Consider the following 288,358-nt stretch of genomic DNA (forward strand, 5'->3'; position numbering starts at 1 on the left):
ACCCTCTCACTGCAGAGTCAGTAGTTCAGGGAAGTCAGCCCCCACAGCAAGCGACCAGTAGGGAATATCTCCACTTGGATACCAGCCATGCCTTGATCTAAACAAGTTGTCACTCACCATTCCAGGGCAGCACCAGCAATTAAAGCAGGGGTGGGCAAACTTTTTAGCCCAAGGGCCACATCTGGGTGGGACATTGCATGCAGGGCCATGAATGTAGTGCTGGGGCAGGGAGGGCATGCAGGGTGCAGAAAGGGGCAGAGGGCTCCGCATGCTGCCTTCGCTTGCGGATTCCTTCTCTGAAGCTCCCATTGGCTGCGGTTCCCTGTTCCCAGCCAATGGGAGCTGCGGGGGTGGCGGCGGTGCCTACAGGTGCGGGCAATGCATGGAGCCCTCTGTCCTCCCACCGCCAGGGACTGCAGGGACATGGTGCCAGCCGCTTCTGGGAGTGGTGCAGGGCCAGGGCAGGCAGCCTGTTTTAGCCCCACTGTGGCATGGGGCTGGCAATCCCGTGGGCCGGATCTAAACTCCTGACGCGACGGATCCGGCCCACAGGCCGTAGTTTGCTCACCCCTGAATTAAAGCATTTTCTGTGGACCCTGCCTGCAAACCACTTCATCAAAGGTAACTAGTTTTCATGAGGTAAAATATGTTTGTTGCAAAGACATTGTTGTAATGAAGACACACCTGCATTATTTGCAGACCCAGGCTGGGAAGTTGCTGAGGTCCAGGGGAGATATTTTTGAGGGGGATGAGACCTTGGAGGATCAGTCCTCTGTATCAACATTTTGCAGTTAGAATCAGTGGTAGTGTTGCAGGTTGTTCACTCTAATGGAATCACTGTAACAATTAGTTGCTACACAGAAGTGAGATGTGACTAGTTCCAGCTTAATTTAGCTCTGTGTTGCTCAGCTGATGGGTCACAACCTCTGGGGTGACAGAAAGCAAACAGGAGTGTTGAATTTTTTATTTTTTTTTTAACAATTCTAAAGCCAAATGTTCAGGATAACGTCAGGGAGGTCAAAACCTTCCAAGGTTGTGAGGTCAAAGGTGGTAGCAGCAGCTGTATTAAGTACAGGATTATCGTTATCCGCTATGTTTATTATTAAAGTAAGACTAAAAAATGTAAGATTTGTTACTTTGAATATGCATCACCAACCTGAAAAGGTTGAGAAACACTGATCTAGCTTATTTCTTTATACATAGATAGCTATTAAACATCCAACTTAAAGCTGCTGAGTAACGAAATGGTCACTCCAATACTGGCACTTGAAGGCATTTGGTGTTTAGATCCCACTTCAAGAGACACAACTCATTTTGCATGCAGCAGAATGATATCAGCAAGGACCCCCAATGAAGATAATGGGCTGACACCGATTGGCCATTTCTGACTGAGCACAAAAAGAGGTGAGATGTTTGCACTAGTGTTCACCATGGTCACGGTCACCCGATGACAGCAAAACAGGCCCAGTTGCCACCACTGATCAAATGTGCAGCTCTGTCAAGGGCTTAATTCCTTTGAGACTCAAATCAGAGTTGCAGTTGCTCAGCAGACACATCTGATGCTTTCTCTAAATGGAGCTCATTGACTTGCAAGGCAGCAGCTGTCTGGGGGGAAAAAAAGGTTTTCTGCCATGGAGATGGATCAATTCTACAATATAAGATTCCCAATTCATTCAAAGTAGGCCACATCCAGGCTGCCAAATGTGTGTCATTATTTGGCTGTGCTTATGTCTGCAAACAGCTCTTTATGAATATAAAAGAGGCTCCATTAAGATTCGTGACTCATGGGCACCTTCACTCAGTTCTTAAAACTCTGGTGTAGCTCAAGGTTTGCAGTAGGTTGCACTCAAAACAGGAGGTCACACCTGAAAAGACAAACACCGTTCTAGTCCATCAGAACCGAGGGGTTTAAACAGACAATTTTGCGTTAACATGACTTTAAAATAAAACTATTCCTAATCCTGGCCCAATTTATGTGCTAAAACTTTAGGATTGAGATCCCATATTAATTTGTATCTGTAGGGCTACTAGGAGGACTAGTGAGAAGATAGGAGTGGCTAGCACTTTGTATCCAGCCAGTGTTGTGATCCGTGTAATACCCAGTGTTTGAAGGAGCTTGGGGCATGGATGAATAATTGGCTGGAGCTCAATCTTTGTAAAATCCAGTTGAGCCTGGTAGGCTCGGGGAAGTAAGGTTGAAAATTTCCCCTCTGAGTGAGATGTGTTCCTACGTGTTACTCCTGTTTGACATTGAAGTGGTGTGTTGGATCCCTAACTGCTGTTGGATGAGCATATAGCCGCAGTGTCCAGGAAAGCGATTCACCCTCTGTGCCTCGGCCGGAAATTGTGGCCATTTCTTGTTGATGTAGGGACCTTACTTCTGTGATTCATGCCTTTGTCACCTACGGACTTGGTTAGTGCAAAATGCTTCACATTGACCTAATGTGCAGCCCTAGCTATAAACTTAAGCTATTGTGCTGGCTGCCTAAGGGTTTCTGGATTGAATTTAAAGTGCTAGTTTTAACCTATAAAGCCACAAAGATCTTAAAACCAAGCTACTTGCAAGATTGTCTCTCTGCTCCTGCTCCACTACCACAGCTGCCATCAACAGAGGCAAGCAGGCTGAATCCCTGCAATTGCCAAGGAAGAGGGCTGGGGGTAGTGTTGTCTGTGTGGGGCTCATAGCTCTGGAATAGGCTTCCCCTCTCATCAAAAATAGACTGAGCCTACTGACCTTCCAAGTATGCCGCAGGGCACATCAATTTACACAGGCTGCTTCAGAGGTGGGCCTTTGAGAAGAACCAGATTTGAGGGGAGAAAAATGTGATATTCTGCAGGCAGTTTAATTTGGTTTTGTTTTGTGTCTAGAGCCTTGGAGAGGTGCCCTTTATTCACTGTATAAATCTAATTGGATGAATAGTACCTGTAGTTACACTATCGATTTACTCATCTCAATGTCTAATTATTTTTCAGAGTCTACTGTGCTGTATCTCAGCAATGGCTTGTGACGGTGAGTTCCACTGCAAAGGTAACAGGAAGGGAGGGTGGATAAAGCACAAGACCGGACAGATGCGCTCTCTGCTACAGACTTGCTGCTTGAGTTGGGACAAGTCACTTCACTTCTGTGCCTTTGTGGCCCCATATGTGAAATGCAGATAATAGTTAGATCAGATTGTTCTGATTATAGCTTGGAAGCTCTTCAGAGCAGGGCCCATCTCCCTCTCCCTCCCCGTGATTGTACAGTGCCTAGTACAATGGGGTTCTGGTTCATGACTGGGGCTTCTCAGAATCAGCAAAACAAAGTTTGTGGAAAATGTCCTTATCAGTTTTAAATGTGCTGACTTTTACTTCAATTAAAATCATTCAATTGATCCATCCATAAAAGATGTCTATTGAAAATCGTTTAAATTCTCTATAATAAAACCCAAATATAAAACAAACTGACCGCCCCCCTTCTCCTCCCCTCCCACAGACCAATCAGGCAAATACAAAGACAGATTAGTAACAAATCTTGCATGAGGTCATACCAAAGAGCTGCAAAGAAAGCAAGCACTCGCCTCACAGAGGTATTAATTTCCAAATAGTGAGATGATCAAGGATAATGTAAAAAGTACACATACAAAGCAGGGAGAAAGGCACCCCTCCACCCCCCAAAAAAGTTATATGAAGCTTTTATTCTGGGAGCAGGGAAACAGTCCTGCACCTTAATATCCCAGCTGTCTTGTCTGTTTGCCTGGACTCCATTTCTGAGTGGAACCCATTGTATAGAACAGGTGTAATTTTAGCGTCCAAGATTGGAATTGCCCATTGCTTTGGTAGTCCGGAGAGTGAAATAGGATCATCACTCCTTTTACTTTACTGTGACTTCCATTATTCGCAGGCACCCTAGCATTTCTGTAGTTCTGTATTTTTTTATTCAAACATCGCTCCTAACAAGCTCGTTAGCGTTAGTGTGTGTAAGCAGCACAGGCAGACTGGCTTTAATTAACGGCTTAGTTTGAGGACATCTCTGCCATTTAATCCAGAGGTTATGCCCGACTCAACCTGAACAGTCTCCAAAAATTCGGAAACAATTTTCTTATTTATTCTCTTTAGTTTTCTGTTAAAGGGCACAAAGGCAGGTGATTTCAGCTGTGAATGAGGCCATATTTCCAAATGCACACAGCCCCTTTGGGAGAGAATACATTTAAGCATTGCCCTATCTACCTTTAGGCACCCTACCGCCCAGTGGAATACACAGCGCCAGTTAATTGTCCAGGCTCCCTATACAATGTATAGGGAAAGACAGGCATGTAAGAATGGGATTCACAGAAGCCAGCATGCTGTGTGGGGAGCTGCCTAAACCAGTGGCTCTCAATCTTTCCAGACTACTGTACCCCTTTCAGGAGTCTGATTTGTCATGTACCCCAAGTTTCATCTCACTTAAAAACTACTTGCTTCCAAAATCAGACAAAAATACAACACAAGTGTCATGGTACACGGTTACTGAAAAATTGCTGACTTTTTAATTTTTACCATGTAGTTATAAATCAATTGGAATAAAAATATTGTCCTTTCACTTCAGTGTAGACCATATAGAGCAGTATAAGCAATTGGCTGTATGAAATTTTAGTTTGTACTGACTTGGCTAGTGCTTTTTATGAAGCTGGTTGTAAAACTAGGCCAATATCTAATGACTTGATTTACCTCCTGGAAGACCTCTGTGTACCCCCAGGGTACGCGTACACCAGTTGAGAACCAGTGGCCTAAACTAGCCAGTAAGAGATGCTGAGGAGGGGGGTGTGTCTTATGCAGCTACTAACTCTGGGCCCGACGGAGGTGCCTATCGCAACTTGGGATTCTCAGCCATGAACTCTCTCTTGGAGTTAGGCGCTTAAACCAGGTCAACCCTTTCTCAAGAAAAAGCAGAGATGCCCACCCCATTATAGCCAATATCCCAGCAGTTATGGCACCATGGACCGTGCTATACAGGAGGTCAGACTGGATAATCACTGTGGCCCCTTTTGGCCTTGGAATCTATGAACCCAGGAGACCTGTTTTCAAATCCCCCCTCTGCCTGATTTGGAGCAGAGACTTGAACCCAGGTCTCCCACCTTCCAAGTGAGTGCCCTAACCCCTCAGCCATGGGACAGTCTGATATCCCCCCTCACCCCCAATAATTCTGATCTGATTGCCCCCAACTGTCTTTTGTACATGGCCTACTCCCGTTGGGGCCCATAGGTGGGATAGGCAAGAGATGCCTAGTTCGAGAATCCTGCCATGGGTAGCAGGATTAGCAGCATCAAGACGTAGGCACTTTTTGCACATGCCCATCCACACGTGGTGGCTTGGGATTTTAGTTGCCTACCAGGTTAGGCAGTGGCTGAGTGGGGTTTTTGAGGATCTCAGAAGTGCCTAAATGTTGCATTTAAACATCTAAAGTGGCAGTTAGGTGCCTAAATCTCTTTGTGGAGTAAGCCCCGTGTCTAGAGGTTACAACAGGGGGACTTAGAGTGAGAATTTCTGGGTTCCATTATTTGTATTGCTAGAGCACCTAAGAACCCTACTCATGGACCAGGACACAGAACAAAGACAGTTCCTCCTCCAAAAAGTTCACAATCTAAGCGTAAGACAATAGATGGAGACAGACAGATGGGAGTACAAGGAAACATTACTGGTCAGCATGATAGGCAGTGATCTATCAGCACACCAGCAGCTTAACGTCTGTCAAATTTTTTGCAGAGGAGAGTTTTAAGGAAGGACTCGAAGGAGGACAATGAGGTAGCTATGTGGATGTTTACCGGTAGTTTTCCCAAGCATGAAGGTGGTTGTTTGAAAATTTAACAAGTGGTGATGGAAGCTGACATTTTGACAGTGCATCTTATCTTTGTTCATTCACTTGCTCTGTTAACTTACATAGGTCACTTAATGGCCCAATTCAGGAAAGCACTTAAAACATCTGCTTTGCAGAATCAGGCCTTCGGTGTCTCAATTTTCCCATCTGTAAAATGGACCTTATATGCTCATGAGGTTTTGCAAGGTATAACGTTTATAAAGTGGTCTAAAAATAGTGGATATCTTGACAATTCTAAAATATGTAGCCATAAGGAGTGCAAAGATGCACCTAGAGGAAGGAATAGGGGTTCTCCTTTTTAATTGATGTGTATAAATCTAAATAAGCTAAATAAATTCTAGCTTTGTGGCTTTCAAACTCTTTGATGGTACTTCCAAAAAAAATAGCAGAGGACTTCTCAGCTCTAGAGAAGGTGTTTATTTAGATACTGCAGGTTGCATTGCATGTATGATACACTATTACAGTAATTTAGTATTGTACAACAAAATTAAAAACTTTACAGTTCATTACAAAGTATCTTTGGATTTTAGCTCATTTAAAGTTTTTCGATCAACACTTAATCCACAGTCTAAATAGCCACTCTTTATATACAGACACACTGCATTTACAAAAATCAACAGAAAGACAAATTTCAAAAGGCTCTCCCAAGACATTTCAAATGTTAGTGTTGATAACAAAGCAAAAGGTACTTAGACTGTAACAAGCCAAACCATGGTTTGCATTAGTCAGCTACCGGCACATGCCTTGGTTGTGTTGGAAGGACAGGACTGAAACCATACTGAAGACAGAAGGTCTTCAGCCACCTTTGAAGTGTAGCAGTAGCCCACTAATTCATAACTTAACCATTATTGCTGAGAGTAAGATGCATGTATTAATGCCTTAAAAGTCAGCAGCAGGAAGGGGTGTCATACAATGTATTCTATTAAGAAAAAAAAAAGCCCCCAATCAAAGAAAATAGTAGGGAAATGGCTGTAAAATGAACTTTCCCTACTATTTGGATATTTATAGTATTTTTTCTAGGTTTCTCCTACTCATGGGGAGCTCTCTACATCCCTGTCCTTTCAGCAGTTTGTGGCCCAACAGCCACTTTTATCCACTCCATTATAAGAGCTAGATTTGGAATATTTAAACAGGTACCAATGGAGTCTTACACCAGAATAGGATGGGAGTTGAGAGCAACTTTAGTCACAAGACCTAGAGACTGAAAGAGCAGCTTGGCACTTGTGGGGGAAGGAGGAAAGGAAGTGAGTTGCTTACACTTCACACACCTCCTCCAATATCCCAATCACTTTTCACTTCCCACAGGTGCTTCAACTTCCTCTCCCCCTTGCCTATCTCCATAATCCAATTTACCCCAGTATATTTTCTTCATCTGTTTAACATAATGGGTGCAGGGAGTACTCTTAGGTGATGGCTACAATAGACTTGGCTATACCTGTAGAAGTCTAGTTATGTTGCTCAGAGGTTTGACCCTTGATCAACATAGCGGTGCTGGCAAAAGCCCTTAGTGTAGATGCAGTTACACTGCCAATTCTGTGCTCATGCTAGTATAGCTTGTTCTGCTCAGGGATGGGCAGAAGTGTAGTTTTGCCAGTAGAAACTGTGTCCATGCTAGGAGCACTTTGCCAAGACAGCAGACCAGTATACTTATTCAGGCAAAGTGTTCCTAGACATGGCCTTAGAGATGAGGTCTCAGCTATGTAGCAGTGGAAGTTGGTGCGTGGCGGTGATGTCAGAGACCCAACTGGCATGCAGTGTTGGATGATCCAGCACTAGACTCAAATCAGAACCTCTCAATGATTTTGTGGTCTGAACAGGTAGCAGCTGCTAGAATCAGACTCAGTGACTCTACAAGTGAGAAATTAGGAGTGGATAGCTGCTAGTTTCAGAGTCACCCCCAAAGCACAGAAGGAAGTTTTGTGTGCGTCACTGGCTCCAATCAGCTTGTATTCAGTCAGTCATTAATGATATCTGAGGTTTTCTTTGGTGGGGTATGTGGGTTCGAGCAAGGTGAACAGCAAGACCAAATGCATGTAGTGGGAGAGAAAGTTTAGAGAACAAAAAGATGAATAAGGAAAAAACAGACTGGAGCAAGACACTTGTTTGCAATCACAGCTGATCAAGCAGTTTGCATCCTATAATGTAAATCACCTACACATTTACTTTAAACTGTCATTTTAAATTACTGAAAAGCTACACACAAATGCTTCAGGCTAGTTTAAGACTAGCCCCCCCCGCCCCCCTGAATTGGGTAAAGACTGACCCAAAGATAAGGCACTGTTTAAATACATAGTTTTGTGCAAAGAACTAACAGTACCAGTGTAATTGCAACACAAGAGCTCATGGAAGCTTTTCTCAGCCCCCAATGAGCCCATCACACAAAGTTTTTATGTCATATAAATTTGCCTGTCTGATATGTAATAACCCAAGCTGGATTCTTGATTCATACATAACAAAAGAAAAAGGTGTTGAACATTTTAAAGTCAGCGACTGAGTGCATTTGTTTCCTGATGAGCAGCAGGTATAGAATGGGATACAACCCAGTTCTGAGTCACTGACAAATTCTACCTGCTCTTAAGGACTCTGTGGCTATACTACTGAACACAAACTTATCTTCATTCACTTTTCCACTAACAGAACATGTATTACAATCAGTGTCAATCAAGGCGCTCAAGAATCCAAAGGTGATATTTCAACAAGGAAAAGGTCAAGACACCATGGGACAGCTGAGGTCTGATATCTTCTAAATAACACAGTGAAAGTCTTGGCTTTGTTTTAAAAAATACAAGGATTCTTATGCCTGACATGGGACAAAAACAACACATTTCAACTGCATACAACATTGTACCATAAAGAAAAGGAGTACTTGTGGCACCTTAGAGACTAACGAATTTATTAGAGCATAAGCTTTCGTGAGCTACAGCTCACTTCATCAGATGCATTTGGTGGAAAAAACAGAGGGGAGATTGATATACACACACAGAGAGAACACGAAACAATGGGTTTATCATACACACTGTAAGGAGAGTGATCACTTAAGATAAGCCATCCCCAGCAACTGGGGGGGTGGGGGGGGGGAGGAGAAAAACCTTTCATGGTGACAAGCAAGGTAGGCTATTTCCAGCAGTTAACAAGAATATCTGAGGAACAGTGGGGGGTGGGGTAGGGTGGGGAGGAGAAATAACATGGGGAAATAGTTTTATTTTGTGTAATGACTCATCCATTCCCAGTCCCCTCCCACTGTTCCTCAGATATTCTTGTTAACTGCTGGATATAGCCTACCTTGCTTGTCACCATGAAAGGTTTTCCTCCTCCCCCCCCCCCCCCCCCGCTGCTGGTGATGGCTTATCTTAAGTGATCACTCTCCTTACAGTGTGTATGATAAACCCATTGTTTCATGTTCTCTCTGTGTGTATATCAATCTCCCCTCTGTTTTTTCCAACAAATGCATCCGATGAAGTGAGCTGTAGCTCACAAAAGCTTATGCTCAAATAAATTTGTTAGTCTCTAAGGTGCCACAAGTACTCCTTTTCTTTTTGCGAATACAGACTAACACGGCTGCTACTCTGAAACCTAACATTGTACCATGTTCAAATAAAAGGATTTATCTAGTGGTTACCACACATTTAGACCATTACACTTTCTATTCTCTTTGAAATCTTATATATGCTTTACAATTTGTAGAAACCCCGAATCATTCAAAACAGACCTACTGGATTTAAAAAGAAAACTTAAAAATGTAGCAGATACATGACAGCAAATATTTGCTACAGATGTTTAATGCAGGAGCCATACCTTTTTTCCTGTGTAAAGTGCATGAAAGTCTTCCAAAAATGTGCATAAAGTTATTAATGCAACCAGCCTCAACTACAAACTGTTCCAGCACAATTTAATAAGGTTTTTTTTTATTGCTTTCATGATTTTTTTAGGGTATGCTTGGCCAACGGGAGAGTGGACAGAGCACTGACTTCAAACTCTGAGTAAAAAACTGTATTCGCTATAATAAGATTTAGGAACTAACATTAGGACAAACAGTCTGCTTGAGGAATGTCAACAGGAGGAGGAGAATGGAGTTTGAGAGCTTCTGGTAAAAGCCTCTCCTTGATTTTTTTAAGAGAGCTTATAACTGCAGTTGTAAAATGGAAATGATCTGGGTAGGAAAAAGCTCAGCTGGATTAGATTTTTGGGGGTAGGGACTGCAGTGGAACTGAAAAATTCAAACATCAGTATGGTGAAGATAGATCTCTATATCTATATCCAAAAAAATCTATGGGTGAAATCCTGGTTCCATTGAAGTCAATGGATGTTTTACTATTGACTTCAATGAAGCCAGGATTTCATACTAACCATCTACTGAAGTCTGAGATGGTCCATCACTAAAATACAGCTTCCTTATTCAAGATGAATTACTGAGGAGAGCTCTCTATGCATTCCTAAAAGTGGTGTAAGGCCTTGTCCAAAGTAGGCTGAATATACGCTAGCAACCGTGATGTTTAAAGCACACTGTGCTAGCACAATTTCTTTCTTGTTAGCCAAATTATGCTATTGTATAACCCTACTGATATTTTGTAGCATGGTTTCATAACATGATTAGGAAAAATATCCTGTTTATACAGGTTAGGGTAACCAGGACAAAGCTCTAGTGGACGGCAGAGTTTCCACCCTAGACCCTGATCCTTTACTCACAGGCTGAAGTGTTTACACAATCACAACGTGAACATGGCCAAAAAGGAATGCATACTAGGTAAATAAAACTAGGTAAAATAAATAATGAAATATTAATCCAGCTCCCCTTTGCTTGGTCCCCAAATACTAGTGAAAACACTGGATCAAATCTACGAAGATCAATCATTTAACATATACAATCTTCACGAAGACAGACCCTGCCAGTAATATATGATGGTGCAAGAGAAAAGGGGGGACATGGGGATTAACAGAAAACATGGCTCTACCATTCACAACACTGTATGCTCCAAATAAGGGAAAAATAAAAAGGACAAGTTAGGATTTTCCCAAATTCAATAAATGAAATGGTGAGATTAATAAAAGCGAAGTCAAGAGGATGCTTCACATTAGCCAGCCATCTGTACACATATTGGAAGAATAACAGTGAAGCTCATTTGGAAAAAATGATTGTAGAGAAGTTTTATAATGCCAGGCAGTATTATGAGAAGTTACATTAGTTAGTGTAGGTTTCAGAATGATAGCTGTGTTAGTCTGTATCAGCAAAAACAACAAGGAGTATTTGTGGCACCTTAGAGACTAAGAAATTTATTTGGGCATAAGCTTTTGTGGGCTAACACCCACTTCATCAGATGCACGGACTGGAAAATACAGTAGGCAGCTATCTATACACAGGTTTCAGAGTAGCAGCCGTGTTAGTCTGTATTCGCAAAAAGAAAAGGAGTACTTGTGGCACCTTAGAGACTCTAAGGTGCCACAAGTACTCCTTTTCTTTTATCTATACACAGTATAGGAAAAGATGGGAGTTGCCTTACCGAGTGGGGGGGAGGGGGTCAGTACTAACGGGACAATGCAATTAAAGTGGAAGTGGGCTCTTCTCAACAGTAGAATACCAAGGGAGGAAAAATCACTTTTGTAGTGGTAATGAGGCCAATGTCATCAGGTGGCCCATTTCAAACAGTTGACATGAAGGTGTGAGTAACAGTAGGGGGAAATTAGTATGGGGAAATTAGTTTTTGTAGTGACCCATACACTCCTAGTCTTTATTCAGGCCTAATTTGATGGTGTCCAGTTTGCAAATTAATTCCAGTTCTGCAGTTTCTCACTGGAGTCTGTTTTTGAAGTTTTTTTGTTGAAGAATTGCCACTTTTAAGTCTGTTATTGAGTGTCCAGGGAGATTGAAGTGTTCTCTGACAGGTTTTTGAATGTTATAATTCTTGACATCTGATTTGTGTCCATTTATTCTTTTGCGTAGAGACTGTCTGTTTTGGCCAATGCACATGGCAGAGGGGCACTGCTGGCACATGACGGCATATATCACCAATTTGCAAACTGGAACCATCAAATTAGGACTGAATAAAGACGGGGAGTGGAGGGGTTATTACAAAAACTAATTTCCCCATACTAATTTCCCCCTACTGTTACTCACACCTTCTTGTCAACTGTCCGAAATGGGCCACCCTGATTACATTGGCCTCATTACCACTACAAAAGTGATTTTTCCTCCCACTTCCACTGAATTGTCTCGTTAGTACTGACCCCCCACTTGGTAAAGCAACTCCCATCTTTTCCTGTACTGTGTATAGATACCTGCGTACTATATTTTCCACTCCATGCATCTGATGAAGTGGGTGTTAGCCCACGAAAGCTTACGCCCAAATAAATTAAGTATTCCTCGTTGTTTTTATTGGTTAGTGTGTAGTATTTCATTGCAGAGTATTATAAAACTGCTTAATAAAATAAATTCTGTTGTTGCAGGTAGCATGTTTATGAAAAACAATTATTCCTAAAATTAAATTCAGGATTTAGCTGCTCCAGTCTTTGTTGCTAATTTCCCCATGTTTTGAGGCTTGAAAGGAGAGAAATATAAAAAGCCTTCCAAGAGTAGTCTAGTGGGTGGCAAAACCCTCTCTGACAACCCAGGTTGCAGCTTTGTGCAGGGGAAGAGAAAAGTTGTACATTTATGAAAATCTTACAAACCTGCCTGTACATTTAAAATTACTTTACAAAAACTTAGAAAAGAACAGAACTATACAATGCTGATAGGAATACACTAATGCTTGGCAGAATGTAGAATGCTATATTCTGTCCCATTCCAAATTTTATTCCGACTACTGATTAGTTTCTATTTTAATTTTTATTCCTTCTGCATAAATTGATATTAATTACAGTCAATCAGCATAATTATCTCCTTCACTAAGCATCCCTACCTCCTTTAAAGTTTACTTTGATGACAATGCATCTTTCCCTTGGATACCTGAACCAGATGGCTAAGGCACTTAGACACACCTGTGCAGCACGGGCAGAGGCTGGATACATATTAAGTTTTGACCATTAATTTAGCATCCTGAGTGTTCCTCACATAGATTATAAACATCTATTGCTCAACATTTCTAGTCCCTCCATGTTTACTAACCAAGGTATAAGAAGCTCTGTATATACTGTACAATTAAGTCTTATTTTTTTCTTTACATAATTTGTTAAAAATATCTATATATGCCACAGGAAATTAAAAACTAGCGAAGGTCACCGAAAATAAAATCAAGTTTAAAAACAACAAAAGCCAGCCCAGTTCTCCCACCCTCCAGAAAAATGTTAGTTTTGAGGAACAATGTGCAACCGTTCCAATAAAGTGATTTTAGGAGCAATCTCAAGAGGGTTTTGCTGGCTAGGCAGAAGCCTTTCCAAAGGGGAGGCTATTCAGTATGACGCTAAATAGAGCGCCTACGTGCAATGGCAGGCAGTGGGCGATTGTGAAGCGCAAGTATTTCATATTTCTTAAAACAATAAATAAAAATAAATACAACTGGATCATTCAGTGTGGGAACAACAAGCCTTCACTTTATGAAATCTGGTAAAATGCAAATGCCAGTGAAGGTTGTGCATGGTGCCACATCTCTCTTTGTGAGTACGTCACCAACAAGCAGTACAGACAGAAGTGGAAAAAGCTGTTATAAATTCTATAGCACTTTAGAGAACGCTGATATCTTTGCAAAAATCCTGAAGACAAACTAAAGAACAATGAGAGCAATATTCCACAGTGTGTCCAGGGAGGAAAGGAAGGTGAACAGATTCTGTGTCATGTTAAAATAATAACTATAATCTATTTAGTGGGTTAACTAAATTTGAATATGCCTTTAAAAAACTGGGCTCAAAAGCCACTGATTGGGTGGAATCCCATTGATTTCAATAAGAGTAGAAAGACATGAACATTATTCTAGTAGGCACTCATTCCAGGTCATGTAACCAAGTTGATTTTTGTTCTGTTTCCTTCTCAATATAACTTCTTTCTTCTTTATAACTGTATCCGTTTCTCATTATTGCCTGATACAGACACAGCTTTTCCAAAAGGATGGAGCCTTGCATGCTGATTTTGATGTTTACAGAACTGCCAACCATGTTTAAGGAAGTATAAATGTTGTGGGTGGGGAAAATCGCTCCAGTTAATTTTTCGCAGCTGCTGGAAACTCATAAAATACATTGAATAACTGATCTGGCCGTTCATTCTGTGAATGACTTAAAAGCAGCACCATTAAACCCCCTCCCACAACCTTCACTATTTGCAATAAGCCACACAATGAAGTGTCCCAATTTGTATCAGGAGCCTAAACACATAGATCCATCACCATGACAAGGCAAAGATTTAACATGTCAGCAACAGAAGTAGAGAAAAACCCCTCCTTTAGTGTTTGCCAGAGCCAAGTTTACCAGGTTGGTTTAATGTTGCAAGCACATCCACTTTGGTGACAGCTTCACAAGCGATTTTCGAACCAGCTTGTAGGGTCTGTAAGCCTCTTTCAGTTAGCCCAAGATTTCCTGTTCTCTGCACTCTTCTGGATCTTCTCGGGTCGGAGAGCAGATCCTTCCATTTTGGCAAGGGCTGTCAGCGACGTCAGGCTGGAGGCTGAGCCTGAGAAATTGTTGTTCTTCCGGTTCTCAGGCGTAGCTCCCCCTTGCAACCGAAGCCCAGCGCTCCGTCGTCTTACTGCTCCAGTGGCTTTTTTCACTCTGTTTGGTTTCACGAGGAGCCCATAGCCTGGGTTGCATTTGAAGTACTGCCTTCCCCCAATGGAGCCATCATTCTTACCTTTAACAAGAAAAAGAAAGATGCTACAAAAGGAATTTCGTCCCTGTAGATATATTTACTTATAACTACTCCACATTTAAAAAAAACAAAAAAAAAGGAGTACTTGTGGCACTTAGAGACTAACAAATTTATTAGAGCATAAGCTTTCGTGAGCTACAGCTCACTTCATCGGATGAATTTGGTGGAAAAAACAGAGGGGAGATTGATATATCAATCTCTCCTCTGTTTTTTCCACCAAATGCATCCGATGAAGTGAGCTGTAGCTCACGAAAGCTTATGCTCTAATAAATTTGTTAGTCTCTAAGGTGCCACAAGTACTCCTTTTCTTTTTTGCAAATACAGACTAACACGGCTGCTACTCTGAAACTCCTCATTTTAAAGAATCACTGGAGTCATCTGTATATCACTGTAGCAGTGATCAGAAAGAATTCCATAAATTGACTTTCAGTCCATGGCACACCCAATAAAACTGAGTTATGAGCCAACACACAAAACTCATGAAATCAGGTAGAAATGAATGCCGGGTGTCAATTTTCTGGAGATAATCAGTATGGAACTGAATGGGCCCATTAGCCTTTTTCTACCTTCCACCATCTATTGAAAGGAATTCTTTAAACTTACCAGATGTTTAAACATTCTGTGCAGAAGCACAAGGACAATCCAGTGACAAATAAAACCAATCTGGGAGGAGGAAAAAAACCTGTGTGTTGTGGCCTGATTTTCATGATAGACGGAAGTCAAAGAGAGCTGCAAGTACCGTACCTTAGCACCTCTAAACATCAGGCTATTTGATTTTATTATTGCTGGTGCCATATCCTCCCTCTCCATTTCAGTCTGTCCACTACACAGGTCATTGCAATGTAGCTCCAAAATGCTCTGTCCAAAATGCTCTGGACAAATCACTATTATCTTTGTAAACCAATAGGTTCCCTTTGCCAAGAACTATCATGGATCATCAGAAGCATCCTTACACAGCACATGCTTCACCCTTTTGTCTTGACAGTTTCCCCTCATCGTAAGCACTCTAGTGCCAGACCACTTTGCCACTGGTAGGTACCTGTGCTGTGGGTGCTGAAATCCCATGAAGTGGAGGATATAACATTCTGCTCAATCCACGGTTTACTGTGACAAGATATGAACCTCTGTTTCTATTTCTTAAATTAAATTTTATAACAGAGAGGTGAATCTACTTTAGAAATAAACTACACTCCAACAGATGGGAGACAGGAGATAAAATTTCCCCCACATATAGGGGATAGGGCAATCTAAATAAGCTTCTCCCCTGACAGTCAGGCAGACAATCACCAGCCATGTGTGAAGTAATGTACAAGAGCTTCAAGAAGATAAAAGACTGATTGGGAGCAGGGGAAATAAGTTAACTCCCTAGCATTTGGTATTGAAGCTGGAAAAAAGAAATTTATAAACAGGGGCACATGGACTCTCATAACTGACAGAAGTGAGAACCACAGATTGCTCTTTGGGACATGTAAGCTGAGTGTGTTTTTTCTGTAAAACTTAAGCCAAGAATGCCTTATCTAGTTTAGTTTTTACCAAGCATAAATCCAGGTATGTTGAGACAAATATTTTATTTGAAATCCTCTTCTTTTTAAATAAGCATTGTTTTATTGAAAGACCTGCTGTGTGTCTTGTGAGACGAGAGAGGGTAGTGTCACCCAGCCTACTCTCATAGGAGAAAGGCATGAAGGCAACCACATGGGGGGTAAAGTTCTGGAACCTAGGATACTCCACTCTTCATGGACAAAGGCATGGTCAGGGTCCACAATTCCCATGACTGGCAAAAGATGTAGGTGGGTAATTTGCAAGGAGAGATCAAACAGGACAGAGGTGGAGGTGGCCTACTGATAACACCAATTCTGCACGTTTATTTTTATGTTTATAATCTATAGAAAGAGCACCCATGCAGTGCCCTTAGTAAACTTCAAAAAATTAGACTAAACCAACATGGTGGTCAATTCTCCCAGATCAAGTTAAACCAATGACAATAAATATCGACCCCTTTTAATACCTAGATAGACTAGATCAGCATCACTCACCCTAGTCAACATCCATCTTCTCCTCCTTCCAAAGGGAAAAAGGTGCACCTTGAAGGCTAATAATGGAGCTGTTATGGAGCTGAGGAGGAAGCAAATTCTAAACGTTTGGAGCCTTGGCATAGAATGTTCTGCCAATCCCCTATCTTGTACCTTTATCTCATTTTTTTCAGACCGCTCATGTTGGGGCCACCATTTCTCTGTTCATATCCTCAACACACTGAGAACTGCTTGAGACCTACACGTATTAACAGGCCTCCAGCAGGAGCAGCATCTTTTCTTCTTCACAGAGAAGCTTGCATCACCAGCAGCATCTCTGGAGGTCTGACATTGCTACTCCCGACTGACGGGCACTTGTACAGATTGGAAATTGAACACCCCTCCTCTTCCCCCATTAAATGATCGAGTCTATTCCCTGGTCTCGGTGCATGATTACTCCATGTTTATATATTTTATATAATTGGGTGCTTTTGCGATCCAGTTTTAAACAGCTTGGAAGAGATTATCCAGTTTAATGTACATCTCATCTTCTATTTAGTCCAAATTTTTCTTTGCTCATTTGCATCCCATGACTCCTGTTGCACCCACTCTGGGCCTCCCTAGAAAATTCCTCTTTCCTCGAGGTTTATAAGTTTATATACTTGTAGATTGTTAGTATTGGGCTTTGCAGGCGAAGATGAGGATTAGCAGTTTTAATGATTCATCAGGACACAAGAAACCAATAAATTATTGAGGAGCGGGGCTATGTGGTGAGAGCAGAGACAGTCTACGCTGGCGGGCCACTCTGGGCAGACACATGTTAGTTAGGGACAGACTGAGGGAGATTCCAGTAATCAAGGTAAGACTTTTTTTTTTTTTTTTGAACATCTAATCTGCATAGCCTAAAACATTTTCCCTGATCACGAGTCCTCCCAGGTGTCGTATATAATCTGCCTGTTATGAATGGATATCAAGAGCAGTTTAGTATTTTTCACATTGCAACCTGCCACAGACCATATCTTACCTGAAGGCAAATCGAGTTCCACACCAACCCATGTTCCCTCTTGAAAGTCAGTTGGGCCAACATATCTAATTGTGCCTGTCTTATTTGTGCCGACAGTGACATATTCTCCCTCTTTTAGCCATTCTGGGATTTCATTGGCATCTTCAGAATCAGAAGCCGCTTCCAGTTTTTCATCAGCTGTCTCATCATTATGGCTTAACCCTTGTGCAGTCACCTGGTTCTTTTCTCTCTCCTTCTCTTCCTCTGTGCTTGAAGGGCACCCAGAATCTCCCCCCAGCATGCATGTAAAAGACTTGAGCTCAGAGGTCCTGACTTTTTGGATTTTGAATGGAGAGGCTGTAGCACTGGGATGGGACAAGAGGTCAGGCTGAAGCTGTGATTTGGAAGCTCTTGATTCTGAGGCAGCAGCGGACTTTGCGTGTTCCTTTTTCCTGGCAGCTTGTCCCACTGACTCTCCAGTTGTTGAAGCCATTAGCTGTTTTGTCAGCAGCTCCTTCTTTGGGATGGAGGTAGAAACGTAGCTTTTCGCATCAATGGCTATAGAGGCAACATCTAGTTCTTCGCTCTGAGTCACAGGGGAGACAAAGGACTTGGACTTTAGATGCTCATTACCCTTCACATCGCTGCTGTCCTTAGGTCTCACATGGGCAGTGCTGAGGTCAGAAGCACCTAGATTCTCTCTTTTAACAGCAGGATAGCCCTCTGAAGTGCACTCTGTCTGCATTGAAATGTTAGTAGCAGAAGTTACCTGAACAGCTGGGGTGGGTGGGGAGATGTCGCTCACTATAGACGTTTGACCACCTGTCTGAACAATCACTTCGTTCCCTGCAGCGAGCGCTTCAGACAGTGTCGCTGTTGAAACACTGTGAGAAAAGTAACCACTCGAGGCTTCACTCAGGGGACTTGGAGGCCCCTCTTGGGAGTCCTGTGCCTGAATGTCTGTGGTATGCTGCTGTGAAGGCACTTTGGGCATCTTTTCTTGGTTCTTTTCTGCCTCTGTAGATTGCCCGGCCATTTCAAATGGTTCTTTCCCCCCTTCTTGGTTAATCTGAAAAGATGACAAGTATGGGGTTATGGTATTCAAAACATCTGGGCTGATAATGCTGACATATGGCCTTCTGGAACTATCTAAACCTCAGGTTTATCCAAATTCCTGCACATTTGCAGAGCTGGACAGGTGCTTGTTGATTTACAGCCAGTTTTACAAACCTGGTGGGATTATCAGTGCATTTCTTCCATTAATAAAAAAATAGTGTCCAGCAAAGAAAATATATTCCCCAATATTTACTGAAAGATTATTTATATCACAGGAATGGTCATTTGCCTTTTGAACGTCAGGATTTATTTGAAATATGAAACAGCCATGATCTATAAGTCTCTTACAGTTATTTGGCTTAACTCAGGATTGATAAATCATGCATTTCTAAGTAAACTGTCATTTATATCCCCGTTTTCAAATGCCATTCCCCTCTCAATACTGCCACTGCCACATACTTTCAGAGTATGAAATTAACTGCACCACTGAGATTAACAGCCCATTTTAGTGATGTATTTCTTGGCTGTACAGTTTACTATACATGATGGATCAATATCTTCTGCCAACAAATGTACTCTAAAAGATTAGGAGGTCTTTAAATCTTTTTTTTTTTTTGGGGGGGGGAGGGTGCGGCATGAGGAAGGCAAACTTGTACATATTCTATTTATTAACTCACCAGTGTTTATTTTTGTTTTCTGTTCTAAATTAGTATTCATTGGATTGGAAAGTTACCTTGAGTTTTCAGATTTAGAGAGACAAAGTGGGTGATGTAATATCTTTTATAAGACCAACTTCTGTTGGTGAGAGACAAACTCTGGAGCCAACAAAGCTCTTCTTCAGGTCTGGGACAGGTATCACCAGCATCACAGCAAAATACAAAGTGAAACACATTGTTTAGCATAAGTAGTTAGCACATGTTGTAAGGGACTATTCAAGGTACAGTGGCCCATTAATACCTCTGCAGTCACAGGACAAAAAGAGGGTTACTGGATTACAGATTTTTCTAATAAGCCAAACACAGTGTCTCTGTTCAGTCCATGATTTCTACTACCTAGCAGAGTAATGAATTTAAGCTCCCAAGCTCCTCTTTTGAAAGTGTTGTGCAGGTTTCCTTTAAGGATGAGGGCTGATAGGTCAGCTAGAGTGATCTAAGTGTTCACCACAGGTGATGTATTGTTTTTGCCTTTTATCATTTTCCATTTCATTCAAGAGCATAGTGATAGTCTAGTTTCACCCACATAGTTGCTATTGGGGCATTTAGTGCACTTTATAAGGTATACCACATGTTTTGATGGGCATGATCCATCAAGCATCCATCAAGGTGTGCCATGGGGAAAGGGGGTTCTGACAAAAGATGAGCATTTCTTTTCATAAGCCATATGCTGACTGAGCATAGCAGGTAGCTCTCTGTGAGCAATTTTTTTTTTTTCAAACTGCAAGCCAAGATTTTTAAAAAATTCCTTTCATAATCTAGAGACCTATGACGTTGTCTCATACACCTTTTTTCTTTTTATTTCTTTTCAAGATATTTTCTAGTGCTTTGCCCAATCTAGTTTTAAATGTCCCAAGTGACAGGACTTTCACTCTCCCTTGAGGAGGCTGTTCTAACAGAAACATAAGTGGCATTTAGAGAAAGCAGAATTTGATTGAATTACTGGTGCTACAGAATCAAAGGCTAGCCTTCTACTGCTGAGTGAAATGTACTACAGAAAAGTTTCTGAAAACGTTATGGTCAATTAAAATATATTTTTAGTTCTTTTATGAGGAAGGGTGCTATACACGTAGATGCTCTATCCTTTCCTTGGATTCTCCCTTTTACATAAGCTTTAACACACATTTTGTTAAGACAATATAAGCACAATAGGAGAAAACTGATTTCCTACTCATAAGACTGAAATTCTGCTGAACTGTGGGAAATCATAAGAGTGTTTTCTCTGCAGGTTAGTGCTAGTCTTTTTCATGTCGATTTCATGAATTTGAATGAAATGTAAAACTGAGAATCAAGCTAAACGCTCAGAATAATGTATCTCTTATATCTATCTGTTTATAGAAAGCACTCCAGCCCAGCAATTTGCCTTTTAAAGCAGCAGGCAGCTAAACTTTAAATACTTACCTGCTAATGCAATCATATGATTATAGGGTGACCAAACATCCCGATTTTATCAGGACAGTCCTGATTTTAGAGGACTTGTCCCGCATCCTGACCTTCCATTGGTTGGGATGCCCTTTGTCCTGATATCGGGACCCTCTGGTCTGCAGTCATGGCACCGCAGCTGTGCCGCTGCCACTCACTGCTTCCTGGGGCAGCTCCTGGTGCCCAACTGCCAGCAGGAGCGCTGTGTGCTGCAGGGGTGGGGCTTGTAGGCGCCGGGAGTGGGCAGAGAGCCCTCTGTGCCCCCCTTTCCCCCGACCCTAGGAGCAAGAGGGACCTGCCTGCCAGATGCTTCCGGGGACGCCCCCTGGCAGGTCCCTCTGGCTCTTAGGGTGGGGGGGCTCTGTGTGCTGCCGGTGCCTGCAAGCCCTACTCTGTGGCTCCGGCAGCTCCCACTGGCGCTTTTCCTGGCCAATGGGAGCCACGGAGCTTGCACTTGTGGCAGGCACAGCACGAGGAGAGTCTGGAGACTCCCCTCACCACTCTCACCCTAGGAGCCAGAGACCTCCCAGTAGGGCTGGTGAATGCGGCCAGGGAAGGGGGCAGGGTGTGATGGTGAGTGTCTGGGAGGTGTGTGGGGGGTGCTGGGCTATGAGGGTGTGGAGGTCGCTGGGTAGTGGGGGAAGTTTGTGTGTTTTGGGGTGCTAGGCAGTGGGGACCTCTTGGGGGGTGCTGGGCAGTGAGAGAGATCTGTGTGTGTCAGGGCACTGGGGGTCTATGTGGGGCATTGTGTAGTTGTGGTGGTGGGGCTGTGGGGAAGGGCACTGGGAGGGAGGAAGGAAGGGAGAGGAAATGTGTGTATTGGGAAACTAGCAAGCGGGGGGTTGTGTGGGGGGTGCTGGGCAGGTGGGTGGGGTGCGTGTGTGCACTGTGCATTTGTGGTGGAAGGGTTGTAGGAGGGCTCTGGGTATAGTGGATCCAGGGGGCACTGGGCAGGGGAGCTGTGTGGCGCAGCATGGGCCACCCTCAACAGGAAGGGGCACGCTGCTAGCTCAGGGCCAGGCGGAGCAGTGTGCATCTGGCTCCGGTCGGGGCTGTGCACCTGTGTCTGTCTCTCCCCCCAACACCGCTCGCCCAATGTGTCCTGATATTTCACTCTTGTGATCTGGTCACCCTACATGATTAGCAAGGCTTTCAAATATAAAAGTGTAACAAGCAATATAAGAGGAGAATTTAGCGGGACATAAAAAATGATTCCAACCTACATTACAGTTAATTATCTAAGTGAAGCAACAATAAAAATGGAAGAGGTTTGAAGTAATGATGCCAGCAGTAGCCTTTGCATACAGCACTGCTGCTGTTTCCATTGGTTTCCAGCTACAGGATATTGTGGACAATGTAGTGTGCCTACCTGTTTTAACTTTGTAGCATTGGCATCAATGCTGGCAGACTGAACCATAATTCGTGGGACAGGCTGCAAGGGTGAAAAAAAACAACAACCCAGCATTATTCACTTAAAGGATTAAATATTGCTGAACTGGTTTAATTAAAGAGGAAACCTTTAAAATATGTATTTAAAATTCTGGGATAACAAATGGTCTTTAGTGACAGACAAACTGAGCTTTTTTTTTTTTTTTTTTTTTAAATTGGACTCTATAGACCCACACTACACCATGAGGGGACAAATGAATGTTGTCTTAATCCAGGTAATGAGAATGTCCCTGCATTTCCACACACACGCAACAGTTAGAACTACACAGGGCAAGGTTTTAAAGTGTAAATAAAAAAGTTTTTTGTGGTTTGGCCACTAAACAGCTGTTTCTCTGCCATACTTACCATTGAACATCTCAAGGTAGGAAGTAAAAGGAAGAGGAGTTGCCTGTGCTACTTCAGCTGACATCACTGAACAAGCAGACAGATTTGCTATTAGAAGCGGCTGAAATTCAATAGGTTTCAGAGTAGCAGCCGTGTTCGTCTGTATTTGCAAAAAGAAAAGGAGTACTTGTGGCACTTTAGAGACTAACAAATTTATTTGAGCATAAGCTTTCATGAGCTACAGCTCACTTCATCTGATGAAGTGAGCTATAGCTCACGAAAGCTTATGCTCAAATAAATTTGTTAGTCTCTAAGGTGCCACAAGTACTCCTTTTCTTTTGAAATTAAATAGAGATTTCAACCTACCTACTTCCCCTGCCAAAATGTTCTCCCCATCTACAACATGAGTCTTACAAGATTTTCAACACTGTGTGCTCTATCTCAGTCCGTAAGAAACTACATACCTAGCAGTTCCTTTTGAAAAGAGGCACCACAGCTTACAACATCCAGGATGCTAAACTGAAAAATATGTGCAAAGTGAGTGAGGTTATATCTTTTATTGGACCAACTTCTGTTGGGGAGAGAGAGAGAGAGACAAGCTTTCGAGCTTACACAGAGCTCTCCTTCAGGTCTGGGAAAATAACAAAATGTCACTACTAAATAGAAGATTTGAACAGATTGTTTAGCACAAGTAGTTAACAATATGTCAAGGGTCCAGTCAAGGTGACGTAGCCTGTTAACATCCCTCCAGTCATAGGGAGTAAAGGAGGGTGGGAGGAGCCAGTTGAGGGGGGCTGTAAATGGGTTACAGATTGTTGTAATAAGCCATAAATCCAGTGTCTGTTCAGTCCATGATTTGTAGCGTCCAGCTGAGTAATAAATTGAAGCTCCCAGGCTCATCTTTTGAAAGCGTTGCACAGGACTCATAGGGTCAGATACAGAGTAATCACTTTGTGAAAAGCGTTCACCTACAGGTGATGTGGTGTTTTTCTTATTTTCCTGTGAGTTCATTCGAGAGCATGGTGATTGATTGTTTTCCCCCACATAGTTGCTATTGGGGGCATTTAGTGCACGGGATGAGGTACACCACATGCAGTGATAGGCACTAGCAGGATCCATGGATCTTGAAACATGTATTGTGGAAGATGTTGGTCATTGTAGCAGTGGAGATATGTCTGCAGGTTTTGCATCTGTTGTTCTGTCAGGGTCTGGTGCTGCTTTGACTTGGTGTGTCCTGGTCTGTGGGGAGCTTGCTTCTGATGATGAGCTTGGAGACGTTGGGGGGTTGTTTGAAGGCCAGAAGAGGCGTTCAGGAAAGATTTATTTCAGGATGGGGTCCCTACTGAGTGTGGGTTGTAGTTTGATGATATGGGTTCCAGGGTGGGATGGTAGGTGACAACTAGAGGTTCGTAGTCAGAGGGGATTTTATTTATGTATTGAAGCAGGTTCTCTTGGGGTATTGGGCGGCCCGTACCCCATCCAGTGCTCTAAATGCCCCAATAGCATTGTCCTACATTATAAGAATATAATGAGAACAGCTGGAAGGGAGAAATGCTTGGAACACCTTCCTTACAGCTGGGAGCTCCAGAATGTTGATATGCATCCTGGATTCCTGCGGGGTTCATGTTCAACTGCCATGTGGTTTCCTATGTGCGCTCTTCCACCGTTCCAGGGACAAGTCAGTGATGATCATTCTGTCCGGGGAGGATGGGAGAAAGGGGATCCCCACACAGATTTGTCGTGGGTCGATCCACCACCAGGGGGAAACTGTCAGCATAAGATTCATGGCATGTTGCGTGGGTGAGTAAACCCTCTGAAGCCACATCTGGAGGTAGCGAAGGTGAAGGTGGTGAGGTATGTGCATGAGGCCATGTGGCCAAGGAGGGATAGGCAAATCCTAGCTGGGACAGAAGGACTGTTGGCTATGCAGGCAACAAGTTCCAGCAGAGTCTAGAATCTGTCCCTTGGTAAGTAAGTTTGTGCTGTGACTGAGTTGATAGAGGGCCCTAAAGTCCAGGGACTGCGTGGGGTCCAAATTTGATTGTTCGACATTTATGCTGTTTCCGAGGGAGGATCAGAGTCTGAGCAACATGGAGATCGAGATCTGGGTTTCGTCTCCGGATTGCACTGCTACGAGCTAGCTGTCGAGACATGGGAATACAAAGATCCCATAATGCCTCAGGTGAAAATGCCATAACAGTGAAAACTTTGGTGAATGGTGAGTCCAAATGGCAGGACCCTGTACTGAAAATGCTAAGGGCCTACTGTGAACCTCAGGAAACACCTGTGGGTCAGATCAACGTCTATGTGAAAATAGGTGTTCCACATATCGATAGCCGTAAACCACATGCCGCCTACTGATGACAGAATGATGGCTGCTAAGGTGACCATAAGAAATTTGGATTTGCGGATGAAGCGATTAAGACAACGGAGATCCAGGATTGCTTTCTATCCACCTTTCTTTTTGGTATTAGGAAGTAAGTTGAATAGAACCCCATTCCTTGATAATCTGGAGGAACCTGCTCTATCTCCCCTCTTTGTAGAAAGGAGTCTACCTTTAGGGTGAGGATGCTGTTGTCAGAGTGGTCCTTGAGGAGGGAACTGGACCCGATTTTGTTGTGGCAGTTTTTCAGCAAAGTCCTCCAGTTTGCTGTAGTTCAGGAAGTTGTATTTGGCAAGCAATGCTTGATAATTCAAAATCCTGAACTGGAGCAAGCTGAGGAGAAGACTTTGTATTCCAGAAGGTCCAATCAGCTGGAGTGGAGCGTGGGTGCTGCTGTTTGGACCGCTCTGTCGCAGGCTGTACCACAAGGGAACTGCGGTGGGGAGTGAAAAAAGAAACTCAGACCCCTTAGCTGGTACATAGTATTTCTTTTCTGCCACCTTGGGGGTAGATGTGCATGTGGCCGGAGTATGCCTAACTGTTTGAGCTGGTTGGAGGATGGCATCGTTGACTGGCAGAGCAACCCAGTACCGATGAGTGAAGGATGCACAGGAGTTGATGTTGTGTGTCTTTGTACCTCCTTCAGGGGGATGTGAAGTTCACCCACCACCCTCCGCAGGAGATCTTGGAATTGCTGAAAGTCATCTGGAGTGAGAGGGAAGCGAAAGTGTCTGCAGCATCTGGTGAGGAGGACAAAAACTGTCCTGCTCCAGCTGTGCTGCTGGAACCGGGCTCAGTGGTTCCTCCTCCATAATTGGCTCAGAGTGTCTACTTGAGGGCACTCGAGACAGGGAGACAGAAGTCTCCCTCATGGAATGGATGAGTTCCGCGGGTGGGTATTGGGGCCAGAGTCCAGAAAAGAGGCCAGCATGACAGATCTGGAGGGTACTGCCCCAGGGCATAGGGAATCAATGGATCCTCTGTGGTTGGAAAGGAGGATATTGCCATGATGTAGACCACTTCTTCTGGTACTCATAGTGGCAGTAAGGGATGGGTAGCCCCTGCGCTTCACCCAAATCCCCCGAGTATGAAAATTCAGACACTTGTTCCATCGGCAGTACTACTGAAGCCAGTGGAAGCATGTAGACCAGGGGTGGGCAAACTACAGCCTGGGAGCTGCATCTGACCCATCAGATGTTTTAATCTGGACCTCGAGCACCCGCTGAGGAGCGAGGTCCAGGGCTTGTCCTGCTCTGGCGCTCCCGCCAGGGAGAGGATTTGGGGGTTTGCCCTGCTTTGTTCATGCCATAGCTCTGTGCAGCTCCCAGAAGCAGTGGCATATCCCCGATCCGGCTCCTACATGTAGGGGCAGCCAGGGGGCTCTCCATGCTGCCCCTGCCCCAAGCGCCGCCCCTGCAGCTCTCATTGGCTTGGAACCAAGGGCAATGGAAGCTGCAGGGATGGTGCAGCATGCACAGCTGCCTGGCCGTCCCTCCGTGTAGGAGGCAGAGGGGGGACATGCTGCTGCTTCCAGGAGCTGCTTGAGATAAGCACTGCCCAGAACCTGCACCCCAACCCCCATCCTGTGCCTCAACCCACAACTCCAGCCCTGATCCCTCCTCCCATCCTACGAACCCCTCAGTCCCAGACAGGAGCTCCCTCCTGCACCCCCAACCCCTTATACCCAGCCACACCCCCTTGCCCCAGCCTGAAGCCCCTTCCTGCACCCTGAACTCCTCATTTCTGACCTCAACCCCCAATTTCTTGAGCATTCATGTCCCGCCATGCAATTTCCATACCCAGATATGGCCCTCGGGCCAAAAAGTTTGCCCACCCCTGATGTAGACCATTGGAGGACGTGGTGAAGGGTGTCTTGACTGCGGCATGTCCTGGGTGGGAGATCTGGCCTCCCTAGAGGTGGATGGTAGCAGAAGTTAATGGTTAATGGTACTCTTTCTACAGTGGGAACTGGCACCAGAGTGGTGGACTTTCCTGGAGTGGGTGGATCCCGTACCTTAAGGGGGGCCCACATTGATGGTGTGTTGGGCTAGGTACCTGGTGCCGAGAGATCTGCTAGTTTGTGTGGATTCTTGACATATTTATGCATCTTGGAGTGCGCTGCTTCCCCATGGCTGGTGCTTGTGGAAGACGCATCCCATCTCTTTGGTTTGGAGGAAGACTTACTGCCATGTTTACGTGCCTGCCTCCTTACCTCCAGACTAGGCCCCGACATGGGGTCCATAGTGTTGGCACTGATAGAGCCAGACTCAGTCTCCATAGCCAGCAGCGTTAATCCTGGTTGTATCAGGTGATGTATGGGGGAGTTCCCAGCCTGGGTCCAAATGAGGTCTTATGGCAACTTCCATGAGATGCTTCTTGAGGCAGAGAGCCTGCCCATCTCAGGTATGGCTAGGGAAGGATTGGCAGATGCTTCACCTGGTTGAAATGTGGGCTTCTCCCAAGCAGCCTAAGCAGCACTGATGCTTAACGCTGACCAAAGAGGAACACGGGCAGGAGGCACAGATTTTAAAGCCTAGAATCTTTGGCATAGTCCAGTAACTGTGTGTGTGTGCTGGGTGTTTACCCGGAAACAGATCCCCCAAAGTCCTAATTCTACTCCAGATAACTACTAAAACAGTAAAACAGCATAGCCCTAATACAACTATAAACAATTAAACTCTCTTTAAAAGGTGCGTCACACACAAGAGAACATTGATAGTTCTGACCCAGACCATGCGACGATTAGAAGGAACTGGTGACATGGTTGGTCCACCCCGCCCTTTCTCACCTTGGACGAAACCACGAGGCAAGGCAAGGGCACATGTGCAGACTAATGGACACTGCTACTTGAAAAATCTCCAGCTCTGAACGCATGGTGCAATGTGTAAACCCTCAGTGAAATACAATAGGGATCATCACTCCAAGAAGTGTGAACTAGTCCCATTCATTTCTATGAAGTAATGATTATTTAATTGTTGTCATTGTTAAGTATTTCACTTCTGATCAAAGCACATTAAAAAGGAAAGGGACTATCTTTAAATTATGCATACGATCTGCACCTTTTATGGTGAGCAATGGCTCATTTTGGTGACATAAATAAGGTGGCATTTAGGAGAGTATCACCTCTCCACCCACCAACCTGATCCCTGGAACTAAAAGGCCAAGGAGTAAATCCCAGGAAGGCATCTGAGCCTCACTAAGGAGGATCCAATCTGGCAGAGTCCAGCAGGGCACCTAACCTTCCCCACCCCCAAACAAGCTTGGTCTCCTCTACAGCAGCAGGGCCTGGTCTGTTCCGATTGGTGTGAGGCCAGGTAGCCCCTCCCTGGCTTTAATGGCAACTGCTCCTCCCTCTGCTGGAGACTGTTTGCGTCTGAACCTCTCTGAGGGGAAGCCAAGTCTGGGAAACCCATCAAAAGATTAATAATCATATGTAACATCTCTACTCCTTACAATCTACTATGAGTGGCATATCAAGCAGGAGCAGATAGAGAGAATGGCATTATTTTTCTCTCCTCATTCCTGGCTCAACCTTTCAAGTATTTACTAGAGCACAGTCCTTACCACCAAGAGTATAAGTCTACACAAGTATTGTTAACGATTTAGGGTCTTGGAGAGGCAGCATGTTCCAACAGATAGAGCATGTCATTTAGACTTAGGCAGTCTATTCTCAACTGTGGCAGTGACACCATGTGTCACAACCTCTGCCTCAGTTTCCCCATCTGTAAAATACAGATGTTACAATATCCTCGTTTGGAAAGTGCTTTGAGATCTATGGATAAAAAAATGATATAGAAGTGATCACAATGATCTTAAATAGTTTTCTTATTTTGATATTTTTCAGATCCTTTATTTTTAGTGTAGCAGCCGTGCTAGTCTGTATCCGCAAAAAGAAAAAGGAGTACTTGTGGCACCTTAAAGACTAACAAATTTATTTGAAGATAAGCTTTCGTGAGCTACAGCTCACTTCATCAGATGCATTCAGTGGAAAATACAGTGGGGAGATTTATATATACAGAGAACATGAAACAATTGGTGTTACCATACACACTGTAACGAGAGTGATCAGGTAAGGTGAGCTATTACCAGCAGGAGAGAGGGGGCGGGGGGAACTTTTGTAGTGATAATCAAGGTGGGCCATTCCCAGCAGTTGACAAGAATGTCTGAGGAACAGTGGGGGGTGGTGGAGGGGAGATAAACATGGGGAAATAGTTTTACTTTGTGTAATGACCCATCCACTCCCAGTCTTGATTCAAGCCTAAGTTAACTGTATCCAATTTGCAAATTAATTCCAATTCAGCAGTCTCTCGTTGGAGTCTGTCTTTGAAGTTTTTTTGTTGAAGAATTGCCACTTTTAGGTCTGTAACAGAGTGACCAAAGAGACTGAAGTGTTCTCCGACTGGTTTTTGAATGTTATAATTCTTGACGTCTGATTTGTGTCCATTTATTTTTTTACGTAGAGACTGTCCAGTTTGGCCAATGTATATGGCAGAGGGGCATTGCTGGCACATGATGGTATATATCACATTGGTAGATGTGCAGGTGAATGAGTCTCTGACGTAGAGTGCTTCCGCCGACGTGCACGGGCTGAAATTGTGGAAAAGCAGCATCACTTGCCCCATAACCTAAGCTGTGCAGAACACAATGCCATCCACAGCCTCAGAAACAACTCTGACATCATAATCAAAAAGGCTGACAGAGGAGGTGCTGTCGTCATCATGAATAGGTCGGAATATGAACAAGAGGCTGCTAGGCAGCTCTTCAACACCACTTTCTACAAGCCATTACCCTCTGATCCCACTGAGGGCTACCAAAAGAAACTACAGCATTTGCTCAAGAAACTCCCTGAAAAAACACAAGAACAAATCCACACAGACACACCTCTGAAACCCCGATCAGGGGTATTCTATCTGCTACCCCAGATCCATAAACCTGGAAATCCTGGACGCGCCATCATCTTAGGCATTGGCACCCTGACAGCAGGATTGTCTGGATATGTAGACTTCCTCCTCAGGCCCTATGCTACCAGCACTCCCAGCTATCTTCGAGACACCACTGACTTCCTGAGGAAACTACAATCCATCGGTGATCTTCCTGAAAACACCGTCCTAGCCACTATGGATGCAGAAGCTCTCTACACCAACGTTCCACACAAAGATGGACTACAAGCCATCAGGAACAGTATCCCCGATACTGTCACGGCTAACCTGGTGGCTGAACTTTGTGACTTTATCCTCACCCATAACTATTTCACATTTGGGGACAACGTATACCTTCAAATCAGCGGCACTGCGATGGGTACCCACATGGCCCCACAGTATGCCAACATTTTTATGGCTGACTTAGAACAATACTTCCTCAGCTCTCGTCCCCTAATGCCTCTACTCTACTTGTGCTACATTGATGACATCTTCATCATCTGGACCCATGGAAAAGAAGCCCTTGAGGAATTCCAACGTGATTTCAACAATTTCCATCCCACCATCAACCTCAGCCTGGACCAGTCCACATAAGAGATCCACTTCCTGGACACTATGGTGCTAATAAGTGATGGTCACATAAACACCACCCTATACCGGAAACCTACTGACCGCTATTCCTACCTACATACTTCTAGCTTTCATCCAGACCACACCACACGATCCATTGCCTACAGCCAAGCTCTACGATACAACTGCATTTGCTCCCACCCCTCAGACAGAGACGAAACACCTACAAGATCTCTATCAAGCATTCTTACAACTACAATACCTACCTGCTGCAGTGAAGAAAGATTGACAGAGCCAGAAGAGTACCCAGAAGTCACCTACTACAGGACAGGCCCAACAAAAAAAAATAACAGAATGCCCCTAGCCATCACCTTCAGCCCCCAACTAAAACCTCTCCAATGCATCATCAAGGATCTACAACCTATCCTGAAGGACGACCCATCACTCTCACAGATCTTGGAGACAGGCCAGTCCTTGCTTACAGACAGCCCCCCAACCTGAAGCAAATACTCACCAGCAACCACACACCACACAACACACTAATCCAGGAACCTATCCTTGAAACAAAGCTTGTTGCCAACTGTATCCACATATCTATTGAAGGGATACCATCACAGGGCCTAATCACATCAGCCACATTATCAGAGGCTCGTTCACCTGCACGTCTACCAATGTGATATATACCATCATGTGCCAGCAATGCCCCTCTGCCATGCACATTAGCCAAACTGGACAGTCTCTATGTAAAAGAATAAATGGACACAAATCAGACGTCAAGAATTATAACATTCAAAAACCAGTCGGAGAACACTTCAATCTCTTTGGTCACTCGATTACAGACCTAAAAGTGGCAATTCTTCAACAAAAAAACTTCAAAGACAGACTCCAACGAGAGACTGCTGAATTGGAATTAATTTGCAAACTGGATACAATTAACTTAGGCTTGAATAAAGACTGGGAGTGGATGGGTCATTACACAAAGTTTCTCAGACATTCTTGTCAACTGCTGGAAATGGCCCACCTTGAGTATCACTACAAAAGGTCCCTCCCCCCCCGCTCTCCTGCTGGTAATAGCTCACCTTACCTGATCACTCTCGTTACAGTGTGTATGGCAACACCCATTGTTTCATGTTCTCTGTGTATATAAATCTCCCCACTGTATTTTCCACTGAATGCATCCAATGAAGTGAGCTGTAGCTCACGAAAGCTTATGCTCAAATAAATTTGTTAGTCTCTAAGGTGCCACAAGTACTCCTTTTCTTTTTCTTTTTAGCATTATTCACTTGGCCTTCAAAAAAATAGAAAACCCCACACTTTCCTGTATTTTATCAAAAACCTTCAGTCTTACAGCATGTAAATCCATAAAATTTAAAAGCCCTGTTGATATCAAACAACAAAAGAAATACAACAGTTATACTTTTATCATTCCTCATCAACTGCTAAAATACTATTCTCCTCCTGAAAGTATGACACACACAAAAACTCTTAAGATACCTTTGCCAGACAATTTTTTTTTTTTTAAAGTATGGAGCAAAAAAGCAATCATCAAAAGTGGCACTTAACCAACTTTGCTGTTGACAGGAAACGGATGGGTAAGATACTTTTTACTCTTGTCTGGTAGTAAAGGTATTAAAACAAATTTGTTATGAACTGTAGTCAAGTTAGTTGGGGGGAAATGATAAGTATTAATGCAATTTGTTATAACTTGTGTTTATGAGAAGACATGCACTGGATGAAATATAGGTCTCTGCATCCAGAGCCACATTCTGTATTCAAATGCTTGAGAAGAGTTCCCACTAAAGTAAACAATGGCTGCACATACATCTGAGAGGCAGAATTTGGTCCTTGGTCTATTCATTTAGGCCTCCCATAGAGATAATTTCTGGCATATGATCTACAATGAATTGACAAACCTTGACCGAAAGAGAATGTCAAATAACCCAGTCTGGTAATAGGTTCCCAGTAAGAGTTGCTAAACACAATTTGTTTTAGATTTTATAAAAAAAGAGAGTTATTCATGTTAAAATATAAATTGTGTAGGACATTTGGAGACTTCACAGCTGTGTAGCCAATCACTATATCGTGACCTAGAAAAGTCTACTATACGTGTCCTGTTAAATAGTTTTCTAGTTCAGAAATTTAAAAATCAGATGAATTCTAATGATTAAGAGATTTACAGTGATAAAAAGAAATATGAAGTCACTTCTTTAAAAAGTTGCTTGAAAGGAGATAAGATGGCTTGGGGGACTGGTAATGAGAAACAGAGCTTTTCAATTCTAGGTCACTGGATTAAATCCTAAAATGGTTAGTTTTAAGCATGTGATTAGTCCCACTGAAGTTAAACTTTAAGCACACAAGTAGACCTGTTAAACACATACTTATGTGCTTTGCTGGAGTGCTCCAGATCTTACTACTAATCTGGGGCTTGATTCTGCAAGGTTTGTAGACCTACGTGAAATGAGTTGGACTGAAAACACCAGATCCCAGCAGGCAGGTGATCATATCACAAAAACCTCCACCATCATAAGCACTTGTTTGCCCATTCACTGTATCAGAAGAGAGGGCAAGGACTGATTGGGCCAGGGATCCTAGAATTACCCTCCAATTTAGAAGTTGTCCCTTGAGGTCATGGTTAAAGCACACTAGCAGGGCATTAATCAAGGAGTTTCCACTGCTGTTGCCTATACTGCGCCTTCTCTGAAGATGGGGATGGACTTCAGCTGCAAGGATTGTCAGTCTGACAGCACTACATTCACACAGCCATTTCAAAAAAGCTACTGAAAAATTCTTTACTTGGGTATAACATCCAATAATAATTTCATTAAATGTGTAAATTTGTCAGTTTGAGAACCTAAGATTTACTTTCATGAGCTACACACACATTGTATTTAGTGCAAAATTAAATATAGATTAACTGAACAAGAAACAATATATTTCATTCCCAATTCCAAGCAGAAAGATTAAAAGGGTAATTTGTAACAAGATTTTTAAAAATTTCAGATTTTGAATTTCACTAAAAGAAAAGGAGTACTTGTGGCACCTTAGCGACTAACAAATTTATTTGAGCATAAGCTTTTGTGAGCCACAGCTCACTTAAAAATTAGCTTTACATAATCATTCTCATTACAACTGTATTTAAAAATGGGATATGGGAAGCTGAATTTGGCAAGAAACTGAAGCCTTAACAACTCAGTCAACAAGAATTAGATGCATATTAGCTCAATTGGCCATGAAGGATCTGTTGAGCCACGCTGATTAAAGCACACAAATGATTATTCAAAACCTTTAAAAAAGCCTTTTAGACATATGTTTAAAAAAAGGATTTTATGATTCCAAATTATTTATATTTGATTAGGGGACAGAAGTCCTTTCAATCATGCTAAGCACCATGCACATCTATGGCACTACATAAATAATTGTATGTATGCCAAAGAAAGCAGTTTGCTTATCTGGGTGGGTTTCATTATTTTCTACATTAGTTACTAAACCTGTGTCAGAAGGTCAAAGACAACAATTTTGTTAGCTGCCCTCTTCTCCTGTGCCATATCGCTGCATTTCTGGAACATAACCAGACAGCAATGAATTATGACATTAGAATACAGAAACTCAGACATGAGATTCTTCTGTAAGGTAGCTGTGACCCAAAAATACGTTTAATTTCAGCAATATGCTAACAAAATCTATTCACCTAGGCACTCAGATACTTCTATGGCCCCCCTCATATTAGTATCTAGAGAGAGAAAAAATGAGTCTTCAGAAATATTTTAAAACTGTTGAATAAGTTCACACCGGTCTGAGGAGTCTGCTTTTGCCACTGCAATGACTCTGAAAAGGTATGGACTGCACTTTGATATGTACATTGTAAATACCAACACACAATGATATCTAAAAATGCCACTACATGAGCAGTTCAGAGACCCCAAAATGGTCACAATGTGAAGAATAAATCTGTCTTGCTCAGATTATGGAATCAACAATATGCTAATAAAGAAATAAAGCTTCAACTACATGCACATAATATAATTAAGCAAATATATAGCTAGAAACTAGAAAGATTCAATCCCTATCCTTTCCTCCTCCACACATAGAATTTAAAATAATTAATTCTCCCCATCAACAATAAGAATGGAAAAAAAAATTCTGCATGTGGCATCACTAACTTGTTTTAAGAATGAACAATGGAAAGTGCAGAACAAGTCAAATAATCATAAATGGTTAAAAAATATAGTTGCTTTTTAATTTACGAAATACTGGCAATTAATTTAAAGGCACCAGATTAGTCAGACAGAATGTGTATTTTCTAACGTAAAAGTATATAAACAGCTTCATCAGCAGCCAATCTTTTAGGTATATAAACAGCTTCATCGGAAGCTGATCTGCTACATACACGAAGAATCCTATTATGCCAAATTAATTCAATCTAACTAATTAGAGAGCAGGAAGTTCTTTCAATTATTTTATGTGCTGTCTGAGAAACACACTTGAATACGAGAGCAGGTTTCATTAATTGCGGTTCATTATTCTCCAGATTAGTTACTAAACTTGCATCAGAAGGTCAAAGACAGCAATTTTGACAGCTGCCACCAGCTTCACTGTAATCTCTTTGCATTTCTGGAACCCAGACAGCAATTGATTACAAACAAAAAATGGAACTGGAGGAGACCATCTTGCATCCGATGAAGTGAGCTGTAGCTCACGAAAGCTTATGCTCTAATAAATTTGTTAGTCTCTAAGGTGCCACAAGTACTCCTTTTCATCTTGCTAAGGAAACACATACAAAGTACTTAAAGGCAGATGCCTACTTAAGCAAAAGTATATGGAGGAAATAAGAATCTACTATTGAGAATTTTTGATAATTTTCAGAACAAGTACTCAAAACCTTTGGTTTTTGCTATAGATTAGTATTGGAGCTTTTCAAATTATGGCTTCATCAAAAGAAAATATATTGAAATTTGGAAACATACACTTGCCCACTCTCTGAGAACTGCTTAGTCATGGTGAAGGAGAGGTACTCACCTCGTGCAGTAGGTGGAGTTTGAGATGAGTGCTCCACTTCAAGTATGCTTATGCCCCATGCACCTTTGATCGGAGATTTTTGGTAGCAGTGGCCGTTTGGCCTGCGCATGTGCACTACACACCCTGGTGTTCTGCATCAAGGACATATAGGGCTGTACAGGCAAACTGCCCTCAAAGAGTCCTGTAGAGAAAACTCCAATACCAAATGGAGGGACACTCATCTCGAAGAACTCCAATTATTGCACAGGGTGAGTAACCTCTCCTCCTTTGAGAAGTGTCCCCACTTCAACTGACTTCAGAGCAGTATCCTCAACAGGAAGAGGGAGCTTCAGAGAATACTGAAGAGAAGACTGCATTCCCAAAGACAGCATTTGATCTGGAAGAATGAACCATTGTGTGGTACTTGGAAAATGTATGTACTGAAGACCAAATTGCAGCCTTGAAGATCTCAACAATGGGAACCATGTCAGAGAGGTAGAGAGAGACCTCATGGAATGGGCTAATACTCTAAGAAGAGATAAACAGGCATATTCATAAGAAGAAATAATACACCCAGAAATCCATCTGGCAAGTTTCTAGATGGAGACTGTGGACATTTGGACCTGTCAGCTATTGACACATCTTGGAGACTTTTTTAAATGATCTGGTTCTGTTCAAATAAAAGGCCAACACCCCATGATACCTAGGGTATGGAAGGCAGCATCTTCCCTGCTCTGGTGTGGTTTCAGGAAGAAAACTGGGAGATGGATGACTTGATTGATATGAAATTCAAACAGTATCTTAGGTAGAAGTTTAGGATGTGAATGTGATGAGACTACCTTTCAAGGACACTGTAAAGAGAGGATCCACTAATAAAGACACCATTTCTCCAACTCTTCAAGCAGAAGTGATGGCCACCAAGAAAGCCATTTTCATGGATAGGTGAAGAAGAGAATAGATTTGAAAGGGGATTTCATAAGACATTTGAGTATGAAGTTTAAATCCCATATACGAGTGGGTTCTCTAACGTAAGGATAAAGGTTCCTCAATCCCATAATGAATTTTGTCATGGTGAATGAGCAAACACTGAGAATCCCTCAATTGGGGAATGAAAGACAGAGAGCCACCAAGCGAACCCTGACAGAACTCATAGATAATTCTGACTAATTCCAGCAGATACTCAAGGGCAGCAGAAAGTGAAGAATGAACGGACAATAGATGTCACTGATCACACGAGTGGTGAAATCTTTTCCATTTCTGCAAGTAAGTATGATGCATAGATCTTTTCCTACTATTTAATATCTGCTATACCTCTGCAGAACAGGACATCTCTATTCCCGCGAACAATCCATTAACCAAGCCTGGAGGCTACGAATTCCCAGGTTGGGACAGAGTCTACTGTTATCTTTGGGGTGCGGGAGATTGGAAATGGATGAAAGACTCACAGCTGAACAAACCAGGAAGAGTACCAGGGTTGTCTGGGTCACGTTCGAACTATTACTATGATCTTGGCTTTGTCTTGCTTGATCTTGTTTACCATTTTCAATCTCAGGGCCATTGGAAGAAATGCATACAGAAGGCCTCATCCACAAATGAGGAAAGCATCTCCCAGTGAGTGAGGGCCCAAAGCCCCTTTCAAGCAAAATAGTTTGTGCTTCCTGTTCGTAATTGTGGCAAAGAGATGCACTTTTGGAATGCCCCAACTCACAAAAATGTGATTGAGAATCCGGGAGTCCAACTCCCATTTATAGTCCTGGAAGAAGTGCCTGCTGAGGTCATTGGCCTAAGTGTTTTGTTATGCCCAGGAAGTAGGCTGCTGAAATTAGGATGTGGTTGGCTATATACCAGTTCCATAGCCTCATTGCTTCAGCACAAAGAGAAGAGTATCTCATTCCCCCTGCCAGCTGATATAGAACATGCAGGCCACATTGTCAAGATTTTTGTGGATCTGCTGCTGACTAATGGCAGGAAGTGGATACAGGCATTCCTTACTGCCTTCACCTCCAGGAGGTTGATATGTAACTGTGCCCTGAATGGTATGGATCCCTAAATGTACTTCCCAACCTGCCAGAGATGCATGTGTCATTATGGTGATGGTTGGGAAGACCTGGATGAATGGAACACCTGCACAAACATTGTGTAGGTCTTTCCACAAGTTGGGACACCAGCTTGTTCAGATTGCGTTTGTTCAGGGTATAAACCATCCTGAGCCAACCCTGGAAACATCAAAGGCATAACGTGGCATATTGTGTCACAAAGGTATATGCTATCACTTGTCCAAGTAATTGAAAGCAATTTCTTGTTAATGTCTGTGGACTGATGTGTATTTTTGAGATAAGGCCTTCCACTGCTTCCTTTCAGAATCTATTAGACTCTATTGTCTAATAGATCTCACTTTTCAATTAGTATCAACAAAAATTTCTAAAGTTTCCCTTTGCTTAATTTCATCCCTCTTCTTCTAGTTATATCCCCTAGAACTCTTCTAAGCAATCAGTCACCCTCTTCATTATTTGCATTCAAATGCTTGTAGATGTGTCACATTTCTACCTGTTATTTTTCCTTTCATGAAGCTAAACCAATTTAGATGTTTTATTCTTCCCTCGTAAATCAATCCCTCCAGCCTTTTAGTCATTTTTGTTGCTCTTCTCTAATTCCCTCCAATTTGTTGATTGCCATCTGATAATTGGGTATTTATACGGCATCTAAAGGGCACCCTATTCACTGTGCACAATATTCAAGGTGCACTCTGTACCAGAAAGAAGCCCATCAATTCCCTTTTAAGTGATGAAATTCCTTTGCAAGTGCCACTGGAATTTCACTTTGGCGTTTTTTGTTGTTTTTTTTTGGCAGCAATATTTTCTAGTTGGCCATTCGCTACCATCGCTGGCATTACACCATTTCCATTATCTTCCTTGCCACTGGATGTCAGAGTTTTGTCCTGCCTCTGTACCTCAAGGTGCACTAGCTGGTATTTTTCTAGGTCCAGTATCATTTCTTCCCTGGTCATATCTTTTTTATTGTGTTTTAGTCTTCAGTGGAATGTGCAACACCTCCCACTTCAGTAACATCTGCAGGAGTTGGCAAATTTACCATATGCCTCTGCCAGATTAAAAAGGGCTTAAAGCTGAACAATTGACACTGATCCCTGTAGCACCTCCTGCTCAATATATTGCCATTTATCACTAATACCCTTTTTTTACATTCCTTCAGCTTGCATTTAACCCATGAGACCATGTTTATATCAGGCCCATTATAGATGAAGTGCAAGTAAGATCATGTGAAGTTACAATTTATGTTTTCAAAAACAAGTCATACTCCAACAGTTGATATTTATCTTTTGGTGCAATACAGGAGGAAGCTAGCTCTATAGCTCTGCTTCAATTACTGCTTTTTCTTCTATGTATTGCTGTTCCCAATGGGGATTAGGAAGTTCAGTTCATTTACTGACAGACCAATGAAGAATATATGTACGTTTCTTATGGGCAGCAGGTGACCTGAGTTTATAATGCAGCTGACTTGTTACATTAAGAAAACTAAAAGCATTAAGCTTGTATTAATTTTATCATTTCATTTCATTATATTGATCCAATAGTCTTGGAAAACCTTGGGTTGCTCTCCAATATAGCCAAATGTTAGAAACTCTGTACATTCCTATTTATGCATTAGCCATTTTATTTATTTTTAATAGTCAGAAATAATATTCTCTCACATTCATGTCCCTGTGCTGTGCCCATCACTGCGGTATCTGAGCACTTCTATTATGCTATAAATGTCTCTATCTAAAATAAAGGATAGTGTTTTCTGATATTTAAACTATGCATTAATTGCTACCTGGAGCACAAGGGCTGAATCTGGAATAGGTGGAGACTTACACAGCATATGAAAAAGATGAGATGCTTCTCTGGCATGCAGAAGAGACAGGGATAGAAATAAAAATTACTGCTCCAAGTGCATTGCGCGAGTCAGAGGGAAAAGGTGCTAAAGGGTAGGGTGATGGGAAATGAAATCAGGAATTAAAAATAGAATTACATTTTCCACTTGGCAATACACAAACAACACTAAGTGCACTTCATAAATTTTACTATTGTTGCTGCAAGTGATATTACCATAAATCACATTAGTTGCACACTTGGCACTTTTAAAAAGCCAAGTGGGCTGAGAGTACCAATAAGTTAAAACAGCTCTCCACTATCTCTGGATAGAGTGGAGGGGAAATGTATCATATAAGCTTTTACTATGACTAAAAGCTTGGTTTGCCCTGCAGCAACATACAAAACAGCTTTCTGCCAGCAAGTCATTATAACAGTGCTCACCAATATTGGGGTGTGTGGGGGTGTGTATGTATTTTTTTTTTTTTTTTACCTGCTGGGCAAGAGGAGAGGTCTGCCTGCTCTTTTTCTCATCTCTAGCAGGAAAGAGAGACTTAAGCAGCTTTGGCATCTGAGGCACGAAGGATTTTACTGGATTCAGGTAGGAGGCAGCCAGGCTACCGAGTCCTGTCAACAAAGTTTTTTTTTTTTTTTTTTATAAAAGTGTAAAACAGCAGCTATGGTTCTTTCACAATAGAAAACCTATGAACCTTCTAATGTTGTAATCAGCACTAGGGAGGGAGTTGACTAGAGGTCAGAGCAACAAAGGACTAGTAGTCAGGACTTCCTGTGTGATCTTGGGCAAGACACAAACTCTCTGAGGCTCAGTTTGCCCTTCTGTCAAACAGGCATAAGAGCTCCCTCTCTCACATAGGATGACAAGGCTTAAGATACATAGATGGATACGGAAACACTAAATGCTTTAAGAGTTGCAGTAGTAGAATTTTAAAATCCAGAAACAAGCAACACGGATGATAAAATATTACTATACAAGTGCAAAACTTTAACAAGGTAAACTTGATTACTAAATCACACCCTAGAAATAGCTAAATGGATTAGAAGTAAGTAATTTTGACTGCATCAGCACATAACCAAGGTCATACAGCTCTCCCAGCTCATACCTGTTCCTTTACTCTACTGCTGTCACTCTGTTCTCATCCCCCTTGAGAAACACTAGTTATAACCAGTACATAAAACAGACAACTTTATCACTGCACTCTTCCGTTATACATTGAGCTCTATATGCAAAATATCCATCCCGATCTGCTCTTTGTTATTTTCTAATACATTGGTAGCTTTGCAGCCTTTGCAATTTTACTTGCATAACATATGGTGTATTATTATGTTTCTGAATTTCTTTGTCTGTTATTTAAGAATTTAAGCTTCTGGAGGCAAGGACTGTCTTCACAAACCATGGGCACCATTAAACACTCATCATAACAACCAGGGTTTGCAGAGCTGTGGTTTCCTCATATCAAAAGTAAAGAAAGACAATGGGTAGAGCAGATACTCAGGACAGTGAATGTCAAGTTTTTACTGATGCTCAATGCGTGTTTGCATAGTACAGAGCACAACGGTAGAACTCAAGAAGCGTTTTTTTGGTTTTTTTAATTCTAACTGTATATCCAGAGGGACTACCTCCACCCCCTTTTCTCCTGCAGTTCCAAATAGAATATTTCACTTTAAACTTTTACCTTGGCCGATTTAGCTTTGGGAAAGCTGTTACCTGGATCATTAGAATGGTTTTGCTGAGCAGAGGCTGACGAAGATGTACAAGACGGGGTCATCCCACTACCAGAATGTGTTGAAATTTGGGATACATCTTGCTGGCTCTCCCATCGACCCTAGAAGAAAAGTAAGTTTATATTTTCAAAAGTATTGTGCAGATTCTGCTAATACTTATACAGCATGCCAGCATATACAATGCTTTGCAGTACGTAGAATGTGCAAAATTAAGGTCAGAACCCATGCCCCAAAATGTTCTCAGTTGATTTAAATACTCAATCCTACAAGATGCTGGGCATCATCAGCTCCCATTGACACTGGCAGACTCGTTTGTCCGCTTACAACCACTGAGGGCTAATTGCAAGAATCACCGAGTTAAATTCTATCATTATGCATAGGTCTGACTAGATGATCATACTGACACCTTCTAACCCAAAAATCAAGGAAGACTTTGTGGCCTTCTAAAGTAGCATTCAAGACTGAAGTTTGCATGGAAGGGAGGGAGAGCAGGAGATAATGAGAACAGATGAATGTGGACAGCCTTGCTCTTTGGGCTGAAGGAAAGCTAGTGCATAGGTTCAAGTAGTATGAAAGGAGATAAGATCAGCAAGAAACGAAGTTGACTTTGCTTGTTGTGTTCTATACACTTGGAAAGAAGAGAGACGGAAGAAAAAGAAAATGGATTATGGCAGATACCCAACAGTCAAGGAGAGAAGTAATTTGAGAATGGGCTAGTGTTTTACCATTGCAGATAGGGATGAAATGTGGAGATATTAAGTGGCGGGATCTAGAGAGGGCCTGCACTAAAGGAAGGAAGAAGTCGAAGAGGAAAAACTACTTGCTGTACAGTAAGTGTTCTTAGAGAAGTTTTGTTCACTTGGATCCCATTTAGGTTTGCATGCACCCTATGTGCACTTTGGCCTGCAACATCCATTGATATGATGTCTGTACACCCCACCCTCCACCCCAAGGCATAAAAGGTGGAGCAGGCCCAACTGCTTCAGTTCCTTTGCCAATACAGGTTTCAGAGTAGCAGCCGTGTTAGTCTGTATTGGCAAAAAGAAAAGGAGTACTTGTGGCACCTTAGAGACTAACAAATTTATTAGAGCATAAGCTTTCGTGAGTTACAGCTCACTTCATGAGCTGTAGCTCACGAAAGCTTATGCTCTAATAAATTTGTTAGTCTCTAAGGTGCCACAAGTACTCCTTTTCTTTTTGCCAATACAGAACCCCAAAGCTAAAAGACTCTACAATAGTGTGAAGGGAGGACAGGTTGTGGAATCCACGTGAATACAACATCTCAAACACCCATGGTTACCATAAGTGACCATTCTTTTTTCAAGTTTTTGTCCACACAATCCCACCCTAGGTGATTAGCTATCATTTATCACCCTAAGGAGGTGGGAGCTTGGAGTCTACTTAAATAAAGATTTCAGGACTGCCTTACCAAACTAGACACCAGATCCAGTAGCTGTAACTAACAAGTAGTGCTGAACAATAATATGTACTGAGCCTCTAACTGGCAGCCCTGCAAATTTCTGATACAGAAATGTTCCTCAAGTATGCCAGTGAGGTTGCTTGGGCCCTAGCAGATCATGATTTAATGTGAGATGGTGGAGCTAATTTATTTAGTTAAGAGGAGATTTTAGTTCAGGCATAATAGCTAGGTCTCTAGAAGTTGTAAATACAGACAGTACTGAAAAAGGCGGTTCTGAAGAAAGGGGTACTGTAGAGATCAGGGCCAATGAGGGTCTCATCTCTCACACCAGTGAGAACATCATCACTGCAGATAGTAAGGAGGTAGCCGGAACCAATATAGAAAGGTCGGTGACGGAGCTCAATTGCCATGGTGCCAGTGCCAAACAGCATGCATCAGGCAGTAGAACTGATCCCAGTTGCAGGTCAGGCTTGGAAGAAGGAACTGTGCTTTGATGGTACCAGGAAAAGCGATTGATGCTATGTTTGGGTCTTAGAATAGTGCTCCTTTCTGCCAGTCAGCAGGAGCAACTGACTGATCCCCAGAGGTCTGTACTGACCATTTGCTACCTCTAGACAAAGTCTGAGGCCTTTTGGTAGCTTTGGAGACTCAGGTACCATTGATAGCTTATCAGAGCACTGGCCAAATGCAGTTTATGAACTGCTGAATCATCTTTCAACTCGTGATTCTCTTATAGATTCATAGATACTAACGTCAGAAGGGACCATTCTGATCATCTAGTCCAACCCCCTGCACAATGCAGGCCACAGAATCTCACCCACCCACTCCTATGAAAAACCTCCCCTATGTCTGAGCTATTGAAGTCCTCAAATCGTGGTTTAAAGACTTCAAGGAGCAGAGAATCCTCCCTCAAGTGACCCGTGCCCCATGCTACAGAGGAAGGCGAAAAACCTCCAGGGCCTCTTCCAATCTGCCCTGGAGGAAAATTCCTTCCCGACCCCAAATATGGCGATTAGCTAAATAACATTATCCCATCATACCATCTCCTCCATAACTTTTCGAGTAAAATCTTAAAGCCAGATAGATCTTTTGCCCCCACTGCTTCCCTTGGAAGGCTATTCCAAAACTTCATTCCTCTGATGGTTAGAAACCTTCGTCTAATTTCAAGTCTAAACTTCCTGGTGACCAGTTTATACCCATTTGTTCTTGTGTCCACATTGGTGCTGAGCTGAAATAATTCCTCTCCCTCTCCTATATTTATCCCTCTGATATATTTATAGAGAGCAATCATATCTCCCCTCAACCTTCTTTTAGTTAGGCTAAACAAGCCAAGCTCCTTAAGTCTCCTTTCATAAGACATATCACATTGACAGCTCATAGTATCCTATGATCAACCAATACTCCAAGGTCCTTCTCCTCTTCCGTTACTTCTAATTGATGCATCCCCAGCTTATAACTAAAATTCTTGTTATTAATCCCTAAATGCATAACCTTACACTTCTCACTATTAAATTTCATCCTATTACTATTACTCCAGTTTACAAGGTCATCCAAATCCTCCTATATAATATCCCAATCCTTCTCTGAATTGGCAATACCTCCCAGCTTTGTATCATCTGCAAACTTTATTAGCACACACTCACTTTTTGTGCCAAGGTCAGTAATAAAAAGATTAAATAAGATTGGTCCCCAAACTGATCCCTGAGGAACTCCACTGGTAATCTCCCTCCAACCTGACAGTTCTCCTTTCAGTAGGACCCGTTGCAGTCTCCCCTTTAACCAATTCCTTATCCACCTTCTGATGTTCATATTGATCCCCATCTTTTCCAATTTTACTAATAATTCCCCACGTGGCACGGTATCAAACGCCTTACTGATATCTAGGTAAATTAGATCCACTGCGTTTCCTTTGTCTAAAAAATCTGTTACTTTCTCAAAGAAGGAGATCAGGTTGGTTTGGCACGATCTACCTTTTGTAAAACCATGTTGTATTTTGTCCCATTTACCATTGACTTCAAAGTCCTTAACTAATTTCTCCTTCAAAATTTTTTCCAGGACCTTGCATACTACAGATGTCAAACTAACTGGCCTGTAGTTACCCGGATCACTTTTTTTTCCTTTCTTAAAAATAGGAACTATATTAGCAATTCTCCAATCATTCGGTACTACTCCTGAGTTTACAGATTCATTAAAAATTCTTGCTAATGGGTTTGCAATTTCAGGTGCCAATTCCTTTAATATTCTTGGATGAAGATTATCTGGGCCCCCCCGATTCAGTCCCATTAAGCTGTTTGAGTTTCACTTCTACCTCAGATATGGTAATATCTACCTCCATATCCTCATTCCCATTTGTCATGCTATCATTATCCCTAAGATCCTCTTTAGCCTTATTAAAGACTGAAGCAAAGTATTTGTTTAGATATTGGGCCATGCCTAGATTATCTTTAACCTCCACTCCACCCTCAGTGTTTAGCGGCCCCACTTCTTCTTTCTTAGTTTTCTTCTTATTTATATGGCTATAGAACCTTTTACTATTGGTTTTAATTCCCTTTGCAAGGTCCAACTCTACTCGACTTTTAGCTTGTCTCATTTTATCCCTACATGTTCTGACCTCAATAAGGAAGCTTTCCTTGCTGATCCCTCCCATCTTCCACTCCCTGTATGCTTTCTGCTTCTTCTTAATCACCTCTCTAAGATGCTTGCTCATCCAGCTTGGTTTACAACTCCTGCCTATGAATTTTTCCCCCTTTCTTGGGATACAGGCTTCTGATAGCATCTGCAGCTTTGATTTAAAGTAATCCCAGGCCTCCTCTACCTTTAGATCCATAAATTCTTCAGTCCAATCCACTTCCCTAACTAATTTCCTTAATTTTTGAAAGTCAGCCCTTTTGAAAACAAAAACTCTAGTTGCCGATTTATTTTTGTTAATCCTTCCGTTCAGTTTGTATTGAGTTAACTCATGATCACTTGAGCCAAGATTATCCCCTACAACCATTTCTTCTATGAGGTCCTCGCTCCTCACCAAAATTAAATCTAAAATGGCATCCCCTCTAGTCGGTTCAGCAACTACTTGATGAAGGAATCCATCAGCTATCACATTTAGGAAAATCTGAGCCCTATTATTATTACTAGCACTGGTCCTCCAGTCTATATCTGGGAAGTTAAAGTCTCCCATGATCACACAGTTTCCATTAGTATTTACTTTATTAAAAACATTAAAAAGGGCTCTATCCATATCCAAATTAGATCCCAGAGGTCTATAGCACACCCCAAGCACTATCGTAGGAGAGGCTCTACTAGTTATCTTCCCCAATGTCATTTTTGCCCAGACGGACTGTCTTATCCATTGCATCGCTTCTTATTTCTTTACATTCATTCTACCTCATCATTGATATACAATGCTACTCCACCACCTTTACCTTTATTTCTGTCTTTCCTAAACAGCACATACCCTTCAATACCTGTAGTCCAGTCATGACTACTATTCCACCATGTTTCTGTTATCTCTATAATATCTGGTTTCACTTCCTGCACCAGTAGCTCTAGTTCCTCCATTTTGTTACCTAGGCTCCTCGCATTGGTGTACAAACATCTTAATTTTTGCTGTTTGGCCTCGCTCACATTTTGTACCCTATTAGGCACAGTCATTCTACAGCCAGTAGAGTCAAAAGTGCCCTTCATTGATTGCTCCAATAGAAATAATTTCAGCCAAGTGACTCAGGCTTTCTGGATCCATTTGGAGAAAGTTCTACAGATGGAGCACTTGTCAGGAAAGGAATCTTCTCCAAGGCAAAAGAGGTCTTTAGAATGACCATCATACAGGGGCATTGCTGCCTCATAGGAAGGACAGGACTTAAAGCCTGGAAACTGTGCCACAGCTATAAGGTTGATGCTTCAGTACTGAAGAGAGTCATATTTTCTAAAACGCTATTTCTATTATTTTGCCAATGGGCTAAATAAAGTGAAATGTTAAGAACTAAACTGCTTCTAACTAACAGAAAAGTGCTAAAGGGTAGCAGGTGGACACAAATTCTGTCTCACTGCCACAGGTGATGAGAAGAAACAGAGGCATTAGGGCCCATTCCATGCTTTATGCCCTCAGGATCGTGGGGAGACACATACTCCTAGAATGGCATCCATGTGTACAAGTATTTGAAGAACAGTAGTTCTCAGCATTGAACATATGGAAAAAGACAGAGGAAAGATCCTCCCAGTTTTGGACAATAGGCAAGATTCATCAGGATGACTATGACCAATTGACTTTGAGATGCCAGCAAGCCATCCAAGAGGAGATATTGCAGTGGCAGATGGAGCTACTCTAACGGTCATAGAGTAAAAAGGTGTACTGCCAACAGAACAGATCAGTATAGAGTGGATAACAGAACCCAAGGGACCAAATAATATTTCCTAAATAGTACAGAGGTAAAAGAAGGGGGGAAAGAATGGTCAACTGTCAATGGAAGGGAAAAGACCTATGCAATATGAATATAAACTTGTTCAGTGACCAAGAGCTATTTAGAGATTTGTACCATGGACAGAAAAAATGCAAGAATGTGTTATATATAAACTTGATGCAGTTCCCAGGTTTCACGTATGTTTATTAGATATGGCTCTCGCTTGTTTTGTACATTTACTGACTGAAACTTCTAAATTTATAACTAATGCCAATTGGTTAGACTCAGGGCCATGAAACTTTAGGTTCCAGTCAAGAAGGGTGGCAGGGGAAGGGAAAAGTGCTTATAAGTCCTTTGTCTGAAGGAGCTGTAGTTCCATGTACACAATACATGGTCACTGCCAAATGACTGAACACCAAAGTCAATGGACTTAATTTAGCAAATCAAAAATAGCCACTGGAAGAACACATGTTCCCTGCCATGTTTTGATACAAGGTTGTTTCTAAAATGTCTCACTGATTTCTGGAATGTTTTCCCATTGCTTTCTTTCTTCACTGCTGGTCCTTGACAATCTAGCACTCTATCCTCCAGGAAGAATTCTAAAAAGCTGATTTGAAGTCAGTCCCAATGTGCACAGGAGTCTTATAGCAAATATTATGGGTTACTTCCTAAAAGTGTTCTCTAGGCTTCACCAACCTCAACTATTTTTTCCCAGTTGGCAGGCTGTTAAAATGCTGCCACTAAACCACAGGAATGAAAGCCTTAGTGTCATCTATCCAAGCGCAATCACTGTTCTTAAATATTGCCTTGCCCCATTCCTATCCCTGTCTGCTGTAATAAATAGGAGAGTGCACAAATTTGCACTGATCTACTTTGATACAACTTAGAGAAATATCACTAGTGCCAACTGGGGTTTAAGCTCAAGTGGCCCTGCCTTCCCACATGGCTTTGAGATACAACATGGGCTGCAGCTCCCCATAGATTTCGAAGGGAGACAGACATGACCAGGATAGAATGGATATCATTAACAATATATTTTAGGGCCTACTTGTAAAGAATGTTATCACTGTGTGGCTATAGTCAGAAGAATGACTGTAAATGGATCAGACTCCATAATGAGCCCCTCTCATTGACTCTGTATCCAATTTGCTCAATTTACAAGACAAAAAATCCCAGTTAACAGCCAGTGCAAGTGACATGGGATCTAAAAATCCTACTGTATCTTATATTACCAGGGAAAGATTCTAAATTGTAACTCATTTGGCACTTGTAATGAGGTGTAAGATATAATAGAATTCCTCTCTCCCCCCAAAAACCATATCAGCTCTGTAGTAAAAAATTGGCTTGTCCTCTCTAAAGCAAGCAGACATAACTCAAAGACAGAGATAGGACCAAATGCAGCTCAGTTACCAGAGTATAAAGCTGGAGTAACTATTGTCTTTTGAGTTAGGACAGTAGTGTCTCCCTCCTCCCTGTCCCAACTGGATGGTTTAATTCTATAATGCAGCGTTAAAAAAAAATAAAGCCCACAAGTGATTCCCCATAATGATTTTAAATAAAGGTCTCTGTCAAAGGGGCGATGGTGGGTTAACTCTTCAGAAGCTGCCCATTGTAAAAATCTGTGCATGCCTGCGACGTTGGTATGCACAGCTAATTTTGAATGGATTTCTAAAAAAAAGCGCCACTACACACACTCCCCAGCTCCACTCCTGGCAAAGAATTTTCCCAATCTCTTATTCTGAAGTGCTGCCACTCACCTATGTGCAAAGAAATGAAGAGCCAACTCTTGCTGTAAGACCATTCTGGCTCCTGGTTAGAATATTTCCAGAGGGACTGTTTTGGTGGCTGCAAGAGAACCTCCTACCATTTCTTCCTCATCTAGGGTGACCAGGTGTCTGGTATTTGACTAGAACACCCAGTCGAAAAGGGACCCTGGCGGCTCCGGTCAGCACAGCCAACTGGGCTGTTAAAGGTCCAGTCGGTGGTGCTCTGGCAGGCTAGTCCCTACCTGTCCCGGTTCCACGCTGCACCCTGGAAGCGGCCAGCAGGTCCAGCTCCTAGGCGGGAAGGCCATGGGGCTTCGTGCGCTGCCCCCGCCAGGAGCCATTGGCTGGGAGCTGATGGGGCGGTTCCTGCAGCACGCAGAGCCTCTTGTCCACCCACCTTTTCTAGCATCTGATCTGCTGGCTGCTTCTGGGGCATGCGCAACACAGTGTCAGGACAGGCAAGCTGCCTGTCTTAGCCCATCCCCCTCCCGCCGCTGATCAGGAGCCGCCCTAGGTAAGGCCACGCCACAACCCCGAGCCCCAACCGCCTGCCCTTAGACTCCTCTTGCACCCCAACCCCCTGCCGCAGCCCTGAGCCCCCCGCCACTGCATCCCAAAGCCCTCATCCCCGGGCCCAGCCCAGAGCCCACCACCCCAGCCCAGAGCCCTCACACACCCTCGCACCCAAACCCCTGCCCCAGCCTTGAGCACCTCCCCACAAGCTGAATCCCCCTTCTTCACCTCAAACCCCCTCATCCTTGGCCCCAGTCAGAGCCTGCAAACCCCAGCCCAGAGCCTAACCCCCTCCTACACCCGAAGCCCCTGCCCCAGCCCAGTGAAAGTGAGTGAGGGTTGGGGAGAGCGAGCCACCTGGACACTAACAATGAAAGACTATTCCATGGAAACCTTACAGAATCACAGAGGTTAGATGTAGAAAAGACCTGTGGTGTCTTCTAATTCACTGCCCAGCTGCCAGTGCAGGACTGTAACACATTTGCTTGTTTCATGTCCATCTAGTTAGTTTTAACTAGAAAGAGGAGGCCTGTGGATCACTTCACCATGCCACAAGTTACACATTTCTACAAAACTATAAAACAGCTGCACCTGAACAGCTGGAGCTTTGTGACTACGTAAGAAAGAAAGATGTGTCCAACAGGCTAAGTCGCCTCTCAATTACAACAGTTTCATATTGGTACAACACCGTTGTTTTCGATGGAGTTACTCATTGGCATCAGTATAGCATGAAACATAGATGAACATGATTGTGGGGGAAGAGTCAAGATAGCTTTTGTAAAGGGAAATCATGCCTCCCCAATCTATCAGAATTCTTTGAGGGGGTCAACAAACGTGTGGAAAAGGGTGAGCCAGCAGATATACCACACTGGGACTTTTCAGAAGGACTTTAACAAAGTCCCTCACCAAAGACTCTTAAGCAAAGTAAGCAGTCGTGGGATAAGAGAGAAGATCCTCTCACAGATCAGTAACTGGTTAAAAGACAGGAAACAAAGTGTAGGAATAAAAGGTTAGTTTTCACAATGGAGATAGATAAATAACAGGGTCCCCCAAAGTTCTGTCCTGGGACTTGTGCTGTTCAACATATTCATAAATGAGCTGGAAAAAGGAGTAAACAGTGAGGTGGCAAAATTTGCAGACAATACACAATTACTCAAGATAGTTAAGTCCAAAACAGGCAGCAAACAGTTACTATACAAAGAGATCTCTCAAAACTGGGTGACTAGGCAACAAAACGGCCTGTGAAAATTATATTGATAAATGCAAAGTAAAGCACACTGGAAAACATAATTCTAACTACACATACAAAATTATGGGATCTAAATTAGCTGTTATCACTGAAGAAAGATCTTGGAGTCATGGTGGATAGTTCTCTGAAAACATTGCTCAGTGTGAAGTAGCAGTCAAACAGAATGTTAGGAACCATTAGGAAAAGGATAGATAATAAGACAATAAATATCCTAATGCTACTATATAAATTCATGGTATGCCCACACCATGAATACTGCACAGTTGTAACGGGTTCGGTCACAGAAACCCCCTTGGGACTGCCACCTGATGTAGTGAGACTACCTCTGAGCCAGTTTTCCCTGCCAGCGTGGGACTCCAGTACCCTGTCTTGTTGAGCCAGACACACCAGTCTGCTCCAACACAGACCCAGGGTCTGAACCATGTGCCCCAAAGCTGCAGACTTAACTGAAAACAGCTTAAGAAGTGTTCCTGTCTCTAGCACCCAGACACCCAGTTCCCAATGGGATGCAAACACCAAATGAATCTGTTTTACTCTGTATAAAGCTTATACAGGGTAAACTCATAAATTGTCCGTCCTCTATAACACTGATAGAGAGATATGCACAGCTGTTTGCTCCCACAGGTATTAATACAGCCACCTAGGTTAATTAATAAGCAAAAAGTGATTTTTATTAAGTATAAAAAGTAGGATTTAAGTGGTTCCAAGTAATAACAGACAGAACAAAGTAAGTTACCAAGCAAAATAAAACAAAAACACGCAAGTCTAAGCCTAATACATTAAGAAACTGATTACAGATAAAATCTCACCCTCAGATACGTTCCAATACACTTCTTTCACAGACTGCACTCCTTCCTAGTCTGGGCCCAATCCTTTCCCCGATACAGTCCTTGTTTCAGCTAAGGTGGTAGCTAGAAGATTTTTCATGACTGCCCACTTTGTTCTGTTCCACCCTCTTATCTAGCTTTGGCACAAGGCGGGAATCTTTTGTCTCTCTGGGTCCCCATCCCTCCTTCTAAATGGAAAAGCACCAGGTTTAAGATGGATTCCAGTACCAGGTGACATGGTCACATGTCCTGGGAGACCCCAAGCCTTCATTTTTCCTGGCCTGACTCACAGGAAGGCTTGCAAGTAAATAAATCTATTTACAACCAATTGTCCTAGTTGATGGTAGCCATCAAGATTCCAAACCATCATTAATGGCCCACACTTTGCATAATTACAATAGGACCTCAGAGTTATATTTCGTATTTCTAGTTTCAGATACAAGAATGATACATTTATACAAAATTGGACGACCACACTCAGTGGATTATAAGCTTTGTAATGATACCTTACAAGAAACCTTTTGCATGAAGCATATTCCAGTTACATTATATTCACACTTATTAGCATATTTTCATAAAATCATATGGAGTGCAATGTCAACAGTTACGGTCACCCCATTTCAAAAGAGATATATTAGAATTGGAAAAGGTACAGAGAAGGTCAACAAAAATGATTAAGGATATGGAACAGCTTCTGTATGAGGAGAGATTAAAAAGACTGGGAATTTTCAGCTTGGAAAAGAGATGACTAAGGCAGGGACTTAATGGGACGAAATCGGGGGGCCCAGATAATCTTCATCCAAGAATATTAAAGGAATTGGCACCTGAAATTGCAAGCCCATTAGCAAGAATTTTTAATGAATCTGTAAACTCAGGAATAGTACCGAATGATTGGAGAATTGCTAATATAGTTCCTATTTTTAAGAAAGGAAAAAAAAGTGATCCGGGTAACTAAAGGCCAGTTAGTTTGACATCTGTAGTATGCAAGGTCCTGGAAAAAATTTTGAAGGAGAAATTAGTTAAGGACATTGAAGTCAATGGTAAATGGGACAAAATACAACATGGTTGTACAAAAGGTAGATCATGCCAAACCAACCTAATCTCCTTTTATGAAAAAGTAACAGATTTTTTAGATAAAGGAAATGCAGTGGATCTAATTTACCTAGATTTCAGTAAGGCATTTGATACCGTGCCGCATGGGGAATTATTAGTTAAATTGGAGAAGATGGGGATCAATATGAACATCAAAAGGTGGATAAGGAATTGGTTAAAGGGGAGACTGCAACGGGTCCTACTGAAAGGCGAACTGTCAGGTTGGAGGGAGGTTACCAGTGGAGTTCCTCAGGGATCGGTTTTGGGACCAATCTTATTTAATCTTTTTATTACTGACCTTGGCACAAGTGGGAGTGTGCTAATAAAGTTTGCAGATAATACAAAGCTGGGAGGTATTGCCAATTCGGAGAAGGATCAGGATATTATACAGGAGGATCTGGATGACCTTGTAAACTGGAGTAATAGTAATAAGATGAAATTTAATAGTGAGAAGTGTAAGGTTATGCATTTAGGGATTAATAACAAGAATTTTAGTTATAAGTTGGGGACGCATCAATTAGAAGTAACGGAAGAGGAGAAGGACCTTGGAGTATTGGTTGATCATAGGATGACTATGAGCTGCCAATGTGATATGGCTGTGAAAAAAAGCTAATGCGGTTTTGGGATGCATCAGGAGAGGCATTTCCAGTAGGGATAAGGAGGTTTTAGTACCGTTATACAAGGCACTGGTGAGACCTCACCTAGAATACTGTGTGCAGTTCTGGTCTCCCATGTTTAAAAAGGATGAATTCAAACTGGAGCAGGTACAGAGAAGGGCTACTAGGATGATCCGAGGAATGGAAAACTTGTCTTATGAAAGGAGACTTAAGGAGCTTGGCTTGTTTAGCCTAACTAAAAGAAGGTTGAGGGGAGATATGATTGCTCTCTATAAATATATCAGAGGGATAAATATAGGAGAGGGAGAGGAATTATTTCAGCTCAGCACCAATGTGGACACAAGAACAAATGGGTATAAACTGGCCACCAGGAAGTTTAGACTTGAAATCAGACGAAGGTTTTTAACCATCAGAGGAGTGAAGTTTTGGAATAGCCTTCCAAGGGAAGCAGTGGGGGCAAAAGATCTATCTGGTTTTAAGATTCGACTCGATAAGTTTATGGAGGAGATGGTATGATGGGATAATGGGATTTTGGTAAGTAATTGATCTTTAAATATTCAGGGTAAATAGGCCAAATCCCCTGAGATGGGATATTAGATGGATGGGATCTGATTTACTATAGAAAATTCTTTCCTGGGTATCTGGCTGGTGAATCTTGCCCATGTGCTCAGGGTTTAGCTGATTGCCATATTTGGGGTCGGGAAGGAATTTTCCTCCAGGGCAGATTGGAGAGGCCCTGGAGGTTTTTTTGCCTTCCTCTGTAGCATGGGGCATGGTTGACTGGAGGGAGGCTTCTCTGCTCCTTCAAGTTTTGAACCATGATTTAAGGACTTCAATAGCTCAGACATGGGTGAGGTTTTTCATAGGAGTGGGTGGGTGACGTTCTGTGGCCTGCGCTGTGCAGGAGTCGGACTAGATGATCAGAATGGTCCCTTCTGACCTTAGTATCTATGAATCTATAAATCGAGATTACTTTTGAACCATGTCCCGATGATATTTTTTTTATGGTAAGTGATGGGGTTGATTCTGGGGCCACACACCACAAAAAGGAAGAAGAGATTCTTCCTGATCTCCTCTTCAAAGGCCACAAATTGCTTTAAATGTTTACCTTTTGACTGCCAAGGTTGTACAGGGGAGCTAAATCTTGACGGCTTCCAGATATCTGAAATGGTTGAAGTGAAAACATACATTAGTTTCTGCAAAATGTTAAGTACCTCTAATAAATGTGTCTTGAAAATACATAAGAGCAGGAAAGATGGTCTTGCAGTTATAGCACAAAACTGAGTTTAGGGTGAAATGCTGTCCCCACCGAAGTTTATGGCAGAACTTCTACTGATTGGACCCTTAGGTTCTATCCCTAGCTCTGCCACAGATTTCCTGTGTGATCTTGGTCAAGCCAAAAATCTCTGTCTCAGTTCCTTCAGGTGTTAAACAGAAAATATAATTTCTACAGAAAATATGTATGAGGCTTAATTCATTACTACTGGAATTTATAACGTGCCTTGAGATATTCAGACAAAAAGAGTTGTAAGCACAAAATATTAACTTGATAATTGGATGAAATACCTTTGTTTCAAAAAAGAGTAGTGTGTACAGAAGTACATTTCACATGGCTATTTTTACATGGTCTGGATAGGTATGGGTGTTTAGAATGCTAGCCTATGTGATCAGGATATGGAAATGTGTGGGTTTTGTCTCTGCTCAGGAATTCACATGCTGGCTTATCTCCCCCACCACCAAGGAAGGGTGCAATTGGGGGATGAGACCAGAGTCAACTCATCGTCTTATTCTCCCACCTGGACAGCTTAGGGCCCTGTGTGTTGTATGGTCTGCCCTCCTCATGGAGCTATCGATGCAACTGTGGCATACTTACCGGATTGACGTTGGGAGAGCTCAGACTCCTCTTGTTAAGTTTTCCTTTCCCCGTTAACTGCTCTTTCACTGCAACTTCCTGCAGACCAGTCAAGACATCAGGACAGAAACACTTTACAAGCATCTACACTGTGATCGAAGTGTGGTTTTGCATATACATGAAAATATTTCAACACAGCCCTAATGCACCATAGAAGAAAGGAGACTTCACAATTTAATCTTTAATGTCTCATATAGTATGCTGATAGTAGGAAGTTTACAGGGAGTGGGCAAGTTTGGTCCACTATTAACTGTTTGCTCAGTGGTATGGCTAGAATTTTACATAATCTTTAGAAGGCCATTGAGCATCTATAGCCCTGAATCTATGAGAGGGCTATATCTCTAACAGACGTGAACAGTGAGACTCCTTTTCCTAGCTGAGATCCTATTTTAAAGTAATTATAAAGTAAACTTGCTTTCAATACTTAAGAGTGTAGCACACTTTATTGTTAATTTATAGGGGGCAAGCACATGTTCAGATTTGTTTCTGAACTTTCTCTCTCTTGCTTGCATAATTTATACCCAGAAATACAATTTTCCATAAATGTGTCCCTCTCCTGTGTTTTTCCTGGTAAACGGATCAAGTTACAATACTTACGATTAACCTAATCAATGTCTCGCTTATTGATAGAACAGGCTTGGTTACTCCAATGGATAGCATGTACAAGATGACACAAGGTTTGCTAATGACGTCAGAAAACTTGCTTTCTGAAACTCTGGGTTTAGTTTTAAAGCCAACTCCACACACAACTATCTTTTTTGAAATACAATTCTGGCAGTGCACATTGTGTTTCAAAACACACACAGAGAAACCCAGAATGGACAGTGCCACTGATATTAAGCCTTCAATCCTACCTGTACTGCATACAATTTAGAAGGAGTAACAACTACGTGAAAGATCTACCATCATGCACTTGCTTCCTTCGAAGTCTGTGTCAGGACACTCTAAAGAGCTGAGGCATATACTGAAGAGGCCCTCTTGTTTATTAAGCCATTGCATACACTGATAAAAAGATTTCTATCACAACAGTGTTCTCAGTCAATATATTTACTGATGTCAACTCTGGCATTGGGGGGGAAAAAAAAAAAAAAAAGACACCTGGCGAAGACGATCCAGGGTGAGAATGTTCTCCACTGCCAGCACACTCCGCAGGTACTTTTCAATATAGGCTTCTGAGTCAGCTGAAACTGCGTTTTCAACATTAGCTGCCATCCTTGCTAGTGCTTCCCGCTCCTCAGCTCCCTGAGCATCCTGGGAAGAAGAAAAGAAAGAATGCCTTGTTTAAAGGAAATATTTCCAATTAAAAACCCCCCAAAATACAGCCAACCAACCAAAAAACAACACATCTTTCCTGTACAGACCATAGGAAAGCTTTGAAAAAATGGATAATGTTGATTCAACATTGAATCTTCTCCTAAATTAGATAAGAAATTAATCTACTTCTGCAGTACATGCAGGAATCCCCAACAAAGACTTTTTAGGAGCTCCTGCAGCATAGAAGCTAGATGGGTGCTTCTATTGTTTTTGATGAGTCTAACCCTTCAGCTGTAAAGGCTGGTTATGGTTCTCTTTCCTTGTCAGCAATGTTTCATGGGGAGATATCACCATCAAGCAATGTAAATACTATTCTTGGGGGTATTTTGCGCCACTGCGCCAGCGCAGCATTAACGTCTCCCATAGATTCCCTTCCCCAGAATAATTGATGCTGACGGGGACTCGAGGAGGTGAAGGGAAGCCACAAGAGGGGTCATGCTGCAATTATACCTTTCACTCGCCAGGGGCTAATGTGGCATCAGAAGAGGGTAGCTGGCTCACATGCTGGAGGAGCCAGCTTTGGAGAGGGAGGGGGCAGAGGCCAGGTGAGAAGGCATGGGATAGGGGAGGAACAGAGCAGGGCACCCAGAGCTGCTGGGGGAGGGGAGGGGTCACACAGACTGGAGTTCAGAAGGGCTAGTTGGAGGGGAGGGGTATGGCAAACTGGGGTGGGGACATGGGAGGTAGTTGGGTGACAACACTGAGTGGGAGTGGGGGGTGCAGGGCCACATGGGGACGAGAGGATGGGGAGTGCACTGCCACATGGGGATGGGGCAGCCATGCCTGGCTGAGCGAGGGTGCAGGGCCACATGGGGATAGGAAAAAGTTGGGGTGCTGGGCCAAATGGGGACTGGGACAGATGTGCCTGATTAAATGGGAGAGGTTGAGATCAGCCAGGGTCTGCATGGGAAAAGCTCCCCAACTCCCTAACAATCCCTCCCCCTCAAAAAACCTGTTGCATACTTCTCCCACCCACACCTCACAACCCTCCAGGTTCACTCCCAGGCTCCCTCCCAGCAATTACTTCCCTCTCTCTCAGCTCCTCCATTACCCATGACTCTCCCAAGCCTTTGCTCTGCTTCTGAGGGGTGTGGAAAATACGGTTCTGTACTGTAGTTTAAATGAATTATTACTCAAAGTTCTGTATTAATATGCCTAGTAAGGAATCTATTTGTCAAACATTTCCTTAATCTTTTTTATATTCTGTACTGTTACAGACCTACTTGCTGACAGGTATTTTGAAATAAATTACCAAAATAATTGAAACTGGAATGATTATATTGTGTTATTTTGCCAAGTAAAATATGCAGAATTTTTATATATTATGCGCAGAATTCCCCCAGGAGTAAAATGTCTGTTTTCAGATATTTTATAGCACTAAAGTCAGCCACATTTGGGTCTTTGCCTGCTCTCTACAACATACTAAGCTATTATATGAAGGGAAATAAAACTAAGAAAGTTAACAAAACAGAGACTACAGCTTCAGACGCACTTCGGGTGGGAGGTGTGTCTGTCTCTCGCAGTGCTTTCTTGGAGGCTGTTATTGGGTATCTGTTTTGACCGAACAAAGGCAAGAGTGGAGGCAATGAAGGAAAGTAGGATGAGGCTCAGTGCTTGAAGGGTTAAAGCAAGGCATTATTTATTAAGGGACAGCTTCCACTTGAAATTTAGATTCTATTTAAAAAAAAAAATTAAAAGTAGCTAGGTACTAAACCTGCTCCTGAGTCCCAGGACAAGGTTTCTTAAAATATTTCTCTTCCCCATTACTGTATGAAAGACCCACACAAATGACAAGGGAAAAATGACTAAACAGGGTAAACAATGCAGACTGCTGCAAAGTGCACAACGTGGAAAAAAACAGTTTATCTAATCTCTGTCTGTTCTAGGAATCTTATTTATTACTTGTAGCAACTATAGGCAACGAATATTCAACCAGATGTGAGATTTCAAGAAGTCGGTGTCCCTTTGACAGTTTCAGATATTTTCAATTCTTAGTTATTCACCTCTGGAATATTAGAGACTATCTCAAAGGTGACACCACAGCCAGGAATGGAACTTCGGTGAGACATTCTTCTCAGGAAGCTCTGTGCAAAACCCTATAGAGGAAGAAGGAAAGGGGAAAAAACGGTTGTTTCAGTTTAAAAAAAAAAAGTGTTTTAAAATAACATTTTCAACAAAAGCAAATGTTTGTATATGGCAAACAACAGAACAGACAAAACAAGCAGGCAGCATTCAAAGGACTTTAGTCCAAATAAAGACAAAATCAGTTACTTCTGTCTTCATTACGGATGTAAAAAGGGGATTATCTTTCTACACAGCAAGGTAACCTCTTAACTAGAAAACAAAGGATTGACTGGTTCAAGATGTTTTTTTTTTTTTTTGGGGAGAGCCCAGGGTGACTTTTCTTGAATATTGACAAGTACAGACATTAAATTCTTGACCAAAGAGATCGTTATGAAGAATGATTTAAGAGAGCATGGTCATTGTTTATGCTGACTTGGCACAGCGCAGGGTTAAGAACTGGATTCTTGAATTAATGCAGAGATGAGTCATTGAAAGATGCTGCCGAGTCTGAACAGCCTGGAAAGATTAACACTGGGGATTAAAAAAACCTAGTGAGAAGGCTGAATTTTTGTGATGGCAAATAGACTCAGCTTTCAGATGAAATCGGGCATTGTTGGAAACTCAATACAATCTTTATGATAAATGGAGCCTGCAAATGATTTCTGTGAAATGGGTTCCCCCCCAGTTCTAGATAATGGAAAATTTGCCTCACTGTTTCCTTTCTGGGAATGACTTCACACCTAGTCAGACATCTAGGCGCTGTGCCTCTCTTCCTCCAAATACTATCAGCAGCTCAGTTGTGTCCACAGGGCTGTGCCTGGAGCTTGGCCATACCCCTTCTGGCCTCGCTTCAGACTCTGCCTCCTGTAGTGCCAACAGAGGAGCAGCTCAGCACCCCCACCTTATCTGATACTGTCGCTGGCATGGAAAGCCAAATTTTGGGGCAGTGTTGAGCAGAATTCTCCCTCCTCCCACCATCTTCATCAAGGAATGAAGATTTTCAGGGATCATTCCCTCAATGGGACCATTCATTGAGTTCCTGCCTTCCACTTATTCCTCCTCCCGCACCTTCCATCATGGCAGAACAGGCCAAATGGAGAAAATAAAAGGTCAAGAGGGACTTTCGTTCTGAGAAGCCACAGACAGCAACGTGTGCCACAACTGCTGCTAGCATACCCCTAAAATGTCTCAGACTGGGAGAGAGGTCAGTATCCAGAAACAGATGCAGTCAGCGTTACTGACGGGGAAAACATAATGCAGGGTTTCACTTAGGATACATAGGCAAATTAGAGGAATTTCACTAATCTACAAAACACAAGCTCCTGGCCCTGAGGAAACACCTACTAAACTCTCTCCAATGTTAAATGATTGGGATTAGAGAGACTATTCACCATATTAATACTAATGATATTGAAACAACAATTCTCTCCAGTATTTAGCGGCATCATACAAAAGCCATGAGAAAAAAAAAATCAAATAATCTTCCAAGACACTGAAGTTATCACACAGACTACTAGCAACTTGAAGCATCTAGTTATTCCTACACAGGACAGAGCAAATCGGTGTTAAGTAAACACAAGGAATCAAAATAACAGCTGGTTATTGCTATTTCTGATGCTTCTTTATGACAGTGTACCAAAGTAAAGAACTGAAGCTGCTGAGGACGGGTGAAATGCAGTATCCCACCTTCTTGATTCTCCAAGTCTAGTCCCCAGCAGGACTTGTGAGGAAGAGGAACTGAACTGATTAATGTATACATTATTTTGGTATTTTCAAAGCTTCTACAAAATGGACCCAGATCACTTCAACATGTCAAACACATGTATCCAGCCAAAGAAAAACTACATCAAGAGAAGAACTGGACACTTTTCTTTTTGTTCTATAGATGCTTCTGGCTAAGAGTTAGTTAAAGACTCTTTTTAGAAGGCCACTGTTAATTTCATTTTTCTTCAAGGGACACTTGTCATGGCTCAGAATTACAAACACACAGTTTCCATAAAACATTTAAAAATACACACCTCCATCTCAACCCAATGTTGGCAACCTATCAAATCCACCAAAACAAGGCGCACACCAGTGTTAAAATGCTGCAGTGAGGTGAGGCACAGACTAGGAGTCTGAGCACAGGACTGGGGGCCAGGAATTACTGAACTCTGGTGTAGAGCAAGTCAAAAGCTCTTTGCCTCAGGTCTCTCATCACTTTGACAGGAGTCAAAACTCACTGGAGGGTTTTAAAAGATGTACCTGTCTCCCATAGACATTAACGCAGATACGTTTGCGTAGCACTAGCTGCATTTCTGCAGGATGGCTGAGCTGGACAGTTACTCTCACAATAAGGAAAACTCTTTCCTCTGTTGCTGTTCCTTTACTGAGCTGAATGCAGTTATGGACTGTGGAATCCCAGGAGGCTTCTACTTTCACCTGCAAAGGAGAGAAAGCATCTCCTCTAATACATACATTTTAACTCAAAAAATTTCTAGTTCACCTAGAACTGGTAAAAAACAAATGTCTGTTTTATAAGAGGTCATTTTACAATCAATATTAGTCTCCCAACAAAGATATTTGAGTTTTAAAATGGAGGTTACTTACCTGTAAGTGGGAATTCTTTGGGATCTGTGGTCCCTAGCTGTATTCCACATGTAAGTGTGCATGCACATCATGCACTTGAGTCTGTAAATTCCAACACGCAGTGTCCATTGGCTCACACATGTGCAGCAGTTCTCCTTATGCTCCAGACCCAGGGCATAAGAGGCAGTGTGGGCTGACACCTGTCCAGTTCTTCTTACTGTGAATCCAGTAGGATCCGAAGAAAAGGGGACTGAGGGGTGATAGGATGGAGGGGAATATAGATATGGACCACACATCTCAAAGAACATCCAGTTACAGGTAAATGACCTCCACTTCTTTGAGTGCTGGTCCCTACACTTGCTCCACACCTGGTTGACTGACTAGCAGAATTCAGACTGAGGAGGGTGCGAGGATGCTAGCAGCAAAGATGCTTGAATTACTGTAGTTTCCACTGTTGCATCTGCTTGAACTAGCGTACAAAATGTTTTGTTTCAGAGTAGCAGCCGTGTTAGTCTGTATTCGCAAAAAGAAAAGGAGTACTTGTGGCACCTTAGAGACTAACAAATTTATTTGAGCTTTTATCATAAGCTTTCGTGAGCGAGACATTGATTAGGTTAATCGTAAGTATTGTAACTTGATCCGTTTACCAGGAAAAACACAGGAGAGGGACACATTTATGGAAAATTGTATTTCTGGGTATAAATTATGCAAGCAAGAGAGAGAAAGTTCAGAAACAAATCTGAACATGTGCTTGCCCCCTATAAATTAACAATAAAGTGTGCTACACTCTTAAGTACTCTTAGCACACTCCCTGTACAATGCAACACAATAGTTTCAGGCAAAATAAAAAGGATACCTTGTTGAAATGAAACTATGGTGGAATTTTACATAGGCAGAAAGTAATTGTCCAAACTGGCATTTGGCCAGTACACAAGAATTAATGTCGCTACTCTTGTGCTGTTTTGAATGGAGTAGCTACAATGGGTGTTACCATACACACTGTAACCAGAGTGATCACTTAAGGTGAGCTACTACCATCAGGAGAGCGGGGGAAAGGGGGGTGAGGAGACCTTTTGTAGTGATAATCAAGGTGGGCCATTTCCAGCAGTTGACAAGAACGTCTGAGGAACAGTGGGGGGTGGAATAAACATGGGGAAATAGTTTTACTTTGTGTAATGACCCATCCACTCCCAGTCTCTATTCAAGCCTAAATTAATTGTATCCAGCTTGCAAATTAATTCCAATTCAGCAGTCTCTCATTGGAGTCTGTTTCTGAAGTTTTTTTTGTTGAAGTATTGCCACTTTTATGTCTGTAATCGAGTGACCAGAGAGAATGAAGTGTTCTCCGACTGGTTTTTGAATGTTTTAATTCTTGACGTCTGATTTGTGTCCATTTATTCTTTTACATAGAGACTGTCCAGTTTGACCAATGGACATGGCAGAGGGGCATTGCTGGCACATGATGGCATATATCACATTGGTAGATGCGCAGGTGAATGAGCCTCTGATAGTGTGGCTGATGAGATTAGGTCCTATGATGGTGTCCCCTGAATAGATATGTGGATACAGTTGGCAACGGGCTTTGTTGCAAGAATAGGTTCCTGGGTTAGTGGTTCTGTTGTGTAGTGTGTGGTTGCTGGTGAGTATTTGCTTCAGGTTGGGGGACTGTCTGTAAGCAAGGACTGGCCTGTCTCCCACGATCTGAGAAAGTGATGGGTCGTCCTTCAGGATAGGTTGTAGATCCTTGATGATGCGTTGGAGAGGTTTTAGTTGGGGGCTGAAGGTGATGGCTAGGGGCATTCTGTTATTTTTTTTTGTTGGGCCTGTCCTGTAGTAGGTGACTTCTGGGTACTCTTCTGGCTCTGTCAATCTCTTTCTTCACTGCAGCAGGTAGGTATTGTAGTTGTAAGAATGCTTGATAGAGATCTTGTAGATGTTTCATCTCCGTCTGAGGGGTGGGAGCAAATGCAGTTGTATCGTAGAGCTTGGCTGTAGACAATGGATCATGTGGTGTGATCTGGGTGAAAGCTGGAGGCATGTAGGTAGGAATAGCCATCAGTAGGTTTCCGGTATAGGGTGGTGTTTATGTGACCATAGCTTATTAGCACCATAGTGTCCAGGAAGTGGATCTCTTGTGTGGACTGGTCCAGGCTGAGGTTGATGGTGGGATGGAAATTGTTGAAATCATGGTGGAATTCCTCAAGGGCTTCTTTTCCATAGGTCCAGATGATGAAGATGTCATCAATGTAGCGCAAGTAGAGTAGGGGCATTAGGGGACGAGAACTGAGGAAGCCTTGTTCTAAGTCAGCCATAAAAACGTTGGCATACTGTGGGGCCATGCGGTAGCCATCGCAGTGCCGCTGATTTGAAGATATACATTGTCCCCAAATGTGAAATAGTTATGGTTGAGGACAAAGTCACAAAGTTCAGCCACTAGGTTAGCCATGACATTATTGGGGATACTGTTCCTGACGGCTTGTAGCCCATCTTTGTGTGGAATGTTGGTGTAGAGGGCTTCTACATCCATAAGCAGATTTAGCAGACTGCCCTCAGTTCCAGTAGATTGATGTGAAGTCTGGCCTTTTGTGGGGTCCAGGTACCTTTTACAGTGTGGTTGTTCATGTAAGCATTCCAACTCATAAGGGATGGATCCGTTAGAAAAGTGGCATTGGGGCAGGAGCACTGAAGGGGATTTCTACTTTCACTGGTTCTGGAGTCAACCACCAGGTAAGACAGGCAATGACCCTGGTCGGAATGGCCACTCTGGTGTTGATGTGATCCTCATTTGGTGAGTAGACTGACCAAAGATAACGCGGGTAGAGTTAAGTGGCATCAAGAGCAGTGAAGGATATCACCGGAGGTACTAAAGGTAGCCTTTAGTGGGTGGCTGAGAATAGGCAGAGATATGATAGCTGAAAATTGATGTCTTTGAAGCCTGATGTTTATGGTGGGATGTGGGTGGTATAATGTCTGTGGAGAGGTTGGCCTTGGCCTATACATCTGCCTCTGGTGTCTCTTCAAGGCTGGGGTGTAAATTCCCATGAGGAGTAGAGTTGACCGTGAGTCTTTCAGCAAGTGTAGGGACTCATCTGCTCTCCATTAAACAAATTTTGCCTGTCAAAAGGCAGATCCTGTAGAGTGTTCTGGACCTCTTTGGGGAGCCTTGAAGAGTGAAGCCAAGATTCACGCTTTACTACTATGTCAGTGGCCAAGCCTCTGAATGCAGAATCCACTGCATCCACTGGAACTAGAAGAAATGCCTTTGCCAACAACAACTTGCTGTCCTCTATCCAGGACTGAAATTCGGCTCCGTCCTCAGGGGGAAGCTTGTCCTTATAGTCGGCCAGCCTAGAGTAATTTTAAAATCATATTTTGCTAACAAGGCCTGACAGTTCATGGTATGAACCTTTTTTCCTCCAGAATGTCCAGCCTCTTTGAGTCCTTGTGAGCCGGAGTAGTCTTGAGATGTTGTAACTCTCTTTGTGGCTTAATGTACCACCAGGGATTTGGGTGCTGGGTGGGAGAAAAGACATACAGCTTCTTTAGCAGGAACAAAATAGAATCTCTCAGTCCTTTTAGGCATGGGGACTCATGAGATGGAGGTATGCCAGACCACTCTGGCTGGCTCCTTGATAGCACTCTCAGTTAATGAGGCTATCTTGCTTGGACCTGCAGCATACAGAATATCCAGGAGATGGTATTGGAAGTCATGGATCTCCTCCAGTGGTATCTGGAGGCCATTGGTTACCCTCTGCAGTAGCTCCTGGTATGCCTATGGTCGTCCAGTGGAGATGGTGAGGATGGAGTGACAGTTTCAGTTGGAGCTCGGATGAGATTCTCATTGGTGCCGGTAGATCCGAATCCATGACCACCTCCTCCTTGTACTGTGATAGATCTGGTGGGTGCCGAGGAGAGGTGTTGTATGACTCTTGGATGGATCTGGGGTGTCTGCCACAGAGATTCCATGGGCCCCAATAAAGCCAAAAGGAGGGATCAATCAGATGGCAGAGACCTCATAGCACCGGATAACATCCGTATCTCCTCGACTATTTATCAGGGCTCAGATCTCTAGGAGGAGATGGACTGGCTGGGGTGCCTGACTCATCTGAGTCTGTTAACTGCTCTCTCCTCATTGGTGAGGTGGAAAGTATATGAGGGTGGATGCTCCTGCCCATGGGTTAGAGAGGGGATGGTTCTTGTGGCACTAAAGCAGTTTTGTCCTCCAGTGAGGCAATTTCCCTTTGGAGGACTGGGCTGGAGAGAGGAGGCTGAGGGTAAGGGAGGAATATATCCTCTGGTGTCATGTAGGTGTCTGTATGGACACCTGGAATTTTGGGTGTTCCAGTGGTCGGGACCGATGGTTCTGACATGTCCCACGAAATTGTAGTTGGGTTGTCCTCTGAAGGGAGGGCTGGTATCAATGAAGAGTCAGTTCCAGCACTTCTGGATGGAACCAGCAGATGTCAGTCCTCATGTTTCAAAGCCAGAGCCAGTGACAGATCCTTTTTCTTGTACACTTTGACCTCCAAAATCCTGGATCTATAGGATCCACGAACGAAGGCTCACCCAGCCTAGATGGGCTTTGGGAGGGATATCTTATGGACACACCTGGACAGGGATCTGTCCTTGCAACTGTGAGAGTGCCCCCTACTCTTAAGGGAAGTTGTGGAAGAAGAGTCCTTGGGCTTAGCATTTGCAGACTCTGCTTCTAAGATTATGTCAGGGGCATTACTCATCTGATGGAGCCAATGTACAGCGTGTGTAGGTGTCTCTGTGGCCTGGATCAGAGTGAGGTCTCATCGCCTTCTTCATAAGGTGTTTCCTTAAGTGAAGATCATGAGCTTCACGTGGTTGCAGTGGAAACGAGCAACAGATGATGCACTTTGCTGGAATGTACATCTTACCCAAGCAATAGAGACAGTATTTGTGATCGGTGCTCATGGAGAAGGAGTGAGGGCAAGACAGTGCTTGAACCCTGAAGCTCTGGGCATAGACCCAGATCTCGGGGAGAGCATCTCTGGTATGGGGAAAGAACAAGCTACACTAACTAACTAAACTACTATAAAACTATTTACAGGCTACGAAAGAGAAAAGTTGGAGAAATCTGTGGACATAGGAATTCTGAGTCAGGGCATGCGATGGGTAAGAAGGAACTGGAAAGGTGTTGGTCAATACTTCCTCTTATGCCCTTGGTCTGGAGCAAAAGGAGAATTAATGCGCGTGTGCAGGCCAACCGACATTGCTTGTTAGAATTTATGGACTCAGGGACACGCGCACCCAAGTGTCGAACACACATAGGGACCAGCACCCAAAGAAGAACTGAGAATTCTTTAAACTCAAGGACATTTCCCTTTGAAAAAGAGCTACCAACCTCCCAGATTTTTGACTATACCTTTTAATAGGACAGGACCATTCCATTTTGCTCTTATGAAGACACTCCAGAAAGAGCAGAACTGATTACAATGTGAGTGTTTGAAAGACAAATTTCAGTATACTTCACTTAAAAACACCTCCCCCCCCTTTTTTTTTTTTTTTGCTTGACAGCTGAGAAATATTTTGCCTGAACAGTGGTAAAATAAAGAAATCCTATTAGGCTTGACGGGGGAAAAAGGAATTTCCCTGCTCATAAAATAAAATTATGGAAAGTTGATACTACGTATCTTCAAATAATTAGAAATATCACATGGTAGAACTCTCTTTGGGTTTCTTGTTTAGAGTGCATGCAGAAAATTTTTAATAATTTTAGAAGTCTGAGGAAATTCCCAGACAAAACAACTGTGTTAAGTTGGAGTTAAAGTTTAGAGTAAGTACCAGTAACTTGAAAAAAGGTTTAAAAAAAAAAATTACAGGAATGTTGCGATTATCGCAAAACCAAGCATTACAAAACCAGGAAATTCAGAGTTAAGGTTACACTGAAAATAAATCAAAACATGCTAAGATATGGAAATGCACCGTTAAGGCACCTAAACAACTACAACTCCACTTTAATGTAGTTTTTTGGGGGGAATATAATAAAATTCCATTCCTAGAGAACAATTCTAAAAACAATCAGCCTTAGAAAGTACAAGAGCTGTATACTTGATGTGTCAGTCTAGATGCACTCCTGTGATGTCTAGGTAAAAGTTTGCCTACACATGAAAGGTAATCCAGAATTAGATAAGGTATGAATTAAAAACAGATTAACTCCATGTGTGAATGCTTTTATTTTAGAATAAAAGAGTGCCTTGTTGTGAATTATCTTAATCCACTTTGGAAGTGGAATAGTTATTCTGGAATAACTCCCTGTGTAGACAAGCCCTGTTAAGAAGAGGTTAATAAGATAAGACTCCTGATCTTAAGCATTCTGGGCTGTGCTTTTGCTTACCTCACTCTCATGGTGTTTTACAATCTGCAATTCAAAGAATTCCTCTTCCTCTTCCCCAGTGAGAGTAGCATCCCATCCACCAGGTTCTGGGTCATCAAGATTATCTTGAGAGCTAAAGTCATCCGCTAGGAGCACAGAAGACTCAAAAATGTTAAAAGAAACAAGAACTGTACTCCATTCAAAACAGCACAAGAGTAGCGACATTAATTCTTGTGTACTGGCCAAATGCCAGTTTGGACAATTACTTTCTGCCTATGTAAAATTCCACCATAGTTTCATTTCAACAAGGTATCCTTTTTATTTTGCCTGAAACTATTGTGTTGCATTGTACAGGGAGTGTGCTTGTGCTTTGGAAGCCTTTGGTATGAAGTGTGCTATATGAGGTCCTTCATACCCTGGGACTTGTAGCAGTGTTCGAAATCATTACAGACTTGGTCACAGAACATCAGGTACTATATTTGCATCCACAGCTAATGTGGTTACAAATTGTGTCACACCCTTGTTTAGAACTTCAGTATAGGCTATCTAGGGCAAAGAAACTATAGCAGTTTCATCTGGAACAATTTAAAAAACAATGCGTTCCTTGTGCTAACAGCCAACATATGTTGGAAAACTGCTCTCAAACACATTTCTGGTCGAGCTATGTGTAGTCAGTCACCGACCTGTGGTCATGTGAGCAGGGCCTCAGTTTAGGTAGTCATTCTAGTACTTACCAGCGCCAATATCAAAGTTATGAATTAATTCATTAATTAAGTTATTATTAATTCAATGATATTATATCTATGAAACAGTTTATCTCCCTCCCGCTTTACATCCCTTGTCAGAAACTTCTCAGCTTGGGAATTCCTTGAGTTTACTATTCATCTAGGCTGGAATTTTCAAAGATACCTAAGAACTATGTGCCTAACTCCCTTCGAAATCCCAGCACAATTTTATTTTCATCTAGTTTCAGGCTAGAAAGGACAATTATGATCATCCATTTTGACCTTCTGCATAACAAAGGCCAGATCATTTCATCCAATAATTCCTGTATCAAGTCCCAGAACTTCTGGTTGACCTAGACCATACATCTTTTAGAAAGACATCCATCACACTAATGGTCACAGCAATGCTGTATATAGAGATAACACCACCTCTGTACTCTTATTGATGCTTATACATCGAAGGACAATGTTAGCCCCTCTTAGCCACATCATCACACTAGCAGATCATGTTCTACTGGTTATCCACTAGGACCTTTAAGTCCTGTTCAGAATCTCTATTTTCCAGGATACAGTCCCCCATTCTGTAGGTGTGGCCTGCATTCCTTGTCCCTATATGTATGACCTTGTATCTGGATGTATTAAAAGGCAAGTGAGCCCAGTATACCAAGTGACAAAGATCACTCTGCATAACTAACATACTCTCACTTACCATTCCACTCATTTGTGTCATATGCAAACTTTTTCAGCAATTTTTTTCCAGATCTTTGATAAAGATATTAAAGAGCACTGGCCAAGAACAGCGATCTGTGGGACTCCATTAGAACCATTCTTTTTGAATGATTATTCCACATTTACAACTGGCTTTTATTGTTAGCTTCTAAGTTTTATTCCCTTTGTTATTTTATATCTCCCTTCTTCCTGTCTTTTCACTTATTTAAGGTCTACAAAACATAGGGAGTATAAAAATGTATTGTTCATTCTGTATGTAATTGCTGTGTATTCTGGAACATTAAACAATATAGTTGGATGAAATAAATGTAGTTCTAATAGTCTTTTCACGTTAATAAACCTGCCGCTCAAAGAATTCGTTCATTTTATTAGTTTGCTTCTTAGTTCCTATAATGTTATTGGCTAGACAAAGTTTGTTTCAAACGCTCTCTGTCCTCTCTTACCATTTAAGTCAAGGAAAACAACTGGAATATGGGTTTCCATACCAGGCACTGGAGTCCTAAAACATAAGATATTGACAATGGTGGCATTTAAACTGAAGCAGATTTATCCAGCACACGTACCTTATGATACAAGCCAATATAATACATTCTGCACAGCTGCGATTTTAGGTCAAGCCAATGATAACCTTGGCAAATGGCTTTATTTTAATTTACTCCCTGCAGGTACAGAGGGACTCAAACTAAATTGGTACTTCTTTTATACTAGTTCCCACACAATTATTATATTTGACTTCTGCTTTCAGAAATGTTTTCTTGCCTCTAAACTCCTATTAGCAAATTTAAAGTTTCTTTATTTACACTGACATGTACACATATTAATGCGAAAACCTCTGCATTAGTAATGCAACTGAAGGTTGGACTGTTAGTCAAGAAATGCAAATATTAAGGTTCCAAAAGCAAGGTTAACTCTCCCACATTGCACAACTATTATGCTGGTTGTTAAACACCCAAAAAGAAAAATAGGAATAGGAAGTAGTACATATGTGTAACATGTCCAAATTAACACTGCTGCTTACATTTTAACTTTCAAATTTCCTGATATGTTGTGACTTAAAGGTGCAACCTTAATGCTTTCTTCTATATTATCCCTTTAATTTCCTATTTTTATAACACATTTTAGAAAGATTTTGTAAGAAACAAAATTAGAAAAAGTTAGCAAGTTGCTTGAATCAGCCTTTGCACATTTCCTAGATGCACATGCATTCACAATACGTTTCTTCTGAAGTACGTATCTTACAACTACACTGTTTTCTGCTGTGCATGCTCAATATGGAGTTTTCAAATATTCATAGCTTTTTAACTTGAAAGAATGCATACAAGAAGTCCTCAGTAAGGAGTGAGGACTTTCCTATGGTTCAAAAGCATTGGTTTTAACAAAGTTCAACTTAAAAAACAAACAAACGGGATCTAGTCAGCAAGTGCGGTTAGAGTTTTTCCTCACACTCTGCACAATATATCGTGTCCCCTTCTTCACTGCCATGCTCCCTCTCCAAAAAACTCAAATGCTGATCAGCTTTTCCTCCAAAAGCTTACCTTTGGGTAGAGACCAAGCACAGAAAACTTCAGCCCAAGTTATAAGCAAGTGAATACAGGGGCTTAGAATAGAAACTGTTTTGCATCCTTTACTGCAGTTGTTACCTACACTGCTCCTGCAGATGGAGTTTTATTATGACTGAGCAGCCTTTTAAGTGAAGGAACTACATAATTAACATATCAGCTAGTTTTTTTTTTTAAATGCTAAGTGCAATGGTAAATATTTTCCAAAGGTTATAATTACATTTTGGTCAATAACAGTATCATTTACTAAGGAGTGTTTCTGGGTTTCAATTATTGAGACCAAGAAGTTAATTCACATTAACACTCCTAATTTAACCACTTTAGTCATATGACGGACATAATCCACATTTGGTGACGCAGAAAATGGCAGCAATCTAAGCCAGGAACAGGCTGCCCATCATTTTTATATTCACTGTGGAATATAGTAACATTCATACCACTCTGCTGGAGCTCCAGGGATCCCACTACCAGCAGAAGGAACCATTACAGCATTCCTTTCTTCAGTAAGAGTGAGCCTCATCTCTAACAGTTGTGCCTCCCGATCTGCATCATCTTCTGTTTTATCTGGAAAAGTACAACAGTCCGTCAGAATGACAGACGGCATTTTTTCCATTGCAGCTTTTGTGATACGTATTGGTGGTCTCAACCCACATGTTAGTGGGCCACTGACTTTATTAAACAAACAAACACACACCTCATCTAGTCACCCTGCTGGCAGTTTCAATAAAAACACCTATTACTCTGTAAGTATACATAGATTTTCTCTATAGAGCTCTCTATTTGTGACTTGAATGCCTGTCAAAATCTTATTCTCGTTATTCTCCCCAAACAGATGATTTCAGAGATTCAGTTATTCCTTCCCCTTGCTACTTAACTTCACACACATTACAAAAAAACCTATATACACCCTCACCCCTCCCATTTCAATAACGTTTCACCTACCAGGTTTGCCGACGAGTTTTTGCAGCTGTTGATCTAGGTATTCCTGACGTTTTGTCAATACGTTCAGCCATTTCCGACGCAGTCTCTCCAAATCCCTGTCCTATGTAAATGAAGCAAGTTACAATGTAAGTACTGATCCAAGAAAATCAATGTTTCCCATTTGTAAACATAAGTAGCTTTCAATCCATCTGCTCATACTTTTTATTTTTGGCCACTTTTCCCCCTGAATTAGTGCTCTGGTAACTATAGAAATGAGATATGGAAGAGATCTCCATTAAGTCATCTAGTCTATCCATTATTCTCTGTTATTACAGGATTGTTCCTCACATTCAGTCACATCCACTGACTGGAATATGCCCCACCCTTGCAAGTTTTGACTTGATCTGGCAAGTCTCTCTCTCCAGTTATCTTATATTCCCTATTACTTATTTAGGCAACAAAAACATGGAAATAAGAAATTTACAGGATTTAGACTGTCCCACAGCCTCACTTTATTGTTAACACTAATATTGCTGGAAACGACAATCAGCACAGATGGAGGCTCTAATCCTAAATGCTTTACAAACACATAGTAAGAACCAGTCCTTGTTTTACAGAGTTTCCAGTCTAATGATCCAATCCTGCATTATGGGTGGGCTGTAGCATAGAGGATAATGCCGGATTGGGGCCATGCTATTTTTGGTAAGATATTGTTCCTGACATTCCACGTGAATTCCCCCTTGCCTAATTTCATCCTATTATTCCTCATTGTACCACCCCCCTAAGATTTTCCTAAACATTTCTTCTCCTTTGTTAGGCATTTAATCAATCAAGAGAAAAGGATGAAGCAAACCGTAACCTGCATGGTTTTGAACATCTATAGTCTTGTAGAAATGCACCTAGAACCCTCTCCAGCCCTCCAAAGACCAAATTAAACCCAGGGTCTCTTGTTGCTATCCTTATATGCTTATGCTACCGGTAACAGCAACAATGAGCATCAGGTGTTTATTGCCTATTCCTGTGTACTTTTAATAACAATGTATCAAATATTATACCACACCAACAACTCTGTGAAGTTAAAAAAAAATCCCCATTTTACAGGGGGGAAGTCAAACCAGATATTAAATACCTAGCTCAAAGTCACAGTGAGTGGTGGACCTAGGAATAGAATCCCTGTCCTGAGTAGTAGGACCGTTTTGATCACTAGCCAATATTTTATTCCCAAGTCCAATACAAACCATGTTCATAACATAAAATAGTGTGAAATATTTTGTTTCTATGCATCTTAAACATTATACCCATGACTGCTCTGAACACAGCCAATCCTAATCCACAGGCTGTAGATACAGAAGGGAAGCATGTCAGAGAATAGATAAAATGAAAGTAACTATGCCTTGTTCAGGAAACATACATTAATGTGTCCCATTCTTTCAGAGAGAAAAATGCCTCTTAATTCTGGGTCAGATATTATATAGCGTCAAAATGTGAGTAAGATTTTCATCTTTGGGACAGCAACTTTTTAGATATTCATGCCTCATACAGTGGGATGTACAATGTTGATGTCTTATCTAATATTGAAAATTAGACCAGGCAATCTGATCTACAAATATTTATATTTGAAGAAAGATAAATGTTGTTGTATTTACCTGATAACTGTCCATATCATCCTCTCCTTCCTAGGCAAAAAAAAATATACCAATCAAAGTCATTCATATACGCTTTTATACTAGAAAATACATTAAGTGCAAAAGCAGTATTTATGGTTAAAATATTACCATCTGTATGTGTAATTCTGATTAAAATGTCCAGCAATGTAGTATACTGGGGACAGAAGCTGGTAGACCAGCTTTACAGTTTTAATAGTGAATAGCAGTGCCACTTGCACTCACTACTTACTTTTCCATTATAAATTTTGTTTGAAAGGGTATTGTAATTGAGGATTTATATCACTTAGTATAAACAACTGGAATGTATTTTCATAGCTTACATAACAATTAAAGGAAAACTCCATTAATAAAGGATTCTAATCACTACATCTAATTGCCAAGAAGTGACTGCCAAAACATTTGAGTGGTTTAAATAAGAACGAATAATTACTGTGAAAAGGCACTTGCAATCTATCCATTCTGATCGATACATGATAGGACTAAAGACAGAACTTACTGCCTTTTTAGTAAGAGGTAGGAATTGTTATAGCAAGCCTGGGAAACCAAAGTTTGACAAAAGGTTAGTTTTAAGGCAAGCTTTTTAAAGGCAAGCCATTTAGTGGGGGAAAATGTTAACATATTAAACCCATTCTTAAACCAAAAAGTTAAAACAAAAGTCATAGTAGCCGTCACCCCACAAAAGCTCTGACACTTTGATTTTCAGTCCTTTCTGATGGGACACAGACCCTTTCATCAAAATGACCTACATCAAACTGGTAGAAAGTATCATCACGATGGCAATCACGAGTGAGACACAAAGCACCCCATTCACTGAAAGAAGAAAATGAAAAAAAAGCAAAGGATTTCCAAAAAATTTTTGGAAATTCATTCCTGTACTTACAGTCTCATTGGGTAAATATTTATCTAGCTATTTAAGGGATAATGGGGAACTCCAGTGATGAGTTAAGCAACAAAAGCTAATTTTATGTAAGTGAAAGTGAAAGTTAAAATTAAAAAGGCATACATTTTCTTTGTTTCAAGGTCTTTAGAAAATCTGATACACATGAAAGATAAATAAACTAGAGTTGCAGATATGTAGACCAAGAACCCAGAGGTTCAAAGTAGATGGTTATGTCACTTTAATAAAAAAAGGTTATTTAATTTTGTGGATTATAGCTTTCAAAAAAATTGTAAAACTAAAAGCTTTAAGGCCTGGTCACAGGATGGAGTGGCTTTTTAAGGGAGTTGGGCTCAGACCACTCCTGCCTTGTTAGCTGTCGCCCCAGTGTTGAGCTTTGAGATAGATTTGGGAGCCTGCTCAGTTTAGTTAGTTAGACAAAGACGTAAAAGAAGACTCTCCTGCAGTAAAGTTTAGCTGAAGCATTAAGTCAACCAACATTGCTGGGAGCTAGAGGACCACTGTGAAGAGACAATCAACCAAAATGGGGAAACTGCGGCAGCTGCTATGTCACAAGCCCATTCATTCATTCCCACCCACACTGAACTTCCAACTGATGACAAGGGGCGTTAGGGTGATTTTAAAATGCAAAAGCAACATCTCTGCTCTCCTAAAACTCAAAATAAGTAACTGAAGTTTTGCTCCTTTAATTTTAAACTTTTCCAAAATCAAATTAGCCATTATTTAAGTACAATCCCCATTGATACATTATAATTTCTTAGTGTTTGATACTGCTGCCCATGGCTGTTGTATCCAACTGTCTTCCAAGGAAAATCAATTACCAAAACCAAAGTTCCTAGCAGACTTCATTGAGCGTCTGGCTTTTCTACCTTTTTGGGGTATGTCACAGGGCAGAGGTATAAAACCTTTGGGTGCCCTGCTAAAGAACCGGCTTCTCTATAGGGTGGCCGGGTGTATAGGCCAGGACCCTTAGCAGAGAGCCCAGCTGCAGGCCCTAATAAGAGCAGGCTCAGTGTGATCTGCTGAGCTTAGTGGAACCAGCTGGGTTGATGACTGGGAAGGCATATAAACCCAGGGAAGAGCTCAGGAATGGGGCGAGCCAGGCAGAAAGGTAGAGGCACTGTGTCTGCGGACTGACACAAGCCTCAAAGGCCAGAGGACCCAGTGAGGGATCGGAGTGGGGACAGTTGGGGGAATTGGGACTGTACAGCCACTGTAAATAAAAGAACATGGGTGAAGCACCTGCAAGAGGTGTCTCAGACCTTTTCTTTGGCCAGCCCAAGCACGGGGCACAGGGACAAGGGGAAGAAAACTTGTGCCACCCTGTGACAGGGTGTATAAACACTCTTCTTGAAAAGGGCTTATGTTTTTATTCATTTAGTAGGGTTATTTTAAAATAAAGAGGAGGAAGGGGGTAAAGCAAAAGTGTGTGTTAGTATTGCAAGTCTCATTCTTATTATGGTGGAAGTCCTTGGCAAAGAGGAAATGTTTTTGGTAGCATTTCCTAGAGAAAGTCAGAATCTGGATTCACCCACCCATATTCACTGAAAGAGTAATGTCAAAACAGTGTTTAGAAGTCACTGTTTCACACAGAGTAAGGTAATTTACAGCCAGTGGAGTTGCTCCAGAAGCGAATTTGTCTAAAAAGCTTTCCACAGCTTTCTAGGTGCATCCGCAAGCCTTTGAATGATCATTTTCTATTCCTGCTAAAGATCTCTTAATGAGACAGGATCTTACCTGATGAGTCTCATGAACTTTTTGTGACTTGACATGCCTTATTTGAACACAGCCAACTCCAACAGATAGTAGGGCTTCTTCCATTAGAGGCAAGGTCCCAGATTCCTGCACAGACTTCACTTCAGCTTGGATTTGCCGTGACTGCCCCTTCACAAGGGAACAATTTGAAGAACTAAGTTTTGAACTGTGAAAACTTAGTGTCAGAGACCTCTACTGGTGGTGGCTTTATATATAGTAAATTTGAATCTGGTGATTGTTCACTACATAGAAAGTGGTACTGCAAGCTCTCATGTGAGACATGACATTGGTTAGATAGAACTACCACTTCTGCTGCAAGGTCTAAATCCAAAAGGAAGTGTGGGACATTCACTGAGCCCATGATTTGCTGTTGATGAAAACTTTTCAAAGGACACAGTTTAAAAAAAATAAACACACTGAACATAGGATTTCCCCCGCTCTGTTTTGACTTTGTACACTTGAGGGGAGAGAATGTAATTTGGCGAACGTTACTGAAGCTGAAATTAACTTTTTGTGAGACTGGCTTCCCTGATTGTAAATCCTCACCACTGATGTTGTCAGCACAGATCTAGGAACAGTGTTTGCTAGGTAGCTCCTGCTGTACACTCAGCAGAATCGGAAATCATAGTAGTTTGGGAGTTCAGGAGGTACAGTGTGTATTTAACAGATACTAATTTTATAGAGTTCTCTGAACAGTGGATTATATTTTAAAATAGTAAATGTGCAGGAACCAGAGAACAGGGGAGTAGCTGACTAAGAGGATTAGCATTCAGATAATGGGAACTTTGGCATCGGGTTTTCAATCAAGTTCTGGGCTGATAGTAACTAAAAGTTGTTTTCTGATGGCTGTTCTACATCCTGTGAGAGAGGAGTCTGATTTTAGCATTTGATCCAGTCCAGTTTCCAGGTATCCATATCTTTAAACAATATCCCGTCAACTGGTTCCTCAGTTGACAGTTTCAGCACAGTGGCCAAAACACTAAGTAGACAATAGAGAATGACCTATCCTCCAGCATCTGTGGTTCCCTCCAGATAAGGGCTGAAACACACTGGCAGAGGAGTGTGGAGAAAGTTTCTGCTGCTGTTACCCACACTGTGCCTGTTTGATGGGTAATAGAGGACCTCAAAATATAAAAGGTATCCAATGTATTTCCCTCTAGACTGTAACTGCTTTAAAGCTGATCGAATACTGGGCCTCAGCTTGATGGTTCCTTTGTCATAAGCCCACTATTAAAACTCTATGAACCCGTACAACTGACAAGATTCCCTGCTCCTTCAGAATGTTAAAGCCGGTCTCCTTTCACAGATGACTCCTGCAGCTGCCATCTTACCTGTCTGAGCTGAAAGATGCCACCAGTGTTTACGTCCTTGGCGGGAATCACCTCAACTGGACAGTACTCTCCATTCTCATTAAGTTCCAGAATCTGAACCCAGAGCTCCACTTTTCGGGTTACCTCACTCCATCTGGAAAACATGCCAAATACCATTTCACAATTTACTTTTTCCCTCTCTTCTCTCTCGCTCTTTTTTTTTTTTTTTTAAATTGCTGAGCCAAGCTATATGACTCTGCTCAGTATTTGCAAAGATCACAGGCAGGGGAAGGGGAGATACTTTTCATCAAGTGTCATTTATGCCTGGAAAAGGTTTTTAGTTACCTATTGCTACTTCTGAGCTAACCACTAGTGATGGCACTTTGGCCTAGAACTTTTGTAGACACAAGACCTCTTCATAGTAGTTTCATATCAGAACGAGTGCCAATTAAACATCAAGGTCAAATTCTGCTCTCTGTTATACCCATCTAATCCCACTGACTTCAGTGCAGTTGAACCAGCATTACTGAGGGCAGAATTAAGGATATTCTGATTTCATGTGGCACCCATCCTCACTTTATCCATCACTACCATCCTCTCTTCCCTCAAGTTTACCCCTAAAATGCACTTCTTCCACAAAGCCTATAAAATTAGTCCTTCCTTCTTTGAAAACCCTAAACTGAAAAGAACAAACTTATTCTGTAAGACCCATGTGTGACACTGGCAGATCAGGTGCCAACTCTTGCCAAGGCTCTAGGCCTCAGGCCAGCACTGACAAATTCATTGCTGGAAACCATTTTGGTTCACCTGTGTGTTAGTAAAGATAGGTATTTACCATGTATTTAGACCAATGGTTCTCAACTCACGGCCCAATCGGCACACAGCTGCGGCCCATGTGACATCCTCAGGGCCATACATATAGTATTTTAGATAGATAGATAGAGTGGATGCAGCCCACATAACACACAGAGAGCAGCATATGTGGCCTGCAGTGGTAAATAGGTTGAGAACCACTGGTTTAGACTTATGAAATGACATGCTTGGAAATTGCAGCATACATTAATCTCACTTATAATTTCTTTATCACATGCTATAAGGTAATATTTAAGTTTTTGCTTTGTAACTAAAAAAAAGTTTGCTCTGAAACTGTGAAGCTAGTCAGGAGGGATGGTCTCTTGTCCATCAAGAACACCTATCAAAACTAAATTGGCCAGCTTACAGAGACTTTGTTAATTGCCCCATTAAAAATCAAGAAAAGGGCAATGTGCAAAAGGGCTCATCCCATCAACCTGAATTTTGGAAGTAGGAAATTTTGTAGCATCCTTGTCGGTTCTCCCTTCTCCTTATTTTTCCCAGTGTTTGTTACCTTCCCATGTCATGTCTTAAAATACAGTCCTATTCTGTTCCTACTAAAGTCAATGGCAAAACCACAACTGCATACAATGAAAGCGGGAGAAGGTCCTTAGATTGTAAACGTTTCATGGCATGGACTGATCTCCAATACATCGGTAGGTAACCAAAGAAATTCTCCCGTCCATTGATTTCAGAGTTACGGTTAAATCAGCCCCACTATCATTTGTTTCTTTGTAAAGAACCATACATACATTTATGATGTGCCTAAATAATATGGACATTATCCAGTCTTATTCCGCAGGGTTTTTTTCTTTTAAATCAAAAGTATAAACAATATGAATGAGCATTTATCAATAATTTTTACCTACATTACCAACCTGTGTGATGGTTTTGAAGCAAGTACAGAGGGTTACAAAGATCTGAACAGCAGATTCATTTCTACTTAACCCAGGGATTTGACTGCTGGTCCCCAACCCACTCTAGAATCCAGAAAAATTGACCCTGCCTGGGAGGCTGGATTTTAAACTGTGTGGGAGGAGTTTGCTCCCTGCAGTTACCTGTCACGAAGGCTTCGAGTTTTGGCTTGAATTATTCCCAAATCCCACACGGCTGAGTTTTTGCGAGGATCGCTTTGCTTGTGTCCATACACTTCAATTGCCAAAGCCCCTTCATAAAGATGCTCCATTAAGTCTTCAGAAATATTTACAGAAAACTCCTATGTGGAAATGAGAAAACTAGTTAAACATTAAAAAGAGTAAGTTATTAACTATTGTGATAATTGTACCTACCAATTTACCCTAATTGTGAGCTCAACTATGAAAAGTGAGTGAAAGTTCACAAAATGTCACAATAACCTTCAACAATAAATGTTGATGGGGAAAGGTGCATAAGGGCAACAGAAACACTGCATTAGTCCAAACAAAACAGCCTACTGATATAAATCAAGGACCGTGCTAAGGTCCCGACTTGTAAGCAAGAAAAGTGCGCAACCAGAAGTCAACAGACCAAAACTGTTGTGTTAGAAATTAGGCCCAACTGGTGAACAAAAATAATGAGGGGATAGGCTGTTCCACCCATCAGTCACTTTAGGGGCCTCAAAAAGAGGCTGGAAGGCAAAGCTAGCTACTGCAATGCTGGCTGACTGAAAGAGGAGAGAAGGGGAAGGAGCAAGCTTCATCACCACAACTGCTGCCCACTCTGTTTCCTGGGGCCCTAGGGTCCAGAGAGATATCTTTGTGCCTTGGTCATCCTAATCCTGAAAGATGTCTTGACCAGTCTGGGCCAGAGAGGGATCCAGATGACACTGCCATACCCACCAGGTCCAACTACATCCCAAACACCACATGGAATATGAGATTTTGCCTCCTCCCCTCAATGTATTCTTTTTCTTCTCTACCTTATTACTTCTCTTTCCTCTCTCTTTCTTTTTTTCTTTTGTATAATAAGAGACTGGCTTAGCTGGCCAAAACTGTAGACTTTGCTGTAAGCCCGTTACCAGAAAGACAGCTAAATGCAATGCCCTAAATAGCCCAGTGCTGATACAAGATTGCCAGGTCTCAGAGTGGATGTTAAGATCGTGTGCTGTGTTTATGTTTTTCCAGCAGAGAGGCTGCAAGTGAGGCAGAAGTTGCATTTTCTATATTTGCTGTTCTTCTCCTTGTGTGTGTCTGCTGTCTTGTTGTGTCTTTTAGGAAACAGGACTGGATTTTAACAGCAATGACATCTCAACTAACTTCTCTTTTCCCTGAAAAGGACAGTTACCAACTAAGAGTCTTATCAAACATGGTGGGGGTTATTTGAGAACTCTCTCCAACTAAAGGGACAGTGAACAAGAGATGTTAAGATGAAAGTCTTATTTAATACTTAACATTTCAAATGCTTTAACCGTTTCCCCCTTTTTTCCCACTGTACCTTCAATAAAAGGTTAAAAAGATTTTTAATTATGTGTTTGCCAAGATATTAATTAGGCTGCGGTCTCTGTATACCAAACCCCAAAACACATTTAAAACTGTTTAATGTTGGACAGTTACAGGGTCATGTTAACACCTTTCAGAGTAGCAGCCATTTTAGTCTGTATTTGCAAAAAGAAAAGGAGTACTTGTGGCACCTTAGAGACTGATTCCTTCTAAATTAATAACCCTCCATTCTACACACGCTTTTGGAGGTGACTTTTTGCTTTCACTCTGCATGCTACTCTCTTCTCACAAAGGAGCTCATCAATGGACATATTTATGGCGAAGCACTTAGTACAAGATGGCTCTTTCCCAGTTTGACGACTTAACTAGTTTGATACACTACATAAATTGAACTCTAGATCAGGCAAGCTACATAATCCCATTCATCCAAGTCTATTATTTCATTGCATAAATCAAAGGCTTTTGAGACTGGCATTTAAGGTTCTCCACTCAGAAGCACTAGGCTGATGTGTCCTAATTTTTGTACCCACTTCTACAGGAAAATTGCATTCAGTTTCTGCATATGGTAAAAATGAATACTTGGCACTTCTCTAGTGCTTTCCCTGGTCAAACTAGTTGTATTACAGTTGCACCTAGGGAGGCACCTAGAACCTACAGAAGAGGTTGGAGCCTATTGTACTAGATGCTACATGTACATGTAGTAAACCAGTCCCTGACCCCAAGAGCTTAAAATCTAAATTAATAAGACAAAGAAGGTGTGAGAAAGGAAGCGTTATTACTCCTATTTTTCAGATGCAGAAGTCAGGCAGAGAAATTATCTGACATACCTAACGGTTTTCAACTCACAGCCTGCATGCGGCCCAATTAGCACACAGCTGCGGACTAGCTGTGTGCTAAAGGCTGGCAGGCCCGTGCAGCGGGGTCAGGGTCACTGGCTGGCCCTGCACAGTGAAGGTCTGGGGCTGCCGGCCAGCCCCACATGGCAAGGGTCCGCGGCTGCTGGCTCTGGGCTGCTGCCTGGCTGCCCTACCTCACAGCCGGGTCCAGGATTGGGGCTGCCACCCGACCAGGGCTCTGCTCCTGGCCCTACTCTGTGGAGAGGTCTCTGGGCAGGAGGTGCTAGGCATAGCAGTCGGGGGGGGGCAAAATGGGAGGGGGTTGGGAAGGCGCGCTGTGGTTCTCAACCTGCGGCCCAGGTAATACATTAAGAAGACCCACAATGGTTAATAGGTTGAGATCCAATTGCCCAAACTGACAGAGGGAGTCCGTGGCAGAGCTGAGAATTGAACTCAAATGCCCAAATCTCAATCCAGTGCCATAAACCAAAAGAACATCCATCCTCAGAGCACTTTACAAATGTTAACCAGTCCTCACAAAATCCTTCCATGTTACAGATAGGGAAACTAAGAGAAGTTAAGTAACTTGCCCAGTGCCACAGTAAATCAGTGGAAGGGCCAGGATGGGAATTGAAGAGACCCTGGCTCACAGGCCTGAACTCATTCCAGACAGGCAAACTCAAACACACAAACTTTCAGACATTAAGGCCAGAAGAGACCATCATAATCATCTAGTCTGACCTCTTGCACATCTCTCATACAGTCTCTTCTATTTTTCTTTATTATTAGTTCATTTTATTGTTCTACATGATGTTTTTGGTAGAGTAAACGGTGCTTATAAAAACAGCTTACAAGTGAAAGACTACAAATTCAGTAACTGTATTAAGTTACTATAAATGACCATACAGTATAATCTCAGAGTTAGGAACTAACTGATCTGTCACACACCTCATTTGGAACAAGTAGTACGCAATCAGGCAACAGCAGAGAGGGAAAAAAAGCAAATACAGTCCAGTACCGTGTTAAATGTAAAGTTCTAAAAAAAAAAAAATAAATAAATAAAGGGCAAGCTTAAAAAAAGATTTGACAAGGTAAAGAAACCGTTTTTGTGCTTGTTTCACTTAAATTAAGATGGTTAAAAGCAGCATTTTTCTTCTGCATAATAAAGTTTCAAAGCTGTATTAAGTGAGTGTTCAGCTGTAACCTTTTGAAAGACCAACCCTAATGTTTTGTTCAGAGTTATGAACATTTCAGAATTACAAACAACCTCCATTCCTGAGGTGTTCCTAACTGGGAGGTTCTACTGTAATGATATAAAGTTTAGTAAAGAAACTGACTAGACCAGTGGCAGACTAATTTAACTATCTTGCTTTGCCTGTCTGCAATAGCAATCATAAATAAAACAAAAATTACATTGCAGTGATCGAAGACAACCATACACTGTGGCTCCTTGCTGATGGGAGATAAAGAGGGGTCCATCTCCGGGGCAACCGTAACTGGCTCCAGCTGATCCCAGAAAGTGTATTTGCAGAACACAAAGTTGGAAAGATGCTGAGGCAAACCCGTAGCCTGAAGTATTTTAATCTAGAGGAAGGAAAAAGCAGAGAAAAGCATGTTTTAAATCAGTAAACAATTTTAATGGAAACAGTCAAGCATAACACAAAAGAAAGTCAGTTTGTTAAAAGAACATCTTCTTGCTCAACTGGGAGGCTAAAAATTATTAAACAGTATGACGGGGCAAGGCCAGGTGGCTATGGAAGAGTAGTCTTATTGGGATCCGGGAAGTGGGCAGGCAAAGCCCGTCCACCGCTAAAGGATCCCCCCCAGCCTAAAAGGGGGATTCATAGAACCTAGATACCCAAAAAATTCCGGGGGACAACTAATAAAATAACAGAGACAGGAGTGCGGTCAAAGGGTCAAACGAAGGGAACCGGACGGGGACACTGAGCAGAGAACCCCGAACAGAGCCCACTGCTCCTCAAAGGAGTCAAGGGAGTCAGAGGACGCCGCCCAGAGGAACTCTGCCCGGATACGTGAACGGACCGAGGATCGGAAATAGGCCCCACAGTCACAGGAGACTCCATCCGCCAACCTCCTCACTCTGGTTTTGTAGATGGCCATTTTAGCTAGGGCCAGGAGGAGGTTGACCAGGAGATCCCGTGACTTTGTGGGGCCACGGATAGGGAGTGCATAAATAAGAAGGTGAGGGGAGAAGTGCAACCAAAAACGTAATAAAATATTGGTGAGGAGCCAGAATAGGGGCTGCAGCCTGGCACACTCCAGGTATACATGTGCCAGGGTATCCCTCATGCCGCAAAAGGGGCAGGTGTCTGGGATTTAAGTGAACCGCGCCAAGTACACGCCCATGCTTACGGCTCCGTGAAGGAGCCGCTAACTGACATCCCCGGCGGGCCTTGGGACTAAGATGGAAAATAGGCTGGCCCACCGGGGCTCCTCACCCTCCAAAGGTGGCAGGAGGTCCCGCCATTTTGTATCAGGGCGGGACACGAGGGTACGGGCGTGAAGGGTGTGGAGCACGAGCGTGTAGAGATGTTTTCTTGGCGCGGTTTGAAAGCAGACCGGCTGCATCTCGTGCAGCCGGCTTCTAGTGAAGGGGTTGGTTGGGTCCACGGGGCAGGGGTCCAATTAAAAGGTCCGGCGGGCCTGGGGTAACGGATGGGTGGGGCGTGCCCTCGTGCAGGACCCGGTCGAGATGAACCCGAGCAGCGGGCGGCAAAGCGGCCTTCACCTCCTGAAGTATGCGCCGGGGAGTATAAGGTCTGAAAAGCCCCATGCGCTGAGCGAGCGTCAGGGGATCCAGCCAGTCTCCTCGGTCATAGTCCAGGAGGTCTCCGACTCTTGTGACCTCTGCCAGGATCAACCTCTGGCGCACCGAGCGGGACTCCGCCACCTGCACACGGAGTTGGGGGTTGTGTAGCAGGGGCTCCGCGAGGAGATCTGCCCCCTCGGTGGCCGCCACGGACCTGGTCGTTGTAAAGAGTTTCCAGGTCTGGAGGAGGTCCTGGTAGAAGACCGGCAGCCCAGAGAGGTCTCGCGGAAGACCTCTCGGATGGAGATAAAGGAGCTGCCGGTCGTATCGGAGCCCTTGGAAGCGGCGCAGGAAGGCGTGTGCCAGTATGCTCCACGCCGGACTACCTGCACCATAAAGGAGCCTCTGCAGGGTCTGGAGGCGGAAGACATGGACCTGAGTGAGCAGACATTTTAGGCCCTGCCCTCCCTCCTCCAGAGGTAGATGAAGAACCCCTGCAGGGACCCAGTGCAGTCCTGACCAAAAGAACTCCAGAATCGATGTCCGGAGTTTGGCCAGGAAAGCCGGGGCCGGGACCAGGGTGTTGAGCCGGTACCAGAGCATGGACAGGACTAATTGATTAAGTCCCCCTTCGAGGGAGAGGCACCAGAGTAGTCCTGTCCATTTCCGGAGCCGCTCTATCACCCCGCCCTCTAAATTCTGCCAGTTCTCCGGCAGAGAGGGATGTGTGGCAGAAAGGTAAATGCCCAGATAGAGCAGCAGACCCGTGCTCCACCGGATGGCCTGAAGTGTGGGTGGGAGGGAGCTCGCCCGCTGCCAGTCCCCTACCACCAAGCCAGAGCTCTTGACCCAGTTGACCCGCACGGAGGAGGCTGCCGAATAGATGGCCTGGCAAGCCTCCACCCACGCCAAGTCGCCCGGGTCCTGGATCACTAGGAGCACGTCATCAGCGTACGCCGACAGGACCAGCCGAAGCTTTGGCTCCCGCAGCACCAACCCTGTCAACCTCCTTCGGAGGAGACAGAGGAAGGGCTTGATTGCCAGAGCGTACAGCTGGCCCGAGAGGAGGCACCCCTGCCGTACTCCTCGCCCGAAGCTGACCGCTTCAGTCAGGGTCCAGTTGAGCCTGACCAAACACTCTGCGGAGGCGTACAGCGCCCGGAGAAAACTCTCAAACCTGGGTCCGAAGCCAAACGCTTGCAGAGTGCTCAGGAGATACCCGTGATCCACCCTGTCGAACGCCTTCTCCTGATCTAAGGACAGGAGAACGAACGACAGACCATCCCTACACCCAAGTTCCAATAGGTCCCGGACCAGATATAGGTTGTCGAAGATGCTGCGGTCCGGGACGGTGTAGGTCTGGTCTGGGTGGACCACGTCTGCCAGCACGGACCCTAGCTGCAGTGAGATGGCTTTTGCCACGACTTTGTAGTCAGTGCTGAGGAGCGAGACGGGACGCCAATTTTGTAAATCGCGGAGGTCCCCCTTCTTCGGCAATAAGGCCAGCACGGCTCGCCTGCACGAAAGAGGGAGGACCCCACTCTGCAAAGACTCAGCCCAGACGGTGACTAGGTCTGGGCCCAGGACGTACCAGAACACGCGGTAGAACTCCACGGTCAGCCCGTCCATGCCCGGAGATTTATTGGTGGGCATGCGACGGAGGGCTTCCGAGAACTCGGCCAGAGTGAGAGGCAGCTCTAGCCGGTCTCGGTCGCCCGCATTGACCGTCGGGAGCTCCTCCCACAGCATTCTGCAAGCGTTGGGATTGGTTGGATCCGGGGAGAAAAGGCTTGCGTAGAAGGCTCTCGCCCTCCTGCACATCTCCACCGGATCCGTGAGAGGGGTGCCATCTTCTGCCAGTAGGCAGATGACATGTTTTTTAGCCCCCCTCTTTTTCTCCAGGGTGTAGAAGAAGCGGGAGCCGCGATCCATCTCCTGAAGGAGACGGATGCGGGATCGAACAAAGGCACCCCGGGCCCGATGGTCCTCGAGAGTCCGGAGTTCTTCCCGCTTCTCCCGGCACGCTCCGCAGAGGGGTGGATCCTCGGGGCTGGCAGCCAGATGCCTCTACAGCTCTAAGACCTCCCGTTACAACTGCTCTATCGCCGCATCCCTCCGTCGGCTGGCGCCCCGGGTGTAGTCGCGGCAGAAGAGCTTGGCGCGCACCTTCCCTAGGTCCCACCACTGCCGCGCCAAGGGAAAGGCACGCCGCTGCCCTCGCCAGGCCAGCCAGAACTCCCGGAAAGACGTCATGAAGCCCGCATCCTCCAGCAAGCTGTTGTTAAAATTCCAATAGGACGGCCCTGGCCTCTCCGCACAGAGGGAGGCTGTCACGGTCGCTATATGATGGTCAGAAAATGGGGCCGACCAGATGCTGGAGGAGTGGGCTCGTGAAAGATGAAAGCGTGATAAATAAATGCGGTCCAACCGGGAGTGGCGCGACTGATGGGCCTCCACCCGGACAAAGGTGAACGTGGAAGTGTCATCTGGGTGGTGGTCACGCCAGACGTCCACCAGGGAGTAGTGTTCGACTATCTCCTGGAGGACGGCGATAGCGGCCGGGCTCTGCTCGGTCCCCGAGCGGTCCCGCTCCTTGAGGGTGATGTTAAAGTCCCCTCCCATTACCAGGCACTCATGAGGATCCAAGATGCCGAGGAAGGCGGACGCCTGCTGATAGAATTGCAGCCGCTCCGGGCTCGCTGCTGGGACATAGATGTTGACGAGGTTGACTACGAGCCCCTCCATGCGGACCTGGAGGTGCAGCAGGCGGCCCGGCACAGCCTCGGCGACCCCCAGCACCTCGGGCCGTAGGTCGGGGGAGAACAGGGTCGCCACTCCAGCCGTACGAACTGTGAGGTGGCTAAAGTAGACCCTGTCCCCCCAATCCAGCCGCCAGCTGTCTTCGGCGGTCGGATCCGTATGGGTCTCCTGCAGGAAAACCACAGAGTACCTCCCCTCCCGAAGGAAGGGGAGCACCTGGGACCTGCGGAGACCCATCCTACAGCCGCGGGTGTTCAATGTTGCAATGGTAAAGGGTGCCATGAGGAGGGCTGGGGGGGATCCTCGCCGGCAGGGATGCTCGTGGCTCCCGGCGGGCCGCGCAGCAGTCCATGACCCACCCCGTAGGTGAGTAAGGAGTCACGGAAGAGGCGGACCCGCTGGTAGGCCGCGGCGCCCTGCCTCCCGGTCCTTTTACCCTCCCCCATGAGGGCCCTTGCAGCCCGGAGGATTTGATTAAAGTCCCCCCATCACTGGAGGGCAAGCTGTACTTTGTTGTGGGAGCCACGGACATCTTCTAGGAACTCCCGCAACTCCTCTCGCGGCACATGGAGGGCTGGGGTTACTCCTGATTACTCCCCAACGGGGCCCTTGGTACAGCCCCGTGGCCCACCGAGACGGGCAGACAGGGTGCGGACCCCGGACGGGGCTCCTGATAAGTTGGCTTAAATGCTGGGGCGATAGGGGGCAGCGGAGGGAAGATAGCAGCCCCTGGTAGGTCGGGACGGGGAAACACAAAGGCTGCTTCCTGGGGGTCATCTGTTGGCAAGGGGAAGGAGACAGCCCCAGGGGCGGCAATAACATCTCGGGATAGGGAAAGGGGCAGGGGCAAGGTTAGAGGTGAGATTCTGGGCAGGTAGAGGGCTCTCAGTGATGCTGGGCGCAGGCTCTATGGTGGATTTGGCAGCCATGGCATCAGGGGGTGGCCTCTCTCCTGTAGGGCCCTCTCCTGGGAAGGAGGTCGAATGCTCCTCAGCAACGACAGGTGCCCCTGGTGGCTCAAGTCCCGGCCGCGTGGCACTAGCCGTCGTCTCAACAGGTTCGGCGGCCCTCAGTGGGGTGCCATCTGCAGCCGGGTTGATGGAGGAGTCCAGGGGCCCTTCAGAGGTGGGAGCGGAAGCAACAGTTAGGGGGAGGGAGCATGGGGAAAGGGGGGCTGGAGTGAAGTCACCTATATCGAGGCCCGCTGGCATAGGGTCGTCCTCCCCCTGGGTGACCGGGGTCAGACCCAGGGCCTCGATCTCCTCGTATATTGATGGGAGATCAGTTTCTGCCACCCCGGGATTCTCCCCGCTGCCACTTGACGCGACTGTTGCCTCGGGGCACACTGAGGTTTCAGATAGAGTCTCGGGGGCCTTGGAGGAGAGGGACTCCCGTGGAGGGGAGATACCACCTTCCAGTTCTGCCACGTCTTCCCCAACCGGCACTGATGGATGGAGCACATCCGTGGGTAAAGCGGAAGGCTCGGCCCCCCTTCCTGGTCTTCCGGGGGGCCTCCGCGTGAGATGGGAGGAGCGGAGCTCGAGCCTTCCGCTTGCCCCGCTTCCCCTGGACTAGGGCCCAGCCCTCCATGGCATCATCTGGGGGATGGGGCTAGCAGGGGTTGTGTCAGGGGGCAGAAGCGATGGCTCAGGGACTCGAGGGGGTAACGGTGGGGCAGCACAAGGGAGGGAAGATTCCCCTTGGGGCGGGCCCTCTCCCGTGCCCGGCAGTGTCCCTGCTGCACCCTCCTCCACAGGCCCCGCCAGACTGCAAGCAGCGGGGGTGGGCCTCTCCCGCTCGTCTGGGCATAGTTGGGGAGGTGCCCCTTGGGCTTGAGCAGAAGCAATGGTGGACTGGGAAGGAGGAGGGGTGGTTTCGGGCGCCGGGCAGCCAGGGGTTCTGGCGGTGATGGGGCCGGTGCCCTGCCGGGGCTCGGGGGTCCCGGATGCCCCTCCTTGCTGGGCCAGGGGGCAGTCCCTCCGGACGTGCCCCATCGCCCAGCAGAGGTAGCATCGGGCCTCCCCCGTGGAATAATGCACCCGGTAACGGGCCCCCTGGTGGGGGACTAGGAATGATCCCTCCAGCGCCTCTCCGTCACGCGCCGCCGGCGGCAGTTGAAGCTGCACTTGCCGGTGGAACGAGAGGACATGACGGAGGGTGGGGTCTTTGCAGCCCAACGGGAGAGGGCTGATGACAGAGATGGGCTTCCCCAGGGTAGAGAGGGCGGGTAACAGGGCGGCATTGGGAAGAAAGGGAGGGACAGAGGTCAGGACCAGGCGGACGCCCAGGTCCTCTAGCGGCTCTAAGGGGACAAAAACGCCCCCCACCGCCAGGCCCTTCTCCACCGCCTCCTGGGTGGCGGCCTCCGATGTTAAGACGATGACGACCTTGCCATACATTTTGGAGGCCGCCACCATGGCCGTGGGTCCCACCACCCTCGCCAACGCCCGCTCATAGGTCTCCATGTGGGGCGAGGCGGGCACCAGGAGGCAACGAATGCTATGCTTCCTGGTCATGGTGGGAAAGAGGCCCCGGCCGCTATAGATGGTAGCGGAGGAGGTGGGCAGGAGAGATGACGTAGCGGCAGGCGGGGGGGGCTGCTGCCACCTGGGCGTACGCTCTGGGGGCCGGGGGAGGAACACCCGCAGAGCTGGTGGAGGGAATAGCGGGGAGGGGCGCCCCAGCCGGAGATGGGGCCGGGGCATTGGGGGCAGTCCCTGCCATGGAGGGCCTGGTCTTTTTAGTGGGGCCCTTCCCCTTCTTCCCCTGGCCCTTCCTGCCAGCTGGGGGGGCTCCCCCCAAATCTGAGGGGGTGAGAGACATGGCAGCAATGGAGGCCACCCCAGTGCCCGTTGCTGCTGGTGCCCCAGCGGGGGCGGTGGCAGATGGTTCAGCAACGGACGTAGAGGCTTCAGGGAGTGACGGAGGGGCACCTTGAGCTGCTGGAGGGGCCCCACCCATCTTATCCCCCGCCATCATGAGCAGGGAGGGGAGAGGGGAAGCAGGTGGACCACTCCTCCCCGCTAGGCTGCAGGCAGGGGAGGAGGGCGCCAAAAAGGGTGGGTTGGACGGGGGGCAATCAGGGGTTAGGGTTCAGTCGCCGACACAAGGTGGAATTCCGGCTCCTCTTGGTGCACTAGGGGATGGGGGGGATACAACAACATTGGGGGTGCAGTGAAGAGGGTTCAAACTAAAATGGGGAGTTACACAAGCGCATGGGAGGGGGCATGGGCACACGGAGCAAGGGTCTAAATGGTCTGGAGGTAGAACAGGGAAACCAAGGGGCTAGCTTCAGAGGCTGGGGCGGGGCAAACAAACAAAGGCTGCAGAAGGAAATGGGCGGGGCAGGCAAACTGAAGCTAGTATGGGGGGCTGGGACAAAAAGAGGGAGCAAAGCTACAAGTGGCAAATGGGGCAGGTAGTAAAGGGCAAGCTGGGGGGTAGACAGTCCGGGGGGGCACATGTGCACGTGCACTTGCACAAGTCTTTTTTTTTTAAGCTGGCTGCTGCTTCTGGCCCCAAGGGTGGAAATAGGGCATGGCAAGCCAAGCAAGCAACTGAGTCCAGAGGCAGGAGCTGAGGCAGATGGTATACAGCCAGTGGGGGTGTTGGAGGGGGCAGTTGTGGTGGTAGTAGTGGTGGGGGTTGAGGGAACACACAGATTGATTGGGGGGTAGCTCCACGCCACACCCCGTGTCCCTGGAAACACAGTCAAGACCCCCACCACAAGAGCACAGTTTGAAAATTACTCAGTCTTAGGCCCCTTCCACGGTGGTCTGCAAAGTCTCTAGGTGCTCCCCCACTGGTAGATGATCCTCTTCTTCTCCTCCTCGGGCTTCAGCAGCTCCAGGCAGCAGACTCCACAGGAGCAGGAGCAGCAGCAGCAGCTCCAGGAACTCCAGGTGGTGATCCAGGCAGGCAGAAAGGACCCCTCTCAGGTGGTGGTGGTATCCACAACAGCAGTGGCTGGGATCCCTCACTCCTCCTCTCTGGGGAGTGGGCTAGCAGGCCCCCCCCGGGACTGCAGTTGCAGCAGTAGCAGCTCCCAAGAGTGGGGGTCCAGCAACCAGGTAGCAGAGAATGGGGGGTGTCTGACCCAGCCTGGGGAGCAGCTGTAGCAGCAGGGAGAGCTTAGGGCCTAGCAGCAGGAGTAGCAGCTTCCCACCTCCCTCCAAGCTAGAAGGCTATGGGAGAGCAGTGGGGGAGGGAGAGAGAGAGAGAGATTCGCTCCAGGCTAAACAAATCCCTGGTACCAGGATAAGTGAAATGGCAGCTGCTCCAGGTCAATTAAGACACCTGGGGCCAATTAAGAACTTTCCAGAAGGCAGGGAGAAGGCTAGGTTGATTGGGACACCTGAAGCCAATCAGGGGCTGGCTGAAACTAGTTAAAAGCCTCCCAGCCAGTCAGCTTGGTGTGCATGTCAGGAGCTGTGGGAGGAAGCTGTGCTGTTGGAGAGGCTGAGTAGTACACACCATATCAGGCACAAGGAAGGAGGCTGTGAGGTAAGGGTGAAGTGGAGCTTGAGGAAGTCAGGGCTACTGTGGGGGAAGTAGCCCAGGGAATTGTACATGTCATGTTTCTAAAAGGTCAGCTACCATAGCTGATACTATTAGGGTCCCTGGGCTGAAGCCTGGAGTAGAGGGTGGGCCTAGGCTCCCCCCCCACTTTTGCCCCGATTAATCACAGAGACTGTGCAAGGAAGGATAATTTCTCCTCACCTACCTCGCTGGCTTATGATGAAAATGGCTCAGTAGACTGTGACCCTTGTCTTTAGAGAAAGAAGGGTTACATGGAGGGTCACAGTGAGTCACTGAGGCTAGCGAAATCCACCAGGAAACGTGGGACCCACAGAGGCAAGGACAGAGCTTTGTCACAACAGTTACTTTAACACAAATGTCTTGACAAAAGAAGACTTGTCTGCCTTGAAATATTTGTAGATAAAATGCTTTGGCTGAACCAACTGGAAGTCACCACTAGGTGTCATTGAACTGACTTTTGGGAGTAAAAAAGAAGTCTACAGGTTTTCTGAAAACTTCCTTTGTTCTACAAAGACCCTGTTAAAGTAATTCTTGCCCTATTTGTAGGTATAGGTGCTAGAACTAGGGCTGCTGCTGGTTCTGCCGCACCCCCGGCTTGAAATGTTTTCCATTATATACATGGTTTACAGTTTGGTTCAATGGCTCTCAGCACCCCTACAATACAAATTGTTGGAGCACAACTGCTTTTAGGATGCTAGGAAGAGCATGAAGTGAAAAGCTGTGCCCACCCAAGAACTCATATAATCACAGGATTGGAAAGGATCTCGAGAGGTCATCTAGTCCAGTAGCCTGCACTGAAGGCAGCACTAAGTATTATCTAGACCGGGGTGGGCAAACTTTTTGGCCTGAGGGCCACATCGGGGTTCTGAAACTGTATGGAGGGCCGCGTAGAGAAGCCTGGCCCTCCCTAAACAGCCTGGTCCCCGTCCCCACCCCATATCCACCCCCTCCCACTTTCCGAGCCCTGGACTGCCCACCTCAGAAACCCCACCCCATTCAACCCCCCCTGCTCCTTGTCCCCCGACTATCCCCACCCAGGAGCCCCTGCCCCTAACAACCACTCCAGGACCCCACCCCCTAACCAACCCCCCCATCTTGGCTCAAGTGATCATGAGCTAATTCAGTTCAAACTAAATGGAAGGATTAACAAAAATAAATCTGCAACTAGGGTTTTTGATTTCAAAAGGGCTGACTTTCAAAAATTAAGGCAATTAGTTAGGGAAGTGGATTGGACTGAAGAACTTATGGATCTAAAGGCAGTTGAGGCCTGGGATTACTTTAAATCAAAACTGCAGAAGCTATCGGAAGCCTGTATCCCAAGAAAGGGGAAAAAATTCATAGGAAGGAGTTGTAGACCAAGCTGGATGAGCAAGCATCTTAGAGAGGTGATTATGAAGAAGCAGAAAGCATACAGGGAGTGGAAGATGGGAGGGATCAGCAAGGAAACCTACCTAATTGAGGTCAGAAGATGTAGGGATAAAGTCAGAGAGGCTAAAAGTCGAGTAGAGTTGGACCTTGCAAAGGGAATTAAAACCAATAGTAAAAGGTTCTATAGCCATATAAATAAGAAGAAAACTAAGAAGGAAGAAGTGGGGCCGCTTAACACTGAGGATGGAGCGGAGGTTAAAGATAATCTAGGCATGGCCCAATATCTAAACAAATACTTTGCCTCAGTCTTTAATAAGGCTAAAGAGGATCTTGGGGATAATGGTAGCATGACAAATGGAAAGGAGGATATAGAGGTAGATATTACCATATCAGAGGTAGAAGCGAAACTGAAACAGCTTAATGGGACTAAATCGGGGGGCCCAGATAATCTTCATCCAAGAATATTAAAGGAATTGGCACCTGAAATTGCAAGCCCATTAGCAAGAATTTTTAATGAATCTGTAAACTCAGGAATAGTACCGAATGATTGGAGAATTGCTAATATAGTTCCTATTTTTAAGAAAGGAAAAAAAGTGATCCGGGTAACTACAGGCCAGTTAGTTTGACATCTGTAGTATGCAAGGTCCTGGAAAAAATTTTGAAGGAGAAATTAGTTAAGGACATTGAAGTCAATGGTAAATGGGACAAAATACAACATGGTTTTACAAAAGGTAGATCGTGCCAAACCAACCTAATCTCCTTTTTTGAAAAAGTAACAGATTTTTTAGACAAAGGAAACGCAGTGGATCTAATTTACCTAGATATCAGTAAGGCGTTTGATACCGTGCCACGTGGGGAATTATTAGTAAAATTGGAAAAGATGGGGATCAATATGAACATCAGAAGGTGGATAAGGAATTGGTTAAAGGGGAGACTGCAACGGGTCCTACTGAAAGGCGAACTGTCAGGTTGGAGGGAGGTTACCAGTGGAGTTCCTCAGGGATCGGTTTTGGGACCAATCTTATTTAATCTTTTTGTTACTGACCTTGGCACAAAAAGTGGGAGTGTGCTAATAAAGTTTGCAGATGATACAAAGCTGGGAGGTATTGCCAATTCGGAGAAGGATCGGGATATTATACAGGAGGATCTGGATGACCTTGTAAACTGGAGTAATAGTAATAGGATGAAATTTAATAGTGAGAAGTGTAAGGTTATGCATTTAGGGATTAATAACAAGAATTTTAGTTATAAGCTGGGGACGCATCAATTAGAAGTAACGGAAGAGGAGAAGGACCTTGGAGTATTGGTTGATCATAGGATGACTATGAGCTGCCAATGTGATATGGCTGTGAAAAAAGCTAATGCGGTTTTGGGATGCATCAGGAGAGGCATTTCCAGTAGGGATAAGGAGGTTTTAGTACCGTTATACAAGGCACTGGTGAGACCTCACCTAGAATACTGTGTGCAGTTCTGGTCTCCCATGTTTAAAAAGGATGAATTCAAACTGGAGCAGGTACAGAGAAGGGCTACTAGGATGATCCGAGGAATGGAAAACTTGTCTTATGAAAGGAGACTTAAGGAGCTTGGCTTGTTTAGCCTAACTAAAAGAAGGTTGAGGGGAGATATGATTGCTCTCTATAAATATATCAGAGGGATAAATATAGGAGAGGGAGAGGAATTATTTCAGCTCAGCACCAATGTGGACACAAGAACAAATGGGTATAAACTGGCCACCAGGAAGTTTAGACTTGAAATCAGACGAAGGTTTTTAACCATCAGAGGAGTGAAGTTTTGGAATAACCTTCCAAGGGAAGCAGTGGGGGCAAAAGCTCTATCTGGTTTTAAGATTCTACTCGATAAGTTTATGGAGGAGATGGTATGATGGGATAATGGGATTTTGGTAAGTAACTGATCTTTAAATATTCAGGGTAAATAGGCCAAATCCCCTGAGATGGGATATTAGATGGATGGGATCTGAGTTACTATAGAAAATTCTTTCCTGGGTATCTGGCTGGTGAATCTTGCCCATATGCTCAGGGTTTAGCTGATTGCCATATTTGGGGTCAGGAAGGAATTTTCCTCCAGGGCAGATTGGAGAGGCCCTGGAGGTTTTTCGCCTTCCTCTGTAGCATGGGGCATGGTTGACTGGAGGGAGGCTTCTCTGCTCCTTGAAGTTTTGAACCATGATTTGAGGACTTCAATAGCTCAGACATGGGTGAGGTTTTTCATAGGAGTGGTGGGTGACATTCTGTGGCCTGCGCTGTGCAGGAGGTCGGACTAGATGATCAGAGTGGTCCCTTCTGACCTTAGTATCTATGAATCTATGAATCCCCTGACTGCCCTGAACCCTATCCACACGCCCGCCTCTGACAGGCCCCCCGGGACTCCCATGCCTATCCAACCGCCCCCTGCTCCCTGTCCCTTGACTGCCTCTCAGGACCCCCTGCCCCTTACCATGCCACTCAGAGCACCAGGACTGGCAGCCGTAAGTAGTACACCGTAAGTAGCACATTCTTTCAGGAAGCAATTTAATACACTAAACCAGGGGCTCTTGCAGCCACGGTGCCAGGCAGGAACTTGCAGCCCCACCACCCAGAGCGATGGCAGCAAGGCAAACTGAGAGTGTGCGGGAGGGGACAGGAGCTCAAGGGCCAGGCAGCACGGTCCTGTGGGCTGTAGTTTGCCCACCTCTGATCTAGACCATCCCTGTCAGGTGTCTGTCTGTCTTGCCCTTAAAAATCTCTAATGACTGAGATTCCACAACCTTCCTAGGCCATTTATTCCAGTGCTTAACTACCCTGACAGTTCGGAAGTTTTTCCTAATGGCCAGCCTAAACCGCACTTGCTGCAATTTAAGACCATTGCTTCTTGACCTATCATCAGAGGTTAAGGAGAACAATTTTTCCCCTTCCTCCTTGTAACAACCTTTTATGTGCTTGAAAACTTATGTCATCCCCTCTGTCTTCTCTTCTCCAGATTAAACAAACCCAATTTTTTCCAATCTTCCCTCATATCATGATTTCTAGACACAATACTCCAGTTGAGGCCTAATCAGCGTGAGGGAGGGCAGAAGAATTACTACTTGTGCCTTGCTTACATGCCTGCTACTACATCCCAGAATGATGTTTGCTTTCTTGCAATAGTGTTACACTGTTGACTCATATTTAGCTTGTGATCTGCTATGATCCCCAGATTCCTTTCTGCAGTACTACTTCCTTGGCAGTCATTTCCCATTTTGTATGTGTGCACTGATTGTTCTTTCCTAAGTGAAGTACTTTACATTTGTCCTTATTGAATTTCATCCTATTTACTTCAGACCATTTCTCCAGTTTGTCTTGATCATTTTGAATTATAATCCTATCCTCCAAAGCACTTGCAATCCCTCCCAGTTTGTCCGCAAACTTTATAAGTGCTCTCTCTCTGCCATTATCTAAATCACTGATGAAGATATTGAACAAAACCAGACCCAGAACTGATCCCTGAGGGACCCCACTTGTTATGCACTTCCAGCATGACTGTGAACCACTGATAACTACTCTCTGGGAACCATTTTCCAACCAGTTATGCACCCACCTTATAGTAGCCCCATCTAGGTTGTATTTCATTAGTTTGTTTATGAGAAGGTCATGTGAGACAGTAACAAAAGCCTTACTAAAGTCAAGATATACCACATCTACAGCTTCTCTCCTATTCACAAGGCTTGTTACCCTGTCAAAGAAAGCTATCAGGTTGGTTTGATTGTTCTTGACAAATCCATGCTGACTGTTACTTATCACCTTATTATCCTCCAGGTATTTGAAAATTGATTACTTAATTATTTGCTCCCTTACCTTTCCGGGTACTGAAGTTATGCTGACTGGTCTGTAATTCCCCAGGTTGTCTTTATTCCCCTTTTTATAGCTGGGCATTATATTTACTGTTTTCCAGTCCTCTGGAATCTCCCCCTCTTCCATGACTTTTTGAAGATAATTGCTAATGGCTCAGTCAGCTCCTTGGGTATTCTAAGATGTATTTCATCACATCCTGGTGATTTGAAGACATCTAACTTGACTAAGTAACTTAACTTTTTCTTTCCCTATTTTAGCCTCTGATCCTACCTCACTTTCACTGGCATTCACTATGTTAGATGTCCAACTGCTACTAACTTTCTTGGTGAAAACAAACAAAAGTCATTTAACACTTCTGCCATTTCCACATTTTCTGTTATTGCTTTTCCCCCTTCACTAAGTAACAGAACTACTCTGTTCTTGGTCTTCCTCTTGCTTCTAATGTATTTGTAGAATGTTTTCTTGTTACCCTTTGTCTCTAGCTAGTTTAGTCTTGTCTTGTGCTTAGCCTTTCTAATTTTGTCCCTACAAATGTATTTGGTTTTTTCATTCTTTGTAATTTGACCTAGTTTCTACTTTTTATAGGGTTCTTTTTTGAGTTTCAGATCATTAAAGATCTCCTGGTGAAGCCAGGGTGGTCTCTTGCCATACATTCATTCTTTCCTATGCAGTGGGATAGTTTGCTCTTGTGCCCTTAATAATGTGCCTTTGAAAAACTGCCACCTCTCTTGAACTTGCAGTGGGGGAGGTTTAGGTTGGATATTAGGAAAAAATTTTTCACTAACTAGGAGGGTGGTGAAGCACTGGAATGGGTTACCTAGGGAGGTGGTGGAATCTCCTTCCTTAGAGGTTTTTAAGGTCAGGCTTGACAAAGCCCTGGCTGGGATGATTTAGTTGGGGATTGGTCCTGCTTTGAGCAGGGGGTTGGACTAGATGACCTCCTGAGGTCCCTTCCAACTCTGATATTCTATGATATTCTATGAACTGTTTTGCAAGTTCTACCAAGGCCCAGTGGAACCTTATCTTCAGAGTCATTCTATTCTAAATGTACAATCCATTTTTTTAAACAGGTTGTAATATTTTGCAAAGCAAGCTTCCCTTTTTACTAGTAGAACTAAGTTCAACTGAATTAGGATTCTCTAGATAATTGTAGCTTCCTAATTTCTGGTTCATGTAATTTGCATGTATCATGACTTGCTAGTGGCCACCAGTGCCTTCCATTTGCACACATACACCATATAGAGCTGTTGCATACTTAGCTCCCTCTGCTGGGCATCCACCATGCTTTCCCTCCCATCCCACCTCAACCATGCACAAGAGAACAGCTTCCCTCCCCCCACACCTTTCCCATATATAGATGCAAGAGACCAGGGTTATGAGACTGAATCTTTTTTTGGTTGAATAAAATTATTTACTAAGAATAAGACTCCACATTTGGTTTTATTACGGCCCCAAATAAGGGTGATAAAAATGTTTGAGGGTAAATCTTGGGATTTTTGTTTTGATTTTTAATGAATGCCATTATGGGACCAGAAAAATGCCATTATGGGACCAAAGGATCACAAGATTCAGTCTTCTTGCATTATTTCCACCATTCAGAAAATGAAATTCTTTGAGAGGAGACAAGACAGATATTTCAGGGCCAATTATGAACCCCAGGGCATTAAGCAAGCCCATGAAAAATACAACCAGCGTACTACACTGCACACAGCACTGAGCATTCATAGCTATTTGTTTTCTTTAAATCTTGAAACACCAAGATGCTTTCAAATAGGCTGTATAAACTGAACAATTCACAAGCTAGGATAATGATAGTATAACTGAACATAGGTGGTAAACAAAAGGAGATGCAGTGTAATTTATCACTAACATGGAAGCTAATGCACCACAAACATTTAATCACGTTTTTTACACTTGGGTAGTAACAAAGGAAGAAGTTGGCTCAGTATTGAGGATGTGACAATATTGTTTATTGAATGCATCTAGAACTCACCATACAAACTAGTTTGTTCTCCTGTATGTCGTTCTCTCTTGAATAGTCTGTGCAATCATCACCTCCTACGATTCTCTCCCCAATCGCTCCACTCACTCGCACAACTTCAACATGAAGACGACCTGACACCTAATGAAAAAAAGGTGGATGGGAAATATCAGATGTCACCAAACAATGGTTTCAAACCTTTTCAGGTAGCTATGCTAATGCACTGCTATGTTATGAGAATACCTAATCTATCACCATGGGACCTCTTCCTCCCTCCTCTGCTTCCCTTCTATTGTTTTGTCCCATTCACTTATCTTGTTTTAGACTGCAAGCTCTTTGGGGAAAGGACAGTCTTCCTATGAGCTTGTACAGAACCTACCACAGTGGAGCCTCAATCCCAATTGGGACCTCTGAGCATTACCAATAGCAAGGTATTACTTTGGCTGTACCCAATTGCCTCCCATTCATTTATGACTGCTCTACCTGGAACTGGAGCTTACACGACTTCATATCCATCATTATTATGAGACTGGGGTTTGTAACTGCCCAAGTAACACACAGGTGCATCATTAAGATACCAGAGGGAGGAGGGAGAAGGTAAAGGACTAGCCACTCGATCCTGAAATATCATTAGTAACATGTGCCAGTGGCTGGGGAGCATCTTTCGTACAATACTGAAAAGCCCTAATGACTTCCATTAAACAGCTAAAAATTATGATGTATAGGAATGACAAACCTCTCCCTTCTGATTGATGATAGGAACAGCATATTGCAGCTTCACATCATAAAACAGGGACTCAAGAAAAACATTGGCCACTCCGATGAGACTATGGTTTTCTTGTTCATCATAGAATGGATCAGCTCGTCTGAAGTAAGACCTAGTTAACTTGAAACAAATTCAAAATAATGTAAAAACTAAGCTGATGTCATTTTCACAGCACTGATGAACTGGTGAGGTTTCACAGGTTTTTGTTCTCTTCCTCTAGAGTAAAAAGGAAAGGAGTACTTGTGCCACCTTAGAGACCAACAAATTTATTTGAGCATAAGCTTTCGTGAGCTACAGCTCACTTCATCGGATGCATGGAATGAAAAATGCAGTGGGGAGATTTTATATACACAAAGAACAGGAAATAATGGGTGTTACCATACACACTGTAAAGAGAGTGATCAGGTAAGGTGAGCTATTACCAGCAGGAAGGAAAAAAAAAAATCTTTTGTAGTGATGATCGAGGTGGGCAATTTCCAGTAGTTCACTAGAACATGTGAGGAACAGTAGCGGGGTCAGGGAAAATAAACATGGGGAAATAGTTTTACTTTGTGTAATGACACATCCACTCCCAGTCTCTATTCAAGCCCAATTTAATGGTGTCCAGTTTGCAAATTAATTCCAATTCAGCAGTCTCTCATTGGAGTCTGTTTTTGAAGTTTTTTGTTGAAGTATAGCCACTTTTAGGTCTGTAATTGAGTGACCAGAGAGACTGAAGTGTTCTCCGACTGGTTTTTGAATGTTCTAATTCTTGACGTCTGATTTGTGTCCATTTATTCTTTTACGTAGAGACTGTCTGGTTTGGCCAATGTACATGGTAGAGGGGCATTGCTGGCACATGATGGCATATATCACATTGGTAGATGTGCAGGTGAACGAGCATCTGAGTGTGGCTGATATGATTAGGCCCTATGATGGTGTCCCCTGAATAGATATGTTGACACAGTTGGTAACGGGCTTTGTTGCAAGGATAGGTTTCTGGGTTAGTGGTTCTGTTGTGTGGTTGCTGGTGAGTATTTGCTTCAGGTTAGGGAGCTGTCTGTAAGCAAGGACTGGCCAGTCTCCCAAGATCTGTGAGTGATGGGTCATCCTTCAGGATAGGTTGTAGATCCTCGAAGATGCACTGGAGAGGTTTTAGTTGGGGGCTGAAGATGACTGCTAGTGGCATTTTGTTATTTTCTTTGTTGGGCCTGTCCTGTAGTAGGTGACTTCTGGCTCTGTCAATCTGTTTTTTTCACTTCAGCCTGTGGCTATTGTAGCTGTAAGAACGCTTGATAGAGATCTTGAAGGTGTCTGTCCCTGTTTGAGGGGTTTGAGCAAATGCAGTTGTATTGTAAAGCTTGGCTGTAGACAATGGATCATGTGGTGTGGTCTGGATGAAACCTGGCGGCATGAAGGTAAGTATAGCAGTCAGTAGGTTTCCGGTGTAGGGTTGTGGTTTTGTGGCCATCACTTAGTAGCACCATAGTGTCCAGGAAGTGGATCTTTTGTGTGGACTGGTCCAGGCTGAGGTTGATGGTGGGATGGAAATTGTTGAAATCATGGTGGAATTCCTCATGGGGCTTCTTTTCCATGGTCCAGATGATGATGTCATCAATGCAGCACAAGTAGAGTAGGGGCATTAGGGGACGAGAGCTGAGGAAGCGCTGTTCTAAGTCATCCATAAAAAGGTTGGCATACTGTTCCTGACGGCTTGTAGTCCATCTCTGTGTGGAATGTTGGTGTAGAGGGCTTCTACATCCATAGTGGCTAGGATGGTGTTTTCAGGAAGATCACCGATGTAGTTTCCTCAGGAAGTCAGTGGTGTCTCGAAGATAGCTAGAAGTGCTGGTAGCGTAGGGCCTGAGGAGGGAGTCTACATAGCCAGACAATCCTGCTGTCAGGGTGCCAATGCCTGAGATGATGGGCATCCAGGATTTCCAGGTTTATGGATCTTGGGGAGTGGACAGAATACCCTTGCTTGGGGTTCTAGGGGTGTGTTGTGGGGATTTGTTCTTTTGCTTTTTCAGAGTTTCTTGAGCAGATGGTGTAGTTTCTTCTGGTAACCCTCAGTGGGATCACAGGGTAATGGCTTGTAGAAAGTGATGTTGGAGAGCTGCCTAGTAGCCTCTTGTTCATATTCTGACCTATTCATGATGACGACAGCACCTCCTCTGTCAGCCTTTTTGATTATAGTGTCCGAGTTGTTTCTGAGGCTATGGATGGCACTGTGTTCTGTATGGCTGAGGTTATGGGGCAAGTGATGCTACTTTCCCACAATTTCAGCCTGTAAATGCCAGCTCCTGCTGGTAACAGCTCACCTTACCTGATCACTCTCATTATAGTGTGTATGGTAACACCCATTGTTTCATGTTCTCTGTGTATATAAAATCTCCCCACTGTACTACTGCTTTAAACAAAATCTAATAGACAAACTTTCTTCCACTCTAGCGGGAAAAGAGGCAAACAAAACTTTTAAGGGTGGCTAGGTTTGCACGTACTATTACAGTAGAAAAACTATCCTATAGTTTGCTGATCCACATGCCTTATACTGCACCCGATGAAGTGAGCTGTAGCTCACAAAAGCTTATGCTCAAATAAATTTGTTAGTCTCTAAGGTGCCACAAGTACTCCTTTTTCTTTTTGCAGATACAGACTAACACGGCTGCTACTCTGAAACCCTCCTCTAGAGTGTCTGACATAGGCAAGAAATTAAAATTGAGCAGAGTGATCCGAACCACCACGGTAACTGTCAGGGCAAGTCTATAGTCCAAATCTGCAGCTGTGCTACTGTACCGCTTCAGGTGAAGACGCTCTAAGTTGATGGGAGAGAGCTCTCTCATAGGCTTAATAATTCCACCTCCACGAAAGATGGTAGCTATGTGCCCACTGACATAGCGCTGTCTACACCGACGCATAGGGTTGGTATAACTATCTCGTTCAGGGGTATGGATTATTCACACCCTTGAGCAATTTAGTTATATCAAAGTAATTTTGTAGCATAGACCAGGGCTTACAGTAAGGTAAATTTGGGGCCTATCTTCAGCCAGGTTACATTAACCATTTTAAATTCACACTATTCAAAAGTTGACCAGGAGCACAACTCTTGTTCTCTCTACTTAGCTTCTCTTCTTGTAATCCTAGTTCTTCTAGGATCCACTGTCAAATCACAAGTGGAAAGAAATATGAAACTGATAAGATACGGCAGGTTAACGAAATATTAAAGAACTTTCAGAGTCTCTGTTCAGTACTAGAAATAAGCAAGGTTTCAAGATAAGTGGCAACTTTTTGCCAACCCCTTCCCATACCCAATAGTTTCCTTTTTTTTTTCTTTTTTTTTTTTAAAAAACATAACAGGCACTTAATTTTATCACCACATTACTGGTCTCTCTCCCCCATTCATACTTACTGGGTTGTCGTCCTCACACATCTGCCATTCTTGATAAAGATCCCTCATATCTATTAGTCGGTTTTCCAATTTCTCCAGTGACCAGATCTGTTTGCCTTTCCCTTTCCTTCTCACCTGAATAGCAGGCTCACTAAGAACTGCACCTCGCTGCAGAAACAAAACCATTAGAGAAGGCGGCCTGAGTAAGGAATCCATGTCATGACAACTGGCACACAGTTAAACGGAAAGTAACTTTTTGATTTAAAAAAAAAAAATCTAGTTTGAGCAGCCAAATTTGGAATAGTAGAATCCAAGTCCAACTGTCAACATCGCATGGCCATGATCTGTTAAACTGCCACATTTTATCCCAGTAACAATGGCAGAGATCTTCATAGATCCCTTCCTTTACAAAAGTGTTACAAGGATGAATATTTAAGCATTTCATAAAGAGCCTCAAATGAAAGGGGCTGCAAATTCAAAGTAAGATTACCACCTACAGTGTCCAAACTCATGCAGTTGCATAATCATTTCCTTCCTTTTATTTATTTCCTCATAACTTTTTATTAAGGCAAAATTGCAATAAAATGTTTAACATAGAATCATAAAAATGTAGGGCTGAAAGGTTCCTTGCGAAGTCATTAAGTCCCACTACCTGTCCTGAGGCAGGACCAAGCAAACCTAGACCATCCTTAACAGGTGTTCTAACCCAGAGGTTCTCAAAATGAGGGGCAGACCTCCTCACCTCGGGGGTGTGTGTGTGTGTGTGTGTGTGTGTGTGTGTGTGTGTGTGTGTGTGTGTGTGTGAGAGAGAGACAGACACGCTTTAGGGGGAACAAACAACCTTACTGTGCACATTTTACCCACAGCAATGAATTACTAGCAAAGCTGATTCCTCCAGACATATCAGGTCCTCAGATGGCGCTGTACATTTGACTCTAGATGGCGCTGTGGATTTTGATGAATTTCTGTTAAACTTTCACAGCATTATACAAAGTCACTGCCATCTGTACGTTAATCTGTTTGCTATGATGCAGTGTGCACATTTAATTGTATGCACTGAGCACTATCAGTTTTGATTTTGCTCTTATTACAATGGATAGTTGGCTTTGTTTGAATCAATGCCTGCCTTACTGTTTTTAATATGTAGTGAGAGTTGCATGTTAATTTCTTTTTAACGGTATACGTACCTGTGTGGTGGGAGGGGGGCGTAAACTACAACAGACACAAAGAAGCAGGGTGCGATCAAATATGTTTGAGAGCCACTGTTCTAACCTGTTCTTAAAAACCTTCAATGACAAGGATTCCACAACCTCACTTGGAAGCTTATTCCAGAACTTAACTACCCTTATGGTTTGTAAGTTTTTCATAATATCGAACCTGCTTCTCCCTTGTTGCAGATTTAAGCAGATTACTTCTTGTCCTACCTTCAGTGGACATGGAAAACTGATCATAGTTCTCTTTATAGCAGCCCTTAACATATTTGAAGACTTATCAGGTCCACCTCCTCCCACTATCTTCTTCAAGACTAAACATGCCTAGTTTTGTTTTTTTTTAACCTTTCCTCATAGGTTTTCTAAACCTTATCTTTTTGGTTGCTCTGCTTTGGACTCCCTCTCCAATTTTCCACATCTTTGCTAAAGACAGGCACTCGAACTGGACACAGCACTCCAGCTGAGGCTTACCAGTGTTGAGCAGAGCAGGACAATTGCCTCCTGGATCTTGTATACAACACTCTTGTTAATACAACCCAGTCTTTTTTGCAACTGCACCACACTGTTGACTCATATTCAATTTGTGATCCATTATAACCCCCCAATCTTTACGACATAGCCAGTTATTCCCCATTTTGTAGATGTGTATTTGACTTTTCCTTAAGTGAAAAACTTTGCACTTGTCTTTTATTGAATTTCATCTTGTTGATTTCAGACCAATTCTTCAATTTGTGACAGTCATGTTCAATTCTAATCCTGTTCTCCAAAAGTGTTTGTAACCCCTCCCAGCTTGCAAATTTTATAAGCATACTTTTTACATTATCCAAGGCATTGATGAAAATATTGACTAGTACTGGACCTAGGAATGGCTCCTGGGAGACCTCACTAGATAAACTCTCCCAGTTTGACAACACATGATTGATAAATAATCTGAGCACGGTCTTTCAGACAGTTGTGCTCTCGCCCTATAGGAATTTAATCTCTACCATATTTCCCTAGTTTGCTTACGAGACTGTCATGTGGGACTGTGTCAAAAGCCCTACTCAAATCAAGATACAACACGTCTGTTGCTTCTCCACTATCCACCAGACAAGTAACAATGTCAAAGAAGGAAATTAGGTTTGTTTGGCATGAATTGTTCTTGACAAATCCATGTAGCTATTCCTTATAACACTATTATCATTTAGGTGTTTAATGATTTGTTAAGGTCCAGGTATCAAAGTTAGGTGACTGGTTGATGATTTCCCAGGGTCCTCTTAGTTCCACTTTTCTTAGATAGATATTACATTTGCCCTTCTCCAGTCCTCTGGGACCTCACTGTTCCATCCATTCTTGAAGATCATTGCTAACAGTTCTGAGATTGCTTCAGCTACTTCCTTAAGTACCCTAGAATAAATTTAATCCAGAACTGCCAACTTGACTACATCTAAATATTCTTTAACCTGTTCTTTCCCTATTTTGGTTTATGTTCCTTCCCCCTTGTTGTTAATATTACTTGGGTTGAGTATGTGGTCACCATTAACCTTTTTAGTGAAAACTGAAGCAAAACATGCATTAAACACCTCAGCCTTCTTGATCAGTTATTGGCTTTCCTTCTCCACTAAGTAGGAGACCTACATTTTCATAGTCTTTCTCTTGTTCTTAATGTACTTATAAAGCCTCTTCTTCTTGCTTTTTGCGTCCCTTGCAACATGTAACTCAATTTGTCTTAGCCTCTCTCATTTTGTTCCTACATGCTTGTGCTATTCTTTTGTAATATATCTACATTACTTATTCATTATTACATCTATATAATTAGTGAGGATCGGGCTATCCTTTTCTACTACATCACTTGCTGGCTGGGAAGCTGTCCTCCTCTGAGTATGCTAAGAAGAGTAAGCAAATTTCTCAATACCCATGCTCTTTTCGGTGCTTCTCTTGCGTACATGTTTGGTGTAAAAATTCTACCATTACAAGGACAGTCCATATTTTGTTATACCACAATTCCCTGGGAGGAATGGTCACATTTTTCCAGTAACGTGCAATACAAAGTCTAGCTGCTAACAATAAAAAAGAAATTAATGTTTCCTTCATATTTTTAAGCTTATTGAAAGATTACCTTTATAGACAAAAATCTCGACGTATATAAGGCTGAGCTCTAAAGTGACTAATAAAAATTCCAAGTGTAGGTTGAAACGTATCCTTTACTGGGCTCTTCTTGTCCTAAATTCTTATGATCTGGTCAACATAAGTGTGCAATATCAGAGAGGAATCATGGTTCCATGATTAAGTCAGTAGCCTGGGACATGGGGAAACTAGGGTTCAATTCCCTGCTCTGACACATGCTTCTGTGTGACCTTAGACAAGTCACTTAAGTCTCTCTGTGCCTCAGTTACCAATCTATAAAATGGGAATAACAGAACTTCCCTACTTCACAGGGATGTTGTGGTAAGTATGTTAAAGATTCTGAGTTGCTCAGATATTATGGTGATGGGGGCTAGATAAGTACATGAGAGAGATATGATTTACCCTGCAGAGAATAATAACGATGGCAAGTATGAAGCAGCAAAAGGTATAAATTGAAATTTTAAATAATACCTTTGGCTTTTGTCATCTCATGTGAAATGTAACCATACAGTGAAGACCTTTAATAAACAGCCACAAAAAGGAAATGCTACTTTTATGGCCACTATATCAGGTGATCACAATGTAATGGGATTAACATGGAGGGACTCCCATATTACTGGCAGTTGGGTCAAATGACCATGGTTAGCAGGCAAACTTAAGAGCATGTTTCATTGTTTTTAAAAATTTCTTTGGTGTTTTTAAACTCTGGCATTATTGCTGTAGAAACTGATTTTAAACTAATGCATTATGAAATACTTTTTTTTTAGGCAAAATGGAATTTTAGCACCAGGCAACATGAGGGTGAATTTTGTTCTAGTTGAGAGAACTTGCACCACATCACATTTTCATAAACTGGTATATTTCCATACTTTCATGTTGTCAGATACAATAAACATGCTACATGCTCTTCCAACATGTGGCAAATTATCTGAATCATTAGAGCCATTGGATCACAATCTGAAGTGCACCACGAGGCAACCTTTTATTGAACAATGATTAAGCTCAGTGAGCTGCTGCCTCACCTTTCTGTTAGCATTAAGACTTGAAGCTGGGATCTGCAGAGTGACCTTATACTCCGTACTCTTGTCCAATTCGTCTGAGATGAAACTGGCTTCTCTCACACACAAATTAGCTTTAACAATTTGCTCTCTCAGCTTCCTCAGGCTGTGGTTCAACATTTCTTCTCTTTTAAAGGGGGGGGAAGAGAGGAGAAAAAAAAAAAAGACAACCAATAAATTGTTTTAGCGAGGAAACGTCTAACTAGACTTGCAGTAGAACACACAGGACCATGAAGCTGATCACTGCCCTGTAGGTAGGGCATTCATAGGAATCAATATCCAAAGTAACTGATTTTAAAATAGAAAGATTAGCTAAATGCCAACTTGGTCTTTTTGAAAAAGATATTTGAAATTTATAAGAATTTAGTAAAAACAACAAGGATTCCTTGTGGCACCTTAGAGACTAACAAATTTATTTGGACATAAGCTTTCATGGGCTCTGAAACCTATGAATTTAGTGAATACGAAAGTTGCTAGGCTGCCAAGGCCAGAGACTCAAAGGCCTCCCCCTGTATCCATAGAACAGGCAGCACCTGTGTGAGCTATTCCACACCTTTCCCACCCCAGAAGTGGAAGAACTGTGTTAAGATGAAAGGATAATTCAGTCTCCATGATCCAGTCAATATTTGTTCTCCGAGAAGAGTATCAATTAGTGCCTACTGTGATACAGAGACCTCTTCACAGGGATCTATGCTGGACACCAAATTCCTTCTACACAAGCCACCAAATTATTACGAGATGGTCACAACTGATCTGGGCTGGATTTGAACTGGTGATCTAGAGATGAAATGCTCCATCCTTCATTACAACACTTATTTTTTCAAAAAATGTTTCTTTGGGAGTTTAAGTTAACAGTGGATTATTGGTGTGTGTGTGTGTGTGTTTTAATTACTATTACTTCTGCCTCACCCTCTGCTTTAGGCAAAGCATCACTTTCACCATAAGGCTGCTGTTACTGTCAGAAACACTGTCAGTGATTCTGTTATGACAGGAGGCAGAAGTCCTGAGCACCTTCACTGGGATTTTCTAGGAAGGGGTAGGAGGATCCCTCTCTGGGCCCAAATGAATTACTCCACTAGAGCCAGCGACCAACTCCCACAGTCTTGTAGGGACTGTGGGACAATCCTCCTTCATTTAGTGCTATTCTATTCCCCGTCTTAGGACTGCTCAGGTCAGATAGATGAACATGAGTAGAAGAAATACAGTGGCTGTAAGAGGTAGGTTTGCAGTCTCTGAAAGAAGGAGTTGCTTCCATGGTGGACAATCTTTGGATGACTGTTGCTATAGCAGGGATGGTCAAACCATGGCTCGTGAGCTGCATGCGGCTCTTTTACAGTTAAAGTGCAGCTTGCAGAGCTCTCCATGCCCCCCTCCCCCAATTTCCATCCACCAGACTTGGTGGGAGGAGCTCAGAGCTTCTGCCCTGTGGCGGGGAAACGGTGTGTGTGTGGAGGTGTATGTGGGGGGGGGGGTATGGGGCTTCAGTCCTGTGGGAGGTTCCTGCCAGAACTTGGGACTTCAACCCAACAGGAAGTGCCTGTCGGGGCTCGGGGCTTCAGCTGCAAAGCCCCAAGCCCTGGTAGGTGCTTTCCACAGAGCTAAAGCCCCAAGCCCCTGCTCCCTGCAGAGCAAAAGCCCCGAGCCCGGGCAGGCACCTCCCGCGGAGCAGAAGCCCCGGTACCCTCCTCCCCCGAGGGACAGAAGCCCCTAGCCCCACCACGCCACTGCAGGGTTGAAGCCAAGCCTCAGCAGGCATGACCCCAGGACTTAAGCCCCAGCAGGCGTGCCTGGCTCTCAAATTTCTGAAGATTATTCTATGCGGCTCGGAGGATCAGTCCACCCCTGTGCTATAGTTTATAGAGGAGTCCATAAACTTCCCCCAATCTCCTATTCTTCACTTAAAATTAAAATGGATGCGCCATTTGAGAATACACTGTAGATAGCATTCCTGAATGACTAGATAAGGTGACAAAATAGTTCTTTTCCATCTTTATTTTCTAGGATTTGTTAGAAAAAAAATGCATGGTCTGATAATCCTTACACTGACATTTCCTCTTGGCTGATGGTATCCCCACAACATTGTTGTTTCTCTGCAGGGCTCTTCTTGGGAGCCAAGGACATGCGTTGTAGTCAAATGCATCTTAAATCTATAAGAGACTTCACTGGCAGTAGAAGACCGCAAGCCTGACCACCACTGCTTGAGAAATGCTGTATATTTTCTCATTACCCACCTCTCTTCCGCCCACTGGCGTAAGCGCTGCTGAGCACTGGGCGAGTGGGAGGAGAACCTGTCCATGCTGCGGAAGTGTTGTTTCTCTGGAGATAACCGCCTTCGCAACTGCTCTAGTTCATGCTCGTACATTAGCCGCTGCCGCTCCAGTGCGGATTGCTTCTCCTCTTCGTACTGCTGTTCCACACTCTGCAAGATTGACTGCATCGGGTCTAAAACGGTGTTGAAAATAAAGAAGCTAGTATTGAAGTGTTTGGACACTCACTGAGTGCAGAGCTATTAGAGGGAAGCAGTGATCCAGTGAACAGGGCACAGAGTATGGGACTAAGGGGACCTGGATTGTATTCCATGAGTTTATCTCCATGATCTTGAACAAGTTACCACTTTTCTATGGCTCAGTCCTCATCTATAAAATAGGGATACTGCTAGTTTTCCATCTTTGTAAAGCCCTCAGATCAATGGATGAAGTGTACTCTAAAGATTAAAAATAACTAGAAGAGATGAACTATTTTGTCAAAGTATACAAAACCAATTGTTATTTTGTTCTGTGGTTTAGCATTAGAAATCAGAGAGGGATAGGTAGGTGATCTAATGGAAGTTAGAGATGGACAAGGTCAGATTGAATCAATTCCCCTCACGTTTGCAAACTGGGACACCTTTGGCAGCTATATAAGGCTACTGAAACCAAAAAACTTGACTTCAGAGTCAGCTGCAGGATCAGAGAGTACAAAGCTCTGCCCAAACACCTCAATACTAGACCATGATATACCCAATGTTCTAGTTCTGGGTCTCGCCTGAACAGAAACTGTGAATTCTAACAAGTTTTGTAGGGTTTTTTTCCCTTCAAGGGTAAAGTGACTAAGAGAAGAAAGTGTATTCAGTAGGAAGCTAGAAAGGAAAATGATTCCTGGGTTACAAGGTACTCAGGATGTAATCCTATTCCCTGTTTGTATTCTTAATATATCTGCTGCCACTTACCATTGCCACTGAGTGCCTTCATGATAACTTCCATTTGGGCATATTCATAGCTGAAGTTCATTTCACTGGATACTTCACTGGAATTGTCTCCATCTATATCTAGCTGCTCAACACTGTTGCTGCACCTCAGAGAGTTGTCTTGCTCTTCATCCTCCTGCTCTACTTTCTTTTTCTTTTTTGGCAAACTCAATCTTTAAAAAAAAGAAAAGAAAAAGCAATGTCTAACAAACAAACAATTTTTATCCCCTGCCTCTGTAATAAAACTTGCTTTTAGAGGATTCTTAAAATGAAGGCAAGTCCCTACAACCCATAGATTTTCCTTTTAAAATATTGTGTGGATGAAGGTGGTGCCCTCCTCAGTAGAGTCAAAATAAAGGTTTCAAAGCACCCTAACCAGGACCACTAAATCAGACTGGAAGTACAACAGCCCTTCTCTCCTCTCCTTCAGATACAACTATTTATACCAGATGGACACCTATCTATTCATAGATTCTAAAGCCAGAAGCGACCATTGTTATCCTCTAGACCAGGGGTTCCAAAACTTGGTTCACGGCTTGTTCAGGGTAAGCCCCTGGCGGGCTGTGAGACGCTTTATTTACCTGAGTGTCCCCGGGTACGGCCGCTTGCAGTTCCCAGTGGCCGCGGTTCGGTGTTCCCAGCCAATGGGGGCTGTGGGAAGTGGTGGCCTGGTCCACACCGCTTCCGCAGCTCCCATTGGCCGGGAATGGTGAACCGTGGCCACTGGGAGCTGCAAGCGGCCGTACCTGTGGATGCTCAGGTAAACAAAGTGTCTTGTGGCCCGCCAGGGGCTTACCCCCAAACAAGCCGCGAACCACGTTTGGGAACCCGTGCTCTAGACTAACCTCCTGTAGAACACAGGCTAGAGAATTTACCCATAATAATTCCGAGAGCGTATCTTTTAAAAAAATTCACGTTACACCTTTCTCTAGATTGATGAGTCCATTATTAAATATTTGTTCCCCATGTAAATACTTATAGACTGTAATCAAGTCACTCCTTAACCTTGTCTTTCTTAGCTAAATAGACTGAGATCCTTGAGTCTATAACTATATACGGCCTGTTCCTAATCCTTTAATTATTCTCATGGCTCTTCTCTGAACCCTTTCCAATTTATCAACACCCTTCTTGAAGTGTGGGCACCAGAACTGGACACAGTATTCCAGCAGCAGTTGCACCAGTGCCATATACAGAAGTAATATAATCTCTCTACTCCTGCTCAAGATTTACTTGTTTATGTATCCAGGATCACATTAGCTCTTTTGGCCACAGTGTCATACTGGGAGTCTGTGTTCATCTGATAATCCACTGATTATCTATGCCCCTAGGCACCTCTGACAGCATTTAACAATACAGATATAATTTACAACTCCATCAATTTCATCAATCCTCCCATTCATTAATCAACAAACTACCTGGTGACATTGAAGTTATTCCCCTCTTCTTCCCCTTTCACAAGCCTCCCCCTTTCCAAAAGGGAAGGAGAATAATTAGATTTTACAGCATGCCCTAGAGGTCAAAAGATTTGGGTGATTTCAGACCAAGAGAGGAGAGCGAGTTACAAAGATGAGATGCCCTTCCCAGAGAACACCTGCCAGCAATCATCACTTTTCTTTTTTTTAAAGAGAGGGAACTCCATTCTCAGGGTCTCCAATGATCAGAACTGCAGTAGTATGCCACGGAGCATGATGGTCTTTCGGGTAGGTACTTCCCATGTCACTTAGGAAATTACAAATCAGTCAATCACTTTAAACTCCATTCCAGAAACCAAGAGGCAGACACTGCAGATCAGCATAATATGCTCACAATGAGACATACTGTTTACCAAGGATGCTTCAGAATTCCACACTAACATCAGCTTTCAGAAAAATGTAAACTGTAGCCCCAAATACAGTGCACTGTAGTAATCTAATCTAGAGGTGACAAAGGTGCTAATGACGGTAGCACAGTCCACAACAAAATGGGCCACAACCTCCTGGAAATACATAAATTAAAATCATCCTCAGCACATTACAACCAAGCCAAGACTGTGCACAGCGGCTATGACAATGGACATTCAAAAATATCCTCTAGCCAGCATTGCCTCTACAAACCCATAGAACAGGCAGCAAATGATCCATCTGCATCTTGAGAGCTCGGGTAGAGGCCCATAATTATTCTTTGTGCTCAAAGCTAAAGCAAAACTGGCTCAAGGTCATAACTGGATTAAAACCTTCTATACCTGAAGAAGTGGTTGTTTCCCCACAGTATTCTGTCTCCATGGTGTAGCTGTGTAGGACCCACAACAGCAGAACCATTTACAAATGTTCTGTGAAGAGAAGAAGAAGAAGAAAACCTAATACAAATACATCCAGATAGGTTCTGTTTTTTAAGGGGGAGAATAGTTTGTTTCATTCTCTCAATTAGTTTGGGGGAAGAAAGCAGGTTTGAGGATTAGAAATTAATAAGCAAGCATGTCTTCAGTAACTTGGCACTGGTTCACCAATTTCTGAACTGATTTAAACTCTCGTTTAAGCTCCATAATATTTAGTATTTTTTAAACACAAACTGTACTTGAAGAGCATTATTGAAAACAAATCTATTGGGCCTAAAAAAAGTGTATGGCTTTGAATATAGCCCACTGGAAGGAACCACAGCTATTTTTACATTGTTTAGAAATACAGGGAGAATAAATGTAAACTATGTAAAGAAAAAGTTGGAGATCTTGGCTATATGCATGGTTTACCGGAGATATCATCAACTCCAGTTTTATGGTTCATACTGGTAAAAGCTATACTTTTATACTGTTTATTTCTAAAATAGACCAAGCTCCTAGGCCTGCACATACAGAACCTCGATAAAGTACAGGAATTTCATGCCCATTATGTGTTCATCACCACATTATATGGAACATTAAGCTTCTGTTAGAGACCCCAAAAGTGCATGGTATTTTGTGGTTTGTTGGAATGTAGCATTTACTTTCCAAGTACCATTACTTAATTGGATAATATAGCACAGTGGTCCTCAACCTTTCTGTGGGAATAGCACATGCCGCCGAGAAGTGGCAGCGGAAAGTAGCCTTGCCACCGAAATGCTGCTGCAAAATGGCAAAGCTTCTTGGCTGCATTTCGGCAGCGCGGTGTCCTGCGGGCACACACAACTGCCCCGGCGGGCGCCATTGCCCCCTGACACAGCAAGTGCTTCAATAAAATTTCACATATGAACAATTTTTATAGAAGATTAGTTTAAATCTTGACACTCACAGCTAAATTTAGACACTTGCAAATAAGTTAGCACGTGTTTGCTGAAACTATAATTTACTTCTGTATCATCATCAAGAAAAAAGACACACATATCCCAGATATTCTGTTTGAAATCTAATCCAAGAAGACCCAGAACCGGAAGAGCAAGGATACTATATATTAGGAATGAGATGCACTGACAGAGCTGTTCAGGGGGAACACAGCAAGCTAATTATTAAAATCTAAACAGAAGCCAAGTAGCATTTTATCTTGAGATGAAGTGAGGAAGCTTATTTAGAAATCATCTTCAGGCACCATTCACCCTAAAGTATTTGCTAAAATTAAAAGTATGGGGCTGATTTTACAATATTTTGTAACATTACCGAGTATTTTTCTGAGGTGTTAGCATAACTTGTCCTTCTGAGGGTATTTCTATCATACAGTGTTCAGGAAGAATTCCCATTCCACATAACTGGATATCTTGGGAGTCATCTGACCCTATTAACGTGTGCTCCTGTGGAAGAATCAAATTCAGATGTTAGCAACAGGTAGCAGAAATTTCCTTCTGATTACTCTATACTGATTACTCTATACTTGCACCCTTACATCCTACCCTTTGGAATGCCTACTCCCTTAATTACTGAAGTTTTGAAAGCTACTTAGTAATCTTTTAAAAAGGGGAAGGAGACATTAGAACTAGAAGCAATCAGAGAAATGGAATTGAACTGATTTATAAGTGAAATTTGTAATAATAAATTTTAAATTGAACTAGACCTTCATGGCAAAGAGTGAAAAAGGCCCACACTTCGGAATCCTTTAGCAATTGATAAGTGCTATGCTGAGCTACATCTACACTACACACCAGCAGGAGCGCGTAGCACACATGTAGCCACATGTTGCAGTGGAAAGCAAGCTGCATCCACACTACAGTGTGTAACTAACTACATGTGCCTGGGAAAGGCTCTGGCAGTGGAAAGGCAGACAAGAATGGCTCACTCTTTCCCTGCTGCTGCCATCCCCCTCCCCTGCCACAGCTTTTTCCTGTTGCAGGGAAAGGCTCCAGGAACAGGGATCTGGGAGAGCCCTGTCCTGCTGCCAGAGTCTTCCCCTACTTACATAAATACCCCCACCCTTCAGGTGTTTCTTTACTTGCCTAAGCCATGCCTTGCCAGCTACAATGTTATTTATATCCTTGCTAGGGTAGCTACAGGGGTGTGTACTCTACACTGCATGCTTCTTTTGGCAGCACGTAGATGTACCTTCAATGTAAAGAAGTGACAGTAGCAATGGTAAGAGGCTAACAAGGGACTACTAGTTAAGAACAGATGCTGGTAGCATAACAGACCACTTATAGTGTGCCACAAGTTGTATGTGGCACTAGTCTACATGTAGCATACCCAGAACAATTGGGCACAACTTCTCTTTTACACCCTAGAATAGAGCTCTCCACCAACCAAAGGGAGCTCTAGACAGTGCTACCCAGCTCTTGCAGAGCTCAGATGGCTCAGCACAAAAGAGGTTGAAGATGACTGCTAGACTGACAAAAGGGAGTTGGATCTGAGATTCGGTGGATCCACACTCTGATCATCTTCAGGAAAAGCTGCAAAAACCTTCCTCTTTGAAAAAGCCTTTTCTCCACAAGAATGACACAAAACAAACCCCATTCTACTCAGAAATCCAAAATCACCCAAAAAGAAACAAATCAATCTGAAATAAAAAAACAAACAAAAAAAAAAAATCTAAAAAATAACTCAAACACAAACCCTAGCCCAGGTTGAGATTTTTACCCCAAAGTGGGAGTCGTTGAGCAGGACATAGCTACTAAATTTGATTTTTAGTGACTATAACAGTATTGAGAAGCAAACCACAACTCTAAGATAGATAGTTCTGGTTCTATCTGAAAGGGAACTGCAAGAACATTGAGTATTATTTTTTACTAGTTTCCCCATCCTACACCACATAACAATGAGTGCATTTTGCACATGGACTGAGATCATCCTTCTGAATGTGCTTTGTCATTAATGTATTCTTGTTATGTATTCACATTAAGCACAAAGAAATCACCACAGTCTCAATAGCTGTCAGAGTTGAGGCTGACTTAGCAGTATGAATCAGAATCCAGACACCTACATACAAGATGCCTGGAAATAATTTGACTCCTCTCCAAAAATCCTGAATCAGCTCTTTTGTTGTTTATTAATGGTTATAAGGGGCAGTGATGAATAAGGGTTTTTTCTTTTGTTTTAATTCTTTGGGTAGCAGTTTGCTCTGTGATATACAATGACTGATCTAAAAAGAAGATAACATACATCTCCTGAGAAAGGCAGCATAAAACCACTTTTAGCCCAAATGATAATCATGTGGCTGCCCCAAGACAAATTACTGAACTCCACTTCAGTGGGAGGGAAATCATTAACAACCAACAATGTGAGAACTTTGGCACTTGAACTTAACATTAAATTGCTGCTCTACTGTGAGAAATGACTTAAAACTGCAGCATAGATTCCATTTGCCACTCTGCCTCCAGATCAAACCTGCTCAATTTACAAAGCCCAGACTTAAGTCGGGTTCATTCTTTTGCGCCCATCACCAACAATATGGAATTCTACAATCAGAAGTTGCACGTCAACAGAATAGATGAGCTGGAATAGAACCCAGCCCTCTCCCCAGAGCCATATTGATTCTGCAGTGGTAATGGAAGTAAAAACTCATTTTAGAAGTCAGTAGATATAACTGAACATACATGAAGAAGCAGATAGATTTAGTAAGATGCCCCAATTTTTGCATAATCACTTTTCTGAGTAAAGCTACACAAAAAGAGCTGTAAAGGCCAGACAACTGCTTGCAAAAGGGAAAATTTCTAAGGATACAAAATGCTACTATGACATATTTACACTGCTTTCTGGTTCTCTGTAACAGTAAAGATGACCTGCAATTTAAAAAAAGCTGTATTTGGGCCATTTTTGCTAACCACTGGACACTAAACAATGCCTCTGTAGTCTGTTTCTCATAAGGAACTCTCTACCCATATGCATTTCCACAGGGTTAAATTATCCACTTAAACATGTTGAAACAAAGTGTTATTTCACCTTTAAGTAGTAGACCAGAAGTTCATTGAGAGCAGGATCTGCATTCAAATTAACAAGGAAGCACTTGTTATCCCCAACTTTGATTCCAGAAGACTGAAGAGATATGCCAAGACTTTCCAGTTGTTTCTGCCGCTCCTGTAAGAGAAACCTCCAAAATATTAATGTTTTGGATGTATAAGAAACAGATATATTACAGTACACATTACTACCTGCTAAGAAATCAAACCAACATAATAAGCAGCAACTTATTGAATTAAAGGCATCCAGGAAACTATTTCTGATGGGCCTCTTGCCAGTGCATGTTGGAACCCTATAGTCTCAGAGGGTTACATCTTGCTAGCGAAAGACAAGTATAGTTGTGAGGATCACATTGTAGATCTGCATGGGCTTCACTATAGCCCCCTTGAAATAGTGAAACAGCAACACAAAGCCATCTCTATTGCCTTTTGTTTCCCATTCTTAGCTAAGAGGCAACAAATTCAGCCAAATCCTTGCCAAGTCAAACTCTGCTCATCTTTGTCCCATAGAAACTGAACACCAAAAGATTTGAAATTCTATTTAAATAATGCAGGAAAGATTTCCTGCTAAACAAGAACAGCAGCATTTAACAGGTTTCAGAGTAGCAGCCGTGTTAGTCTGCATCCGTTAAAAAAAAAAAAAAAAAAAAAGGAGTACTTGTGGCACCTAAGAGACTAACAAATTTATTAGAGCATAAGCTTTCGTGAACTACAGCTCATGAAGTTAGCTGTAGCTCACAAAAGCTTATGCTCTAATAAATTTGTTAGTCTCTAAGGTGCCACAAGTACTCCTTTTCTTTTTAGTAGCATTTAAAATGGCATATTATTCTCATCAATTGACTTAGAGTTCAACAACAAACCAGTACTTCATTAAAAGCGTACATCTTTTACAGGGAAATGTTAAAAGTTTTTCTCCCAGTATTGCACTCTTCACCCAAACATTTTTGACTTTGTAGTGGACAGATATCTTTCTATCTTACCATCCTTTCCTAAAAGAATGACCACAGTTTGGTTAATAATACAACCTAGCTCAGAAATTAAACAGAGCTACACTGAAAAGTGCAGTGGAAAGTCTCAAACTAAATGTAAAGCTTTTCAGCAGAACAAACTGAGGATCGGGTGAGGGTCCATCATCTACTAAAGCTAGGATTCCAAAGGAGAGAATTCAAGCAATTCCCCAGAGTTGTCTCACAATGCTCATAAGAACGTAAGCACGGCCATACTGGGTCAGACCAAAGATCCATCTAGCTCAGTATCCTGTCTTCCAACAATGGCTAATGCCAGGTGCCCTAGAGGGAATGAACAAGTGATCTATCCCGACACCCATTCCCAGCTTCTGGCAAACAGAGGCTAGGGACACTGTCCCTGCCATCCTGGCTAATAGCCACTGATGGACCTATCCTCCATGAACTTATCTAGTTCTTTTTAGAACCGTTATAGTCTTGCCTCATGTGAGCAAAAGTAGTAATCCGCCTGCCCTTTTTTTTTTTTTTTTTAAACAGAGGAAAAATTGAGAAACAAAACAGTTAAGTGACTTGCACAAGAAGTCCACGGCAGAACCATGATTAAAATCGCTATTTCCTCATCAGTTTCAGTCCATAAACTCAAGGCTGTTTTCTATAATCTATTGGTAGACACAGGACCCATAGGCCAAAGGAAAGTTGATTCCTGGTCTGAATCATGAGAGATTTTCTTAAAAAAAAGTACAAGAGACACAGTTTCTGTATTATGCAAAAAATTTAAGTGCATAGGCCCAGGGAAAAAAATTAAACTAAAAACTTCAGCAGTATACCAAACAGCCATCATAGAATCATAGGAGCAGAAGGGACCTCATAAAGTCATCTAGTCTAGTCCCCAGCACTCATGGCTGGATGAAGTATTATCTAGACCATCCCTGTCAGGTGTTTGACTAACCTGCCCTTAAAAACTTGTAATGACTGAGATTCCACAACCTCCCTAGGCAATTTATTCCAGTGCTTAACTACCTGACAGTTTGGAAGTTTTTCCTAATGTCCAACCTAAAACTTTCTTCCTGCAATTTAAGCCCACTGCTTTTTATCTGTTCCTCAGGGGTTAAGGAGGACAATTTTTCTCCCTCCTTGGAACAACCTTTTTTTATGTAATTGAAAACTGTTATGTCCCCTCTCAGTCTTCTCTTCTCCAGACTAAACAAATCCAATATTTTCAGTCTTCCCTCATAGGTCATGTTTGCTAGATCTTTAATCATTTTTGTTGCTCTTCTCTGGACTTTCTCCAATTTGTCCACATCTTTCCTGAAATGTGGCACCCAGAACTGGATGCAATACTCCAGCTGAGGCCTAATCAATGCAGAAGAATTACTTCTTGTGTCTTGCTTACAACACTCCTGCTAATACATCCCAGAATGTGTGGTTTTTTGCAACTGTGTTACATGGTTGACTCATTTAGCTTATGATCCACCATGAGCCCCAGATCCCTTTCCACAGTACTCCTTCCTAGGCAGTCACTTCCCATTTTGTAGGTGTGCAACTGATTGTTCCTTCTTAAGTAGAGTACTTTGCATTTGTCCTTGTTAAATTTCATCCTATTTATTTCAGACCATTTCTTCAGTTTGTCCAGATCATTTTGAATATTAATCCTATCCTCTAAAGCACTTGAAACCCCTTCCAGCTTAGTATCGTCTGCAAACTTCATACATGTAGTTTCTGTGCTATTTTCTAAATCATTGATGAAGATATTGGACAGAACTGGATCCAGAACTGATCCCTGCAGGACCCCACTTGATATGCCCTTCCAACTTGATTGTGAACCACTGATAACTACTCTCTGGGAATAGTTTTCCAACTAGCTATGCACCCACCTTGTAGTAGCTCTATCTAGGTTGCATTTACCTAGTTTGTTTATGAGAAGGTCATGTGAGACAGTATCAAAAGCCTTACTGAAGTCAAGATATATCACATCTACTGCTTCCCCGCTATCAACAAAGCTTGTTACTCTGTCAAGGAAAGATATGTTGGTCTGACACAATTTGTTCTTGACAAATCCATGCTGACTGTTATTTATCACCTTATCTTCTAGGTGTTCGCAAACTGAGTGCTTAATTATTTTTTCCCTTATCTTTCCGGGTACTGAAGTTAAGCTGACTGGTCTGTAATTCCCCAGGGTTGTCCTTATTCCGCTTTTTATAGATGGGCACTATATTTGCCCTTTTCCAGTCTTCTGGAATCTCTCCAATCTTCCATGACTTTTCAAAGATAATTGCTAATGTCTCAGATATCTCCTCAGTCAGCTTCTTGAATATTCTAGGATATATTACAGCAGAATCTGGTGACTTGAAGACATCTAACTTGTCTAAGTAATTTTTATAACTTGTGCTTTCCCTAATGTACGCTTCTAAAATTTTGAGAGAATGGTCATTTAATTCCCCATAATGCTTTGATAACTTTTTTTCCTCATCACCACAGCTCGTTGCTTTTCTTTTCAACCCCGTGCTTTTGTATACGATATTGGGCATTTTTAATATTTCCTTCCCTCGTGCTCCTGGAAAGGACAACGTGGATTCTTGAAAGTTCTATTGTATTGAATCATCTTTGTTCTTGGAGGTGTATATTTATGTTATTAATGCTTCCTGGTGTGGAAGAAATATTACAGTAGGTGAAGATGTAAAGTTTGTATTAAAATAAATCACTCCATTTGACACAGCTTAACAATTAAATCTTTTAAACTTAGCATTGCACAAGCACTAGTTTTTATTCTTTCACTGCCAACATTTCACTTTTTTTTCAGAAATATGATAAGGCTCTTGAAGATCTCAGCTATGTAAACATGTTACAACAGGTCAAGAATTTAGGAGCAGAAAGAAAAAAGGTAAGTAACATTTTTCAAGAGGTCTGCGGCCAACAAGCTAACCTTGTTTCTGATTATGTCACCTACAAAAGCACTTTTGTATCACAGGGTTATATTTTCTCACTATTTAATATGCTCTCTACATCAGCTTTCAATAGGTTTTTCAGTCCAAGTGCTTACATCAACATTTGTTTGGTAAGGATGGAAAGTGTCATGGTGAACTGCACAAACTTTCAACTTTATTGTTTGCTGTTATGTGCTGAATGCTCTAAACATCAGGGATGAGAGCGGCATTGAACATATAGAGGGATTTTGAAGTTACAAAAAGAAAAAAGGCAAGTTCAATTATTTTTTAATATTCTGAATGCTCCTTAACTTTGTTTTTTGAGGTATTCAGCACATAACTCTGTATTTAATGCACTCACACTCCACCTTTAATCACAGTCAACAATTTCACTGTCTGAAGGTATAAAATCCCTCTAATCCTCTCCATCCATGGATTTTTTTAAAGCAATCTCTCAATTTACATAGAGTCTGAAGGTTTACTATTGTCCCCAGAGCAGTAATCTGTGATGTAACCTGCTATCCCAGGAATTAAGCAAAAGCCCTTTAAAAGGGCAATGAACTTGACCTACTTACCCATAAATGTGAAGGGCTATCCTGACAACTATTATGAAAGGATAAACAAAGGAAGTAAGTGATAAGATTTTCTCCCTAATTGCCAAAATCAAAGAAAATGCAAACCTGTGCTATCTCCTCTGTTTTTCTTAATTTCTCTTCCCAGGTGACAGTCATTTCCTGGATCAATTTCTCAGATTCCTCCAACCGATCCTTTAGTTCTGGTGATTTCATAGCCTGCAAATGAAAAAACAAGACATTGAATTCCTTGATATTAACACCTTAGATTATCCCTATAGATTAGACACATCAACTCGACAGGTCAATAAAGGAGACTTAACCCCCACTCCTACCGCAGAAAGAATTCATCTCCCTCGACACATTTAACCAAATCACTTATCACCACCACTTCTCTCATGTACTGCTAGTTCCAAATACAGACCCTCAAAAGAGAGAGTTTGCCTGCCCTAATGTAAATCAATTACAAGAAGTCTTTCCATTGCCAAGAAGAGATCAACCATAGACTAAGCCCATTTTGTTGCCATGTTCAATTCTGAAGCCTCACTGGCTGGTATCTAAAAGAATCAGAGAGATTGTCAGAAATGCTGGGGTTGGCCTGCTATCACTTTCTCAGTGATTTTTCCCACAAAAGGGTAGTTAGGGTCCCAATGATTATTGGTATGGTCATTATTGCGGAGATTTATTTTTGCATGGTCCGGGGTTTGGCTCCTAAAAGATCACTTTTCTTCACATGTTTCAGAGTAGCAGCCGTGTTAGTCTGTATTCGCAAAAAGAAAAGGAGTACTTGTGGCACCTTAGAGACTAACAAACTTATTAGAGCATAAGCTTTGCATCCGATGAAGTGAGCTGTAGCTCACGAAAGCTTATGCTCAAATAAATTTGTTAGTCTCTAAGATGCCACAAGTACTCCTTTTCTTTTTTCTTCACATGGATCACTCAGACAGCTGAAACATTCCTGTTTGTATTTTGCAAAGCTGGAGGCAGGGTGATCCTAACAGAATGCTTAACACTGGAATTTTATCCCCTTGTCAATTCAAGTTTGTTGGCCTTCATGACTCAGAGTCTCATGCTTATTCAAAGAGGCAAGTGGATAGATATTTTCCCCATGAGATTGGTATGGGCTGATGTTTCTGTATCATATGTAATGTCCACCAATATTAATACTGGGGTATTCTTACTATACTATCTTCGATAGAAAGTAGATTTGTTATTATAATTTATGCTTATTTGCGTATCATTTCCATTTACAAAATGAAAATACTGTCAACCACTAGGTGTTTACACAACGTCAATCAATGCAAGCAAGGGAGATTTAGGTTAGATATTAGGGAAAGCTTTCTACTATAAGGATAATTAAGCATTAACATAGGTTTCCAAGCAAGGTTGTGGAATCCCCATCATTGGAGGTTTTTAAGAACAGACTAGAAAAGCACCTGTCAGGGATGCTTAGGTATACTTAGTCCTGCCTCAGCAGAGGGGTCTGGACTAGGTGATTTCTCGAGGTCACTTCTGACCCTTCATTTCTATGATTCTGTGAAACAAAGCTCCTCATTGGACCAACTCCCTAACCCTACAACGATAATTCCCTCAAGAAGCACAGAGACTTCACTGCATGCCCTGAACAGACTCTAGATCTCTTTGACCAAGAGCAGAAGCAAGAGCTAGGAGTGTAGGTTCCTTCCCTTTACTGGAATTTCCCCAGCCCCCAGATATACAAGTCTAGGGACTGATAGCTGGAGCATCTCAGCAGATCAATTGTCCAGATAAAACCTGCAGAAAGGCCTTTTACATATCTAAATCACAAGGAATTCATAGCTCATAAACCAATAGCACAGATTGTATCCATGAAGGAAAGAGAAGCCAGTGCAGTCTCTAGAACAAAGGTCTAATATGTCTAATTCTAATAAAGTATTGATTAAGCAAAGGCAATGGGATTTAGTGAGAAAAGCACAAAGTTGAAAATAAGTTATTTTCAAGTTCCAAATCTGCTTTGGTTATTTCATATGATCTTAGACAAATCACTTAGCATCTGTGTCTGCTTCTTCATCAGCATGGAGATCAATTATATCTACTACACAGTGAGGATTTTTTGGTTGCAGTTTGGATAGCGCATGTGCATGAGATATATAAAATTAGCACTAAGCATTAACTATCTTATTTTGACACCCAGGTGACACAACATTGCAGAGTTATAAGAACAAAATACAAAGCTCTCTGATATACAGGACCAAAACCAGAATGTAACAAAGCAAGCGCATCCCCAGAGAGTCTGGATTAGTTGATTGTTTAGTTTCCAAGATCAGCACAGAAATGTTGGTGGACTTAGTGTGGACACAGTACCACATTTTGGAATTAGTTCCAGAAGAGTTAGGCTAACTTGACTCAACTAGTATAGATAAAATAAAAAGATCAAAAGAGAGGAATAAATCTTATTTGTCTATTAAAAAATGAAAGTGTCAGATATTGTTCTGCTTACAGCTATTTGACAAAGTGAGAGACACTGACACCAAAAGGAAAAATACACTGTAAGGTCTAAACTTAGAAGTGAACTTCAGAATGCAATTCTGCGACTGTCCATATGGGTCACTAAACATTTTGTTCATTTATTTTTTTTTTAGAAATATGTGCAAGCAATTATTTTATGAAGATAAATAAGTCATATACAAATGCAATAAGCTGGAGGGGAAGAGAGGATACAAATACAGCTTATGATCTTTACAGTGCAGACTTTTAGCTATAAGCTGTGTATCATTTTTGTATTTTATGTCAATTCCATTGAGATGATGGTGGGGGTAGGATTTAACACACAGGAAAGGAATGATCACTTATATTACATTGTTTTAGAGAGCTGGCTTCCATTATTTGGGCACTAACCCCAAAACTGAAACACACAAAAAAAACCCAGACGCTTTTGAAAACCTCAGCTATTGAGCCCCATAACACTCCTCTCATGGTAGTAGTAGTATCCCAATTTTCCAGAATGAGAAACAGACAGATGAAATAACTTGACCGGGGCCATAATCACAGCAACTTCTTTAGCAGTTCTGGGAAGAAAACCCAAAACTGCCCTAACTCCTAGCCTTGTTCTCTAACCATTAGATCATGCTCCTGCATGCTTCCATTCAGTTTGAGTCAAAAATAAATCACAAGTATCTTGTCTTCAATACCTGAAATAGGGGATACATTCATAATAAATATTGTTAAATGTTTTTGAAAGTTGTAAGGTAAACAGAAGACGTGAATATATTTACATCTTGAAGTGCTGTAATTCTGCTATATTCTGGGTAGTTAGATAAAGCCCTCCCAATAACAAACACAGTCTTTCAAATGTCTGTGTCCCAAGTTCTATTAGTATGTCTTCCTTCCTCCATGATCTCTGCCTAAGCTTGGACACTACAATGCGACCACTCAATGAAACATTCCAAGGGAAGCTTGCCTCTCACATTACCACCCCCACCAGTCAACACTCAGCAGCCTCATATGGATAAGAGAAAAACGGGGAGAGGAAGAAAGCTGAGGCGAAGAAAGTTGATGTTGATTTTCCCCATAGATACCATCTAGTATTGCCTTACTGATGTTTATCTTCAAGCCCAGACAAAATATCCAACAAGTGTCTTCATAGGATTGCAGCAGCATGAAGTAGAACACACAAAGGAGCTGTGAACAGCTAGTATATTATACCTCTGCTTTGGTGAGCTGTTCTCTGAGCTTCTCCACCTCCTCTCGGAGTTCTCGGATGATGCGGGCATTGGGGTCTTCATTCACCACAGCATGGTTAACTATGTTCTTGGCCCGGTCTGCATATCTCAATGTGGAAAGGGTCTCATCGTAGTTATCTGCTGCTGGGCTGACTGTTGCCACCATGGCAGTCTTGCTATTACCACCAAGGCTGTCCTGTAGGAGAGCAAAGGAAAGAAATTAAGGCAGGGTTTTTTGTTCATTTGTTTTTTAAAAAGAGCACTGAAGAATAAAGGAGGGGACTGGTAATGAGAGTACTTTTCACCCCAAGCCCACCAGTTCAAATCCAGTCCACGTAGGTAATAACTAAAAGCTGTTTGCATCTGAAGGCTATTTGGTGGCCGATGTATACTGGGTTGATGGCCTCTTTAGGTCTTCTATTGGTACCTATCTCTAGAATATCTGAGTGCCTCCTCCAGGAAAAGAAGCCACTTGGGAAGGTTCTCTTTCCTGCAGTCATGAGCCTTCATCACTGGTCCAGAGTTTCAGTGTTGAAGAATGAAACAAGAGAGGGCAGGAGGGAGAGACACACCCCATCTTTCAGGTAGAGTAAGCCAATCTGATTGAGGGTTCTAAGAAGTCAGGCCTGTAATTGCTGACAGCATCATTGTCCATCTAAATAGATTGACCAAGGACTGTATCATGGAGGCTAAACTACTTTCTTGTCGCTAGATGTAGTCCCTCCTGACCAAGGGTGAGGGACCGTTGCATTGTTGTTCCCTATGTTGTATTTGTTCTATGATTGACACAGATGACTAATCTTCAGAGCTGTCAAGTTCATCTTGGGGTATCAGTGGCCTCCACTCATCTGAGGGCATGGGGCTTTTATTGTTTTAGTGAGATCCGTCTACCATTTCATGTTCTCAAATAGTCTGGCAACTTTCACAAGTACTGAGCGTAGATTTAAAAAAAGTAATTCTAAAGTATCTGGCAACCTCACATCAGCAACTGCATGCCAGGGATGATCATCAGGGACTATTTAAAACGGAAACGTAGGACCTCACCCAATGTATTTTGTAGGTTACATTCAGTAGTTGTTTACATCAGCAAGCTCTGGTAGAGGTCCCTTGAGGCAGGAAACATGTTGCAGTGGCACAAAATGGCTATAACTCCATTTTTGGGGGAGAGAAAGGGAAGAGAGATCATAAGAGACTAATGCTACCCAGCTCTAAATGAAGCATAAGCCAATATAGCAAGAACTGCTTTTCAAAACTGTTCTACTAGTGTTTAAAGCTGCTTCCTACCACTGGGAGAAGTCCAGTGAAGCAAACCAGCAGTTGCATCTCCTGCCATCCACAGGAATTAATCTTTGAGTCAATAGATATGATGCGACAGGCAGGGGATGATGTAATTTATCCATTCTTGTGTCGTCTTTCCTGACCTTAGCTCTGTGTTCTAGTTAATCTCATTGTTGGGCTGTCCTTCTCTAACAAGCACGTCTATGATGAGCCAGCATAGGGTGCAGAAGCAGACAGCTATAACAAGTTTGCAACAAAAGTTACACCAGAAAGAAAACAGTATATTACTGTGCATCATTTTAATCAGCAAATTGGAGACCAGGCTAATAATAAATGCTTGTTCAATACAGAATGGTTTGTAAAAATATCAAACAAAATATTTGTCCTAGAAGGTAAATAGGTTGAGGCTATGTGTTTAAAAACAAACAAAAAAACAGATCAAAGATATTGTACTTGACCAATTTGTAATATAAAGGTTTATAAGTTTTTGGGTATTTTTGTTTTAAATACAGCAAGTTGTAGCTTGAATTTGCTACACTCAGAATGGAATCTAAACTGTTTAACACAACAGGAATAGATCTTCCAAAAAGGAAAATCATGCCACAAAAGAAAAATGAAGGCGTTCCTCAAAAAGTGGACATCACTTTAAAAGGTGCCATAAAGATAACCCCACGTAGGAGCTACAGTTATTGAGGTCATGTATCCATATTCTCTGAGCCAAAGGGAAAAAGTCTTTTAATGCAGTAGTTCTTCATCTATTCCATACTGTGATTCTTTTTGCATATTGGGGCTCCTCTCTTACCCTTCAAGATGGGAAGGACAGGGTGGTCTTGATCTTCAGGTTGAGAACCCCTGCCTTAGTGCAAATGTAACCAACATGTCAGGTGCAGCACTAAGTTACATGTAATATCACACCACCCACAATCAGTTTATGGGCCAGTTACTAAATGAAATGGTTTTGAGAATTCAGTGGCCATTTTGCTGGTTTTAATTGCTCAGGCTTTCTTCCAGTTTACCACAGATATTAGATATGAACACGACTCACTAAATCAGATTGTCCATCCCCTCCTTACCTAGTGCAATATTATCCACTTCAGTATTCACAGAAGATGAATATTTTAAGTCACAGTAATTGAAAAGGTGGTTGCATTTGAAACTGATTTACAAACATATTTTAATTAGGGCTGTTAAGGATTAAAGAAAATAATTCCAATTAATCGCGAGATTAAAAAAAATAGTCTCAATTAATCAGTTTTAACCACACTGTTAAACAATAATAGAATATCAATTAAACTTTATTTACCTCAAATAAGTACTGTAGTAAACTCTCTACCACGAAAGTGCAATTTACAAATGTATAATTTTTTACATAACTGCACTCAAAACCAAAACAATGTAAAACTTTAGCACCTACAAGTCAAAGCATGTAGGGCATACGAATGTTTAGCATAACTGAAACATAAATACCTTGCAACGCTGGCTACAACAGTGTCATGTGAACGCCTGTTCTCACTTTCAGGTGACATTGTAAATAAGAAGCAGGAAACATTATCTCCCGTAAATGTAAACAAACTTATCTTAGCGATTGGCTGAACAAGGAGAAGGACATAAGAATGGCCATACTGAGTCAGACCAAAGGTCCATCTAGCCCAATATCCTGTCTTCCAACAATGGCCAATGCCAGGTGCCCCAAAGGGAATGAAAAGAACAGCTAATCATCAAGGGATCCATCCCGTCGCCCATTCCCAGCTTCTGGCAAACAGAGGCTAGGGACACCATCCCTGCCCATCCTGTGCCTCTCCAAACAGCCAGGCCCCAGCCCTCTGTCCGCCCCCTTCCACTTCCCGCCCCCTGAGTGCCCCCTTCAGAATCCCTGACCCATCCAACCCCCGCATCTCCCTGTCCCGACTGCCCCGATCCCTATCTACACCCCCGGCCCCTGACAGGCCCCCCAGGACTCCCATGCCTATCCAACCCCCTGATCCCCCCCCGACCGCCCTCCCAGAAGCTCCACCCCACCCAACCGCCCCCTGCTCCCCGACTGCCCCCCCAGGACCTCCTGCCCCTTATCCAACTCCGCCGTTCCCCACCACCTTACACACCGCTCAGAGCATCAGGACTGGCAGCTGCACTGCCCGGCCAGAGCCAGCCACACTACTGCACTGCCTGGGAGGAGCTCAGAGCCCCACCGCCCAGAGCGCGGGTGGCATGGCAAGCTGAGACTGCAGGGTAGGGGGTACAGCAGGGGAGGGGCCGGGGGCGAGCCTCCCCAGCCAGGAGCTCAAGGGCTGGGCAGGATAGTCCCACAGGCCGCTGTAGTTTGTCCACCTCTGTGCTAGGACTTCAGGGGGTATATGCTATGGCTTTTTGTACTGAAGTAAGCTGAGCCACTCTGACTACTTTCCAGTGACTTGTGGGAGAATTTCTCTGCCCTTTCTGGGCACACTGGGGAACTGCAGGTGTACGGGGAGATGCCAGCAAACCAGTAAAGTGCCTGAAACCACTATGGCTTATTGCTAAAAGCAGCCAAGTCAGCAGGCCGTTAAGTGGCCATGTAGCAAACTCAGCTTGACCAAGTGAGGAGGGGAGGGGGTTTTGAGTGCCAAAGAAAGGGCAGCTTGACCCCGCATCCTTCCTGATAAGAATTGTGTTGAAGTTGCTGATACATGCATCTTAGAACAGCAGGATGTGCCCCAGAAATGTCTTTTGGGGTCTCAAGGTTGAAAACTATGGGGAAAAACCCACAGCTGGTTAATCAATAATCAGAAGGAAGCCTCTTGCTTGACTATTGGAACTGCTTGCTTAACAAGTTTTCTTTAAGTGACATGTCATTATATTACTAATGTATAAATAAGGGGGAAAGTTTGAGGTAGTGGGACTCTTCGGGACTGGACTCTCCCTCTGGATGCATCCTGTTTCCCCCACTGGCAGATGGGTGGTCTCTGTGCCACTCGAGAGCCACACTCAGCTTCATTAATTATCGAGGGTTGGGGGTGTTTTACTAACCTGTTGCGGACGTGTGTAAATGCTTGAGACTAAGTAAAGTTTTGCTTTAAGTGAAAGCACTCTTGTGTTGTCCTGTTTGTGCCAGCCATCTAAGGGTCGGAAAGCTGTGTCTCCCCTGATTTATTTCCTGACACCACCCTACACAAAGTAAAAGTTACCAAGAGCTTTGGGTTGAAAGAACCCCGGGTAACATAGGAAGCCATTGGAGGACTATCAGTACTTGAGTGATTTAGCCTGTGTCCTCACTGCAAAGTGAGTGAGCTACCAATCAATGAAAGCTACACCCGAGCTCCAACTCATAGCCCCAGCCACACCAACTAGCCCAGGTTTAAAGTACCAAACTCAGGTGAGAGATTTCTGTGCATGGATAGAAGATGTGTTAAGGGGCAGCATCCAAGTAAGAGTTACCTCTGCAGTGAAATCATATTTCAAATGAGTTTATTTTATAGCTGCAGGCTAGAACTGGGCAAAAAAATTTCAGCAAATAGTAAATTAGCCTTGAAAAAATGCTTTTTTCTGCACCAAAAAAAATAATTTGGGTCAAATTCAGCAAATAGTTTTGGCCAAAAATTATGGGGTGGGGAGAACTGAAGTTTAAATGGTTCATTTTGGCCATTTTGAAATTAAATGTTTCAACTTGTCATTTAAAACAGTGTTTCATTTTGAAATGTAGTTATTTTTAAATAAAAGGTGAAACATCTGAAAAGCGAAACAAAGAAAAAACTTTCAGTTCTGGTCCTGTTTTCTTTAACCCAAAACAAATTTTTTTTGGTTCAGCAAGACAAAAAATACAATTTTTCGCTCAGCTCTATTTCTGGCCACACAGCTAATTAGCAGTGGTTTACGTTCACCATGCTAATTATTTCACATAATTATTTAAATATGTAGGTTTGGTCATTACTAACCATTTTGTCACTTTATGTAATAAGTTTAACCCAGCCATCTAACCAGAATCTTTTACTATCAGACTTTAGCCCCAAGCTTTATGCTGTCCTCAGAAATCACTTTAAAAAAAAATTATATATATTTATATATATATATATATACACACACACACACACACACACACACACACACACAGGCATCTCACTCAAGAAAGCAGAAAAAAAATTCTGTGCTTCTTCACCTTTACTTTATTAAGAATTCAGCTTCCAACACATTCTTTGGAGATAGAATTTTGTGGTCTAGTTTCTGAAAGCACAGAGCACCTCTAGATTCCACTGACTTTAGTGATTTGCTCAATAATTCTGAAAATTAGGCCATCTGTTTTGAAAGGTGACTAGCAAAGTTTTTTTTTTAATGTGTCTTGTCTTTTTTTTCATTGTGATTTATACAGAGGTTATGAAAGATTTATTTACATATTTTTCTGCTCGATTTTTAAAGATAGAAATAGATCTTCCTGGATTTTACTCAAGATCACTAGAGATATAAGTTGGTTTATTGTGAACTCAATTCATCTTTGCTGAAGGTGATGAATCTCTTCATTGGTTTTATCTAGGGCTGTCGATAAATAGCAGTTAACTCATATGAGTAATTTTTTGAGTTTATCGCAATTAAAAAATTTAATTGCTATTAATCGCACTGTTAAACAATAGAATATCAATTGAAATTAAATTTTTTGGATTTTTTTCTAAATTTTCAAATATTTTTATTTCTATTACAACACAGAATACTAAGTGTACAGTGCTCACTTTATATTTTTATTACAAATATTTGCACTGTAAAATGATAAGAAATAGTTTTTTCAATTCACCTCATGCAAGTACTGTAGTGCAATCTCTTTATCATGAAAGCATAACTTACAAATGTAGATTTTTGTTGTTGTTACATAATTGCACTCAAAAACAAAACTATGTAAAACTTTAGAGCCTACAAGTCCATTCAGTCCTACTTCTTGTTCAGCCAATTGCTAAAACAAGCTTGTTTACATTTACGGGAGATACTGCTGCCTGCTTCTTATTTACAATGTCACCTAGAAGTGAGAGCAGGCGTTTGCATGGCACTTTTGTAGCCAGAGTTACAGGGTATTTATGTGCCAGATACGCTAAACATTCACATGCCCCTTCATGCTTCGGCCACCATTCCAGAGGACATAGTTCCATGCTAATGATGCTTGTTAAAAAAATAATGCATTAATTAAACTTGTGACTGAACTCCTTGGGGGAGAATTGTATGTCTCCTGTTCTGTTTTATCTGCATTCTGCCACATATTTCATGTTATAGCAGTCTCGGATGATGACCCAGCACATGTTCATTTTAAGAACACTTTTCACAGCAGATTTCACAAAACGCAAAGAAGGTACCAATATGAGATTTCTAAAAATAGCTACAGCACTCAACCCAAGGTTTAAGAATCTGAAGTAACATCCAAAATCTGAGAGGGAAGAGGTCTAGAGCATGCTTTCAGAAGTCTTAAAAGAGCAACACTCCAATGCGGAAACTACAGAACCTGAACCACCAAAAAATAAAATCAACCTTCTGCTGGTGGCATCTGACTCAGATGATGAAAATGAACATAAGTCAGTCTGCTCTGCTTTGGATCATCATCATCAGCATGGACACATGTCCTCTGGAATGGTGGCTGAAGCATGAAGGGAATATGAATCTTTAGCACATCTGGCACGTAAATATCTTGCGACACTGGCTACAACAGTGCCGTGCGAACGCCTGTTTTCCCTTTCAGATGATATTGTAAACAAGACGCGGGCAGCATTATTTCCTGCAAATTGCAACCAAACTTGTTTTTCTGAGCGACTGGCTGAACAAGAAGTAGGACTGAGTGGACTTGTAGGCTCTAAAGTTTTACATTGCTTTGTTTTTGAATGCAGTTATTTTTGTACATAATTCTACATTTGTAAGTTCAACTTTCATGAAAAAAAGAAAAGGAGTACTTGTGGCACCTTAGAGACTAACAAATTTATTTGAGCATAAGCTTTCTGAAACCTTTCATGAAAAAGAGATTGCACTACAGTACTTGTATTAGATGAATTGAAAAATGCTATCTTTTGTTTTTTACAGTGCAAATATTTGTAATAAAAATAAATACAAAGTGAGCACTGTACACTTAAACAGGAGATGATGTCCTTCAGGAGCCAGCCCCATATAATAGAATGGAGGAATAAACTACAATTCCCATAAGGCAATGCCCTGATAGAGAAATGCAGTCTAATGTTCTTTTGAACTGGTCAGAAATATAATATTTTGGATCTGTTCAAAAAACTAAATATTCAATTTGGGTGGAACTGATCTGAAAATGAAATATTTCATTTTAGTTTTCCCACGGTCAATTTCAATTTTGTGGAAACTTTATTTTCCTATCAGAAAATCATTCTAATGGAAAATTTCCAACGAGCTCTAATCTTAAATAATCCATGAAATGTAGGTCAAAGATTGCCACTGGGCATCATTAAAACTATTTATCTAATCATTTCATTCAGGAGAACGCATTGAAACTGTCCATTACAATCCTCAACGTGTTTAAATTCACCGAATAAATACCACTAGCTTATGGGAATACACTCTTTGCCTGCATAATATAGTCCCGTCCCTAGAGGTCTGCAAATAACTGTCTTGCAGGGCCCACTCCAAATAAAATAGCAATGTACTCACATCGCAGCCATTGAAGACTATATGGGATCAAGTGTGAACTGGTACTGTTCAATGTCATGTTTTTTCCTTGAGCTAGGGACTTTTTCTCCTCTCCAAAATACTTTCAAAAATGTGAAGCAACTGGCAAATGATCCCAGGTTTGTGTATACAGTAGGTCCAAAATCAGGCACTTTTTAGAATCCACAGAAAAAGTGTTCATAGTTTACACTTTGAGAACTTCCATTGCATCAATTAACTTCAAAGCAGAGCTTATAATAAAACCGCTAAATTGGAACTCTTTTCCATAGGAGGCTGGGCATGCTATTAGTGATATGCCACCATGGTTCATAACCTATCCATTATTAATTTTCTAATGGTCCCTCCATTATTGTGTTGACTGTTCAAGGCCCAGCTCCAGGGCATCCAGTTTATTTTTATACATAATTCTCTGTTGTGCAATGGCACTGGTTCCTTTATTGCACAATGGGAAGGGTGAATGGAGAATAAGCTAGACTCTCAAAGAAAAAGAGTAAATTTGCAACGGGCGGGGGCTTAGTATGTCAGAGAAAAGAACAGAATGGAAATAGCTAAGGAAAAAAAAGACTAAAACCAGCCAACTATGTGTTGGCACTAAAATTATTGTGAGAACACTATTGGAATGTGAAATTTAGACATTAGTTTCCTAACCAACACCTAGAACAAGAAAATAGTTTACAAGGCGATCACTGTTCTCAGTTCCTACATTTTTTCTTTTTAATGTGCCTCAAACTGCAGAATACCCACACAGAAGGCAGAATAAATAGAATGTATAATTGATAAAATACATCAAAAGCCTGATAAGTTGGTAAGAAGATTGGTTGTTATTTTTGACCAAGTTCTCACTTGCATTTAGTTGGGAATTGGTCCTGCTTTGAGCAGGGGGTTGTACTAGATGACCTCCTGACGTCCCTTCCAACCCTGATATTCTATGATTCTGGTGCTGCTCCTAATGACTTCAATGTGAACAGAATTGTGCCCCTAGTATCTGTCATCCAAGGATCTTCAAGTAAGTTATAAACATGAACGGCCAGATTCTGAGCTGGTTCTGAGATTCACAACATTCCTGTGACATAAATAATTGTTGTTATACCTGTTTTACAATGGGGAAGATGGGCACAGAAATACTGAAAGGACTTGCCCAAGGTCACACAACTGGGTACAGAATTCAAAAGCTGCAACTGGCATTGTTATTAAAGTTTGTTTCCAGTAGTGCCCACAATGCACAAGGTGCTTTCCAAAGATAAAAGAGCATGGTCCCTGCTCTGAAGAGTGTAGAATCTAAGATAAAAAGACCAGGACAGGAAAATAGATGGAAAGGGGATAGAAGCAACATACATCAGTAAAGATAGCAGATGGCCCATCTTGCAATACAAAGTCTTGATTATGTTAATGGTTATTAAAATTTGCTCTAAAACAGTGGCTTTCAACCTGTAGTCCACAGACTATGTCTAAGATTTCCAAAGGGATCTGCACCTCCATTCAAAATGTTTTAGGGGTCCGCAAATGAAAATAGGTTTAAAACTACTGTTCTAAAATATAGATTATTCTCTAGTATCCTATAATACATTCTCTCTCTCCTGCACCACATTGAAAAGGAGTGGCACATTGTATAACAACAATCCCCAAATGCTCAGACTTTAAAAACAAGCTTGGACATCTTTAATTGATGAATTTTTAGTTTAGTTTCTTTAAAATGCAATCAAATTATCTTTTTCACTAGGTATTAGTTAAAAATTTCATCCTTGAGTTTCACTTAAATGAGCTTGTTTTTGAAATTAAGCTTTTGTTAGGATTTTAACCTGGCTGAACATGAACAGGACAAAGGAAATGAATTGCTTGGAGGAAGGCATAACAAAAATCTGTTTCTGTTTCTGAGCTGCATGCATTTTGCTATGCATGCGATTGCCATCTTTGCTATAATGTATCGGGCAGGTGCTAAACATGAATCTCAATCTATTTGCTGGATTATGTTTAGAAAAGGATCAGCATAACTAATTCTAACAAAATGGGAAAGCCTCTGAAAAGGTTTCCATTTCTGCTTCGTCAGATTCCGTTACCCATGCATAGGTCTCACTACTGCAGTAAACTGAAACAAACCAAGCATAGCCGATTACAACATTGCAGAGAAGCAAAGTACATTTGTTTCAACAAACTTCAAGACTGTGAATATAAAGGCAAGGCTATATTTTAGCAAAGATAAGAAGAGTTATGTGTGGCAGCATTCTGAAAAAAAGATTTACTATATAAGAAAAATAAAATTATCACTTCTGCTATTCTATTGAAGCTTTTATACAGCTTCATCACTGTAGTGTGTGATGTTTAAAATCTTAGTATCTACAAGGTTAACTTGTTAACTGAATTTCCCAATGTTAACTATTACAAAACAATATTGGGGAAGGTTTGTTAAAGGTAACTACTGGGAAAATCAAGACTCATAATGCTAAGAGGCTATATCAGTTGATCTTTTATTTCACTACTGTATCTAGCCTAAGAGGCAATGAACTGCACTGAAGGTCAACTATTGAGGGCCGGGGGAGGTGTTTGTTCTGTTTGTTTTTTTCCAGATTTCATTATAGGAAAAAGTTTAAGCATTTTAAATACCTCTATATCCTGCTGCTTGCTTACTTTTTTTTAATTTAACAACACTTGCGAGTAAACTACGGGAATGGAGGATTCATATCACATTATGTTTAAAGAGAAAAGGAGTACTTGTGGCACCTTAGAGACTAACAAATTTAATTTGTTAGTCTCTAAGGTGCCACAAGTACTCCTTTTCTTTTTGCGAATACAGACTAACATGGCTGCTACTCTGAAACCTATGTTTAAAGAGATCACCTAGGAATTATGTGCGGGTGGTTAGGCTGGGTGCAGTCTACAAAAGGATCTAGCTTTAGCAATCACCAGGTAATAGAACCAACATAAATGTTTGTGGGTCTGAAGAAATCTGTTTCTTTTCCAGCTTATTTCTTTATACCAATAAATATCATAATTGCCTCTTGATAGCAAGGAAGCATAGGACAAAGGTAAGGAAGGAAGAGATACCAACTTGCCAAGATTCATAACTAAGTCTGATAGAAAAATTTTGAACTTCACAATTTTGATGTGGAAAAACAGAAAAAAAAAATTAAACATTGTGGGATACTGATGCTCTATTGGGTCTGTACCTTTAAAGCTGCAATTACTTTAAAACCTAGCCAATCTGCCTGTCAGTCAGTCAATCTGTACCAATGGAAGGAAAAGCCATCTCATTCTAAGGTAAGCAATTGCCTCTTTGGCTTTAGATATGAAAGCAACCACACATTCTGTTGCTCTAAAGGTATCATATTCAAAGACCAGGAGAAAACAGGATCTTCCTTAAGTGAAACTACAGTGTCACTGCCCAAACTTCTCTCTTTTTGGTGAACTGCAGCTTACCATCCTTTTATAACCACTATATATAAAAGGAGGCAGCAGGAGCAAAACAAAATCATTTAGATGTCAATGAGCTTCATTTGAAGTCCTCCTAGATCCAGTTTCTTTTTGCAACAGTAACCTTCAAATCAGAATTATTTGCAGTACAGAAACTGACTCCATAACTGCTCATTTCACATGAGCATGAGAATATGACTGCAACTGGACTGCAGAGTGGAATATGTTTTGTGAATACACCCCTGCTGAGTTGAAGCAAAGGGCTAAACATCTTATCCAAAATCTCTGAAGTTAATCATGTCACCCATGATGTTGGGTAAACTTAGGTCATAAGGAGATGACCCAGGTTAAATCAGCCCCAGAGTTCTGAGTGTAGCTGTTAGTGAGTTGACTCAAAAAGCTGGACTGAAATATTTATTAGATCACTTCAAAAATATGCCCTATATTTTGGGCCATCACAGGGTTATTCCCAATAAGCAGGGGTGATAGAATGTATCCTATGGAGACACTAATGGTGAATACCCTTCTAATTCTTCAAAGATAAGACTGCTGCATATAAATCTAAGGTTAGATGATGGAAAATCATATTTTACACATTACGAAGGAAAAATTCTTCTCTCTCTCTCTCTCTCTCTCTCTCTCCTCATTCCACCCACTCCAAAGATGTATAAGAAGTTCACTTACTTTAAGTAACCAAGTGAGCACAGAATCACGATATGGAACAAATTTGTTCTTGTTCTTGCCAGCAGCCTGATCCGCTAGAGCAGAAATAACCAGCCCAAGAGTTGTAAGGGACCTGCATGGAGAAAGTAACCAACCATGAACAAGTGAAGAGATCTATAATTCAAAAAGCCATTTTAATTGTGATGGATGCCCAAATAAATTGAAAAATTTACTCACTTTGTGCAGTAACTATGGTTCTTCAAGATGTGTCCCCCCATGGATGTTCCACTGTAGGTGTATCTGCAACCCTGCGCTGTCGATTGGAGAACTTTGGTAACAGTCCACCCTGCTCATGCATGCACTGTTCCTCACCTGCCATGAGGTTAGCCAGCATGTGTGGAAAATCCCTCCTTAGTTCCTTCTCTACTGCAGAGTCAATTACCAGAACTCCAAAGTAGAGGGGAGGAGGGTGGGTCATGGAGCACCAATAGGGACACACATCTTGAAGAACCATTGCTACCACACAAGGTGAATAACTTCTTCTTTGAGTAGTGTCCCTATGGATGCTTCACTGTAGGCGACTCCCGAGCAGTGTCCACTACTTAAGGTTGGGGATTCAGAGTCTAGTCTATTATGAATGATAGCACTGAAGCACCGAATCTGGCATCTGCAGCTGAATCCACGAGGATAGCACAATGCTCTGCAAAACGGTGTGTGCAGATGCCCAGGTAGTTGCTCTGCAGATTTCTGAGATAGGGATACCTTTGGAGAAGGTGATGGAGGTGACTGATCTTGTAGAGTGTGCACGTATTGTAGACAGGGGTATTACATTACACATCTGGTTATAGAGCTTGATACAGTTCGAGACCCATTTGGAGAGTCCTTGAGCTGAAATCGCTGCACCTTTTGATCTCTTTGCACCAGAGAGAAAGTGTCTCAGAGATTTTCTAAATGCTCTTGTCCTGTCCAAATAAAAGGCCAAGGGCCTCCTCATGTCAAGCATATGGAGGATGGCTTCCCTATTATCCTAAAGAGGTTTAGGATAAAAGGTTGGAAGTTGAATAGCCTGGTTTATATGAAACGTGCAAGTCAACTTGGGAGTGAACTTTGGATGTGGACGAAGAGTGACTTTGTCGGAGAAGAACACAGTGAGGAGGGGATGTGCCATCAGGGCCGCTCTCTCTCCTATCCCGCTTGCTGAGGTAATGGCAATCAGGAATGCTGTTTTAATTGAAAGGTGAGTTAACAAAGAAGTGGCCATGGGTTCAAATGGTGGTCTAGTCAGTCCTTTTAACACTAGGTTGAGATTCCACTGAGGAGTGGGAAGTCTAGGTTGGGGAAAGAGTTTTGCTACGCCTTTGAGAAATCTCTTTGTGGTTGGATGAGAAAAGATAGAGTATCCTTCCGCCTGTTGATGGAAGGTTGCAACTGCTGCAAGGTGAACCTTTAGTGAGTTGACAGAGAGACCTGATTTCTTGAGAGTCAACAGGTAGTCCAGGACTATCAGTAGGGTGGCCACATTCGGGGTGACGCCTTTAGGTTGACACCAGATTTGAAATCTTTTCCACTTTTGCAGGTAGGTACAACGAGTAGATCCTTTCCTATTGTGTAATAGCAATTACTGTACTTTCTCAGAGAAAAATGACTATGTGATGGAACTATGAAGGAGTCAGGCTTTGAGTCACAGCATCGACAGGTTGGAATGGGGGGTGTGACCCTTGTTCTGGAATAGCAGGAACAGAGTGATTGGAAGAGTCATCTGTGGACATAGTGGCAGCTACAACACATAAGAGTACCGCATCTGCCTGGGCCAGGTGGGAGCAATCAGTATGCTTGTTTCTCTCTTTTCACTTTCAACAGGACTTTCAGTATTAGAGGAAATGGGGAAAACATGTAAAGAAGACCCTTGTCCCATAGGAGGAGGAGTGTCCACCAAGCAGTGTCATCTGATCCCAGCTCTGGAGCAGTACTGAGGGCATTTCTTATTCTGATAAGTAGCGAACAGATCTACTGTCATAGTCCCCCATTGTTGGGATGTGTTTTGCAGGACCATCAAATCTACTTCCCATTCATGGTTGAGTGAGAACTTGTGACTGAGGTTGTCTGCTTTAGTGTTGTGTATTCCCAGCAGGTAGGCTGCTAATATTAAGACCTTGTGGGAAATGCACCAGTTCCATAACTTCAATGCTTTCATACACAGGGAGTGAGATCTGGGACTTCCCTGACGGTTTATGTAATACATGCAGGCCACATTGTCTGTCATGACTTTTGTGTGCGTGTCTTTGATCAGGGGGAAGAAATGAGCACACGCGTTGCTGACCGCTCCGAGTTTGAGCAGGTTGATGTGAAGGTGTTTCTCAGATGAAGACCATTTGCCATGCACCATGAGACCACTGAGATGTGTACCCCATCTACGAGGGATCATAGAATCATAGAATATCAGGGTTGGACGGGACATCAGGAGGTCATCTAGTCCAACCCCCTGCTCAAAGCAGGACCAATCCCCAACTAAATCATCCCAGCCAGGGCTTTGTCAAGCCTGACCTTAAAGACCTCAAAAGGAAGGAGATTCCACCACCTCCCTAGGTAACGCATTCCAGTGCTTCACCACCCTCATAGTGAAAAAGTTTTTCCTAATATCCAAATGCTTCGGTGGTCGGGAGTAAATGGGGGAGGCTGAACAAATGGGACTCCCGTACATACGTTCACCAGGTCTTTCCACCAGCCAAAGAATTGTTTGACCTTGGTGGGCATTGATGATAATTTGCCTATACTGTCTCCATTTGGCCTGTAAACCAAACTGAGGCACCAGTTTGGAGGGATCTCATGCAGTCAGGCATGAGCTATGACTGATGTGCCCACAGCCATATGCTCTAGAAGCTGAAGGCAGTGATTGGGCAGGATCTGGAGGCTGGATTATACTGTCTTTACCAGCATGGAGAGATTGAGGAATCTGTGATGTGGGAGGAGTGCTTTCGCCTGGATGGAGTTGAGGTCAGCACCTATGAATTCTAGTCTTTGCACCAGTGTTAATGTCAGTTTTTGTGCGTTCATTTTTATGCCTGGATTCTCGAACAGATTCAGTGCAGTTTGAGTGATTCGCTGGGCTTTGGTGAAAGAACGTGCCCTAAGGAGGAAGCTGTCCAGGTAAGGATACATCATGATGCCCTGAGTGCGTAATCAGCCGCTACTACCGAGAGGACCTTGGAGAATACCCGGGGGGTGGGAGTGGGGGGCAACGAGAGGTATTCTGCTGCAGAGTATTCTGTACTGGCAGTGGTAAGAACTGTGACTCGGTATGATAGAAATGTGGAAATACGCATCTTGGAGGTCAAGGGCCGAGAACCAATCTCCTTTCTCTAGCACTGGAATAATCGTTGATAGGGTGACCATCTTGAACTTCTGCACCTTGATAATCTGTTGAATACTCTGAAGTCCAGTATGGGTCTCCAACCTCCCTTTTTCTTTGGAATTAGGAAGTAGCAAGAGTAGAAGCCTTTGCCTGTTAGATGTGTGGGCACAGGCTCTATGGCTCCTACACTGGGGTGATGGTTTACCTCCTGACACAGCAGACTCTTGTGAGAAGGATCCTGGAAAGGGAAGGGGAAGTTGGGGCGGGGGGAGTAGAAATGAATAGCGTATCTATCCTGAATGATCTCCAACACCCACTTGTCAGAGATTATCTGTTCCTAGGTGCTGCAGAACGGGATAAGATGGTCTCTGAAGGGATGGGTGGGTTTTCCAGTGTGAGATGGTGAGCAGAATGCATCAGTCTTCTCAGCAAATAACTTTGTCCCTTCAAAACCAAGGTTGTTCCACCATAGTTTGGACCTCTTCAGGGAAGCCGGACAAGTAAAACCACAAGGCCTGTCTCATCACAATGGCCACAGAAATCGAGTGTGCCACTGTGTCAGCTGCGTGGATTGGAGGGACATTTTAGCCAATAGTTGGCCCTCATTGACTATAGCCTTGAACTGTTCTTTGTGAGAATCAGGCAGTTGCTCAATAAAGGAATTGGAGGTCTGTGCAGTTTTGATAGTCATACTTTGCCAATAAGACTTGGTAGTTTGCTACACAGGACTGGAGAGTGGCTGATGAATATGTCTTCCCGCCGAACAGATCCAAACATTTCCAGTCCCGGTTATAAGGGGTAGATTTGAACTGCTGCTGGCAGCCCCTACAGTTAACCGCATCCAAAGTGATGGAGTTAGGAAGCGGGTGGGAAGAGAGAATTTCTGTGTTCTTTGCTGGCACATAAAACTTTTTGTCTGCATGCTTGCATATTGGCTGGACAGATGCAGGGTTCTGCTATATAACTTTGGCAGGATCCAGGAATGCCTCATTAATTGGAGGTGGAGGAATGCAAAATGTCCACCAGCTTGTGGTAAGATTCAGTCACCTCCTGCAAGGGTATTTGTAGGGCTTCTGCCACCCTCTGTGCCAGGTCCTAGAATAATGTGAAATCAGCCATTGATGGCAGAGGGGATCACCATCTTGTCCGGTGACGATGATGAGAAGTGGGCTTGAGGAGGGACTTCTTCCTCCACCTCAGCCTCAATCTCCTCTCCTGCTTGTTCTGGGGGTTCAGAAGCCCTCGAAACCACAGCTGAAGGAGGGTGTCTCCTTGTTTGCTGATATGCCATGCTAGGGGCATGGGAGGCTTGCTGTCTCTGAGCCTGCCAAGGGTCCCAGAATGGCCATTGTGGTGGGTACGGGCCCAGTGGTTGGTACTATGGCTGACCAAACCAGGGAGGCTGTAGATCAGGTGGATGATATGCCTGATGCTCATAGTAAAATTGAACTCCATATGGCAGGTGAGAAGAGCAGCTGGAACCCAAGTTTTCTTGCTCATTTTCTGACTCTGACAATAAGAAAGGCAGTGCATGGCAGGAAGATGTCTGAGTCCAGGGCTCTGGGAAAACTTGGTACTGGGGCCCCGATACCGAGTAGGGGTGAGTCAGGTGCATTGGACACCGAAGTATCTGTTGTGCACCAGAAATCCAGTGGTGCAGATGGCGTCAGTACTGCAGGTAGTTGTCAGCGCAGAGAGGCTTGCACTGATAGAGTTGGCGATGCGGACTTGGCCTCAAAGTCCATTGATGCCAGATGCACCGGAGTCAGTACCGGTGCTGATATCCGTACTGATGGAGCCTTCCCCGGAGTGGAAGGTCTATATTTTTCATGCCCCTGCAGTACTGATGTTTCTTTGCCCATGCCCACTGTGTCTTTGTGCAGTCCAATTTCCTCTGTCATTCGGTACCGCGTGTGCCCTGGGTACCAGTTTTAGATGGTTTTGGTGCTGCAGGTACCAATGATACTGATGGAGCCGGAGATAGTTTTCAGCTCCATCAGGGTTCACTACAGAGACTCACAGACCTTCTCTTAGAGGCCTTGTGTGAGCGGCTCATCTCTCTAGGCTCACCTCCCTTCGATGTAGCGGGTTGTGATGAGAGTTCCTGTAGGGACTCTGGGGTTGAAAGGCTGACTCCATGAGCAGGAGTTGGAGAATAAACTCTGTCTTTCCTGGACCTGGGTTCAGCTGCTGGCACAAGACATACTTTTGTGGAATGTTCTTTTCTCCCAGGCCGGAAATGCACTGTGAGTATCGGTCAGTCACTGGGATACAGGCACTTTTTGGAGCTGGGCATATCCTTGTCGTGGGGGGGTAAGTGGGGGGGGGCCGGGTGTATGTGTGTGTCACCCCCGCCAGGGTTGGTGAGAAGAAAACCCTTTCTTCTTTTTCAGGCATGGCCAAACAAAAATACAAATGAAGTAAAGAAAAAAAGCTTCAAGGGAAGCTAAAATTAGCAAATCTAAAGGGAGTTAAATATCAGTGAATGGACTGCTGAAGCTCCATCTCTTGCCAGGAGCTGTTAAGAAGGAACAGAGGAAGGATTGCTCATACATTCTGGCTGGTTTCAGAGTAGCAGCTGTATTAGTCTGTATTCGCAAAAAGAAAAGGAGTACTTGTGGCACCTTAGAGACTAACAAATTTATTTGAGCATAAGCTTTCGTGAGCTACTCCAATGAAGTGAGCTGTAGCTCACGAAAGCTTATGCTCAAATAAATTTGTTAGTCTCTAAGGTGCAACAAGTACTCCTTTTCTACATGCTGGCTAGCTTCCTGGCAGGTGAGGAGCAGTGCCTGCATGGGTGGGACAGACGGCTACCAAAGTTGTCTGATCAACAGTGCAGGGACGCAGGCACACCTACAGTGGAGCATCCACAGGGCCACTACTCGAAGAAACAGCTTACTTATCTGTTCACAGGTTTCAGAGTAGCAGCCGTGTTAGTCTGTATTCGCAAAAAGAAAAGGAGTACTTGTGGCACCTTAGAGACTAACAAATTTATTAGAGCATAAGCTTTCGTGAGCTACAGCTCACTTCATCGGATGCATCCGATGAAGTGAGCTGTAGCTCACGAAAGCTTATGCTCTAATAAATTTGTTAGTCTCTAAGGTGCCACAAGTACTCCTTTTCTTATCTGTTCAGTAACTGTTGTTCTTGGAGACGCGTTGCACATATCCATTCAACTCTTGGTTGGTGTGCGCACGTCCAGTACAGCCCGTATAAACTCTATCCTCTGAAGGGGTGAAAGGACAGACTTTTCTGAGTTGATCAACAGTCCCAGTGCCTTACAATGTGACTGGATAGGAGTTACAGTACCTGAATCTTGAAATGGCCTCTTGCAAGCCCATAGTTCAGATAGGGGTAGATATATACTCCTAACTTTCTCAGGAAGGCAGCTACCAGTCCCATACATTTTGTGAAAATCCAGGGAGCTGCCAACAGGCCGAAAGGCAGCACTGAACTGGTAGCAAGATTGGTTTACCAAGAATCTGACATACTTCCTATGGTCTTGATAAATCCTCACATGGAAATGGGCATCATTTAAGTCGAGGTAGCATAGCAGTCTCCAGGATATAGGAAGGGGGAAATGGAAGCTAGTGACATAATAAAATATCTTTTTTAGATATCTGTTGAGCTGATGTGGTTCTAAAATTGGTCTGAGATGTCCCTTTGCGTTCAGTATGATAAAATAGCAGGAATAAATCCTAGTTCCTCTGTGACACTGAGAAACCTCTTTTATGGCTCTCACCCAGATGAGAGTTTGAACCTCCTGAAGGACGAGCACCTCGTGAGAGTGGTCCCTGAATATGAATACGGAAAGAAACAAACTGAAGAGTGTACCTTACTTCCATGATACATAAGACCCATTAGTCTGAAGTAATTTGGGACCATGCACTGAAGAAATAGGAGAGATGGTCTGCAAACAAAGGGGAAGGAGAAACTAGAATCACGAGGAGTGATCTGGCATCCTCGATTGAATCATCAAAATGGTTGCTTAGTACCCCCAAGACACCTAGAGGGACCAGGAGGAACTGGAGGGAAAGAAGTTGGCCTGCACCTATAATTCCTACTTTTTTTCCTCAATAGGTCCTGGTGAAGTGCAAGAATGGGTATTTGTGGGACTGCTGAGGACAAAGGTGCTTTCTCAAAGGGGAAAGAGTATACATGCCCAATGACTTCAGAGTTCCCCTGGAGTCCTTTAAACCGTGAAGTATATCATTTGTCTGAGCTGAAAACAGGGATGATCCTGCCTAGCTTTCTGGAGCCCTGAAGACTGTAACCATGAGCATGGCTGTGGCAGAAGCCATGGTTTAGCAGCCAAGTTAGTGACATCCAAACCAGCCTGAAGCAACATTTTTGCCACTAACTTACCTTCATCCACCTACGAAAGGAACTCCCGTTTAGTGTCCTCAGACAGCTTGTCCTTAAATTTCAGGACAACATCTCAGATGTTAAAGTTATATTGCCCAATAAGGCCTGCTGGCTGGCAATTCTAAGCTGTACCCTTGCCACAGAATAAATTCTTCTAACAAATGAGTCCAGCTTTTTGGCACCCTTTGGCTTAGAGATAGCTGCCTGAGGCCCCTGGACTTCCCTCTCTTTGGCAGCCGAGACAATGAGTGATCCCAGAATGGGGTAGGAATAAAAATGCTTAAAGCCTTGTGAGGGAACATAATAGTTAAGCTCCTTCCCACTTGTTCTGATGTGGGACCAAGTGAGGAGAAAGTTGCCACAGCCACAATGATGGGGACTAAATTAGCTGTTACCATGAAAGAAAAAGATCTTGGAGTCATTGTGGATAGTTCTCTGAAAACATCCATTCAATGTGCAGCAGCAGTCCAAAAGCTAACAGAATGTTGGCAAGCTTTAAGAAAGGGATAGCTAATAAGACAGAAAATATCATATTGCCTCTATATAAACCCATGGTACGCCCACATCTTGAATTCTGCATGCAGATGTGGTCGCCCCATCTCAAAAAAAATATATTGGAATTGGAAAAGGTTCAGAAAAGGGCAACAAAAATGATTAGGCATATGGAACAACTTCCATATGAGGAGAGATTAATAAGACTGGGACTTTTCAGTTTGGAAAGAGACCACTAAGGGGGGATATGATAGAGGTCTTAAAATCATGACTGGTGTGGAGAAAGTAAATCAGAAAGTGTTATTTGCTCCTTCTCATAACACAAGAACTAGGAGCCACCAAATGAAATTAATAGACAGTAAGTTTAAAACAAACAAAAAGTAAGTATTTCTTCACACAACACACAGTCAACCTGTGGAACTCTTTGCCAGAGGATGGTGTGAAGGCCAGGACTATAACAGGGTTCAAAAAAGAACTACGTAAGTTCATGGAGGATAGGTCCATCAATGGCTATTAGTCGGGATGGGCAGGAATAGCATTTCTATTTGCCAGAAGCTGGGAATGGGCGACAGTGGATGGATTACCTGTTCTGTTCATTCCCTCTGAAGCACCTGACATTGGCCACTGTTGGAAGACAGGATACTGGGCTAGTTGGACCACTGTCTGACCTAGTATGGCCATTCTTATGTTCTAGAGCCTTGATGGATGCTAAAATCACCTTATCAATTGATAGTGCCACCTCAGATGGTACGGCTGGGGCCACAATGTCAATGATGCAAGTGAGAAAACTCCTTAACCTCTTCTACTTGAATGTCCCAGGCTAAGGCCACCCTTTTAAAGATCTCTTGGAGAACCCTGTAGTCATCAGGAGGGGGCAAGGACACTCCCAAGGAACTACTTAATGGGGGGAGGAGGGAGTGGAGAAGAGGAAGCTAGCACAGGTTGAGGCTGGACCCCCCCGATAATTGTTCCACAGTATCCTCCTTTGAATACCTTTTTCCTGCTCAGGAACAGGCTGGGCTTGATGAGATGACTCCCCACATCTATTTGAGGAAACTGAACATGAATGACAGAGGATCTGTAAATAGGAAGGAATGCTCACGGGTTCCAGAAGGGCTACAAAAGGCGTTGGACCCCAATATCTTTCTGGCTACATGTCCATGCCAGCACCAGTCGCAGAATCTCGCAAGACCCCAGGCTGGTAAAGTATAGGAGAGAAGCGGCGAGACACACGCTGTGGCTGAGAGACATAAGAGCCAACATCCAAATAAGAAGAATCGGCATCTCCTGACCATGGAGGGGCCATTTCAGTTGGCGCTGGAGACTGGCGCCAAAAGTCCGGAGAAGAACAGAGAAAAGCCATCATCACTGGCTTCCCTCTGGATGGTATAGACAGATGATGGCTCAGGGACATGTGAGGTTGATTTGATACCGAGTGCTGCATCGAGGAGGCTGACGCTGAACAGTCTACCTATACTGTAAGAGAGATCTCCTGCCCCACTGGGGACAGCAGCACCAATAAGCTCAACAAGTTCCTTGCAGCTGCAAATGCCTCTGGCATGGATGGTATTGGAATAGTCACTGACCAATACACAAGAGACAAAGATGGTGCCACAGATGATAAATGTGCCGCTTTGGGCCCTGTACTCAATGTTATCTGGTTCGGTGCCTGAATCAACTGTGCCATTTTATCCAAAGAGCGAGTGGAGGAATGCTTCGATTTTGATTGCACTCTATTCGACACTTTGCCCCCTTTCTTGACAGACTTGGGATTGGAGATCCGCCTCTCCCAACAATGTGTTTGGAAGACTTCTGCTTCTTCCTGGGCACCCGCAAGGATGAGTGGTGCCAGAACTCAGTCAGCAATGGCGGTGTACCGCTCACACATGCCACACAGTACGCTCTCTGACCAAGAAGACTGTGAAGGTGGGCTCAGAGCAGCCTCCATTAAAAGAAATTTCAGCTTGGCTTCTCCATCTCTTTTGGTTCTTGGCTTGAAGTCCTTGCCAATCTGGCACAGATCCCTAACGGGAGTCTCACTGAAACACTTTGAACAACTAGAGCGCAGCTTGCTGGCAGGCATCGGCTTTGAGCAAGAAAGACAGGGCTTGAAGCCTGGGACTGAGGCATTCCTTGGTACTGACAAACGGAACCCCAAAATTGGGGAACCGAGAAAAAACTAACGGATGCTAAACAAACTTATCTATCACTAACTACACTAAGAACTAGGTAACTATATACAAGAAAAGCACACAGAGAACTTGCGAAAGCAAGACCAGATTCTAACAACCGTCATCGGCTGCAAGAAGGAACTGAGAGGAGCCAGGAGTGGCTTTGCCTTTTATACCTGCATGTGGTGGTGTGCAGCAGCAGAGGGCACTTGAGCTGGTCTGATGGGTACTGCTGAGGGGAAAATTTCTGACAACTGTGCACACGGCACGCACACACCAAGAGTGGAATGCATGTGCAATCACTCAAAGAAGAACAAAAGCCTTCCAATTATTGTCATTTAAGTAGTGTAACGTTATCTCAGTTTCACAGAATTAATATTGATCTAATTGGTACCTATATCTTCAATGTAACAAATACCTAAAGCAGTAACAGCCCTTGCCCATCCAGCACCCACTTCAGACAATTGAAATTTAGTTTGATGGTCTCCATCTAGTCCCCTTTTTGTACACATCAGTTTGTCATAATTATTAGTTTCTATTCATGAAGATAACTGCAAGTGCAGGAGTGTCAGATGTAAGGCAAGACCCTGCTTTTCCAAAAGGCAGCTATGACAAAAACGTTAGCCAGTGGCATTTCCACTAATATTCTCTTCCAACACAAGCTACGTTGCTTAGCAATGTATCAATTTTCTATCTGAGAAACTCACAAGATAAAAAGTTTTCAGCCTTTATAATCGTATCCTTGCAACACAAATTACATATGTAACTGTTGCAGGGAATATAAGCCAACATAAAACACATCTTAAATTCTTAAAATGTGCACAGATCACTTAAGAATTTCTATAGAAATAACATTCAAATACAAAACAACCTGAGAAAAGCCTGAATTGGTTACAAGTACCTTGCAGAAATCTTATTAATTAAACATGGCATTAGAAGTTTGGTGTAGCTTTCCTTTATTGCCTATTTTAACAAAATAGCAGTCAGAAAAATCACTAAAAGCCTTACTTGTTAATGTTGCTTCCTTCCTTCAGCCTGTTACCTGCAGCACCAGTCTTAGTTGCCCTTTCGCTGCCTGCTAAGTCCACCAGACTCAGTTTGCCCACCTTCTCACCCGATGTCTGAGGAACGGACAAGAGAAAAGTTACTGGTAAAAGATTTTACTCACTAAAATTTCCAGTTAAGTTTCAGTTTGCCACGTTTTCAAATAAGAATGCAGGTTGTATTCCTTACTTCGGACCTTTTATCAAACACATTTTAAAATAAATATTATAACAAGTACTGAACATTTAAACATAGCGCTTTGAATCAAAAATAATCCTTCTGTTACTTTAGTTTCTGCTTCAAAAGTGGTAATGTGGGATGCACCAAGAACTCCAAGACCTGTAGCTAGACACCCAAGTACCAGAAGGGAGGAATGCAGCCAGTATTAGACAGGTATAAAGCAAGAAGAGTGGGAGTAGGGAACACAGGCAAGGGACCAGGAGCCACAGATCACGACGCTCAATCTAATCGGGGGCAACATCTCTAACTTAGTTTTCTCATTTTGAAAATAGGGATCAGTTGTTTGTCCAAAGCCACAGTGGGAGTCAGGGACTCCTGAATGCTAATCTCAGGCCTGCTGTACACTTAAAACTTAGGATGACTTAGCTATGGCACTCAAAGGTGTGAAAAATTCATACCCTTGAGAGACATATATAGGCTGACCTAAGTCCTGCTACAGACACCTCTAGGTTGACAAATGATTTTTTTTCCATCAACCAAGCTACTGCCTCTTAAGGGGGTGGATTTATTACGGCACATAAATAACCCATACACTACAGAAAAATAGCTACAGTGCCACAGCTGTGCTGCAGTAGTGCTTGTAGCATAAACAGTCCCTCAGTTTGACACTGATTCCCAGCCCTGATTTTCAGAATGATGCAGTCTGAACAAAGAATGAGCAAAGCAGGAAGTATGTTATAATTCCACATTTGATGAAGGGCAGATATTTACAAAAATACTAAGATGACAGGGAAGGTTTCCCACATCCCTTCCAAAGACCTTCTCCTTAAAGAAAAGGATTAAAAAACTTTCAACCCTCATCATATTGTAGAAATTTTATCATAAATTCTTATGACTCTTGCAAGTTATAGCTGGACCAAAAATCAATTTTTCAAACATTTAACTTGGGATTTGGACTTCCCTTAAATTAAATAAGTACCTTAAGCTTTTCCGTAGCTCCCATCACTGTACTATGTAAGTACTAAGAGTACAATTAAATTTTCAAAAGTAACCCTCTCTCTCTCTCCAAACACACACACACACACACACACACACACACACACACACACCCCCCCCCCACCAATGGGACTGATTTTTTTCACTGGGATATAGGTACTTTTGAAAATGTTACTTTGTCTCAAAGCATACTGCACTTCCATCTCATAGCACAGCATGTTGGATCATCTAATTTCAGAATCCAAAGACAGCAGAAAAAAAGCCAGGCCAGAAGCCCATGCTCCAGAAATTCATATAGCTGCATAGTCAGCAGGGTGGTCACTGGAGACAAGAAGGGAAAGAGGAAAGCAAAACAACTATCTTGGGCCAAGCCTAACCAGAAGTATCAAAGAACCCAGAAATGCAATGTAGCAACAAAAAAACTAGAGAACCATGAAAAGTACAGCTTTGTAGGGAGTGTTGACATAGCAAAGAGAGTGATCTGGAGGCGGGGGTGGGGGTGGGGGAGATAGAACTGAGAGAGAAATATAGCATGGTGAGTGGGGGTGAGGGGGAGGGGGAGTTAAAGAAAGAAAGAAAACGGTTAGACAATAAGAAAAAGATTAGGGATGCAAGGAGACAAAAATAAAGAAATGGAGAACAGGAGTCGGAGAGCACTTTGTGGGTAAAATTACTGTATCTATCATCTATTCAGATGAATACCACTTTTAGGCACTCAATATTCAGCAAATATAAGACAGACAAAATCTTACTAAATATGCAGGTGACGTGAACACACAAATTTCAGAACCCATATTAGATAGAGCAGTGGCGTCATAACACTGAATCTGGGACATATTTCGACAACAAACTGATAAAATGTGCCCAGAATTCAGATTTCAGGAAATCAGACAAAAGCAGTGGAGCTGAGAGTGACAAAACCCTTATTTAAAACCCAAAATAGCTTAATGAACAACAAACTACAGAATGTGATTAGTAGTTTTTGTTGGGTTTTTTTTTCCTTCTTCCTTGTTCAGCCATGGGGGCTGCAAACAGCACAAGCGGAAAATACCTATTTCCTGCCTTGTATCCATGACTCCCAGACCCCTCCCACTCCCACATTCGAGGGGGGGGCGCAAATTGGGGGTATGTGTGAAATCAAAGAATAAAACTCATTTAAGCTAAATGCTTTATGTCAATTCTACATTCAGTATAATTTGTTTTTCCGCACTTTCCTCAAAGTGAGGTGAGAATTTGATCAATGATGCTGGATGCTCAGCTGGTATTACATTGTTCACTTTTCATAGAATCACAGACTCATAGAACCATAGGGCTAGAAGGGACCAAAAGGGTTATCTAGTCTAACCCCCTGCTAAGATGCAGGACTTCTTGTGTCTAAACCAACCACAACAGATGGCTATCCAGCATCTTCTTGAAAATCTCCAGTGAAGGCACTTCCACAACTTCTTTTAGTTAGGAAGTTTTTCCTGAGCTTTAATCTAAATCTGCTAGGCTGAAGTTTGAACCCATTGCCTCTTATCCTGCCCTCTGGGGAAGAGAGAACAACTTTTCTCCATCTTTTCTATGGCAGCTTTTTAGGTATTTGAAGATTGCCATCATGTCCTCCCTTAATCTCCTCTTTTCCAAACTAAGCATACCCAGTTCCTTCAGCCTTTGCTCATATAGCTTGCATTCCATCTTTGTTCACCTCTGTATCCTTTCCAGTTTTTCTACATCCTTTCTATACAGCGATGATCAAAATTGGGCACAGTAGTACAGCTGAGGTCTACTCAGCAGTACTATCATATCACCTCCTGTGACTTGCATGCTATGCCTGTTAATGCAACCCAAAATTGCATTTATTTATTTATTTTTGCAGCCTGTTGACTCAAGTTGAAGTTCTGATCCATCACAACTCCCAGATACTTCTCAGCAGTGCAGCTGCCAGGCTAGTTATCCCTCATTCTGTATTTGTGCATTTGTTTTTTCTTACTTAAGTGTAGCACCTTACATTTGTCTTCATTGAATTTCATTTTGTTGTCTATAGCCCAGTTCTCCAATTTATCAAGATCCCTTTGAATTTTTGCTCTATCATCTGAAGTGTTTGCAACCCCCTCACCTCCAGCTTTGGGTTATCTGAAAATTTGATCAGTATGCTCTATATTCCTACATACAATTATTTTACTGACTCCTGGGAACTGATGAGACAAAAGGAAGCTTGTGTTGTGAAGCTTAAGACTGATTACCTGATCATTTTTAGCTTTGCCTTTAGAAGGGCCACAGGCTCAGCACATAGCTAACAGGAAAAAGACAAATTTAGCTTAATAAGATTAACCAAACTGGTCTAAGTTTGTCTTCAGAAGTTCTCTCAAATTTTTGTATTTTCAAGTTAAATTTGTTACGCCATCACCGCTAGGTTGCAGAGGCTAAGGAAAAAGTAAATATGTTTCTTATCAATAAAAGGTAAAACAAAATTAAAGGAAAGAAAGTACTCCGAACTGAGAAGGTGAAATCTTTATAACATTTTCAGCAAACATACATTTGGAATTATATGCTTGCATAGTTATACCTGCCTCTGGAAATTTCCACTACATGCATCTGACAAAGTGGGTATTCACCCACGAAATCTTATACTCCACGTCTGTTAGTCTATAAGGTGCCACAGGACTCTTTGCCACTTTTACAGATTCAGACTAACACGGCTACCCCTCTGGTATTTGGAAATAGTCCATGAAATAGTTACAACCTGAAATCTTCATACGTGCACAAAGGTTTCTTCATTCTGAAGTCTACACCACAAAATATCTCCATCAAATATTTTCTCGTAAAGAACAAAGCCAATTTTATATTCAAACACTCTTCCAATACTTCAGTTTCCCAGTCCTACACACTATTATTACACTAGTATTACTGTAGTGCTTAGGAGCCCCAGTCATGGAACAGGACCCCACTGTGCTAGGTGCTATACAAACACAGCACAAAACAACAGTCTGTGCCCCGAAGAGATTACAATCTAAATATAAGAAAAGAGGCAACAGATGGATACAGACTGACCAATAGGGGGCTACAAGAAAACAGACAATATTGGTCAGTGAGATAGACACTGGTTTCAGCACATCAGCAGCTGACCGCTGTCAAGCTTTTTATAGGCATCATAGCAAAGGGGTGCTTTAAGGAGGGATCTGGAGGATATTGAGTCAGTTTTGCAGACATTTTACTTTTCATCTAGCCCCCAGATCTATATTACAAACTCTTGTTTTAAAATCCATGTTTTATTGCTTCAGATATTAGGATTGAGGAATCCTCATTAAATCTACAGCAGCTTTGGGCTTGCATCCTTATATCACTGCATTTCAAAAGCCAGATTTCAGTCTTACATGTCCATCTAAACATCTAAAAACCCTAGCTTCATTACATATGTGCACAAGCACAGCAGTCTAACGAAACATATTACAAAAGCCATGATTAGAAGCTGTAGCTTGGATTAGACATCAGAGGTTAAAATTTCTACCTGCAAATCTCCTGCTATTACTTACCCCCGATTGTACATCATACAGTGTGTGTGTGAGGATGATCTTGAAGACTGCATGTGACCGACTGCTCTCCTCATTCATGTTGGTTGCAGCCACTGTTCGAGATTTGTTACCCTCTGACATCAAAGACTCTATGTCCTAAATAAAATCATAAGGCCTTTAATAATATGTACTAGGCACTATCTGCACAAACATTGCTTTCACTAAACTACTTCAATAGATAGTAAAAATAATTTTGTTAAACGTAAAATAGACAAGTTTCTCCCTGGGTTTGATTTTTTTTTTTTAAAGTCTAAAGATGAAATCACAATACTGTGCTATTTTAAGTTAAAGAGTAAGCAGTAAACAATCACTGAGCCTAATTCAATTTAAACAACATAACTATATGTACGTTATCCATTAACTTTATCTGGATTTCATGGCGAGGGATACCATATTCCTTTTTATTGGTTGGCTGCCTGAACAAAACATTAATTTACTGCAATGAACAAAGTAGGATGGCCTTTCATTTGTGAAATACTGCAGCACTTTAGCTCACTCAGTAGTTAGAGCTTTTCATTAACATGCATTTTAATTCATGCCTAGAATCTCAACTTTTATAAAAGCAAAACAATCAACAGAACAGGTTATGATGTTTCTCTCCTGGACAAAGGGTTGGGAAGTCCTAGAATGCCATAATTCATCAGTGGCTTCAGAGAGACCCTGAGGCATAGGAGCTGCATATTGTACATCAATTTTGCAAAATAGTCACTTACTGCCCCAGTCACAATATCTATTCACTCAACCTTTAGCAGGATGATCCTGGGGAAGGAAAAAGCAAAATAAAAACACAATGATTTCCTGCGCTGAGTGTGTGGAATTTTGCAAGACTGCTGTGTAGTGTGTATGGAAAATGTACTTGAAATAATTTTATTTATAGAAACTAGTAGTAAGGACTGCAAGAATTAACAGGGTGCTCACAACAGGACTCATGAACCAAACTCTGTATTGCAACTGTGTCTGCTTAGAGGCATAAGAGTTTTATAATTCCATCTTATAATTACTAGCTTTTCTGACAGCATATCAAATAGCTTCACAAAGACATTATGCTGCACAATCCTTAGAATCTGAATTACTTAGGTTGAACATAGGGTTGCTACATGATCATTAATAATACTCTTCATTTATTTAGTACATTCCATCCAAGGATTTTAAGTGCTTTACAAATACTAACTAGTTAATCCTTTGTTCCCATTTGAGGAAATGGCGCCCCAGAGAGATTAAATGACCTAACCAAGCCTCAGAGCCCATAGCTGGGTATCTGGTCTTTACTTTCTCCAATGAAGGCAATGCACCAACCTTCCTTGTGAACCTGTTACATGTCCAAACTGTTTGTTTGTATAGCCTCGGTTACTACGACTATGAGTTAAGGTTGCAGCAAGGAAGAACTATTAAACCAGCCTTGTAAATCTTCCATTTCTGTTTCCCCCCCCCCCCAATGTTGGGTGATAAGAGTGGTACTCACATGTTTAAGACTTTCATAAACTATTTCTTTAAACACATTCTCTCTTAATCCCTTAATTACAGAAACATAATATAAAAATAATCTCATTACTAGAAACAACCACTTGAGCAGCGACTATAAGAATTACCAGTTTCAAGACCTATTCCATCCCTAAAATTGTCCCTTACCTTGTAGCTGGCGACAGCCAGTTTAGAAAGTCCATCTACATAAGGACCAAAGACGTTGTGCTCTCTAACTTTTAATGACTGACGGCTTCTGTTTAAAAAGAAAAAAAAAAGATTTGTAATTATAAAAGGGCAGCCATCCAAGTACAATAAGGTTTTTAGTAAAACCACAATTTTTATCAACTTACCATTCAAAGCACTACACAAGATGACAAGACCCTGTAGCTATCATTCAAAGCAGGAATGGTTTAATGTTATAGTGCACAAGAGAAAAAACCCACTTGCCTATACATACAGTGTTGGCATTTCCCTGTACCTCACTTCATGAAAGTCAATTTGAACATGAGACTAAGTGTTTGGCACATATTGGGCCTTTAAATAATAATAAAGCAGGAGTGGAGGGGGCAGTCAGTAAGACAACACTATCCCGGAACAGGGATAAGTCTTGAACCTTGATAGGATGCCTGATAGGGAGCCATTAGGGCAAGGTAGGGAAATAGCCTGAGCTCATAGAAACAAGATCATGTTACATTGTCCATGGTCAAGCATCCTCTGCGTGTATACTTTACCCTTTGGGGTCAAGGAGATCTCTAACTTTCTCATTGTAAATCTCCATGTAGGACACTTCCACTTTGAAACTCTGTTCTTCGTTTTCCTCTTTCTGTGCTCTTTCAAAGAGACCACTGCAGAGTCTTGGGATTAATCCAGGCTGGTCGGCTGTACCCATCATTGTGTAAGATTTTCCAGACCCTGTGCATTTGAAACTAGTATTAGTGCTTTTATAACAGGATTTTTGGGGTGATGGGAATAAGGGGGAAGTAAAGGGAAAAGAATGGTTTGGAACTTTTCACAATTATCTTTAAACACAATTTTCTGTATGTAAAGGAACCAAGACACCAATTAAAGGACAGAGTAAAAAGGGCAGCCTACTTATTAAATCAAGCTGAAAAGGAAACGCCAAGCTATTTAAATTGACTGAAAGCACTTATCAGCCTTATCATGCACATCAATTTAATGCCTACCTGAGTTTCATACCTATACAGTGCAAGTAAGCCCATTAAACAACCCAAGTCATCTTTATTTATCAGATTAAAAAATGATGAGCAATGACTACCTAAATGCAAAGTCAGGGATCTTCCATTACAGAATATTAAAGATGCAACAAACCCAAGGACAGTCATGATCACAGAACATTCAGGAGACACTTATCTACAGTGTGGAAAAGCAGGGTAGCAGGGTACCAGAAATTAGCAATGTTATGCCAAAATGCCTTCTCAGCTCAGCCCCTTAACAAGTATTAAAAACAAACAGAAAAAAACCCATATCTTATCTACATTGCTATATTGGGAAAAACCTAGCAATGTCACAAAGCTAGCCAAAGAACAATTATTTCTGTCACAACACATTTCTGATCAACAGCACTTTTTACACTCTGCAATGACTTACCAGTCTGCCCATAGGCAAAGATACATGCGTTGTAGCCCTCAAAGGCATTCTGAAGAATATTCTCTCCAAGGCACTTGAAAACAACATCTTGACCTAAAAATAAAAAAATAAAATCTGACGTTCAGGGAAAAAATAACTGCTTTTACAGTCATGCCCTTCAGACTCCAAAATCAGACAAAAAACTAACTATGAAAGATGTAAATCTTTCCTAATGTATCTCAATTAGACAGTAAGGTGTTTGAGAGAGGGACAATGGATATGAAATCTGGAATAACTACATTGAAGTCTATGGTGTTACTTCAGATTTATATTCCTGTAAATTAAGCTAGAAACTGGTTCTGTCTCTGTTTTTTCTGTGAACACTCAACTACCATCTATTGACAATCACAGAATTTTGCGCATTAGCAAAACAAAGGAAGACTTACAAAATGTACCTTATTCATTTATTTTGACAATTGTACTTTAATTTTAAATAAGGTAATACTTTATGGTCTACTAGTAAGTGTATTTTACAGTATTCTGTAAAATAAGTGAAAATATAGTAATAGACTTTGCCATATCACTTTGTTATTAAATCTTTGCAGAGAAGAGACTATAATTATGTTGGAGACAATTACAGTTTAAGGCATGTGGATCAGCAAACTTTAGGATAGTTTTTCTACTGTAATTTTATTAAGATAATGTTGAAGTAAAAAGAGAACAGTACAGAGTTTAGGCATAGAAGTTTCTGGTTATCAGGGAATAAGGTACAGATTATCAAGGGGTGCGAAGTTCAGTTTAGGAGCGGGTGGCATAAGGAATACATAATCTGCAATCTCCCGGATTGGGGGTAAAAGTTTAACGGGTAATACATGTAAACCTAGCCACCCTTAAAAGTTTTGTTTGCCTCTTTTCCCACTAGAGTGGAGGAAAGTTTGTCAATTAGATTTTGTTTAAAGCAGTAGTACAGTGAATCACAGAATCAAAGAAATGTAGGACTGGGAGGGACCTCAATAAAGTCATCTAATTCAGTGCTCTGCACTGAGGCAGGGCAAAGTATTACTCAGACCACCCGGAGAGGTGTTTGTCTAACCTGTTTAAAAAAAACCCTCCAGTGATGGAGATTCCACAACCTCCCCAGGTAGTTCATTCCAGTGCTTAATTACCCTTACAGTTAGGAAATTTTTCCTAACATCTAACCTAAATCTCCCTTGCTGGAATTTAAGCTCATTACTTCTTGTCCTGCCATCAGTGGTTAAAGAGAACAACTTATCACCTTCCTGTTTATAACAGCCTTTTACATACTTGAAGACTGTTTTGTCCCCCCTCATTTGTCTCTTCTCCAGACTAAACAAGCCCAATTTTTTAAATTTTTCCTCATAGGTCATGTTTTCTAGACCTTCAATGATTTTTGTTGCTCTCCTCTGGACTTTCTCCACATCTTTCCCAAAATGTGGTGCCCAGAATGGGACACACTGCTCTAGCTGAAGCCTTGTCAGTGCTGAGTAGTGTGGAAGAATTCTTGCATCTTGCTTACAACACTACTGATAATACATTCCAGAATGATACGTTTTTTATAACAGTATTATGCTGACGACTCATATTTAGTTTGTAATCCACTATAGCCCCCTTATCCTTTTCTGCAGTCCTTCTTCCTAAGCAGTGATTTCACATTTTGTACTTCTGCAAACTGATTCTTCCTTCATAAGTGCAGTACTTTGCATTTGTCCTAATTGAATTTGTCCTTATAGAATTTCACCCTATTTCAGACCATTTCTCCAGTTTGTCAAGATCCATTTTGAATTCTAATCCTGTCCTCCAAAATATTTGCAATCCCTCCCAGCTTGGTATTGTGTGAAAACTTTGTTAAGTGTACTCTCAATGCCATTATCCAAATAATTTTGGAAGATATTGAATAGAACTGGAATCAGGACAGATCCCTGAGATGCCCCCCACTCGATATGCCCTTCCAGCCTTAATATGAACCCATTGAGGAACTACTCGAGTATGGTTTTGCGATCAGTTGTCCACCCACCTTATAGTAGGTTCATCTATGTTATACTGCCCTAGTTTGTTTATGAGAAGGTCCTGTGAGACGTATCAGAAACCTTACTAAATTCGAGATGCATCACATCTATTGCTTCCCCCATCCACAAGTCTTGTTAACCTGTCAAAGAATGTGTCATTCTGATAATTATAGGTTTCAGAGTAGCAGCCGTGTTAGTCTGTATTCGCAAAAAGAAAAGGAGTACTTGTGGCACCTTAGAGACTAACAAATTTATTTGAGCATAAGCTTTCGTGAGCTACAGCTCACTGAAGTGTTCTGATAATTATGTATCACATAGGCAGATGGCAAGATACTTTAAATCAACATCAAATATTCAGAACTCTTCTCTCAAAAAGTTTTCCCTTCCCTGTAAAATTTCTTTCACCCAATGACCAAAGTAGTCCATGAACTTAGTTATACTGTACTACTATAAATTTAAGGCCCGCTCTTCAATCTTACACACACAAAATTCCATTTGAAGTTAATAGGAATTTTGCCTGTCTATGGACAGCAGGATGGGGCTACGTTTTCTCTGGATTAAAGGTTTGAAAACATGACAGACTATGGGTAAGATTTTCAAAAGCATCTAAGGGCTTTTCTTCACATACAGCACCGATCTGTAGATCAGGGCCTTTTTTGGGTGTACAATGCCCAGTCTTATTCCTATTCAAATCAATAAAACTCACATTGACTTCAGTGGGAGCAGGACTGGACCCTTTAAACCACTGCAACCTAAACCACTAAAGAATTAGGCCCCAATTCTGAAAGGTACTACAGTGAAATTACTCATGTGTTGCTGAACTTGGCTGAGTGGTGCCAAGCTTTACCACAAAGGTGAACTTGGCATTGATTCTCAAATTATGTGTAGAAATAGGAATAGAAATGTTTTAATTCATATGTCTGGATTAAGTATTTTAATGGAGATATCTGTATGAATCAAAATGGCAAATTAGTTATTCATCAATTACCTATACTGTATATAGATTGTAATGCATGTTTATTGGCTGCTACTACTCTAAACATTATGTTTGACTACAAAGAAGGAAGGATTAAGGTAGCAGTTTTAAGACTTTGCTTTCTCTCTTGACAATGAGCAACCACATAGAGAAAAGGTTTTCCATGCCATACGGTCTTTGCCCTTTACCAAATACAGGACTGTAATGATCATAGAATCATGGAACTGGAAGGGACCTTGAGAGGTCATTTAGTCCAGTCCCCTGCATGCAAGGATGGACTATGTATTATCTAGACCACCCCCGACAGGTGTTTGTCCAACCTTCTCTTAAATGATGGAGATTCCACAACCTCCCTAGGCAATTTATTCTAGTGCTTAACTACCCTGACAGTCAGGAAGTTTTTCCTAATGTCCAGTCTAAACCTCCCTTGCTGCAATTTAAGCCCATTGCTTCTTGTCCTAACCTCAGAGGTTAAGAACAACAATTTTTCTCCCTCCTCCTTGTAACAACCTTTTATGTACTTGACAATTGTTATGTCCCCTCTCAGTCTTCTCTTCTCCGGACTAAACAAACCCAATTTTTTCAATCTTCCCTCATAGGTCATGTTTTCTAGACCTTTCATCATTTTTGTTGCTCTTCTCTGGACTTTCTCCAATTTGTCCACATCTTTCTTGAAATGTGGCGCCCAGAACTGGACACAATACTCCAGTCGAGGCCTAATCACCGCAGAGTAGAGCGGAAGAATTACTTCTTGTGTCTTGCTTACAATACTCCTGCTAATACATCCCAGAATGAAGTTTGCTTTTTTTGCAACAGTGTTACACTGTTGACTCATATTTAGCTTGTGATCCACTATGACCCCCAGATTCCTTTCCACAGTATTCCTTCCTAGGCAGTTATTTCCCATTTTGTAGGTGTGCAACTGATTGTTCCTTCGTAAGTGGGGTACTTTGCATTTGTCCTTATTGACTTTCATCCTATTTATTTCAGACCATTCTTCAGTGTGTCCAGATCATTTTTAATTATAATCCTATCCTCCAAAGCACTTGCAACCCCTCCCAGAATGCTATCGACCGCAAACTTTATAAGTGTTCTCCCTCTGTCATAATCTAAATCATCAATAAAGATATTGAACAGAACCTGACCCAGAACTGACCCCTGCAGGACCCCACTCATTATGCCCTTTCAGCATGACTGTGAACCAATGATAACTACTCTGGGAATGATTTTCCAACCAGTTATGCACCCACATTATAATAGCTCCATCTAGGTTATATTTCCCTAGTTTGTTTATGAGGTTATGCGAGACAGTATCAAAAGACTTACTAAAGTCAAGATATACCACATCTACTGCTTCCCCCCCATCCACAAGGCTTGTTACCCTGTCAAAGAAATCTATGAGGTTGGTTTGAAACAATTTGTTCTTGACAAATCCATGCTGACTGTTTCTTATCACCTCATTATCTTCTAGGTGTTTGCAAATTGATTTCTTAATTATTTACTCCATTATCCGTCTGGGAACAGAAGTTAGATACTTTCCTTTTCATAGCTGTCATGTAAACAGAGTGAAATCATAGAATATCAGGGTTGGAAGGGACCTCAGGAGGTCATCTATTCCAACCCCCTGCTCAAAGTAGGACCAATCCCCAACTAAATCAGCCCAGACAGGGCTTTGTCAAGCCTGACCTTAAAAACCTCAAAAGAAGGCGATTCCACCACCTCCCTAGGTAACTCATTCCAGTGCTTCACCGCCCTCCTAGTGAAAAAGTTTTTCCTAACATCCAAATTAAACCTCCCCCACTGCAACCTGAGACCATTGCTCCTTATTCTGTCATCTGCTACCACTGAAAATAGCCTAGATCCATCCTCTTTGGAACTCCCTTTCAGGTAGTTTAAAACAGCTATCAAATCCCCCCTCATTCTTCTCTTCTGCACACTAAACCATACCAGTTCCCTCAGCATCTCCTCATAATTCATGTGCTCAGGTTCCCCAATCATTTTTGTTGCCTTCCACTGTACTCTTTCCAATTCTTCCACATCCTTCTTGTAGCGTGGGGCACAAAACTGGACATAATACTCCAGACGAGGCCTCACTAATGTCATATAGAGGGGAATGATCACATCCCTCAATCTGCTGGCAATGCCCCTACTTATACAGCCCAAAATGCCATTAGCCTTCTTGGCAACAAGGGCTCACTGTTGACTCATATCCAGCTTCTCGTCCAATGCAACTCCGAGGTCCTTTTCTGCAGAACTGCTGCCTAGCCTTTCAGTACCTAGTCTGTAGTGGTGAATGGGATTCTTCCATCCTAAGTGCAGGACTCTGCACTTGATCCTTGTTGAATCTCATCAGATTTCTTTTGGTTCAATCCTCTAATTCGTCTAAGTCCCTCTGTATCCTATCCCTACCCTCCAGCATATCTACCACTCCTCCCAGTTTAGTGTCATCCGCAAACTTGCTGAGGGTGCAGCCCACACTATCCTCCAGATCGTTAATGAAGATATCACAAGACTACAGTAAATATTACCTGCATATTTTTCTTTTACAGATTCATCCAAAGACCAGAAACAGTGATCATAAGCAAACACCTGTAGTAAAACAAACCAACAGGACATCTTATAAAAACTATAGTCAAATCAAACCAAAAAAGGAATCCTTATTTTGTTAGCGATATAGGTGGTTAGCTGATATATATGCCTCTGCTGCCATTCTAACCATCCTCCCGAAGACACCACCTTTATTTGCTTTCTATTTTTGTGCTTAATCAGATTCAAGCTAATTTACTTTACTGTAATTTTATATGGTTTATTTTATCAGTCCCATTTACAAGCTGTTTAAAACAATAAGTCATGACAATATAAACATGTCAATAAACTAAATTTTTAAAGGTGGGACGAGGAGATAAGACCCATCTGCATATAAAATGCAAAAAATGAAGGGAACATAAGTCAGCAGCAATGAGTTTGCTCTAATGCAGATACCAGAAAATGCTTTAACAAAACAAAACAAAACAAAACAGTCTATTCATTCACAGTCCTCAATGCTTAATATGCAACTATGTTCTCATTTGTTTCTGAGACTCATTTTTTGGCTAGACATGTGCAATGGTCTTCTGCAGCAAGGAGATTCTTTGAGGAATGTGTGGTTTGGAGTTTTTTGTTTTTCTTTTGATAAACAGCAGCTGATCAACTGCTCTTTTTAAAAAAACAGTAAATATTTCGATATTTGAAGGCTGAACAAGTGATATACCACTACTTTTCAAAACACTGGTTTAAAGTGTAATCAAAAACTTACCTTTGGCTGGCTCCTGCAGTTCCCAGAGGAATCATCATCAGGGGACAAATGAGAAGGGGCATGTGTAAGAAAAAAAAAAAAAAAAAAAAGACAAAAATACAGTTAATTATAGGGATCTCAGATCAGAGAAAGAAATACAACCCATTAAATATGAAATTGAAGATTACATGTTAACTAGAAAATTCAACTTTCTCCATAACTCCCCTTCCAGCTTCAAGTTCAAAAACACTTTCAAATATAAGAACTAACGCTTATGAAGCACCTTCTCCAAAAGCAGTATCTAGGATATTTTCCATAGTAACCTAACATTAAAAAAAAATCAAATTAAGCTTAGTTTAATTCTTAAAGGAGCCAACCATACCAACAAAATTGGGCAAAAGTCCCTCAGGACATACCTACAACAATAAGGTACTGGTCAATAACTAGGACTATTAGTCACTATGATAGTACAAATAGGGAGGGGGAGAATATGGTCACTAGTAGAGCCCTACCAAATTCTCGGTCCATTTTGGTCAATTTCAAGCACGGCCAGAGGGTTTTTAAATTGGTCAGTTTCACTATTTCAGATGTTGTAACCATGGGGATCCGACCCAAAAGGTGATCGGGGAGGATGGGAGGGGGGAGTCACAAAGCTGTTGTAGGGGGGTCATGGGATTGCCACCTCACTTCTGTGATGCCTTCACAGCTGTGCAGCAACCCCGAAGGTTCCTGCAGCAGGAGGAGGCTCCCAGAGATGGATGTGAAGCTGATCTGCCCGTGTTGCTGTGAGCACCCCAGCCAGGGGCTCCTAGCTGCTAGCCTCAGCCAGTGGTGGATTAGCACATGGGCGCTCCGGGAGCCACAGGGGGGCAGAAGCCCCGTGACCAGCCAGAGCTGTGGGGTGATGGGAGGGGCAGAAGCCTCGAGCCCAACTCCAGGGCTGCTGCAGCGCAGAAGTGAGGGTCTACCACCCTCACTTCTGTGCTGCCTCTGGAGGTAGGTCTGATCTCCCCACCAAGAGCGGCCATGCAGGGGAAGAACAAGTCTCTTCTCAGCCCTGCCCAGCCCAGACTAGCAGCTAGGAGCCCTCAGCTGGGGTGCTCCCAGAAGCACAGGGAGATCAGATTTCACAGGGAAGGACTTATTTCACGGTCTGTGACATATTTTTCACAGTCATGAAATTGGTAGGGCCTTAGGTCATAAATACTCAAACAGAAGTGACTTGTAATGAGCCCTTAAAATAGTTGCAAATGAAGTCTAGCAGACTGACTAAAAAGGAATTGCACAGACTCTGGACTAGTCCACACTGAAAACATATTGGCATAGCTATGTCTCTCAAGTGTATGAAAAATCCACCCTCGAAAGACATCACTATTTTGACATAACCCGTAATGCAGACAGCACTAGGTTGACAGAAGAAATCTTCTGTCAGCCTAGCTACTGCCTCTCAGGGAGGTGGATTAACTATGGTGAGAGGAGAACCCCTCCCATCACTGTAGTGAGCATCTACACTGAAGTGCTGTACAGGTTTAAGTATAGACACTGTCTCTGTCCATGAACCAAAAGTAGCTTTACCCATACACAGTTCTGATCTACAGTAAGTCTCAAGATTACATTCAAGGCAACCTAGATTGACTAGGTTGTCAAAGAGCGAGTGGAGAAAAGGAGTACTCTTCTCCTGAGTGTCTCAGACCTAGGTTAAGGATTTTATACACAACAGCAAGATCCAGAGTGACTTTCTTGGCACTTTTCTCCAGGGGAGAAATGACGGTATAAATGTTTTCAGGAAGGTTGGTCAATTCAGAAAAGATTGTACCATATTATTGAATACAGTAAAAAATGAGATCATCAGATTAAAAAACTTAAATATGTAGACTGGCATCAATTTAAGGAATCTCTCCCCCCGATCCCCCTCAATCCATCATGCAGAAGACTTGAGAAATATAGAAAATACACAGCTTTGGAAACAGCCAGCCTCCTCCTCTCCAGAACCTTACAAATGAAATCAGAAAGCTGTTCTGACACATCACATTTATTTCTTTTGGCAGGGAAGGGAAGGGTAATGAGATGAGAAGATGATTTTTTTTTTTTTTTTACTGGTCAATTAAGGCTGGGAAGCTAATTGAGATTCATGGTTATTTGTGTGTCACTGGGTCTGTCTCAAAGAATGAAGGTTTGCTTATCAGTCCATCATGGAGAAAAACTTTTCTATCTGGCTCTGGTTCAGATCAAATATTAGCATCTGTTCCGATCAAACAGCAATGACAGCAGCCTTGGGTCAGGAGCAGAGTCAGAGCGTGACCCTTCTGGCAGGCTGGCACATGTTCAAGTCAAGAGAGTTACTCACTCTTGCTACAGCAGAATATGTACCAAAAGCAAGATAATAACGCAAGAGAGCAGTAACAGTTTGACTGCCAAACAAAAAATCAAAGCTTGGATACAGAGTTCATCACTGGCAGTACGATCAGACCCACGGGGAGATAGTGACACTTGTCACCCTATATCACTCTTTAGTTGGTCAGAGATAGGGGAGCCTGACATAGGACAAACTGATTCAAGACCAGAGAGAGGGCATAAAAGGACGGGGAGCGATCCTCTAGGATCCTCATATCAGATTTTGGAATGTTCAAAAATAAACAAAGCACATTTACATTTCAGTTGGCTCTCTGGCCTCTAAAATGTTTATGTTGTTTCACTGGAGGCTTCTCATAGGCTTTTGTATGAACTCTTATTTACACTAAAGGCATAATGGTATTTCTAAAGGGTGCCATCCAAAAATTCTCTCTTTCTTTGCAAATCTGAACACTGAGTTTGAATTTATTAGAAGAAATATCTCTACTGTAAACCCAGAAGCATTTATGTTTGTTTTATCCTGTCTTGAATTTCAAGGCAGGATTATGTTATTACGTGGTACTTAAACTTTCAGGCCTTGCTGGAGCACATATTATTCAGTGTTTGGATTAAAGTAGCAATAAGGATATAATCTCAAAAATCATACATCACATCTGTAGTTTTCAGAAACGGAATTACACTAGGCTGCATAAAACAGCAAGCTTAATGTAGATTAAAGGCCTGATACTAAATAAGCACCTTGTTCTCTTCAGAAATATGCATATGTACATTATATCCTGTAATGTTTGTAGCCTCAATTACTGTTAATCTAGCTGTACATAAAGAGAAGACCTAAATCAAAGAACAAAAAGCATAATTCACTACCTATTGAGAACGGCTCATAGGAACATAGTATACTGCATTCAAAGTATACAAAGACATCTAGAAGAGAAACCGAAGTTTGGAGCCATAATTTTAGCTATGGCTCTGTGGACTTCAGACCTCTAGAGCAGTGGTTCTCAACCAGGGGTACATGTACCCTTAGGGGTATGCAGAGGTCTTCCGGGGGTATATCAACTCATCTAGATATTTGCCAAGTTTTACAACAGGCTACATAAAAAGCAGTAGCCAAGTCAGTACAAACTAAAATTTCAAAAAGTCAATGACTTGTCTATACTGCTCTATATGCTATACACTGAAATGTAAGCACAATATTTATATTCTAATTGATGTATTTTATAATTATATGGTAAAAATGAGAAAGTAACCAATTTTTCAGTAATAGTGTGCTCTGACACTTTTATATTTCTATGATTTTGTAAGCAAATAGATTAAGTGAGCTAAAACTTGGGAATATGCAAGACAAATCAGACTCTTGAAAGGGTACAGTAGTCTGGAAATGTTGAGAGTCACTGCTCTAGATCACAGTTTGAGCTGTTTATGGAGTTACCAGAACTCATGGAATTATTTCCCTGAAATTAAAAAACAAAAAAAACCCCACACATTTTTAGTTTTATATACCCCTCTGTGCATGTTACCATGCTTTCCTGCAGCAGGGCACTCCAACTTTAATTGTACACTCACTGAATTACCTATCCTCCCTTCAAGATTGTCTTCATAACTGGAGCTCTTCTTTGCTCCTTCCATGATGGTTCCAGTTATAAGACTCATAATTAACTATTTTAAGTGGCCTATTCATTTACAAGCTTGTTTTGCATTCTTGCATTACTGTGTCACACTACAATCTACCACAGAGATACCTATACAACTATAAATCCTTGCTCTCTATATCGCTTTTAAATTAAATATTTGTTTGTGGTGTATAGCTTTAAGATACCTAATGCTGCAGTAGCAGAGTACACATGCAGCTGAGCAGGAAGAGACATAAGAGTGGTCAAACAAGTTTCACAGCTAAATTTGTATATAGTATCAGTTGCAATGTGGTTGAAAGAAAAGGAGGACTTGTGGCACCTTAGAGATTAACAAATTTATTTGAGCATAAGCTTTCGTGAGCTACAGCTCACTTCATTGGATGCATTCAGTGGAAAATACAGTGGGGAGATTTATATACATAGAGAACATGAAACAATGGGTGTTACCATACACACTGTAACAAGAGTGATCAGGTAAGGTGAGCTATTACCAGCAAGGGGGGGGAACCTTTTGTAGTGATAATCAAGGTGGGCCATTTCCAGCAGTTGACAAGAACGTGTGAGGAACAGTGGTACAGACTAACACGGCTGCTACTCTGAATGTTGTTGACGTATATGCAAGGATAGGCCTACATTACAATGTTAACTCATTTCAGAGTAGGTTTTAGCACAACCTCCCCCAATCAATCCCTCTCTCCCTCCCCACTACCATCCACATAGAAAACATCCGATCCAGGTTTGGAATGCATTAACCCTGGCCTAGCTTATCCATCTGAGGGTTATAGGTTAGAGCATAAGCTCCACTTCAGCTATGGCTGGAACCAGATATTTTGCAGTGAAGAGACAACAAAAAAAAATCACTCTGGCGATGACAGTCCTCCAATGCCCTTCCCATAGTTTCTCCTGGAGGACTGATAAGTTCTCCTGAAACTGATACAATTGACCAGGGAAAAAACCTGCAGCGTCTCAGCATAAAACCATTGGCTATGCCCCCAGACTCTCACGGCCAAGTGCAAAAACAGCAAGGATATAGTAACATGGGTAGGACTTTGCTACGGGGATGCTCCAGGCACCAATCACACAGGCTAGCTCTGCAGTGAATAAAGACAAAAAAGAGTTTTGTCTTCCTGCATTAGGTAGGCTGAATCATTTGCATAACCTGAGGTTGGCGCGCACTGTCATGAGGACCACATGGTGAGCAAAAAAACCTGAATCTACAAATCATCAACTTCAATGAAGTGGGATTCAGAACCTTTGTGCAACAGAGTGGTGATCAGGTGCTATTCTGCTTACACATACAACTGTGAAATGTACCTTAGATAGTCCAGGTTGTTTCAAATTGATAAGCAGAGGGTTTTTTTTCCACATTTACTTTTAGGTATTCGTAACTGCTCTGCATCAGAGTGACTTTAGGGTGAATATGCTACAGCTAGGGGAATATGCTACACAAATTCTAGATATGCTTAATTAACTAAATCCTAGCAACTCCATAGCTGCTTCTGTTAATTTAAATATACTGTTATACCAGACGGTTGTGTTGATTACTAGTTTCATTTACTGTAGGTACGGGAATCTGTGTGGTGTTTGAGAATGATAAAAGGTATGCAGCCCTGAGTAATCATTTATTTTGAACCTAAACCCTTGCACCATTCATGATTCTTGACCCACATGCACCTATTCTCACTAGAAATGAGAGAAGGTAGGTTGCACAAATATTTAGCACACTAAGTATCAAATCAAAAAGACTCTAGTTTCCAACATTGGGGGTCAGAGTATATGCCTATGAGATTTCTCATTTCTGCATTTCTCATTCCTATTCATTAAAATCACTGATCTCAGAAAATTAAATCATGTTTAATGTTTAAACCTACTTAACGTGACATCAGCAGTGACATTTTAAAAGTTATTTTTGCTCATTTTGGCAACATCGTAAAATCACATTCTTTTTCTTTTCTTTAGACCACTTCCTAAACCAGTGCTGAATGCAACATTCAAACTACAAGTGGCTCAGTTTCCTATCTGTTGCTGCTGCTTAGTAACACCAAGGTATGGAAGTGCTTCAACGTATGGTATCAGAGCATTTAGTCATTCAGGGAATTTGTAAAAGTTGTTACAAAGTTAAGCTACAGTAACAATTAGTGAGTCAAGATGGGGGGGGAGGGAAGAGGAGGAAAGCAAATCAGATGACAAACACAAAATTTAGAAAAAGCCCACATAAATCACAAGAAATTCCTACTACCAATCTTTCCAACACCTAATCCATCTTCGCTATCTCAAGAGATGTCAGAACCTGGTTAAAATTAGCCAATTCTCTTACTTTCTACAAGGAGGACCCCTTTTCAATCATGTGGATGCTCTCAGTAGTCTCTGTCAACAGAACACACTATAAACAGCTATATCTAGGAGGACAGAAAATAAGTTGTGTGGTGCTCCAGGGCAAGAAAAGGGATTCTGACTACTTGCATAAGTGCCACGAAGCCAAATCTGTATCAAGCCAAGCTTTGCCATTGAGTCTGCAATGGCTTGAGAAGTTATACAGGGAACACATGGTGGCTGTTTATGAAGGCCATCTTGAGTAAATTTCCCTTTGTCAGAAAAAAAAAAAAAATAAAAAAGCTTTTGTGGAACGAGTTGATTTTCATTGGACAGGGCAGTCTCATTCTTCAGCATGAGCATAGATGCCGCTGACCTTTGCTTTGCATTCCCAAACAGCAGGCTGGTCTTTCTGTAAGTCTTTGGATCTGTGGATAACTATTTTGAGCAGAAAATTAAGTCAGGTACATAGGTCCACATTTTCTTGATAGAAGGTTAGAAAAAAAGGCACAGCAAAGGCCATTAGTCATAGAAGATTAGGGAGGGAAGAGACCTCAGGAGGTCATCTAGTCCAAGCCCCTGCTCAAAGCAGGACCAATCCCCAACTAAATCAGCCCAGACAGGGCTTTGTCAAGCCAGGCCTTAATAACCTCTAAGGATGGAGATTCCACCACCTGCCTAGGTAACCCATTCCAGTGCTTCACCACGCTCCTAGTGAAATAGTTTTTCCTAATATCCAACCTAGATCTCCCCCACTGCAACTTGAGACCATTACTCCTTGTTCTGTCATCTGCCTCTAAGAACAGCCTCGCTTCATCCTCTTTGGAACCTCCTTTCAGGTAGTTGAAGGCTGCTAGCAAATCCCCCCTCACTCTTCTCTTCTGAAGACTAAATAAGCCCAGTTCCCTCAGCCTCTCCTTATAAGTCATGTGCCCCAGCCCCCTAAGCATTTTCGTTGCCCTACGCTGGACTCTCTCCAATTTGTCCACATCCTTTCTGTAGTGGGGGGCCCAAAACTGGATGCAATACTCCAGATGTGACCTCATGAGTGCTGAATAGAGGAGAAAAATCACTTCCCACGATCTGCTGGCAATGCTCCTACCAATGCAGCCCAATATGCCGTTAGCCTTCTTGGCAACAAGGGCACACTGTGACTCATATCCAGCTTCTCTTCCACTGTAATCCCCACATCATTCTCTGCAGAACTACCACTTAGCCAGTCGATCCCCAGCCGGTAGCAGTGCATGGTATTCTTCCGTTCTAAGCACAGGACTCTGCACTTGTCCTTGTTGAACCGCATCACATTTCTTTTGGTCCAATCCTCCCATTTGTCTAGGTCAATCTGGACCTTATTCCTACTCTCCAGCATATCCACCTCTCCGCCCAAGTTAGTGTCACCCGCGAACCTGCTGAGGGTGCAATTCATCCCATCATCCAGATCATTAATTCGCAAAGCCAGTGAAAAGGAAACTGGGAATGCCACCTTCCAGAAAAGGACAGCAAGCAGAGCTAACCTAGGTCTATAAGGGAGGGAAGGACTAAGTAAAGGCCAGATTGAGGGACTGTGGGTCCAAACATGAAGGAAAAGGATCTCCTGTGGACCTAATAAGCATTTCAGCTTGAAAGGTGAATTTTAGGCTTGGCCACTGGCCAAAGAGGTTTTCTTAGGCAGTACTGGGGAGAAGCTTAGGGTCAGCCCTACAGAAATCCAAATACTAAAGGATTAATGCTGCTTGGTTCATATCAGTTTTTCTTCTATTGACATTAAGACATAAATCCTATACCTTTAGAACGTTAGTGGTAAAGCTTTACTGAACTGTTTTTTGCAGGTACTTCACTGAGGGGGTGTGACAATGGACTGGTGAGTTTTAAGTTTGTATTTCACCATCAGCCCATACCCTGTAGTATACTACAGAGGCTTTCCACTTATGAGAAGCAGGTAAGGTATCCAGGAGCCTATTGAACATCCCTAGACATGCCCAATCACAAAATATGCAGATAGCTTGAGCTGTGTTGGACCAGGATGCAGGCACAGTCGTATAAGAGAAGGCCTCGCACTAGCTTGAGATAAATGAGGTGGCTGTACTCCATCTGAAGCAGATCTTTTTATCAGTTCCATCTGGTACCAAGATTGAGTTCACTTTGCCCTTTCTTAATCTGAGTAATCTACAGATGGAGTTCAGAAAAAAATGTACACAATGTTTAGAAGTCCCAACAGACAGAGGATACATTCTCATATTGAAACTTCACTGTCTAGATACCAGCTGCAGACTCTATTCCAGGCTTAAGTGGAAAGCAAGCAACCGATCAGGTTAAACCATTTCTCAAAATCTTTCAAAATCATTTACCCCAAGAAAATATATTTGCTAACTGAGAAGATATTTTGCTATGCTTAACATATGTAAGAGGATTTCATTAAGATGATTTTTCCTCTTGTTTCTTGATGGTACTAAAGGTATACAACTAGTGCTGCATCTAATTGCAGCAAGATATGCCTGAGATAGGAAGTGTCCACTAAGAAAACTCTGCTTACTTTAGGTTTCTGTAGCCTACCACACTTAACTTATTTCTATAGCACATTTCAGAGGATTGCAAAGTGCTTCAAAGGGGTTGTTGAGTTTCATTTTTTATAAACATTCCTCCTCCTTACATGTAGGTAAACTAAGGCACAACAGCATTACAGAATCCTGGCTATCAGTACCATAGACCAGTGCTTCTCAAGCTATCCGATATGGGGGACCGGCATTTTTTTTCCCCCCAATGTGCACACAGACAGGCAGCCGATGGCTCGCGGACTGGCACCGGTCCACGGACCACCACTTTGAGTAGCACTGCCCTAGACAACACTCCCTCCCACGGGTATCACTTTAGAAAGCTTCCATCGACCTATCTCTTCATGTTAATACTGAACACGTTTGGAGAATTTTTTTTTCCCCCGTAAGCTTGGCAAAGTTTTCCTTTTTAGAACTAAGTATGCTCTTCAAGGCAAAAAAAAACCAGAGTAAATGTGAAAATTTATATGCAGTTCGAATCCTAAAATTGTCTAGCTAGCAAAAACAAAAGAAATCACTGTTACTTAAATTCCTTCATAGCTGCAACACATTCCAAGCATAATTTGAAGTTACTTAGTTTCTAACTGAGGACTAATTTCTGCTAATTCACTTTTCAAAGTCAGCTGTAGAAGAACAGTTTTGTGGTCTTTTAGTATTATCTGGTTGAAGATAAATTTTCTGAATTATTAATCTCAGTATGGTGTAATCTGCTTAGTCCCTCATCACATTTGAGCTCTTGGAGTATCCCATAAAGCTTGTGTTATGACAAAAGGATTAAAATGTTATCCTTTAGTCAGTAGACATTTAAATGTTGGTGTACTGCTATGCCTCAGAGCAGTGGTTCTCAACCAGAGGTATGCATACCCCAGGGGTACGTTAACTAATCTGGATATTTGCCTATTTTTACAACAGGCTACATAAAGAACACTAGCGAAGTCAGTACAAACTAAATGTTCATACAGACAATGACTTGTTTATACTGCTCTACGTACTATCTTGAAATGCAAGTACAATATTTATATTCCAATTGATTTATTTTATAATTATACGGTAAAAATGAGAAAGTAAACAACTTGTTAGTAACAGTGTGCTGTGACACTTTTGTATTTTTATGTTTGATTTTGTAAGCAAGCAGTTTTTTGATTGGAGGTGAAACTTGGGGGTACACAAGACAAATCAGACTCCTGAAAGGGGCATAGTAGTCTGGAAAGGTTGAGAGCCACTGCCTCAGAGCACCCAGTATTGAACAACCAATCCAAACTTAGTTTTATTGTGAATTATCCCAAATTTCCATAAACGTTGATGTGACGAACATTTTTAAAAAAACACATATGAAAAATCTCACATGTAGACAGTGCTCCACATGGCAATGAAAAGGTCCCAGGCCTGGGTCTTGGCACAAACAGTGTACTCTGCCTCTGGGACAACTGCAAAGATTACTTTACTCAAAAGTGATGTCCTTTAGCCAACCCAGCAGCAGCAATGACTTTTGTGGGGATGAGAACAAAAAGGAAATGCTGGAGGAATCTGACAATCTCTCAATATACCACCAACTACTATAGTTCCTTAGTGCACAATACACTTAATCAGCATAAAATTTAGTTCAAAACAATGGGTTAGAGAGCCCAATACTGGTGAAGTAATGGTATCTTGGGGAAAAAAATATTCCTTAATATACAGGATTTGGCCCAGAGTTATCTGTAATATAATTGTATAATTACTCACTAAAATATAAAGCAATTGGTTTACATTAAACAATCATTTAACCACATACAAAAGCCACACTGGCACATAGGCCTAAATTGCAGAACAGTACCAGAAAAAAGTAGACCACAAGAACCATCACTGAAAAATCATTACGAAGAAAAAATAAGGCTTTGTCTACACACAAAAGTTGTACCACTAACTATACCAGTATAGTTAAAGTGGTACAACCCTCCTAGTGTGAACAGTTATACAAGTATACAGATGCTTACACCAGTATAACTTATTCATGTAAAGGATGGGGAATAAATTATATTGTTATATAGCACATTTATACCAATATAACTATTCATGCTAGCAGTTGTACCAGTTGACATTAAACAAAATAGTTATACTGATACAAAATAATGCATAACCCAGGCCTAAGCAAGGCAGTGTCAAGGTTTTTCATTCATTGCCAAATCAGAAAGGAGGAGGACATGACACATAAGAATGGAAGGAAGGATTAGCAGGTCACGAAGTCAGTCAACATGTTTTTACTACTTTCACTGTTCAACATCAGAAGCCTGCACCCACTGACACTGCTTTAAAAGACAGGTTTCAGAGTAGCAGCCATGTTAGTCTGTATTCGCAAAAAGAAAAAGAGTACTTGTGGCACCTTAGAGACTAACAAATTTATTAGAGCATAAGCTTTCGTGAGCTCACGAAAGCTTATGCTCTAATAAATTTGTTAGTCTCTAAGGTGCCACAAGTACTCCTTTTCTTTTTGCTTTAAAAGAATTGTTTTATGCCTTTACCCCTTCCTACTAAAAAAGCAAATTGTATTTTTGTTTGCTTTTGACATCAGAATATAGTGCTTAATGTCTTTCCTGTGCATTACTTTGTCTTTCCTGGATTATTTCCTAGTAAAGTACATTTATAGAACACTCTTCATTTGAATTTAAAAAAAAAGGACTTAAGTTAAGAATCAGGTGTGACTCAGGACCTTCTTGGCAGAGGGCACAGGGTGTCACAGAATTTTGCAGGAATCCCTTGGGTCAGATATATGCATATTAAATTTACCAAAGGGTGGCATGTGAGGTCTCTTCAAAGAGCAAAGAACCCACTGGTCATCATAAAAATTGAGAAATGTATGTACAGATAATGTTTAAGTAATTATGTAACTGTACTGATAATTATGTTCTTAAAGTATGTGAGTTACAGCAGGTCACCAGAAGCTGATAAACACACTCCGGTGAAGTAAGATGGAAGAGATGCTTATCCGTCATGTATCTGGCTGATCATGTACTTGTTATCCGCTTCACAATGGAGGCCTATCTACGGTATGAACTGCAAAACAGACAAGAGGCACTCAGGAAAAAATAGCCAGTAGGGGGCATCCTGTTTCCAAGTAAAGAATAGTTTGAGGGAGTATAACTGGGATTATAGGGAAGCACTCTGAATCTTTTCCACAGAGGAGGCAAGCTGAAAGCATGGCTTGTCTCATGAATGGAAGTCTGGCTGTAATATGCTGGAAGAATTTTAGGTGAGCTTCCCCATAAGACAGGACAGTAATTAGTTAAGACTGGGTTCTAAAATGCATGTTATGACTTTATTTTATATGTAACCGTTTCCAGTATTTCTGCTTGCTTTCACTTGAATTTCTATATTTTGTTAAATAAACTTTCATTTGCTTTCACTGTCACTCTTGAAGTGCTAAGAGTTAAGCAAAGCAGTGAACTGAGCTATATCTAGTAAGCTGTGGTGTACTGTTCCTTTGGGAGCAGTGAATCTATGAATACTGTGAGTGTCTAGTGGAATAGGGGCTAGACATTCCAGAGGGACGCTCAGAGGTTTGAGCTTGCCTATCACTAACCTCCAAAGGGACAGCAGAGCCTGCGTAGGCTGAAAGGGGAGCATTTGTGTTGCCAGTGGAATTGGGGAGCTGACCCATGGCAGGCACAGACAAGGCTTCCTCACTCTAAGGCCAGGTGGTATGGAGGTGCCTCAGAAGCCTAGATACTCACAGGAAACATCACATCAGGCTGTATCCTCATTTTACAAACTAGGGAGTTCAACCTCTACCTCTCACTTTCTGCAGGTCACAAGGAATTAACAGCAGAACCAGAAAAAATGCAGGTCTCCCAACTTAAGATCCTGTTTTTACCAACAGACCATGCTTCTGTAACACCAACAGACCCCGGTCATCAGCGGGCAGAATTGAACTTGGGGCCTCTGGAGCTTAGTGCATTCACTGCATGAGCTCTGCTGCACGAGCTAAAAGCCACATGGCTGTTAGCTAGGGCTGTAGCAGACTCAATCTCTAAAAGTTGTTTCAGTGCCACTACATGGGACAGAGCACCACATCCAGCGGAGGTGTGGAATACATCAATAGTTCATGCAGGGAGGAAGTGCATCACTTCTGCAACTAGAAAAGGAGTACTTGTGGCACCTTAGAGACTAACAAATTTATCTGAGCATAAGCTTTCGTGAGCTACAGCTCACTTCATCGGATGCATCCGATGAAGTGAGCTGTAGCTCACGAAAGCTTATGCTCAGATAAATTTGTTAGTCTCTAAGGTGCCACAAGTACTCCTTTTCTAGTTGCGAATACAGACTAACACGGCTGCTACTCTGAAACCTGTCACTTCTGCAACTAGTACAGAAAGAGTGAAGGCTACGTTTTACAGGAGACAGACTTCCAAAACCCCTATGGTTTGTACATGAGCAATTCTAGTAGAAAATTATTTTAAAATATGAACAGTAAACACCTTTCACTTTTGTTTGTCAAACATCTTTTCCCCCCCTTCACTGCTATAGTTACCAGAGGCTAAGTGCATCCTTTGTGTAACTTCAAGCAAGTCAACTGACTACACTGCTTTACACTAGTGATAAATTTAGATTTTTGGTTAGGAAGTTACAGTAACTTTGGATTCTGTGAATGAAACCTGTTAAATTGTTTGTTACAATGAAAGTCTAAATTCAACTGAAGGCTCAGGACTGCTCTGTAACCTTCCTCTGAATGTTACTCTGACTTTCACATTCCAGTTATAGAATAAAGTTCCAGCTGAGCAAAGTCTATACTAAGAAAACAGGCACATAAGTTCATCACCAATGCAACTCCACTACTGGAGCTGTAAGACTGACTGGATTTAGGAGCTTTTAAACCACTAAAAAAGGACAGGGGTAGGAGACACCCAAGCCAAATCTACACTACCACTTCCACAATTGCTACTGCCAGATGAATTCACAGATTGCAATTTTCCTAATGAAGACTCCTTTAACTGTTTGCACAATGCTTCCCCGCACCCTTCCTCCCGCTCCCTACGGCTGTGAAGCTTTTAAGGAGAACTTACTGGTGGGTGAAGTAGCAGATGGAAGTGCTCCATGATCAGTTGGAATTTAGAAGCAACAGCCAGGTTAGTCTAATTCAGGCCAATTACATAAGAACGGCCATACTGGGTCAGACCAAAGGTCCATCTAGCCCAGTATCCAGTCTTCTGACAGTGGCCAATGCCAGGTGCCCCAGAGCGAATGAACAAAACAGATAATCATAAAAAGTGATCCATCCCCTGTTGCCCATTCCCAGCTTCTGGAAAACAGAGGCTAGGGACACCATCCCTGCCCATCCTGGCTAATAGCCATTGATGGACCTATCCTCCATGAATTTATCTAGTTCTTTTTTGAACCCTGTTATAGTCTTGGCCTTCACAACATCCTCTGGCAATAAGAGTTCCACAGGTTAACTGTGTGTTGTGTGAAAAAAGACTTCCTTTTGTTTGTTTTAAACCTGCTGCCTATTAATTTCATTTGGTGGCCCCTAATTCTTGTGTTATGAGAAGGAGCAAATAACGCTTCCTTATTTACTTTCTTCACACCAGTCATGATTTTACAGACCTCTATCATATCCCCCCTTAGTCGTCCCTTTTCCAAGCTGAAAAGTCCCAGTTTTATTAATCTCTCCTCATATGGCAGACATTCCATCCCCCTAAACATTTTTGTTGCCCATTTCTGAACCTTTTCCAATTCCAATATATCTTTTTTGAGATGGGGCGACCATATCTGCACTCACTATTCAAGATGTGGGCGTACCATGGATTTATACAGAGGCAATATGATATTTGCTATCTTATTATATATCCCTTTCTTAATGATTCCCAACATTCTGTTAGCTTTTTGGACTGCCACTGCACATTGAGTGGATGTTTTCAGAGAACTATCCACAATCACACCAAGATCTTTTTCTTGAGTAGTAACAGCTAATTAAGGCAGCATCATTTTATATGTGTAGTTGGGATTATGTTTTCCAATGTGCATTACTTTGAATTTATCAATCTTGAATTTCATCTGCCATTTTCATGCCCAGTCATCCAGTTTTGAGAGATCCTTTTGTTGCTCTTCGCAGTCTGCCTGGGATTTAACTATCTTGAGTAGTTTTGTATCGTCTGCAAATTTTGCCACCTCACTGTTTACCCCTTTTTCCAGATCGTTTATGAATATGTTGAATAGGACTGGGCCCAGTACAGAGCCCTGGGTGACACCACTATTTACCTCTCTCCGTTCTGAAACCTGACCATTTATTCCCACCCTTTGTTTCCTATCTTTTAACCAGTTACCAATCCATGAGAGCACCTTCCCTCTTATCCCATGACTGATTTATATAATTAATTAAGCCCTATAAACACAATACAAAGAAGAGAGAGTGTGAGAAAACCATTTTTAAGAACAGATTTTTAAAATGGTTTCCCATTTTAACTGTCTTGATAATAGTTTTTGAGAACACTTTACATTATATCCTTTCACATTGAAGGTAAAACCACATTAACGGAAACAGTTTTCGTTTGGTTGTTTTTTTGTTTTTTGGGGGGGGGGGGGGAAGGGGGGAGAGAAAGAGGTTTCCTAACTACTCTCTCTGTATTTTCCTCCCTTAAAATACACTATAGTGACACTAGAAAGAGAAATCAGTTTGAGCACCAATTCACTTCAAAGAAATGAGAAAAATAGTCCAGGATAAAGAGCAACAGCCATTCAAAAGAAAGTGAAAAGAAAACTGCTAGCACATGCACAAAGTTTATTAAGCAGACCATAACCTTTTCATTCTCAAATGAAGTAAACATTCATTGAAAGTTTCTAGAGTAACTACACTAAGGACTCTACAACCCAAGAGAACACAGACATACTCATCTAGTAACATTGAGAGACTTGTGGCAAACTATTTTGCATTTTAAAAAGCAGACACCATTTAATAAGTCCCTTTACCTTCCAAATACAATGTTTAGTAAATGTGCTTACGCCAACCTGCAAGTGCATTAAATTCATTTTTAAGTGCCATGCTGTTTTTATTTTCCCTTCATTGCTGATTACCAAGATATTTGCGTCATCATGTAACACAGAAATCTATTTTGTAACTAGCATGATTCATTTGAGCGGGTTAACAATTCTGATGCCACAACTATGGCATCAGCGTGGCCGCCAAATCCTTCTCACCTTACCCAAATAAGTTGATCCACTGAAATGAGATATGACACCCTCAAAAGACAAGCAGGATTTGGCCCTGAAAATATTATCTAAAAAATAAACTGAGTGGCACAGCCAGGAATACAAGCCAGAACCCTTGATTCAAATTGCATACTTTTAAGACCAAGATCATTCTTCAGATATCAGGTAGGAATTGCAAAGGGCCAGCTGCCCCTCAAATCAAGCTGGTCTGCTTAAGAGTGAGGGTAAGCCCCTTAAAGAAGACAGGTTGGAAAATGAAGTGTGGGAGACAGAGAAAGGAAGGAGTTGTGCGCAGGTAGGAGTGGTTGGTGGTGGGGGTGGGTGCAAGGTTTGGCAGGCTCACAAGAATTTAATGGTACATATAACGGTAGTAGAGCACAGAGGTTCTCAAACAGGGGGACAGGCCCCCGCAGGGGGGCATGGCATGTATTTTTGGGGGGGGGTGGACTTACTGCACACATTTTACCCACCACAATGAATAACTAGCAAAGTTGATTCCTCCACAAATATCAGGTCCATCAGGCGCTGTGCATTCTGAGAGATTTCTGTTAAGTTTGCATAGTATTATACAAAGTCATTGCCATCTGTACTTTAATCTATTTGCTATGATGTGGTGTGCACATTTAATTGTAAGCATGGACCACAAATGCAGTTTTGCTTTTGCTTTTATTACAATGGATTGTTGGCTCAATAGTGCAACAGAAAAAAACCCAAGTGTCATAAATATAAAGGGAAGGGTAACCACCTTTCTGTATACAGTGCTATAAAATCCCTCCTGGCCAGAGGCAACATCTTGTTAGCTGTGAAGGGTTAAGAAGCTCAGGTAACCTGGCTGGCACCTGACCCATAGGACCAATAAGGTGACAAGATACTTTCAAATCTTGGGGGAAGGAAGGCTTTAGTTTTGTGCTCTTTGTTTACATGTTTGTTCTCTCTTGGGACTGAGAGAGGCCAGACAGAAATCCATCTTCTCCAACCCATCCTAATCCAAGTCTCCAATATTGCAACCAGTATAGGTAAGCCAGGCAAGCGGGATTAGTTTATCTTTTGTTTTATGTGAATTTTCCCTGTGTTAACAGGGAGGTTATTCCTGTTTTCTGTAACTTTAAGGTTTTGCCCAGAGGGGGATCCTCTATGTTTTGAATCTGAATACCCCGTCAAATATTTTCCATCCTGATTTTACAGAGATGATTTTTACCTTTTTTTTTTTTTTAATAAAATCCTTCTTTTAAGAACCCGACTGATTCTTCCATTGTTCCAAGATCCAGGGGTTTGGGTCTTTGATGATTTTGTAACAAACAGTTAGGATATTATTCTCAAGATTCACTAGGAAAGGGGTGTGTAGGGCTTGGGGGCATACTTTTGGGGAAGATGTCTCCAAGTGGTCTCTTTCTCTGTTCTTTGTTTAAAACACTTGGTGGTGGCAGCATACCGTTCAAGGACAAGGCTAAGTTTGTACCTTGGGGAAGCTTTTAACCTAAGCTGGTAAGAATAAGTTTAGGAGGTCTTTCATGCAGGTCCCCACATCTGTACCCTAGAGTTCAGAGTGGGGAAGGAACCCTGACACCAAGAGAAAAACAAAGAACCTGGAACTGATTCAAGTGAAGCATCGCCACCGCATATATCGGTATATGTACTTGTGTGGGAGAAGGGGGATGCATAAACACAAAGAAGGGGAGTGCAATCAAATAAGTTTGAGAAGCACTAATATAGCAGACTTCAGAGCTTAGAAGAAAAAAACCTGTCCAACGTATTTAAAGATGCCTGCTAAAAACTACAGAAGGTGCTCTGACTACTTTGAGAACTCGTTTTGATAGTAAACCAACTGTTGGGGCAAAGGAGAGAAATGGAGAAAGTATGCAGATCCAGATTCAGGGACAGATGGGAATAAAGCTTGGATCAAATGGATTTTTAACAACACTAGTGCCAAAAGATGCTTATCAGCACATCGTAATGGACCGACACAGTAGTATTATTAAAATATGTTATATTTGTTAAATACAGGACTGCTGCATTGCTTGAATGTTCAGCATTTGTTTCTGTGTCTTTGGAGAATGTCAATTTCTTCCACGTTTCAAAAGCAGTTCACATTTCTGCTTAAATGAGGTGCAGTCCCCCTTCTCACCTCCAAGTTCATTTGTTCTCATCTTTCACCTGTGCCAATCCCTCAAACCCATTCTGGGCAGAAGTCACACAATTTTTGTTGATTCTGAACAAGTCCAAAAGCATTTGACCAGTCAAATGTCATATCTTTTAAGTTTTAATTTTATGTCTGAGGCCAACAGCTAATGGTCTAAGAACAGGCATACTAGGACAGACCAATGGTCCATGAGTACTGACCCACAGTCCGCACCTAGGAAAAAGTTTTTGCCCACTGGACACTTCACCCCTAGCATTGCTATATCATTAAATAGTCTATTTGGTTCTTTGTCATGCCTCCATATGTCTAAATGTCTAGGATGTTGGGTCGAAATGGTATTTGCAATGACCAAGTAATTACAGCAGCAGAATTCAAGTAAATGCCTTCCTCATTTTGGAACCTAGACCCTTCGTTTCCCATTACTACTTTATGAGAATTTACAGCCCCAACTTTTGCATTCAAGTCCCCAGTTACAAGGGTGATATTTTTAAACTTAGTGTTTTAGTGAGCGCCTCTTCAAGACATTAATAGAACTCAGGGTCATGTCACCAGCTGCGGTCCTAGGGAACATAATCCTGTATGACTGACATACTGACTGCCTTTACTCAAAGATGAACTGTAATGACTCTGCTACTGATCGGATTATATCCGAGCACACACTTTGCTGACGCTTCGGATAAGAGACTCTTCCTCATTTTCTCTCCCAACAAACTTTGGAAGAAAATGAACAACATCATGCTCAAAACTTCAAAGCACACATTCTAAAAAGTTGATATTGGACCACACTTAAGCTGACAAAAAAATGATGCCGAGTGCAAGAGAATGGCTTGGAAAGGAAAGAATATAAGAGAATATAAGGGGAACTGAGCAGACAGATTCAAAGGCAGACTAAATGAGACAAGAGTTAAAATGGAAGAACAAAAATGTATGGAACTTAGACATTATAAAGAGAAATAATAGAAAAGTATGTTCACAGTGGTCACACTTCTTACCAAATAACATAAAAGATCATGATAGCAGAGTCTTCACTGAGGGTGATATTAAAGGCAGATGGAAAGATTACTCTACCAATCTGTATGCCTCACAAGAGCCACTCATAATACAGGACGACAGAAAAGAGCACAGAGCCAGAGCCATCAATCCTGCAAGAGTAAGAAGTGTGTGATATTATGAAAATGGAGACTGGAAAAGCACCAGGGGTAGATAATGTGTCTCCAGAATTGCTGAAAATGATTGGTGAATGAAGTATTGATCCAAGTGGAAAATCTGTAACAACGTATGGATAACTAGAAAATGGCAGAAGGATGAAGGAATTCCGCCTCCCCACTTACCAAAGAAGGGAATAACAACTATCATGCCACCTCCCTGAAATTGCATGAGTTCAAATTTTCACTCTACATAATCCAGAATCACATGAAATGAAGTATAGAAGAACTACTACCACAACCTGGTTTCACAGAGTGCTGAGGCATACGCGACCAAATTCCAAATATGAATCGCACTGAAAAATGCAGAGTATGAATCACCCTTTGAGCATGTGCTTTTTTGACTTCTCAAAAGCATGTGACATGGTCTGACACGGCCATCTTTGGAGGATACTTGCAGACATGAGGATTTCTAAGAATCTCATTGAACTCATTGCAAGTCTCTACCAACAACAACAGACCACAGTGCAAACAGCAGTAGGCATCAGTGAAGTGTTTTCCATTGGGCAGAGTGTGAGACAAGCGTGTATTTTGTTCCCATACCTCTTTAAATTATACACTGAATTGATTATGACAAATGCTTTGGAAGGTTTTGACAAAGTGGAATGAGCTGGGATTTCCCTCTTAACTGACCTCAAATATGCTGATGACATGATGCTCTTTGGTACAACCGTTAAGCAAGCATAAACCATTAACCTTGAAGTCTGTAAAAACAATTAGTGAGGAATATGAACTATTCCCGAATGCAACAAAAACAAAATACGTATACTTTTTACATGACTAACAAACAGAATGAAGGTGGACATCACAATTAATGGACAAGCTGGTGAGGTGGTAGACTAATTCAATTATCTGGGATCACACATACCCAACCAAGGAGGCTGTTCCAAAGAAATGGTAAGACGACTAGGGATGGCTCACTTAGCTATGGCCTTCCTTAAAAATGCATGGAAAAAATATGGCATCTTGAAATGTGCAACAGTGCGACTGGTAAAAAGCTTAATTTTTTCAAAACCTATTTATGGATGTCAGTCATGGGAAGTTAATGCTGCTGACAAGAAGAAAACTGAAGCTTTTGAAATGTGGTGCTGGTGAAGACCAGACTCTCCAATCAGAAATCAAACTGGCACAAACGAACATATTTTGGTCACATTAAGCATAGAGAGGGAAATTACCTTGAGAAAGTTATTATGGGAGGAATGATGAAGGGTCATTGTAATAGGGGACAACCAGCAAGAAAATGGATGGATGATGTAGGGCAGATCACTGGAAGCTCAGCTGATGACTGCTCAAAGTTAGGGATGGATCACAAAGGCTTTGAAAATTCTGCTTTGAGGTCACAGATATTCAGACACAAATAAATGGACTTACCACCATCCCAGCTTGGCCTTTTCTTGTAGCCTTAGAACCTTGCCTGGGTAGCGTCTGTTATTCTCTCTCTAGCCACAGTTAACCACTGTGGCTATTTTCAAATCTGAATAATTTTTTTTTTAAAATACTCAACTCAAAATAGCATATTACATAACTTTAGTATTTTGAAGCACTATAGTTCTCATCTACGCTCTTATGTCCATTGTACTCCACTGAAAGCCCTCATTTGGGAAATAAGTAATGGAGAAAGCTTCATTTTGATAATCTTGTGTTTTATATTGTACCTCTTATTGCAAAGCTCTTTGTACACTCTTACATACAAACCCCCTCCCCCCCATCCACACACACAGAAATGCAGCCAACTAAGAACACTACATAACTATTTAGGGCCTTGTCCATACTATAAAAATTGGGAAGCATGTTTCTATACAAGTGCAATTCAACTAGTGGTAGCAACTGCAGAAGCTGTAAGGTAGACAAGGTAAAAAGTATTTGGCCACAAATGACTTCAGTTCTAAAGTACATTGGATATCCCGAATGGCAAACTTGAGCTGGCAATCATAAATTTTGGCAGAATATGACACCAGTCTTCTGGAGACTACTGCCCATAGCAGAGAAATAATTGATCAGCCAGGATACGTTACAACTCTGGCAGGAGGTTTCAGCTATTTAGCAAGGTGATGTGTATCCATTTCGTCTAAACAAACCGTCAAATGAAACCCAATTCTCTTTCCTGCCAAACATCATCAGGGCTTCAGCCAATGGTGTATTCCTTGTTGCTGACTCTGCGCCTGCTCCACCATGGGGTAGACAATCTTGTTCTTTAACAGTTCGCAAGCAGGGTACAATTCCAGCCTACTGTGAAAGAACTCAGAGGGCACAGTTGTTGGTATACTCGCCATGCAGCTAGAAAGTTGAAAATTTGAGTCCCTCACTAAAATGTTCATTTATAAATTTTATACTAAATGTTTACTGAGCAGTACTGAGAGGGAACAGGTGCTAGACTTCTAGAGAAATGGTATTTTATTGAGAAGTTACACCAACACCTTCTTGTAAGTCATAGATACTAAGGTCAGAAGGGACCATTCTGATCATCTAGTCCGACCTCCTGCACAGCGCAGGCCACAGAATCTCACCCACCCACTCCTACGAAAAACCTCACCCATGTCTGAAAAAAGAAAAGGAGTACTTGTGGCACCTTAGAGACTAAGAAATTTATTTGAGCATACGCTTTCGTGAGCTACAGCTCACTTCGGGTGAGCTGTAGCTCACGAAAGCGTATGCTCAAATAAATTTGTTAGTCTCTAAGGTGCCACAAGTACTCCTTTTCTTTTTGCGAATACAGACTAACATGGCTGCTACTCCGAAACCTATGTCTGAGGTGTTGAAGTCCTCAAATCGTGGTTTAAAGACTTCAAGGAGCAGAGAAGCCTCCCTCAAGTCACCCATGCCCCATGCTACAGAGGAAGACGAAAAACCTCCAGGGCCTCTCCAATCTGCCCTGGGGGAAAATTCCTTCCCGATCCCAAATATGGCGATCAGCTAAACCCTGAGCATATGGGCAAGATTCACCAGCCAGATACTACAGAAATTTCTTTCCTGGGTAACTCAGATCCCATCCATCTAATATCCCATCTCAGGGGATTAGTCCTATTTACCCTGAATATTTAAAGATCAATTACTTACCAAAATCACATTATCCCATCATACCATCTCCTCCATAAACTTATCTGTCTCTGGTAGAGGTAGGTCATTAACACTTTTTCAAGAGGAGTTAAGGACAACACCAGCAGTTCAAGCAACATAGCTTTTCACAACAACAGATTTTAAGTGCCTATAGGTCACAGGGTCAGTTACTGATGAATACACAATAGCTGCCAACTCTTAATTTCTTCCTACTCCAACTCTTCTCTCTATATTCCTCTCAAGCCTCATTCCCAAAATAACGCCTTCATATTTTATGCTGCTCCTTACACATCGAACTACCTTCTACACATCACAACACCTTCTCTTTTCAAATCCCTCCTTTAAAAAAATTAAAAGTCCTTCAATGATCCCTTTGAAAGATCATCTGCGATACCAAATATTTGAGCTTGTAGAGTGCTGATTAATTGTAGACGCTCAAATCACAGAACTATTTCAACACCAGTGCCTACAAATAACTTAATCATGAACAGCACTATGTGATCAAATTAAACATGACTACATGTAGTGCTGTTTCAGTTACAAAACACTTATTTTCAAAGGATTTATAAGTGAACCATAAATTCACCCTTCATTGAAGTATCCTAGACCTCATATTTCACACGTTTGCCAACCACAAATCAATTTTAACAAGATGTAAAAACAGAAGCCAGTATATATAGGATTAAGTTATGCATTTGTACTCCTTTCTCAAGACAGTTTATTTCCCAATACAAACATCTGAACTAGCCCCTGTGCCTATTAAACATATGTTTAATAAGGGGGGTTGTTTTGTAAAACAAATTTACTGTACAAAATGAAGAATCATTTGTTAATCAGAGCAAAAATTAAATTTCTTCTTTGACAGAGTAACTGCCCTAGTGGGAATCAGTAGACATGATATCTTGATTTTACTAAGGCTTGTAACAATCCCCAGGACATTCTCACAAACTAGGAAAATACAGTCTAGATGAAATTATAATAAGGTGGGTGCTCAACTGGTTAAAAGACCATACTCAAAGTGTAGCTATCAATAATTCACTATAAAACTGGAAGGACATATCAAGTGGAGTCCTGGGTCAGGAACTATTCCATATTTTCATTAATGACTTAGATGCTGGAGTAGAGAGTATGCTTATAACATTTGCAGATGACACCAAGCTGGGAGGGGTTGCAAGCACTTTGGAGGACAGGATCAGAATTCAAAAGGACTTTGACAAATTGGAGAAATGGTCTGAAATCAACAAGATGCAATTCAGTGAAGTGTAAGGTACTTCACTTAGGAAGAAAAAAATCACATGCACAAATGCAAAATGGGAATAGATGGACGGGCAGCAGTATTGCAGAAAAGGATTTAGGGATTATAGTGGATCATAAATTGAATGCGAGTCAGTGTTATGTTGTTGCAAAAAAAGGCAAATGTTATCTAGGGTATATTAACTGGAGTGTCATAAGGAAGAAATGGGATGTAACAGTTCCATTTTACTTGGAACTGGTGAGGCCTCAGCTGGAGCACTATGTCAGTTTTGGGCACCACACTAAGAAAAATGTGGATAAACTGGAGAGTCCAAAGGACAGCAACAAAAGTGATCAAATGTTTAGAAAAACCTACCAAGAAAGGCTGAAAGAATTTGGCATGGTTGGTTTAGAGAAAAGACGACTGAGGGACATGATGACAGTTGTGAAATATGTAAAAGGCTGTTATGAAGGGGATGGTGATCAATTTTTCTCAGTGTTCACCGAGGACAAAATTAACGAGTTTAGTTTGCAGCCAAGGAGATTTAGAAAGTTTCTTAATATCTAACTTAACTGTAAGGATAGTTAAACACTGGAAAAGGCTACTTAGGGAGGTTATGGAATCTCCATCATTGGAGGTTTAAGAACAGATTAGACAAACACCTGTCAGAGACGGTCTAGGTACACTTAATCCTGTCTTAAAGGGGGTTGGGGAATGGCCTAAGTGACCTAGAAGTCCCTTCCAGCCTCACAGTTCGAAGAGTCACCTTTTTTGTTTGGACTTGCTACACATATGGCCTCTTTACAAAACTCCACAGACTACAACATTTCCTGAAGAGACTACTCTCATTTTTGCGGACAGTAGTACAGCACTTTGTAAGTAAAGAAAAACAAACCAAGGAATCAAGCTGCCATATTGCAATGCTTAATTTTGGTGAAGTCTCTTGTTCATAGCTATCAATAACTTTCACATTTAACTTGGCAGCTTAAAGCAGGTTTTTAGAGTACTATTATCAAAAGACTTCAAGTGGGACCAATTGCAATGGTAAATTTTTGCCTTTAATGAAGTTAAATGGATAAGGATGCAGTCAAATGTTTCAGTGTGGGCTTTGCTATATTTCTGGCATGCCACTCTTTACAGGAAATGAGTCCTTGAAACCTGAAACCTCTAATTGGGTTTTCAAGAGAATTTAAATGAGAACTTGGATCTAAAATTTGAACTAAATTTCAGCTCCAGCCTCAGCTTCATTGTTTCACACTGTAACCCCCATCACTGGATATATAGTACTAGAAGTCAGCTGGCTTAATTTACATTCTCTCTCACTATTCTGATTTACTTGGCTGCAGTGACATGTGGTTTGCACTACAGACAGAGATGTTTAATATTTTGTGGGGTCAAAAATCATTTCCTTGACAATATGAGAGTTCAAAGCATAAATCCTGTAGGAGCTTATCCATGTTGAAGAACTATCCATTTTGGTAATGTGTACGCAAGGGTGATTTTAAATAGTTTATAACTTCTTCATTTCAGCTGTCCTTGGTAGAGAGGATATTTTCACTCCACAAACTCAGGCTGTACACATAGTATGTTGCATTCATATAAATGGTATTGAAATTTAATATACAGTATGTCCAAGGGAGCCAAGTTACACTATCTATAAAAACCACAACTTTTAATTTCTAACGTCTGTCACATAAATTAGTCTTCCATTTAAAATTTCCTTGCTTTTCGATGCGACTCATTGCTCTGTTTGACTGCATATTCACAAGTGATCCCATATTCAAAGACCTACTATTGTACATTTAAAAGTGTAACTGAATAAGTACTACAAGAACATAAGAACAGTGCTATGGCACTGCAAGCAAATAATTTCAATGTGTATTTATCTGGAAAATAACATCTCAAAGTATTTTTTAAAAGAAAAATTACACTGCACACGAGCAGCACACTGCTTATGAAAGCATTAATTTTATTAATTGTGAATCAAACTGAAACATGGCAAAGGCACTGAAGATAATCTCTGCCAAGTTTCAATTAGAAACAAAAACAGTTTTGAATTATCCTTGTGCAGAAGTATGGCCAAAAAAATTCTTAGCTTATGAAAAATGCATTCTCTACCCCAATGCTTAACACTTTAAAAAAAAAAAGTCAATCTACTTGTTGAATCAAATTGCATCTCATCTATCCACATGAAAATTCCTAGGCTGAAAAGCTTCACACAATATGGTGATAGTTCCAGAAATCTTTCAGACTAATCATGTCTGTACCCCATGTAGCATGGCTAGTAGTATGCTAGAACCGTGATCATAGATATTAAACCATGATCCATTAATCACACAAATATATTTCCGTTCTGAAAAGCCACTCTAAAATGCCATTATGAGTTTCCATGTTTGTTGTCTTGGTTACTCAGGATCACATTTGATAGTTCATAAGATAAATGTCTCACACACACAAAGTAAGTGCAAGTCCAACAAACTCAGTCTGGAATTCAAAAGCAGCGATGCTCTGTATCTGACTCCTGCATCACTGCCAGACAGAAATTTTGCAATAGGAATGTAGTTAATTTTATTGATGCACGAATCAGAAAAGAAAATTATTTTTGTCAGGAGAGACAGCAGGTACAATTCTGAACAGATACAGGGAGAAAAACAGTTGAATTCATAGGTCTAATTTTTACCTAGTCATATTCCTGATCATAACTATACTCATACAGATGTATCTGGATGAGAAGGAAGATTCATGTTTCTTTCAGAAAAAAATTTCCCTAAAATATGAAAAAAAAAAAAATCTAAGTTTTCACTCCTTCAGAAGAGAGGTTAACTGTGAAAACAGGAAAGAAGGTCATGTGCTGGCAGGGGAAGAAAGTCAGCTGGCCAGTCTATAAAAAGTACAAGAACTGTCAAAAACAAAGCGAGAGCAATTTTCATTAAGAGTGTTTGGATTAGCTAACAACCGCCCCTACCCCCCAACAAAAAGCTACCAAAAAAAAAAAAGCCCACAACAGGCACTTCAAACAAACAAACCAACAAACCCAGGAGAGCTACCAATTAACATACTAGTTGTTTGGCATATACTGTAGCTAATAGTTTGATTGGCATGGCACTGGGACTGCCACAGGAAAAGAAAAAGTTAGATGCTAGAAGAACTGTGCCTATAGATAGAGAGAGAGAGACAGACACACACACATCCCTTTTCTGTTCTAGCAAGAGAACATACAGTCAAATATGTGGAAAGATGATATGACCAGGAGTAAGTGTATTGCTTAATTACAGCTTGGAAATATGAAATCAGATAAACTAGCTTCAAAAGTTTTCTTTCATTTTAATAATAAAAGTCAGCTGTGTGCACTGAGCCACAAAGCATATGTCCTTGCTAACAGGTGCAAGTTTTCCATGCAAATGGCAACAGACTCAGATGATTGGGCTAAATTAGGATCTCACTCTTCCATTATGATGTAGGTTAGAGATCAAAACAGCACCAAATGTGCTTCCCTGTCCTGCTTGATAGAGTAATGTATGCCATGCAGAATTCCCTCCAACCCCGCAATGTATTCTGGGTTTTTTTTCCTGGTCTCCTTCCTCAGAAGGATCAGAGATGGCCACAGTAAAAGATGGGACATTGGTCAAAGTGCGCCAGGGTTCTGAGTTGGCCCTGAACATTCTCTCTCTCAGGTGCTTAGCTGGCTGATTCTTGCTCACATGCTCAGGGTCTAACCGTTCACCATATGAAAGGCTGGGAAAGAATTTTCCCTCAGGTCAAATTGGCACTGATGTTGGGGAGATTTCGCCTTCGTTCATAGTTTGTGGGTTAGGGTCACTTGCCGGGATTATCTGGGAATATCTCACTCAACCATTTCCTTGCAATTGCAGAGCCCTCAGACATTGGTGCACCTTGGTCTCTCTACGTGACAGGTAATAGTCTCGTCTCCTTTGGGCAGCAATACTTTGGTCTAATTTCGTGTGTTGGGGTTAGGGTGTGGGTGCTGGGTGTTTGTGGCCTGGATATATAAGAGGTCAGACGAGACGATTTGGTGGTCCCTTCTGGTTTTAAATTCCATGACACTAAGCATAAGCATGAACAAAGAAAAAAGGCAAACAAAAATAAAGCTGACAGTTGGTTCTCCCTTTCCTCTGTATTCTACGGGACAGAAATTCAGCTACTATGTCAGCTTGCAGAGATGATCTTGGCAAACTAGCATGTTGTTCTCCATTTGTTCTACCATTACTGGAAAGAATTTTGGACAAGAGAATTAAGAGTAAGGTACCATGCAAATGTCATAATTGAAGGCCCCCTAAACATCCTTGCCTACACTAGCATTTTTCTTCAGATTTCCCACCATTGTTAGCATCATTGCTAGCCGTGGTGGAATTCTAGTGTAACATGGACACAAATATCTTTTAGTAGCCATATCAGCTAGACCTGTTAAGGGTTACAAGATGTGGTACAGTACTTAAAACAACAAAAATAAAGAAGAGTCCACACTAGTGCTTCAACTACAACACTAACAATGGTGCTAAATCTGTGGTAATACAACAGTGGAAAGTCTGAAGGAAAAAGCTAGTATAGAGGTAAGCAATGAGATCAGATAATGCAAGTCATCTAGAGCTCCAGGATGACGTTCATATTGCAAAGAGGAGGAACTAGCTCACAGATGCTTCCCAGCAACCCAGGCCATCCAAGAGTACAGCAGGTGCAATAAGAGATGTCCTCCTCTATGCCCAAACCCCACTCCAATCTTGGAGCAATCTGGTTTCTACTTTGATTAAAACATTTAACATGTTAAAATATTATCAGACTTCCACAAAAAAGCAAGCAACAATGAGGAGCTAAATATAGCTGATAAAGTTCTGGCTGTTAAAGCACATAAGAGAAAAGGGGAATATGGGGAACTTCACTAAATTTCTAACATCTGATCTTAAAAATAAAGTTAATCAAACTTGAGCTTCAGCAGAATGTGATTTGCTTTAAAGTAGTGTCAGGTTTCACTTTGAACGTGGGCCCAGTTTTAAGCCTAAAGCGTTTAGCACCAAAATGACCTCAAGAAGAAAATAAAATCCAACAGTCTTTCATTAAAAGTGCTTCCAATATGAGGATCTATAGTACAAGAGTTCTCACCCACCAAAACGTCATTAGTTTCCCTTTAAAGAAGAACAGCATCTGTGACACAGAAGACAAACACTTTCTCTCTTGTTAAAGGTGTGTGTATAGTGAGGGTGTCTTCACAAGGGCATCAAGGAGAACCTTGGTGACAAAGTCATTGCAGGGAGCAATTGTGTCACAATCACCATGCCATTCAGGCTGAGCTCATTGAGGTTTTTAAATCAAACACAAAGAAGAAAGGGCAAACAATTATTTTTAGAAAGGACTGCAGACTAGAAATTAGGCAGATTAATACCAGGATTTAAAAACAGAATGAATAACCCGCAATATTTTGAACTAAGACTAACTGGTTGCTACTCCCCTGTTAAAATTCAGTTTCACATAGTTTTCTATGTTTTCCATCAGGAGTAGAAGTCATGCAATTCCAAAGCCATGAAAATAAAATGACTGTACAGAACCAGCATTGCTCAGGTTTCCAAATCACTTATTGAAGCATGATTAACTTCTTGTAGGTCCTACATAATGCCATTCACTTGCACTATTCCACATGTATGGAATATTTCATGTTTGAATGACATGCAAATAAGCACACATATGCAAATGGAACATTGATTTTTTTTTAATGCCACATCAGGAAATAGTCAGATGAACAAGGTAGCACATAATATGTGACAGCTTTTTAAGTAAGTCAATTTTGTGCCCTAATAACTTGACAATGTTACTTTAAACACATCAGCGTTCTGCAGCAAGGATGACAAAATAGAAAAGATGTCCAATTATCATAACCTCCACAGTGTGGCTAATAAAATCCCTAAACATTCACCTATGCAGCTGATTAAACTAGTCTACGCAGCTGGTGTTGAATGTTCAGTTATGTCGTTTAATGCTACATCAACAGGACACATTAAAACACCTCATTTCTATGGCATTTCATAGAATCATAGTAGATATGAGAGTTGGAAGAGACCTCAGGAGGTCATCTAGTCCAATCCCCTGCTCAAAGCAGGACCAACACCAACTAAATCATCCCAGCCAGGGCTTTGTCAAGCTGGGCCTTAAAAACCTTTTTTATTTACTATTTATCACTTAGTATCTGAAAGTCTAATCCATAATTTCATATATGGCTTCTTTAAAAGCAAGCAAGGCAAACAAGAGCAACATTTTGAAGCATGGTTTTGAGTAGAATGGATAATTTAAAGATTAGCAATGTCCCCTCAAGATCACCAGGTATCATTCATCTAAGGTGGGTAGTGATCAAGAGTAGCTCCTATCTGTCAGTGATTGACTGGCCACATTCATTGGAGTTGATGGTCACAATTCAGTTCTTATAAGATGCATATCATGGAAATCCACCACCACAGCTAGACTAAAGACTGAAAGGGTAGACACTAAACTAGCACTCACCTGCAAGTGGTCTTCCTCCAATTGAGACATACTATTGGGGGAGTGTGGGGAAAGCATGAAGAGGTTACTTACCTGTGCAGCAACTGATGTTCTTTGCATTGTGGAATATGTATCTGATTACGCATTAGGTGAATGCATTTTCCAGTGTGCATGTGCCAAAGAATTTTCTAGTCAGCAGTATCTACCGGGCAGCTCATGCACCCTTCCCTTCCTCATGCACTAGGCAAAGATATAAAAGGCAGAGACAGCCGATTACACACAGTTCCTTTGCTATCACGAAAGCCGATGACATCAGGACTCTAAAGTAATGGGGATGGCAGTTACTGTACAGATCAGTAACCACTTTCTTCTTTGAGCACTGGTCCTTATACATGTGTCACATTAGTTGACTCCCTTGCAGTTGTCTTTGCAGGGGTGGGCACAAGGAGTCTCTAAATATGAATTGCAACACAAATCTTCCAAATTTTACAACATTCCTGGCTCCCTGTACTTATGCATAGTGTTTTGTGAATGTGTTTATGGACAAACAGGCTGCTGCTGTACAATTATACACTGAATTGGGAGGTTTGCTAGAGAGACGCCACAGAGGCAGATTATGCTGTGGTAAAGTGAGTGCATACTCTGTCAGGAAACTAAATGCCTTCTTGCCAGTCTCAGGACCTGATTCACTGGGCAATTCAGTTTGATGTTCGCTATGTAGACCCTTTGACTGTTTCTGCATAAACCAGAAACAGCCTGGTCAATTTCCAGGAGGATTTTGTCCTGTCCAGATTGAACAATATGGCTCTGCATACATCCAGATTTTGCAGTTTTTGCTCTGCTCTGTCAGTGAGTGGTTTGGGAAAGAACCACTAGTGGATGTCTTCATAAATATGGAATTCGACACAGGGATGTAGACTCATGGATAGACTGTCTTTCTGAACAACAGTATAAGGTGGCTGTCCCATCAGGGCCTGCAGTCCCCTGACAGAGATGATTCCCAAGAGGAAGCCCACTTTCGTTAAAAGGTAGGGCAAGGAGCATGTAGCCATCGGTTTGAAAGAGGCATCCATTAGCTTTGAGAGAATAAGGTTCCATGTTCGGGGCCAGATCCCTCACTAGTGGGTACAGTCTGAGATGCTTTTCTCTTTTGCCATGGGGTGAGAGAAGACTTAAGATCGCTTAAGGATTGGGTGAATCTGAGATATGGCCTCCAAGTGAACCCGGGTTGAGTATAATGAGAGACTGGATTGCTTCAGGTGTAACATGTAGTCCATAATTTCTTGTATTCCAGAATACATGGGGGTTGCCTGATGCTGTTGGATCCAGATTGTAAACCATGTCCATTTAGAGAGGTGGTCCTAATGGAAATTTCCCTGCAGGCCAACTGCACTGTTGTCAACCAGAGAGCACCCATAGTGTCAGGTGGAGGGAAATCAGGTTCAGGTGTAAGGCTGAGACCCCCATCATAGATAAAGGGTGGTAAGACTGGTGGTAGTCCCTGAACGACATTTGTCTCAACCATGCCAGGGCTATGAGAATTATTCTGGCTTTCTCACATTTGATCTTTCCACAGAACCTGGGCAGCAGGCAGAGATGGGAGGGAACACACACAACAGGCTGTCTGTCCATAGGAAGACAAAAATGTCAGAAGAGAGCCTATCCAGGGGATCTCCCCACAAGCAGAAGTGGTGACACTTTTTGTTCTCTACTGTCATGATAAGGTCCATGTAGGGAGCCTTCTCAATGTTGGAACAGGTTCTGAAGGACCCCCACGTGAAGTAATCACTCATGATTGTTGCAGAAATGCCTGCTTTGTCCATCTACCTTTATATTGTCCACCGTGGGGAGATGGATTGCTGACAAAGTAGCGTACTGGTAAGAGGAAATCCGAGAGTTGGATGGCCTCTTGCCACAAGGCCTATGACTGGGCCCCTCCCTATCTGTTTAGATAAAAGACTGCTGCCATGTTATCTGATATTACCAAGATTGACCAGATGCAAATGTCCAGAAGGAAGGCTACACATGATCTGTATATGGCCCTGAGTTCTAGAGCATTGATTTGAGAGGACCTTCCTGTAATGGACCAAAGACCCAGAACCTCCAGGCTGCCCACATGAGCCCATCATCTAAACATGGAGGCATTGGTGATTACAGTACTTGAGGGCTAACTGAGGCTGTATGGAACTTCCTTTGTCACACACTGAACAGGTGCTTCAACGAGTCATGACTGGAAGACTGCCAGGGGAGACATGTCACCCTGTCTACTTGGTCTCCGATCAGGTAGTAAACAGAGAACAGTTATGCTAAGTTACTGGAAGTGAAGCCTCAAGTACGGGATAATGTATGTATATACCACCATAAGACGTAGCTGCCTAAGACAAGTCTTCACTTGGGTGGGAGCAGAGATCACGTACAACATGAAACCTGGTGAGTTGTTGGTAGGCAGTCTCTGCCTCTACATCGAGTATGGTCCTGATGAATTCTGTTGTGTGGGAGTTAATTTGGATTTCTTCTTATTCACCAGCAAACACAAGCATGTGAGCAGCTAGAGTACAGACACCATGCGGGCCCAGACTTGAGATTGTGAATGGCCCCTGACCAACTAGTTGTGTAAGTATAGGAATACTTGGATGCCCATCCTTCTCAGGTGGGCCACTACCACTATGAGGCACTTGGTGAGGTTGCAGGGCACTGTAGAAAGCCCAAAGGGCAGGACCCAGCATTGGTAGTATTTGTTCAACATAAACCTCAGGCAACACTTTTGTGCTGGGTATATCACGATGTGGAAATACACATCCTTTTGTTCCAGGAAGAGGATTTTGAACTTGAGTTTCTTTATATAGGTATTGAGGGCTCTGAGATCTAAGATCAAGAAAGTTTCCCTGTCTTCTTGGGAGTGAGGTAGTACCTGGAATAGAACCACTTTCCCCTCTGCTGAGGGGGAACCTCCTCTATAGTGCCCAGAGTGAGAAGGCTTCTTGTTGAGGTAAAGTTTCACAGGAGGAGAGGAACTGAATGGCTTAGCCTCTCCAGACCACCTCCAAAACCCAAAGTTCTGAGGTGATGTTGGACCAGATCTGTTGGAAGCAGGCTAGACAGTTGCCAAATGGGACAGGAGGCAACACAGAACAACTGATATGCTGTCCTTGAACATGGAGTAAAATATGCTGCCTAGCTCATATCAGTGAACAGAGATGTGACCAAGAGGTGGCCTATGCAGGGCATCTTCTCCTCACAGACCTGTCTGCAGCCTGGGGACTCAAGCAGCCAGTACTGGAAGAATGACCATTGCAGGTTCTAATGGCCCCTCGTTGACCGGGGTCACTATGCATCCCAGTACTGATGAATGTAAAATAATGACTTTGTGTAGCACATTCTGTACCGCCTCAGTGGATATCCAATGCTCAGAGAACTTTTTCTAAGTTTTGAAGTACCTTTAATGTCCAACTGTCTGGTGGCCTTATGCAGCCTCAAAGTCAGATCTGGAAAGGGTGATTTTCACCTTTGCTCCTTTGAGCACTTGAGGCCAAAACCAATCTCTCTCTATGCTGTCCAGATGAAGAAAGGGCCCACCAGAGGCACTCTTCAGCCAGTTTGATAGCCTTCAGTCTTCCAAGGGCCTATACACCTAGAGTCTTGATTCAGAGATTGGCCCCATCACCTGCTCCATAAGGAAAGCCCTCAGCCACACCTCCCTTAAGCACCAGGTCTGTTTTGAGTAGGACTTGCACATTTCAGAGTAGTCCTTTGCTGATGCTAAACAGAAAGATTTGCTGTTACTCCCAAACAGGACAGGATGTTCTTAAAAACTGGGAATCTGCTGAGGTCAGCCATAGCAGCTGGCACCACTGACAACCACAGAGAGGGAAGAGCCCTTCTTTTCTAAGGGTGGTGAAGACCTACCTAAATACTTGAAATGTTTAAGTAATCACTGGAGAAAAAAAGAGATTTCCTCTGACATGTACCACAAGCGGTAGAGAAGGAATTGGATGTGGTGGGGGTGATTCTGCCCTTTATACCCATGCAATATGCACAAGGACAAGAAGGACACATGAACCATCCTGATTAGATATTGCTGACTGGAAAATTCTCCAACTCAAGCGAACTGGAGGTTCAGTCTCCTAATGTGGAACACATATATGGACTAGCACTTGAAGAAGCACTTTTGGTGCTCTACTGGTTCCATTGAGAGAGGATGTGAGTTTCCAATGTTAATCTAGCACCTTATGTAACCACTCGAATTTTAAACCAAAGGAAAAGCAGCCTTGTATTTTACTCCTAAACAGGCAATCCAACATTAACATTTATGCAAGACTAGCACAGTTGATGTGACAGACTGGAAGTTGAGGCCCTAAAGAATGTGGGGGAGGTGGAGGAAATTAATCAAATTTTTTTTTCCAAACAGAAAAGTTCAGAAAATGATTGTTTTCAACAGCATGGGCAGTAAAATGAGTGCTGCAGAGTCATCCTGCCTCCTCACCCCAGACTTCATTTTTTCCCCTTGGACTTTAATTTTCACATTAGCAATTTAATGACTGAATGCTGCCAGAGGAAGAGTTGGGCTGTGCAATTCAAACACACAAGTTTCCATTAATTGTTCCACAGGACTAATGGAAAATATTGCTTCTCCAAACAAAACACAGCATTAAAACAAAACAAAACAAAAAAATCAGTTGTATCCAGTGTTGAAATGGAAAAAAAAAAAAAGGATAAAACACACACAGAAGAGGGGGAAGGGAAAGACAAGAGTTTAAAACTAGGATGTATAAAAGTTGGCTTGAAAGGCTGTCAACATCAACATCAAAGAGATTTTCTTCTTTTTTAAAAAAGAGTTCATTAGAAATTAGTACATCACCAAGCTCTTAGCACCTTTCATTCATAGATCTCAACACACTTTACCAAGGAGGCAGCTATCCTCATTTTACTGAGGGGAAAAGGAAGGACAGAGAATGATGTGCCTTGTCTAAGGTCACTAGGCAAGCCAATGGCAGTCAGCAATAGACCCGAGTCCCAGTCCAATGCTCTATTTATTCCACTGAAGGAGGATTGGGTTTTAGACAAAATATTTAACCATTATTTTGCTTAACAGCGTGACTCCAAGACTTAAACACTTGGTAGAAAGGATGCCTTGTGAATGATTCAACAAACCCCTTCAACTAAAGGTGAAGTCGCTCAGTACTATCTGAGATCATGAATGAATTACAATTAAATATAGATACAGATATGCTGTATGCCATAGACAAACCAATGCAATGCCATTTGTCTTGTAGAGTAAACCAGCTGGTTTAACCTCAGTCTGGCACCACAGATATTTACTAGAATATTTACAATGAAGTACGCCTGGCTAAAGGGCCTACTATCTTACTCACGGGCATAGTGTTTAAGTGTCAAAACACTGAACATACCATTAATCCGGACAACACACCTGCTAAGTAGAACTGGAACCCTGATTTACAAAGCTCGTCATGGGCTGGTGTCAAAATCTTGGGAAAACTAAGAGAAAGGCAACTGTATTCAAGAATACTGGGAAAGTGGCAGTTTAGATACATTGAAGATAAAGGTATTGCGGGAGTGTTCAATATTTAGATCAGTACGTAGGGAGCATAGCATTAAAAATCTACAACAGGCCCTTGATTAGGGAATATGCATTGAGAAGTGTGCAGTCGTCCTGACTGAAAATGCTGAGTTAATTAACAGTGCTACTGCACCACCTGCGTTTTCAATGAGGCTGTACTCTCAGGCCAGGATGAGACAATACATTTGGATTTCAATGGGATTTAAGTTTGGGGTTTGTCAAGAGAAAGGAAAAAAGACACCTTAGGACCTCCATACAATTCCCCCCACCCCGTTTTTTTTTTTTATTTTGCTGGGTAAACAGATTTTAAATAACTTGCCCAGAGCCACACACCCAAATCAGTGGCACAGCCATGATTAGAATTTAGGAGACCTGACTTCTGGCCCTATGCTCAGTCCATTAAAACACTACTTCTGCCCACTTAAGAAAGACTCCTTCCATTACCATTGGCTACCAGATTAATTTTGTCAAAAGTTTGATTGCAGTGTGTCACTTTGGGCCAGTTCCTGCTTCCAGTGCAGAATTTCAATTAACTGCAATGGGAGCATGATCAGGCTCTTATGCAGTATCCATCTGAGGGTAAAAGGAGGCACATTCAGAAACAGGAGATAAACAGAGGGAATAGATTAAGACAGAGGTGGGCAAACTACGGCCCACAGGCCACATCCAGCCCACGGGACTCTCCTGCCCAGCCCTTGAGCTTCTGGCCCGGGAGGCTAGCCCCCCCGCTATCCTCCCCCCACCTCAGCTCACTGTACACCAGCACAATGCTCTGGGCAGCAGAGCAGAAAGCTCCTGAGGCAGTGCAGCTGCAGAGCCCGGCCCGGCCTGACCCTGTTCTGTGTGGCGCGGCTGCCTGTCCTGGTGCAGCCGCGCCGCCAGTGCTCCAGGCAACACGGTAAGGGGGCAGGGAGCAGGGTGGGTTGGATAGAGGGCAGGGAAGTTCGGGGTGGTGGTTGGGGCTGGGGGTGTGGATAGGGGTTGGGGCAGTCAGAGGGAGGGGAACAGGGGGGTTGAATGGGGGCAGGGATCCCAGGGGAGGCAATCAGGAAGGAGATGAGGGGTTGGATGGGGTGGCGGAGGGCAGCTAATGGTGGGGGGGCTCAGGGGCGGTAAGGGGACAGAGAGTGGGGTGGTGGGGGTGGATGGGGCAGGGCTCCCAGGGGGCCGTCAAGGAGCAGGCGGGGTTGGATGGGGCAGAAGTCTCGGGGGGGCCATCAGGGGGCAAGAAGCGGGGGGCGATCAGATACGGGGCAGGGGCCGTGCCACGCCTGGCTGTTTGGGGAGGCACAGCCTCCATACAATTTCAGAAACCCAATGCGGCCCTCAGGCCAAAAAGTTTGCCCACCCCTGGATTAAGTAATAGTAGAGGGGTAAAGAGACTATATTTTTCAAGCTCATGACAGTGAACTAACTTTTAGAGCAGATAGACACAGTGCAATTCTTCACAGCTTCCCCATATCAGTCCAATAGTCCTGCATTAACAATCATGCCAGTCTCTGTAGTGGTTTTGGAATATACACAAATGGAGACTACAAGAAAGCTACCAAACTCCATCATTTGAGTAGCCTGTATAAGTAGCGCTTAGATGCTACTGTGATGAGCAGTAGTATGAGATTACCTAGAACAGGAGACAAAGACAAATCCAGATCGCCTAAAATGCATCAAATCATTATATCCTTTACCACTGAAATGTATCACTATACTGCCCCCCATCATGCTGATAACCAAGTGCCAGATGAATGAATACCCACTCTCTCATTTTAAGGTCAGAAGGGACCATCATTTAGTCTGATCTCCTGTACAACACAGGGTTCTGAATTTCACTTGGTTGCCCTTCTATTCAGTCCAATAACACGTTTCATTAAAGCATACATCTTCCAGAAAGACATCCAGTCTCGATTTCTAGACATAACAGATGGAGAATCCACCATGCACCTTGGTATTTTGCTCCAGTGGTATTTTCCATCACTATTCCAAATTTTTGCTTTACTTCCCATTTGAATTTGTCTGGCTTTAAACTCTCAGCCATTCATTCTTGATATATCTTTTTCTCCCCACTATTTAATTCTTTAGTCTGGCTGTATTCTTTATAGTGCCACAGGTGCATGCAGTACTTTATGGTGTGCAGAATGCTTTACAGTAAGTTGGATGATTCACAAAATAATGGACCCTCTTGCCTTAAGGGCCTACAGTTTAAATGCACATAAGGGCACAATACAGCTCAAGTCTACTTACCTAAATATGTATAAAGGTACAAGTCACCATGGTATCTAGGCACAACACAGAAGGCCTTTTGTTTGTAAGTAGAGAATGATGCTTATTTGACTGTAGGCTGTTCCAGACATACTAACCATTATGTAATGAGCTCATTACACTGACATAAAATCAGTTAAATGAATTAAGAAACAAGGAATAAGCCAGCTAAAGTAATTATAAAATATATTTTGTTTTGTTAAAGTCAATGACCAACAACTCTGTTGCTAATGGGAACAAATGTAGTTTACGACTGTAAAAGCCAAGTCACAGAAAGAAACAAAAATTCCTATCAAAGAATGATGACTATCAGTTTTCAGCCTTGACAATAGTCCTGCTTTCAAACAACTCTTTACTATACAAAAATGAGAACGGTTGCGGAGAAATCTCATTTTTCAAGATCAGAGCAAAAGTCAGTCAGAATGCATTTGGCATGTGATAAAAATCAGACAACCACATTTCTTTTAAAAAAAAAAAGAGGGATGACATACGTCAGTCCAACATTAGGTAATTACAACACCCTATTAGGAACCATTTGCAATCATATATACAATCATATATACAGTTAGAAAAAAGAAGTGCACGTTGGAAGCCTATTATTGTGAAAACTGAAAGTGTAATTTTCAATACGTGAAGACATATGAACCCCTCTGGGGAATCCCAAATTATGGCAGCAATTATCCTGAATTAAAACCTCTTCGTGGAATTGATAAGGTCCCAGGTAATGGTACATAAGAGATACCAGTAACACTCTGCAAATGGCACAAGGTGGGAAAGAAGAATAATCTTGCCATTCTTACCAACTTCATACCTTCCTATTTATATTCTCTTTTCCGTGACCAATAACAGCAGATAATCAACACTCAGTTGGCATGCTTTGCGATAACCTGCATGACTACTGATACCAATTCAGCTTTCTGTTCCATCATATCAAGCTGCAATTGAGAAAGAAATTTTCCATTGCAATAAGCCATCTTGGTTAATCAAACACAACCCAAGACTTGTTTTTCATCTGCATAGGGCATTCGGCATCAGTGCATGAATCCACATTCATTGTACTAACCCTTCTTGAAAAAAAACAGTACATAAGTTCTTCCAAGGCAGTGACTCATGCTACACACTGTATCTACAGGGTTGGTTCACTGTTTTGTCACAAGGAATGTCACCCACACTCCTTGGTCAAAATAAATAAAAGTAATGTTTAATATGATAAGGTTCAAGATACAGTGGCATTAACAATGACTAAGGCTACGTTTTAGTCATAGATATTTTTAGTAAAAGTCACGGACAGGTCACGGGCAGTAAACAAAAATTCACGGCTCGTGACCTGTCCATGACTTTTATTAAAAATACCAATGAATAAAACTTGGATGGGGGCTGTCCAGGGGCTCCGCAGGTGCTGGGGGAGGCCAGCCTGGCTGCTGGGGTGGGGGGGTTACATGGGCCGTGGCATGCGGCCTGGGACCCCCACCAGTGCTGAGGGGGGCATGGGCAGCAGCACACAACCCGGGACCCCTGCTGGTGCTGACGTGGGGGAGGTTGGCGGGTCTGGCAGACTCCCTTCCTGGCTCCGCGCCTCCCCCCCAGCAGCAGCAGAGTTTGGATGTGGGAGGGGGTAGGGACAGGGGTGATGTGGGCTCTGGCCAGTGCTTATCTGTGGGGCTCCCCGGAAATGGCGACACCCCCCTCACTCAGCTATTAGGCAGAGGCATGGCCAGGCAGCTCTGCACGCTGCCTCCGCCTGCAGGCACCGGCCCTGCAGCTCCCATTGGCCATGATTCCCGGCCAATGGGAGCTGCGAAGACAGCGTTCTGGGCAGAGGCAGCATGCAAAGCTGCCTGGCCACGCCTCCATCTAGCAGCTGAGTGAGGGGGATGTCGCCGCCAGGTACACCAGCCACTGCAGAAGTTACGGAATCCATGACTTCCTTTACTTCCATGATAAACTCGCAGCCTTAACAATGAGTGTACAAAAAAACCCAACTAGTAACTATGAACTTGTCATGCCCTTCCCAGGCCCATGCAAGTGGGAAAATGCGCTGAGTTTCTTTGGAAGTGAAGGAAAGCACCTGTCATGCTGCTAGAGGAATTACCATCTGTGAAATCTTGGAGGGAAAGGTTGACAGTTCAGCCTAAGTAGGCCTCTAAAAAGGAACACTGAGTCATGGCCGTGATCCTTGTTCACAAGAAGAAACATGATGTGCCTGGACCACAGCAACAGGAAGGATAAGTAATTGAAGTTGGGCTGTTTGGGGACAGTGTGGTTATCGCATTCCCTGGAGAACCAGGAACATTTTGAGGCAAGATAAACCGTCCAGGGAGTTTAAAAATAGAACTCGAAGACTTACAACTGTGATATGACTTAGTGAATGAACACCAGAAAGCTGTGGGTACTATCACTCACCCATTTCTCTCTCCTTTGATTCCATGTCCCAGAATTGTTTGTGCTGTTTCAGCATAGGCTCAAACTGTTGCAAGTTATTCGATAGTTTAAAACTGTAAGCACTGGATGTCAACAGATATATGGCACAATAACTAAGACAAACAATGCATAATTGATACATTCTAAGGGTACATCTATGCTATCCGCTGGATCAGCGGGTAGGGATCGATCTATCAGGATCAATTTATTGCGTCTAGCATAGATGCGAAAAATTGATCCCCGATCGCTCTGCTGTTGACTCCGGAACTCCACCATGGTGAGAGGCAGAAACGGAGTGGACGGGAGAACGGCGACCGTCGATCCCGTGCCATGAGGACGTGAAGTAAGTGATTCTAAGTTGATCTAAAATATGCAACTTCAGCTATGAGAATAGCGTAGCTGAAGTCGATGCATCTTAGATCGATCCCCACCCCTAGTGTAGACCAGGCCCTACTGAAAGTTGTCTGAAAGGCACTTTCCACAACTCCATTACATTTAAAGGGTTACCTCTGCAGCCAGAAAGCCTAGAATATTTTATTTTTATTTTTTTCCAAACCAAGAGGATAAAAGTTTGGAGTTAGTAGAAACCTACTGAAAACAGCCTCACAAACCAATTTGAGCTCACAATTCCAAATAGAAATCATAGAATATCAGAGTTGGAAGGGACCTCAGGAGATCATCTAGTCCAACCCCCTGCTCAAAGCAGGCACAATCCCCAATTTTTTTTTTTTGCCCTAGATCTCTAAATGGCCCCCTCAAGGATTGAACTCAACCCTGGGTTTAGCAGGCCAATGCTCCAACCACCGAGCTATCCCTGATCTAGAGCACTCTATGGCTATCTATAAACCACCAAGCCACTAATTTATTTAATACCAACCTTGGTAGCAGTAAGATGATCTGCCAGATAAAAACCCTGTTCTCAGCAGAACTGCAAGCTGTATTTCCCCAGCCTCCATAAAACACCCAATGGCAGCCTTCATTGTGCAGTTAAAGAAAAAGAAGAAAAAAAAAACCCACACAGCATTGCTGGAAGTAGTTTGATGCTTGGGATCCACAAACTAACAGGGAAAGAGGAAAGTTTAGGACACTGTGCCTTACAGTAGAAAAGCAGTACCGGGTTTACAATGGCACCGGACAAACGCTCAAAAGGGGCTCTGGCCTGACCTGGCCCGCTCCTCCTGTGTGACCATCTGCCTCAGGCTCCCCAGGGGTGGGGCCCACCTTTCCCTGCTGCTCTGCAGAAACAGCGGGCTGGGGAAGTCAGCAGCTCCCCACCCCACCCCTGCAAGGAAACTCCTCCTCAGCCATGGGCCCTACCAGCACCCAGTGGGCAGGGCTGGGTGGAGCCCCGGAGCATGGAGACGCAGCCACTCTGTGCTCCTGAGCTTCAGTTGTCCTGCCCCCTAGCACTGTGCTGGGAGGGGGGATCCCTGCTCTGCGCTGCCTCAGCAGGGCCAGTGAGTACCGCTGGGGGGGCAGAGTGGGAGGTTTGTGTGTTTTGGGGTGCTAGGCAGTGGGGGGGGTCTGTGGGGCACTGTGTAGTTGTGGTGATGGGGCTGTGGGGAAGGAGGCAGATCAGCAAAATGTCACCACCACCACCACCAGGAGCTGTATACTGCCTTTATCGATCTGACCAAAGCCTTTGACTCTGTCAATTATGAGGCTCTGTGGAAAATCATGTCAAAGTTTGGCTGCCCAAGCAAATTTACCATCACTGTAAGAGGACTCCACGACGAGATGACTGCCTCCATCCTGTGCAGTGGCTCTACCTCTGAACCCTTTGTCATCTGAACTGGCGTAAAACAAGGTTGTTTACTAGCACCCACCCTTTTCTCTATTTTCTTAACAGCTATGAAAACGCTAACCCAAGACTGTCTACCACAGGGCACTGGCATCCAGTATCAGACTGACGGCAACCTCTTCGGCCTTTCTCATCTCCGTGACAGAAATAAAGTGATATCGGCAACAATAATCGAACCCCAGTACACAGATGATTGTTCTGTAGTTGCACACACAACGGAGGATCTACAAACAGCTCTTAATTGCTTCTCTGAAGCTTACAAAACTCGTGGGCTAATTCTGAACATCGGCAAAACAAAAGTTCTCCGCCAGCAAGCTCCCGGTCAATCAGACCCAGCAAGGAAGATCTACTTCAACAAAGAAGAACTGGAAAATGTAGAATACTTTGCCTATCTTGGCAGCCATCTCTCACAGGGCAGACAGACATCGAGATTCAGCACAGAATCTGCTGTGCCGGCCTTGCCTCTGGCAGACTGTCTTGTCAGGTGGATGTTCAACAATCACATCAGAACACACACTAGTCTTTTAGTTTATAAAGCAGCAGTAATCCCAACTCTCCTCTACAGCTGTGAGACTTGGGTGACCTATAGAAAACACCTGAAAAACCTGACACCAAGCACTGGCACTTTCTTCAGATGATCCTCAACATAAAGTGGGAGGATCACCGCACTAATGTCAATGTCCTCACAGAGGCCAACATCTTCAGTGTTGTGGCCCTGAATATCCAGCACTAGCTGAGGTGGAGCGGGCACTATATGTGCATACCTGATGTATGCTTACCAAAACAACTGCTGTATCCTCAACTCACCAACGGAGAAAGGAAACGTGGAGCCCAAAAGAAATGGTTTAAAGACATCCTCAAGATAAACATCAAGGGATGTGGCATCGACACCACACACTGGAGACGGTAGCCCAAGATAGGGATAACTGGCAAAGACTTGTCAGAGAACAAATGTCCACTTTTGAGGGAAATCGCCTTGCCCTGGTCACAGAAAAATGTCAGAAAAGAAAGAAAGGACAGACGACTGTCACACAGGAATCATGGCCCAACCCTGACTTCCAATACCACCTGCAACATCTGCCAATGAGCCTGTGGCTCAAGGATCAGACTCCTCAGTCACCAAAGGACCCATACAAAATAAAACCTGTGAAAGAGATCATCCTCGACCTTGAGGGATCACCGACAACAACACTGAGAATTCTAAACCCACACACATCAGTTTACAATCTGGAACAGACCATGTTTGCAAAGTGTCTTTTTCTTGTGCAAGAAACTGATGTATTCACTACTAATGCTACCAGTAAATTCATATTAAAAAGGATAGCACTTTTTCAGCCTCCCACTCCCAATTTGCTGACTCAGAGCCATCATTGTCTTGAGTTCATTCACCGGTAAAGTGGTTGCTGCAGGTATGAAATAATTACAGCACAAAATAGTTGGGCTCAAAAATATTAATGCCATTTGCCACCTATAACATCTGGCACCTATCTGCTAAATCCAGCATGAATAGCTTCAATTTATGCACAGTTGCAATGTAAAGAAACAAACAATGTTTTGTTCTAACAGTCTGCTTTATGATGTTTATGCAGCATCCCACTCAGATGCAATGGAAAGGAGAGGAAGGGGGAGAGGAAAAAAGTCTCTCTGGAGTAAGTCTCAGGATACCGTGCACACATACAAAACCCCTTTGAAAACAGATACTACTTTCTGCTTCACAAGTGCTACAAGCGGTCTTCTCTTTAAGGGTTAGCAACATTAAGCTAAAAGGTTTGCTTTGTGTTTAGTATGTGGCCAAGTGACAACACTCTTGTTGGTCAAACACCACCAGGCAACTGTGCAGAGTCACGTTGGGTTTAGTTTAAAACCCTCGTGGGCTTCCCTTCATGTCTGCCACTCATGATAATTTCAAACAGCTGAAGTTTAAAGAGGCACATAGATTCCCAGATCTGCAAAAACCCAATCCGAAACAATGTTGCTATAATTTTCCCACAATATTAAACATGCAGTTACAGCTTATATACAAACCATCAAAGGCTATAGAGACTTACATAAGAATACCCTGCAGCTGCTCAAAATTCAACCTATAATATACCTGTAATAGGTTTTCTTTAAACGAAACAAAGATCTTGTATACACAGACTGTTTTTATCTGTTTTAAATTTTATATGGTGGTTATAGTACTGTATTTTTTAATTGACTAAATCTGAAAAATAATCAATTTCTAACAGTACTCTTTAAAAAATATTGTGAGGTTTTTATTTTTAAATTTCTTTAGAAATTGTTTTAATGGGGGATTTTTGTTCCCATTTAGGGGTTAATATATATTTTATAAAGGATTTTTTTAAATGAGAGAAACTGAACTCACTATAACAGAATGTTTTAAATATACATACTTTTCAACTAATTTTTCAGCTATTCCTAATAATCTTGTTAGGTTTAACCTTTCAAATAGCAATGCGATTTAAGTAAACTGTGTCCTTTTGAATTGTTTTTATTATATTCTATAGGTCTCTGAATGCAGATACAGAGGAAGACAGTAAAAAACTACATAAAAGAGTATTTATATTGCAATTAGTTGCTGTTTGTCTGGAGACACAAACACCCAAATTAATCATTAAAACATCAAAACTTAAAGCCCAATTTGTGATAAAAAAATAAGCTTAATTTTTCATAACGCATGTGCTTTCCCAAAACTCTTTTTACTAAGGATCTCACAGCCCTTTTCCAAACATTAAGCCTGACAAACACAGGGTTAATGTAATCACTTTTGCAAGACTTTTATAACTTGTCATGTCAATGAAGAATTTAGAATTTGAGCTAGTCTAAGATACAGGTGGGAACAGAATCCAGGAATTCCTAACTTCTAATCCTCTACTCAACCATTCGACAACACTGCCTCAAGCACTGTATTGTAAGTAATCCAAATTAGAAATTAAATAGTTTTTCTTTATCTTAATCTCTATTCAACATCATGCTTTCATTGACATTGCCCCTTACATATGGAATGCTTTCTATAGATCCATCTTTAGGCCACTATTCACTCTTTCACATCTCTTCTAAATGATACAGAACTTTGATCTGTGTATTAATAAGCCTAACTCATAAGAAGCATGGGGTGCTGACTTCCTTACCACCTTGCTGATGAATCTGTCTCACACGTTCCTGCAAGCACATTAATTATGGACACAATAATACAGTGTCCTCTATTATAATGACAGGTTTCAGAGTAGCAGCCGTGTTAGTCTGTATTCGCCAAAAAAAAAAAGAGTACTTGTGGCACCTTAGAGACATCGGATGCATCCGATGAAGTGAGCTGTAGCTCACGAAAGCTTATGCTCAAATAAATTTGTTAGTCTCTAAGGTGCCACAAGTACTCCTTTTCTTTTTACAGTGTCCTCTAGTTAGTGTTTATGCTAAATACAGTCTAGACTTAGGGCTTGTCTTCACTGGCAGTGCTTTAACGTGGCTTTTGTAGTCTCGGCATAATGCTGGGAGAGAGCTCTCCCAGCACTATAAAAAAAAAACAAACGAAAAAAACACAACACCTCAACGAGGGGCTACCAGCGCTGGTGCACTGTCTACACTGGCACTTTACAGCCATGAAACTTGCAGCGCTTGGGGGGGGGGGGGGGAGAGAGAGAGTGGAGATTTTCACACTCCTGAGGGAGAAAGTTGCAGTGCTGTAAAGTGCCAGTGTAGACAAGTCCTTAGGCGCTCACTGCTTCTTAGCCCATACAATGTTTTCAAAGGTTTTAATTCCAAATAAGGTTACTGCCTTCATTGTACAAACAAGCCAAAATTTCATTCATATCTGTGTACTCCAGGCAAACTGGAGAATGAAAAGAAACTGAAGTTCAAAAGAAATGCAGTTCTGAGCACACCTGCATATAAAACTTATTGCAATCTATATTTTAGGGGAATGAAATATTTCTTTAAAACTATTTTATTTCTTCCCCTTCTGAAGATGAACCTGAAGGAGATGGGAGGAAGGAAAGGAAAAGGCTGTAATATTAGAGTTGAATTATATATACTATGCCTAGTATTGGCACTGGTGAGCTTGTTATTCCCATGGAAGTAGTTCTAAAAAAACAGTCTGATGGGAAAAGCCAGCTGACCACTCTAGTGAACAGAACATCCGGCTATCACAGAAATCCTAAGAACTCCATGTTAGTATGCAAATTCCTCTAGACTGGGGGTGACACCATCCGATAACAATGAAGTACCATAAGGGAAACAAGAGGAAAGGGAAAAAAAGAAGATTAGACAGACAGAGCCAGAATAAAGCCTACAAAAAGAAGTCAAATATTCTCATTTCAAAGCTCCACAAGAAATCACAAACATCAATAAAAAAGTGTCAGACTATTGGTGATCCTAATCAGTTTCACCTTGCAACTGATTTCACAAGAAAAGCACCTGAGTAGTTAGCATGAGATACTAAATACTCTACTAAAAGAAAAGGAGTACTTGTGGCACCTTAGAGACTAACAAATTTATTAGAGCATAAGCTTTCGTGAGCTACAGCTCACTTCGAAAGCTTATGCTCTAATAAATTTGTTAGTCTCTAAGGTGCCACAAGTACTTTTTTTTTGCGAATACAGACTAACACGGCTGCTACTCTGAAACCTGTAAATACTCTACTGTATTTACTGCTGCAGCCAGTGGAGATTGGGTCATGAAGGACTGTCCTCTGCCCAAGGCACTACCATGACGTATTGCAGCTATGATTCAGCATACAGTAATGTGCGTGTTCTGTGCTACACCTACTTGTGCCTTTCAGACCTGAAAAGTTAACAGCGTATCAGTTTGGCACAGCTCTTGTATAGAGCGCTAAGTATTAACAGTATTACTTCTGCAATGGCTATTGTTAGGAAATTAAGGTCAAAGGAATTTATATTTGGGAGTGAGGGGCAGGGAGAAAGACAAGAGGTTCTGTAGAGGGAAACCATGCAGATGACTGCTACTGGGGTCAAAGTGCACAGACCATAAGATGCCACTCTAGAGTCAGCTAATACAGCTTATCTGCTGTTGACAGTTTGAGTTCCAAGCTAAATGGAGTTCACCATTCAGCTCTTGGCTGCTACCTTTGTATCAGTAGATAATTTTCAGTGAATCAGTAGAACAACCAGAAATCCTGTCCTCCAAGAACACTCCTCTTCTTTCTCCAGAAGTCTGAAGGCTTAATACAGCACACCTTATGTTCCATTTTATGCTCAACTACTACCCACACTGCTCCCTAGTAGTGCAGGTGCTGCAGGCCCTGAGAACCCATTCCCTCCAGCAGCACTTCCAGGCAAAAGCTACCTCCATCCAGGCTGGTAGAGTGGAACATGGGCAGTGGCGGCATCAGCCCAGGAGGTGAGGAAAAGGACCAGCATGGAGAACAGGCTCCCCCTGGGATGAGGGGAGTGGGGCAACGGGGGTGGACAGAATGAGGCCCCAGGGCCCTGACTGGGAAGGGGAAGAGTGGGGAGGAGAGAAGAGTGGTGGAAGTTGAAAAAGACCAATTTATTGTAATTTATTATTTTGTATTACAGGATTACTCTATTTTAGGCTGAATTTTTAATAATTACATGTTATTAATTTGTGAAATTTATGTTACAAAACATTTTTTAAATAATGGATGTACTGTATATCAATGTTTATTACTGCCAGGGGAATTCTGCACCAACAAATTAAAAATTTTGTGCCAAAAATTAAAACTTCTGTGCACAATATTTTAAAATTCTGCAAAATTCTTTATATTTTAATTGTCAAAATGACAGTATAATCACTCCAGTTTCAATTATTTTTGTAATTTATTTCAAATACCTGTCAGCAAGTATGTCCGTAACAATGCAGACAACAAAAAAGATTCAGAAAGTGTTTTCTTGACCAATAGATTCCTTACTAGGTGTATTAGTACAGAACTTTGAGTAATAATTCATTTAAACTACAATACAGAACCGTATTTTCCACACTCCTCAGAAGCAGTGCAAAGGCTTGGGGGAGTCAGGTAACTAAGAAGCTGAGGGAGAGGGAAGAATTGCTGGGAAGGAGCCTGGGAATGAACATTGAGGATTGCTGGGTGTGGGCAGGAAAAGCATGGAACAGGGGTTTTTTGGGGATGGGTGGGTGGGAGGGGGGACATTGTTAGGTAGTTTAGGAGCCTCCCCAGTGCAGACTCTGGCCGACACCTAGCCTCTCCCATTCAGCCAGGCATATCTGTCCCTGTCCCTATGTGGCTCTGCACCCCCACTCCCCCAATCCTCATATATCCCTGCATCTTCACTCAGCCAGACATAGCTGCCTATCTCCATGTGTCTCTGCACCCCCAATCCCCATTCAGCCAGGCATAGCTGCCCTTGTCTCTATGTGACCCTGAACCCCCACTCAGCCACCCCCCATCCCCTTGTGTCCCTGCACCCCCCCCCCACATCCCCAAGTCTGTGTGATCACCCCCATCAGCCCCATGTGTCCCGTTCTGTCCACCCCCCTCTCGCATATCCTGTGCCTCCTCACCTGGCTCTGCGGATAGGGCACTATGACAATGGCAGCCTCTGCCCCCTCCCTCTCCATGGCTGGCTGCTCCAGCCCATGAGCCAGCTGCCCTCTCTTCTGATGCCACATCAGTCAATGGTGGGCAAAATGTACAATTGCAGCTTCCCTTTGCTTCCCCATCAGAATCAATTATTCTGCAGGCGGGGGGAAAAAATCTGTGGGGGATATTACTTCTGCGCTTGCAGAGTGATACAGTATTCCCCCAAGAGCAGTTTATAAACTAAAGGGGGTTTTGTTTGCTTATTTATAAAGCTCTAACTCTTAGCATCCTTTCTGCCCATGATCACAGGTGAGTGACAGGTGTCCCACTTTTTCTTCATTTTGCTAATCTGGTCACTTTATGGTTCTGAAAACTTTATAGGGCTATTTCTGCAGAAAGGTAAACAGAGGAAGCATGGCAGGGAGACCATGCATATGCATGTTGAGGAGAGACACCAAAACAGACACTACTGCGCCCTGTGTTAGCATTCAAATAGCAAAGTGACTAGACAGGAAACTGTAAAGACTGCTAAGTAAATTAGTTCCTGTGATTATCATTTAGATGCTAACATAATACAAACACAGGCCCCAGAATGAGGTTAGGGTCTCATTGTGCTAGGTGTTCAACAATGTTTAAGATACTTCCTGCCTTGAACAGCTTACAATCTAAACAGGCAAGCCAAAGAATGGGAGAAAAACAAACATTAGATCCATTTCCTAAATGGGGAACTGAAGCAAAGAGGATATGCAGCTGGGAATGAGCCTCGCAGATGTACAGACTGACACTAGCATGCCAAAAATAGCAGTGTGGACATTGTGGGTCCGGCAGAGACCTGGGCTAGCCATTCAAGCTGGGACCCAGGGGCTGGATGGGCTTGAGAACCTGAGTTGCTGCCTGAGCCACAATACCCACATCACTATTTTTAGCACACTAGCTCAAGCCCCAGCAGCGTGAGTTTGTCTACCTGCACTGGGAGTCTCATTCCCAGCCACAGGGTAGATGTATCCAGAAAGATTAAGTGACTCCCCCAATGTCAAACAGGAAATCTGTGGAAGAGCTACGAACTGAATCCAGATTTACCAAGATGGCCAATGCCTCCACCATAAGACCATTCTTCCACTCAGTGGTGACTTGTTTTTTAAAAATATACAGAATCATACAGAACGGTTGCTGAATAAATAAAAGGGAAGACTACGGCTTGCTCTAGTTCCCTCAGCATCACCGCTTCTCAAAAGGACACTCACCTGTGGGCTAATGCTTACATTTTTTTTTCAGAAGTTCATGCCCTAATATGAGAATCCATGATTTTTTAATCATGTGATGTTTAAAATCAAAACAATGTTATTTTACATTTCTCCAGCACGGTGTGTACATTCTCAATGCACAAGAAACAAAGCTAATATGCCAATCTGTTTTTATTGTCCATGCTGAAGGGACGGCAATAAAACTACATGAAAGTGACAAAAACTGGATTACAAATTTTCAGTTGTAATAATCTCAGTTGCAGCAGATAAAGTATTTTTAAACCATCAATTTAAAAACCGCAGTGTGTCCCTTTAAAAAGAAGAGTGCTTTAAAAAGAATTGGCAAACCTTATTGGTTTTTCTAATGTGAGGACAGATATTCCAGCCCAGAGGGAAGGGTGCTGCTTTTTGAACAGCAGCAGATACTGCATTCCTGTATAACAGGTTTATAAAAACAACAAAAAAATATAAAATGCTAGATTATGTAAGCAGGGAAGAGAGAAAATGGTCTTTTCCTCTGTCTTTGCTTAAGGGTCATTGACAAAGATAGAACAACAAAACCAAGAAGAGTACCTTACCCACTCAAGATTCTCATTAATTAAGATCTTCCCTATATAGTTGAGGCTTGGAAATAAGGGCCCCCAGTTCTGATCTCAAATTTGTTTTCCGCCAATTTTACACTTGTGTAAGTGACAGCAGAAACAGATCAATGACCCTTACTTGGGCTGTCTGGATGTAATGGAGAATTAAGTACATCAAAGATTTAATTTCAAGAGGAAATTTAACTTTTGAGAGCTATAAAATTATTCCCTCCCCAGGAATCTTCCAAATACCTCAAATTAAGAGTTACAAATTCTAAATTATATTGCGTGCTGAGTTTAAAATTCCTCGGGACAATGAAGACACCACCACATTAACATATATGAAATTCATCTCTGACTCAATATCCCTTAATGAGACTACAAACAATGTAGAAAATAATCAGAGGCACTTTCCTTTCCACAGCAGGTATGGAATAATATTTAGAAGACTATATACAATATTTCAATGTGTATACTCCAGTCCTTCCTCATCAAAAAGCTATGAACTCCCATAAGAATGTACAAAGCTTCTTTAACAACTATTATTGGTCATGTTAGCATACAGGGGAGTTTGAGAGCGAGAGAAGGACAACTCCCTGCTGAGCAAGCTGTGAGTACTAATCTTGGGGTGAGTGAGCTTGTTTGGCTGTTCGGTTCTCTCTCTTTTTGGTTAAAGTCACCGTGTCAGTTGGGATTGTGTGTCTGGGTATGTTTTGAGCCTTTGTTCCCTTCATCATCCTCAATCAGCCTTGTGATCACCCTCTCCCTGTGTGATTAACGAGGAGGCAGGGTTGACCTAGAAAAGAAGGGATTAAAAGCCAGAGGCTAAGCGATCAAAGGTAACTAGCAAACAGGAAAGTTTGATAGAAAGTTTGTAGGAGGGAGACGTAATATAATCACTATGGTTAAGAAAGGCTGCATAACCAGTGCCAGTGCTGCTCCTGTCGTCCACCTGCATCTGTATCCAGACAGAGAACCTGACCATGGATGCCTCTAACCAGATGTGGATTTGCAGATACTGTGGCCTGTACTTCTCTTTCATAGAAAGCCAAGCTGGGGAGACTGTCCAATGTGAAAGGTGTCTGCTGGTGGAATCTCTCAGGAAGCAGGTGGGAAAGCAACAGGTGGTGGCGGCTAGGCTGATAAGCATCTATGCCTAAGAGGAATTCATTGAGAGTATTCATATGGAGGCCTCCAAGGTTAAGGAAGCTATCCACCTAGAGAGGACTGCTGTCAGACCACTGGGTGAGGAGGATGCAACTTTGTCCACAGGGAGGACACTGGCTGCTACTTACCTCTAGTAGCAGGCAGTGATCCCCCCCGCTCTTAACACACCAACCACAGTGATGATGAAGAACTGTTATGTTGCACTTGCAACAAGGGATGAGGAATTGCCCCCAAAAGTGGAGGAGAAGCTCTGTATCTCCAAGGCTGCGTGCATTGCGACCACCACTCTCAACAGGGTAACAAGCCTTGTGGATGGGGGGGAAGCGGTAGATGTAGTATATCTTGACTGTAGTAGGACTTTTGATACTATCTCGCATGACCTTCTCATGAGCAAAACAGGGAAATATATCCTAGATGGAGCTACTATAAGGTGGGTGCAAAACTGGTTGGAAAACATTTTTGAGAGAGTAGTTATAAGTGGTTTACAGTCAAGCTGGAACATTTGCATTCTTTTCTTATTTAGAAACGTGGATTTCTTGAAAGGTACTTCCTACCTTCACTGCAACAAACTGACAAATGGAACCAGAATTTCACCCGTTTTGCTTGGACTTCAGGACAGGGATATTAATTAAATGAAATGGCAAATTAAAACATGCTAAGACACCAAGATGACTGTATCTATATTACATTTACAGCCTTAAAGGGAAAGGAGTACTTGTGGCACCTTAGAGACCAACAAATTTATTTGAGCATAAGCTTTCGTGAGCTATAGCTCACTTCATCAGAATGCATCCGATGAAGTGAGCTGCAGCTCACGAAAGCTTATGCTCAAATAAATTTAGAATCATAGAATCATAGAATATCAGGGTTGGAAGGGACCCCAGAAGGTCATCTAGTCCAACCCCCTGCTCAAAGCAGGACCAAGTCCCAGTTAAATCATCCCAGCCAGGGCTTTGTCAAGCCTGACCTTAAAAACCTCTAAGGAAGGAGATTCTACCACCTCCCTAGGTAACGCATTCCAGTGTTTCACCACCCTCTTAGTGAAAAAGTTTTTCCTAATATCCAATCTAACCTCCCCCATTGCAACTTGAGACCATTACTCCTCGTTCTGTCATCTGCTACCATTGAGAACAGTCTAGAGCCATCCTCTTTGAAACCCCCTTTCAGGTAGTTGAAAGCAGCTATCAAATCCCCTTATTCGTCTCTTCGCAGACTAAACAATCCAGCTCCCTCAGCCTCTCCTCATAATGTGCTCTAGACCCCTAATCATTTTCGTTGCCCGTCGTTGTACTCTTTCCAATTTATCCACATCCTTCTTGTAGTGTGGGGCCCAAAACTGGACACAGTACTCCAGATGAGGCACCAGTGTCGAATAGAGGGGAACGATCACGTCCCTCGATCTGCTTGCTATGCCCCTACTTATACATCCCAAAATGCCATTGGCCTTCTTGGCAACAAGGGCACACTGCTGACTCATATCCAGCTTCTCGTCCACTGTCACCCCTAGGTCCTTTCCGCAGAACTGCTGCCGAGCCATTCGGTCCCTAGTCTGTAGCGGTGCATTGGATCTTCCATCCTAAGTGCAGGGTCCTGCACTTATCCTTATTGAACGTCATTAGATTTCTTTTGGCCCAATCCTCCAATTTGTCTAGGTCCTTCTGTATCCTATCCCTCCCCTCCAGCGTATCTACCACTCCTCCCAGTTTAGTATCATCCGCAAATTTGCTGAGAGTGCAATCCACACCATCCTCCAGATCATTTATGAAGATAAGATCATTTGAAGATAAATCATCTACATGATTTGTTAGTCTCTAAGGTGCCACAAGTACTCCTTTCCTTTTTGCGAATACAGACTAACATGGCTGCTACTCTGAAACCAGCCTTAAAGGAAATCCATGACCTGGTATACCAAGCTTTTGATGTAGACTAACTTTTCCAAAGGAAAAAAAAATAGTTGTGGGCAGTTCTTTGTAAATTGCTATGTTGGCATAAAAACCTGACTTCCATTCGAATATTTTCATGTAGATGATTTTTCTAGCTTTCATATGCTATATAAAGACTTGTTTTTTGTTAAATCATGAATGATGATTCATCTTTACTACTAATGTCAATTTGCACCGAGACTGGACTACGAATGATACACTTCTTGCATGTCATCTAGAAGTAGACTTGTTTCTCAATTAAAAAACTTCAACTATTGAGAGACATTTGCCTGAACAGCAAGCTGCTTAACAACTAACATCACCATGCCATAGATAGCAGAAGACAGTAGCAAGTAGGTCAACAATGTTAAAAGATATTCCGTAACTTGCAGCTGTATTACATATCCTGAAAAAAACAAAACACCTTTATGTAAGGTGAACTTAAGGTTGGCAGGCATATTACAGGTGGTTTATAACACTACTTTTCAGGATGTTATGGATAAGAAGAAAAAACATCTGAAATGCAGTCGGGGTTGCACTTCTCAGACAAGGAACCCCAAACAACAATACTCTTCACATATGGATGCCACCTTATCCTCTCTTCTTTGCAAACAGCATAGGTTATTATAGATTTTGCCAGATTAACAAGGCTAAAAAAAACTTGTCTTACCTCCGATTGTAGACTGCAAACCTATCCTATTGTAATCTGCCTTCAAAATCCATTTTATTTGTGAATCTCAGTGACAAAGACTATAGCTCATGACATGCTATGGAGCTGCATGAAGACAACTGGCATATTCATTCTTAGTGGCTCAGCACCTGAAACTCCCACTGAAAACAGGGGAGCTGGGAGATGCTCAAGACCTGGTTCTAATTAAAAAGAGTTTTCACTCACGTTATATTCCACAGTGTAGAATTTACAAAAAACTTTACATAGCTCTGATTTGGATGGTCACAATGAAGGGAAGAGTGGCTAGCAAAGAGCCAGACGGGGGGGAGGAAAGAGGGATGGGAAGAACATTTATCTTTTTAAACATTTACATAATTGTAAAATTTTAAAGTTATTTCATGTTTTGCTTGAGAAAATACAGCAGCTTCTTTTTATAGCCCTATTAAGCACACAAAAGCCTGCAGGGATAGTTACAGGTGCTCTTTATTACATTTTCTCCATAGCAAGAGTTTTTGATTAGTTTCTGCATTTTCACTTTTAGTCTTGAGTTAGTATGAAACTATTTTACAACCTGATTACATTCTCAGTCCCAAACTGGTTGTCTTTCAAATGCAGAACCAAAAGATACTTATTCCATTCACACGTCATTTCAACTTTTGTTCTAATAATAAAAAAAACATTAAAAAGTATAGTAGGTTTCATTTGACAACTGTAGGAATTTCTGAATCCTTGTTTTATGTCTCACATCAGACAGCTCTCCAGCTCAAAGGCTGTCATGTGATGACCATACTTGTCTAGTTTCATAAATTAATACTTAAGGCCCTGGACATTATGCAGTTATTTAACCTCCCAAATGGCTGAATATATTTACATTTTTGCCAGGATGCTACATTAATCCATATATTACCTTCCAGTTCCTTAGTACAGACACCTACCATTTCTGTACAACAGTTACCTTCTTTTCTGGCACAGCTCCTAAATGGGCAACTCCTATGCGTGGTAGGTGTTTCACACGGCAGCCACTTCCCCATGTTACTCAACTCCTAAACCACATAGGAGTGGAACCTCCACTTCTGTGTGGTTTATGAGTCTTAGATGGCAGTTGCATACTCTTGGAAACCTCCTTCCGCTGTCCTCAAGATAGTGTTTCAAATCCTTCTACCTCTGCCTATCCCCACACTTACCCAGCTTAAGTTCCATGCAGGATGGGTAGTCAGCTGCCATGCAGCAGAGTGTCCAAGCATCTCAGGAATCCACACAAGCTCTTGATGAATTCCTGTGGCATTTGAGATCTCATATATAACACACACACACACACACACACACTTTCAGAATTATTTCAGTAAAATGCATCCGATGAAGTGAGCTGTAGCTCACGAAAGCTTATGCTCTAATAAATTTGTTAGTCTCTAAGGTGCCACAAGTACTCCTTTTCTTTTGCGAATACAGACTAACACGGCTGCTACTCTGAAACCAGTAAAATTAAAGATCCCTTTTGAGAACAAAATACAGTTCAGTTCTACTGCATAAATCAGGAGACATGCTACATAATTTACATCTAATATGCCTTGTACTACAATAAGTCCTACTAATAACTTACTTAAAAAGTAACTGACTGTGCCAGAAATCTGTGCAACCACTCAAATACCTAAGTCATAATTTTAAATGATAAAGGCCTGAATTAGAGGAAATACTTTACAGCTAAGCTTTAAGCTTCCATATGAAGTTGATCTATAAAAGTCAGCAGGAGTTTATATGAAGGAATTTCATAAGAAAGATCTCCAGGTGATCTTACTGAACACATCTGTTAAATGCTGTTTTCAAACATTCAGGTAACAAAGCTACACAGGCAATACTAGTAATACAGGAAACATCAGTCTCACAAGGCTGTTTTTGCTCACTAGAATTACTGGTTAGCTGTATTTCCAGACCCTCAGTACACCAATATGGGTCTTGTGAATTGCAGGCTTCCCCTCAGCTCATTGTCAACAGGCCAACCAGTCACAGTCCAGGATTTTTTTGAACTTTTTCATAAATGCTATGTCCATTCCATCTTCCTTAGTGGATGCTTTTATATTACATGACACAGTATGAAGACTTGTTTAGTGTAAGACTAAATTGAATATATAACCCATAAATTCCACTCACAATTAGAGCTTTAGAACTGAATATGAACACTCATCCATAAGGCAAGAAATTCCTCAGTAGCATACTGATGTGCACAGAGCCAATTAACTAACAAGTTCTATTTCTACACCCACAGAACATCAATTGTGAACTGATGCCATCCCAAACAAAAGTAGCTACAACAACTAACAACAGAGAGGAAACGGGAAAGAAAAAGGCTGTAAATTGTAACATTCTCTTTTCATCTTCAGGCACAGAAACATTTCCTTCCCCAGCAGGCTTGCAGTCAAATAGCAACATAAGAATTGCAGACCTACCTGACAAGTGATCCATTTAGTCCAATATTCAGTCTCTGGCCATGTTCAATACCAGATGCTTCAGAGTAAAGTTCAGGAAACCACATACTGAATAGTTATGGAACCTGCCCAATAAAGGATGTTTCTGCGTAACCTCAAGAAACAAGTGTCATAGCTTATGCCCTGAATCATGAAGTTGATATGCTTTCTAAAAGAAAAGTCACCCCTACTTAATGTAACTGTGGTATGTTCCCATCATCAATATAAATGGATAATCCTTTTATGAATCCTATTAAGCGTTAAGCTTCAGTGATATATTGTGGGCAATGAGATCTACAGAGTAATTATGGTTTCAGAGTAGCAGCCGTGTTAGTCTGTATCGCAAAAAGAAAAGGAGTACTTGTTGCACCTTAGACACTAACAAATTTATTCGAGCATAAGCTTTTCGTGAGCTACAGCTCACTTCATCCCACTGAATGCATCCGATAGCTCATGAAAGCTTATGCTCAAATAAATTTGTTAGTCTCTAAGGTGCCATAAGTACTCCTTTTCTTTTTTAGAGTAATTATGCATTGTGCTGCCTTTCTACTTCTTCAGTGAATGACCTATTCTTATATTATGAGAGACTACATAAGAAGTCACACTTTGCCTTTTCTACACCATTCATTATTTTACAAATCATTCCATCTCCTCTCTAAACAGTCCCAATTTTTCATCTTCATGTATTCATCTCCAACCATTTTGGCATCCCAACTCCGGAAATCTGAGTTTCTGCTCAGTTTTTCAGATGGGGTGACCAGAATTGAAGACTTCATTATTTTAGGCGAGGATGAACTGCTGTTTTTTAAAAAAATACAATGGCACTATATTCACACTCCTTTAAAACCAACGTTAAATAATGAGCAGATGTTTTCATTGAACTTCTCAGATCCTTTTCCCCAAGTATTACATTACTTTGCATTTGCCAACATAAAATTTAATTTGCCATCATGCTACCTTGTTCACCTAGATTAGGTCCCTCTGGAATTCCTCAGTTTTCTCTAGTCTTGACTAGCCTAAATAAATTTCTTCTCATTGCAAATGTTGCCATCTCATATTCAGGTGTTTTCCAGGTAATTCATAAAAGTAAAATTCTGGTTCTAATGGCGTCTTGGGGCACCCCCAATGTCAATATTCAATATGGCAAAAAGTTGACCATTTATTCCTACTCTCTCATCTCTTTCCTGGTTTTTAAACCTATGACAGCAATTATTTCTCCCCCCTTGACTATTTAGTTCCTTAAGGGATTTTGACAAAGGCTTTTTTTTTTTTAATCCAAATAATAATATATCAGCTAGCTTCCTTTATCTGCTATTCTGTGGACAAAATTCAAGTCAATTATGCTACAGATTGCATATTTTAGTTAGCAGTTCAGCCACTTCACTCTCTAGTTCCTTCAGAACTCTTGGTTGTATGCTACTTAGTACTCTGAACTCAAAGATCATTATTTTCCAGCACTGTGTCCTTTTGATACATCAACCTCTTACACTGTCTCATCTTTATTACCTGAGAAGAGCAGGTCCTGTGGAAAACCCCATCTCCCTCTCTTCTGGAACAGGAACAAAGAGCTCTTAACTTCATTAAAACAATTAGTCCCAACACAGAGAAAGACTTGAAGAGTTCAGCATACTGGATTATCTACTCTTTTATCTCAAACTTATTAAATCAGTCACTCCATCAAATCTGTGGTCTATGAAAATTTCACCCTGCTCTAGAACAGCTACGCTGTTTGCTGAGCTCCATGGAATTAGTCCTGCTTTCTCAATACCCTGTCAAATTCACCTAGATAAGATTTATCTCCTAAGGGATATTACCAGTGGTGAGCTGGAACCAGTTCGCACCGGTTCACTGGAACCGGTTGTTAAATTAGAAGCCCTTTTAGAACCTATTGTCCCGCGAGGCTTCTAAATTTAGGGCTTCTAAATTAACAACCAGCCAAAAGTGGCGCCTTAGGCGCCGACTCCGTGGGTGCTCTGGGGCTGAAGCACCCATGGGGAAAATTTGGTGGGTGCAGAGCACCCACCAGCAGCTCCCTGCACCGCCCTGCGCCCAGCCCCAGCTCACCTCCGCTCCGCTTCCGCCCCCGAGTTATGCTCCGGCCCACTTCTCCGCCCTTCCCCCACCCCCGCGAATCAGCTGTTCGTGCAGGAAGCCTGGAGGGCTGAGAAGCAAGCACCAGCTTCGTGCTCAGGCCCAGGGAGGCGGAGTGGAGGTGAGCTGGGGGGGGGGGGGGAGGCGAGGAGGGCTGCCCCACACCGCAGCAGGTAACCAGCCCCAGAGCACCCAAGCAGTCGGTGCCTAAGGCTCCACTTTTGATGTGATCAGTGGGGGGAGCAGCCACTCCCCCTGCTCCCCCCCAGCTGCACAGGAGCCAGAGGGACCTGCCGGATGCTTCCTGGGAGCTGTCCCAGGTAAGCAACGCTGGGATTCCCCACCTTGCCCCCTGGCAGGTCCCTCTGGCTCTTAGGGGTGGGGTGGGCACCCACTACGGTGGCCCACAAGACCTCCTGCCCAGTTCTGGGGACCAGTCAGGGGACAGGGGTGATGGTCAAGGAACGCGGGGGTTGGATGGGGCAAGGAACGCTGGGGGTTGGATGGGGGCAGGAGTCCCATGGTTGGGGGGGCACGACTCCCTCGTGGGGTGAGGAGGGAACCGTTGTTAAGATTTTGGCAGCTCATCACTGGATATTAACCAGTGGTTTAGCAGTAGCCATAATGATCCAATTGCCATGTCCCCATGGATCTCAAAGTAGGGCCTGTTAAGAATATCTACTGGAAAAGGTTGTAGCCCATAATTGTTTTGCCATCTCCCGCTCAAGTCTCTGTAGAGGCTGCCAACATCTGCCTCAGAAAACTGCAGAAGGTGCGTGACCAAAGAATCCTATAAGGCACTAAACATTCTTGAATATATTTAGTTGGGGCTGCTGCTTATCAAGTGAGCAAAGGAGAGGTAACTCATGAGTTCCAAACATGTATATTGAGGATGCAAAAAAACTCAGAGCTGAATAAGATGCCAGCTGATTTCATATTCAGCTTTCTGAAAATCCTTAGGGGATAGTGAAAACGTGTAAATTCTTTATACAACCCAGATTCCTTAGCAACAGACTGTGCTGTCATTTTGAACACTAAAAAACAAACCACGATTTATGGTTTTTTAAATGTATTTATTATTACTAAGAGCAGTGTTAGATATTTAAGAGTCACCATCAATGACACTTGTAACTGAACAGATTTTTTACCTAATATTAGTATAACTGAAATATCATTTTTGTTTTATATACAAAAATTATCAAATGCATAAAATATAGTCAGTTGCACAATTTACCCTGGAAGGTCCTTTGTTTGTCAGTCTGTCATACAATAATGGGGAAGGGAGGGATTTTGAAAAATAATAATGTGACTATAAAACCATAAATAGGGACTGGAACTAAAGAACATACATAGTATCTGAAACTACTTTTAGCGCTTAATAAAGGCACATAGTTAAAAAAAGTCCAATATTGTTGTAATTCTGGCTTCTATTGGACTGATTTAGTAAGTGCTGTAATTTACAACCATCACTCTTTGTTTATAACCGTGGGTTTGACCAATATGCAAATTAACCAAGGGGTTATCATTTACACACAATTATAGTTATGCCCCTGTAATTTATCTCCTTTTCCCTAACTGGTCAAAAGTAGTTAATTTCTAGCCTTTAAAAAAAAAAAAATCTGTCTGTTTAAATACTATGTTTTCTAAACAAAAAAAAAGTCTAGAATCAAGAAGCCCTAGAAGCTTCAGGAAGTGTGATCTATTATGGGTTATTCAAAAACTTACTTCTTACAGACATCACAGTTGTTATGCAGATCTTATTTTTTCACCCTTATCAAAATGAATTCACAGCCTCCCCCATGCCAACTACAAACTAATAAACATTTGACTAATGCTTACAATGCACTGTAAAATTTTATGTTGATGAGGAAATATGAGCTCTGACCTTTTGCAACAGAGAGTACACAAACAGCTCCATAAGATAAAACTAGGCTTGGTCTACACTAGAAACTTATCTTGGTATAACTACGTTGCTCCAGGATGTGGATTTTCAGTTGACATAGTTATAGCAACATAACCATAGGCGTCAACTTTATGGGTGCCCAGCCTGCACTCCACCCTGAGGCCCCGCCCCTGCTCAACCTCTTCCCCTTGGACTCCATCCATGCTGCACCTCCTCCCCCGAGGCCACGGCTGTTCACTCCTCCCTGCCCCCTCCTCCCGTCATTGGTCCTTAAGGCAGAAGGGGGCAGAAAGGAGTGAACAGCAGGTGGGAGGCACTCAGGGGAGAAGGCAGAGAGGACAGAGTGGCAGGGGTGCTTGGGAGGTCTCAGGGAAGGGGGCAGAGCAGGAACAGGAAGAGGCCAAACGGCAACGGGGCTCAGGATGGAGTGGGAGAGGGGAATCCACCAGCAAAAACAAAAGTCAGCGCCTGAGTATCTAACCCTGTGCAGACAGTGCTATGTCAACGGAAGGGCTTCTCCGGTTGACATAGCTACCACCACTCAGGGAGGTGGAGTACCTATGCTGATGGGAGAAGCTCTCCTGTTGGCAGAGGCAGCATATTCACTAAGTGCTGCAGCTGTGCTGAGGCAGTGCTGTAAGTCTGGAGGTGGAGATGGGAGGAGGTAGACCGAAGACAAACTTCTAAGGATTTATAGCAAAGCATTTTTTATGACAGCAGCTTTAGAGAAGTTATTCTCGGTAGGCCTTTGCAGACAGTGTTACCGAACAGGCAGGTAGGCAGGTGTGTAAATAGCTTCCTTCTTTACAAGGGAGGAAGAACACACACAAAACCAAACTAAGATTGGAGCTAGTACTGTAGCATAACCAGCTTGGATGTTATTCTGTAGATTTGAAGTTGATCTACTTTACATGAGCAGATTACTGACACTACCACCACAGCCATAATAAGGACTACCTAATACAGTAGATTGGCTAGATTTCGCTGTCCCATGTAAGGTCACTCCTGGGTTAAGGAAGGCTAGCAGGGGTAATAAGTGTCTTCAAGGTGTAACCCGTTCAGAAACACACACAGTCAGACATTTCATCTTAGGCTTTCAAGTCATTTGACTAGCATTCATTAATTTTCACCATCTCTAATGAAATAGGTAAATACAAGATCCATCCTGCAGATGGGGAAAAACAGAAGCAGAGATGTTAAAGCCCAAGTTTTCAAGATATCCATTAAGAGTTGGAATAGAACTCAGGAGTTCCAACTTTTCTTTTAAACAACACTCCTAATTACGAAGTTTTGCTCTACAAATCTAGATATCTTTAAAAGATTAGTCACTGAACATCCAGTCATATGTAAGTAAAGCCATAAAGCAGCCAGAACAGTTGACTTATGGATTGTTTAAGGTTTAAAATAAAATAAAAAATAAACAAAACAACAAACAAACAAAAAAAAAAGAGTCAAACCTTCCAAACTCTACAGTTGATTATTTTGTGATGCAGGGGAAAAGCAAGTGGGGAGAAAGCCTCCTTTAAAATGGAATAAAAGGATCCCAAGAGTTACTAGTAACTGAATTATAACTGCCTTGTTCACGTACAGCCACACCTCACCGTCCTTATCCCAAACTAGGACACCTTATCAATTGAATTTTTGTTATTGCCTAAATCTTCTACCTAAAACTTGAACATAGCAGTGAGGAATTTTCCACAGACTCAGGGGCCTGGCCTTGAGGAATTTGTGTGGGTAGGATGTAGGGACAGTGCAGATGTTTTGGTATAAATCTGCTAGATACAGATATGTTACCTCAACCCTCGTACCACAGCCAAATTTTTTTGACTCTCTGCTACTCTGTTCAGTTATGCAGGACTGTATTTGTCCCTAAAGTAATATTTCACAGACTGTGGAAACTGGGAAATGGAAAATACTACATCAGATGCTTGCCTGTTGACTTGGCCACAGTACCAGATTTTCTGACATTTGTGGATGGAGGGATGTGTAATGCAGAACTTTAATAAGACTGGCCAGTGTCACAAGTAAAGGACAGGGATGAGGTGGCCACGTAACCCATAAAAAAAACCTCACAATGAATATGATCTACTGGGTTCCACACCCCAACCTCCACCTGGCTTTGCTCCAATTATATGGTTCTCAGTTTGTACTTAGGCCTTCAGCCTATTTGCTTAGAAGTGAGAGGAATGCTAGTTTTTCCCTTCATAGGGGATACATACCTTGTAATCCCAATATAATAGTCTAGCAATTTGAACTTTGCCCATTGTTTAGTGAGCTGACTCAGTCCAGTGAAGTGAAAGCACTTCTACCACATGACTGAATACCCCACCCACAACAGGTATTTTAACTACATGTTCCTTACCCACTACCAGTGACTTTACATGAACAGTTTTAGACAACTTTCAAGACAGAATTAGTTGGTCTTGTGGCTACAGCAGAGGACTGAAGTCATGATCTAAATAATATGGGTTCTATACCTAGCTCTGCCAGACTTCCTATTTGACTTTGGGCAAGTCACAAAAGCCCTGAACCAGCTTCCACTGACTTCAGCAGAAGCCTTTTCATTGACATCAGTGGAAGTTTGCATAGGGTCTCCTTAATCTCCTCTTGCCTCATTTTTCTACATGCTACTTAGGGCTTGAGAAGTTTACGTGACATCTTCTAGCCCAAAGACTAAGTCTTCTGAACAGGATGATGTGCCATTACACTCCCAAAACCACTGTAATTTTAAGGGAAAAAAGTAGTTATGCATTGTATTTAACACTGTCAACCAACTTTAAGTAAGTTTTTTGAAATGTAAAGAACTACAGTTCTTACCTGTTATTCTTTCCTTCCCTTCCTAGCTTCAATATACTTCCTAACTCCTGTTTTTACTCTTTTTTTTTTTTAAATAATGGATAATGTCATCTCTTTTGCTGTATTGTTTTCAGTACATTTTCACTGGTCTCTCTTTACACTTCACCCTTCTTTCTTTCACCCCCACTTTGTTTTTGGTTTCTCCTTTCTCCTCCTGAGAGCAAACAAGAAATAAGCTAGTCACTTTCCCCCTCTTTCAAACATCACCAGGACCTTTGGCATTTAGGGGTTAATATATTTGCAGTCTCTTGGCCATTTTCTACATTCCTAATACATCTAATACCCTCAATATCTAGGCACCTACTATAGCTATAGATCTCTCCGATATGCCTGCATGTCCTTTCCCTTACTGACCAGACACAAGCAAAGTTGGATGAAAAAGTATGAGCAAATTTCCTTCTTCCAAAAATGAGGGAGACTTTGCCCTGCTCTGAAATCAGCTGTCACATCTAAAACAACCCACACAGGAGTACAGAAATGAATAAATGAAAAGGTAACTAATGGCATTATGGGTTGAAATATTAGTTAAGGAAGGGTGGTGTGCAAGTATTCACTCTAGAATCACCTGTAGATCTCAAGAGTACCTTACTGAGGTGGGTATACATTATTGGCCTCATTTTAAAGATGGGGTAACTATATTGGAGAATTTAAGAAATGTGCCCAAGATTACATGCCGGAACCAAATCTCCCAGTTGCTAGGTCCATACCTAATGTATTAGACCAGTGCTGCTTATTTTAAAAGTCTTACCTGGCATCTCCTTTTGAAAGATTGGTGTTTACAGGGTGAAGAATAACCTTGTTTGTGTCCACATCCACCACACATTTTGTATGCAGATCAAACTCTATAAAGAAATAAAAAAGTATCAAATGCTATTCTTAATGTACCAGATTTTATGCACTATCACTTCCTCTATCCACCAAGCTCCCCACTAGCCACACAAAAAAAACAGAACTAGTGTTAAACTTCAGTGCCAGAGACTGTCTATGTGATTGATTTAATGTGATTTAAAAGCATTTATTCTTTTCAAACTGAAAGTAGTGTTTAAGTTTTGTTGAAGGCTCTCCTTGCTGCTGTCACAGTTCCGCATACCTAGCTGGGGGCAGGCTGGCCTAGTATGTGGCAAGTTTCCAATTATGTACTCATCCACTGGCGTGACACAGAGATGTCATGCCAATTGCCAGCACTGAGACACCAGCAGATTCCAGACCAACTACTAGAAACATTTTATATAATAATTGTGTGCACGTATAATATCAGCAAGGTGCACTCAGAGAGAAGAGGGGTGATACCCCTGGAAGTAATAGGCTAGCTGGTACAGGTAATAAAACCATTAGGAGAGTGTGGGAATACTCTCCATGTCAAGTACTGAAACTAGTTTTTGGTAGAAGTGAAGCAAGACTGAAGTGTCTACTCACTAACAGGTGGAGCTGTCGATAGGGTGAAATGGGAGCAATATTATGACACTACATCTAGAAAACCCACTTTTACAAGGCCCAAAATGAGTAAATAATATTATTTCTATATTCATGACAGATACTGGTCATATTGCTTAAATCAATTCTGAAAGATGGTCAGATACTATGATGAAAGCTGAATAAGAACCTGAACAGAATATCCTCACTTTTATATGCTAAAAAAACCCTTAGTTGACTCACCAAGATGTGTTCATGCCTAATCTGACTAACCATGTTTACTGTAATCCTCATCCCCACCTCCACTCTTTGCATAACATCTAAAATTTAGATTGTAAACTCTTTGAGGCAAGGACCGTGTGTTTCAAGTTATTCTGTGAAACACCTAGCACACTTTTGGGAACTACAAAAGTAACATAGTAGAAGCAAAAAGGAAAGGAGTACTTGTGGCACCTTAGAGACTAACAAATTTATTAGAGCATAAGCTTTCGTGAGCTACAGCTCACTTCATCGGATGCATTTTCGATGAATCCGATGAAGTGAGCTGTAGCTCACGAAAGCTTATGCTCTAATAAATTTGTTAGTCTCTAAGGTGCCACAAGTACTCCTTTCCTTTTTGCGAATACAGACTAACACGGCTGCTACTCTGAAACCAGTCATAGTAGAAGCAGGTTTCTTTCATTTCATAAATGGCTACATGTAAATAGAAATAGATTTGTTTTTTACCTTATCACAAAAAGTTATAAAAAACTGTGTGTGTCCTATGTCTGTCATCCTATGAATAAGCACAAAACAGAAAGCCAAGGTGCAAGGGTGCCAGAACCAGATTTTGTTTGGCGAGCACTACTTGCAATTAATCTAATGTGACTCAACCATATAATTGTTCCCTTCTAATGCATTACATAAAGCACCAGTAAAGACCAGAGAAGTAGCTTTGTTCTGAAAGGTTTTCAACCAGGCAGATTTCCGAAGCTCTTCTAATATTAGTTTTGACTTCTTCCTCCACGTACTGATAATCAGCTTGCCTATCATTATCACATAGTACTGTCAGTTTAACTGAGTTTATATTTATGCTCTACAGTTATGACATGCCAAATTTTCTTGGTCTTGTTGGCTAGTAATTGCATTCCAAGATTTTTAATAAGCAGCTTATTCCTCACAATTACTAATAATGTTTACATTTCTAGTGTAAAGCACAAAGTGGAACAAGAGATGAATTATTCTCAATCCAGCCTTGAAGAGTAGGTCTATCAACGTTGTGTTTGGATCCAATTGTCCTCCTCTAGCCCCGGGGATTAAAAGGCAATGAAGTGCTTCCTGTCTGGGGCTCCCCACCCAATCAGGGTCTCAGTGAAGTTTAGAGAGATCTGTTTGGGAAGTACATTCAGAAGTTTATAAGCAAGATGGAATAGCTCCTCAACACCACATGTCCTCAGGAGAAAGGAAGAAAAAAAACCTGCCAGCAGATTTAGCACCTATTATACACTCTCTCTTTTGATTGTTACAAAGATACCGTAAAACCACCCTCTATGTAGAGTTCCTGCAGACAGATTGGTATGTGTTAAACAGGACCTCAAGAAACAATTATACATTATTCAGTACGTTGGAAGGGGAAATTAAGGGCATTAAGGCTACCTCTTGATTGACTGCTTGGGGTTGGCAATACTGATTAATGCTACCAGATCTACTGGGACTAGATACAGCATTAACTGGGGAAGCACAATCAATAACTACTTGTTTCAGTGAAGACAGAAGAATACTACCAGGATACAGTAATCAGCTGACTACTTTTGGAGAATTTGAGACTTCACAGTTTCAGCATCTCGGAAAATATTTACTGTAGAGTAACAAAAGCCTATTTCAGAGCTGCAGAGCATGGGAATTGGGACATCTACTCTGAAAACCAAAGTGATCAAAAGTATCTTTGCCACCTATCCAAATTTACCTTTTGGACTTGCATTAGGTGTTTAACAAAGTCATGTGAATAACTGTTTGATAATGTGCACTCATCGCTCATACATGTCAGTATGATGAATGAATTTTTTTTGAAAATTCCTACTGTGCAAGTGGGGCATGAAGAAAAATGGCGGGCATCTCCTCTCTCCCCATCTTTTTCTTGATTCCGCCAAGGTGTGCATGAGGGGAGATTCATCTTCTTAAAATCATAAGAAGAGCAGCCCGGGTCCTGAAGACCTGCGTGAGTGGGGCTTCACCTAAGTGCATCACCCCCCTGGCAAGCCTTATGAGTCTTGTAAGAGATCCCACACACAGGCCATATGCTTTTAGCCCTATGCCTAGCTCAAAGAGCTTGTGGGGTTATGTAAACTCTACCTCTTTATTTAGGGTGAAAATTAAGGAACTGCATGTCCAATTTCACCTCAAATTTTGTAGATAAATACAACTTTAGGTCCACACCTAACTTACCAGTTCTAAGGCAGATACAACTTTCAGGGGATTTTATAGATTGGATCTGGGACCCAAGAAATCAGGCATATATAGACATTTCTGAACTATTACATACTGATGTGGGGTATTTTTAAACAGCTACCTCTGAGGTGGCTATAGTTCAATGGTAGACAAAGTGATCCTAATATATAGTTTGTAAGAACTGCTTTAGGATAATTCTAAAGGACAAGTGAGATACTAAAGTAAAACTTGTATGTCTGCAGTTTATCAAAATGTTGGTCAAGACTGAGGAGTTATGTTGCCTTTTAAAACAACCATTTCAGTTTTAGGAAATCTGTTGGCTATAAGGACTAAAAGGTGTATTTCATGTGATTTATACTGAATAACTGAAGTATGAAAACTGTGAAACATGAAAATGGTATTAAGTGTATAAATAACTAAAGCTTTTATTTAAAAATGCAACACTGCCAGGTCAAATTTGGCCCAAAATATAAAAGTTCAAAATAAGCTTTCACAAAGTTTGAGACCAATAGACGTTTTACCTGATTTTTTTTTTAAATGACAGTGGAATTTCTTTTATCCAATTTAAAACAGATTAATATTGCTCTGCAGAGTTTACAACTGTACATTGTGGTATCATGCTACTGCATGAGAACCTAAATGAGAAGTTAGGTTTTTGTTTAGTAAAGTTTATCCAAGCTGAGAAAAATGCAGAAATCTAAATAGCATTAAATGTGAAGAGTTTTGAAAGCATTTGTTTTTTAATTTGAAGTTTCATAACACAAAAAAAGTTTTAAAAATTATTTTAAAGAAGCACCATCATCTTAAAAATTAGGTGCGGTTTTTTTTAAATATTGAAAGTAATTTCAGATACCACATATGCTCTCTGCCATCTTTTGTTTTAGAAAAATCTGAAAAGTCATTATTTCTTCCCTTTGCTATGTGAAAGACCCACACAAAGGGAAAACCAATTGATTATATACAAAGTGCTGTCACAACTGCACAAAATAAACAAAACTAAGAAGAAAAAAATCTGAGCAAAATTATAGCAAACGTAGGCATTCCTGGAATCTATAACTACGGAGACGACTGTGACATTTTCTGCCCAGGGTTGGAACTGTCAGCAAGCAGCACCAGGAGCTCTCAGCCGCTGCTGTCAGCAGGCCCCCCCCAGCAGCTCCTAGCTGCCGGGCAGCTGAAGGACCCCGGAGCTCCCAGTCTCTGCAGATGGCAGCCCCCCTTACCCCCCTGCAGTGGGCCAGCTGTGGTGGGTGGGCAGGCCCCAGAGCCCCTTTGGAAGCTGGAATCTCCTCCCTCCCCATTTTGTCAGGGATATTTTTAATAAAAATCAAGGGCAGGTCACAGGCTTCCCTGAATTTTTATTTATTGCCCGAATAATATCCAATATTTTGTTTATTATCCATGATTTTTACTAAAAATATCTGTGACAAAATCTGAGCCATACTCATAATTATTGTCCCTCTGAGAGTAAATATTAAGCACGCCCAAAGTGTTACAAGCATTTCTCAGTTATGCAATTATATTTTAAGCAAGCTGAAACAAACTAGAACCACATGCTTTATCTATGTGTCACTGCATAGTTTTCCACAGTGATCCCCAGGTTTATTATGGTTTACACTATGAGAGTTTAATATTAACATACTCTAACCATTCACTTTTAAAAGGATAATGGAGAGTAAAATCCATTGTGCTTCACATACTGTCATCAAGATATGACATTTACCACTTCATTTGTGAAACTAGCTATGCTATAACAATAAGATTAATCATGCATAATAAACTTCAATTCTCAGATACATCATTTATATTTCTGTAGTACCTTCCATCCAGAACATTTCACAAACAATATACTCATAACATAGTGGAAATGCAACCACCTCCAAAGTGCAGGGCAACAGAAAGCTGGCACACAGCACATTGCATAATAGTGGAAAATATACAGCAAGGACACTAAGGGCTAGTCTACACTGCCGCGGCAGCACTTTAACGTGGCTTGTGTGGTTGTGGCAGAGCACTGCAAGAGAGCTCTCCCAGTGCTCTAAAAAAAACATCTCCACAAGGAGCGTGACTTCCAGCGCTGGTGCACTGTCGATGCTGGCCCTTTACAGCGCTGAAACTTGCTGCGCTCAGGGGGGTGTTTTTACACACCTCTGAGCGAGAAAGTTGCAGCGCTGTAAATTGCCAGGGTAGACAAGCCCTAAGGAAAATTCCTTCTCTTGAAAAGAAGGCCTTAATATCCAAGCTGACACAAGAATCTTTTTTCTTACCTTCAACAAACTGAGTGGTATTCAATTTATCTACCTTGCAAAGAGGAAGGTCTGAGTTAACATGACAGAGATTTAAACATATGATTCCAAGGAATCTAGGTACTTCAAATTTGAAGCAGAGATCACTAAACCATCTTCTTCAGCTAAGGTTATTGTTAAGATGAACAAGGGTATGGTATAGTTAAGATCCCTCTACACTAACATATAGGTAAGGTACATCACTAGGTAACAAAGGATTTATATATGAACTTTTGCTCTAATAAATTTGTTAGTCTCTAAGGTGCCACAAGTACTCCTGTTCTTTTTGCAGATACAGACTAACACGGCTGCTACTCTGAAACCTGTCATATGACTCAAACACATTTAGTGCATCTATCAATACTACTTGGAATGAAAAATAAGCTTGAAGACAGAAGTGTAAAAATAAATTTTAAGAGCTCAAATTGTCTGTCATTAGATTTCCCTTATTTGTTTTTATGGGTCCAGTTGACATTTAACTAGGTCACATCACACACTTTTATAAAGTGAAGTCAAGCACTCACCCTAGCTACCATAAAAATAAATGTATGTCACCTCACTTGAAGTTACAGATTGGTATCAAAAACCTGTATGATGAAATTGAGAGCCTGTGAATATTCTTTAGTAAAAAGAACCAAGAGACCCCAACATAGTTCTATTCAATTGAAGAAAACAGCTGTGAATAATAATAAATAATAAAAATAATTAGATACTTTGGTAACACCCCAAAAAGGTTCAGGGTTTCATTACGTTAGTTGCTAAATTCACAACAACGAAGATATGGTTCTTGCCCAGAAGACCATCAGGTGACCTCACTCATGTGAGTAGTTCCACAGAACTCAATGAGATTATGCACATAAGTGTTATAGTATTGGGATGCAATCTGAGACAAGATGCAACAAATAAACAACATAAGTGGACCAATGAATGTTTACTCAAACACCCACTTCAATACAAGAAGTTAGTGTGGTAAACTGTCTTGCAAGGAGGCAGATGTAGTTATTTATATGGAGCCCAATCCAATTCCCATTAGCTATAATGGGAGCTGGATTGGACCAATAGTACCATAGATAAAATGTCATCACATAACCCTTTCAGCAGAGAGATCCTTCTACTATTTCTGCAGAGAACCTATTACTACTTATTTATACAATGCCTAGAAGCATAACAAATAGATTTGCATGCCACTTTATAGATCTACAGCACTAAGCTTCCTACCCTGAGGAATTTACAGTCCAAAGACAATAACAGCATGCAGATGTCAAGAATATTTCAAAGGTTAAGCTTCTACAGTCAGTCAGCAACAGGTTTATAATATTTTAAAATCTCCTTTTGAGGGATCATGAGCAATAACCATGAACAGAATTCAGACTGTTTCTCATTTCACATCCAAAGACCTCCCAAGATTCATACTAATGTTACTAAAAATTAAACGCAAATTACAACACAGATTTTTTTAAAATCACTCTCTTGCCTTTAGGTTTATTAAAAAAAATAAACCACAAGAACAACTTTTGAAGCGTTACCAGAGGATGATCCCTAAGACAGTCAGACTAAGACTGCATAACAGTACACAAACTTGGCATTACCTCATTGTTCATTACAGTAAGTTTCAGGAGCATCAGAAGTGTTGTACTGAGACACTAATTGTGTGTGCATGTATATTTTTTCCTTAATTTATTTCCTGACTTTTTTTTTTAAACACTGTATTTCCTTTTGTACATTTGTTTCTTGACCAGCTGCAGCAGCTGCATTTTTCTGATTTAAAAAAAATCAGAGTAAAAGAAAAGAAAAATTCCCAGACTGTAATTAATACACCCCATAGGCAAGTTTTATTTTAAAAATACCCTCATCAATTCACACTTCCTCTTCCAGCTTCTTTTATCCTCATGTCCTCATACAGTCTGGGACGCTTTGGGTCACTCTCACATGCGGAGGGAGGAGTCATTTGGTGGAAGAGAGAAGGGAAAGCCGATGGGCGGGGGAGAATGAGAGGGGGGAAAACAGGGAAGGAAGAAATCTGAGTGGGAAGGAAGTGAAGAGACAAGGAAGGAGCTCCATTGCAAAATGGGTGCAAGAGGTGGGGGATTCTATGGAGACAGGAAGAGAAGGAGAAAGATTATGAAGGGGGAGACCTTGGATGGAATGAGACTCAAAGGAGAGAAACGTGGGGTGGTTACAGAGGGGAGGTGAATTAGTCGGGGGGTGGGGGGGGGGTAAACTTCTCTATGTGGAGACAGCTTAACCCCACTCACCCTCCACAGCAGCAGGGTCTGTTCCTCCCTTGCCCTGGTGCTACCTGTTGCCAGGCTCCCCAGGGGAGAAGGGCAGTAAATCCCCCCGTACACAGTGCTTGGCTTGGTGTGGGGCTTTGCTCAGTGAGGGGTGTGCCAGGGGGTGTCCCTCTCTCTTCAGGGACTAGAGTGTGTGTGGGGAGAGGGGGATGGTCGCTCCACCATCCCCCCCTCTCCCCAGGCCTGCAGTGAGGGGGTGGGGTAGGTGGGCCCCTCTCCCCACCCCAGCAAGCGGTGTTTGTTCTGGGGTGTCAGTCGGCGGGGGTGTCGCTCCGCCAACAGCGATCGGTATGGGCGTGCGAGGGGGAGGGTCGGTGTCTCCCTCCCCGGGGTGTGGTGCGGGGGGGGTCTCTCTCTCTCTCTCTCCAGTCAGTGAGAGATGGGGGGGAGGGGTGTGTCAGTCAGTCGCTGCCTCTCCTTCCCCCACCCCCAGCGACGGGAGGGGGCAGCATTGGCCGGTCGGTGTCTCTCCCCACTCAGAGCGGGGGGGGGGTCAGTCGGCGTCTCTCCCCACTCAGAGCGGGGGGGGGTCGGTCGGTGTCTCTCCCCACTCAGAGCGGGGGGGGGGTCGGTCGGTCGGTCTCTCTCCCCACTCAGAGCGGGGGGGGGGGTCGGTCGGTGTCTCTCCCCACTCAGAGCGGGGGGGGGGGTCGGTCGGTCGGTGTCTCTCCCCACTCAGAGCGGGGGGGGGTCGGTCGGTCGGTGTCTCTCCCCACTCAGAGCGGGGGGTCGGTCGGTCGGTGTCTCTCCCCACTCAGAGCGGGGGGGGGGGGTCGGTCGGTCGGTGTCTCTCCCCACTCAGAGCGGGGGGGGTCGGTCGGTCGGTGTCTCTCCCCACTCAGAGCGGGGGGGGGGTCGGTGGGTCGGTGTCTCTCCCCACTCAGAGCGGGGGGGGGGGGTCGGTGGGTCGGTGTCTCTCCCCACTCAGAGCGGGGGGGGGGGGTCGGTCGGTCGGTGTCTCTCCCCACTCAGAGCGGGGGGGGGGGGGTCGGTCGGTCGGTGTCTCTCCCCACTCAGAGCGGGGGGGGTCGGTCGGTCGGTGTCTCTCCCCACTCAGAGCGGGGGGGGGTCGGTCGGTCGGTGTCTCTCCCCACTCAGAGCGGGGGGGGGGTCGGTCGGTCGGTGTCTCCCCCCGGGCGCGCAGGGGGCTGCGCCGCACTCACCTCTCCTGTTCATGGGACGGACCCGCACCGCCACCTTCACTTTGGAGTCTCCCATCCCGCCGCCGCGCCGCCGCCTCTCCCTCCTCCTCGGCTTCCGTCTTCCAAGGAAGCACGGGACACCCGGCCGGCAGGGGAACGCGGGGGGAGGAGCTTCGCGACTCTCCGCGGGAGGGAACGGGACTACAGCCCCCAGCGGGCCACGCGCCACCCTTCGGGCCGCGAGGGTCAGGGGGGCGTGATGCGTGCTGGGAAGCGTAGTCCCCCCGGGTCCCTGTCACTCCACGTAGAGCATTGCATGCTGGGACATGTAGTCCCTTGAGGCTGCAGGGCCCATGTTAGGTGGCGCCCCAGCCTTCTGGCTCCCTCTGGCCAGCGGGTTCTGGGCAATGGCGGGGTAACATGGGAGAGGTGTAGGGGTCATGGCTGCCCAGCTCTGAGCTAGTGTGGTGCAACAGGCCGAGCGGGGCCTCATTTCTAGGAGACAGGTTTCAGAGTAGCAGCCGTGTTAATCTGTATTCACAAAAAAAAGAAAAGGAGGACTTGTGGCACCTTAGCCACTAACAAATTAATTTGAGCGTAAGCTTTCGTGAGCTACAGCTCACTTCATCGGATACTAGGAGAGGGTCCCTTGGGGGAAGCTGGGGACCTGAGGCATCAGGACTCCTGGGTTCCATTCCCAGCTTGGTGGGGTGTAGGCTATGGGCTCCAGTGGTGAGGGGAGATGTGCAGCTGTGCCCCACTCCTAGTCCTGGTACTGACCTTGGGCAAGCCTTTCCGTATCTCCGTTCCCTGTGTATACTTGGGAGAATGAAAGTTACCCTTCTTCAGCGTACATGGATAATACTAGTACTTCGTTCTTGGGGGAGAGCACTGTCTACTGGTTGGAGCAGGACGTCAGAACAATACCACTTTCTGCTTCACTTTAGAAATTTCTTCAATCTAACTTCTCCTCAATTAGTTGTTCACGCGCATACAACTCTCCCACTTCAAACAAACAAGTAACCCCTCTGAATTAATCAGGCTATTTTGCCCACAGGCTATGATGGAAAAAAATAAAAGAGTGATTGACTTATCTGTTTCAGAGTAGCAGCCGTGTTAGTCTGTATTCGCAAAAAGAAAAGGAGTACTTGTGGCACCTTAGAGACTAACAAATTTATTAGAGCATAAGCTTTCGTGAGCTACAGCTCACTTCATCGGATGCATTTGGTGGAAAAAACCGAGGATAGATTTATATACACACACACAGAGAACATGAAACAATGGGTTTATCATACACACTGTAAGGAGAGTGATCACTTAAGATAAGCCATCACCAACAGCAGGGGGGGGAAAGGAGGAAAACCTGCCATGGTGACAAGCAGGTAGGCTAATTCCAGCAGTTAACAAGAATATCAGAGGAACAGTGGGGGGTGGGGTGGGGGGGAGAAATACCATGGGGAAATAGTTTTACTTTGTGTAATGACTCATCCATTCCCAGTCTCTATTCAAGCCTAAATTAATTGTATCCAGTTTGCAAATTAATTCCAATTCAGCCGTCTCTCCTTGGAGTCTGTTTTTTGAAGCTTTTTGTTGAAGTATAGCCACTCTTAGGTCTGTGATCGAGTGACCAGAGAGATTGAAGTGTTCTCCAACTGGTTTTTGAATGTTATAATTCTTGACGTCTGATTTGTGTCCATTCATTCTTTTACGTAGAGACTGTCCAGTTTGGCCAATGTACATGGCAGAGGGGCATTGCTGGCACATAGAATCATAGAATCATAGAATATCAGGGTTGGAAGGGACCCCAGAAGGTCATCTAGTCCAACCCCCTGCTCAAAGCAGGACCAAGTCCCAGTTAAATCATCCTAGCCAGGGCTTTGTCAAGCCTGACCTTAAAACCTCTAAGGAAGGGGATTCTACCACCTCCCTAGGTAACGCATTCCAGTGTTTCACCACCCTCTTAGTGAAAAAGTTTTTCCTAATATCCAATCTAAACCTCCCCCATTGCAACTTGAGACCATTACTCCTCGTTCTGTCATCTGCTACCATTGAGAACAGTCTAGAGCCATCCTCTTTGAAACCCCCTTTCAGGTAGTTGAAAGCAGCTATCAAATCCCCCCTCATTCTTCTCTTCTGCAGACTAAACAATCCCAGCTCCCTCAGCCTCTCCTCATAAGTCATGTGCTCTAGACCCCTAATCATTTTTGTTGCCCTTCGCTGTACTCTTTCCAATTTATCCACATCCTTCTTGTAGTGTGGGGCCCAAAACTGGACACAGTACTCCAGATGAGGCCTCACCAGTGTCGAATAGAGGGGAACGATCACGTCCCTCGATCTGCTCGCTATGCCCCTACTTATACATCCCAAAATGCCATTGGCCTTCTTGGCAACAAGGGCACACTGCTGACTCATATCCAGCTTCTCGTCCACTGTCACCCCTAGGTCCTTTTCCGCAGAACTGCTGCCGAGCCATTCGGTCCCTAGTCTGTAGCGGTGCATTGGATTCTTCCATCCTAAGTGCAGGACCCTGCACTTATCCTTATTGAACCTCATTAGATTTCTTTTGGCCCAATCCTCCAATTTGTCTAGGTCCTTCTGTATCCTATCCCTCCCCTCCAGCGTATCTACCACTCCTCCCAGTTTAGTATCATCCGCAAATTTGCTGAGAGTGCAATCCACACCATCCTCCAGATCATTTATGAAGATATTGAACAAAACGGGCCCCAGGACCGACCCCTGGGGCACTCCACTTGACACCGGCTGCCAACTAGACATGGAGCCATTGATCACTACCCGTTGAGCCCGACAATCTAGCCAGCTTTCTATCCACCTTATAGTGCATTCATCCGGCCCATACTTCCTTAACTTGCTGACAAGAATGCTGTGGGAGACCGTGTCAAAAGCTTTGCTAAAGTCAAGAAACAATACATCCACTGCTTTCCCTTCATCCACAGAACCAGTAATCTCATCATAAAAGGCGATTAGATTAGTCAGGCATGACCTTCCCTTGGTGAATCCATGCTGACTGTTCCTGATCACTTTCCTCTCCTCTAAGTGCTTCAGGATTGATTCTTTGAGGACCTGCTCCATGATTTTTCCAGGGACTGAGGTGAGGCTGACTGGCCTGTAGTTCCCAGGATCCTCCTTCTTCCCTTTTTTAAAGATGGGCACTACATTAGCCTTTTTCCAGTCATCCGGGACTTCCCCCGTTCGCCACGAGTTTTCAAAGATAATGGCCAAGGGCTCTGCAATCACAGCCGCCAATTCTTTCAGCACTCTCGGATGCAATTCGTCCGGCCCCATGGACTTGTGCACGTCCAGCTTTTCTAAATAGTTCCTAACCACCTCTATCTCTACAGAGGGCTGGCCATCTCTTCCCCATTTTGTGATGCCCAGCACAGCAGTCTGGGAGCTGACCTTGTTAGTGAAAACAGAGGCAAAAAAAGCATTGAGTACATTAGCTTTTTCCACATCCTCTGTCACTAGCTTGCCTCCCTCATCAGTAAGGGGCCCACACTTTCCTTGGCTTTCTTCTTGTTGCCAACATACCTGAAGAAACCCTTCTTGTTACTCTTGACATCTCTTGCTAGCTGCAGCTCCAGGTGCGATTTGGCCCTCCTGATATCTTTCCTACATGCCCGAGCAATATTTTTATACTCTTCCCTGGTCATATGTCCATCCTTCCACTTCTTGTAAGCTTCTTTTTTATGTTTAAGATCCGCTAGGATTTCACCATTAAGCCAAGCTGGTCGCCTGCCATATTTCCTATTCTTTCGACTCATCGGGATGGTTTGTCCCTGTAATCTCAACAGGGATTCCTTGAAATACAGCCAGCTCTCCTGGACTCCCTTCCCTTTCATGTTAGTCCCCCAGGGGATCCTGGCCATCTGTTCCCTGAGGGAGTCAAAGTCTGCTTTCCTGAAGTCCAGGGTCCGTATCCTGCTGCTTACCTTTCTTCCCTGCGTCAGGATCCTGAACTCAACCAACTCATGGTCACTGCCTCCCAGATTCCCATCCACTTTTGCTTCCCCCACTAATTCTACCCGGTTTGTGAGCAGCAGGTCAAGAAAAGCGCTCCCCCTAGTTGGCTCCCCTAGCACTTGCACCAGGAAATTGTCCCCTACGCTTTCCAAAAACTTCCTGGATTGTCTATGCACCGCTGTATTGCTCTCCCAGCAGATATCAGGAAAATTAAAGTCACCCATGAGAATCAGGGCATGCGATCTAGTAGCTTCCGTGAGTTGCCGGAAGAAAGCCTCATCCACCTCATCCCCCTGGTCCGGTGGTCTATAGCAGACTCCCACCATGACATCACTCTTGTTGCACACACTTCTAAACTTAATCCAGAGACACTCAGGTTTTTCCACAGTTTCGTACCGGAGCTCTGAGCAGTCATACTGCTCCCTTACATACAGTGCTACTCCCCCACCTTTTCTGCCCTGCCTGTCCTTCCTGAACAGTTTATAACCATCCATGACTGTACTCCAGTCATGTGAGTTATCCCACCAAGTCTCTGTTATTCCAATCACGTCATAATTCCTTGACATCACCAGGACCTCCAGTTCTCCCTGCTTGTTTCCAAGGCTTTGTGCATTTGTATATAAGCACTTGAGATAACCTGTTGATCGCCCCTCATTCCCAGTATGAGGCAGGAGCCCTCCCCTCACAGACATTCCTGCCTGTGCTTCCTCCCGGTATCCCGCTTTCCCACTTACCTCAGGGCTTTGGTCTCCTTCCCCCGGTGAACCTAGTTTAAAGCCCTCCTCACTAGGTTAGCCAGCCTGCTGGCAAAGATGTTCTTCCCTCTCTTCGTAAGATGGAGCCCGTCTCTGCCCAGCACTCCTCCTTCATGGAACACCATCCCATGGTCAAAGAATCCAAAGCCTTCTCTCCGACACCACCTGCGTAGCCATTCGTTGACCTCCACGATTCGACGGTCCCTACCCAGGCCTTTTCCTTCCACGGGGAGGATGGATGAGAACACCACTTGCGCCTCCAACTCCTTTATCCTTCTTCCCAGAGCCACGTAGTCCGCAATGATCCGCTCAAGGTCATTCTTGGCAGTATCATTGGTGCCCACGTGGAGAAGCAGGAAGGGGTAGCGATCCGAGGGCACATGATGGCATATATCACATTGGTAGATGCGCAGGTGAACGAGCCTCTGATAGTGTGGCTGATGTGATTAGGCCCTATGATGGTATCCCCTGAATAGATATGTGGACAGAGTTGGCAACGGGCTTTGTTGCAAGGATAGGTTCCTGGGTTAGTGGTTCTGTTGTGTGGTGTGTGGTTGCTGGTGAGTATTTGCTTCAGATTGGGGGGCTGTCTGTAAGCAAGGACTGGTCTATCTCCCAAGATCTGAGAGAGTGATGGCTCGTCCTTCAGGATAGGTTGTAGATCCTTGATGATGCGTTGGAGAGGTTTTAGTTGGGGGCTGAAGGTGATGGCTAGTGGCGTTCTGTTGTTTTCTTTGTTGGGCCTGTCCTGTAGTAGGTGACTTCTGGGTACTCTTCTGGCTCTGTCAATCTGTTTCTTCACTTCAGCAGGTGGGTATTGTAGTTGTAGGAATGCATGATAGAGATCTTGTAGGTGTTTGTCTCTGTCTGAGGGGTTGGAGCAAATGCGGTTATATCGTAGCGCTTGGCTGTAGACAATGGATCGAGTGGTATGATCTGGATGAAAGCTAGAGGCATGTAGGTAGGAATAGCGGTCAGTAGGTTTCCGATATAGGGTGGTGTTTATGTGACCATCGCTTATTAGCACCGTAGTGTCCAGGAAGTGGATCTCTTGTGTGGACTGGTCCAGGCTGAGGTTGATGGTGGGATGGAAATTGTTGAAATCATGGTGGAATTCCTCAAGAGCTTCTTTTCCATGGGTCCAGATGATGAAGATGTCATCAATGTAGCGCAAGTAGAGTAGGGGCATTAGGGGACGAGAGCTGAGGAAGCGTTGTTCTAAATCAGCCATAAAAATGTTGGCATACTGTGGGGCCATGCGGGTACCCATCGCAGTGCTTATTGAAAGCTTGCGAAGCTCTCAGACAAGATCAGAGCCTTATTAGCACATACCTAAATAGACAGTGTTCTGTTTCTAGCTCTGAAAACACATAAGGTCTAGTGGTTATTGATACAAGAGAAGGTCAGAACTGCTGTCGAGTGGTGTTCCCAGCTCTGGAAGGGCCAGGTGGTGTGGTGGTGACTGCACACCTGATTTTGGCCTAGTCATTCCACCTCTCTGTGTTTTGCTAATAATAATAATAATATATACTGCCTACCTCAAGCTAGAGCTCCTTGTCTGTAGTATGTAGGCACCTGATCATCCACCTTCAAATCACTCCTCAGTACTCTCCTTTGCTGTGATGCCTACAAAAACATGACAACGATTAGGCTGTTGCTGTGCAGAAACCACTACCTCTTATGCTGACCAATACTGTCTCATTGTTTACTTGTACTCCCCCCATCTGTCTACATCCATCTGTTGTCTTTTGTTTTATACTTGGATTGTAAGCTCCTTAGAACAAGGACTGCCTTTTTGTTCTGTTTTTTGTACAGTGCTTAGCCCAATAGGGTCCCAGTCCATGATCAGGGCTCCTACTCACTATGGAAATGCAAATGATAATAAATGTAAAAATATAAATTATTTATATCACTATATTCCCCTGCTTCCCCTCATATTCACTCCCTCCAAGCACCAGGAAACGTGCATATTATAGATTATAAAGTGCTTCCTGTATGCTCTTTTTACTAGTCATATTTGTTGAGAAAATAAATTCTCCATCTGGGGGCAGCAATATCCCAGTGAATCTTTCAGAGAGGTTTGCAAAATTTCTGAGTTTTCCCTTAAAATCTTTACAAATACGAATACACAGAATATGGGGAGGGGGGGAGGGTTATTGTAACATTTAACATAGGAAGCCAATGGTGTATAATAGGTGTATAATAGCTTCATATAAACCTACCAAGAAAAAGTACACTGATATAAAGAATATATGGGAAATGTAAAAGTTTGAGGATTAATAGTTTGGAGATATATAATATTTTGGCATATGCCTGTTGCTTAGAGATAGGGGTGAAACAAAGGGCCTGGCTACACTACAAGATTTACGAAATCAAGAGAACATATTATAACAACATGGTACTGCCTTGGCCATGTAATAATTGTTTGTTGTAGATTGTCTATGTGGCATCAAGCTCTGTTAACACCATGTTACAGACCATGTTAAAGACCAGGGACTATAATAAAGTTCCATGATATGGTTATAAGAAGAATTAGGTCTGTCTTCACAAAAAGACCAATCTGTGTTATTCTGCCGGGGCACTATCCTGACACGCACTGTCCAAACACAACATGTTTCATATTGAAGACAGACCCAGCATTTCACTAATGGTATTTAAAAATGATTTTAACAATGTTACATCCTAGCTACATTAGCTGGTTCAACTGTGTTTCCAGATACCATTTTTAAAACCCTGTTTGGGAACCAATGCATACAAGGCCTTGAAATCTCACTCATTTAAATGTCATGGTTGAACAGCTCTGTAGTTTCTATTCTTTTTCAAAACAAGAATTCTTTCTCTGTCTCTCTGAAAGGCCAGATTGCAAGGAAGGCAGAAAAAAAAATCTCTTAGAATTGTAATACTTTATCTCTTCAACATAGAAGTCAGGAACAAGGCTTTGTAACAGAATGATAGAGACTCAAAAACAAAACTAAACCCAACCCAGGTTCAAATGGTTTCAGGATAAGATTTATTTTAAGTGCATACTTTCCATCCTGAAAACTGGGACCCCAAGTTAAAATACATCACTTCACCACAACCAACCTGAAGAATAGCTTGTCCAGGTAGACAGAATACAAATATTCAAATTGGCATTTCACATACACTGGAACTAACATCCACACTTGGGAAAAAATGCCATTGCATCTTTAAATTGATCAGATGGGTCAAGATGCTGGTTTTCTCACTTTCTTAAAGACCAAAAATAATTCTACAGGGCTAGCAGGTCATACCGATCAGGGAAGTGAAAAAAACAGTAACAAGAATTAAACAGGTTAGCTGCGTTGTAGAGGGGAACCCCAAACTCCAAGCATGCTGTGATCAGACTAAATCATACGGCTACACAAAGAGATGGCCAATTTTCCATAGCAGACTGCCAAACCAGGAGGTATACTGCTAATCTGATCTGTTCAGGTGGTCCCTCCCTACATTTGTGAGCAATGACCCTCCTAAGTGGCTCCAATGGGACCATGCTTTAAACTTCTGTGGTATTTTCTAGCTAAGTAAAAAGAAAAGGAGTACTTGTGGCACCTTAGAGACTAACAAATTTATTTGAGCATAAGCTTTCGTGAGCTACAGCTCACTTCATCGGATGCATTTCTGTAATTTGAAGTGAGCTGTAGCTCACGAAAGCTTATGCTCAAATAAATGTGTTAGTCTCTAAGGTGCCACAAGTACTCCTTTTCTTTTTGCGAATACAGACTAACACAGCTGCTACTCTGAAACCTGTCTAGCTAAGTATTATACTTTACAAACATTTTCTGAACCTCAAGACATTGTTAAGATAAATATTACCCCCACTCTACAGATGGGGAAAGTGGCCAGTGATTCAAGGTACCTTAGTATTTGGGTGTCCAACGTGAGACACTAAAGACCTGATTTATATAAATTTAAAGGGACTATCAAGATGTTCACATACCAAAATTGATTGACAGGGTTATCTAATTACAGTAATTTGTCTCTCATTCCCTCATCTTCCTTTCCATTGTCTGTCACTCTTACTCACTATTTAATATGTAAAATTAGATTGTAAACTCTTTGGGGCAAGGATAATATACTATCTTATTATTAGTTATGAAAAGAACATTATGTTTTGGATGCTGTATACCTAAACAATAATGAATGCATCAATTACTTTAATTGACATTTTGCTGAAATTTGAGCTCCTATGAATATAGAACTTTTTATTAAAACTTGCAAAACCTCCCAATCAACCTTACATCAGAATCTTAATTGCCAGGAACCCCGGAGAAACTGAATCCACATTATGGAGGGCATGGTGTCTTATGTAATATTTGCTGTTTTCTGCAGGTTTATTTAAAGACAATAAGGGTCTAGTCCTTTCGGCTGAAAAGAACCTTCACAAATTTAGTGACCAGGGCTTCTCTAGACTAGGAAAATTTGAACAGATGTAATTACATCTTGTATTTACCTATGCAGGAGTGTTGTAAGCAAGACTCAAGACGTAATTCTTCCACTCTACTCCACGCTGATGAGGCCTCAACTGGAGTATTGTGTCCAGTTCTGGGTGCCACGTTTCAGGAAAGATGTGGACAAATTAGAGAAAATCCAGAGAAGAGCAACAAAAATGATGAAAGGTCTAGAAAATATGACCTATGAGGGAAGATTGAAAAAATTGGGTTTGTTTAGTCTGGAATGAGAAGACTGAGAGGGGTCATGATAACAGTTTTCAAGTACATAAGAGATTGTTACAAGGAGGAGGGAGAAAAATTGTTCTTCTTAACTTCTGAGGATAGGACAAGAAGCAATGGGCTTAAAATTGCAGCAAGGGAGTTTTAGGTTAGACATTAGGAAAAACTTCCTAGCTGTCAGGGTGCTTAAGCACTGTAATAAATTGCCTGGGGAGACTGTGGATTCTCCATCATTGGTGATTTTTAAGAGCAGATTAGACAAACACCTCTCAGGGATGGTCTACATAATACTTAGTCCTGCCATGAGTGCAGGGGACTGGACTAGATGACCTCTCAAGGTCCCTTTCAGTCCTATGATTCTATGCAGTAGCACCTGTCAAAATTTCCCTAATGTAGACATGCTGTACAACAGTCAGTTGCACTTGGGGTTTATACTAGTGCAGTTACATCAATATAGTTACTCCATTGAGAATTTCCCTAATCTAGGCCTGGATCACCCTTAAAATTTAGGTTGACCTAGCTACATTGCTCAAGGCTATGACAAATTGTGCCCTATGCGACATAGTTAGATCAACCTAATCTACAGCTAGGTCAATGGAACAATTCTTCTATCAACCTAGCTACTGCCTCTTGGAGAAGTAGATTACCTACATCGACAAAACCCTTCCATCAATGTAGGAAGTGTCTACACTACAGCAGCACAGCTGCAGTGCCATAGCTGTGCCCCTGTAACAGCTATAGTGTAGACATAAACCAGGACAAACCTTTTAGCTTCACTTTGTAGGGAATTGTCTGTAACTATAGGATAGTAATAGCAAATGTGTGAATTATACTCCTTCCCCACCCTATTCACTATAATGATTCAAGGATTAGCGCCAGCTATTTAAATACTAATGTAATTAAGTAACAAACAAGCATCAGGGGAAGACATTACTTTTCCCTCCCATTCATTTACTTAGCTCCTGTCTTCAACTCTATTATACCCAAGTCAAAGAGCCCAGTTGCTCTTGTTATGGTACCTGATTACAAGCTGCGTTAATCACTGTGACTGGACTGTCAAAGGCCTGGTCAACACTTAAAATTTAAATTAACCTAGCTACCTTGCTCAAGGATGTGAAAAATTCACACCCATGAGCACCAAAGTTAAGCCAACCTAACCCCCAGTACAGATGCATCTAGGTCATGGAAGAATTCTGTTGGTCTAGCTATTGCCACTCAAGGAAGTGGGTTACCTATAACTGATGAAAAATTCCTTTCTGTCGATTGTGGAAGTATTCACACTATAGGCACTACAGTGGCACTGTGCCCGTAGTGTAGACATGGCCCATGGCTTTAACAGGGACAAAGTTACACTGGTTGTTTTGAGCCAATTGAAGCACCACCAAGGTGCTTTATCCACACTAGCCATGTTGAATGGGGGTGAGAATATCTGCAGATTTGCCTGAGACTCTTCCTAGAAATCTGTTCAAAGGGAGGAAGAAGCCTTCATTTTTTAGAGAGTCATTGTATGATTCTGAAAAGGGACTAGCATCCCTCTTTGACTGGATAGAATTATATTTTACTGCACAGTGGAAAACACTGCAGCTTTCTGTCATCATCCAGAGCGGCAATATAACCAAAAAACAGTCAGGCCTATTTTAAACTCACATCATCATTTGTGAGAGCACATATCAAAAGAGAAACATCAATTATTAATATGCTATAGACCTAGTTCCTGTCCATAAATCATTCAGGCTTAGGAAAGTTAAAGCAGAGGATCTTGTTGGTGCCATACACACCGTTAAACGTCATGAGGGGCCCAATCCTGCCAGCTACAAAGCACCCTTAATCAGTTTCCTTCAACATCAGCAGGAGTTAAAGGCTTTCAGCACTCCTCAGAGGGTACTCAGCATCCTTCAGGATCAAACCTTTAGTCAGAACAAAAGACCGAATATAAAACATTCATAAGATAAGACTTCTGGATGCTGTGCATATTGTCATAGGCTTTCTAGGCAGTTCCTGGGATAGTGCACTGGTAATTATACCAACTCTGAGGTTAGCTTCTATTATACCAATTTATCTTCAGGTTCCTCTCATTCTTCAGTCTGATTTAAAGGAGATATGACGATATAAATATACTGTAATTGATCTTTCTGAGACAAACAAGTGGAAACAATTCTAAAGCCTTGAAATCTCTTGAAGACAAGTTTGTTATATATTTGCTTCAAGTGTAATCCAAAAAGGACCAGTCAGCATTCAAAGAAGAGATGGGCAGAGCAGTGTGGATGAAATAAAAAAAGTCAGGTGCTCCAAAGCAGAAATACCAACGTCCCACAAAAAAGTCAGCTTGTAGCAACATTTCTGGCCAATTGACAAGCATATATGCTAGAAATTTCATGAGACACTGTTTGTACATGTTTACAGATTCAAGAGGTTCATGTATGCTTTGGAGAAGCATTTCCTGTGTTCCCTGTCATGGGGAGGTTTGTAGAATCAAGGCACTGAGACTCTCTAGGGAAATACGTAGTGCACAGATTTATTGATCATGTTCTCATTTCATGGGTAATACAATAAAATGACTGAAGTCATGTTGCAGCATTTGCAGGGTTTGGAGCAAAAACTGAGATGGATTATCTGTAGAACACCCTTCTTTGTTTATTCCAAAGTCCTCATCAGGAATTTTGAGGGGGTATATCCAGAGCATTACAGCATCCTCTATTTTGGATGATTATCCAGAATGAATCCCAAAATCCATATGTGGGCTCCTGTCATAGAATCATAGAAGATTAGGGTTGGAAGAGACCTCAGGAGGTCATCTAGTCCAACCCCTTGCTCAAAGCAGGACCATTCCTAACTAAATCATCCAAGCCAGGGCTTTGTCAAGCCAGGCCTTAAAAACCTCTAAGGATGGAGATTCCACCACCTCCCTAGGTAACCCATTCCAGTGCTTCGCCACCCTCCTAGTGAAATAGTGTTTCTTAATATCCAACCTAGACCTCCCCCACTACAACTTTAGACCATTGCTCCTTGTTCTGTCATCTGCCACCTGAGAACAGCCGAGTTCCATCTTCTTTGGAACCCCCCTTCAGGTAGTTGAAGGCTGCTAGCAAATCCTCCCTCACTCTTCTCTTCAGTCCTGCAAAAAGAACCATGAAGGTGGATCCCTGCACCTAAATGGAGCCCCATTAAAGCCAGCGAGACTCCCCAGGGGTCCAAGGTTCTGGTATGATGGTACTCTTTGCAGAAATGGGGTTCTTTTGACCCGTTGCAGAATTGGGGTCCTTTCACTTCTAATACAAGTCCATTCTTCTGAATGGCAATAGGGCCCTACCACTAGAGCATATGGATGTACTAAGATTCCCCCATGTAGTTGATACATTTAGTGTTTGCAGGAGGGGGCCTTATGAGTTAGATTTAATGTCTCTGCTTTGTGGACCAAGAATTATTTTGTTTTTATCAGCTGTTCAATTTGCTGATAATCTTTCTTATTCAACACAACTGGTTTCTCAGATTTTATTAGAAATTATTCTTTCTCCAATTAAAGACTTGGAATTTTGATTTGATTCATTTGATGATGAATTGGACTTGGTGTCTTTAAAGATGTTTGAACGACAGTAAAAAACAGAATTAGCAGAAAATTATGTGATGGGAAGTCAAGAAAAAGTTGCAGTTCTGGACACACAAGAAGAAAGCACAAAGACATCCATTGAAACATAGAACAACTGAAGTTTTAGAGAATTATGCCAAAGCTTGCAGCATTTATTCCCTTGGTTTTCTGTGAGAGACGAATTCCCTTGTCACCAAAGACTGGCATATTTTATAGCCTTATATGCTGAATCACATTATTGTTTCACATCAGCAGAGCAGGAGAGACCTGCAAAAGCCAGGGTTTCTTTTGCAGAATAGAGATAGACCCAAGCTAAAACCATGGATTCAAAAACCTTCAGGATTTGGAGGGGATGTTAAATTCAAAGTCCAAATCCATTTCTCAATTTTCCAGCTGCCTCTATATTAATGAATAATAATATTGTATTAATAATGTTGCACATATATAGCAAATAATGGGCTAAATTAAAACACTAGATCCAAACACCACTACATTTAGACAGTTGGTGGTTTGACAGTCAGACCTGGGAGAGTCTTAAAAACCTTCACCTGGTAAAGTTACAGAATTTATTAAAAAGAAAAGGAGTACTTGTGGCACCTTAGAGACTAACAAATTTATTAGAGCATAAGCTTTCGTGAGCTACAGCTCACTTCATCGGATGCATCTGATGAAGTGAGCTGTAGCTCACGAAAGCTTATGCTCAAATAAATTTGTTAGTCTCTAAGGTGCCACAAGTACTCCTTTTCTTTTTGCGAATACAGACTAACACGGCTGCTACTCTGAAACCAGAATTTATTAATAAATTCAGGGGTTAAAAATGGCCAATAGCAAACTGGGCAGCTGCAGACAAGAGTGACACCTAGTGGTGAGGAGCATGGTTGACTTCAGATCTCACTGTTGCAGGCCGTTTTCTTTTCTTTTCTTTTCTTTTCTTTTCTTTTCTTTTCTTTTCTTTTCTTTTCCCGTTTTTAAATGCTGTCATTTTACTAGCTTCTTTTAAGGCAAAATAAACATCTTCCAAAAACCTTATAGCAAAAGGAGGACAAATCTACTCTTGTTTTAGGCACATGATGTTACAGCAGCAACGGAAGACATTAAGTGGCAAAGTTACTGCTAGAGGGAGAGAAAGGTGATTCTCATTTGAACCCTGCCTGCCTTAGGTTTGTTTCCTGGTGGAGTGCAAAGGGTAACTGGCTCTCCTTGTAGCTGTGGGCGAGAGTGACAGCCTCCTTGTTTGGCAGGGGATATTTACAACAATAATAGAGAGGGGAAACGTTTTTAAGTCAGGTGGGGATTTGACTCCCTTCCTTGTAACATAAATACCACCTTTCTGCTCTGGGACTGCTGGCTTCAGTGAGCTCTTCCTCACTTCCCTATGAAAGGGCAGGGAGCAAAGGGATCACAGTCCTAGGTGTAATTTGACTTCTGTATTTGGGGGCGGGGGGAAGCTCCAGCCAGGCCAAGGCTTGCAGTTTGGGCGGGCAATACCCCCCATGTCACCCAAACTACACCCATGACCACAGCCAGTATGCATGCCCACCTTGCAGGGTCCTAGAGCCTGGGCTCCAGCCCGAGCCCAAATGTCTGCACTGCTGTTAAACAGGCCATTAGGTCCAACCCTGCAAGCCTAAGTCAGCTGGTATAGGCCAGCCATGGGACTTTAATTGCAGTGTAGACATACCCAGTGTGGGGGCCTGTGTCTAAAATCCATGTAAAGTAACTCTCCAAAGTGCTGAAGGCAAGTTGGATGCACAGGGTGAAATCCTGGCCCCCTGGAAATCAATGGGAGTTTTTCCCCCTAGACTTCAATGGAGAAAGGGTTTCACTTACAGTACTTATGCGAGGCTTCACTAGCCTTGTCTACGCTTGGGTGGGGTTTTTTGCCATGTTTTAGCTAACATGATAACTGACACATGGTAAATTACCAGGTGAACAAGGCAGTGGTAGTTTTACCCTGTGTTAGTGGTAAACCCTAGGTTCCCCCCTTGCCTTGTCCAAGGGTATGTCTACATTGCAATTAGAGACCCATTGCTGGCCCTTGCCAGCTGACTCAGGCTCAGTCAGGCTTGGGCTGTGGGGCTGGTGAATTTCAGCGTGGACTTCTGAGATAAGGCTGGGGCCCAGGCTGTAGGACTCTAAGAGGTGGGAGGGTCCGAGAGCATGGACCTTTGGCAATGAACCCTGCAATTAAATAGCCTGCAGCCCAAGCCCTGTGAACCCAGTCAGCTGGCATGGAACAGCTGCAGGTTTTTAATTACAGTATAGACATACATGTTTCTTGACTTTAGCAAAGCTTTTGACACGGTCTCCCACAGCATTCTTGTCAGCAAGTTAAGGAAGTATGGGCTGGATGAATGCACTATAAGGTGGGTAGAAAGCTGGCTAGATTGTCGGGCTCAACGGGTAGTGATCAATGGCTCCATGTCTAGTTGGCAGCCGGTGTCAAGTGGAGTGCCCCAGGGGTCGGTCCTGGGGCCCGTTTTGTTCAATATCTTCATAAATGATCTGGAGGATGGTGTGGATTGCACTCTCAGCAAATTTGCGGATGATACTAAACTGGGAGGAGTGGTAGATACGCTGGAGGGGAGGGATAGGATACAGAAGGACCTAGACAAATTGGAGGATTGGGCCAAAAGAAATCTAATGAGGTTCAATAAGGATAAGTGCAGGGTCCTGCACTTAGGATGGAAGAATCCAATGCACCGCTACAGACTAGGGACCGAATGGCTCGGCAGCAGTTCTGCGGAAAAGGACCTAGGGGTGACAGTGGACGAGAAGCTGGATATGAGTCAGCAGTGTGCCCTTGTTGCCAAGAAGGCCAATGGCATTTTGGGATGTATAAGTAGGGGCATAGCGAGCAGATCGAGGGACGTGATCGTTCCCCTCTATTCGACACTGGTGAGGCCTCATCTGGAGTACTGTGTCCAGTTTTGGGCCCCACACTACAGGAAGGATGTGGATAAATTGGAAAGAGTACAACGAAGGGCAACGAAAATGATTAGGGGTCTAGAGCACATGACTTATGAGGAGAGGCTGAGGGAGCTGGGATTGTTTAGTCTGCAGAAGAGAAGAATGAGGGGGGATTTGATAGCTGCTTTCAACTACCTGAAAGGGGGTTTCAAAGAGGATGGCTCTAGACTGTTCTCAATGGTAGCAGATGACAGAACGAGGAGTAATGGTCTCAATTTGCAATGGGGGAGGTTTAGATTGGATATTAGGAAAAACTTTTTCACTAAGAGGGTGGTGAAACACTGGAATGCGTTACCTAGGGAGGTGGTAGAATCTCCTTCCTTAGAGGTTTTTAAGGTCAGGCTTGACAAAGCCCTGGCTGGGATGATTTAACTGGGACTTGGTCCTGCTTTGAGCAGGGGGTTGGACTAGATGACCTTCTGGGGTCCCTTCCAACCCTGATATTCTATGATTCTATGATTCTATGATTCTACCCCAAGAATGCTCAATTCTTAACATTGAGTTAATTGATACTTATTAATCAGGCTCTACAAACATGTTAATTACCTTGAGTTAATTGTTAATAAATTAACTGGACATTTTAAAAAGTTTGTTTAGACACCCCCTTCAGTCCTGCCAACCCCGAGCATTCAAAATCATGAGTCAGGCTCCCAAAAGTCATAAGACTGGCTTTAAGACAATACATTTCGGGTCCTTTTATTTGCCTTCTGATTTTTAAGCATTTAGGATTTACATTTTCTAGCTTTCCTCTATAACCATGAGGGCTAGAAATCACTTTGTTTTGTATTTTTAAATTATAGCTGAGATGCTCATGTAGTAACATCACTCCAGGAGTTGCAGCTTTCAGAAGGATGCCAGACACCAGGAGACTCATGCTAAACATCACAAGAGTTGTCAACGCAGCCACTGGAAACTGGCATCTCAGCCCTACCTTGAAAACTTCAGGAACACATTTTTAAAAATTCCATTGAAATGAATTAGGCGTTAGTAGCCTAGTTCTGATCCAGATCTGAACTCTCATTGAAGAGCTATGGCCCTGCTCTGAAATTCAGATCTTGATCCTGGTTCCAATCCCAATCCCCTCCCTCACTGAAGTTTGTGGAGTTTGCATCTGGGAGTTTTGCTTAATCCGCTGTGTCTAATTGAAATACTTTGGCGTAGTAGGTGACCTTTATGGAGAGACGAAGTGATGTGCTCAGACATGATGGTGATGGGTGGTAATATTAAACATTAAGAAACTGTGAAAGCATAAATATTAACAAATAATAGTTGTTCCTCCTAAATAGGACCACCTGGCATGGGAAGAGTGGGTGACTGGGCGCTCTCTCTTGTTTCATTTCCAAAGCGTTCAAAAAGAAAAGGAACCACATTACAATGAGCAAAATAAGTCAGCTACTGACCTCTGGTGGAGCTAATTATCATTGCAAAGGACTAGACCTAACCAGAGAGGCAAAGAATAGTGCTGCTGAGGTAGATGCCAGATTCACAAGATCATCTATTCACTTGTCTTCACCTCATTAGTCCATCCCACTTCAGGCTCAACCCCATGGTGCAGAATTTCTCCTTAGAATATATATTTTTATTGCCTTTTCCAGTCTCTCTTTTAAAGTGATGGGGCTTCTACCACCTCCCAGGAGAGACTATTCCACAGCCAAATACATTTTATTGTTACAATGGTTGTTCCTGATAGTCAGTAGAGATGGGACTGAGACACTAAATCTGCATCCAGATCCAAAATGTCACAAAGTTCAGAGGTGTATGGATGGGGAGTTTTGGTTCTAGCCTTTCTATGACTTTTCCCTTTTAATAGTTTCACCTCATTATATGATATTAACAGAGAAAAGCCAAAACTCTGAATTGTGGAAAGTTCAGATTGGAAATGACTCATCCTAGGGTCATGAAGAAAATATCCAGCAGGGGTGGAAAGAGAACTCACGTCCCGCCTGTCTACACAAATATTTAGTTCACTGCAAGCAGGGCTGTGAATCTCCTTCTCATGATCCTGCCTCGGACCAATTGTCCTGTCCACCTTGCTGACTCACATTACCAGTTTGTTAATGCACTTTGATTCGCCTCTTTGAAAGAGGTGTACCTCAAAGTGTATTAACCAACTGTTAATACACATCATCAGGGTGCTTCCGGAGAGTTCATCCGAGGGAGGCTAGTGCAGGGTTGATTCAAACCCCAGCTTGTCATGAACTAAATGTTCATGTAAACAAGCTTTCTGTCCTGTTCCTTAATCACAGGTCCATCCTTTCCATCATGTGCCGAATATAAATAATCATAGACTCCAAGGACTGGAAGGGACCTCAAGAAGTCATCTAGTCCAGTCCACTGCATTCATGGCAGAACTAATTATTATTTAGACCAGGTGTTCTCAAACTTCATTGCATTGCACCCCCTTCTAACAAGAAAAATTACTACATGACCCAGGATGGGGGGGACTGAAGGCTGAGCCTTCCCGAGCTTCACCACCTCACATGGGGGTCAAAACCAAAGCCCAGCTGCCCAGGGGAGGGGCCAAAGCAGAAGCCCAAGGGCTTCAGCCCTAGGTGTGGGGGCCTGTAACCTGAGCCCCACCACCAGGGCTAAGACTTCAGGCTTCGGCTCTGGCCCTGGGCGGTGTGGCTTGGACTTCAGTTTTGGCCTCAGGCCCCAGCAAGTCTAATGCCAACCCTGGTGACCCTGTTAAAATGGGGTCCTGACCCACAGTTTGAGAATCACTGATCAAGACCATCCCTGACAGGTGTTTGTCTAACCTGCTCTTAAAAAAATCTCCAATGATGGAGATTCCACCACCTCCCTAGACAATTTATTCTAGTGCTTAACTCCTGGAATAAATATGAATATATATATATATACTCATATAATAAAAACAAAGGCATAAAATGTGATGTATTGTGAAAAAAGTCATCAGGAAACACATCCTTAGTGAAGATATAGGCATTGCATGATTTTTACATATCAAGCGACTATATTTCAATTTACTTTGGGATCCAGTTCTAATATTGTTCAGCTCTTATCTGAATTAGTTCATATTTATTTAGGCTCAGGAAAATGTAAACCACAGTTTTAGTGGGAATTGCCTCTACTGTCCAGTGTCACTTGTCTAGCACTTACCTCCTTCCTTTCTGTCCTTTTGTACTGCAGGAATGGCTCCTGAGAGTCAGGTCCGGTGATGGACATAGGAATTTCTAGACTAGATCAGATCAGAGGTCCATCTGATAGCGGCCAGTACCAGATGCTCCAAAGAAAGGTGCAAGAACTCCACACTAAGCACATATGGAATAATCTGCCCCCACTCACCCGCTTGAAGATCTCACCCTAACCCCTAATAGTTAGAAGATGGCTTCAGATCTAAAACATGAGGTTTTATCTCTCTTCCAACACTTGTTAGTATTCCCTATGTAAATTCCCAGTTCCTCTGAATTCTTGGTTTCAGTAAAATCCTGTGGCAATCAGTTCCACAGTTTAATTACCCATTGTGTGAAAAAGAATTTCCTTTGGTAAATTTTGAATTTGATGGTGTTTTTGGGAAGCCAATAGCAACTGTATAATCAGCTTTCCTCCACAATTATCTTCAGCCTCCATTGTCTATGATCTAAGAGATGACGCACAGAAGCATCAAATAGTATTACGTGGTTGGAGAGTACACATCCCAAGTCTAGAATCATTGTTAGAAAAGTTTCAGAGTAGCAGCCGTGTTAGTCTGTATTCGCAAAAAGAAAAGGAGTACTTGTGGCACCTTAGAGACTAACAAATTTATCTGAGCATAAGCTTTCGTGAGCTGTAGCTGGAGTTAGTAGGAGTTGGACCAGACCTTAGATTATCTCAGATCTTTTCTCTTCCATTTTTAGTTTCCATAGTTTTGAATATTGAACAATAGAGAATTATTACAGGACGACATCTAAAAAGGTTCTTTGCTGCCATCTTTATAGTGCAGCAGAAACCAACCCATCTTCCTTTTCTTTATTTCCTGGCATCCCTGACGTGCTTCATGAGGATATGCACAGCTTTGGGAACACATGGCCCTTGTTCTTCAGAGGTGCTGAGCACCCTCACCTTTCTGTTGACTCCAGCAGAAGTTCAGAGTACATAGCACCTCTGAAAAAATCAGGGCAGCCGTGCTTCTGAGTGCACTGCTGCAGTTGGGCAGAAGGGGGAGCTCACACTTTTTTGGTGTAATATCAGACTAGTGGGGATTCACACAAAAATTCTGACAAAGTGGTAGCTTTAAAAAAAAATAAATAAAAAGTTCTCTAGTAGAAGTTACACACCCCATCTAGGGAGTAACAGACCCCTTACAATCAAGATCATACTTATTATTCCATTATAACAATTTAATAGTAGATAAAATGTGAGATCTAAATAGGCTGATTGTAATTCTTTTTTTAACAAACATTTGGTGTAGAGAGGAGACATGCAATCTTATTAAATACATACAAAGAGTGAAAGACTCTATAGAAATAAAAAATATTTCAATGACATTTATTTTTGCAAACTTAATTGCATACCCAGTGGGACTTCAGAAGAAATAAATTACAGTACTATGTTTATTATTTATATAGACTTGTGTACACGGTGCTTTCTGAACACTTAAGTAAAGGTTGCCCCTTTGGTCTAAACTGTTAGCCAAAATTCAGGGCATTGCAGCATTGCTCCCATCAGGATGAGGGGGAAAAAAAAAACAGTGCTAGGAATCAGCGATGTTCTTGAGGTAATCAGAAACACCTACAGGAAGCCCTGTTTCTCAAACACAATTTCCGCAAGTCTGCCACTCTAGCAAGTTCTGTGCCCAAGCAGCTCAGGCCCTCTGCTTCCTCTCACACTCACCCTTACAACTCCTCCTTTTGGCTTTTCTCCCCCAGCCCCACAGCCTGCAACTAATCTCTGCATTTGGAACCAGGGAAACTTCTTGGCCCATTTTAATTCTGACCTGCCCCATGCCCCCCTTCCCTGTGGTCTGCAATTGCTTTTACTACATAAAGGGGTTTGAGTGCTCCTTCTGATGAGTGTAAAAGAGTACATGGCCCACCCATTGGCTTTAACAAGGTCTGTGATTGTCTTTGGATCTAAGAGCAGGTCTACACTTAACATGGTGCAGTGGCACAACTGTGCCACTGTGGTGCTTCAGTGGAGATGCTCCTACGCTGATGGGAGAGCTTCTCCCATTGGCGTAGTTAATCCACCTCTGCGAGACGGGAGCTATGTTGGCGGGGAAAAACTCCCCTGTTGATATAGTGCTTTCTACATTGGGGGTTAGGTTGGTGTAACTGCATCACTTAGGGGTGTGGATTTCACACCCCTGAGCGACATAGTTATATCGATTTAAGTTTATCATGTAGACCTAGCCTTAGGGGTTGGCTACACTTGCAGGTTAGAGCGCATTAAATCAGCCCCGGGCGCCCTAACTCCTGAGGTGTCCACACTGGCAAGGCATGGAGAGCATCTGGACTCTGCAGCTGGAGCACCTCTGGTAATCCACTTCCATGAGAAGCATAGAGCTTGCTGCACCCTGGCTGAAACGCCCGGGTGTCGGTGTGGACGACGTGTTGCATTACCATGCTGCGATTGGCCTCTGGAAACGGAAACGTCCCATAATCCTTTGGAGCCAAGTGGCCACTTCGGTCATTGTTTTGACCTCGGCTGCAGGCATGCAGATATCCCCTTGCAAAGCTCCGTTGCTGACAGCTGGCTGCTTCTCTGCTCCGGGGCACAAAGCAAACCATTGCTGCGGAATGCTCCTGTTGCTGCAGAGGGGTGTGTGTGTGTGTGTGTGTGTGAGAGAGAGAAAGAGAGAGGTGGGGGCTGATGTCGGGTTTCCCCCTTCCGCTGTCTGAACTTACAAGATGCATGCTGGCACACTCCGCTCCCCCAGAACACACAACATACTCCCTATCCCCTCAGTTGAAAAGCTGCTGGCAATCTAGTAGGGTGCCCAGGGAACAATGGGATTGGGAAACCTGCATGTAGCGGGGCGGCGACTCACCCCTGCTGTGCCTCCTGCTGGTCGTCTCAGGAATTAGCTCACCCGCCATCGGAGCGCCCTCTGCAGGCCAATGACCCGCTGGCCCCCCGTGTCCCTCCCGGACCCCGGTGACCCCTTCCTTGGGGTTCTGCCCCCTTGCAGTGCCCCGCAGTCTCGCTGGGCCTCCCCTCCCCAGGGAACCCCCAATTCCCTATTCCCAGCTCACCTCAGTATATGGCTACTGCCAGTCACCATCTAGCCCCCGTTTCCTGGGGCGGACTGCAGTATAATTGCCACTCATCACCGGCAAGGAGGGTTTGGACCTGCTCCGCCTACCCTTGGGCTGCCCCCTGCAATCCCACTACGTATTTGGCCTTACACTAGGCTGCAGCCTGGGGGGTTTCCAGGCCGGAGCTCCCCAGCTCCTCTGGCCTTCCCCCAGCCCTGCTCCAGTGTAGGTACCCTATCAGCTCGCAGGTCCCTCGCTCTCAAAAGGCTAGAGAGAGAGTCTCTCTGCTCCTGGCCCACTGCCCTCTTATAAGGGCCAGCTGGGCCCTGATTGGGGCATGGCCCCAGCTGTGCCTTTCCCCAGCCACAGCCATCCCCTGGGCTGTTTTTAAGCCCTCCAGGGCAGGAGTGGATGACCACCCGGCTACACTGCATCACATGATGCTGTGCCTGCCCCATTAGGCATTGCAATCCCTTTCCAAAGCACGCTGCAGCCACTTGCACACTGGGATAGCTACCACAATGCACTGCTCTCTGTGGCGTTGCAAGAGCTGCTAATGTAGACGTACTCCACAGTCACAAGGAGCCCAGTGTGAACACACAGCAATGCTTTCCCTGCTGCTGTCTCCGAGGCCTGGTTTAACTCCCGGCTCTCTACATCTGCAAGTGTAGCCATAGCCTTAGACAGCTGTTGGCAGCCATTAGCATCTTTCAGAACAAACAAGGACTCTAGCCCATAGGCGCAGACTCCGTGGGTGCTCTGGGGCTGGAGCACCCACGGGGAAAAATTGGTGGATACTCTGCACCCACTAGAAGCTCCCCACCCTGCTCCCCCACCCCAGCTCACCTCTGCTCCGCCTCCTCCCCTGAGCGCGCTACGTCCCTGCTTCTCCCCCTAGCTCCCAGCGCTTGCTGCCGCAAAACAGAAAGCACTGGGAGGGAGTGGGGAGGAGGGGGAACGCAGCGCGCTCCGGGAAGAGGTGGGACTGGGGAAGAAGTCCAATAGGGGCAGGGAGGGGGCAGAGTTGGGGTGGGGACTTTAGGGAAGGGGTTGCAATGGGGGCGAGGCAGGAGGGGGCGGGGCAGGGGTGGAGTTGGGGCGGGGTGAGCACCCACCAGCTCTGGGAAAAGTTGGCACCGATGCTGTAGCCTGAAGAGTTTACAACCTAAGGGCTTGTTTATTCAGGAAAGTTATACCATTATGAACTCGGGTGTGAATTTGAGCCTACATAGTTTACTACTGATTAGACCTCTTACGCATATACCATAATCCAGTTTGGATACCTGGTTGCCAATGATGAGTTATATCAGGGGTGGCCAACCTGAGCCTGAGAAGGAGCCAGAATTTACCAATGCGCATTTCCAAAGAGCCACAGTAACACATCAGCAGCCCCCCATCAGCTCTCCTCCCCCAGCGTCTCCCACCCGCCAGCAACACTCCAGATCAGCACCTAACCCTCCATCCCTGTGTCTCCCGCCCGCCGCGATCAACTGTTTTGTGGTGTGCAGGAGGCTCGGGGGGGCGGGAGGGGAGGAGGGGGAGCAAGGGCACAGCAGACTCAGGGGAAGGGGCTGGGGTCTTGGGGGAAGGAGTGGAGTGGGGCTGGGGCCTGGGGCCGAGCCAGGAGTGGAGCAGTGAGCACACTGTAGTACATTGGAAAGCTGGCACCTGTAGCTCCAGCCCCGTAGTTGCTGCCTGTACAAGGAGCTGCATATTAACCTCTGAATAGCCACATGTGGCTCCGGAGCCACAGGTTGGCCACCCCTGAGTTATATCAACTTAACTCCCTGTGTTGACACCCTCATTCCAATGTCTTTTTTGGTAGAGTTTGTTGTTTTGGAAGGGGTTTAATCTGAACCAAAAAAATCCCACTCTTATACCAGAATAAGAGTGTCCACATGGGGAGTTATACCAGTATAACTAGTAGTTATACTAGTTTAACTGCACGGATATAACAGGTAAAGATTTCCCATATAAACAAGCCCTAAGGGCCTAATCTTGCAAACACTTACACACAATTAACTTTACAGGACAAATCCAAAGTAATAGTTTGGTTTTGCCTTTCAGTCCCTTATGGGAGTCTCTTCAGTAGTTTGTTTGTTTTTTGCACATACAGGTCTAGCTACACTGGTGCTGTACCAGTGCAATCCCTAGAGGGGGCATGCTGCACCAGCATGTAAAGTGACTTGCACAAATACAGGTGATACTGGTTTGAAAGCAGAATAATCTACATGGGTGCAAGCCTTCTATCACTAGGGTGCAACATATCTACACTAGTACATTATACACACACACACTATTGTGTGTATTTTTGGAGGTTTTCTACATTTTCAAATATATTGATTTCAATTACAACAGAATACAAAGTGTACAGTGCTCACTATATATTTATTTTTATTACAAGTGTTTGCACTGTAAAAAAACCCAAAAGAAATAGTATTTTTCAATTCATCTAATACAAGTACTGCAGTACATTCTATCATTTGAACTTACAAATGTAGAATTATGTACAAAAAATAACTGCATTCAAAAATAAAACAATGTAAAATTTTAGAGCCTGCAAGTCCACTCAGTCTTACTTCTTGTTCAGTCAATGGCTCAAACAAGTTTGTTTACATTTATGGGAGATAATGCTGCCCATTTCTTGTTTACAATGTCACCTGAAAGTGAGAACAGGCGTTCTCATGGCACTGTTGTAGCCAGCATCGCAAGACATTTACATGCCAGATGCACTAAAGATTCATGTCCTTTCATGTTTCAGCCACCATTCTATGGGACATGTGTCCATGCTGATAACGAGTTCTGCTTGATAACAATTCAAAGCAGTGTGGACTGATGCATGTTCATTTTCATTATTTGAGTCAGATGCCACCAGCAGAAGGTTGATTTTCTTTTTTGGTGGTTCGGGTTCTGTAATTTCCACATCAGAGTGTTGCTCTCTTAAGACTTCTGAAAGCATGCTCCACACCTCGTCCTGCTCAGATTTTGAAGGCACTTTAGATTTTTAAACCTTGTGTTGAGTGCTGTAGCTATCTTTAGAAATCTCACATCGGTACCTTCTTTGCATTTTGTCAAATCTGCAGTGAAAGTGTTCTTAAAATGAACAACATGCTGGGTCATCCGAGACTGCTATAACATGAAATATATGGCAGAATGTGGGTAAAACAGAGCACAGGACAAACAATTCTTCCCCAAGGAGTTCAGTCACAAATTTAATTAACACATTTTTTTTAAACCAGCGTCATCAGCATGGAAGCATGTCCTCTGGAATGGTGGCAAAAGCATGAAGTTGCATATGAAGGTTTAGCATATCTGGCACATAAAGACCTTGCAATGCTGACTACAAAAGTGCCATGCAAACGCCTGTTCTCACTTTCTGGTGAGATTGTAAATAAGAAGAGGGCAGCATTATCTCCTGTAAATGTAAACAAACTTGTTTGTCATAGCAATTGGCTGAACAAGAAGTAGGACTGAGTGGACTTGTAGGCTCTGAAGTTTTACATAACTTCACTCAAAAACAATGTAACAAAAAAAATCTACATTTGTAAGTTGCACTTTCACAGCGAAGAGATTGCACTACAGTACTTGTATGAGGTGAATTGAAAAATATATTTGCACTGTAAAATAAAAGAAATAGTATGTAATAAACAATATACATTTTGATTTCAATTACAATACAGAATACAATGTATATGAAAATGGAGAAAAACATCCAAAATATTGAATAAATTTCAATTGGTATTCTATTGTTTAACAGTGTGATTAAAACTGTGATTAATCATCAGCCCTAATATATATATTAGGGCTGCACAAAACAGTTGATTGCGGCAGGCGGGAGGCACAGGGATGGAGGGTTTTGACACTCCCCACTCCTCCTTCTGAGGCTGGGTGTTGTGCAATGGGGGAGGAGCAGAGGCAGGGCAGTAGGGGAAATAGCCAATCTGAAGGGGTTCCCCCACCCCAGCGATACTACAAATGGGCACCCCTCTTTAGAGGGGTCATTCACCAGCCAGTGCACCCCGTCATGGGCAGGCATGGCACAGCAACCTCTTTGAGTCTGATGGCCCTTATTCACAGCGCCTTCTAGCCTGCAGTGGTTTTGCCCCTTCTCACGACTCAGCCCCTGAGGTGGGTCACTTACAGTCCCCACCTTTCTAGAGTAGCGAAGACTGCAACAAACAGACGGTCCTGTAAGCTGCTTCCCAGGGCTGGCACCCTGTTTGCCCCTAGAATCTGCGCTACTAGGACACTGTACTAAGCAGCTACTCTCTGCTCCCTCAGCTGCTTTCACAGAGCAACTTCTTCCAGCGCTTTGTTCCAGCTCCCCGAGTGGCCTCCAACCAGCGCCAGCAGCTGATACAGAATCCTCTACATCCTTCCTGCTGGGTCTGCAGGCTAATATCCCAGCTATTGATGGTCTGCCAATTGGCTGCTGTGGCTGTATCTACCCAGTCTCTGTTATACACAGTATATACCCAGTCTGTGTTATATGGGAGGTCAGACTAGATGTTTCCAATGGTCCCTTAGAGTCATAGAATCATAGAATATCAGGGATGGAAGGGACCTCAGGAAGTAATCTAGTCCAACCCCCTGCTCAAAGCAGGACCAATCCCCAACTAAATCATCCCAGGCAAGGCTTTGTCAAGCCTGACCTTAAAAACCTCAAAGGAAGGAGATTCCACTACCTCCCTAGGTAACCCATTCCAGTGCTTCACCACCCTCCTAGTGAAAAAGTTTTTCCTAATATCCAACCTAAACCTCCCCCACTACAACCTGAGACCATTGCTCCTTGTTCTGTCATTTGCTACCACTGAGAACAGTCTAGCTCCATCCTCTTCGGAACCCCCTTTTAGGTAGTTAAAGCAGCTATCAAATCCCCCCTCATTCTTCTCTTCTGCAGACTAAACAATCCCAGTTCCCTCAGCCTCTCCTTATAAGTCATGTGCTCCAGCCCCCTAATCATTTTTGTTGCCCTCCACTGGACTCTTTCCAATTTTTCCACATCCTTCTTGTAGTGTGGGGCCCAAAACTGGACATAGTACTGCAGATGAGGCCTCACCAATGCCGAATAAAGGGGAATGATCACGTCCCTCAATCTGCTGGCAGTGCTCCTACTTATACAACCCAAAATGCCGTTAGCCTTCTTGGCAACAAGGGCACACTGTTGACTCATATCCAGCTTCTCATCCACCATTACCCCTAGGTCCTTTTCGGCAGAACTGCTGCCTAGCCACTCGGTCCCCAGCCTGTAGCAGCCTGTGGCATGGGATTCTTCCATCCTAAGTGCAGGACTCTGCACTTGTCCTTGTTGAACCTCATCAGATTTCTTTTGGCCCAATCCTCTAATTTGTTTAGGTCCCTCTGTATCCTATCCCTACCCTCCAGTGTATCTACCACTCCTTCCAGTTTAGTGTCATCTGCAAACTTGCTGAGGGTGCAATCCACGCCATCCTCCAGATCATTAATGAAGATATTGAACAAAACCGGCCCCAGGACTGACCCTTGGGGCACTCCATTTGATACCGGCTGCCAACTAGGCATGAAGCCATTGATCACTACCCATTGAACCCGACGATCTAGCCAGCTTTCTATCCACCTTATAGTCCATTTATCCAGTCCATATTTCTTTAACTTGCTGGCAAGAATACTGTGGGAGACTGTATCAAAAGCTTTGCTAAAGTCAAGAAATAACATGCTTTCCCCACATCCACAGAGCCAGTCATCTCATCATAGAAGGCAATCAGGTTGTTCAGGCATGACTTACCCTTGGTGAATCGATGTCAACTGCTCCTGATCACCTTCCTCTCCTCCAAGTGCTTCAGAATGGATTCCTTGAGGACCTGCTCCATGATTTTTTCAGGGACTGAGGTGAGGCCGACTGGCCTGTAGTTTGCTGGATCCTCCTTAGTGGCTGTGGCATGACGGGGTTTATACACCCCATTTCAGTGACCTGGTTCTCTATTTAGGAATGTTATTTCCTGTGTCTGTGACCTGTTGGGAGCTGGGATTTTGGGGTTCCATTCCCGGATGTGCTACTGCCTCTTTGCATGGCCCTAGGCAGGTCACAAAACTTCTCCATCCCCCAGTTACCCAGCTGGTAAATGGATGTTTTAATTGTAACCACAGGGTGATATGAGGCATAATTAACATTAGCAGAGTGATTTGAGATCTTGGGTGTAAAGTGCTATATCAATGCGAAGTGTTATAATAGGCCTGATCCTGCAGACTTCTCATGCTCCTATGAGTAATCCCATTGGCACTATTTGTGTGATGAAGGGTTAGAGGTACAGGCTCAGTGTTACCTGTGTCAATGAACAGGTCTATTTCTGTCTCTGTATTGCAGAGATTTACACACAGTGCCCCTCAGTCACTGTATCTAGGCATGGTAGTAGCTAGGTCATGTGAGGATTTAGACCTTGAAGGCTGAGGCCATGGGGAGCTGGAAGGACTCATCCTGAAAAAGTGTTCCTAATGGTAGAGATGGTGTGGGGACCACGTATTGTGCCTCCTACTGTACATTGGCCAAACTGGACAGTCTCTACGTAAAAGAATGAATGGACATAAATCAGACGTCAAGAATTATAACATTCAAAAACCAGTTGGAGAACACTTCAATCTCTCTGGTCACTCGATCACAGATCTTAGAGTGGCTATACTTCAACAAAAAAGCTTCAAAAACAGACTCCAATGAGAGACTGCTGAATTGGAATTAATTTGCAAACTGGATACAATTAACTTAGGCTTGAATAGAGACTGGGAATGGATGAGTCATTACACAAAGTAAAACTATTTCCCCATGGTATTTCTCCCTCCCACCCCACCCCCCACTGTTCCTCTGATATTCTTGTTAACTGCTGGAATTAGCCTACCTTGCTTATCACCATGAAAGGTTTTCCTCCTTTCCCCCCCTGCTGCTGGTGATGGCTTATCTTAAGTGATCACTCTCCTTACAGTGTGTATGATAAACCCATTGTTTCATGTTCTCTGTGTGTGTGTATATAAATCTCTCCTCTGTTTTTTCCACCAAATGCATCCGATGAAGTGAGCTGTAGCTCACGAAAGCTTATGCTTTAATAAATTTGTTAGTCTCTAAGGTGCCACCGGTACTCCTTTTCTTTTTGCGAATACAGACTAACACGGCTGCTACTCTGAAAACTAAGAGGAGGAAAAATCATGTACTTTTCTTTGATCATCTGCTCTGTGTGGCCAAGTCTAGAAAGGGATAAGCAAAAGGACAGTGTGGTCTGTCCAGAATGGAGCCACTCTGTAATGTTCCTATATGCTAGTGGCACTTGTATGTCAGAGAGACAGAATAAGAGGCAGAGAATGGGTCCCTTTATGCCATGTAGGATATCTACATGTGAAAGGGCTAAAGAACAGAAGTGAGCCCCCTAAAGTTTTAATGGCCATTCAGCTGATGTTTCCTGTTCTTTCCCTTCTGTGCTGTTTGATCCAAATGACAGTATTAAGAACATAAGAACGTCCATACTGGGTCAGACCAAAGGTCCATCCAGCCCAGTATCCTGTCTTCTGACAGTGGCCAATGCCAGGTACTTCAGAGGGAATGAACAGAACAGGTAACCATCAAGTGATCCATCCTCTGTCACCCATTCCCAGCATCTGGCAAACAGAGGCTAGGGACACCATCCTAAGAGCCAGTGATGGACCTATCCTCCATGAACTTGTCTAGTTATTTTTTGAACCCTATTTTAGTCTTGACCTTCATAACATCCTCTGGCAAGGAGTTTCACAGGTTGACCGAGCGTTATGTGAAAAAAGACTTCCTTCTATTTGTTTTAAACCTGCTGCCTATTAATTTCATTTGGTGATCCCTAGTTCTTGTGTTATGAGAAGGAATAAATAACACTTCCTTATTTACTTTCTCCACACCAGTCTTGATTTTATAGATTTAATATTCCCCCAAGTCATCTCTTTTCAAAGCTGAAAAGTCCCAGTCTTATTAATCTCTCCTCATATTGAAGCAGTTCCATCCCCCTAATCATTTTTGTTGCCCTTTTATGAACCTTTTCCAATTCCAATATATCTTTTTTGAGAAGGGGCGACCACATCTGCACGCAGTATTCAAGGTGTGGGTGTACCATGGATTTATATAGCGGCAATATGATATTTTCTGTCTTATTATCTATCCATTTCTTAATGATTCCCAACATTCTGTTCGCTTTTTTGCCTGCAGCTGCACATTGAGTGGATGTTTTCAGAGACCTATCCACAATGACTTCAAGATCTCTTTCTTGAGTCATAACAGCTAATTAAGGCCGCATCATTTTATATATATAGTTGTGATTATGTTTTCCAATGTGCATTACTTTGCATTTATCAACATTTAATTTCATCTGCCATTTTGTTGCCCAGCCACCCAGTTTTGAGAGATCCTTTTGTAGCTCTTCGCAGTCTGCTTGGGACTTAACTATCTTAAGTTTTGTATCATCTGCAAATTTTGCCACCTCATTGTTTACCCCTTTTTCCAGATCATTTATGAATATGTTGAATAGGACTGGGCCCAGTACAGACCCCTGTGGGACACCACTATTTACCTCACTCCATTCTGAAAACTGACCATTTATTCCTACCCTTTGTTTCCTACCTTTTAACCAGTTACCGATTCATGAAAGGACCGTTGCTCTTATCCCATGACAACTTACTTTGCTTAAGAGCCTTTGGTGAGGGACCTTGTCAAAGTCTTTCTAAAAATCTAAGTACACTATATCCACGGGATCCCCCTTGTCCACATGCTTGTTGACCCCCTCCAAGAATTCTAGTAGATTGGTGAGGCATGATTTCCCTTTACAAAAATCATGTTGGCTCTTCCCCAACAAATTATGTTCATCTATGTGTCTGACAATTTTGTTCTTTACTTTAGTTTCAACCAGTTTGCCTGGTACTGAAATTAGGCCTGTAATTGCCAGGATCACCTCTAGAGTCCTTTTTAAAAATTGATCTGACATAAACTAATCTCCAGTCATTTTGTACAGAAGCTGATTTAAATGATAGGTTACAAACCACAGTTAGTAATTCTGCAGTTTCACATTTGAGTTCCTTCATAACTTGTGTGAATACCATCTGGTCGTGGTGACTTATTACTGTTTAGTTTATCAATTTGTTCCAAAACCTCCTCTAATGACACCTCCATCTGGGACAGTTCCTCAGATTTGTCACCTAAAAAGAATCGTTCAAGTTTGGGAATCTCCCTCACATCCTCAGCCGTGAAGACTGATGCAAAGAATTCATTTAGTTTCTCTGCAATGGCCTTATCATCCTTGAGTGCTCCTTTAGCATTTCAATTGTCCAGTGGCCTCACTGGTTGTTTAGCAGGCTTCCTACTTCTAATGTACTTAGAATTTTTTTTGCTATGACTTTTTGAGTCTTTGGCTAGCTGTTCTTCAAATTCTTTTTTGGCCTTCATAATTATATTTTTACACTTCACTTGCCAGAATTTATGCTCCTTTCTATTTTCCTCACTAGAATTTAACTTCCACTTTTTAAAGGATGCCTTTTTGTCTCTCAGTGCTTCTTTTACTTTGTTGTTTAGCCACGGTGGCACTTTTTTGGTTCTCTTACTATGTTTTTTAATTTGGGGTATATATTTAAGTTGAGCCTCTATTATGGTGTCTTTAAAAAGTTTCCATGCAGCTTGCAGGGATTTCACTTTTGGCACTGTACCTTTTAATTTCTTTTTAACTAAATTCCTCATTTTTGTGGAAATTAAATGCTTCAGTGTTGGACCGCTGTGGTGTTTTCCCCACCACAGGGATGTTAAATTTGATTATATTATGGTCACTAGTACCAAGCGGTCCAGCTATATTCACCTCTTGGACCAGATTCTGTGCTCCACTTAGGACTAAATCAAGAATTGCCTCTCCTCTTGTGGGTTCCAGGACAAGCTGCTCCAAGAAGCAGTCATTTAAGGTGATAATCCACCCGTAAGAGAGTCCCCCGAGGTTTCTCTCCCAAATGGTGGGAGAACCTGACCATTTCCAATTATTACACTGGATGTCTCCAGCACAGGCCCCCAGCTCCCTACAACTAGTCCTGCCGTTTGTGGGACTTCTTAAATCTTAAATATCTCCAACTTACTCTGGGCCTTCACTGTACTCTCCATAGGGTCTGGATGAAAAGCTCCTCGGTGGGATCTCCCTCTGTGGCTCTAGGAGTCACTCCAGCAGTCTCCAGCTTAGGCCATAGCAGCCGCAGCTACTACCCCAACAGCTGACTGCAGTTTCCTCTCTTTTAAAGACCTCCTCCCAATCATACCTCACTGACAGGGTGAGAGTGGTGGGGATAGTCCTTCCCCCAGAACCCCTCTGACATCTTCATGGTCAGCATGGGGCCTATACAGCTTGACACACCATCTACCCCCAACGTACACTGCTGTTGTGTCTGGGAGTGAGATGGCAAATGTTCACTCAGCTAACCAGCACTGTCATTCCAGATCCCTCATGTGACCAGCCTCCTAGATTTTACATGCACATACACTCACTGACACACGCACATCTTGTTAAATGGGATTGGGTGAGGACAAGGACTGGAGTCTTCTGTTTCACCAAATAGTTTCAGAGTTCTCCTCGGTCATGTCTTAAAAGCCAATCCTTTGACTGGAGTCGTTCTCTCTTTGTGAATATATCAGTCACACAGTGAACGCCTGACAAATAAATTATTATAAAACTTTATGATTTTCAAAAAAAATAAAATTCCTCTTCTCCCACAGGCCTTTTAACCAAGTGAGTGGCCCTGTGTTGATTCCGTGCCCGCTATGCTTCCCCCTCACACGCCTCCTGTTAATTGATGTCTTGGCACTTTTTCCTCCCAAGCTGCCATCAGTGCTGCCGCTTTGTAAATCTCCTGGCAGAAGTTGCTTTGAGAATGGTGGAGGTGACACCCTTTCCATTAGTGCTGCCAGCTCTGTGATATCATAGAATCATAGAATCATAGAATATCAGGGTTGGAAGGGACCCCAGAAGGTCATCTAGTCCAACCCCCTGCTCAAAGCAGGACCAAGTCCCAGTTAAATGATCCCAGCCAGGGCTTTGTCAAGCCTGACCTTAAAAACCTCTAAGGAAGGAGATTCTACCACCTCCCTAGGTAACGCATTCCAGTGTTTCACCACCCTCTTAGTGAAAAAGTTTTTCCTAATATCCAATCTAAACCTCCCCCATTGCAACTTGAGACCATTACTCCTCGTTCTGTCATCTGCTACCATTGAGAACAGTCTAGAGCCATCCTCTTTGAAACCCCCTTTCAGGTAGTTGAAAGCAGCTATCAAATCCCCCCTCATTCTTCTCTTCTGCAGACTAAACAATCCCAGCTCCCTCAGCCTCTCCTCATAAGTCATGTGCTCTAGACCCCTAATCATTTTTGTTGCCCTTCGCTGTACTCTTTCCAATTTATCCACATCCTTCCTGTAGTGTGGGGCCCAAAACTGGACACAGTACTCCAGATGAGGCCTCACCAGTGTCGAATAGAGGGGAACGATCACGTCCCTCGATCTGCTCGCTATGCCCCTACTTATACATCCCAAAATGCCATTGGCCTTCTTGGCAACAAGGGCACACTGCTGACTCATATCCAGCTTCTCGTCCACTGTCACCCCTAGGTCCTTTTCCGCAGAACTGCTGCCGAGCCATTCGGTCCCTAGTCTGTAGCGGTGCATTGGATTCTTCCATCCTAAGTGCAGGACCCTGCATTTATCCTTATTGAACCTCATTAGATTTCTTTTGGCCCAATCCTCCAATTTGTCTAGGTCCTTCTGTATCCTATCCCTCCCCTCCAGCGTATCTACCACTCCTCCCAGTTTAGTATCATCCGCAAATTTGCTGAGAGTGCAATCCACACCATCCTCCAGATCATTTATGAAGATATTGAACAAAACGGGCCCCAGGACCGACCCCTGGGGCACTCCACTTGACACCGGCTGCCAACTAGACATGGAGCCATTGATCACTACCCGTTGAGCCCGACAATCTAGCCAGCTTTCTACCCACCTTATAGTGCATTCATCCAGCCCATACTTCCTTAACTTGCTGACAAGAATGCTGTGGGAGACCGTGTCAAAAGCTTTGCTAAAGTCAAGGAACAATACATCCACTGCTTTCCCTTCATCCACAGAACCAGTAATCTCATCATAAAAGGCGATTAGATTAGTCAGACATGACCTTCCCTTGGTGAATCCATGCTGACTGTTCCTGATCACTTTCCTCTCCTCTAAGTGCTTCAGGATTGATTCTTTGAGGACCTGCTCCATGATTTTTCCAGGGACTGAGGTGAGGCTGACCGGCCTGTAGTTCCCAGGATCCTCCTTCTTCCCTTTTTTAAAGATGGGCACTACATTAGCCTTTTTCCAGTCATCCGGGACTTCCCCCGTTCGCCACGAGTTTTCAAAGATAATGGCCAAGGGCTCTGCAATCACAGCCGCCAATTCCTTCAGCACTCTCGGATGCAATTCGTCCGGCCCCATGGACTTGTGCACGTCCAGCTTTTCTAAATAGTCCCTAACCACCTCTATCTCTACAGAGGGCTGGCCATCTCTTCCCCGTTTTGTGTTGCCCAGCACAGCAGTCTGGGAGCTGACCTTGTTAGTGAAAACAGAGGCAAAAAAAGCATTGAGTACATTAGCTTTTTCCACATCCTCTGTCACTAGCTTGCCTCCCTCATTCAGTATGCCAAGACCCAAGGCCTGACCTTGCGGTCAATGAGAGTTTTGCATTAATAAGGGTCTGCAGCATCAAACCCATTGACTGGTATTCCCGGAACAAATTCAAGGCCTGGTGTCCTCCCTAACATGGCAGAGTGGGACGCTGCCAAAAAGTTTCTGAGCTCTCATAATGTGATGTTTAAACCAGGACACTGGTTCTGGCTGTATTTGTATAAAGGACACTGGCAAGGGCTTTCCCCCCCTCAAGTGTTTAATGAACAAATAACTCTTTTTCCTTTCTGAGAATAACCTACTAGAAACTACGGACCATATTCCTAGGTGAATGACTAAGTTGTGTGCCCTGTCCAGGATTTAGCCCTTGAAGCTGGTTGCAAAAGGATTGAAAGAGGTGGGGGAACTCCTCTGACTAGCCTCTATGTTCACTGTCCAAACTTTGAAAAAGGCAGAAGGAAAACAAACAGCAACAGTAAAAAGGGATCCAGGCAGGCAGAGTCTCATAGAAGTCAATGGAATGTTGTCTGGTCATATATGTCCCCCAGTACAAATGCCCTTTGCAGGCTCAAATAGGATCCCTAAGTGTGGCTTTTAAAATTCTTTCTGTTTCAATATGCTATGGCAGTGGTCTTCAGACTTATTTTATCCCAGCCCCCCCTTCTTTGTGACTGTACTCTTTCATGCGCTTCTTTCCACACAAGTACATATATCACCACCCAGCTCTTAAGATAGAGTGAAGAGCAGTAGCTGCTGGCAAGGCGCCCAGCTCTGAAGGCAGTGCTGTGCCAGCAGCAGCACAGAAGTAAGAGTCACTTTTCACAGCAGACTCAGCCCCCCATTGCCACCCTTACTTCTGCACTGCTGCTGCCACCTGGGGTGGATAGCCAGAGTCCCTCTGCCACCTCCTGGTGAGGGATTGTGAGAGAGGAGGGAAAGAGAGTCCAAGCCTGGGCTGCCTCCTGGTGAAGGATTGAGAGGTGGGGGAGAAAAGCCCAAACTTGGAAGGTGGAGCTCCAGCTTGTCAGTCCCAGGTGAGGGGGCTCCAGCTGTCCCCTTTATCCTCTCTCCTGCAACCTGCTGGGTGTGCACAACCCTTCTGCACGGGCCCCAGCCAACCGGGTCTGACAGCTGGAGCCCTTCACAATAAATATATAAATAAATAAATAAAGCAAATAGCTCACACCTCCCATGACACAGTCCCACGCCTCCCCAGGGAGGTGCGCCCCATAATTTGAGAACCGCGGCTCTGTGGGGATAACTTGCTGCATAGATAAGCAGCATTGTTTATTGCAAATATATTATCTTAAATTCAGCATTCAACTACTACATTAATTGGCAGGAGGGGGCTGCTCCTAGCGAGGGCACTCTGCACCAAAAAAATAAAACATCTGTGCCAAAAAAAATTAAAAATTCTGTGCACATGATTTTAAAATTCTGCAAATACTATTTGTCAAACTAATGCTACATAATCACACCTGTTCAATTATTTTGGTAATTTATTTCAAAATACCAGTCAGTAAGTATGTCTGTAACACTACAGACACACACAAAATTTCCCACGGGAGTAGAGAGTTAAAGAAACCTTGATGACAACTCAGTTCCTGTTTCTCTACCCCCTTCCTCCCCAGAGCCCAACTGCGGGGGCTCCCCTTGCCTAGACACCTGTTCCCCCCACTCCCCTGAAACCAGGGATCCAGAGGGAGAAACAGCCTGATGCTTGGTCCCAGGCTTGCACAGAGTTTCCTGCATTCCCTCAAGGCATGCTGGGAACTGCAGCTGCAAGGAACCCTCTAGCTCCCTCTCCCTTCCCTCAGCAATCTCTTCTATGTGCAAGCTGGGCTCTGCCGAGTCCAGTGGCGGCTAGCAGCACTGCAGCCCATTTCTGTGGGGGAAAGGAAATTCTGCGCACACAACATTAATTTCTGCAAAATTCTGCATTGCGCAGTGGCGCAGAATTCCCCCGGGGGTAGGGGGCATATATATACTTAGACAGACAAGCAGACAGACAAACCTGACAATGTTCTCTTAAGTGATCAATACAATCAATAATTAATTAAATAACCAATTAATTAATGAATTTGATCTAGATTTCCCCCAGGCTATCAATAGTATTTATATTCTATTTCTGGGGGTAATATTAAGGGTGGCCTGCTGCTGGGTGGGGAGGTGCAATCTGTGCAGTTCAGGCCCAAGGCACAAGACCATTATGCAGCCTTTTTTACGACTGCCCCCTGCATTTGTTATTCTAGTTTAAGGCCAAAATAGAGTTCAAATTTCCTCCTACCAGCAGTGGCAGGGTTGTGGAGACAATGAATCCTTGTATGACCTAAATCCAGCAAAGCACTTAAGCACATGCTTAACTTTAAGAACGTGACTTCAACGAGGCTGTTATGTAATTAAAGTTAAAAGCACATTTTTATGTGTTTTCTTGGATCCAGGCGTGTGTGGCTCCTCCCTTGGTCTGCCCTCTGCATAGCCCCAGCAGTCTTCTGCAATGATCAACGTAGGGCCAGCATGGGCATGCTTTCAAAGGCACACAGAGGATGAATCAACAGGTACCTCTCCATAGTTGCTTCTACCTACAGTCTCCTTTCATAGCCCGTGTGCAGTGCTCAAATAGCAGAGAAAGGCTTGCCCTGAACTGCCACACTACAGGTGAATTTCACACCAACCTAAGAAAACACAACTAGTGTAGTAGCCCTGTACTTTCATCTATACCTGGTTCCTATCCATCTTTCGTTAACCTGACAAAGGCGTTTTCTTTAGAGTAGAGCATTTGCCTTCTCCTTGGTAATGTTTCACCATATTAGTTCTTTGCTATGTAAAATCTCAAAATATTAGGGGAGGGGAGGAGGAAATGCAACAAAAAATATATAGAATAGGCCATAGTATTCTGTCATCTATAAATATTTGCTCAGGAAAAGTATGTGGCTGGTATCTTGAACAAATCCCCAGCCATAGTTTTAGTAATATGCCTTTGTGACATTAAGAAGAGCTCTGATTTCTTGCAGCGAGTTTCAGCTGGCCTGACCAGCTTGGTATATCCCAACTCGCGGTTGTTAGAATCTGTATCTAAAAGGTGTCATATGCCATGTGTCTGTAGCCGTATCAGTCCCACAATATTAGAGAGACAAGGTGGGTGAGGTAATATCTTTTACTGGGGCAACTTCAGTTGGTGAGAGAGTCACGCTTTCGAGCTTCACAGAGCTCTGCTTCAGGTCTGGGAAAGGAGCACAGTGTCACCGCTAAATACAAGGTGGAACAAATTGTCTACCATGAGTAGTTAGAACACATTGTGAAAGGAACATTCAAGGTGAAGTGGCCCTTTAATACCCCTGTAGTCGTAGAACAAAATGGGGAAGGCAAGGGGATTTGTGGGTTACAGATTGTTGTATAAGCTATACATCCAGAGCCTTTATTAAAACCATGCTTTTTAGTGTCTAGCAAAGTTATGATTTAAGTTCCCAGGCTGGTCTTTTGAAAGTGTGGTGCAGGTTTCCTTTGAGGATGAGGACTGAGAGGTCAGGTGTAGAGTGATCACTCCCAGGTGACAGGGTGTTTTTGTCTTTTATCATTTTCCTGTGTGAATTCATCTGAGAGCATAGTGATGGTCTGGTTTCACGCACATAGTTGTCCTGGGGGTATTTAATTCACTGGATAAGGTACACCACATATCATAGACAACTGGTGTCCCCTACTGGGAGGGCTCAATCTAAAGGGGAGGATACATGATCGCCCAATGTAGCCTCTGCCCAGTGACCCCTGGCCTGCCCTGCTGGCTGTGAGACAACGGCGGCCCGCTCCTTGCCTGGCCTTGGCTGCCCATGACAGGAGCCGAGCATCCAGCTCACTTGTCCCTGCCAGCAGGTGCCGGGTGGGGAGTGGGCCGCCACTGCCTCCCAGCCAGGCGCTCTCAGGCAGAAGTGGCTTCGTCCTGATCCCCGCCCTGCTGCCAGGAAGAGCAACCAAACGTGTTGGGAGGGTGGCACAGGGAGAGAAGGACAGAGCCGCTCTCCCTCCCCGCCCCCAGCAGGCCAATCTGGAGGGACATTTGACGCCCCTCCCCATAACCCTCCATGTGTTGACTCTGCCAGATGTTGTGATAGGCATATGTAGCCCCCATGGATCTTGAAAGATGTGTTGTGGGAGGTGTTGATCATTGTAGCAGTGGAGATATGGGAGATATGAACCTTATTATGTTTCTGAGCTGCAGATTTTACATCTGTTCTTCTGGCAGGATCTGATGCTGCTTTGGGTTGGTGTGTCCTGGTCTGTGGGGAGCTTGCTTCTGATGATGAGCTTGGAGAGGCTGGGGAGCGGTTTGAAGGCCAGAAGTGGCGGTTCAGGAAAGATTTCTTTAAGGATGAGGTCCCCATTGGGCATGGGTTGTAGTTGTTTGATGATACCCCACAGGGGTTCCAGTGTAGAGTGGTAGATACAAGTAGAGGTGTGTGGTCAGTAGGGTGACCAGATAGCAAGTGTGAAAAATCGGGATGGGGGTGGGGGTGCGGGTAATAGGCGCCTTTATAAGAAAAAGCCCTGAATATTGGGGCTGTCTCTATAAAATCGGATTATCTGGTCACCCTAGCAGTTGGAGGAGGTTTTATTTCTGTATTGAAGCAGGTTCTCTCAGAGTATCTCAATGGTTATTAATATCAAATGATGAAAAGTTATGGACACAGACTGAAATTATAATTCTTCTAATTCTTCAGATGTGTTTGCCAGTCAAACAGAAGTTACCCCACCATAAACACAGGAATGTGGTTCTCCAAGAGCAGTTACTTCCAAAGTATTTTGAAAGACAATGAGAATGTATTTACATATCAGATAAGCAAAGCCAGCAAGTGAACAAGGTGGGGAGAAGACCCAGTGTGGCTACACCCCAGAAGGGAAGAGAAACAGGGGGGCTTACACCTCACATAATAAGCAGTTGAACCAACTGACTGAATATGATATTAGTGTATCATGTAAGGTCTTTTATTCATAGATTCATAGATACTAAGGTCAGAAGGGACCATTCTGATCATCTAGTCCAACCTCCTGAACAGCGCAGGCCACAGAATCTCACCCACCCACTCCTGTGAAAAACCTCACCTATGTCTGAGCTATTGAAGTCCTTAAATCATGGTTTAAAGACTTCAAGGAGCAGAGAAGCCTCCCTCAAGTCAACCATGCCCCATGCTACAGAGGAAGGCGAAAAACCTCCAGGGCCTCTCCAATCTCCCCTGGAGGAAAATTCCTTCCTGACCCCAAATATGGCAATCAGCTAAACCCTGAGCATATGGGCAAGATTCACCAGCCAGATACTACAGAAAATTCTTTCCTGGGTAACTCATATCCCATCCATCTAATATCCCATCTCAGGGGATTAGTCCTATTTACCCTGAATATTTAAAGATCAATTACTTATCAAAATCCCATCATACCATCTCCTCCATAAACTTATCAAGTAGAATCTTAAAGCCAGATAGATCTTTTGCCCCCACTGCTTCCCTTGGAAGGCTATTCCAAAACTTCACTCCTCTGATGGTTAAAAACCTTCGTCTGATTTCAAGTCTAAACTTCCTGGTGGCCAGTTTATACCCATTTGTTCTTGTGCCCACATTGGTGCTGAGCTTAAATAATTCCTCTCCCTCTCTTGTATTTATCCCTCTGATATATTTATAGAGAGCAATCATATCTCCCCTCAACCTTCTTTTAGTTAGACTAAACAAGCCAAGCTCCTTAAGTCTCCTTTCATAAGACAAGTTTTCCATTCCTCGGATCATCCTAGTAGCCCTTCTCTCTACCTGCTCCAGTTTGAATTCATCCTTTTTAAATATGGGAGAATACTGTGTGCAGATCTGGTCTAGGTGAGGTCTCACCAGTGCCTTGTATAATGGTACTAAAAACCTCCTTATCCCTACTGGAAATGCCTCTCCTGATGCATCCCAAAACCGCATTAGCTTTTTTCACAGCCATATCACATTGGCAGCTCATAGTCATCCTATGATCAACCAATACTCCAAGGTCCTTCTCCTCTTCCGTTACTTCTAATTGATGCATCCCCAACTTATAACTAAAATTCTTGTTATTAATCCCTACATGCATAACCTTACACTTCTCACTATTAAATTTCATCCTATTACTATTACTCCAGTTTACAAGGTCATCCAGATCCTCCTGTATAATATCCCGATCCTTCTCCGAATTGGCAATACCTCCCAGCTTTGTATCATCTGCAAACTGCCAAGGTCAGTAATAAAAAGATTAAATAAGATTGGTCCAAAAACCGATCCCTGAGGAACTCCACTGGTAACCTCCCTCCAACCTGACAGTTCTCCTTTCAGTAGGACCCGTTGCAGTCTCCCCTTTAACCAATTCCTTATCCACCTTTTGATGTTCATATTGATCCCCATCTTCTCCAATTTAACTAATAATTCCCCATGTGGCACGGTATCAAATGCCTTACTGAAATCTAGGTAAATTAGATCCACTGCATTTCCTTTATCTAAAAAATCTGTTACTTTTTCAAAAAAGGAGATTAGGTTGGTTTGGCACGATCTACCTTTTGTACAACCATGTTGTATTTTGTCCCATTTACCATTGACTTCAATGTCCTTAACTAATTTCTCCTTCAAAATTTTTTCCAGGACCTTGCATACTACAGATGTCAAACTAACTGGCCTGTAGTTACCCGGATCACTTTTTTTTCCTTTCTTAAAAATAGGAACTATATTAGCAATTCTCCAATCATTCGGTACTACTCCTGAGTTTACAGATTCATTAAAAATTCTTGCTAATGGGCTTGCAATTTCAGGTGCCAATTCCTTTAATATTCTTGGATGAAGATTATCTGGGTCCCCCGATTTAGTCCCATTAAGCTGTTTGAGTTTCGCTTCTACCTCAGATATGGTAATATCTACCTCCATATCCTCATTCCCATTTGTCATGCTACCATTATCCCTAAGATCCTCTTTAGCCTTATTAAAGACTGAGGCAAAGTATTTGTTTAGATATTGGGCCATGCCTAGATTATCTTTAACCTCCACTCCATCCTCAGTGTTAAGCGGCCCCACTTCTTCTTTCTTCGTTTTCTTCTTATTTATATGGCTATAGAAGCTTTTACTATTGGTTTTAATTCCCTTTGCAAGGTCCAACTCTACTCGACTTTTAGCCTGTCTCACTTTATCCCTACATGTTCTGACCTCAATTAGGTAGCTTTCCTTGCTGATCCCTCCCATCTTCCACTCCCTGTATGCTTTCTGCTTCTTCTTAATCACCTCTCTAAGATGCTTGCTCATCCAGCTTGGTCTACAACTCCTTCCTATGAATTTTTCCCCCTTTCTTGGGATACAGGCTTCCGATAGCTTCTGCAGCTTTGATTTAAAGTAATCCCAGGCCTCCTCTACCTTTAGATCCATAAGTTCTTCAGTCCAATCCACTTCCCTAATTAATTTCCTTAATTTTTGAAAGTCAGCCCTTTTGAAATCAAAAACTCTAGTTGCAGATTTATTTTTGTTAATCCTTCCATTTAGTTTGAACTGAATTAGCTCATGATCACTTGAACCAAGATTGTCCCCTACAACCATTTCTTCTATGAGGTCCTCGCTACTCACCAAAATTAAATCTAAAATGGCATCCCCTCTAGTCGGTTCAACAACTACTTGATGAAGGAATCCATCAGCTATCGCATCTAGGAAAATCTGAGCCCTATTATTATTACTAGCAGTGGTCCTCCAGTCTATATCTGGGAAGTTAAAGTCTCCCATGATCACGCAGTTTCCATTAGTATTTACTTTATTAAAGACATTAAAAAGGGCTCTATCCATATCCAAATTAGATCCCAGAGGTCTATAGCACACCCCAAGCACTATCGTAGGAGAGGCTTTACTAGTTTTCTTCCCTAATATAATTTTTGCCCAGACGGACTCCGTCTTATCCATTGCATCACTTCTTATTTCTTTACATTCTACCTCATCATTGATATACAATGCTACTCCACCACCTTTACCTTTGTTTCTGTCTTTCCTAAAGAGCACATACCCTTCAATACCTGTAGTCCAGTCATGACTACTATTCCACCATGTTTCTGTTATCCCTATAATATCTGGTTTCACTTCCTGCACCAGTAGCTCTAGTTCCTCCATTTTGTTACCTCGGCTCCTCACATTGGTGTATAAACATCTTAATTTTTGCTGTTTGGCCTCGCTCACATTTTGTACTCTATTAGGCACAGTCATTCTACAGCCAGTATAACCTAGTATCCTACTAGTATTAGACTAGTATCCACACCGCCCTTGCTCCTTATATACATTCTCCTATCCACGGCTGTATCCTTTCTTACTTCATCTTCTTCCCTCTCAATGCTAAAATCTGGCGTGGAGATTTCCTGGACATCTCCCAACCATCTCCCCCAAATTCCTAGTTTAAAGCTCTCTTTATCAATTGTGCCAGCCTTGATCCTAGAAGTCTATTTCCTTCCCTACTCAGATGAAGTCCATCCCGAGAGAACTGTCCTCTGTCTGTGAATGCGTCCCAGTGGCCATACATCCCAAAGCCCTCCTTATAGCACCACTGCCTAAGCCATCTGTTGACAGTCATAATCTTGTCACACCTTTGTTGCCCTTCTCTAGGAACAGGAAGGATTCTGCTAAAGATCACCTGAGCCTCAATTTCCTTAAGCGTCTTCCCCAGCCTAGCATAGTCTCCCTTAATACTTTCCAGCGAGAATCTAGCTGTATCATTTCTTCCCACATGAAGGATAATTAGGGGATTCTTTCCCGCTCCCTTTAGGATCCTTTTCAACCTCAGGTCTACATCCCGTATCTTAGCACCCGGAAGACAGCACACCCTTCTATTCTCTGGATCAGCTCTAGTTACAGGCCTGTCTATTCTTCTCAATAAAGAGTCCCCGATCACATTGACCTGCCTTTTCCTGGTGACGGTGCTATTCTCCAGTCTCTCCCCTGTTCCCTCTTGCTGCAAGTTCTTTCCATTCCTATTTTCCCTTATAATCCTCTTCAACCCATCCTGTATCCTTCTGGGGCTCATATTTGGTGTAGTCTCCCTTGACTCTTCTGCTTTTCCTATAGGACTAGCCTCTCTTCTTTTCTTCCTTACCCTTCCACCTTCAACAAGTACCTGCTGAGCCCCTTCTTCATTTTCCAACTCTGCAAACCTATTCCTAAGCTCTATTTCTCCTTCACTAGACCATCTTTTCCTCTGCCCGGTTCTTCTAGTCACATGCTTCCACTGACCACTTTCCTCACCCAGTCTCCCCTCAAAATTCCCCAGCCCTGCTTCCATCTGTAAGTCTGAGCTTTTCCCTTCAGATACCTCATATCTTTGCTCCATCATCTGCTCAAACCCCTTCCTAAACTCAGCCAGACTTTCCACCTGCATCTCCAAACCTCGGATCTTTTCCTCCATCAGCTCTATCAGACTGCATTTCATGCAGAAAAAACTCTTACCAGGTCCCCCCTCCAGGATCATGTACATACCACAGCTTCCACATCCAGTCATCCTCAATGTGTCTTCCACTACAAGAGTCACTCCCACAGCTGCCTCCGTATCTGTCATCGCCTTCCCACCTAAATCCTTATTAATAGAACCCTAAATGGATGCAAATATATACCCGCTGATATGGATATCCGCAGATATAAATCGGTATCCGTGGAACTGCAAGGTCATCCCGGGAACTGCAGTGGTGAAAGGAGAAGACCGTGGGCCGCTGTTCCCAGGAACCAGCGCCCTGCACCGGCAGTTCCTCTGGCACGGCTGTACCGCCCCCAGCCCTGCCCCCATCCCTTCCACGCAGCATCTCCTGTCTGGGGGCACGTGCGCTGCTTGAACACCAGAGCGCGACCAGGGACAGCGGCCAGCGAGTTGGCGGGGCTGGGGGCAGTACAGCCGCGCCGGAGGAACTGTAGGCGTGGGGCGCGGGGCACCTGGGAGTGGCAGCCCCACATTTTGCTCCTTTTGCCACTGCAGTTCCTGGGAGAGCCCTGCAGTTCTACAGATACCGATTTAGATCCATGGATATCCGCATTTGTGGGTATAAATTTGTATCTGTAGGGCTCTATTTATGGATGTCTGTAACTCTCTGGTGGTTAATTTTCCTCCAGGTCAGATTGGAAGAGGCCCTGGAGGTTTTTCACCTTTCTGTGTAGCATGGGGCACAGGTCACTTGCTGGAGGATTCTCTGCTCCTTGAAGTCTTTAAACCATGATTTGAGGACTTCAATAGCTCAGACATAGGTGAAGTTTTTCGTAGGAGTGGGTGGATGAGATTCGGTGGCCTGCATTGTGCAGGAGGTCAGACTAGATGATCAGAATGGTCCCTTCTGACCTTAGTATCTATGAATCTATGAATTTTATATCTCTGTGAAATGTACCTATTAACACTATGTGAGGAATTATGAATACTCACTGATACTATGTTTGAAAGTGTGTGGCCAAACAAAGGAAGGAGCAGTTCCCACCCAGACAGGACGGGGGCAGCTATTTACCTGTCTCCTCTGTAAATTAAGCATGGTAGAATCAAAACAATGGAAGCCCCATTTACTTGCCAGGGCATGGGAAGCCCATAGCATGGGAAGAACAGCATGAGGCCAGCTTCCTGGTGGTCACAGCAAACTGAGCACACAGGAGAGCTTCCTGCTTTCTGAAGCAAGGCATTGAACTTTGGGTGTTATAACAAGGAAGGACAGAAGCCACCTTTGGCATCCATCATGGGACAGAGGCAGGAGGGGAGCGCTTTTGCAAGCTGAGCAAATTGGGTCCTTCCGCCCAAGTCGGAAGGTTGGAGTCTTTGGGAACTGAACTATAGAGTAAGGGGAAGAGAGCCCCTAAGTAAGGGGAAGCCAGCCCTTTGTTCTTCTGTGAAGAGGTCCTAGCCAAAGGTGTGGTCAGTCATTCTGAGTCATCTTGCTGGAAGCATTTGGTAAGATTTTACCTCAAACCCAGATAGTAGCTTGTTAAGTTACGTTTCAGCCATTCGGAGCGTATTTTGTTTTGTTTTACTCGTAATTCCTTCCGTCTTCATTCCTTATATTTGAACCACTTAATCCAGGCTCTTTTGTTAATAAAATTGTTTATTTTTTATTATAAACCAATTCAGTGCTGTTTAACTTAAGTGAGCGTTAACTCTGGTTAAAATGATAAGTTGCTGTGTATATTGCCTCTTTACAGGAGCATTGAATCTTATTATGTTGAGCTGGACACTTCAGGGTGGATGTTTTTGGGGGAAATTGGGATGGAGAATGTGTTGGGCTCCTTGTAACCAAGGCTGGTGGAAGTCTGAGAGTCAGTCTGCTGCTGGGGTCAGATCTGCTGAGCCAGGGTTGTCTGCCATTCAAGATGTGACCTGCACGCTTGTGTAAGCTGCCTATGAGTGTCCTAGGCAGAGAGTTACAGCAGCCAAGTATTGTAAGGCTCCCTGGGTTGCAGGGCAAGCGGTGACACAACCCCTCACCAGTCTGGATTTGAATCCCCATAATGTGACAGTCTTTAGCATATCACCCTGCTGTGTTTGTCTAATTTTAGTTGTCAGTTATATTGCTGTAGGTTATTAACCTATGTGCATAATTTCCTCTTCCAAGTCTGCAGCTCTAAAAGGCTTTATGTGTTATTGTAATAAATTAAATAACTTTTAAGGTTCACACTCACAGCGGAACAAATTGACACAGAAAATTACACACACACACACACATTACTTCTGTCTTCCCCATATAAGATATTACCAGTAGAGCAACTTCAACCAGGCAAATCCATATTAACAGTGAGATTATCCAGCCAGGTATTAGCTTTTTAGTATAGCTACTGCATAAAAGAATCTGTTCAGTAGCTGTAGAAATTCCCCCCCCCAACAAATAACATTTTTTTAAATAAAAATGTCATGATGAATATCAGAGATGGAGATTCGTTCTTTTGTCATGTAGATCACAATGATTTATTTGTGAAAACCCTAAAGGCCCACAAAAAATCTGGAGATCGAGGTAAACAGGATGTTGCAATACATTTAGCAAATCACAGAAAAATATATAGAAGAGGGAGAACAATACATTCCTGCATTGGGAATGTACTGAACAATGAGAACCATGAAATATAGCTTCGGGAGAGGGAGAAGTCCCTATCTGGCCTCCTCACCAAAAAATTGCATAGACCATCTACCTGCCAGTGCAAGATTGTTCCCTCTGCAGTGTAGACCTCCTTGTGTGGTCCTTTTTCACATTAAAGTCAATGGGAGTTTTGCTAAAGTATTAGCCCCACTAGCCTGTATATTACTGTATATTTATTTTTTGTCTGAGGGAAGAATGGTGTCAAAAATTATGGTTCCCCAGGATCTGTTTAGATGTGATGGTGATAAGTGGTCTATACAAACTTAGATAAATCTGTTCATGATTGATTTTAGTTCTACAGAATGCACACCACCTTCTGCCATCATTTGTGCTGGTGCAGATGGAGTGTGAAATTCTGCCAAATCAAAACCAGAGCATTTTACATTGCTTTTGCTCTGGTGTAAATGATGACACCACATGCAGGGCAATGGAAAATCAGGCCTAGTGTGTATATATATGTGTGTACATATAGGCATCAGGTTTAAAACCAACAAAAGGAAGTACTTCTTGACACAAAACATAGTCATCCGGTGCAACTCATTGACATGGGATGTTGTGAAGACCAAAAGTATAACTGGGTTCAAAAAAGAATTAGCTCCATTCATGGAGGATAGGTCCATCAACAGCTATGTGCTAAGATGGTCAAGGATGTAACCCCATGGTCTGGGTGTCCCTAAATGTCCAACTGCCAGAAGCTGGGACTGGACAACAGGATGGATCACTCAAAATTTCCCTGTTCTGTTCATTCCATCTAAAACATCTTACACTGGGCACTGTTGGAACACAGGATATTGGCCTAGATGGATCATTGGTCTGACACAGTATGGCCGTTCTTATGTTCATAGCCCTATGCATGCACAATATGTAGAAAGAGAGCATGCAGAAAGCGAGAGGCTCTTTCCAGAAGTCCAATGGTGAAATGTAAGCGACAAGAGGAGAAGTCACTCATCTAAACCTTTTCCCTTCCTCGTGCCCTGTTTGTGGGAAATGATTTTTTCTCTGCACGTACCCCTTTGCCTTGTTCAGTCAGTTAAAAAGAGTTTACCCAGTTTGAAGCAGCTTGGTTAGAGGTTTGCATACAAGCTTTTCATCTAGGCCTTTAGGCTTTAAATAAACAAATAAATGGAAACAGAAGACCCTGGCTCTGTTGATTCTCCTTGTCTTTCTGATCTGTAATTGCAGCTCCTGATAGTGAGTTAGTTGAAGACTACTCTTTAGACTCTGGGCATTTAGGTGACAGTAGAAATAATATTGCTAAAATCCAGGGATTCTTTCTTTTCAGTGTGTCTTAATAACAGCCTTCTCTACAACAGGCCCAAGCAAAGGGAGAGGAGTAAAGCCATGTGCTGGTGTACTTGGGTGAGCAGACATTCCATAGTGGTAGAAGGAACTGCAGATTTTCTATTTACCCCCTTTATTTAAAGCAATGAGATCATCAGAACAACTGTTCACAGTCTCTCTGGAGTTCTAAATTTAGAGCATTTAAGATGATTTGTGTTTCTGTTGCTGGGAAAGGGAGAAGTCAGCGAGGCAACACATCAGTGAAATATGAATCATGTGTAACTGAGGGTTGTCTTGCTTTGCACACACAGGGAGTTCTGCTGGAATGAAGGTACTGTCCAGGAAAGGCTAAAGAAAAACGGGACTCTCCTTTTTTTTTAGATCTAAGAAATTTGAATTAATTTAATTAATGTATTAATGTATTTATAAATTATTAATGTGCCCAGGGTATTACAAAAGGATTTCCCTTGAAATCTAATCGAAAGGAGCCTAGGATGCTCTCAGTTTTACTGCGGGGGGGGGGGGGGGTTTGGTGGGGTGAGAGACATGAAACAAAAATAAACTGAAAGATGGGCAAACCCGGGGACAGGAAGGAGAACCCTGAACTTGACCTTGAACAGAGGCTCCCAGTGCCAGGGCCCAGCATTGATCCTTCCCGATTGGCTATCTAACTGGAAGGTGATTAACAGAGCCTCAAATGGGGATATTAAGGCAGTTAAACCTCGGTGGGGACTTATGAGGGAAAGGGTTGGGGGAAACCCCCGCTGAGGCCTAGAAGAAGATCATTTTGACATTAAACCCGCCTCTCAATACAACATAAATTGGGCACAGGCGAGGAGGCGGAAAGGAATAAAAATGGAATAAAATTGTAGATGAAAGTGTAGTTGTGTCCTATCTATCTTCCCCTCTATCCTCTCCCCCTGCATCTGCGGTCCCTATTTATCTATGGGTTCCACCCCCTGTGCCCCCATGGGCTGCAGCCTGCCCTGGGCTCAGTCACTCCACCCCCTCCACAGCGCTGAGAGGAAATTGACCTTGAGTCCAGACGCCTGAAGGTTATTCCGGGGCATCAGCTCTTCGCACCAGCTGCTGAATTCTCCCATAGAATCCAACGGGGACCGGAGCCTGGCAGGTTTCTAACCCTTATGTTTACATCGAAAGGGGGGTGGGTGGGAGGGCGTTAAAAGCTGACCTGCTTGGAATAAAATTGCAACGACCCCCGCCTCCCCCTGCGTTAAAAAAAAAAGCCCAGCCCATCTCCTAGTGCCCCCCTCCCGCATTTCTGTACCTTACTCCACCAAAAAAAGAAAGGCAGCTGGGTCCAGCTCATCCCCAGGGTCAGGGAGGTCTCTAAACCCCGCCAGGTTTATTCTAGTCCCAGCACCGCTCCCCGCGATTCAGAGCCCTGACAACTGTATTGGGGGGGGGGTCTGCGTCCCTGCCTCGCAAGGATTAGCCTCAGGGGCCTGATCCTGTCCCCGCCCTGTACCCCAGCGCTGAAGCCAGGAGTCCTGGAGCTGCAGAGATGCGTGTCTCTCTCTAGCTAGAAGCCTTGGCCCCCTTTGGAGCAGTCCATGCAGGAGAATAAGCTTTAGGGAGCTAGAAAGGGGGTGGGAGGATCTTTGTTACTGCGGGTTGATTCAAGAGGGATAATGATTTATTTTTGTTGGGGGGTGGATATTTTGGACTGAGATTATTTTTCCCTAGGGATCAGCTCCCTGCAAGAGAGCCGGGCTCTGCGGCTGGAGGAGCGGGGCTGGGGAGGGCTATGGGGAGGGGAGCTGGGGAGGGCTAGAGGGGAGTGGGCTGTGGGTCTGATCGAAAGCCCACTGCAGTCAGCGGAATGACTTCACACACCGGGCTTCGGATCCGGCCGCGGGGATGGGAACTGGAGGGGGATTTACAGCGTTTGCTTTCTGGGGTGCTGGAGCCTGGGGTGGGGGCGGGGGTTGTTTACAGTGGAGCTTCTGGGGAATGTATGGGGGCGGGCGAGCGTCAGTGGAGCAGTGGGGGGCTTTGTGTAGCCGCAGGGGCGGGGAGCACCTCGAAGCTGCTGCCCCTGCTGCAGCCAGAGCCTGGAGGCTCCCCCCGGGGGAGCAGCCCGGCAAGGTCAGCGCGAGGGGAAGCCAGGCGAGGAGGGAGCTGGGCCGGGAGCGGAGGGCATTTCTCACACCCCGGCTGCCCGGGTGCTGGTGGCGTGTTTGGGTGGCGGGAGCCCTCTGCCCCCCGCCTGCAGTGGTCCTCAGGACTGAGCCTCGACTCAAGCAGGTGCAACAGGAACTGGGTGACCCAAGGCAAACCCACGTTCCCAGGTGCCACTGCTAGGTTTGGGGTCTCTTTGCCCTGCAATGGAAACAGGTTATTCTGCCCGCTAGCCCAGTGAGCCAGGGACCCTCCTCAGGCGCGTCAGGTTCTTGTCCATTCTGGGGAGGAACCGCTCCCCTTGTTCCAGCTTGTGTTGAAGTCTTAGCCATAACCTAGACTGAACAGCGCACGGTTCCCCCCCAGAAACACACCCCGCTGCAGTGTTCGGGGGGGGGGGCAGGGAGTCGTTTTCTTTCGCTTTGTTTTAACTTTTAAAAAAAGACACCCGCGAATTTGGGCTCCTAATGCCAAGTTCTTGCACTGGTCCAAATCCCGTTGGGAATGAAAAGTTCCCAGCTCGCAACATCATCCGTCTTAGCACCACTTGGGTTTTTCCCTCTTCATCTTTAAACACAAGATCTCCCCCCCCCCCCGAAAAGGCCTTTCTAGAAAGGATTTGGTGCTACGAGGAAATGCGCCTGCCGTCCTAACTGGTACCCAAAGGAGGGGAAGTGCGCGCCCAGCGAGGATGGAAGGCAGCCGTAGGAACGTGGAGGGACATTTCTTTTACTTTTAAAGGGATAGAGACGCCTCTATCAAAGATAAAGCACTTTAAAAAATAAATGGGAAACGAACCGCAGTTTAAATACGCTAAAGAAAGTACCATTCTCGGGACACCTTGGCTAGACCGCTGGTCCCCGTTCTCTTCCAGAGTATTTGGACAGAAATACAGCCCAATAGCGAGAAAGAAATCCCTGCTTAGATTAAATCCAAGTGCTGTCTTCTACCTACACACTAGAGGTTACCGATTGCGATAAAATAAAATTAAAATAATCATCTAGAGACCAAATGTACCAGGAAATTCGTTAACTGTAAAGGGGTGTGTGTGTGTATTTTTGTAGGTTTGTGGCCTCTACAAGAAACACAAAAACGTTTGGTATGAATCCCACCACAATGACCTTGACATCAACTTCCAATGGTTCTTTGACCTTCCCCATGAAAAACAGGTTTGAACTTTGTCCGTATCACCTTCCCAGCCTAAATATTCGGGAAAGAAAGATCTAAGCGGGAGATAAGGTTTTTTTTAAAGCGATCTAGGTTTGGGTTTTCTTAATATATATATATATATATATATATATATATATATATATATATATATAAACCTGACTCATTCCACCTTTCACGCAGCTTACCTGAGCCTTTCCCCTTCCCCAAACCAACAGCGGCCCATCTTTAAACTAAAAAAGAAAAGAAACGAAAAGAAACGAAAAGAAAAGGAAAGAAAAGAAAAGAAAAGAAAAGAAACCCGGGCGAAAAGTCTCTATTTGCAACAAAGAAAACGAATACAGCAAATAATTGAACCAGCTTTTATTGGCGTGCCTCGTTTACAACAGCTGAAATGAACCAAACCAAATGTAAAAAACCGCAAAGGTGCAAACGGCTTTTGGGAGCTGAAAAGATTAAAACAAATCAAAACCACACACACACAGAGAGAGAGAGAGAGAGAGAGAGACTGAAAACATATTAAATAAATGGAGGGATTTTTAAAAATAGTTGCAAAAAAAGGAAGCGAAGTTTTAAGACCTTTAATGCGGGCGTATAGAGCAGGCAAAGCCCGAATGCAACGCGATAAACACAGAAAATACCCGCTGTGATTGTATCGTCATAAACGGAGTATACAGCTGTGGATGTGGGTGTGTGTTAACAGGCTCTACACACACACGTTTGATACCTGGCCCCATACAACACTCACTCCGATCGAGCGCTCCCCCAGAATGTAAGTCCACTCCGGTTTGTGTCGATTACACACCCGCCCAGCCCTCTCCATCCTGGAGCAAGCATCTTTCAGTGCCTGCCAGGAGAAGGATTTTGACATGTGCATTTCCTGCCACTCAGAGGAACTATTTCCTCTCCTCCTAGGGCCCAACCTGGCATTCTTGTCACTAATAGAAAAGGTGGGGGGATTGGATCGTGTGTTGCAGAAACCTGTCCCATGCCCAGAGCATTTTTTTCAGAGGGGTAGCCGTGTTAGTCTGTATCAACAAAAACAAGGAGGAGTCCTTGAGGCACCTTAGAGACTAACACATTTATTTGGGCATAAGCTTTCGTGGGCTAGAACCCACTTCATCGGATGCCTGTTAATTGTCTGTAATCAATAGAAAACCGACGCCTTCTCCCCCAGCAAGGCCCTTCCTTGAAGGCGTTGGGTATAATTTGGAAGTGTATGTTTAATTACCTTCTAATGATTGGGGAGGGGGGACACTCGGGCAGGTAATGTGCAATCAGTGACATGCCAAAGCGCTGCCTTTGAGCAGCGCCAGCCAGGCAGAAGCTGACAGGAGTCAGAGCTCCCCGTTCACATGGCTAGTTCAGGGGCCTCCATCTGCAATGAGAAATAACAGCAAAAAAAAAAAAAAATAGCGAATGAAACCCTTTCCGGAGCGGTGCGCAAGAGCGCTTCTGGGCGCCGCTTTACGATGCGTTTGGGAGCCTGGGGCGCAACAAGCAACACCCAGGATGGGGACGTGGGAAGGGAAATGGGGCAGCCGCTGCATCCTGCGGAGGACCCTGCTCCGGCCACAGCCCAGACAGGAGCGGCCCCTTCCAAATCAGCAGTGGAGCCTCTTTCTGTCCGCTGGGCTTTGCAGCGGCACCTGGCCCCGCAGCCAGCTGCACGCTGGGCTGGACCCAGGTTCTGGACCTACCAGCGCCGGGCTGGCGGGTCTCCCAGCAGCCTCCTTCTCCGCAGGGCGATGGCGGGGCTGGAGGGCGCTTGGCAAACCCAAAGCTCTGGCGGTGTCTGGAGAGAAGGCTGCAGATGTCCAGCCCTGCCATCGAGCGGGTGATCGATAAGACACAGGCAGCCGGGTTAAAGCCTCTGTCTG

At 42.9% G+C, this 288,358-nt stretch overlaps 1 protein-coding gene and 1 long non-coding RNA gene across 4 annotated transcripts; one reads left to right on the forward strand and one right to left on the reverse strand.

Annotated features, from left to right (window-relative positions):
* Nucleotides 1–13,335: 13,335 nt before the first annotated feature.
* KIF13B (kinesin family member 13B) lies at nucleotides 13,336–235,138 on the reverse strand. Of its 3 annotated transcripts, XM_038397206.2 has the most exons (40): nucleotides 234,966–235,138; nucleotides 226,132–226,225; nucleotides 161,784–161,796; nucleotides 161,017–161,077; nucleotides 155,507–155,599; nucleotides 154,630–154,810; nucleotides 154,064–154,151; nucleotides 152,396–152,530; nucleotides 147,669–147,781; nucleotides 136,299–136,410; nucleotides 124,279–124,491; nucleotides 120,703–120,813; nucleotides 116,117–116,251; nucleotides 113,411–113,541; nucleotides 112,028–112,114; nucleotides 109,789–109,979; nucleotides 108,812–109,022; nucleotides 106,545–106,707; nucleotides 102,227–102,373; nucleotides 98,809–98,958; nucleotides 98,085–98,213; nucleotides 82,241–82,411; nucleotides 78,633–78,790; nucleotides 76,744–76,876; nucleotides 75,395–75,541; nucleotides 72,739–72,768; nucleotides 71,114–71,213; nucleotides 70,609–70,735; nucleotides 69,056–69,111; nucleotides 67,180–67,304; nucleotides 60,492–60,668; nucleotides 58,187–58,279; nucleotides 55,968–56,120; nucleotides 54,831–54,908; nucleotides 54,066–54,119; nucleotides 41,063–41,180; nucleotides 39,830–39,963; nucleotides 22,197–22,259; nucleotides 17,658–18,705; nucleotides 13,336–14,603 (listed from the first exon to the last, which is right to left on the reverse strand). In XM_038397206.2, exons 1-40 carry the CDS (start codon nucleotides 235,018–235,020, stop codon nucleotides 14,314–14,316), a joined length of 5,868 nt encoding a protein of 1,955 aa, XP_038253134.1. In that variant the 5' UTR covers nucleotides 235,021–235,138; the 3' UTR covers nucleotides 13,336–14,313. The 3 variants fall into 3 exon arrangements, with proteins under 3 accessions (XP_038253134.1, XP_038253135.1, XP_043366018.1); XM_038397207.2 differs by lacking the exon at nucleotides 22,197–22,259; XM_043510083.1 differs by lacking the exons at nucleotides 136,299–136,410; nucleotides 152,396–152,530; nucleotides 154,064–154,151; ... (4 more) ...; nucleotides 226,132–226,225; nucleotides 234,966–235,138 and having other exon boundaries at nucleotides 147,669–147,774.
* LOC122459159 lies at nucleotides 39,960–42,404 on the forward strand. The gene is made up of 2 exons (XR_006279663.1): nucleotides 39,960–42,082; nucleotides 42,289–42,404. It is a non-coding gene; the product is annotated as an uncharacterized LOC122459159 (long non-coding RNA).
* Nucleotides 235,139–288,358: the final 53,220 nt, after the last annotated feature.

This window comes from Dermochelys coriacea, chromosome 3, assembly GCF_009764565.3.
Source record: "Dermochelys coriacea isolate rDerCor1 chromosome 3, rDerCor1.pri.v4, whole genome shotgun sequence".
In the NCBI taxonomy this organism is placed as follows: domain Eukaryota; kingdom Metazoa; phylum Chordata; order Testudines; family Dermochelyidae; genus Dermochelys; species Dermochelys coriacea.

What these genes read in the sequence shown, in the direction of transcription:
- KIF13B (XM_038397206.2), bottom strand. Translation starts at nt 235,020, where the DNA reads ATGGGAGACTCCAAAGTGAAGGTGGCGGTGCGGGTCCGTCCCATGAAC. An exon ending in GCATCTTTCAGCTCAGACAG is followed by an intron (nt 75,542 to 76,743) that starts GTAAGATGGCAG and finishes TCCCTTGTGAAG; the next exon opens with GGGCAGTCACGGCAAATCCA. An exon ending in TAAAACACCATGAGAGTGAG is followed by an intron (nt 60,669 to 67,179) that starts GTAAGCAAAAGC and finishes TCTCCTTTGCAG; the next exon opens with GTGAAAGTAGAAGCCTCCTG.